At 45.9% G+C, this 288,358-nt stretch overlaps 1 protein-coding gene and 1 pseudogene across 2 annotated transcripts; one reads left to right on the top strand and one right to left on the bottom strand.

The window, feature by feature from the left end:
• Positions 1-44,799: 44,799 nt before the first annotated feature.
• Positions 44,800-169,300, top strand: SMARCA2 (SWI/SNF related BAF chromatin remodeling complex subunit ATPase 2). 2 transcript variants are annotated; one of them, XM_028713238.2, is made up of 34 exons: positions 44,800-44,946; positions 56,074-56,332; positions 62,252-62,381; positions 69,386-69,709; positions 71,044-71,145; positions 73,498-73,747; positions 78,758-78,884; positions 81,714-81,887; positions 86,234-86,407; positions 88,506-88,676; positions 90,879-90,932; positions 94,988-95,118; positions 95,370-95,427; positions 97,895-97,995; positions 98,616-98,766; positions 99,136-99,299; positions 101,906-101,972; positions 104,954-105,064; positions 107,741-107,983; positions 108,742-108,855; positions 110,544-110,651; positions 113,017-113,103; positions 114,360-114,406; positions 114,703-114,869; positions 118,919-119,082; positions 120,127-120,354; positions 124,487-124,564; positions 129,732-129,950; positions 142,360-142,577; positions 161,890-161,995; positions 163,650-163,751; positions 165,325-165,454; positions 166,340-166,482; positions 168,397-169,300. In XM_028713238.2, exons 2-34 carry the CDS (start codon positions 56,108-56,110, stop codon positions 168,430-168,432), a joined length of 4,704 nt encoding a protein of 1,567 aa, XP_028569071.2. In that variant the 5' UTR covers positions 44,800-44,946; positions 56,074-56,107; the 3' UTR covers positions 168,433-169,300. The 2 variants fall into 2 exon arrangements, with proteins under 2 accessions (XP_028569071.2, XP_028569079.1); XM_028713246.2 differs by lacking the exons at positions 44,800-44,946; positions 56,074-56,332; positions 62,252-62,381; ... (23 more) ...; positions 124,487-124,564; positions 129,732-129,950 and adding an exon at positions 140,462-140,572.
• A 68,853-nt stretch (positions 169,301-238,153) lies between these two features.
• LOC114588063 (nurim pseudogene) lies at positions 238,154-238,925 on the bottom strand (annotated as a pseudogene).
• Positions 238,926-288,358: the final 49,433 nt, after the last annotated feature.

Genomic DNA, 288,358 nt, shown 5'->3' on the forward strand with positions numbered 1-288,358 from the left:
CCTTCAGATGTCTTCTAAAAGTTGCGTAGTTACTTATCTCCTTGGTTCAGGGGTTGTACAAATCCATCCCCGCCAATATTTCTCCAATGAAAATAGGCAGGGCTTTTTCCCCCAGCCAAACCCCCTGGAACTTAGTTTTGGCCCCTCTCAGGTGGGAGCCGTTACCATTCGAAGAGAACAAGGGGTGAGTTTTGGCACCTCTTTTTCTAGAGAAATAGCACTGACTCCAAGCACGTACAGTGGTACCCCGGGTTACAGACGCTTCAGGTTACAGACTCCGCTAACCCAGAAATAGTGCTTCAGGTTAAGAACTTTGCTTCAGGATGAGAACAGAAATCGTGCTCCGGCAGCGCGGCAGCAGCAGGAGGCCCCATTAGCTAAAGTGGTGCTTCAGGTTAAGAACGGACCTCCGGAACAAATTAAGTACTTAACCCGAGGTACCACTGTATTGCCTGCTTACAAACTTCTCAACACACACACACGATTTTGTTTTCCTTCCTAACACTCCTTGTGAAATAACAGCAATGATAATGAAGCTAATACAAATATGCCTGACAACTGACATTTGTGATGTATGTCCAAGTATGGAGCTACCGTAGCAGAGAGTTGTAAATTTCAGCTGTGTATCCTTAGCCCAGCATTTCGTTCCTTACAGAACTGTATGTTTTAATTCAGCTTTGGCAAAGAAAGGAGAAGCAGTGCATCTGTCAGGGAGAGTACATATTCTGCGACTGTTCTCACAGATTGCTCATTATTTGTGGTGAAACATAGTCCCCAGTTCCTAATTGAAGTATTAATAAAGTGCAGGGCATCCTGTTTTCTGTGTAATTATCCGAAGGCAGGATGGGCTTTTGCTCTCCCCACCGGCTCCCCTCGCTTGATGGAGTGGCAGAATAGCAGGAATAGCCAGATCGGTATTTGCATAGCATGTCTCTCACTGACCTGGAGAAAATGTCAGAAGCTTGATGCATTTTGATGCAGCAACATCTCCCAACCGCCAGGCCTTTTATGACTCATTTTATCTCTAAGGTGAGAGAGAGAGGAGGGGGAGAGAGAGGAGGATGCTCATAACTAATCTCAGGTGTCCTTAATTATTAAATATGCTTATTCAGAAATATTCTATCAGAACTGTGATTGAAAAAAAGGAGGGGTGGAAGACAGGAAGGATGGGACTGGGTGGAAACGCTTTTCCGATGGACACATTGCACCAAATGAATGCAGGGTGAGGTGTGTTCGCAGAGATTCCTGCTGAAATTACGTGGTTGTGTGTGTGTCAGTCATGCTGGCTCCGGGTTTCTCTGACAGCAGCTTTCTGTCTCTCCCCAGCTGTCACACAGGCAAAAGGAGTCGGTTGTTTTCATCTTTTCTTCCCTGCAGATTCCAGGGGCGCCTTTCTGCTTTTAAGCTTTGCGGGGGCAGCAGACTGGCCCTTCAGGTGCAAGTCCCTGGCTCCCCAAAGCTGCTCCCCAAAAATGTTATTCAAATGCTTATGAATCCCGTCTTTCTTCCCTGTCAAAATGGGAACAGATGGAAAGGGGGTGGGGGAAGCTCACATAACCAAAATGCGATGCTGCAAATGAAGGTTGCGGGGATCTTTACGGTGTTAGAAATAACAGATGGAGTGGTCCTAGGACCGTTTCAGCATGTGCACAGCTCACAGCTCAGCCTAGGGTTCCTGCAGCATAACCCAGCCAACTCTGGGCAGCTTAGTGATGAGTTAGTGAATTTGGAAGCAATCACATGACTGATTCAACACAATGCCGAATTTTGTACGGATACACTCAGCTGCATTTAAAAAAAAAACACAACAACAACAACAGCTTGGTCATGTGGCTCAGCTGTGACTCGCTTCAGAGCCCTAAGTGGGACAAACTGACCAGTCTACACCCAAAATAAAAAAACAGGTGCAAATCTGACAACAGAAATGGAAACATCCCAAAACTAGGAAGAGAACATTTCAGCATTCCAGGTCACTCCGTAACTGTCCGGAAGAAGGCTCAAATAAAGGAGCTTCTGATGGAGATTCCAGGGCTAAACTGCTGAAATGCATTTTATCACCTATGGCTTGAATCAAGATTACTGTGGTGTGTTTTTTTAAATCACGCTGCATGTGTTAATTAGCTTCCCAATGCCAGTATTTTTATGTTATCTCCAGCACAGCCTTGTTAATTGGCACCATGACTATTTTGTTTTTTGGGTGTAATTATCACTATCTGTTATTTTTGCATTTTGTTTCCTCTTGACCTCACTTCTTTGAGTTCCCTACCCCCACAAATGTGTGTGTAGATTTGACTGCCTACTCTGGATGACAGCTGATACAGCCACTTCCGCCTTTCGAAGGAGGTGGAATTGAGAGCTTCATGGCCGCACCACACGTGCGGCGGCTGGAGCCCAGCCCTGTGTGATTGGGGGGATTCCCGGCCACATCATCCCCTGGCCAGCCAATAGGCTGGCTCTGGGGTGTGGCCTGCCCTATTTAAGGCAGGACGCAGCTGGGGATCTCCCTCTTTCCCCACCAACCAGCTGTTCCTGCTTTTCCTACCCTCCCTGAGGTTGGTCAGTTTGGCACTGTGGTCTAAACCACTGAGCCTCTTGGGCTTGCCGATCGTAAGGTCGGCTGTTCATATCCCCATGATGGAGTGAGTTCCCAGTGTTCTGTCTCAGCTTTTGCCAACCTAGGAGTTCAAAAGCATACCAGTGCAAGTAGATAAATAGGTACCGCTGTGATGGGAAGGTAAACGGTGTTTACGTGTTGAGACCCCGAAACCACCCCCTCGTTGATGAATAAGACAAGGACACAGATATTAGGATACTGTTATTGGGCAAATTTAGGCCACAACTTTATTGGTTACAGAATGTGAACGGTATTGACTTAGTCTTTGGAGCTGACCCAACTATATCTGACTCCTGCCCGTCATGCAGGGAGTCCAGTAAGGATCAAGCACTGGTAGGGGAAGCCCTGTCAATGCAAACTAACTCGAGCTCTCTCTGGGTTCCCGATGGGGTCGTGGCATGGCTCTAGCCCAGCCCCAGACTTCAGACAAGATCCGCACCCCCTGATACCTTTAACGGAATACCCTTAAGCTTGGAGGGGCAGGTGATGGCCACATCTCCCCTTCCCCATCATAAGATCAACCAATGCCTAACCGCCACACAGATTTCCTTGTGCTCTGGTTTCCATCATGGTGTCCCATTGCGCCAGAAGCGGTTTAGTCTTGCTAGCCACATGACCTGGAAAAGGTGTCTGCGGACAAACACCGGTTCCCTTAGCCTGAAAGCGAGATGAGCACCACAACCCCATAGTCACCTTTGACTGGACGTAACCATTGAGGGGTCCTTTACCTTTTTACCTTTATTCCCCTAGGTCAAGGGGAAACTTTGCAGCTGACAGAGCCTTTTAGGGTTTGGTTTTGTTTGATTCACATACAGTGGAACCTCGGTTGTCAAACGCAATCTGTTCCGGAAGACCGTTCGACTTCCAAAACGTTTGACAGCTGAGGCACAATGGGCGGTAGGCAAACTCAATTGAGAAAATTGAGAAACACACCTCAGAAGCCCTTCAACTTCTGAGGTGCGTTCGAAAACGGAAGCAGTTACTTCCGGGTTTTCGGTGTTCGAAAACCTAAACGTTTTGCTTCTGAGACGCTCAAAAACTGAAGTTCCGCTGTATTTGGGGGAGCAAAAAGAAGACTTGCACCTCTATCACAGAAATTGCATTTGAACGGGCAGAAGGTCCTGTGAGACTCACGACTAAAATGAGCTGGGAAACCTGCCTGTAGTTTACTATGCCCAATTTCAAAAGAATATGCTGAAAGACACTTGCTTCACACAAACACACCCCTTTTCCAAAACCCACAAATAACACTAATTGACATAAAATTATTCTGGCTTGTCTGTAATCTGATCTCAGTGCCGGAAGCAGATGGCAAAAGCAGCTTATGGAGGCAGAAGCAGGAAGTGTAAATAGGTGGCCACAGTATGGGGAAACGGAGGAATTTTGGCCAAGACAAGTGCCAAGCCAACTGAGACACACGCGTTTTATTGGGGAAGTGGAAGAGAACGACAAAAGATGATGGACGAAGACACTAACAGGAATCAATGGACATAAAATGCTCAGGTTTGCTTCCCTGGGGAAGAAATAACATTTAACACCAGAGCAGTAAACAGACCCAAGGGGGAAAGAAGATCAATATGTTAAACTGTGTCAGGCGCCTCAGAGTCTGTCCTAGAAAACAGGCAGCGCTGGATATTTCAAACCGCAAAAATATAAATGCACAGTCAGAAACTAAAATGATAGCCCTTCTACTGGGGTTAAAGATTAAATTAAAGCCAAATTAAAGCTCAATAGCCAAACTTTGCACTCTTTGTTTTGTCCCTGCCCCCCCCCCCCATTATTCCATTCCTGCCTTTCTTTAGCATGCTCAGAGCAGCGCACAGAAGAGGCGGCTGCGCATCTCCTTCTGATGCTTCTTTCTGACAATTTGAAGCCATATACCTGCATGATGGCAACGCCTGGCACTTTAAGGCAGGAGGCACTGCAAAAGGCATAATCCTCCCCCCCTTAATGTCCTTTTTGAATCATTCCGTATTTCCTTCCTTCCTTCCACCTGTCTGCCATTGAAGAGTTAAGCAATAGTACAGAAATCACAAAAGACTCTCTGCTTCTTTTCTCTTGCTTTTCTCTCTCTCTCTGTGTCTCTCTTTAAAAAATAGCATACATCAAAGTAAAGAACTGACATGTGGTGCCCTGCAGCACTCTCCTGCATGCTTTTAGGTTTTGGAAATTTCATTTTCTACCTTATGATGATTACATGAGAGCGAGTGAAATGCTGGCTTTGAGGTTCATTTCAGACAGGGACGTAATAAATGTTGTGGCTTTCAACTGCAGCGGAACTGGTTCTTCGTAGCCGAGGAAGAAGGGAGGTGGGGAAATCGACGGGTGGGGATGTGACTTATTTTGTATTCTGGCAATTCGTGTGCAAGGAAAGGAGCGCTTGGTACCTCCACAGATCAGCTCCAGACGTGGCTTGGAGTGTGGTCCCTCCCTCTGAAGTGAAAATGAGTTTTTTGGCCTCCGTCTCTCCTGACTGTCAGTCCACAAAAAAACAAAACCCATCATAAATATTTCACTTCAGGTTGACACAGTTTACAGCTTCTCCTGCACAAAGGCCCAGGAGCAAGCCGGCTTGGAGAGTGAATTATCTCTTGCCCCCGAACAAGAAGTCGGCTCCTCCAGGGGGGCCAGGCAAGATGGAGATCATTTTAATCATGCCACACTGTGCAGAATTACATGTTTGTTTTCCTGTCTTGGAGGCCCTGCGCGATTCCCTCAGGACCGCAGAGGAGCTGAAGAGAGCACTTGGCTTTTCCACAACCGTCGCGAGGCAACTTCTCGGACTCCTGATGCTTCATTCACAGAAGGAAAAAAAACATGGGGGAGATTCAGTGAGTAAGCGCGTCCCCTGGTACAGCACCAAGGGAAACCTGGTGGAAATCATTTCTGACTTGCATAACAATAGGATACCATGAAGTTTTGCTTGTTTGGGTGAGCAAAGCACATTTCTGCAGAACTAAATTTATTTCACTGAGTGAATTCCATCTCTGTCCAGTATATTTAACACGATGCATATTGCTGCCCGCCACCCCAATCTCCCAGCTGAATCCAGGGTTCGTGTTTCCTATTGGAAATAAGGCACAACGGAGACTGTGGTGTCTTTAGGATATATAGTTAATAGGCACATATATACAACCTGAGCCTGCAATGAAGGGACTCCCAGCATTAACACCCTAAGGAAGTCTTGATTCCCCCCTTAGCTACAGCCTTAGATTCCAGCAGAAATCAGCCATGGCTTTCTCTCTGCCTTTCCAGACTGCAGCGTTTTCCTCTAGGTCACATCACAGCAAACTCTGCCCTCTGACTCAGGCTTTGTCCCCACCCATTTTTCATCTGGCACACAGCCCTCTTTCCTTCGTTCTCTTAACAGCCCATCGCACAGGCGGTTACCTCACCAGGAAGATAGCCTGGCTTGAATAACTTTTAACACTTGCTAGGTTTAAAGTTGCTGGGCGCCTACAAACTCACAACAGTATCTTCTGCCCTTCTGCCTTCAGGAGTCTCCACCCCCATTGGTCAGCCTGGACTCTAAGGTCCAGCTCCGAGGGCCTTCTAGCGGTTCCCTCACTGTGAGAAGCGAAGTTACAGGGAACCAGACAGAGGGCCTTCTTGGTGGTGGTGCCCACCCTGTGGAACGCCCTCCCATCAGAAGTCAAGGAGATAAAGAACTACATAACTTTTAGAAGACATCTGAAGGCAGCCCTGCATAGGGAAGTTTTTTTATTTCTGATGTTTTATCGTGTTTTCAGTAATTTGTTGGGAGCTGCCCAGAGTAGCTGGGGAAACCCAGCCAGATGGGCAGGGTATAAATAAAAGATGATGATGATGATATGATGATGATGATGATGATAAAACGCTTTTGCTGTTCATGTGACACTTTTACCCCACTAGACAGCATAGCTGTATATGTGCAGCACAGACTTAAAATAGCTTAAATGTTATACCAGGGGTCAGCAAGGTTTACTGGCCATGGGCCTGATCACTCCCACGGAGATCATCCGTGGGTTGGACTGGTGCAGCGCGATGCCAGAAATTGCATCTGCACATGTCCGCAGTGCCGGAAATTGCTTCTGCGCATGCCCAGACACCAAAAATCATACCTGCACAGAAGTGATTTTCGGTGTCTGGACATGTGCAGATGCGATTTCTGGTATCTGTGCATGCACAGACGCCATTTCTGGCGCCGCTCGGCAAGTCCCTGTGCCTGATCCTGAAGCTGAGGCTCCAAGACTTTGGCCACCTCATGAGAAGAGAAGACTCCCTGGAAAAGACCCTGATGTTGGGAAAGATGGAGGGCACAAGGAGAAGGGGAGGATGAGATGGTTGGACAGTGTTCTCGAAGCTACAAACATGAGTCTAACCAAACTGCGGGAGGCAGTGGAAGACAGGAGTGCCTGGCGTGCTCTGGTCCATGGGGTCACAAAGAGGCGGACACAACTAAACGACTAAACAACGAAGTCAAGCCACGAAACAAAGTCAGCTACAGGGAGAGGCTTTGCCTCCCAGCAAATGATCCTGCATCTGGCTCCTGCATTTGATATGCACTGAACAAACACATCAGAAACTGAGCTCAGCAGCCTCCCAGGGAAGACTCTACGTTCCTTCACTTTATTTATTACAAAGCTCCGCAAAGACACACATTCTTTTTTTAACCTAACATTTCAGCTGGAACTGACTTTAAATGTCAATGATTTACTCTGAGCTTCCTTCCTTTGTGTTATATACACTAAGAGTCCAGTACCATGCATGCTTCTTCAAATCCTGCATGCCCAAGCCAGGTCTACTCTGACTAAAACTTAGTTGAAGACCACCCTGAAACCTTGCGTGGCCATGTATTGCCACCCCTCTAGTTTGTTTGTGCTCACCCCCCAGCGCTGATTATTTCTTTGAGATGAGACATTTCTCCATTTAGGGGCTGAGCAGTGAATGCAAAAGAAGATTCACTTGCACAAATTAGTTTATTTATTGCTTGTGCTGCGCCAGCATATTTAACACATGAAATGCAATCTTGTTATATTTTCCTCCTGGAAGGGACTATAGCGCAAAAAGTTTTCTTTAGATGAATACATTTCAGTCATCTTAGCCAGGTTCAGTCAGTTGCTTCAGATTAAGTCATCTCCATGGCATAATTGCAGGCTGTGAAACAAAACGAAACAACTGTCTATGGTGGACTATTAACATTTCTATGTATGGAAGTGAGAGCTGGGCCATAAAGAAGGCTGATTGCCGAAGAATTCATGCTTTTGAATTACGGTGCTGGAGGAGACTCTTGAGAGTCCCATGGACTGCAAGAAGATCAAACCGATCCATTCTGAAGGAAATCAGCCCTGAGTACTGACTGGAAGGACAGATCCTGAAGCTGAGACTCCAAAACTTTGGCCACCTCATGAGAAGAGAAGACTCCCTGGAAAAGACCCTGATGTTGGGAAAGATGGAGGGCACAAGGAGAAAGGGACGATAGAGGACGAGATGGTTGGACAGTGTTCTCGAAGCTACCAGCATGAGTTTGACCAAACTGAGGGAGGCAGTGGAAGACAGGAGTGCCTGGTCCATGGGGTCACGAAGAATCGGACACAACTAAACGACTAAACAACAACAACAACATTAACATTTGTCAGCTTCCTTAGTTCTGAGCCTGCCAAAGTCAGAGCCCTGTTCAGGGGCACCAAATGGTTCAGCTCCACGATATGGGATCGTAGGGCTGGAAGGAACCAGAAGACAAAGCCTCCAACATTCCCCAGATGAAAACAGGGACATTTCTCACTCCCCCCAAATTGACACCCCTCAACCCCCTTTTCCGCCCCCGACCTGAGCATTTCCACCTCCCCTTTGCCAACCAGACACAGCAGACACCACCAAACTCCTGAATCCTGTTTTTATTTTAAAACACACACCACCAAATAATTTTTAGAAAGGGGTTCTCCCTTTCTTCCTGCGCAGGGCAGCCCTTGGGTTCAGCATCCGCATATTGCTATGGTAATGCTGACACACATATGGAGCTTTCATTAAACTATGGCTTCATTTAGCATGCCAGACTAGAATGCTGGTGAACAGCCCTCTTTGAAGTTTTATGAAATGGTGCCAAAATGCAGTTCTGCACCCTTCTGGAAACCTCAAACTTTCCCAAGGAATCCATGCTTCCACGGAATTGCATGACTAATTCTGCGTCACCAGTGTGGATCAGCAAAGGGCCAAAGCTCAGAGGCAGATCGACTGCTTTGAATGCAGAAGGTCACAGATTCAGTCCCTGTGGGTGGCGCTGTGGGTTAAACCACAGAGCCTAGGACTTGCCGATCAGAAGGTTGGAGGTTCAAATCCCTGTGAGCTCCCGTTGCTCGGTCCCTGCTTCTGCCCACCTAGCAGTTCGAAAGCACGTCAAAGTGCAAGTAGATAAATAGGTACCACTCCAGCGGGAAGATAAACGGCGTTTCCGTGCGCTGCTCTGGTTCGCCAGAAGCAGCTTAGTCATGCTGGCCACATGACCCGGAAGCTGTACGCCGGCTCCCTCGGCCAATAAAGCGAGATGAGCACTGCAACCCCAGAGTTGGTCACGACTGGACCTAATGGTCAGGGGTCCCTTTACCTTTACCTTAAAGCCTCTGAGAGTGGCTTCCGGTCAGTGCAGGCAACACTGACTTCAATATGGGCAACCCAGCCAGATGGGCAGTGTATAAATAATTGGTTCCTATTGGAAGACCAGACAAATGCTAGAACATTAGCATTGGCCAAGTTTTTATTGGTGGTTGCAAGAACCAGTAATCCCTATATTCTGAACGAAATGTTTGTTTAACCTGGAGGTAGGCTGTATGAATTGTGTATTGCTTTGTAACAATATGTTGGGTCTCTGGGCCGTAATAAAGGTTGGTGATGGTGAATATACAGGGCAAGAGGGCAACTTGTGGGTTTCCCAAGGCCTCTAGTTGGCCACTGTTGCAAACAGGATGCCCAAATCTCCATTTGCCTCCCTTTCCATAAATCCCTTTCCTTCTCCCCCTCCCTTTCTTTCTCACACCACCCACCCACTTAATTTGTTTGCTTTTTAAAGAACATTGGCAACCTCCATCAAGAAGCTCTGCAGAAACCACAGCATTGCTCAAGCATGTTATTGTGCATGACACATGCCTCCTAATGACTAACGATGACTAATAATTTCATTTTATCTTGGGGGCGTCATAAAGGGTGTCAACTCACTGACTGACGAAAGGGAGAGCAAAGCACACCTGTCTTAGCTCAAACATCTTCGGAAGCCAGTTTGAACTCCTGTAGAGAAAACAGCAATGACAAACCTAGACAGCATCTTAAAAAGTAGAGACATCACCTTGCCAACAAAGGTCCGTATAGTAAAAGCTATGGTTTTCCCAGTAGTGATGTATGGAAGTGAGAGCTGGACCATAAAGAAGGCTGGTCGATGAAGAATTGATGCTTTTGAATTCTGGTGCTGGAGGAGACTCTTGAGAGTCCCATGGGCTGCAAGAAGATCAAACCGATCCATTCTGAAGGAAATCAGCCCTAAGTGCTGACTGGAAGGACAGATCCTGAAGCTGAGACCCCAAAACTTTGGCCACCTCATGAGAAGAGAAGACTCCCTGGAAAAGACCCTGATGTTGGGAAAGATTGAGTGCACAAGGAGAAGGGGACGACAGAGGACGAGATGGTTGGACAGTGTTCTCGAAGCTACCAGCATGAGTTTGACCAAACTGAGGGAGGCAGTGGAAGACAGGAGTGCCTGGTCCATGGGGTCACGAAGAATCGGACACAACTAAATGACTAAACAACAACAACAACATTAACATTTGTCAGCTTCCTTAGTTCTGAGCCTGCCAAAGTCAGAGCCCTGTTCAGGGGCACCAAATGGTTCAGCTCCACGATATGGGATCGTAGGGCTGGAAGGAACCAGAAGACAAAGCCTCCAACAGAGAAGACTCCCTGGAAAAGACCCTGATGTTGGGAAAGATGGAGGACACAAGCAGAAGGGGACAATAGAGGACGAGATGGTTGGACAGTGTTCTCGAAGCGACCAGCATGAGTTTGACCAAACTGCGGGAGGCAGTGAAAGACAGGAGTGCCTGGCGTGCTCTGGTCCATGGGGTGACGAAGAGTCGGACATGACTAAACGACTAAACAACAACAGAGAAAACAGGGTAAAAAATGGGGGCTGTTGCATTCGCTTCCAGTGAATACCAAATCGCAAGATAGATTGGGCTGCTGCAGAGAGATTCGGGATTTCTCCAAAGTGAAACAGTTTCCCTCCAAATTGATCTAAGATCAGTTTCCCAAAGCTTCCGTATCAACTTGGAGGAACGAAGTAACCAAGATTCCAGAAGACTTATTTATTTTTTCTCCTTGTAACTTAAACAGTTTTCTTCTTTATCCTGAATAACTTTAGGGTAAATAGTAAATTCCTTGTATCCTCCCTGTGATGTCTTCTGATCACCCATTTCCTAGACCCGCAATCACCTTCATTATTCCTTTCTCAAGATTTTCCATTTTGTTGCCGTTCTTCTGGCACCCTTCAACTGTACAAAACAGCCTAGTTAGTGAGATTATACAGGTTCACATCTCCTTCTCTGAGGGCTGTTGCCAAGGTTCGTAATTACCTGGTTTGGAATATGAATTTGTTTAGCTTGTAATGCTCTGATGTATTACAAATTGAGCGTAATTTCCCCCATAAGTTATTCTCCAGCTCAGAATGTAAAATGAGATTCTTGCAGGTGCCATCGTCGGCTTCCAGCAAGCCGCATACCTAAAGCCTGCTGCTTTGCAGAAGCATGCAGGGAAAAATATTTAACGCTGGCCCCTGACTCTCGACGCACCTCTTGCGAATTGCTGTGAAACAACAGCCCTACTGAGGCCTTTTTACATTTATATTGGTAGAGGGGTTTTGAGGTTCCCAAGTTGAGTGGTACGGCATGCATGTAGGGCCCATGAAACCAAACAACAATTCCCAGGGGGTGGAGGGATGATTCTGCACATGTGTACAGCACCACCAATGCGCATGTGCCAATACTAAGAGCCAGGAGAGGATTCTAAAACACACACAAACACACAGCCAAACCGATGAGCATTTCCCAAATATACTCTAAGAAAGCACTGTCTCGAATCAAGTCGAGGGGAGCTTGGCTATCACTCTTTTCCGCCACATGCTGTCAAATCACCGCCTGTGCTTCTCCATTTATAGGGAGATCTGTGAGCTCCACAGACATGTCTGAGTTTCCGTTTGGACCGTGACAATATACAATGGGAAGCAGAACGGTTGCAGCTCTTGCAGGAGATGAGCGTCAAGGCCATTTTCCCCTGTTACGCAGTCGTCTCTTTTCCTGGCAAATCACCCTCTTTAAGGTGAACGACCACCTAGGCGATTAAGGGGCAAGCATTTCCATATAGATGAATTATATTTAAACCACGTTCTTAGAAGAATGAGGATGCATGGATTGGAAGGATCATGCGCAGTGAAGGAGAGAGGCGAGTTGCATTTCAGCTGCTACTCCAAACATGTTCTACCAGTCACTGCTTTGTGTATGTGTGGCTGTATATATCATCTGTCACACACAACCACACACACAACACTGTCTTACTTTCCAGATTTTACCCTGGCGGAAAAGAGCCCTTGGAATAATTGCTGTTGTGCCGAAAGAGAAATGCTCATTTTCTGCAATTATTCCTCACCTGTGCTGTTTCATTCCATCCCCGCTGAAATGTCTGTCCCCTGGCTGGTTGCCTATAAGGACTTGTACGTATTTTCGGGGGGGGGGGTTGCAGCTATTGTATAGCCCTGGTTCATCCTCTCCTCTCTATACCACACCACAACGGTGGCATTCTAATATAGCTTTCATTATTTCGGCGCACATCTCCCCACCACCACCCCTGCATGCAATAAATAAATAAATAAATAAATAAATAAATGGCATAAATCATGGAAGCAGTTGGGGAGGTCTATAAAAACATAAGACGATGAATATTTCATCTCCCTCTATTTTATTTCCCTGCCTGCTCTGAATCTCCCCCAAAAGTTGTTAGTTCATTTATGAGATGCCTAGTTTCTTACATGGATTTTTTTGGCCGACTTTCCCAGCTTGTTTCCAGGGTCTGTCATTATATATGATTGGTTATTTTCAGCTGACTTTCTCCGATACGAGTTCGTCTCCTACCTCAGCATCTCAGCGGCTGATTCTTCCGCGTCAGGAAAATCGCTTGTTCCTCCTGCCTCGGTTCTGTTTCCGGTTGGCCGAAGGAGAAAGTTACATGCTTGCAGCACAAATCTTTGACACTATAAACCAGCAAGCGCAACTATTTCGACTCCTGACCTGGCAGCGAGCGATGCAGGTGAATCAGCTAAGAGTTTGATGCACAAATTACAAATTCTTGTTTAGGGGTTTGGGTTGTTTTATTTTAATGTAACACAATTTAGACAAGTTAGTACAGGGCTAGTCACTGTTATGTCCTGCAGATTTGTTTGACTCCTGACTCCCATCTGTCCCAACCAGCATGCTCAATGGTCAGGGATGTTGTGAGTCGGAGCCCAACAACACTTTACATTTGAAAAGCAGAATGATATTTACTTGGAAATAAAAAAATAGAAATAACAACAACAACAACAACAACAACAACAACAACAACAACATATTATTATTTATACCCCGCCCATCTGGGCACTCCCAACAGAATATCAAAAACACAATAAAACATTAAAAACTCCCCTAAAACTAATACAATAATTATATCAATGGGAAAGCAAATCAGCCTGTTATCTCAAACAGATATGTAGTGCTATCCTATACAAATCTTCTTAGAAGCAACCCCAAAAGAGCTCAATAGAACTTACTCTGGAGTAAGTATGGGATTGTAGCCTTTAGCTATTAATTTAACTAATATTGCTTAGACCTGTTAGCTAGGCTTCATGTTGAGCTATTTTCATACAATTTGCCATGCTGTTGGTTATAACTTGCTGTATGGGGAACCACTCAGGGAAAATATACATTACATACTTCCATAATTTCCAGGAATGATATTCAGGGCACATATGTATTCACTGTGGATATGGTGGAGTTAATCCAGTACTTTCTGCTTGAACTGTTATAATTCCCAAAGCAGGGTATTATCAAGAAGGTATGTCCTGATATAAAATCCAGTTTGGCAGAGTTCATTTATATTGGAATATTGTGTGTGTGTGTGTGTGTGTGTGTGTGTGTGTGTGGAATTGCAATTGTCCCTCCTGTCAAAATTTATGCCTTATGGGCTGTTTTGGGTTTTGAAACTTTGGGAGTGTCAAATATACAGAAAGCACCAGACTGTGTTACCAAAAACCTTGTGAAATTTGTAACGAAGAAAGAGAATGATGAATCATAGAATTGGGAGGGACCACAAGGGTCATCTAGTCCAGCCCCCTGAGATGCCGGAATCTTTTTGCCCAATGTGGAACTTGAACCCACATCCCTGAGATTAAGAGTCTCAGGCTCTACTGACTGAGCTAGCGAATCAATCCAAGCTTACCTTTTTTGAAAAGGAAGAAAAAAGCCTAGACAGCTTATTGCGTACAAATGTTTAACAAATGCTCCATCAACCTTGCCACAGCAGTCATGGTGATGATGATTGCGTGGCAAGTCCCCTCCCCCTTTGTGAAATAAAGACACAGGATACTTTATTTAAGGTTAATGGGCTTAAAAGGCCACGACTTTATTGATTACAGGAATTGAGAGGTATTGGCTTAGGCATTGGTTCCTATCGACTACCGGGCTTCAGCCCAATTGCATGAAGACCGGGAAGGGTTAACCAGCAGACGGGGGAGTCCTGCTGAAGTACGTCAACTAGGATCCCCCGGGTGTCACCGCTTGGGGGTGTGCCTTAAGCCCACACCTCCATAGGCTTCGGACAGGGCAACGCCCCCCGGAGTCCTTTACCGGACTACCCTTTGCTTGGGGGAAGGTGATGGCGCTTCCTTCCCCTCCTTCATTTGCATAGCAATACCCCTGCCAATGCCTAACCGCCAATACCGGGAAAGTTGTGACGTTTGCTACGAGGTAGGCGAAAAAACCAAATGGCTGGTGCCAATTTGCCATGTGGAAAAATTCCTACCAGGCCCCTTAACGGCGACCAACCGGAGTCCATAGCAAGGTCAGAGAGCTAAACCTAAAGGGCGGGTGGGGTGGGAAACCGCAGCCACTGGAACGGGGAAGAGAGGAAAGTCCTCGGGCGCGGCAGCCTTAAATGTTCCAGGCCATGCCTCCCCAGCCAGCCGATTGGCTGGCCGGGTCGATGACGCGCCCGAGGATTCCCTTACTCTCGCGGGGGCTGTGAGCCAGCCCCCCCCCCCCCGTGTGTGGGGAGGGTGTGGGCCCGCAACCCCACCTCCTCTCCAGCTCGGAAGTGGCTTTACTATTATTATTGAGTTTTATAAACAAGAATAATGTTATACAAATAAGTATACCAAGTTTTCTCATGTCATTTGTATATCACAAAAATAGCATAATAAATGTGGGAAAATATCTCAATGTACCATATTTTTCGCTCCATAAGACGCACTTTTTCCTTCCTAAAAAGTAAGGGGAAATGTGTGTGCGTCTTATGGAGCGAATGCAGGCGGGAGGCTCTGCTCAGCGCTCCCTTTAAAGAATTTCTTTTTCTTGATTTTCCCCTCTAAAAACTAGGTGCGTCTTATGGTCAGGTGCATCTTATGGAGCAAAAAAATATGGTATGTTTCATTATTAGTGGTCAATGCATAAGTTCCTGGTTCATCAATTGGTTTAAACAATTAGGATGAACTGAAACAAGCCCTGCCTTGAAACCAATAATAATAATAATAATAAACAACCTTTATTGTCACTACACCAGCTGTGTGCAGTGAAATTAAACGAGCCCCGCCCCCCCTACACTCAGTCTTGTTCGCTGTGTGCTTGTCGGAAGTCAATTGCACCACTAATTTTTTCCATTCAGCAGCCCAACAGCCTACGGATAAAAACTTTTTCTTTAACCTGTTGGTGCTGCTGACTATACTTCTGTATCTCCTGCCCGAAGGTAGGAGATTAAAGAAGTGCTGGCCAGGGTGTGAGTCATCCCTAAGAATTTTCCTCGCTCTCCTGAGGCAGCGTCTCCTGCGATGTCATCTAGCGAACTCCGGGGACAGCCCATGATGTCATGTGCTGTATTCGCCACCCTCTGTAGGGACTTCCTGTCTGCGGCTGTCAAACCACGTACAGTCATACACGGGTTACAGACGCTTCAGGTTTAGTTTTTTCAGGTTACGGATGCGCCGAAACCCGGAAGTACCAGAATGGGTTACTTCCGGGTTTTGGCGGTTGCGCATGCGCAGAAGCGATAATCACAACCTGTGCATGCGCAGACATGGCACTGTGGGTTGCGAACACTGTGGGTTGTGAACATGCCTCCTGCACGGATCACGTTCGCAACACGAGCACCACTGTACCACTATTGCCATTTCTCCTCCTTCAGGTCGTATTAGTGATAGTTCAACGCCTAGTCGGAATTACCAGCCACTCACCCTAACTCAGTTGGGTACAGGTTTTGGAGATGATCTTTGCCCTTGTAGCCTCTGTGAGTGAGATGTGATTGAATTAGGGCAGCTCCCCAACCGATGTTTTTCTGGGCTCTTAGGAAATTGAGTTTCTTCCACACAAGCAATTACCTTCAAAATTGCCAGCCTCTTTTCATTAAAGGTAAAGGGACCCCTGACCATTAGGTCCAGTCGCAGATGACTCTGGGGTTGCAGCGCTCATCTCGCTTTATTGGCCGAGGGAGCCAACGTACAGCTTCCGGGTAATGTGGCCAGCATGACTAAGCCGCTTCTGGCGAACCAAAGCAGCGCACGGAAACACAGTTTACCTTCCCGCTGGAGCGGTACCTATTTATCTACTTGCACTTTGACGTGTTTTCAAACTGCTAGGTTGGCAGGAGAAGGGAGTAAGCAATGGGAGCTCACTCCATGGCGGGGATTCAAACCACCGACCTTCTGATCAGCAAGTCCTAGGCTCTGTGGTTTAACCCACAGCGCCACCCGCATCCCCCTCTTTTCATTACGGGAATTCAAATGACATTGTTACCAAACCATCATATCCCCGGGCTTCCTACATGGCCTTCTCATCTTTGGTGGTGATTTTCTAATTTCAAGCACAAGCACAGTGCCAGCCTGTATAACTTGTGCTGCAATTTCCTGGTTGTGCTGCCATTGCCTTTCCTGATGCAACACCCGGGTGGGCATTGCTGTTGGACTCCAGTTCCCATCATCCTGAAGCAGGGCTGGATTTAGGTTTGATGAGGCCCTCAGCTCCTGAAGGTAATGGGGCCCTTTCTATGTCCAGCTGTCCTTTGTCAACAACAAATTGTCGCTGTTTTTTGTGTTGAATTTATGCTATATGGTAATTTATGGACCTCATAGGTATCCTAAGCCACTTGCACATGTTGCGATGCAACCAGTCCATGCAGAATGTAGGCACCCTGTACACTGGTACCTCGGGTTAAGTACTTAATTCGTTCCGGAGGTCCGTTCTTAACCTGAAACTGTTCTTAACCTGAAGCACCACTTTAGCTAAAGGGGCCTCCTGCTGCTGCTGCGCCGCTGGAGCACGATTTCTGTTCTCATCCTGAAGCAAAGTTCTTAACCTGAAGCACTATTTCAGGGTTAGCAGAGTCTGTAACCTGAAGCGTATGTAACCTGAGGTACCACTGTATATAGAAAGGAGCAAACCAGGGGTATTTGAGGGAGCAGGCTAGCAGGCGGGGCCCATGACTTACATCATAGGAGCCTACACAACACAAACACTGTTGCTGGATGTAGGTTTTATTTTATTTGTTTTTTTTATCTTATATATTGAAAATGTACATCCAGGTTTCTTTTCCTTTAATTTTTTGGGGGCCCTCAAGATTAGTACTTTCTACGCAATAGTAAACAAACAGTGCATTACCCCTTTTTCTGAGAGTGCTGAAATGCATATTTACTGTACGAATTTCCCAATAACCCCTTAATTCAGGTGGCAATTTGATGAAAGTGCATCAAACCATCCAGCATATAGCTACAGGGATTTCATAACTAGCTTCCACCCCCCAGGGAGGAAATAGTTCGATTTTAATGTTTTCTCTGAACTAGTGGACGTTCACTAGTAGTACACGAATGGCTAACAACTTTGTGACACGAATGTAAGCAGTTATTGGGAAACGTTTCTTATAGATTGCTTTATCAATGTAAGATTATACCGTACATAAAATAAATACCTTGGCTTCCCTCCAGAAATAGTAGAACGTGGCTGGATTTCAGAATATGCTCAATCGGCATTCATGCCCAACAATAAATTAGAGCTGAAATAAACCTGGGCTTTGTTTTTCTGAGTTTCCATTTTAAGCACATCTACGGCAGAAGTAAATCCCGTAGAATTCAGAAGGACTTATGTATTTCTAGGGAAAACATGCTTGGGGTTGCTCTTCTTAAAAGGTGGGAACTGGATTTACCAACAATTCATGAAAATAGTAAAATGCAGGGATTCCCCCCCCCCCCAGCCAGAACTCATTGGACCTGAGTTCCGATGGGCGCCATTGCCAGTCTAAGAAAACAAGGGAGGCGTTCATTGTGAGTTCCTGCTCCTCTTTTTCTTGTAAAATTGCACTGGTAAAATAGACTAATATGAAAATAGTGGCTAATAGAGCATTACTCAATCTTTCAAACACAAACAGGAAAGATTGTCCAGATTCCAGATTCAGCAACAAATTAGCTTTTTCAGACATTCCACAATATTTCCTTCTCTTCCCAAGCAAAATGTAAACAGAAACAAAATCAAAACAGAAAGGGGCACTTAGTCCTTATTTTATTTCTTCCACATATTTCAGGAGAGAATCTGCATGCCTGGACTTATAGAACTGCTCCACAGTTTGCTCTTATTGGTTTGCTATCTTAATTTTTATTTATTTTTTGTCAGAGATGAGCTGCACCAATTCTGTCTCTGCTACCTGATCTGAACGTTGCTTGCGGTTCAGAGCCCACCCCAAATGTCTTAATCACAAGTCATTAATAAACAAATTGCTGGACAAACGCAACTCTTTTTGATCTATTGGAGCTCTTTGGAAATCGGAATCATTTATTTTGCAAACAGAAGAGTTTCTATGAAACTTAGGCCACACCATGCATTTAAGAGACTGTTATTCCACTTTAACCGTCATGGTTTCCCCCAAAGAAACCTGGAAATTGCAGCTTGTCACAGGTGCTGAGAGTTGTTAGAGACCCCTATTCCTCTCACAGAGGGGCATTTTTGTAAAGTGCTTGGATGCTCCCCCTCCCCCACAATCAAACATTGTAAAAATGTTATGAAATAAATAAATAAAGCGCTCAAAGTGCTGTGAATTGTGGGGGGAACCATTTTCCCCTTGCAGGTCTACATTTCCCAGAGTTCCCTGGGAAGAGGTATTGATTAATCACTCCGAGAAGGGGAGCTCTGCGAGGGAAATAGGGGTCTCCCAAGCGCTCTCAGTACCACCCCTAATAAACCACAATTTCCAGGATTTGTGGAAGACCTGACTTCCTAAAGTGGTACAGTACTGCTTTGAACGTTTCATACAGATGTGATCTGTCGCAGCTCCGTCAATTAGAACCTCTCTTTTGGAACAATTTTATTTTCAGCCAGTTGATGGCAGTGTCTTCTAGCCCCAATTTAATAGGTTTCCTTGGGGGAAATGCCATATGAGACTAGGTCAGAACCTGTACGGTCTAGTTATATCAGAGTGTAGGTATTGTTGAATGCACTTCTTTGATTCCCTACTTCTGTCTTTGTAAAACGTTGATCAGTTAATGCAGGGCCGGATTTAGGTTTGATGAGGCCCTCAGCTCCTGAAGGTAATGGGGCCCTTTCTATGTCCAGCTGTCCTTTGTCAACAACAAATTGTCACTGTTTTTTGTCATGAATACATGCTATATGGTAATTTACGGACCTCGTAGGTATCTCAAGCCATTTGAACATAACAAAATAGGAGCCTACACAACACAAAACACTGTTGCTGTAAGTAGGTTTTATTTCATTTGGTTTTCTATCTTATATTTTGGAAATGTACATCCGGTTGTTTTTTCTCTTAATTTTTTGGGCGCTCCAAGAGAGTGGGTCTGGGTCTGGGTCCCTAAGCTATAGCTTGTTTAGCTTATACGTAAATCCGGCATTGAGTTAATGCTAGTCCCTCCGGCCTCACCAGAATGGCAGGATGACTGTCAATACAGAGCCAGAATGACTCCGTTTTTGCACCTTCACAGACACCACTTTTATTCGTTTTCCGAGACCAGGCGGAGAGGAAAAAGGGAAACTGGGACTTTCCAGGATCAAATCTGATAGCTGCTGTAGTTCTGGGACCGTCCCTGGAAAATCAGGACACCTGGAGGGCATGCAGGGGGAGTATCTAAAATGTGTCCTGACTTGGCTCTTTCTCTCGAAACCATGTGCATTCCCACAGTGGGATAGCCTTGGTTAACTATGTTAACCACGGGTGCCTAGCGCTGACAGACTAATGACAATATATGGCAAAAAGGCATCACCGATTGCCCTTAGAGGATGCAGCCATTTTTTCCTCCAAAATGGAACTGTTTTAGAAACCGTTTGTGCCTCATTAGGCCGCCTCCGTCTCTGCAAACGAGAAATTTGCTTTAATGGCATTGTTTTGAATTGCTGAGGGAAGAATCTATCAACCGCAAGGTGCCCTACTGCTGAACTCAGCCAAAAGGCTGTTAATAACTCCAGCAGATGTTTCGGCTTTTTAGGCCAGGAGAGTTCCTCCCTTCCCTTTTCGGAGAATCGTTTGCCAGCGTGACACAAATCCAGGAACTCATGGCTGCGAAAGCAGAAAGAGGGATCAGCAGCCAATGGCTGGCAGCAGATGGCAGGACAACAACAGCTCCTAAAAAATATTGTTTTTGCTCACGGGATTCATATTTTAGGTGAGAAAACAATATAAAAAGGGGGGAGAGAGAAAGCGCCATTCTCTCAAGGTATGCTTTTCATACCTACAATGTGGTATCCTTGAACGTGAAGCATTCACGCAAAATGTCACTCCTTTAAAATCCTGCTTCTAGCCGTTTCCAAACCCTCCAACATTTTGTTACCTTCAGCAGCTCTCTCAAAACGCCTCGTCTTCTACAGATGCTTCTATCCACACAAGAATTTCCTTGGCGAATGGCACTGGATATGGCTGAGAGATGGAGAGCTGGCTGCATGTCAGCCCCATGGAAATCAATTCATTTCCGTGGGACATAAACGCACCTCGTTTTTCAGGATTATTATCCACCCCCTTTGAAACCTGAGTTACTTGCGAGACTGGATTGCCGGGTAAGACGAATTCTCATTATCAATGTAGTTTGGCAAAGTAAAAATTGCTTTTACCAGCTGAACAAGTAGGAGGCTGATAGCAAAAATTGCTGTCCTGAAGTACTATTTTCTTTCCATTGTTCCGCAATTGGTTATTCACTCGTCTGATGCGGAATGGGCTCTGCTAGATTCCCAGTATATTGCTGCTCTTCTCTTTTATCCCTCCATGGTTCTGAGTGGTCTGACCTCCCCAGCTCTGCAATATAAGGAGTTTTATAAATGTATGTTATAAATACTACGGTATGCTTGTTCTGTGCCTACAGTACCCCGGAAGCCTTGACTTTACAGCACCTGAATAGCTTTCTGCCGTCATCTTTATATTGCCATGAACTTGAAATCTTAAATTACATCAATGTATGGAGCTTTTCCTAAAGAGGAGTGCATAAAAATCTATAATAAAAGTGCCCCCACCCCCTTGAAGGAGAGAGATTAAAAGACCCTTGAATGAGCAAGAAATGCCCCGGGTGTCACATTTATTGTGCCCAGAACAGAAGCTCAGACAACAGCAAAGTTCTAATGAAGTTGAAACACTTTTTTTAATAAAAAAATAATAATATTTATTAAAAGTTTAAAGATTACAGAAAAAAGAAAAAAGAGAAAACAACAAAAAGATTCAACAAAACACACACTACAATACATAAAAAAGGAAAAAAAACCAATACAACAATACATAAAAAACAATACAACAATACAACAACAAAAAACACAGATCCCATATTCCATATCTTTATCTTTCATTTGCTTGTTTCATTGACATCCTCACACCTCCCTTTTTGTGTTCTAGTTTAATTAATTGTTTCCGCAAATTCTTTCCATCTTTCTCAATTTTTGTTGAGTAATTTATCTTAACAGTCTAACCTATTAATTAACTCAGCAAATCCTTTCCATCTTTCACTATATTCTGTTATTCAATTTGCCTTAATTTATTTTAACCTTATCTTACCATAAAATACCTTAAAGCTTAAAACTTAATACTTATTTATACATAACTCCTTATATCATTTCTACTAAAGCCAGATAGTTTCATTCCAACATTTTCCCTAATATTCATTAATTTTACACTAATTCCCAAAATAAAAATTTTTCTTTATAAACTTTCTTCCAATCTTCATCCAACGTCTCTTCTTCCTGGTCTCGGGTTATGTCAGTCCTTACTGTCCATTCCAGCTAGTCCATCAACCTGGTAATCTTATGTCCGAGGCTCTTAAGTCTTTTCCATGTCCCTTCTGCAGATCTTCTTCTTGTTGTTTATACCTGCACTTTTCCTTGTCTTTTGTTGATCTCTTTCTTAATTTCTTTCCTTTCTCATTGAGGAGTAGGTCTCGGGGAGATTCCAACCCAAAATTATCTCCATCTCCCCTCATCAGACCAGCCCATTCCCCACAGTCCCACTCCCCACAGTCAGCAGTATAATCCAGAAAATATTTAAAAGCATGTTTCAAAGTCCCTCCGAGATTAAGAGCCCCCACAGCTCCAGACTCCCCCTGGCCCACTCCAAATTCAATCTTCAAAAACAGCGGCTTATGCTCCTGCAGGGCCTCGGGTCTCTCCATTTGTATTACTTGAAGTGCAACAGCAACCTCCTCCATTATCTTCTGCACTTGCACTTGCCCTGTCAAAACAGGTTCCTGAGTTGGTCCCTGAATGGTTTCTGTATAAGTATTCACTGTTTGTCCGAAGTTACTGACTACAACAGTCATCAAATCCATCTTCTCAGTCATCAAATCCATCTTCTCATGCATCTGCTCCAGCAAAGCACTTGTCTTGCAAAAAGCAAGCACCAAAACTTCCTCCAAACACATTTTTATTCAAGGTCAAGAGACTGGTCCCACGATCTTAATCTCCCAGCTGTAAAATCCCCAAGTAGACTGCAGCAACAATTTAACAAGCTCCCTCTAGAGCAGTGTTTCCCAACCTTGTGCCTCCAGATGTTTTTGGCCTACAACTCCCATCATCCCTGACTAGCAAGACCAGTGGCAAGGGATGATGGGAATTGTAGGCCAAAAACAGCTGGAGGCACAAGGTTGGGAAACACTGCTCTAGAGGAGACAATTTCTATTTGTATCCATCTTTTTAAAGCAAGTCCAACAAAGGAAAGTTACTTTCATTTTTCAAATATTTTGTTTCTTTTGAATGCAAAAGGCAACATTGGAATCAGTTTGTTTCTCTTTTTTAGCTATCTGTCAAAAATGTTCCATTCACAGTCAATGAACATCCCCAAAAATTTCTGTCTCTGACACCCCGTTCCCAGGTTTGAGACGGTGGAAACTTATCTCTCTTTACTCTCTCTCCTGCAGGCTTGAACAGACAAAGTCCCCCCCCCCTTTTCTCCTGCTTCCAAGGGGGTTTTGGTGGTTATAAATGAAGGAAATTTAGACCTTTATAAATGACTTTCCAGACTTTAGCTTGCAAGGTTTTTGCTTCAGTCTATTTACAAAAGCGGAAGGTGGACTTCCTGTTTTGAACCTTCCCGCTTCGATGCCAAATTAAGATGTTTCTTAATCCAATTTTCCGTTTCTACTCACGGGTACTTGTTTAGAGTCCAATTGTCCACAGGAAAAAGTCAGCGCTCTCCGGCAATGGCTGTGCGGCTTCACTCCGCAAAAGTAGCAGTCAATTCAAAACACCGCGCCGCTCACCCCACGTCGCTTCGGACCCCCATAAAAGGGTTTCCCTGCGAGTAGGGGGGGCGCTCCTGGTGTCAGCCGAATCCCACGTTCCCAGGCTTCGTCCGCCTGGGATTTTTGAAGGGTCTCTGCCTTCGCCGCCACGGCAAGACCCGATTTTTGCGGAGCGGGTTCCTCCCGGTTAGAGGAACTCCGCCATTGCCGATGGCGCTAACCCGGAAGTCCTTGAAGTTGAAACACTTTGAGACTAGCAAGATGAGATCTCAGAAGTCTATAAACAACTTTCCTCTGCAGTTTCTCTTTCTGAGGCTCCTCTCTGTCTTTCTGTTCTTCTTTCAAACACATATGATTTCTACCCCCCCCCCACTCTTGCCAGAGATCTGTACAGATTACCGTATTTTTTGCTCTATAAGACTCACTTTTTCCCTCCTAAAAAGTAAGGGGAAATGTGTGTGCGTCTTATGGAGCGAATGCAGGCTGCGCAGCTATCCCAGAAGCCAGGACAGCAAGAGGGATTGCTGCTTTCACTGCTCAGCGATCCCTCTTGCTGTTCTGGCTTCTGAGATTCAGAATATTTTTTTCTTGTTTTCCTCCTCCAAAAACTAGGTGCGTCTTGTGGTCTGGTGTGTCTTATAGAGCGAAAAATATGGAACTTGCAGAGCCTTTTCAAAATCAGGCTGAACACCTCACGTTGTCCACCCCTAATCAATGATGCAAAACCAGATTTTCACCCTCCCCCCCCAAAAAAACCCCTACCTGATATGAGAGGAAAGCCAAGTAAGACAACTGAGGCCCCATCTCCTGTGTGATGGCCTGGGATTCGGACTCGGATGCTGAACCTGAGGGATCCCAGCCTGCACAGGATTCCCCGCCGCCAGAACCAGCTGAGCCGGGGCTGGGGCATGAGCCTGAAGGGTCCTCACCTGTGCTAGATCCTCAGGTGCAGGCACCAGCTGAGTCTGCTCTGGCTCCTGAGGGGATGGAGGACCCATTGCCTGCAGGTGCTCCACTCTCAGCCCTGTCAGGGGAAGCTGAGGTTGCCTCTGGGTCCCGTAACCCTCCAGCCTCTCCTGAGCTGCAGAGGCTCAGGGCAGAGAGGCGCAGGGAACTAAGATCCCGCTGGAGGAGTGCTCGCCTCCAGGCCAGGAGAGGCGAGTCACCAGAGGATTGGGGCCATCCTATGCCTTGGGGCAGATAAAAGCCAGCCAGCCCCAGTCCCAAGTTGCAGGAGCAACATTGTTGGTTGCTAGTTCCTGCCTCGACCCTGTCCTGCTTACCTGCCTGAGCTCCTGCCCTGCCCTGGCTCCCTGCTTGCATGCCTGTTACTGACTTCAGCCGACTCCCTGCCCTGCACCCAGCTTCAGCTACTATGGACTCCCTCCACGTTGCATCTTTGACCACGGACCGGACTTGGACCTCGCCTCTTGAGTAACCTACGGGACCAGCACGTCCTGCTTAATGGCCCAACTTGGAAGACCAAGTTGGTTTTACTTGTGACCTTGCTTGACTTGAGCCGTAATAACATACCCTCCAAGTGTCCCGATTTTCCGGGACTGGTCCCAAAATGCAAAAGCCATCGCAGCTTCTGATTTGATCCCAGAATGTCCCTATTCCCCCCACCCTGCCCCAGTGCTGAAGTGGGGCAGGAAGATGAGCCAACACTTGTCCTGAGAGATGGTGGGGGCAGCGGAGGTGACCGCGAGGGGCATCCTATGGCCTCTCCACTGCTGCTTCTGCCAGCCTCCTCCCTTGGGCAGCTCATGGGAGCTGCTGGAGAGCAGGCCAGGAGGAGAAGGGGCCACCACCGCCAAGGCAGTGGCTCTGAGGGGCAGGCAGAGAGCAGGGCTGCCCTGGGCAGTGAAAAGGGGGGAGCACAGCAGAGTGCAAGGAGTCTGGATTCTTTTTATTTAAAAAATGCTTTGTGCATCTGTGCCCACTCTTTCCCCTTTCTAAAACTTATTTATTGGTTTGTGCTTTCCTTTCTTGGGGAAATCTACCCAAGAATAAAATGAAATGAAATCGGGATGAAGGGGTTTTTTTTGGGACGCTGGAGCCGGTTTGTGCTGTGTCCCGTTAGAGAGATTGTAGGAGGTGCAGTGGCAAGGAGAGGGCATGATCCTGTTTCTCCTCAAGTGGCAAAATAGGACCCGCTGCCCTGGGCGGTCTGTATGTGGCCTGATTTAAGTTTCTCTTATCAACATTTTGCATGAAAATGGATCAGGAATCAAAGCACAGAGACAAAGAGGGGCAGCTTTCTCTTTCCAAGAAATACGGTATTGTCTCAGAAAGCTGGCAATCGTGGCACAAGAGGTAAGGAGCCAGAGTGTGACTTCTGTTTTCACACACACACACACACACAGCCCCCCACTGCCATGACTTAAGATTTTACATTCATTAGTTTTGATCACTTCAGAGAGATTGTACTTAAGAAGATAGCTTGAGCAAGATAATTAGAATAATGAAGTCTTGCTTGGTCTCCTATGGGTTGGTCCTTTCAAACCAAGTGCAAAATGAGATATTATAGGCAGAATGAAAAACCAGGATTTGTATTTTATCAGACAGATTCATCCAGAGGACGCTACGGAATGTAACATTCCCTTCCGTCTTTGTGCTGGCTGGTATATTTACTTTGAATGTCAAGCCCTTCTGAAAGGGGTAATTATCGATGGTTAGACCTGGAGAGCATGATGGGTCTTAATAGTGCCATCTAAATACTCTTGTCTCAGCTTTCATATTATAAACAGACTCAGACTACAATTATAAAGTGGGGAGCTGAACTGTTGCTACCGCACAAAATATGACCTTGGTTCTGATGAGCTATTTTTCTTCTTAGGAACGTATAAAAGGATTCATTCCTAGAGATGCATTCGTTTCCAAAGAAATAAACAACAACGGCCTACTTCCCTCCACACGGCATCCTGTGCTTAAATAGCACAGAATTGTTTGGGTCGTATAATCGCAAGCTAATTTCTACTTAACTCTCTAAAACAGTTGGCAAGGCAAACAAAGAAGGAGGGAGCAGGAGCTACAAATTATAAGCTGAGCGACCACGGTCAGTTTAGTTTTGAACATGCATCCATAAATCTCCAACATGGAGAGGGCCTGAAAACACATACAAAATTATATATTACATATGTCCGGAACTCTATATGACACTCCGTCAAGGATGAATTCCACAGACAAAGTATTTATGCCTGCTAACAAACCAGGATACAGACACAGATGTCCTTCTGAGACCTTCAGTAAAAACTGGCCAACTTCACATTATGTAAGACATCCAAACAACAGAGTTGGATAAAAGATCCTTCTTTGAACTGCAGGCAGAACCAAGTCTCTCGATTTTACCGATCACCAAGAACTAGGGTCTCCCTGCTGTCTACTTTGCTACCTATTTAGAAATAGGTAGCTTTCAGACGCACCTATTAGACCGACAAAACTTTGTTATGGGCAAGGCTGTTGATCTGCATTGTGGTAGAGGAGCTGCTCGTCTAGTTATGAGGCTGACGTGGTTTAATCTCCCTGAAAACAAATCAAGACGAATGCTCCATAAACATATATTCTGGAAGCATGTGGTGCAGCTGCAATGGAGTGCAGAAAGAGTTAGGTCTAATTCACCCCTTGGAAAGGGCCTTCAGGGTTTCCTCTGTCATTTTCCTTGTGGTGCTAGACTTCTTCCACAAGGGATGGGACGTGCCAGAAATACTATTGTTAAGGTTAAAGAAAGGGCCGTTACGATTTAATTTGAGAGTTGTGACGCACCAGTTGTATAGTTAAATTCTGATTAGCAGTTCTGAATTTTAACATTAAAATCTCTTATTAAGGAAATTTCTGGTGATCCCTGGCAGTGGCACAGAAATGCATCTTTTTCCTGTTACTTGAAGAGGTCGTGATTTCTATTGGTATTAGAATTATCTCAAGCATTCCCTTTTTCATTTGTTTATTGAAAGGCTTTCCATGACAGCTACTGCTCTGTTATGAAGTATACAATTATTCCCACACAATGCATCGTCACTATAGATGCTCTCAAATTTAATTTGATGTTATTGTCCTCTAGCTTAAATTAGTCAATATTAAAATAAAAAAATTAAAGAAATCTCATTCTCCTGTTGGCTGTTTCCTTAAAAATAACAATCTGAATATAATTAGAAAATGAAGCAGACACTCTGTTTGGCCTTCCATGCAATCACATTCCCAACAGTTTTTAGTTCCAAAATCCTCTGGTTATCAGAATGTGCTGTTGTGTTAAAAGGCCAAGGATAAAACATAAAATACTTACAGACGTAAAAGATAGAGGTGGGTTTGCCCTCCCAGACCTTAAATTGTATTATGAATCTGCTTGTTTGGTATGGATCGGGGACTGGATGAGATTGGATAAGCAAGAGGCATTAGAACTAGAAGGACATGACAACAGATTTGGCTGGCACACATATCTATGGTACGGGAAAGGGAAGGTTCATAGAAGTTTTTACAACCATATAATCAGGAAATGACTAATGAGAGTATGGGAGAGATACAAAGACTTATTGGAACAAAAGACTCCGTGGTGGCTTTCACCACATGAAGCATTACTGCTCAAACCACTTGGAAAAAAAGGAAAATGGCTCACATATGTTGATTTATTAAAGGTCCATGATGGGGGGGGGGGGAATTTACCCACATCTAAGTTAATGATGCCAGCCGTGTTAAGAAAGATCTCTGTCCTGGACACTCAGAGTCAAAGAGACGAACGTTATGTACCTTCAGAAGAAGATAAGAAGAGCTCTGCTAGGAGTTGTGGAGGGAGAGAGGGAGAGCAATAGAGAGAGTGCATACCCTCCAAGTGTCCCGATTTTCCAGGGACAGTCTCAGAATTATGCAAGCCATCTCAGAATCTGATTTGATCCCGGAATGTCCCTGCTTGTTGTCCCCCCCCCCCCCCGGTGCTGCCGAGCTCAGGGAGGAAGATGGGCCGGCTTTTGTCCTTCAACGTGCTGCCATCTGCCTTATTGCTTTTTTATATATATAATAATTTTTCTTGATTTTAACGTATACATTATAAAGTGTACCACGAAACTTATCACTTATACAATCTTTTTAGACTTCCATCAGCACCTCTGATAATCCACCGTTTTATCCACTTCTTATACATTTATTAACTTTATATTGCCTTTAAGTCTCTTAATAAATTATACTTCCCCTTATCTGTTTTTGCAATACTACCAACAATACTCCTCACAGAAGTTCTTGCAAACCTATAAACGTCATCTGATCTTCACAAATGCTTTTCAAATAGTCTGTAAATTTACTTCAGTCTTCCGTGAATTTCTGGTCCCACTGGTTTCGAATTCTTCCTGTTAGTTTATCCAGTTCTGCATAGTCCATTAACTTCATCCTGCATTCTTCAATTATCAGTAATTCTTCTTGCTTCCATTTTTGGGCCAATAATAATCTTGCTGCTGTTATTGCACATAAAAAGAGCTTACATTCTTTCCTATTTATATCACTCCCAACCATACCCAGTAAAAATGATTCTGGCTTCTTTATAAATGTATATTTCAACATTTTTTTTCAACTCATTATATATCATCTCCCAGAAGCATTTCACCTTTTTACATTCCCACCACATGTGATAAAATGTTCCCTCTTTTCTTTACATTTCCAACATTTATTACTGACTTTGCCTTATTGCAGGGCAGATTTGAGGGTAAACCATAGGCGGAACGAGTCTGCCCCTGCGGCTTGATGGAAGTAGAAATTGTCTCTCGTGTCTTGTTACGCTGCCGTTTCTACGGGGATAGATGCTCGGTATTTATCACTCCTGCTATACAAAAATCTCCAAATGGGTCCAAACTTCAATTTCTAAAACTCCTGGTAGAGGACAAGGATCTAGAGATCACGCTAAGGGTGGCCAAATTCTGTGCAACTGCCATAAAACTTAGGGAACAAGCTGTACTACTAAAATGATTAAGGTTTTAAATGACAATTTTAGGTTATATTTTAGTGATCAAGTCCCAGAATGGACCATAAGCTTTCCTCGGGCGATTTTGCTGACCAGGATAGCTGGCAGGCTCAGAACCATTTGAAAAACATCAGCATTAAAAAATATTATGAGACTTATTACAAGTTAAAAGAAAACAGTCGGGGGGGGGGTTATGGGGCGGTGCCCATTATATTGCAGCAAATAAATTGTTGTTGTTGTTTAGTCGTTTAGTAGTGTCCGACCCTTCGTGACCCCATGGACCAGAGCACGCCAGGCACTCCTGTCTTCCACTGCCACCCGCAGTTTGGTCAAACTCATGCTGGTAGCTTCGAGAACACTATCCAACCATCTCGTCCTCTGTCGTCCCCTTCTCCTTGTGCCCTCCATCTTTCCCAACATCAGGGTCTTTTCCAGGGAGTCGTCTCTTCTCATGAGGTGGCCAAACTACTGGAGCCTCAGCTTCAGGATCTGTCCTTCCAGTGAGCACTCAGGGCTAATTTCCTTAAGAATTGTGTGCTGGTCCCGGGGGGAAGGTTATATCGTAGTCAAAGTTCAGTCCTGAGTCACTAGCCTGGTAATAGTCCACAAGGTGCGAGGCGAGGTCCGAAATAGGGAGCCGGGTGGAGACAGGAACACTCGAAGATCAGAAGCAGGAAGCCGGGCGGGGAACAGGAACGCTGGAAGGTCAGAAGCAGGAAGCTGGGCGGGAAACAGGAACACTGGAGGAACAGGACTGGATGCTGGCCGAAACAGCTCTTCAATAACGACGTTGCTGCCACAACCTGGGACCGGGCTGACTGGCCTTTATCTTCTCTAAGGCCAGGGGCGGCCCCGGCCCCCAGGAGCCCCGCCTCTCCTGGCCTTAAGGCGAGCACTCCTCCTGGGAGAAACCAGTTCCCTTCGCCTCTCTGCCCTAAGCCTCTGCAGTTCAGGAGAGGCCGAAGGGTTACTGGGCCCCGGGGGAGACTCACCTGTAGACACTGAGTCCTCAAGCACCTCTGGGGCCAGAATGGTTTCACCTGGTGCCTGCTCCTGAGGATCTGGAACAGGTGCAGGCTCCTCAGAATCTAGGCCTTGCCCCAGTTCAGCCGGCCCTGGAGGCGGGGACTCCTGTGCCGGCTGGGATTCCTCCGGTTCACTCTCAGAATCAGAATCCCAGGCCATCACAAATGGATAGGTTTGATCTTCTTGCAGTCCATGGGACTCTCAAGAGTCTCCTCCAGCAGCATAATTCAAAAGCATCAATTCTTCGGCGATCAGCAAATAAATACCCTTCCCTATTTTTACCCCACTTCCATTACTCCATGCAGTGTCTGTACTGCTGCCACTGTTGGGACACAAAAAGTGGGACTCCATTTAACACATAAAAAATATGTTGACATTGATGTCTCACAGAAACGGGTGAATATTGTTTGCAAAATGACAAGAGATCATGGTAGGCATCATGGGCTAGATGTAAGCCAGGACTCCTCATCCCCAGATAAGGCGTTTGTCTTCCTTGTGAGAGATCAGCACTAGGACGCACAAAGAAGAACTGATTAGGGAATGACTTTGCAGAATGCTTTTCCATTAGGGCTCTTTACATCGTAAAAGGTGGGTCTCTGCTACAGCAATGTGCTTCCTCTGGGCTTTGCACTTTTTTTTAGAAAAAGAAGAAATGCTGTTTTTGCCCTAGAAAAGAATAATTTTCCTTCGGGGGAAAAATAAAATCTATTTTTACAACAGTTAGCTCGGAATGCATGTGTGTGTTTTAAAGAAGTCTTTTAAAGCATTAAAACAAAGACAAATATTTTATTTTTTCAAGTACTCCTTCGAGACCTTGATCTTCAGCAGAGACATAAAATGTGCATGAGCTATTACTGCTGCAAGTTAGAAGAATGAACTTTATATTTTCAGACAACAAATTAGCTGGGGAGCTAATTTGTATTTTCTAACCAGAACAAAGCCTACTGCCTTTCGACTAGAATAGGCTTAAAGGAAAAACTGCAGTAATTAGTCACTTCGTGCCCATACTACTGCACTTAAGTAAATATTCACTATTGTGGGGAGCCTGATACGAAGTCCTCCAAGGCCAGGGGGAAGCCTGGAAGTTCTCATCATAGGAGTTCGACACGTGTGTGTGTGTGTGTGTGTGTGTGTGTGTGTGTGTGTAAAATCTGCGCACATTTGTTCGAGGGGAAAAGTCAAGTAACAGCTTTAGGTCTCTGGCACCTTAGGCAAAACATTAAAACGCTAAAATGTCCTGGAAGCAGGCAAACGACCAACTAGGTGTGTCATTCTCATTCTCTGCAGTCTGCCTTACCCTCCCATCATTTCCCATGATACCTAACCTGCTGGATTTTTTGTTCAATTATTATTATTATTATTATTATTATTATTATTATTATTATTCAATTTATACACTGCCCTTTATCAAAAGATCCCAGGGCAGGGTCCAACATTAAAAACACATTACACACAGCAATAATAAAAACATAATAAAAAGCATCCTGGAAGAAAGCCTAATAATAATAATAATAATAATAAAAAAAGTCATCAGAATAACAGTCTGCATGGTTAAGCATGCCTGATACCCTCCTGATCAAAACATTTCGATGTGTTCAGGGAGCAGTTCTTAATCCCCCCTCCTGGACCACCTAAGGGGTCTCAGAAGACCACTTAATAGACATCTTCCTTCATTGCCACCACCGTTGTCAAAAACAGGGCCACGCTATGCAAATCACAGACCCCCGGGTCAGATTACAGAAGAGGAAGGACCCTTTTAGCTAGGAGATGTCCAGGAAGAATTAGCAGGAGTGCACCAGCATTGTGTTAGGAAAGTCATTGGCCCTTGGCTTTGTTGGCCTGTTTGGGGCAGTCCTGACCAGAGGGAGATCTATCAACCTCCACTGTTGGGGGGCAGGGTCAAAACCAGATTCTTAGTTGTTCCACCCCCTTTTTGCAAGGCAACTGAGTGGTGCTTGTGGGCTACAAATGGCCCGCATCTCATGGCTCGAGAACTTCTGTGTTAAGGCATTAGAAACCACATGGAGATGCAGTGGAGACATCCTGAAGGAGGAGCCTTTGGTACAAGCTTCAAGGCACGTGTATTACCGTATTTTTCGCCCTATAGGACGCACTTTTCCCCCTCCAAAAATGAAGGGGAAATGTGTGTGCGTCCTATGGGGCGAATGCCGGCTTTCGCACCAACTCCTCTTGCTCTCCAGGCTTCGCGCACCTCTCCGCAAGCAGCGGGAGCCCAGCGCTGGGCTCCCGCTGCTTGCGGAGAGTTGCCTGCATGCTGAAGCCTGCACACGCTGAGCTCAGTGCGTCCAGGCTTCGCGGACCTCTCAGCAAGCAGCGGGAGCCAGCACTGGGCTCCCACGGCTTGCAGAGAGCTGCCTGTTTGGGGGCTGGGGTTGGGGGAAGCTCAGGCTTCCCCCGCCCCAGCCCCGCACCTGGGGAAAAAAATAATTTCCCCCCCTTTATTTCCCCCCCAAAAAAACTAGGTGCGCCTTATGGGATGGTGCGTCCTATAGGGCGAAAAATACGGTAATTTAAAAAGGTACATTGGACCCTTGTGAAGCCCAGTTTAAATTAAGCTATGGCAGACATTGTTATATTTCACTATTAATTTCTTCCATCATGGAACCTAAGGTGGCAAGCACATGGCTGCCAAGACAGTCACCCATTGTGCTGGTCCCAGGGGGGAAGGTACTAATACCGTAGCCAAAGTTCAGTCCTAAGTCACTAGCCGGGTAGAAGTTCACAAGATGAGACGCGAGGTCCGAAACAGGGAGCTGGGCGGGGTCAGGAACACTTGAAGATCAGAGGCAGGAAGCTGGGCAGGAAACAGGAACACTGGAAGGTCCGAAACAGGGAGCCGGGCGGGAACAGGAACGCTGGAAGGTCAGAAGCAGGAAGCCGGGCGAGGAACAGGAACACTGGAAATGCAGATCTAGGTCCAGGTCAGAACAAGTACTCCACAATGACGTTGCTCCCGCAACCTGGGACCGGGCTGACTGACCTTTATCTTCTTCTAAGGCCAGGGGCGGCCCCGGCCCCCAGGAGCCCCGCCTCTCCTGGCCTTAAGGCGAGCACTCCTCCTGGGAGAAACCAGTTCCCTTCGCCTCTCTGCCCTAAGCCTCTGCAGTTCAGGAGAGGCCGAAGGGTTACTGGGCCCCGGGGGAGGCTCACCTGTAGACACTGAGTCCTCAAGCACCTCTGGGGCCAGAATGGTTTCACCTGGTGCCTGCTCCTGAGGATCTGGCACAGGTGCAGGCTCCTCAGAATCTAGGCCTTGCCCCAGTTCAGCCGGCCCTGGAGGCAGGGACTCCTGTGCCGGCTGGGATTCCTCCGGTTCACTCTCAGACTCGGAATCCCAGGCCATCACACCCATCCAGGCATTGACCAAACTCAGACTTGCTTAATATATGGCCTCATGTGCTCCCAGACAATATTCTTGAGATGATCTGCATATAGTTGGAAGGGATCCCCAGTGCTCAGCTAGTCCACCTCCCTGCAATGCAGGAACCTCAGCTAAAGCATCCATGACAGATGGCCATCCAACTTCTACTTGAAGACCTCCAAGGAAGGAGAGTCCACCACCTTCCATCCCAATGTCGAATAGCTCTTACTGTCAGAAAGTTCTTCCTGATGTTGACTCAGAACCTCCATTCTTGGAACTTGAAGCCACTGGCTTGAGTTCTACTCTCCAGAGCAGGAGAAGGCAAGCTTGTTCTTGCCTCCATGTGACAGTCCTTGAGCTATTTGAGGATGGTTCTCATACCTCCTTTCAGCCTCCTCTTTCCCAGGCTAAACATACCCAGCTCCTTCAACCACTCCTCATAAGGCTTGGCTTCTAGTCCCCCGATCATCTTGGTCATCCTCCTCTGCACATGTTCCAGCTTCTCAACATCCTCCTTAAATTGTGGCACTGAGAACCGGATGCCAGAAGAGCAGCCAGGCGGTGCTCTTACGGTGTGGGTATGTGCCTACGTATCAAAGATATCGGAGATATTATAAGCGCAGCATCTTTAGTCCTCCATTGGGAGACGATTACTTTTGCATTTTCCTCTGCAGAGTCATCAAGCCTGTAGTAGGAACATGATTAATTATGTCTCTTCTCTCATTCTTTGACGTTTCTGCTTGAAGTTGTTTTCACCTTCTCCTCTGACCTGCCTCTTTTCTTCTCTTCTCCCCTCCTCAGCACTCTTTGGGCCAGATTATGATCTCAGCATCATGCTGTCACTTAGATTAGAAACTGGCGAGGTGCCTCGACTTTTCTTTCCTCTGCTTGATGATCTGCCTCTCTTTTTTTTAAAAAACGGTCTTCATTGTCGGCTCCCCCAGTGGGAGGTAAACGTCTCAGGTATCCTTGACTACAGCTCAACCACACATTCCCCAATTGCTGGCCAGCTGGAGCCATTCCTAGGGCGACGCCACCTTAGAAATGGAAGGGGGTGGCCTCTCATTGCCATCAACAGAGGGACATGTTGGCACATCAGAGATAAACATGCTCTCTCTGGCCACTTTGGGGAGGGGGGCTTCTACCAGGCCTGAGGTTGCTGCAATTGGTTGAGGACACGAGTAGCATGGAGAACAGTCCAAGGATAGAATGAAAAATACAGTGAAAAACAGGGACCAGATTTATCTTCTCGGCAATGCCACTTCTGTGCCAAATGGGCCTGAGCCGATATTGCAGTCACAGCTAGCTTGGAGGTGGGCCCAGGAGAACTTCTCAATGCAAAAATGGGTACAGCGTGAGCAGTCTGCAGCAACAGCTCTGCTGTTAAAAAGGAAACGAGTCTAGCCATTGGCTTGCCTTCGAATTTTGCTCTTGCACTTTAGCGTAAAAACCAACTATTGCATGTAAGCAGTCCCATTTCAATATCAGCTCTGTGCACACGAATGCCACCAGTGTATGTCAAGTATGGAAACAACAGGTTAACATAGGCCTTTTCAGAAATCAGATGCTGCATATTTGGTGGGGATTGACAAAGAGCTGGTGTATTTGTTCAGGAAATGCATGTGGTGAAACATTGAGGGGCACTATTCCATTTCAGATGGACAATTATGGGCTTGAATTGATTCCCTCCTTAAAGCATGTTGCATGTGGAAAGCATAGAGAAGGCTGTTTGGGCTCATCTTTGGGCCAAAGATGAGTCTGAAAAGAGTGGAGAAACTGCAGAAAATTTGACAAAAATAGTATTCCCTTTTGTTGGAGAGGTGGGCATTTCTACAGCATGCCCTGAGTGTTTGGGACAGGGTGGGCTATAAAACTAAATGAGTGAGTAATGATTGGCTGTGGTCTCCCATGACATCTGGTATACACACCGCAATAAATCTATTTGTCATATCCTCACACGTGAAGATACATACCCGGACTTATTTTAATAACCTACACATAGATGTGCAAGGATGCTGCAATGTATGGAAGAAACCATGGTTCTGAACGAGATGATCCATGCAGGTACATGTCACATTCTCTTGGTGGATCGATGGAGAGGTGCAGAAGACAACCTGGGAGGCCATGATTGGGAATAGTAGTGGGGAAGGTGTTCTTAACACTCCCCCAACCATTGTCAATCAAAATTGTCTCCCGAGAGAGCAGAAAAGTGTGGGAAAGTTTATATAATTTAGCAGAGTTTAAATGATCCCCCGTTTGAGTTAATGCAGCGACAAGCTCGTTTGAGTCCTATCAATAATTATACCTTCCTGGTTGATAATCCCTTTCAGTCCCTCTTAAAGAAAACACACATGAATCTGAATCATATTAACATAAACTAATTTACTTTCAGATTCATTCAGGTTGACAGAGTTGTTCCTGAAGGCAGGCTTAGGTTACATAACAGATAAACTATATACTAGAGAGTAGTGAGTCATGCAAAGACTGTATCCGAGCAGTTGCCAGTTAACACTCCTTGCAGCAACCGACCAACGTGCCTGCCACATAGAGGCAGTTAGTCCTCTCTCGGAATGTTGGACTTGGCTGACAGTTTTATATCCCCCAAAAAGACTATCTATGTATGCGACCACGGCTGCATTGCTGTTATTGGCCCAGAGATGGAAAGAAGATAAAGTCCCTACCAGAAAAGAATGGCAGATTAAGTTGATGGATTATGCTGAAATGGCCAAAATGACAGGAAGAATCAGAAATCAGGAAGACCAAAATTTTAATAAGGAATGGGGGGAAATTTATAACTTACCTTAAAGACCATTGTAAACAGTTTAAATCGTTAGTAGCATTGGAATATCACTTGTAGTTTAATGGTGAATTTAGTGGATATTACAGAGAGATAAAAGATTTGGATTATTATAAAAGATGCAAGAGGAAATGATTAACAGTAGGACCCACAAAGGGGAGGAGGGAAGTCTTGAGAGATTTCTTGGAATCTTGTTTTAATGTTCTATGTTGGACTGTAAAATTTTAATCTGAAAAACCAAATAAATACATTTCTTTTAAAAAATGCCAAAAGAACACCACCACCAGAATTGTCTCCCACACGCTGCTCTTCCTTCAATGGGAAGGAAAATACATTATCTTTCACTGGAATACATTATCTTTCCACTGGAAGAAAAGCTGCTGCTGGAACAGGGTTTTGAATGAGAGAATCAGCCAAGGGGTTGAGGTTCAGCACCACTCCAAATACTGTACACACCAGTCTTCCCCTTCCAACCACAACCTTGTATTAAAACAAACAAAGGCTATAAACAATTGTGCTTAGCCTTTCTTTGGGCCCGCTGTGATGCTCAGAAACTGTACTAATGGGAATGGGAATAGTGTATTGTGGAGCCGCTTCGCTTGCAGGAAGAAGCTCAGGAGTGCAAATGCCTTTCCGAGGAGTCAGCCCTGAAGCACCATGCAACAAATACGCGGCGCTGTGGGTTTTGCCAGATCTGATCTTCCATTCCTTTACCCACCGGTGCAATTTACTTTGAAGTTGCAGAAGCCAGGCTTAAGCTCCAGTGTTATCAGGAGATGACATCCACATTGTTCTTCCACGTAAATTGCAAAAGGTCCCGAAAATGCCAGAGGATTGCCTCATGCCTTACAACCTTCCCGGCAGCCAGAAGTGTCTCTGATTCCAGAAAGATAAGGAGCTGCTTAGCTGACAACTCAAGCTCTCAGATGTTCCAAGTCCAGCCTTGTGACCACATTGCCTTTTTCCAGCATCTAACTGAGGCTTTCTGGAGGCAAAGATATGAGCTACATTGATGGATGTGCATGCATGCATTGAGATGGCCAGAGAACTTGCCTACTGAGTGGCATATAAATGCTGTTCATTTTTAAATAAATAGATGTTCTGTGCTCCAGGATCAATCTCAAATTATGCCCCACTGCTAACCCAACCAGTTAGCAGTCAGACTACCGTTATGGGGAGAGCATAGCTAGGGCCTATGAAGATCTCAGGAAGGGAGCATGAAATTTTTCAAAAGTTATATACACTATAAGTACAAAATTAACAATATTAAAACATAAAAGCACAAAACATAATGTTGGGGAGCCAGGAATGGGGTTTTTCTGTTGGCTAAAATGGGGCATGGGTCGAAAAAAAGTTGAGAAAGAGTTTTAGAGGATATGAATGTTATGGTTATGAGCCATGAGCTGAGTATTGTTTGAAAAAAGTACTTCTGATTCATCCCATCCCAAACTATTCTGAAGAACTTTGCTCAGTGTGAAAGTTTGAGACGGGGCGTGAAACTGGGAAATTAGTGAAACCAGAACCCACAGAAAGCATGGCAAGGAATGCCCAGTTCCTTGGACAAATATGCAATGGCATCAGAAGATCTGGGTAATCCATTTTTGGACACAGGATTAATTTGGGCCAGGGTGAAAAACAAGACTCGGACATAATTTATGAGTGATTTGGCAGCTTTTGCTGTTCTTAGCTAGGATACCTAAATTGAGCCTCCCTACATGGAGTCAGTAGGGACGCGGGTGGCGCTGTGGGTTAAACCACAGAGCCTAGGACTTGCCTATCAGAAGGTTGGCGCTTCGAATCCCCGCGACGGGGTTTGCTCCTGTTGCTCGGTCCCAGCTCTTGCCCACCTAGCAGTTCGAAAGCACGTCAAAGTGCAAGTAGATAAATAGGTACCGCTCTGGCGGGAAGGTAAATGGTGTTTCCATGTGCTGCTCTGGTTCGCCAGAAGCGGCTTTGTCATGCTGGCCACATGACCTGGAAGCTGTACGCCGGCTCCCTCGGCCTGTAGAGTGAGATGAGCGCTGCAACCCCAGAGTTGGTCATGACTGGACCTAATGGTCAGGGGTCCCTTTACCTTTACCTGGAGTCAGTATACCTGTGATTATCCCATGCTGAGTTCCAAGGAATGGAACTGTCCATCATCTTCATTTCCTGCTTCTGATTTCCCAGAGGAAGTGGTCACTTTTGGAAATGAAATGCTGGACTAGATTAGTCTGGCTCTGATCCAGTTCGTTGGGCAGTTCCTATATTTTCCTGTTCTGTTCTCTCTCTCCCAAGCCTGCCTCTTAGTTTAAGCGGAGCAAGTTGTAAAGCTCACACGATCACTGCAGCTGACTGTGTGATCTCAGATTTGTGCTCTTGGGTTCGAAACCCACCATCAACACTTGATCAACAACAAAACAAAAAAAACAAAAACAAAAAAACACCTCTTCAGTTTCCAACAGAACTAAGACAACCAGATCAATCTTATTTGATTATTCCTTCCCTGCCATATCGCATGCTTCCATACCAGCAAAACCATGTCCATCTGCCTCTCCCAACATGTGATGGCCTGGGACTTGGGCTCGGACTCTGAACTGGAACAGTCTTGGTCCACACTTGATCCTTTGCCTCAGGCATCATCTGAACCAAGTCTGGGGCCTGATTCTGAAGTGTCCCAGTCTGCACAGATTCCCCTGCAGCAAACACCAGCTGGGCCGAGTCAGGGGCCTGAGCCTGCCCTGGCTCCAGATGTGGGGATGACCTTGTTGCCTTCAGCTGGGCCATCACTTACAGCTGCTCCACTACCGGTTGGGTCAGGGGAGGCTGAGGTAGCCTCTGGGTCTAGTAACCCACCGACGTCTCCCAAGCTGCAGAGACTAAGGTCAGAGAAGGAGAGACCTGAGTACTCGCAGGAGGAGTGCTTGCCTTCAGGCGACACAGGGAGGTAAATCACCGGTCGTTACCCCAACAAAGATAAAAGGCTGCCGGGCCCCGCCTCAGGTTGCGGGAGCAACATTGCTGTGTGCTAGATCCTGCACCTGTCCTTGCCTGGTTTCCTGCCTTGGCCCCATTGGACTGACTCCTTGTAGAATCCTTGGATTCGGGACCAGACCTGGAACGCATTGCTCGGGTTAACCCAGCGCACAACATGGCATTTCTCATGCTGATTTTTTATGGCTGCAACTAGCTATAAAATAAGCATAGCTGCAATCAGGCTGGCATGGTTTTGCTCAGGAAAAAGCAGGATTCCGTACAGCTAAGAATACAACTGAGAATGTTCATTACATTGCAACGGTTCAGAAATCGCAAATTTGGTTTAGATTTGTTTGTTTGGCTTTCGCTGCTAAAAAACAGTCTTTTCTTATAAGTCAATTTTGAGCATATATTTGCACTGTAAGTTTGGGATAAAGATATTAGTTTAAAAACCACCCGTGTCCATGCAAAGTGGTTGCAATCACTAATTTCTGGACGGATTTCTGCTGTTAGTCAAACTCCCTTTTGTAGTCAAAGCACGACTTTTGATGCTGAATTAGTACAGGGAAGCACATCAGTGGCCCATAGCAATGGGCAACATGGGTCTCATTTTGTGGGGCTTACAGGACACCCCCGGGCACAGCGCACCCCTTCTGACTTCACTTGTCCTGCCGCACCAAAAAGAATATGGCAACAGTGGAGAAACAAAGCTAGCACTGTTCTTTTGCTACTGTGTTCTCCATCTTCACTGGGCACCAAGAACCAGGGCTTCTTTTTAGCCAGAACTCGCAGGAACTCAGTTCCAGCATCTCTCAGGTGGGCCCCATTGTGATCATGAGAGAACAAGAGTTCAGGGAGAGTCCTGATACCTTTTTCTAGAAAAAAATAGCACTGCCAAGAAGGAGTGGCCCCCTTCTTGGCATCTAATTTGGAAAACGGTCCTCAAGGCCATTTGAGTTGTGTGTCTCTGCATTAGTATATACACCAAGTATCAAATGTGATGACAGTAATAATAATACAACAAAACACCACCAACACAAACATACTAGTGGATAAACATGCGAGTGGATAAATGTACAACTCTATCTTAGCAAGTTACATGTGCAGTAAACGTTCATTTATCCAGTCTGCATAACGTTTACTGCACATGTAACTTAAGATAGAGTTGTACATTTATCCACTCCATGTTTACAGTATCTCCAGGCTTTGTCTTGAACATGGTACCTTAGTATGTTTGTTGCTTGAATGGTTACAAGTCTATCTTTATTCTATTATTCTAGTAAATTTGGTTTTATACTTATAAGCCAGTTTGTGTTGTTGTTGTTTGTCGTATTATTGTCTCTGCATTAGTACATCAGCAGGGCACTTTTGGTCCACCTTGACAAAATCTGGTTGTCCCCCCCACCCCAAGCTTCATTTAACAACTTGAAGAATTCCTTCTGTTAAGTGAGTAATCTTTACATATGCCATGATCAACCTGCACAGCAGTATTTTATCCCTTCAATTGTACTTTATGATTTCACATATTGAATTTATCTCTTCCGAGGGATTGTGCCTGGCCACTCTCATTTTACGGCCAGAATACTTATGGCTGACATCTATTCCTCTGCAATATTTTGTGCAAGAGGAAGGTCTCTGCGCAGACACTAAACCAATGGTCCCCAACCTTTGGTCCTCACCTCTGGAGAGAATGAAATAAGCCACTTATGAGTCAAACCGGGACTCCCTCCTGCCTTCTTGTGGCTTCAGCCGAATTTAGTGCAACCATTCAAGATCCAACAGGCCTCTAACCCTCAAACGACATCAGCTCACAGTACGATTTGTAGGCAACAAAAGTAATCAGTGCTTTGACTCTTAACGTTTTCATAGAATCATAGAGTTGGAAGAGACCACAAGGGCCATCGAGTCCAACCCCCTGCCAAGCAGGAAACACCATCAGAGCACTCCTGACATATGGTTGTCAAGCCTCTGCTTAAAGACCTCCAAAGACGGAGACTCCACCACACTCCTTGGCAGCAAATTCCACTGTCGAACAGCTCTTACTGTCAGGAAGTTCTTCCTAATGTTTAGGCGGAATCTTCTTTCTTGTAGTTTGGATCCATTGCTCCGTGTCCGCTTCTCTGGAGCAGCAGAAAACAACCTTTCTCCCTCCTCTATGTGACATCCTTTTATATATTTGAACATGGCTATCATATCACCCCTTAACCTCCTCTTCTCCAGGCTAAACATGCCCAGCTCCCTTAGCCGTTCCTCATAAGGCATCGTTTCCAGGCCGTTTTATTTTGCCCAAGAGATTAGTTTCATGTCTCCCCTTCCTGTATCCTTCTGACTGAAAGAAATGGTCATTCAGTTCGATTTCTGCTGAGTTCAAGGCCAGCCTAGGCAAGATGCTGTGGAGGGAAGCTCCCCTCTTAGGTCTGTTCTGTTTATTCCCCAGCAGAGATAAAGGGCAGAAGGACTGCGGATTCATCTTGAATATTGGGGAAAGGGTGCAACTGGACAAAGGTGTCCGAAACAAAAACTGGAGGGGAGAAAATCTCCTCTTTGTGCTCCCTTTCCAGCTGTGTTCTTTTGACTCCACAGAATCCTGACCATGTTGAATCAGAAGACCTATTAGATTAAATAGGCTTACTCCCAGGTAAGCGTTGTTAGGGTTGCACCATAAATTGTGCCTGGAGATCAGGGGGAAAACAAACTTCAGACAGACGTGTCCCACATTGCAGCCATAATCCCTGATCACGTTTCACCTCTGCCCTTGCTCGCTTCACTTTTAACTGCCCTAGTTGTGAGTGCAATCAGGTTACTACTACTAATAAAAATAAAACTTTATTATTTAAAAGTCTGGGGGGGTCAGCTTATTAAGTCTAGGGGAGAGACACACACTGCAAGTTCACTGGATCACAGTTCAGATCCTGTGCCTCTTAGGCGATTACCATCGCATGAAGCCAAACTCCAGTTTCTGTGTATGTGCGCTTGCTTATATTCTTGCATGTTTTACAGAAGACCCCTTCACAACAAGATTCGGATGACCAAGTGTCAGGAGGGAGAGGTGCAAAGCTGTCATGTGGCTTTTCCGCCTAGGGGACCCACATTTCCTAGGAGTGCTCTGCTGTCCCCTTGCCCATGGATGAGGCAGAGCTGTCCGTCTCCAGGGTCCATTTCTTATCTTGCATGAAAAGCTTTCTGCAATACCTGTATGTTGTCTCCAGAGATTGGCAGCAAAGAAGTACAGTATTTTCACCCTGTGGCAAAGGTCGGGAACGCTCAGACCGCCTTGCACCACTGGTGCCAAACACCCATTTAGAGCGTTGTCCCTTACAGTGGTACCTCGGGTTAAGTACTTAATTCGTTCCGGACGTCCGTACTTAACCTGAAACTGTTCTTAACCTGATGCACTACTTTAGCTAATGGGGCCTCCTGCTGCTGCCGCGCCGCCGGAGCACGATTTCTGTTCTCATCCTGAAGCAAAGTTCTTAACCTGAAGCACTATTTCTGGGTTAGCGGAGTATGTAACCTGAAGCGTATGTAACCTGAGGTACCACTGTATTTTATCAAACCAAGCTTTTGCTACAACAGGCTCTGTCTCAGGAAATGTTTAATCATGCAATCCCTCCCTCCCCTCCCGAATATTTTCTCGATGACAGACTTTCAAAAAAACGAAACAAACCCCCAACCAAAAATCTAAGGATGCTGTGTGCTCCCTTGTCTGGGTGAAATCACCCAGTGATAGGAGGATCACTCCGTTTAAAGTGGTCCTGGCATACAGATTCTAGCCAGAGAGGATTCTCTCTAAATCCTAGGCTTCTGGAAGTGATTGACAGGGATAGAATTTTATGAGTGGACGAAACCTATTAGCCAGGATGGGCTTGCTGATTTTAAAACGCTTCTGGAAAACACCTTATTGACACTGAACTCAGGGCAGCATTTACCGCTGAACACGATGCTAAGTTTTACAGACTTCTAATTAAAAATGGAGGTTCCCACTCTCATGTCCAAAAGGGGAGGTTTGCATCCATTAAAATAGCTCAGAGGGAAGGGAAAACTCAGCTCCCCAGCAGGAAAAAAAGCGATTCATGAGCACAGTCAGTTCCAAAGCATCTCGTGAGTTTTGGGAAGCAGAGCGAGGAGGAAAGAAACACGGCAAATGACACCACTTACTTTCGCTAGCCCTAAGCGCCAGATTTAGCCCCAGCCAGCACCGTAGCAGCCTTGTTAGCATACAGATGGCATTGCTCAGAGCTGCGAGATGCCGTCTCTCTGCTGCCTGTTTTCTCCCGGGGAATGCTTAGTAAACAGCCGTGCTGCCGGACTTCCTCGAGGGGCACTTCAAAGTGGAAAGGGCAGCTGGATGGGGCCCTCCTCCCTCTTGTCCCCGAGGGAAGCTCCCCTTCCACAGCTGATTGGGAAGCCCCCACTTGAAATTGCAGCAGGCAGAACCAGGACCTGCAAAGCTCAGGTGGCGAGAGCCAAGGTTGCAGGTTCGATCCCCGTCGGGGGCAGATTGCAAGGGGTTGGACTGGATTACCCCGGAGTCCCTCCCAGCTCTGAGCTTCACCCGACCTCATGCCAAGCATGCAAACAAGGGGCCTGAGAAAAGCAGCCTTCAGCCCCAAGCCCGCTTCCTCTCGCCTTTCCTTCCGGCAAGCCCCGTCCAGGTTCCAGCACCTTCTTCCCCCGACCCTCCCGCGGCCAAATGCAGCCAGGCTCCTCTCCATCTCTGCGCCAGGAGAAGACTCTGCAAACACAGCGGTGCAAAAATGCAGGGGGGGGAAAGGCGGACGCCCATCTCTCCCTGTGTGAAACGAGCCCGTGCAAACATCGCGCATCGTCCCAGCTGCTCCGCGCGCGCCTTGCACCGAGAGCAACGCCCGCCCGCCCCGCCGGCCTCCCCCTCGGAGCGGGTCCCCGGCTCCGCCCGCCCCTTCCCGAGCAGCCTCGGGAGCGACTCCGCCTGCTGCTGGAGGGGGCGGGCGGGCGCCGTGAGTGGCAGCGGGGGGCCTCCAATCGGGGACCCCTCTCCGCCCTCGGGGCGGGCACTCCGTCTCGGCGCCGTCCAGTCGGAGGCTCGCTTTGGGCGGCTCGGGAGGGGGGGGCGCGTGGGAGGAGCCGGGGGCGGCGCGGGCGCGGAGGAAGAGGCGGGGATGGCCGCGCGCCGTGAAGTCATCGGCATAATCCGGTGGCTCGCGCTGGATCTACTCCGGGTGACTCAGAGAAAGAGGGAGGCAGGCAGAGGGATCTGGCGCGGCGCTCTCCCCCCAGCAAGGTAAACGTCCCCCCGACGCCTCCCGGGAGCATCCTCCGCCCTGCGCTGCGCCCCCTCCGCGGCTCGCCGGATCCTCCACTTCGCTCGGGGCTCCCGCTTCCCCCAAATCGGAGAACCCCCCCCAGCAAGTCCCTTCCCCCTCCCCACGTAAACAAGTCTCCCCGAGGGCCCCCTCCGTAGAGTGCGGGCGACTTCTTCCCGGCGCCCTTGAAGAAGCCAAAGACCCCCAAGAAAGTTTTTTTGGGGGGTCGCGATCCCCCTTCCTTTTCCTATTCCCCCTCCCCGGAGGAAAGATCCTGCCGGATCGCGCCCTTGGCTCGCCGCTGACTTTGTGAGTCAGCTGCAGCTGGAGAAGGGAAGGTCGCGGGAGCGAGGAAAAGGCTGCGCGGCGGCCGAGAAGCCGGAGACAGGCAGCTGCTGCTGCTGCTCTTCGGGTTGCTTCGCGACCAAAATAGGCTGCGAGGGGCCGCCGGGTCGGGCTGCCCCGGCCCTCCAGCGCCTGATAGACAGAGCTGCGTTTGGGTGGCTATAAATAAGCAGCGGCGCGCCGAGAAAGAGGAGGATCCCCGCGCCGGATCTGCAGGAAGAATCTGCCCGGGAAAGCGAGGCAGGTGCCGGGGGCGGGGGCTGCAAGTTCGCGCGGCGTCTTGCCCCAAGGAAGGCAACGTCGGGGGGTGGGGTGGTTGCAGGGGTTCCCCGGTCCCTCCCCGGGGTGGAGCTGCCGCCGGGGGCAGGGCGATCCAAGATGGGGAGGGCGGCATTCGGCAGCCGAGCGCAGGAAGGCCAGGATAATCTCTCAGCCCGACGGTCACAGACATTACGCACACAAGGGGCAGCAGGGTCTCCATGGGCCGCTGTCCTCGCTGCCTCCTAGTTGGGCGTCTCAAAAGGAGATCTGGGAGGCTGCCCAGCGCCCCGTCGGGGCTCCTTTCCGCTGCTGCTAAGGTGTTGCCGTACGCGTCCCAAAATAGCTTGGCTCCCACCCCCCTCCCTCGGAGCAGGAAGGCGCTGTCTTCTCATCTTTACCCCCCCCCCCCCCGCAGTACATGCATTCATAATATTTCCGGCGAGGGGGCACAACTCGGCGATCCGTTCTTCCTTTGGAGAGCTTTGCGGGCTTTGCGCGCCCGGACGCAGCGGCGCGTTGGTGCGCCCTCCCCCGACGGGCGCCTGCCTGCTCCCTCGCCCCGTTGGTGGCCGTTTCTCGGCCGGGAAGGAAGGGGCGGAAAGTTTTTTGGGGTGGGCTCTCAAGTGCGGGGAGGCGCCGCCGTCTTTGGCGCTCTGGCGTCGGGGGCGGCGGGCGGAGCAGGCGGCCAGCTGGAGGCCGGGTCTCGGTGCGCCGAGCTGGCTGGCTGCGAGAGAGGAAGAGGCGAGGTCTCGGCGCGCAGGCTGGGCTGGCTTTGGCATCTCTCCTCCTCCTCTGCTCTCCTTCCTTCCTTCCCTCCGTCTGCTCCGAGAACCAGGAAGTCCCCGCGGCCGACGAGGACGCGCCCTCCCGTCTGGCCCGGTGAGCGGGGCGCCGAGCTAGGCCTGCCTGCGCCGGGGAAGCGCGCCCGGGGCTTGCCTTCGGGGCTCCCTTCGGAAAGGTAAAGCGCCCTGCAACAGCAGCAGTAGCCGGGATCGGCTTCCCCTCCCCCCCGACGGGGGCCGGGACCTTGAGTGCGCGCTCCGGGGCTGCTTGGCTTTTCCGGCGCGCGCGCCCGCACCCTGCAAACTGGAAGCGGAGGCCTCGGCAGCCTGCAAAAGTCCTGGAAGAGTCTCGGATCTGGAGCGAGAAGGCGCGCGCGCGGTGGGTGGGGAGGTCGTGGCACCGCGACGGGGCGCCCCACGCGCTGCAGGCAAGGATCCCAAGTTGGGCAACTTTGCCGGGGCTCCCGGGAGAGGCCCCGAGTCTCCCCTTCGTGGCCGGCGCCATGGCGCGCGCGCGCCGAGCCCGCGAGGACTCCTTTCTGGCGACGGGGCGGCCTTGCAGCTTCAAGGGACCACGCGGGTTGCGTTGCATCGCCTTGCGGAGTTGCAAAGTTTTGCAGAGCCCCGATTCGGGTTCATGTGCACCAAGAAATGGTGGAGCCGCCGCCGAACTTGGAGGGTTTTTTGTTTTGTTTTTTGCGCGCCCTGGCCGTGAACGTGGCCTGTGACCCGACGGCCTTGGGGCGCCCTTGCCTCCTCCTCCACCCTTGGCGGCTCCCTCGAGGTCCGGGCAATGAATGCAAAGGCCGCCTGGCCTTGCTGCCCTGCTATGCAGCGGCGTGTTAGGAGGTGGGGCAGCTTTTGCTGAGCGAGTTGGCCCATTGTTATGCAAATTGCAGGCACACTTTCTCTTTGTGGACCTAATTGCCCTGCTAGTTTCATTCTTGTCTCTCTCCTCCCTCCCTCCCTCCTCCTCTCCAGTCCCTTTGTTACTGCAGGGAAGGGGGGGGGGAGATATAGCTGCAGCAGGACAAAATTAGAGGCAGATTTTTTAAGTCCATCTGCAATTCATCAGATGCATAAAACAAAATTCCTTGTTGGTTGTGAGCATTTTGAAGCGCATTCAAAGTTAAGCGTATCGGGTAACAGATGTGGGTTTGACAGAGGTGAAGGCAATGCTTCATTAAGCAAGAATTTCTTTTGCGCCGTGTCTCTGCTTTAAGGACGGTGGGATTTCATGAAAAGTGTTCGCCACCAGAGCTTGTTCAAAGCAGCCTTGGATCTCTCCTTTTGTTCATTTCTGCCGTGTCACATCTGAGGAGGGCTTTGACCAACACCTGAGGCTGCAAACTGACAAGGGAAAAAAGTCCTCCAGCTAAAAATGTTATATTGTTAGTGCTGGAATTCTATTTAATACATGCTTTTCAAAAGTTTAGCTGGAATTAATATCCACCCTGTTGCATGTGCCGACTTCTGCTTTGCTTTGAAGTGAAGATCACAAACTGCAGAGGGAGGTTTCCTCTGCAAATTTTACTTCTCTTTTAAACTGTTAAACTCCTGGTTATTATTGTTGTAACCTCCGTGATCCGGGCATGAAGACTTCTCAGCTGGCAGCAAATGGGCAGACGGACACAAATCCTTTGAAGTATTTCCAGTGTGTTCCCGTGGCCTCTGCTGTTTGGGAAGACAATTGTGTTTGAAGCTGCCTCCTCCCCCAATTTGCTCAGAGTTAACTCAGAGATTCTCTCAAGTGATTATTACCTGAAAACTACCTTTCAGGACCAAGCCCAGGTGAGGGCCAGAAATCGGATGTTCCTGCAAGGAAAGAAGATGATGTAGCCCTCCTTTTAACCACAGTTCTCAAACGTAATGCGGGGATAAAGTTTGCCCCTGTTAGATTATGGTTCTTAGTGTGAGTTTTTGCATTTTGTAACTTTTCCCCGTGGGACAGCTGCGTGGAACCCCTTGCGGCATCACCAGCAGAAAGTCCCATGGCATCTTGGAGACTTGACATATTTTCCACGGGACGGACTTTTTGAGGGTCAGTCCACAGAAGCGAATGCTATAAGACATTTGTTAGTCTTTATGGTGCCAGAAGAACCCCCAAAACCTCTGGTATTTTGTCACATTGCTTTGGCTTTTTAAGACATAGCTGTCAACTTTTCCTTTTTCTTTCCTATTCGGAATAAGGGAATTTCCCTTTTAAAAGAAGGGAAACGTTGACAGCTATGTTGTTAAGAACTTTGCACAGAGTGATTGATGCTTTGGGCTCCTACTTTTTCATGCCTCCTTCCCAGCAGGCTACCATATTCTCTTAAAGTTCCCAGCTAATGCCTTCTCCGTTGGATGTTAGGAGACGGCGCTTGTCTTCTAAATTGGCTTGCCGGTCCCTCGTGGAGTGGAGCTGCCTGGGTCCTTTGCATGATGCAAAGCTCTTCTTCCGTGTTTCTGTTCCTTCTTGCCCACCTGTTGGCTCTTTGTTCTGCCTCTCAGGCGGTGTCTCCCTCCTGCTTTTTGCAAAATACTTCCTATGCCAGCTGTACTAGGAGACTGTGGAGGGCTGAGGCCCCCCTCCCTCTTCCCATCCCCAGGGAGGGTTCTGGCCCGTGCTTTCTGAAACCTGAGTCCCGGCTTGTTTATGAGTCTGTTCCGAGATTATTTGTCGTTCTTGGCGGTTTGTCGTTCTTCTGCTTCCTCTGGGGGCCCTGTCCTAGAGTTTGCAAAATACCAGTTTTGCTCCCAAACGGTAATTACCCCCCCCCTTCTGTAAATTACATCGCCACAACGGTTGGGGTTATGGGGGCTGTTATCTAGTCAATCTGCTTTCTAATAATGTGCAGACAATAATCCCTGACGAGCCTTGGAGGAAAATAGATAACGCCCAGCTTTTGTCTGCTTTGGACTTATCCATGTTTTGCAGGATAACTTGCGAAGAGGCTTGTTTGGCGCGAAGGAGTGACGAAATTCAAGGCTGTTCCAGTGTTTTTGCAGCTTTGAGCTGCTCTGTGAAGCTGAACCTTTGCCAGTTTGAATCAGCTTCTTAGAAGGGACTTCCCGGCGCTGTTGGAAGTTTGCCAGGCGTGTTTTGCAACTGACGGGGGTCCGCTTGCAACCCCTTGAAGATCTCTGGGGGGCAGGTTGGTGGGTTCGCCTGACTGGCCCTTTCCAGTGAAGCCTGGGCCTGCCGGAAGCGACGGGGCTTCTCGTCAGTGTCAAATCTAGATAGTCCAAAGATTGGTGACCTTCTGATCTGGCCATCCTTGATCTAGAACCAGAATAAGGGGGTGCTTTGTCCTTGCTCCCTATTTTGCCGCAGTGGGTGATGTTATGATTGCTTCGGGGAACGTGCCCCATGGGATTTTAAAGCTCCAGAAGAAAAATTGGGGTCCCCCCTGCTCTGTTTGTCAGTGTGCCATCCCTGGAACGTAACTCTCGTGTAAATTGCAAGTTAACCTGGACTAAGAAGGGACACCGGTGGCTGTGTGACCTCTTCTTCCTTTGCAAAAGTGCTGAATCCAATGTGTATTTTTGCCGCTTGTCATTGACTTCGACCTGCACTGGTCAAGGAACAGCTGCTGCTCCCATTCCTCTCAACCACAGGGGTCAGCAAACTTTTTCAGCAGGGAGCCGGTCGACTGTCCCTCAGACCTTGTGGGGGGCCGGACTATATTTTGGGGAAAAAATAATGAACGAATTCCTATGCCCCACAAATAACCCAGAGATGCATTTTAAATAAAAGGACACATTCTACTCATGTAAAAACATGCTGATTCTCGGACCGTCCATGGGCTGGATTGAGAAGGCGATTGGGCTGGATCCGGCCCCTGGGCCTTAGTTTGCCTACCCATGCTCTCAACTCTTGTGCGAGTAAAAAGAAGAAGTCCTTATTGTAAACATGCAGGGGTGGCAATCTGACGAATGAGTTATATTTCCCCCCCATTTGTATTTGCTGTTATTGCTTAGCAAATTTATTGGTTGGAACTCGATAGTCTCTGTGAATGATGGGAACAAACAGAAAATAAACAGGACTGTACAAGGAGGTTCTGATATTGCATTCATACCGTACTGTGGGCTTTTGCAGCCACTGAATATGCCTTCTGGTGTCTTTTCTAGCGGTTAACGTATTCTTTCTATAATACAGTGGTCCCTTGGTTCTCAAACGCCTTGGTATTCAGACAACTTGGAACCCAAACACTGCAAATTTGGAAGTAAGTGTTCCAGTTTGCGAACTTTTTTTGGAAGCCGAACGTGCTCTGTTTTGAGTGTTACGCTTCCGTTTTGAGTGATACACTTCTGTTTTGAGTGTTACGCTGAGGTCTGTCTGTTTCTGCTATTTATTTCGCGTTTTTGTTTTTGCGGCTCTTTTGATTTTGTGACTGTGTGGAACCGAGTTCAGCTACTGATTGATTGATTGATTGTGTGACTGCAATACATCGTTTGTTGCTTTTATTTTATGGATCAGTGGTCTCGTTAGATAGTAAAATTCATGTTAAATTACTGTTCTGGGGGTTGTTTTTAAAAGTCTGGAGTGGATTAATCCGTTTTGCATGACTTTCTATGGGAAAGCGCCCCTTGGTTTTGGAACGGACTTCCGGAATGGATTAAGTTTGAGAATCAAAGGACCACTGTAATGCATTCTTAATACAAAAACCCAGAGTGCCTTTTTTTGGCCAAATAATATTTATTTGTTTTCCAAATTTTGAACAGATCAACGCCAAATTACATCAAAATTAATGCAATTTTTTCCCAAAGAGTTGACTTCCCGCTCTTGGTCCTAGATGCATTCCTGCTTTCCCCCATTGCTGGTAACAATGTACTGTGTGTTCATCCCCATGATGTGGGGTTCCAGTCCCCACTCGGCCGTGAAGCTGCCGTCGGGGAGCCCCTCCCTCTCAGCCTTGCCTACCTCTCAAGGTTGTTGTGAGGATATAGTGGGGAGAACAACAATATACTCTACCTTGGAGGAAAGCTGAGATAGAAACGCCATAGGAAATAAACTTCGTGTGGAAATGGCCTTACTCCTAAATGGTGCCATTGTCAAAGCAACCATAAATTAAGTTTCTAATACATCAGAAAAGTTGCTTCTGGTGCATAACTCTGGCTAAATCTCAAAGAACATGCTGCACCCATTGCAGGGGTGTGAAGATAACTATTTATTTCTTCTTTCGCACTGGCTAGATAGCAGTTTCTGTTTAAATTTAGCCTTTCTGATAGCAGTTCTGCATTTTCTGGCAGTGCTAGGAGGCTCCCACTGCATTGGAATGGCAGTCCCTTGTCTCTTGCAAAACACCTTCCAAAGCCACCTTTCCTTGGAAAAAACCCACTAGATGCAGTTTTGTACGTTTAAAACACTTCCTTTTGTGATGGCGGTTTGTGGGGGGGGGGGACTGATAAGCCACTGGGGACTCTGCAGGTATGGTTTGTTTTGCAAAGTCTGGCTTTGGAAGTATTTGCATGTCTCGCCCTGCAAGCAGTGGGGATCCCCAGGTAGATGACTTTAATCCAGCCCTGTGACTCTTGGTCCAATTGCTGCCTGGCTTAATCAGAGGAAGGACGGGGCGATTAAAACACAAGAATGTAATGCTTGCACAAATATAAAAAACGTACTGGAGTAATGAAGTATTTCTGAGTATTTAGCGCTGGACTATAAAAGGATGGAATTGGAAGAAAGAGGTCTTAGGCTGTGTTTCTTTTTTAAAAAAATTGATTTTAAATAATATAAACAAATTAGAAGCAACAATTCCAAGTCCAAATATCGAGATTACTCTGAATCTCCAGACTCCCCCCCCCAACCCATCCATGGGTCCCATTGATAATATTTACAACTGCATATCAACCTTTATCCAAATTTTTATCCTTCTAAATTATCCATTCTTTCTGTTACTTTACAAGTGTGGTGGTTAAAATCCTGCCAATGTTTTAATTTGCTTGCAGCGGTCTTGTAAGTGAATCACAAACTTTCCCCATTCTTTTTTTAAAGTTCTGGTCTTCTTGATTCCTGAGCTTCCCAGATAATTTTGCCGTTTCGGCACAAGTACATCAACTTGGTTTGCCATTCTTTTCTAGCAAACCCAGCCAGATGGGCAGGGTATAAAATACTGAATTATTATTATTAGTCAGGGTTGTTTCTTCCTTCCATCTCTGGCGTCTTTGACTGTGTTTCTAAGGTGCCTGTGTTGTTGTTTTCTGGTAGGATGAAATGGATGATGTAGCAGCAGACAACTGGCGCCTGTTTGAACCCTTTTCATACTAGGTGTGCTTGTTCCAATTCAGGGATGCTTCACACCCCGTGGAACACCGTGCAATGGCCAGCGCCACTTGCCAAGCATTGTCCTTCTGTTTTCTGGTCATTTAGTCCAGCCCCTTGCGATGCAGGAATCTCAGTCATGACAGATGACCACCCAACCTCTGCTTAAATACATCTGAGGAAGGAAGGAGAGTCCAATCACCTCCTGAGGGAGACAGTTCTGCTGTCGGAAAGTTCTTCCTGACGTTGAGTCGGAATCTCCTCTCTCGGAACTTGAAGCCATTGGTGCACCCAAAGGACAAAAGCAAAACCTTGCACGCCCTTCAAACGCCGTAGGTTCTTGGTTCCGGTGTCAAACAAGGTGGCTTCTAGCAAGAACCCAGCGTTGCCCTCTCTTCTCCCCAGGGTGCTTTCTGCAGTTGCCGAATTTCTGTCTTGGAAGACCCATCCCTCTGTTTGGGGATCTGTGGGGTTTGGGGCCCCAAAGGGGTCTGGCCATAGCTGTCAACCGTCCCTTATTTGGCAGGAAACTCCCTTATCCCAGCGCCGTGTCCCGCTGCTGTCCCTTATTGGTGATGTCCCTTAAATTTCCTGGGTTTCAAAGGAAGCAGCTCCTCTCCCTCCCTCCCTGCCTGCCAGGGAGGAGGGAGGCTCCAAGTGTGTTGCTTGGCTGCGTTGCTCACCCAGTAAGGAGTCTTAAGAACAACTGGGGGGTGGAGCTTGCATGCCTTGTGCTGATCAAATCGACCGCGTTGCCTGGGGACTCGCCTTTGCTCAGCGCTTCCCAGCGGAGAGGTGACGGTGGTTTTCCTTGCTGCATCCCCTTTGCCGGGTTGCTGCGCTGTGGGAACCACCACTTGAGGCTTTGTTTGGCTGCTGGCTGGGCTTTCTGCCTTTGGCTCGGAGGGGCTCAGAAGCTGAACATACCTGCGCCCGGAAAATCCCTTATTTTGGCTGCTGGCCCCTTATTTTTGAGGCTGCTGGTCCCTTATTTTCAAATGTGTAAGTTGACAGCTATGGGTCTGGCAGGTAATGCACACTGAGGCAGCAGAAGCCAAGATAGGCAGAAGTTGGGAAGGGAGAGCTTGGTCTGGCAAGGTGCCCTCTGAGGGGAGGCTTTGCCAACACCTGGTGGAGCTAGGTTGGTTTTTGAGCTCACCTGAGTCGATGCTGAGCCAGGTGACCGGTGCGGTCGTTTCACAGCCGAGATGGTGGCATTGATCGGTCCAACTCCGGCAGCAAACTTTGTGGCGGATGCACAGTCCAGGTGGGAAGATGCAGGGATGGCAGTGGGAAGTCCTAGTAAGACTCTTCTTTCTCTTCCCCAACATCACCCTACAACTCTCTTAGGACGATGCCCCTGTCCAGTGCCCCTGTCTGCCCGCTGTAGGTGGCTCTCTTGGAGAGGAGTGGACTGTTAGGGTTCTCGGTTGAGTGGCACATGCCACTCAAGACGCAGCATGCTTGGAAGAATGCAGTGGTACCTCTAGTTATGGATTTAATTTGTTTCGGGGTGCCGTGTTCACCCCCAAAAATCAGTAACTAGAGGCGCCGTTTCTGTGCATGCACGCGGCACAATAGAGCGCTTCTGCATATGCGTTAGCTTCAGGTTACAGACTCCGCTAACCCAGAAATAGTACCTCGGATTAAGAACTTCGCTTCAGGATGAGAACAGAAATTGTGCTCTGGCCGCACAGTGGCAGCGGGAGGCCCCATTAGCTAAAGTGGTGCTTCAGGTTAAGAACTGTTTCAGGTTAAGAACGGACCTCCGGAACGAATTAAGTACTTAACTTGAGGTACCACTGTATACACTTCCAGGTTTGCCGCAGCCGTAACCCAAAGATTCTGCAACCTGGAGGTTACGCAAAACAAGGTACCACTGTACAGCTGTACTTAGCATGGCCGCATCCTGGTTGAGGGGAGAAAGATACCCACTTTCTAGGAAACTGCTCTGAGTCTTCTTCTTGTCATGCAACCTATAGGACTGCAGTGTTTGGCATGTCTGGTTGTGCAACGGGTGCCGGCTGAAATTGTGGTGTGTGAAGTGGTATAAAGCGCAGGCCTCCATAGGTCCTTATTTTGTCTGTTCTCTCTCTCCCCCCCCCCCCCATCCCTCCAAGGTCTTCACACGTGGGCCTGCGTGACTCGATATCTCTCTAGACTCAGGGTCCTGGATTCCGTAGCAGGAATTTTCCATTTATTCCTCTGTGGCTCCATTGCAGCCATCCAAATTTGCTCAGTCCTCTGTCATCGCTATTTGACATTTATTGCAGTGTTGGGGAGGGGCGATTTTTGAGATGTTCTTGTTTTTCTTATTATGTACTGTATTCTGTGCTTTTATATTGCAATTTTATGTTGCAAGAGGCCCTGAGACCTGTGGGGTGTAGGGCTAATATGCAAATCTAATCAATAATAATAATAATAATACATTTTAATATAATGGGTTGTATCTTAGAGTAGGCCCACTGAAATCCATGTGGGCAGAAAAGAAGAAGACATGCTTTGGTGCCTCTGTGAGCAAGTGTTGGCTTGATGTATTTAGGAGACGTCTCCTTCATTGGTAGCGATACAAACAGAGCAGATTCTTAATCCTCATCAAAATCAGTTTCTGTATTCCAAATGCAAGCAAAGCATTCTTGTAGCAGAGAACTCTTGTCTCGGAGATACTCCCATGGCCCTAATAAACTGTTGATGACCACAAGTCCGAGAACCTGTGTCTTTTGTTCCCATTGAAATGAATGGACATTGGCTGAGGCCCATTCACTTCCGCTAGTTTACTCTGAGTAGTGCTTGGTTGGATCAAGCTGAGCATCCTCAGAGTTTAGATTACCATATTTTTTGCTGTATAGGACTCACTTTTTCCCTCCTAAAAAGTAAGGGGGAAATGTGTGTGCGTCTTATGGAGCGAATGCAGGCTGCGCAGCTATCCCAGAAGCCAGAACAGCAAGAGGGATTGCTGCTTTCACTGCACAGCAATCCCTCTTGCTCTTCTGGCTTCTGAGATTCAGAATATTTTTTTTCTTGTTTTCCTCCTCCAAAAACTAGGTGCGTCTTGTGGTCTGGTGCGTCTTATAGAGCGAAAAATACAGTAGTTCTTCTGCACCGACAGAATGAGTTTTCAAAGGCAGGGTTAAGGATCTGTTCTGTCCTTCACAGATAGCGTCCGGTTCCTTTCTCTGGAATGCGCATTTGTCTTTTATCATTTATATCAATTTATATACGTTATAAAAAGAAAACGTGCGATTTTGATCGTAACAAGTCCGGTTTGTTTAAAAGTTTCTGACTGGAAACCCAGCCAGATGGGCGGGGAAGAAAAATTATTATTAAATTATTGTAATTATATTTTCACGGCCCTTTAGGAAGTGAGGCAATAACTGCAATTATTTCCATATGCCCTGTTCTAATTTATGCTTTGCATCGTTACTTGGCTGTGGACAACTGACCTTCACATTGTGTTTCTCTCCCTGCAGCCGGACTGTGGACTGAAAGCGAGGCAGAGAGCAGATGTCTACTCCGACAGATCCCGGCGCCATGCCTCATCCCGGACCTTCCCCGGGGCCAGGGCTCTCTCCCGGACCCATACTGGGTCCCAGCCCAGGACCAGGTCCCTCGCCCAGTTCGGTGCACAGCATGATGGGGCCGAGTCCTGGACCTCCAAGTGTTCCGCATCCCATGCCCGCTATGGGACCGAACGATTACCCGCCAGAAGGAATGCACCCCATGCACAAAGTAAGCATTTTCAGTTTTCCCCCATGTTGTGCACGTATTTTTTTTCTTCAAACTTCTTTATTAGTTTTCACAATATTATAAACAAACAAACAAAGCATAAGACACATAAGACAAACAAACATAAATCATAGCCTTATTGAAAATTACACTTATTAACTTTGTTAGGTGACTTCCTCGCTTCCCCTTGGTTGAATTTCATTGCATGTCCTTTTAACGGTTTTCCAAATCCCAATTCTTATAAAATTTAACTTAGACATTAACATCCTTAAATCTTCACCTTATGGAATTAAACATATTAATTCATCACTTAACATAAATAAAATTCTAAGCCAATTAAATATCTGCAAGCTGTTTTCAGTTAATTTGATTTAGCTAGATAAGCATTAAATTTAATCCACTCTTCCTGTACTCCTCCTCCTCCTCCTGGTCACGGACTCTTCTGGTTAGGTCGCCTAGCTCCGAAAAATCCATCATCTTCATCTGCCATTCTTCTATCATTGGTAATTCTTGGGTTTTCCAGTTTTTAGCTAATAAAATATGAGCAGCAGTTGTTGTGCACGTCTGACATCAGTAGGGTTGCTTGCACGGCAAACATTGGTGGCTGAAATCCTCTCTTTCGCACAGCTATTAAAAGTGCCAAAGCCCTAAGATACCAGGACCTGATGGTCTATCAGCGAAATATTATAAGACATTGTAAGACTGGCTCATCCAACCTCTGGTAGAAGTATCTAACTCAATTTTGCGAGGGGGCAAAGCCCCTGAAACCTGGAAGCAAGCTTATATTACTCTGATTCCTAAACAGGGACAATGTTAAAAACTACAGACCAATCTCCCTACTCAATGTGGATTACAAAATTTTTGCAAGTATACTGGCCAACAGGCTAAAGAAGGTTTTATCTGAGTAAGTTCATAAAGACCAGGCAGGATTTCTGCCTGGAAGACATAGGAAAGACAACATTAGAAATGTTGTGGATATTTTAGGAAAATTAGAAGCAAGAAAGAGTTGTAAAGCAATGTTAATGTTTATTGATGCAGAGAAAGCCTTTGACAATGTATCTTGGAGTTTTATGTTTTAGATAACTTTATTAAAAGTGCCAAAGCCCTGCGCTCCTTTTGTATTTAGCCGCAGACTGGACAAGGCTGAAAAGCAGTGGCTGTGCCATTGTGTTCCAGAATAATCACTTTAAGGTTTATATTATCTAAGTAAAAGGGCAAACGGTGATCCTGTGATATGGAAACGCATTTGACTCGTGCAACTGAGCAGTGCTTCTGTAGCACATGAACTGAATGCTCCAGTTATGGCAAACAGTTTTGACTTAGGTTTATGCAATCCTATATCCATTTACTTACCAGGGCGTTTAGTATCATTGAAGACAACGGGACTTACCGTATTTTTCGCCCTATAGGGCGCACCAGCCCATAGGGCACACTTTTTTTGGGGGGGGGAAATAAAGGGGAAAAAAATATCCCCCCCCCCCCGAGCCCCAAAGAACAAAGAAGCCATGACAGTGAGCGGGATAGATCCCGCTAGCTGTCTTGGCTTTGTTTTTAGCCTCAGGGCTGGGGGTCTGGGAGCAATGGCGAGGTTGCGCTCAACCTCGCCATCGCTCCTGGAGCTTGCTGCTATCCGAAGCCCCGGGAGCGCGGTGCTGTAGCCCGCTGCGCACCCCGGGCTTAGGGCAGCTATCCGCAAGCCTGCGGCGCCCGGAGGGAACTCCCGCCGGGCTCCGCAGGCTTGCGGATAGCTGCCCTAAGCCTGGGGTGCACAGTGCCGCTCTCCACGGACTTCGGGCTGCAAGCACCTATCCGCAAGCCTTCGGAGCCCGCGAGAGTTCCCGCTGGGCTCCGCAGGCTTGCGGATAGCTTCCTGAAGCTTGGAGAGCGAGAGGGGTCGGTGTGCACCGACCCCTCTCGCTCTCCAGGCTTCAGCGAAAGCCTGCATTCGCCCCATAGGACGCACACACATTTCCCCTTCATTTTTGGAGGGGGAAAAGTGCGTCCTATAGGGTGAAAAATACGGTACCTCTGAGTAGCCATGTCTAAGATGGCGCTGCCAGTTTCCTTTTGAAGAAGGATGGCAGTTTGGAAACTAAAGCAGTATATTTTGGATGCTGTCCTGAAGCTTGAACACCACCTACTGGGAATGGCGTTTTTATTGAAATCACTGGGTCTGGGTAGTAAATACAGGATACGGGCATTTGAAATCACGCTGTGTCCTTACTCAGGCTTGTAAATGCCTACTCGATCTTGGTGCGACTCTTGTAAGGCCACATCCGTACAATAAAAGAAGGAAGCTTACAAGTGGAATATTTTCAACGTTTCCCCAAATGGAAACGCATCACAAATGGCGGGTGCTGTTATGGGTGGGATAGCATAACTTTTGAGGTTCTTAATTTTTGTAGACTCAGCTGGCAATGTTGAGCTAGCACCTTACATCCCGATCCTGAGTGAGTTACATGGAAGCAAGTTCCCCTGAAATTGCTGGGGCTTACTTCTATGTATGGGATGCAGGTGGCGCTGTGGGTTAAATCACAGAGCCTAGGACTTGCCGATCAGAAGGTCGGCGGTTCGAATCCCCGCAACGGGATGAGCTCCCGTTGCTTGGTCCCTGCTCCTGCCAACCTAGCAGTTCAAAAGCACATCAAAATGCAAGTAGATAAATAGGTACTGCTCCGGCGGGAAGGTAAACGGTATTTCCATGCGCTGCTCTGGTTCACCAGAAGCGGCTTAGTCATGCTGGCCACATGACCCGGAAGCTGTACACCGGCTCCCTCGGCCAATAAAGCGAGATGAGTGCCACAACCCCAGAGTTGGCCACGACTGGACCTAATGGTCAGGGGTCCCTTTACCTTTACTTCTGTGTAAACGTGCCTGGGCAGAGCTCCTGGGCAGCTTTACTCTCCTGCAAACAAGAGTTTATTTGCCTTGGGGCTCATAAATGATGGGAGGTTAGTGGTTTTCTCTTTCTTTATGACCACAATCCAAAAGTAAAGGATTTATACTTTAGAAGTGGCTTGTTGCAAGTTTTGTTTCTGAGGTAACCTCCTTTTGGTATAGGGGTTGTTGTTTTTGGTCATGTCATTTGGTGTGCGTGTGATACAAACTGTGTTTAATGGGACTTGTATATTTTCAAGTTCCTACTCTGATTTGTATCCCTCCGTTTCTTGTGAATTTGGCACAGCCCCAGGAACAAAAAGTTCCCCAAGAATAATTGGGCTGCAGTATCGCCTCCTGAAGGGGAACGATCGCATTGCACCAAAGGCTACGTAGAGATCAGTTAACTTAGTGCTTCAGGTTGGGGTTTTGAGAACTTTAAAGCCCTACACGGCTCAGGACCTCAATACCTCAAGGATCGCCTCTCCCCATGTGAACTGACCCAGACCCTCCTTTTGTCTATGTCCCCCATTCCCAGAGAGGTTTGGAGGGTGGCAACAAGAGAGTGGGGCCTTTTTTGTGGTGGCTTCCCAGTTTTGAAACACTCTCCCCAGAGAGGCTTGCCTGGCGCCATCATTACATGCCTTTCATCCATTAAATAATCTGTGGCCTGTAAAAGTGTGGGGGAAACGACTATAATTATTAATGATTTGTTTGTCTGTCAGTGTGCTTTTGACTATGTTTTTATCAGTGATGTTCTGTAATGTGTTTTTTATGTAGTACACCGCCCTGGGAGCTTTTGATAAAGGGTGGTATATAAATTGATTGAAAAAATGCGACTACTAATATAATAATGATGACACCTGGTTGGTTGGCGACAAATCTGCCTTAAGGTGTGCCCTGGGAGCATCTTGCCCGGCCTTCCTCTTCCTCCCTCACCTGCTTCCTGCTTTCCCATTCTTAACGGATCTGCCAACTGCCATGGAACATTCTGGACCCATAAATGCCATAGGGAGGAAACTCCCTTCTTGGACCTCAGCCCACCTGCTCTGAAGCATCTTCTGCCCACGGCAAAAAGGCCATTTTTGGAGCGTCTCCAACCGCTTTTCCACGGTCCCATAACTTCGAAACGCCTCAGTCCGCCTTGGCAAACATCTCCATCGTAAGAAAGGCTGCTTGTGCCAAGGGCATCGTTTTCAGGATAGCTCTGGTCCTTTTTCAACACTAACAAACTGCCCTTCCCAAAACTGAGAATCTCTAGTGCTGTAGTTTTCATTATGTGTTATTAGGGATAGCAGCGGCTGTTGTTGATTTATTGGGAATCCTGTTCCTTTGAGAGAAAGGAAGAAATGGAGTTCCTCCCCTCGAGCAGATTAGTTCGAAAATGCCGTTGGGTATAAAGGAAAACTTCTGGCCGTGCAGAAACCTGTTGCGCTGTCTTGCAGCTCTTCCCACCTCCCCAAATCTGGAATCATTTATTCTTTCCTTTTGTAGCAGAGTTCTGATTTTCCTCCCAGTTTCTCTCGCTTTCTCTCCATCACTCTCAACACTTGGAGGCCTGGACATGGCCTTGGCTTGGGGGAGAGCAAGAGATGGGAGCGTGGCAGCTGTGTGTTTGTGTGTGTGTGTGTGTGTGTGCAAGGGGACGGAGAGTGTGCGTGTGCACACATGCGCGAGTCTGTGCGCTGCCCCTTTTTCTCCGGAAAGCAGCTGCTGACTGCTCCTTTCCCTTTAAATAACGGCTCCCCAGCGCTCTGCATTTGCAGCTGGCAAGGGAAGTAAATCTTCTATTTCCTCCTGCGCTGATGTTTTTGCTTTTTTTAAAATAAAAAAACCTCCAGGCTTGCAGTTTTCAGGTTTCCTTTGCATGGACTTTGCTCTGTTTTCCCTGTTCCCCTCCCTGCCTGTTCAATTCTGCCTTCCGTGTGGATCTCATCCTGACCCCACATGGCAATATCTCACTTCCCCTGGGTGAATCCAGTTGCCTTCCATGAGTTTCATTCTCATTGCTCAGATACCTCCTCTCTCTCTCTCTCTCTCTCTCTCTCTCTCTCTCTTTCTCCCTTGACTGAATCTGAGTCTCTTTCTTGCTTCACAAATTCAGTTTTTTTGCTGGTGTTGGGCACTGCAAGGGCTCCGTGAGGTTTTTCTGCTTCTCCTTCCTCCTGCCCCATAGGAAGGGCTGTGAATATTCACATTCAAATGGTCTTGGGGATGTTCTGTGGCGGCAGTTGCTGCTCAGAGCGCCCCAGACAACACATCTCCTCTTCTTCTGAGCTCCTTGCGTCTGTTTCCGGGTTATGGAGAGCAGAGGGCCTTCTTGGTGGTGGCACCCGCCCTGTGGAATGCCCTCCCACCAGATGTCAAGGAAATAAACAACTACCTGACTTTTAGAAGACATCTGAAGGCAGCCCTGTTTAGGGAAGCTTTTAATGTTTGATGTTTTATTGTGCTTTTAATTCTGTTGGGAGCCGCCCAGAGCGGCTGGGGAAACCACGACAGGGCTCTCAAGAACTCTTGGGGTTCAGCGAATGGCTTTTGAAGCTGCTCTAAGTTAGGTTCGGAACGAGAAAAGTCAAACACGCTTGAATCGTAAAGGGACAGTTTCAGAAAAGATGGGTGCCGTATCGCGTAAAACTCTCACCGTGTTCATTTGATGCCATCGGAGCTCCTTGAGTCTTCAGTTTTCTTGGTCTTTTTAGCATTGTGTTTTAGATGTTGACCTAGGGTTGCAATATTTCAAACATGGACAGAAAAGTCGTTGAGCTTTGGGGGCAAAATCGCTTTAAAAATGCCAAGTTTGAGCTGTTTTTATGGGGAAACTGCACTGCTGACGTGGGCTGCCATACGTCCGGATTTTCCCAATTTCCACCTGGACTCTGCTGCCCACCTCTGTTCCTGGTATGTCTGGGAAAATCCGGACATATGGCAACCCCAGCTGACCTGATTTTAATTCTATTTTGTGTGTGTACATGTCTGGAGACCCATTTTTCTGAAATGATGGAGCAGTCCAGAAACGTATGCATGTTTTTCCTCTGTTTACAGCCCATTGATGGTTTGCATGAGAAAGGAATGGTGGAAGACCTGCACAACAGCGCCATGAAGACCGCAAGCATGAGGCCCCCTCACCCCGGCATGGGGCCGCCCCAGAGCCCAAGGGATCAGCACAGCCAAGGTGGGTTTTCCAGGGGGCTGGTGATATATTTGAGGTCGCTCTTAAGATCTGTGAAGCTGCTCGCTAATTTGGACAGGGTGCCTTGCGCCCTTGGTTGTCAGATTCTTGCTGGTTATTTTGGTGGTGGTTGTCTTTCTGCCTTTATTTATAAAAGGCTTTTGAAGCTGTTATAAAGAGCTGAATAAACTTTCCCCTGGAGAGGCACTCCTTCCTAAAAGTTTAGGCTCAAAAAGAATTGCAAGGAAAGCAAGTTTAAGGGTACGTTCGTAACTCCAATTACGTAAACTTCAGGACACGTAAGTGGCAAACATGGAAGTGTATTTCTGGGTTTTTGCCGCATGCGCAGAAGCGCTCTACTGCATTGCGTGTGTGCGCAGAACAGGCACCTCCGATTGCGGAAATCTTGGGATCTGGCTGGAGCTCCGGAATGGATCCTGTCCGCAACCGGAGGTACCACTGTATTTTTTGCTTTCATTGGGTGCGTTTTCGTGTTTTGGAGAATCTGTATTTATTAGAAAATCAAGAAATTATTCACACAGTGGAACAAAAGCATGTGAGCACTGTTTGTGGAATGGAAACTTAATGCACTGTCCCATCCATCTGTTTTCCCAAGGATATCCCCATCTCTAAATATGAAATGGCCCTTGTCACCAACCCTGGCTCTGCCAGAAACTTCTCTCCAACTTTCTCACTAACCGGCCAAGTCTCTCCCTCCTTGCCTTTGGAGCCTGTCCCAGTTGCCACAAGAGGACCTGGTAGCACTTTTCCTTGTGATTTTTCTGGATTCGCGATGCCTCCTTTAGTTGCAGCCTCAGCTGTTCCAACCAAAACATAGTCAAATAATTCCCCCCCATGCCTGTCCTGCCATGGTGAGCCCTGACAGGGGCTCCTATACCTTCCGCCTTTGTTTTGTGTTTGGATAAGATCCCAGAAGGGCACATGTCCGGGCTAGAGAATGAAGGCAGAGCCCCATGTTTGCATGCACAGAAAGCAGACAGAAAGCATGGCTTGCCTGCAGAAGGTCCTGGGTTCAAATCCCAGCATATCTGGCTAGGGTTGGGAAAGACCCTGTCTCAAATCCTGGCCAGCTGCTGCCAGCCTATGCAGGCAGTACTCAGCTGTAGGTGGGCCTGTGATCTGGACTGGAAAGGGCAGTTTTCTATATAATGTCAGACTGATGATCTATCCGGACTAATGCTTTGACTGCCAGCATTTTTAGCCCTCCTGCAATGGCTTCCTAGGAAGGAACTCTCCGTTACGTCGATTAAATTCTTGCTTAGCTCATAGAATCGGAGGCTTGTAGAGCTAGTCCAGCCCCAACGCGATGCAGGGATTTTGAGTTGGATGAGTCTGTAGCATTGGAGTTTGTTTGCATTTATTCAGAGTTCATTGGAAAGGAACAATTATTATTATTATCATCATCATCATTATTATTTATTAGAATTTATATACTGCCCTGTACCCGGGGGTCTCAGAGCGGTTCACAGAATAAAATCAAGATATAAAACCACAAAATACCTAATAAAAATAACAACCCATTAGCCCCCTCCAAAAGAGCCACATTTTAAAAGGGCATTGGATGTCAGTCAGCCCAAGGCCTGGTTAAAAAGGAACATTTTTGGCTAGTGCCTAAAGGTGTATAATGAATGCACCAGGCGAACTTCCCTGGGGAGAGCATTCCACAGATGGGGAGCCACTGCAGAGAAGGCCCCGCTCTCAAGTTGCCACCCTCTGGACCTATTGAGGAGGGAACATACAGAGAAGGGCATCAGATGATGATCTCAGGGTCTGGGTAGGCTCATATGGAAAGAGGCAGTCTTGAGGTATTGCAGTCCCGAGCCATTTAAGGCTTCAGAGGTCAAAACCAGCACTTTGAACTGGGCCCGGAGCTTATTACACCAATTGTAGCTGGTGCAGTCGGACCACAATTGGTGTAATAAGCTCAGACCATCTTGCAATCTGGCCGCTGAATTCTGCACCAGCTGAAGTTTCCGAACCGTCTTCAGAGGCAGCCCTACGTATAACACATTGCAGCAATCTAACCTTGAGGTCACCAGAGCGAAGGCAACAGAACTATCTGGGTGGGTGCTTGCTTTGTGATGTTCTTGCTGAGGAAGCAGAGGTGTGGTGGGGAGGGAAGCCACAGAGAGCCTGCTGCAGTTTTAATTTGCGTCCCTTCAGAAAGCAGTATTTGGGGCAGGCAGATGTTTGCCGGACCAAATAAAAAGGTAAAGGGACCCCTGACTATTAGGTCCAGTCGTGACCGACTCTGGGGTTGCGCACTCGTCTCGCTCTATAGGCTGAGGGAGCCGGCGTTTGTCCGCAGACAGCTTCCGGGTCATGTGGCCAGCATGACTAAGCCACTTCTGGCGAACCAGAGCAGCACACGGAAACGCCGTTTACCTTCCCGCCGGAGCTGCACCTATTTATCTACTTGCACTTTGACGTGCTTTTGAACTGCTAGGTTGGCAGGGGCAGGGAGCTCACCCCGTCGCGGGGATTCGAACTGCCGACCTTCTGATTGGCAAGTCCTAGGCTCTGTGGTTTAACCCACAGTGCGACCCGTGTCCCGCCGGACCAAATACATGATGTGAAAATGGTGCAACCTGCCTAGGGTTTAGCATTGTGCACACCTTTGCGATTTGCATCTCCCTTTCCTTTGCCACCCCCGCCGCCTCCCTTCTTGGGGGCTTCTCCTTGCATTCCCTTGGCCGACACATCCAGCCGCTTCTTTTCCGCTGCTTACGGAGGGCAGGCCAGGCCTCGGAAAGGTCAAACGTTCTCGTCGCGGCATATGCTGCGCAGCTAAGCTCTGAGAACAGAAGGTAAGCATAAAATACGGTTAATCTCTGGCAGTTTCTGAAAACAAATGAGCAGCGGCAGCAGCACATCATTCGGGGGGTCCCTTCCCAGAGGAATTCACGGTTGAAACCGAGCGCTTGGGATGGTTTCGGTATTTAGATAAGGCTTGCAAACACTCTGCAGTTTAAACAGTTGCCTGGCATTCCAGAAGCTCAGCTGAACAGAAAGGGAGTTACTTATTTCAGAAGGCTATTATGCCACCAAACTCTGCAGGCTGCTTCCCCGTGTCCCCTTTTGAAAACACGAACGTTGCAATCAGAGGGATATTTATATATCCTCCTCCTATTGATGCTGGGCTGCCTGCTTTTCGTTCTGTTCCTATTAAAAAGGGAAATGCGGCGGGCTTTAGAAGGACTTGCATTCATTTGAGCGCCAGGCCCAGCACCCAGCCGCCTGAGCAAACAACGTGTATTCATGCCTCGAGACGGTTACAGCGTAAAACCTCGTTCTGGCCTGACATATCGTTGCATGCTTACGTTGCCAAAGGTTTCCCCCAGATTGTGTCCTGGGGGGCTCCTGTTACTTTACGTAGGGCCTGGAATAGTATTGTGAAAGTGGAGAACAGTGTGTAGCAATAGATACATAGATAGCAAGGCTAGCCCAGTAAATTTGGGGACATCTAAACATCCTCTTACGGGACGCGGGTGGCGCTGTGGGTTAAACCACAGAGCCCAGGACTTGCCGATCAGAAGGTTGGTGGTTCGAATCCCCGCAACGGGGTGAGCTCCCATTGTTCGGTCTCTGCTCCTGCCAACCTAGCAGTTCAAAAGCACGTCAAAGTGCAAGTAGATAAATAGGTACCACTCTGGCAGGAAGGTAAACAGCGTTTCCGTGCACTGCTCTGGTTTGCCAGAAGCGGCTTAGTCATGCTGGCCACATGACTTGAAAGCTCTACGCCAGCTCCCTCGGCCAATAAAGTGAGATGAGCGCCACAACCCCAGAGTCAGTGATGACTGGACCTAATGGTCAGGGGTCCCTTTACCTTACTCTTTACAGAAACAGAGGGACACGGGTGGCACTGTGGGCTAAACCACAGAGTCTAGGGCTTGCCGATCGGAAGGTCGGCAGTTCGAATCCCTGCAATGGGGTGAGCTCCCGTTGCTTGGTCCCTGCTCCTGCTAACCTAGCAGTTCGAAAGCACGTCAAAGTACAAGTAGACAAATAGGTACCACTCCGGCGGGAAGGTAAACGGCGTTTCCGTACACTGTTCTGGTTTGCCAGAAGCGGCTTAGTCTAAAAAGCAGTTGCCCATATTCACTCAGAGACACTGAAACATCTTTGTGAGATGGTGATTTTACAAACAGGTGGCAGGATCACACCCGAGTGTTGAGGGATGGAGAGAGCGGTTGTGACCTGGCAAGAATCTTCCCCCTCCTTCCTCCTCTGTCCAATTCAACATTTTATTTCCTGTTTAACAGAAAACTAAAAGAGTTCACATTGTGTATGTGTGTGCTTTGATGGCTTGCATATTTAAGAGTAAATTAAGTGGGAATGGGAATAGGGACGCGGGTGGTGCTGTGGGTTAAACCACAGAGCCTAGGACTTACTGATCAGAAGGTCAGTGGTTCGAATCCCTGCAATGGGGTGAGCTCCCGCTGCTCAGTCCCTGCTCCTGCCAACCTAGCAGTTCGAAAGCACGTCAAAGTGCAAGTACATAAATAGGTACCGCTCCGGCGGGAAGGTAAATGGCGTTTCCGTGCACTGCTCTGGTTTGCCAGAAGAGGCTTAGTCATGCTGGCCACATAACCTGGAAGCTGTACACCGGCTCCCTCGGCCAATAAAGCGAGATGAGCTCCGCAACCCCAGAGTTTGTCACGACTGGACCTAATGGTCAGGGGACCCTTTACCTTTACCTTTACCTTAAGTGGGAATGGTACACCTAGCCCCCCACTCAAGTGCTGTTACATGAAATGCTGCTTTAATCAATGTTGGGCTGTTTTAGTAACACTGAAGCGCTCTGCTAAGAAAGCATTTATTCCTGCGCAAGGTTGCGGGATGCCGCTCTCAAATGGCTAAAACTGCTGAAGGAGTGGATGGGGAGCCTATGGGTGACTAAGGGAGAGTAGCAACAGGAGGACTTGGGGATTTATTATGGCACGGAGGGGATAAAAACACTGAGCGATGGCTGGCTGTGACGCAGGGGGACCCGAAGGCCCGGCTGGAAAAGCAAGCCATCAGGAATATTTGCACTCTTGCAGTGAAGCTTGCATCCTCTTGCAAGGGGCTTGTTTTAAATGCGCAGCTTGTACAGTGGTTCCTTGGTTCTGAAACTTAATCCGTTCCAGAAGTCTGTTCCAAAACCAAAGTGTTCCAAAACCAAGGCGTGCTTTCCCATAGAAAGTAATGCAAAATGGATTAATCCGTTCCAGACTTCTAAAAACAACCCCTAAAACAGCAATTCAACATGAATTTTACTCTCTAACGAGACCACAGATCCATAAAAGGAAAGCAATAATCCAGGTACTGTCCTATAAAATAAATAAGACAGTATTGTAGATGATGAGAATTAAAATTAATTTATTTTCTTACTTGCTCTGATGATAGTCATTGTTTGGATGGGGGGCTTTTATCCATTTCCGCAGTCACACCATCAGTCAGCTGAACTGGGTTCCTCACAGTCACAAAAAGAAATGAACCAAAAAAGCCTTAAAAAAAAAGCAAAATAAATAGCAAAACCAAAAGCACCAAATACAGTGGTCCTCAAACTTAATCCATTCTGGAAGTCCCGTTTGACTTCTGAAATGTTTGAAAACCAAGGCGCAGCTTCTGATTGGTGCAGGTGCCCCAGAAACAACTGCTGACAGCCGCATTGGACGTTCAGCTTCCGAAAAATGTTTGAAAACCGAAACACTTACTTCTGGGTTTTTGACGTTTGGGACCAAGGCATTTGAGAACCAAGGTACCACTGTACTTTAAGAATATGGAAGCAAGCATCAGAGACTGAGAGACTCCTTGGGTTTAAAACCCAGGACCTTTAGGTTGATGAGACTAAAACGCTCTTCATATTACATCTTAATTGTTTTGTTTTACGTTGGTATATGTGACTTGAATCTGTTGGAAAGCAAGAACCTTCTTTGTACTGTGTGCGTGCCCTGTGAACCCATAGAGCCATGGGAAAGTGGAAACTCTGTCCTAATTGGTTTGCACACCATAATCATAAGTTTGCTCAACGACGCACGTGCAGCTGATTTAGGCGGTATACCATAAATGTCTTGCAGGCTCTTAAAATGGGAATACCCAACTGGTTTTTATTTTATATGCTGTTTGGGAAAGCTGACTTGGCAAAATACATTCATTGAAAGGTGGGCTATGAATCCTATAAATAGATGAAATATCTATGGAACTTAAAAAAAAATGCATAAGATTGTGTTTACAAAAAACCCAGAGGCCTGCCTTCTTGGGATACTGGGTTCCGATATCCCAAAAAGTGTAAGGGAATTATTCCTCTATGCGACAGTGGCTGCGAGAACTTTAATAGCATCAAATTGGAAAGGAGAAAAAGTACCATCAAAATTGGAGTGGCAACAAAAACTAATGGTGTACGCAGAATTGGCTAAGCTATCTAGAAGAATAAGAGATCACGCAGATCAAGTATTTTTCAATAAATGGGGTTTATTTAAAAGTTACATAAAAGATTGCAACAATATAAAATCTGTGGCAGCCTTTGAATAGCTTCTGTTATACACTGAACAGGTTTAAGAAAGTACAATATCTTGGCAAAGCAATTATTTTAAACAGACACAAACAGTGAGCTAGATAAATACACATTTAAAGCTAGATGGAGCTGGCGGGAAGTCAGTGGAACTAGAAGAAGACTGCGATAAAGTGTAATAGATATTGACAATTCTTTGGTGTTTATCTGTTATGGATAATTTTGATTTTGTGCTTTTTAAAAATTTAATAAAGTATTTTATTCTTTTTTAAAAAAACTATAAATAAATAAATCCAGCTCGTTTACCAAAATGCTAGGTGGAAATAATGTGGCTGTGAGTGGCAAGTTACTCTTTTGCTTATTGTCTTCCCCCCGCCCCCCCCCCCGGGTGATCCTTGTTTCCTAATTAAGCTGAGCCACTCGGCCGCAAGGAAAGCCTCTTACGTTTTTCAGGAAATGACGGCGCTAATTGCTCTTTCGGTTCTTCCAGGCTACATGTCTCCCCACCCGTCACCCTTGGGACCGGCCCCCGAGCACGTCTCCAGCCCCATGTCCGGAGGGGGTCCCACCCCGCCCCAGATGCCGCCAAGCCAGCCGGGACCCACGATGCCGGGAGACCCGCAAGCTATGAGCCAGCCCAGCCGGGGACCTTCGCCCTTCAGCCCGGTTCAGCTGCACCAACTCCGGGCGCAGATTCTGGCCTACAAGATGTTGGCCAGGGGGCAGCCGCTGCCCGAAAACCTCCAGCTTGCCGTCCAGGGGAAGAGGACTCTGCCTGGGATTCAGCAGCAACAGACTCTTTACAAGCCAACGGGTAAAACTGCCGGGCTCGATAGGCTTCCTCTGCAGTCACCTTTGTGCAAATTACCGTATTTTCCGCTCTATAAGACGCACTTTCCCCCTCCTAAAAAGTAAGGGGATGTGTGTGTTCGTCTTATGGAGCGAATGCAGGCTGCGCAGCTATCCCAGAAGCCAGAACAACAACAACAACAATATTAATAATAATAATAATAATAATAATAATAATAATAATAATAATAATATTATGTTTTATTTATACCCCGCCCTCCCCAGCCAAGGCCGGGCTCAGGGCGGCTAACAAGCAATAATAAAAACAAGTTGAATGAATACAACTTAAAAACAAGATTAAAATACAACATTAAAATATTGAAACATTAAAATATTAAAATGCAGCCTCATCACAGGAGGAAAGAGAAAAAAGAAAGAGGGGGAGGGAATCAAATTGGCTCCAAGCCAAAGGCCAGGCGGAACAACTCTGTCTTACAGGCCCTGCGGAAAGAAATCAGATTCTGCAGGCCTGGGATCCAGAATATTTTTTTCTTTGTTTTCCTCCTCCAAAAACTAGGAGCGCCTTATGGTCTGGTGCGTCTTACAGAGCGAAAGATACGGCAATTGAAACAAACAATGAATTTAGCACAGTAGTTTATTGCACAAAACTCACGTATACATGTACAAAACTCACATACACGTACGTTAGTAACAGATATGGCCTCCGCTATTTTTAAGCAGCGTTTGAACACGGTTTGGCGTGCAGTCTCCTAGTTTCAAACAGTCCCTGTTGATTTTCGGATCCCACACCACACTTGAATAGCGTCTGATTGAGCTTCTCCATAGTCGTACAGTCTACAGCACGGAGGCGACTTTTGCATATAGCCTACAAATTCTCCATGGGATTGACATCTGGGGAGTTCCCTGGCCAATCAAGTACCTGTATTAGCTGCTCTGTCCTGAATTTCTTCCCCGCTTTCGATGTGTGACAGGGGGATAAGTCCTGCTGCAATATCCCAGCACCCTCAGGATACCTCTTTTCCAACTCTGGAATAACTCCCTTTCGTAGAACCTGAACCTCTTGGCCATTATGTGGCTATTGCAGACCTGCATTTTACAGGGTGCAAGAGGCCTCAGTTTTCTCTTTCCTCCAGCTTAGCCTTCAGGCTGACCCCACAAAATCTAACTGCGTGAGCATTGCTTACATGCTCTCTACGATGGGGTTTGAACTCTCTGTGTGTGCCTGTCAGGGTTTGTGACGTACGGTAATTCACTGCAACTCCTGACGGAGGTGCAAAAGCTACTGGAACCTGCTTTGGTGTGGCCCGTTCTAATGGAAGGAAAACCGTCTTTTTGCAGTGTTTGCAGCACATGCCAATGCCCCCCTCCCAGCTGGACCAGGAGCTGCCTCAGGAATGCCAGCGCACACGGCTGCCATGGCCCCCAAAACCTGGCCAGAAGGTAAAAAAGAAAGAAGGATGTTGGCAGCTCTTTTATATCCAGACTGTTGACATAACTGAGAGAGTTGAGAAAAAGAATAATGTTGGGTTAGTCAGTCCTTTTCTTAAAAAAGACACACAACGCCTTTGCTATACAGTGGTCCCTTGGTTCTCAAACTTAATCTGTTTTGGAAGTCCGTTCCAAAACCAAAGCGTTCCAAAACCAAGGCACGCTTTCCCATAGAGAGTCATGCAGAATGGATTGATCCATTCCAGACTTCTAAAAACAACCCCTAAAACAGCAATTTAACATGAATTTTACTAACGAGACCATGGATCCATTAAATGAAAGCAATAATCAATGTACTGCAATCACACAATCAACCAATCAACCAGTAGCTGAACTGGGTTCCACACAACCACAAAAACAAACCAAAAAAAGAGCCTCAAAAACAAAAGCGCAAAATAAATAGCAGAAACAGACAGACCTCAGCGTAACACTCAAAATGGAAGTACGTCACTCAAAACGGAGCATGTTTGGCTTCCGAAAAAAGTTTGCAAACTGGAACACTTACTTCCTGGTTTGCAGTGTTTGGGTTCCAAGTTGTTTGAGTACCAAGGCGTTTGAGAACCAAGGTACCAGTGTATAGCAAATTAAATATTATTGGACTGTAATGATTCTTATTGACATTGGACTGTTGGGACAATTCCATTAAACGCAATGTTTTCCTTGGTGAACGATAGAAATGAGAATGAAATCGGGTAATGTGAGGTAACTGATAAATGTGAGAAATTGCGGCGAGTTTCGTTTTGACATTTCCTGGGAAAAGCAATCTTTTACTGATAAAAGGATGGGAACAGGGATGGAACTTCATGGAGAGCTGAAGCATTCAATTAGCTTCTCAGTCATATTAGTAAATAGCAGCATCTTCTGGTCTTTATCCTTGACCTTATATGTTGAGAATTACTGGTAAATGCCAACATTTTCATTTATCATAACAGACACACCTGTACTACCTCAAATGCAGCCAAGTTCACTGCTTTATTGCTGCATTCTGTTTTTTTGCTTGATGCATTCAGTTTTTTTGTTTAGACGTAGCTTTGGTTTCTCTCATCTCTGCATACAGGGCTGTGTGCATATTGCAGCACTGGTGTCCATGCTCCTAATAGGAATTAACTTGTAGGATATCACAGGACCACAAAAGCAAACCCGTCCCGGTGGACACATAACATGTACTTTTATAATTAATGAATGCAAAATAAAGCCCACAAACTATTTTAGAACTTTCAAACTCTAGAGATTAATCCTGATTTTTTAAAAAAGCCAAATAAGTCTTAGGGCTGGTTTAGAGATTATCACCAAACCAGGATCTGGTATGAGGCTTCCTTCTCCTCACATACTTTGATTTCCTGAGTTGGGTAGACCGTGGTGTGCTGTTGCATCTGAGTGAGAAATTTGGGCTTTGCGCTCGTTCTCCAAACCAAAACCGGAAGTAACGCTTTAAAGCAGGTTACCAGTTCTGGTCTGCAATCATAGTTAGCCAGTTTGGATGCAATGGGGCTTCCCAGGGGGAGAAGAGAGTGTGCCAGCCCAGGCCGGCGTTGGCCTGTTACATCCCTCAGGGTTATGGAAAGAGGGTTACGTATCATCTGCTCACATGACTGGGCAAAATTTGCTTTATAATGGAATATTTCATGTGTCAGGAATTGGATTGTGGTACATCTAGATTCAGCCAGTTGTTAATATCAGATGTTTCCTCCCTTTATGGTCCTGATTTATGGGCTACTACTAAAATGAGGATGTATTTTAATTAACCGTTTGTTTGTTTGTTTGTTGTTGTTTTTCTATTATGTTTTATTGTAATTTGGTGTTAGTCGCCCTGAGCCCGGCCCTGGCTGGGGAGGGCGGGATATAAATAAAATGTTATTATTATTATTATTATTGTTAATAGTAATAATGCTTCTGTAGGTATACATGGAAGCGAGTGTGGAGAAGTGTCATTGTTTGGCATACAGTCGTACCTTGAAAGTTGAATGGAATCCACTCCGGAAGTCCGTTCGACTTCCAAAACGTTCAGAAACCAAAGCACAGCTTCTGATTGGCTGCAGGAAACTCCTGCAGCCAATCGGAAGCCCCGTCGGACATTCGGCTTCCAAAAGAAAGTTCAAAAACCGGAACAATTCCTTCCGGGTTTCGATCGTTCGGGAGCCACGGCGTTCAAGATCCAAGGTACGCCTTCTCTTTAGCAGGTGCATCTGGCTGCTGAAGTGTCCTTGATCCTATTGTGTTGACCTTATCCAAAAGGATAGATAACTTTTTGTTTAGCTCCTTTTGGTCCAGGTTTATGAATGTCGGTGCCGGCTTATTTTCCAGGGCAAGGGCCAGAGATGAATGTTCCCAGCACCCCTCAGAAACTCCCTGTCCCGTCCCCCAGCGGAAGACCCTCTCCAGCACCCGCCCCTGCCCAGCCTGCAGCTGTCATGCCAGGCCCTTCGGTCCCTCCACCCGCGGCCGGCCAGCCTTCGCCCATCGTCCAGCTGCAGCAGAAACAGAACCGCATCAGCCCCATCCAAAAGCCCCAAGGGCTGGACCCTGTGGAAATCCTCCAAGAGCGGGAATATAGGTAAGAACCAGGCGGAGAGGCAGAAGGTGTTTCAGTACGATTTCTGATTTATTTTTTAAAAATAAATATTTAGCAATTGCTGTATGACAGGGTTGTGTTTGTCCATGGAGTTTTCTTGGCAGGGATACTGGAGTGGCTTGCTGGTTCCTGCTCTAGGTGGATCACATTTGGTCATAGTGATCATGGGGTCACTATGAACTCTCCATCTTGGGTGGCCCTGCACGGCATAGCTCATAGCTTCTCTGAGCTATTCAAGCCCCTTCGCCATGGCAAGGCAGTGATCCATGAAGGATCATAAAAAGCAGAGACATCACCTTGCCAACAAAGGTCCGTGTAGTTAAAGCTATGGTTTTCCCAGTAGTGATGTATGGAAGTGAGAGCTGGACCATAAAGAAGGCTGATCGCAGAAGAATTGATGCTTTTGAATTATGGTGCTGGAGGAGACTCTTGAGAGTCCCATGGACTGCAAGAAGATCAAACCTCTCCATTCTTAGGGAAATCAGCCCTGAGTGCTCACTGGAAGGACAGATCCTGAAGCTGAGGCTCCAATACTTCTTTTTTTTAAATAATTTTTATTAACTGACCAATCAAATCAAATCACATCACATAAGTTCCAAATTACAAAGCTGAATTTTATATTTTTTGTTGGGGGGGCCCATATTTCAAGTTCCGAAGGGGATTCCAATGAGGCTCCAATACTTTGGCCACCTCGTGAGAAGAGAAGACTCCCTGGAAAAGACCCTGATGTTGGGAAAGATGGAGGGCACAAGGAGAAGGGGACGGCAGAGGACGATATATTTGGACAGTGTTCTGGAAGCTACTAACACGAGTTTGACCAAACTGCGGGAGGCAGTGGAAGACAGGAGTGCCTGGTGTGCTCTGGTCCATGGGGTCACGAAGAGTCAGACACGACTAAACAACAACAAGAAGTATGACAGGGACGTCCAACTCCCAATAGACTGTGATATACTCACAGTAGAAAAAAACTGGCAGTGATCTACCCATTGTCGTTGGATGGACCAAAGTTTATCACTGAGGGACCAAAGATCTAGCAGGAACACCCCACGATCTACCAGTAGATCACGATCTACCTGTTGGACATGCCTGCTGTATGAAAACAACGTCACAATCATGGTGTATAACTTTGGGGGAAGGGTGGCGACTCGTCCCGGAAATTGTGTGGTGTCGCCCAAATAGGCACCAGCTGACTTGAGGGAGAGGATGACGAGGCTCGTGCGCTTACCGAGAGTTGTGTAGAAGGTGTTATTTCACCTCTGCAGAGCCATTTGCCAGAATTTCTCCTGCACCCAGTGGACAGAGGGAAAACTACGAAGGAACGTGTGTCTCCTTCTGGAACATTCTTTGGGCATAGAGGAAGGGCACCTCTGCTCCCTTGAGGCTGGTGAACTGCACCCCTAGCCCCAGGTTTGGTTCAAATACCTCATTTGTTTCTGTCAGATCCCTATAATACATCACCAAACCAAACCAAGCTCACCTTCCAGCTGTGTCTTGTGTTCTGCTGGCTCGGGGCAGCTCTCTTTTCCTCCAGTCCAAGACAGATAAAAAGTCAAAACTACACGTGAGGAGATAAAGGGAGGCCATCTGCCAATCCTCTGTACTGCCAACCCGACCAGAAGTAGCCTCAGAAACCGAGATGTAAAATCTAGGAGCCAAACAGCACCTTAAATCTAGGCTCTCGTTGCCTTGACAATATCTCTGGGTGCTTTTTCTTTGCAAGATCACAAAGCAAATGGTCAGTGGGGCGCCAGAAGAGGCGGGTCTTTGGGTGCCCCGCAGACCAGCTGACTGGCGCGACATCGCAGCCACACCAAACCTGGTCATACCCAGGATTATGCTGCTGCAACACAAGGTTCCTTGGCTCCCAGTATTATTTGGGATTTCATCAATCTCTGTTAAGAATTGGAGTTCTCACATCTCCACCTTCTCAGAGGCTACATCACGGCCTAGGACCCTTGTACCTACAGGACCGCCTCTCCCGGTATGCCCCACGGAGGACCTTAAGGTCCATAAACAGCAACACCCTAGTGGTCCCGGGCCCTAAGGAAGTCAGATTAGCTTCAACCAGAGCCAGGGCCTTTTCAACACTGGCTCCGGCCTGGTGGAACGCTCTGTCTCATGAGACCAGGGCCCTGCGGGATCTGATTTCTTTCCGCAGGGCCTGTAAGACAGAGTTGTTCCACCTGGCCTTTGGCTTGGAATCAGTTTGATCCCCTCCCCCTTTTTCTTTTTCCTTTCTCCTCCTATGAAGAGATTGCACCCTAATATTTTAATGTTGTATCTTAATCTTTTAAATTGTATATTAATCAACTTGTTTTTATTATTGGTTGTTAGCTGCCCTGAGCCTGGTCTTGGCTGGGGAGGGCGGGTATAAATAAAAGTTTATTATTATTAATATTATTATTACTACTACTTAAGAGAAACCTGCGTGCTCTGAGCGAAGGCAGAAGCTAGCTGACTGGAGAATGTTTTGTGCTAATGCTTTAAATTGTGAACCATCCTGAGATCTACGGATGAAGAAGAGGGTGCCATTGACGGTGCATTCTGCTTTCTGCCCTTAAAACTGTCTCTGAAAAGTTTCAGCCCATCCTGAAAAGAGTTTTGCTGATATTCGTCATAGTATGGCTATACTTGATGTCTCTCTTGAATTCATTCTGCATAACAAGAGATTGTTCCAAAACGTGATTATACCCTCCTTTGACCAACAAAGACTAGTGAATCTCTTATCTTTAGAAAAATCTCTACAAAACCTTTACATTTATGTCGAGAACAGCTCAGCTTATTTTGCTGTTTGAAACTGGGCCAGCGCAATAAATTCATGCCGTAATTCTTACAAAGCTCTCTTTAACACTTAGAAGAAAAATTAAGTGCTGCTTTAATCTTAATGAATAAGTCTTGTAAAACTAATAATGCGCAGTGCAATTTAATGTCACTCCACCATGTGCAAAGCTTCTTTCCTTCTCAGAGCTCATAAAAAAAATTACGCCCGCTATTGTCCTGAAATTACGAGCACAGTGGATTATGTCGGATGGATTCCTTTTATCATCTGACGGAAGTATCCCTGCCAGAAAGCTCTTTGCGACCCCAGAGTCCTCAGTCCTGCCGCATGGCCCCCGTTCCAAAAAAACCCTCACCGTCCTTCAGGGCGACGCTTGTGACTGCGCTCCCTCAGTTCCAGGGGTTGCTGCCCTTTTGCAAAAAGATCTCCAGCTCCGGCTCCAGTTCGAAATTCGCTTTCTGCATGGATGAAGACAAATAACTGCACTGTGGAGATTAATTAAACATATTTTGGGCAGGGTTAGATTAAATCCCCTGAGCATTTTGCAAATGGCAGCTTCAAGCAACTGCTTCCGTCTTTGGCCCTTCCTTATGATTGAACGACTTAAGAGCCTTCTCTGTTTCCCGCTGAATGCAAGGACAGACTTTTTAATCTGTTCCAAGGATTAGGCAGGGAGCATTATTTCGGCATTTGATGCATTGATTGTAGAATATGTGGCTGCACAAAGCCTTTAAAGGTATAGTATTAATTACAATTCCTTATGCAGGGCATTCCTAGTAGGAATTTATATTTTAAAAAACAGCCCAAAAATATTTTTTCCTTTTAATTTATGTGAAAGCCATTTGGCTGTTGCTCCTATCTATCTATCTATCTATCTATCTATCTATCTATCTATCTATCTATCTATCATCTATCTATCTATCTATAGTTCGGTTATGAGACTTTTAGTTCCGTTTTAAGCAAAGCCAAGAATAAGTTTGCGATAAATTAATGGCAGCCTCTACAATTTGGTGCTGCTGGTCTCTACCCTTAGATAGACGTGTGAGTTTCAGTTGATTTTCAGGTGTTGCTTTCTTCGTTTTACATGCCGGGTAAGGCAGCCGGTCTTTATTAAGATAAAGGGGACAAAGTCACGGTGACTATTCTTCCCTGGATCAGATTCCCCTCCTGCCCAAACGCTGCTGATCGGTTTGCCGGGGATCCCGTTTGTCCAGAATTTCTGGGGCCCGTCCTGCTTCCCTCCCCAGCTCTTCCTGGCTTCTGCTGGCGCTTGGCTCTGTTCCCTGGCCTGAAAGCAGAAGGAGGGTCCTCTGTAACGTTAGGACCCACTTGGCTCTTGGAAGCGCTGCCTCTTTCAGCCCCCCCCCCCCCCGGTCTGGTGCCAGACTGACACCGCTCTTAACGTTGCGCTTAGTTAACAACTTTTCATCCCAGGGCTGCCAACTCCTCTATTAACACAATTAGCATTAATTCTTCCCTCTTTGCGCTGCGATAAAGAGATTTAACGATTCGCAAGGAGCGGCACACAAGGGGGTGAATTTATTGGTATTTGAGTGGCATGCCGGTGAATCGCCATGATTGGCAGCTGACATTCTTCTGACAAAAAAATAAGAAGAAAAGGGTGTGTATTTGTGTGTCCACACCATGAGATGCTACCCACCCCCCTTCTTTCCAGGTGGACTTAAAAACCATTGCAAAACTTTTCAGTGGGTGAAATTGAGGCTGCTTTGAAATGGAGCTCAGGTTGGCTGGAATCGAAATCCTTTTCTCTCTTGTTTTGAGCCCTTCTTATGCCTCAAATGTCTTCCGCAACTCTTGGCCTTTTGGAAAATTTCAGAGGATTTTCTCTGTTCATTTCTTACCTTAAGCTTAACAGACACATAATGTGCAGTTCAAAGGCTTTTCAGATAAATGGGTAATTCTCCAGTGATTCGTAGTCTAATTATTTTAGATATAAATAACAGCGTTTGAAAGTGCTGCGTCTTTCAAGAGTGTACGTACTTGCATTTCATTAGCAGTAACAACAGTGTAGCCCCAATCCTACGTGTGTTTGCAGAGAGTAAAGTCCTGCGAGGTGCGGTTGGATTTATTCGCAAGTAACGGAGGATGGGATCGCAGCTCTAGCAAGGTCAAGAGAATGTCAAATGCACCTGCAATGGGCAAATTCATCTCTTTCTCTTCTAATCCCCTGTCCTGTGTCCTTCCCTGTTTAGACTTCAGGCACGGATCGCGCACAGAATTCAGGAATTGGAAAACTTGCCTGGCTCTTTGCCCCCAGACCTGCGAACTAAAGCCACGGTGGAGCTGAAGGCACTCAGGCTGCTGAATTTCCAGCGCCAGGTAACAAATTTCCCTGAAAGGAAGCTTTTTTGGTTGTACAGTCGTCCCTTCAATCCCAAATGCCTTGCAACTCGAATGTTTTGGCTCTGGAACGCCGCAGACCTGGAAGTGAGTGTTCCGCTTTGCGAACGTTCTTTGGAACCCAAATGTCTGACGTGTTCCTGTGGCCAATCGGAAGCCGCACCTCGGTTTCTTAACATTCTGGAAGTTGAACGGACTTCCGGAACGGATTCCATTCAACTTCCGTGGTACCACTGTACAGTGGTGCCTCGCAAGACGAAAAGAATCCGTTCTGCGATTCTCTTCGTCTAGCGGTTTTTTCATCTTGCGAAGCAAGCCCATTGACAGCTTAGCGGATTAGCGCTACAGCTGTCTAGCGGCTTTTCGCGATCAGCTGTTAAGCGGGTTATCAGCGGAACAGCTGATAGGCGGCTTAGCAGCTTAGGAAAAGGGGGGGGGGCGAAAAAAAACCCGCGGGGACGCGCAAGATTTTTTCGTCTTGCGAAGCAACCCCATAGAGAAATTCGTTTTGCGAAGCGCCTCCGCGACGGAAAACCCTTTCGTCTAGCGGGTTTTCCGTCTTGCGAGGCGTTCGTCTTGCAGGGTACCACTGTAGTTGATAAATACAGTGGTACCTTGGTTCTCAAACTTTTACTGTTCCATAAGTCTGTTCCAAAACCAAGGCGCGCTTTCCCATAGAAAGTAATGCAAAATGGATTAATCTGTTCCAGACTTTTAAAGGCAGCCCCTAAAACAGCAAATTAACATGAATTTTACTCTCTTAATGAGACCATTGATCCATAAAATGAAAGCGATAAACAATGTACTGCAGTCACACAATCAATCAGTAGCTGAACTGGGTTCCACACAGTCGCAAAAATGCAAAATAAAAAGCAAAAACAGACAGACCTCAGCGTAACACGCAAAACGGAGCACAATCGGCTTCTGAAAAAATGTTTGCAATCCGGAACACTGACTTCCGGTTGAGAAGGGGATTGAGAACTTTTAAGATTCCTTTAGGATGAATTGAGGAGAACTCTTTCAGGAAGGGGACAGTTGGCGGTGGGAGGTGCCTGCAAGAAAAGGAGGGTGGGAAGAATTTCTCAGGGGGGAAAGGGGGGCACCCTGGTGAGAGCAGAGGGGTCTGCCTTTTCTATGTGTGGATAAATGAGAAGATAGGTAAAGGGACCCCTGACCGTTAGGTCCAGTCATGGCCGACTCTGGGGTTGCGGCGATCAGCTCGCTTTATTGGCCGAAGGAGCCGGCGTACAGCTTCCGGGTCATGTGGCCAGCATGACTAAGCCGCTTCTGGTGAACCAGAGCAGCGCACGGAAACGCCATTTACCTTCCCGCCGGAGCAGTACCTATTTATCTGCTTGCACTTGACGTGCTTTTGAACTGCTAGGTTGGCAGGAGCAGGGACCGAGCAACGGGAGCTCACCCCGTCACGGGGATTCGAACCGCCGACCTTCCGATCGGCAAGTCCTAGGCTCTGTGGTTTAACCCACACCGCCACCCGCGTCCCTAATGAGAAGATATATACAGCACAAATGTCTTTATAGTTACTGTTTTTCTATTCTTTCCCCCTCTTTTTCCTTTCTATAGTGTTTTGCGTTTTCCTACCAATGAGTTTGAATGTTAGTGTTTAACATGTCAAAAAACTTTCAATGAGATAGTTATGTTAGAGAAGGTGATGGATAAATTAATTGTAATAATAGTCTGGAGCAGCACTGGGGGTGCGGAGGGGGTGTCAATGAGGAGATCATGCCAGTAGCCTCCCTGTGAGTACAAGGGAATTCAGTTTAATTTGCCCCGTGTGCATTGTTATCAGTAATAATTAACCACCATCAAGTTGTTATTGTGCTTTCTGTAGCACTCAAGATCCCTAATCTTAATTGCTATCTGACGCCCACCCAGCCCCAGCTAGGCAAGTCTTTGGATGAGTTACTTTTCCATCTTTATATCATCGAAGGAGCGATGGCTGAAAAGAGATTTGAACCTAGAAATTCAGCTTCCAAAATCAATCTTCTGCCTGCTGTGCTCTGCCGACATCCTGCTAGATTCTAGATGCTAACTCTTCTTTATAAGAATCATTTCAGTTGACTTTTCCTTCTTGCAGAACAGCATGACGACAACAGCATAGCAGTGCAATAACGAAAAAGTGAGAATAAAAGTCACATGTAAAGTCTTTGAAAGCAAAGTGTTTTCGGAGTGTGTTGCTATCTTGTATATAAATCCCAGAGCAGAGTGAATGATTCCTTTTTTCAATTAATTACTAGTCTGACAGTTTCTCAGATTCTAACTATATTGGTGAACTTGACCAAGAAAACAGGGATCTGGCATTTGAGGAATCCAGCCAAATTTAGACGTACTACTAAAAAAAGCTTATAGGCGAAAGGAAATATGCAGAAATGGCAAAACTTACCAGAAGAATAAGAAATCAAGACAACAAACTTTTTATAAAAGAATGGAAAGGGTTTATTGAATATTTACAGATAAAGTGTAAATAGATAAAAACATTGGCAGGATTATTGTAATAACCTGCGGTTTCATAAGAGTGTATATTTAAAGATGAATAAATGAGCAAATTAAGCTAATTTGGATATGCAGAGGATATTAAAAACAAATTCAAGGAACCGCAGAAAGAGGGAGAAGGAAGTTAAGTTTTGAAATGTCAGAATGGTGGTGAAATCAGTGAAATGTGTGAATCTGAAAAGTATAAAGAAAAATTTAAAATAAAAAAAGGGAAGGGAAGGAGACAGTTCTTTAAAAAACGAGTTTTGCTGGTGGAGATGATTTGCTGCTAAGGTCTGTCCTTCTGGCTCCCAGCTCAGGCAAGAGGTGGTGGCTTGCATGCGCCGCGACACGACGCTGGAGACGGCGCTGAACTCGAAGGCCTACAAGCGCAGCAAGCGCCAGACCTTGCGGGAAGCGCGGATGACGGAGAAGCTGGAGAAGCAGCAGAAGATCGAACAGGAGCGGAAACGGAGGCAGAAGCACCAGGTATCTGCATGCTCCGGGACGGTTCTGCTCATCTGTTGCAGGAATAGCCACTGGCGCCCCCTCCAAGTATCACTGGACTCCAACTCACATCAGCAGCGCAGCCAAGGGTTGGGGGTTTGGAGCTGTAATGCAGTCAGCTGTTTGTCTTGCTACGTACACCCTTGTGCAAATTAATTGAAACAAGCAATGTAGTTTAATAATAATAATAATAATAATAATAGTAATAATTTTTATTTATACCCCGCCCTCCCCAGCCAAGTCCGGGCTCAGGGCGGCTAACAAGCAATAATAAAAACAAATTGAATGAATACAACTTAAAAACAAGATTAAAATACATTAAAATATTGAAATATTAAAATGCAGCCTCATCACAGGAGGGGAAGGAAAAAGAAAGAGGGGGAGGGAATCAAATTGGCTCCAAGCCAAAGGCCAGGTGGAACAACTCTGTCTTACAGGCCCTGTGGAAAGAAATCAGATCCCGCAGGGCCCTGGTCTCATGAGGCAGAGCGTTCCACCAGGCCGGAGCCAGTGTTGAAAAGGCCCTGGCTCTGGTTGAGGCTAATCTAACTTCCTTAGGGCCCGGGACCACTAGGGTGTTGCTATATATAGACCTTAAGGTCCTCCGTGGGGCATACCGGGAGAGGCGGTCCCATAGGTACGAGGGTCCTAGGCCGTTTAAAGGGCTTTAAAGGTCAAAAGCAGCACCTTAAATCTGACCCTGTACTCCACCGGAAGCCAATGCAGCTGGAAAAGCACTGGGTGAATATGCTCCCATGGCAGAGACCCCGTGAGGAGCCTCGCTGCTGCATTCTGCACCCACTGGAGTTTCTGGGACAGCTTCAAGGGCAGCCCCACGTACAGCGAATTACAGTAGTCAAGCCTGGAGGTGACCGTCACATGGATCACCGTGGCCAGGTCAGGGCAGGAAAGGTAAGGGACCAACTGCTTTATTGTACAAAACTCACGTATACATGTACAAAAGTCATGTATATGTATGTTAGTAACAGATATGGCCTCCGCTATTTTTCAGCAGCGTTTGAACACGGTTGGGCATGGAGTCTATTAGTTTCGAACAGTCCCTGTTCGATCCCTGCACCACACTTGAATCAGCGCCTGAATGAGCTTCTCCATAGTCGTACAGTCTACAGCATGGAGGCGGCTTTTGCATACAGCCCACAAATTCTCCATGGGATTGACATCTGGGGAATTCCCTGGCCAATCAAGTACCTGTATTTGCTCTGTCCTGAATTTCTTCCCCGCTTTTGATGTGTGACAGAGGACTAGGTCCTGCTGCAATATCCCAGCACCATCAAGATACCTCTTTTCCGACTCTGGAATAACTCCCTTTCATAGAACCTAAATATATTGAGTACAGTGGTACCTCAGGTTAAGTACTTAATTCATTCCGGAGATCTGTTCTTAGCCTGAAACTGTTCTTAACCTGAAGCACCACTTTAGCTAATGGGGCCTCCCGCTGCCGTTGTGCCGCCGGAGCACGATTTCTGTTCCTATCCTGAAGCAAAGTTCTTATCCCGAGGTACTATTTCTGGGTTAGCGGAGTCTGTAACCTGAAGCGTATGTAACCTTGAAGCCTATGTAACCTGAGGTACCACTGTACAGGATTACGAGTAAGATAGAAAACATGCTTTGTTTCGGTTAATTTGCACAAGCGTGTACATTTAATCTGGGAATTGATATTGCTTCCAGGTTCCTTGCACAGCGGAAGGAGAGGCACTGGCAAGGAAGGAGCACAGCTCCACATACTGCTTGGAAGGCGGCTTGAATGTCTCTTTCCCGAAAGGCCTTCCCTCCTACTCCCTCGGAGCATGACCGTTGGCCTCTGGTCCTTGCTCTCTTTGGAAATTTTAGCTTTCTGCACTTCTTGTTTTTACTGGACCTCCCATTTTGGGGTGTCTTAATTGGGAGGCAGGCAGCTATCCCAGGGCTCCCGCCGTCACGATGATTCCTCTTGGATGCTCAGGCAGTGAGCAGCCGGCCAGAAGCACCTCGGCTTCCTTGCTCCTCACTCCATCTTGTGCTTGCTCAGTGGGATGGCATATTTACGCCCCTAAGCTTTTACTATCTGAAGGACTATTGTATTTTAATATTTTGTTGGAAGCTGCCTAGAGTGGCTGGGGAAACCCAGACAGATGGGCGGGGTATTAATAATAATAATAATAATAATAATAATAATAATAATAATAATAATAATAATAATAAAAATAATTAAAGCACAGTGGGTTGAATGGTTCCTTCACTCAGCCCTATATGCAGATGTCCAGCATTGACTTTTCTCCAAAACACATGGGGACAGAAGGAAGCTGACATCGACTTTCTGTTTACCTAGCTCATACCGGTCTGCCTAGGAATCGCTCTCAGGCTTTAAGCCTTTTGAATTAATTGCTACCTGGTCCTTTTTCAAAACGGGGGGTGCCAGGAATCGGACCTGGAACCCGTCGCATGCCAGATATGTAGCAAGCATGACCACGGATCTGTGATTTGTTCCAAAAGGGATCGGCCTATGGTTGATCTGCGGAGGACCTAGTGGTTTAGGAAGAGACCGCTGCCCGCTTGCTCTCATTAATAGGACTTGCAACATGCAGATTTCCTCTCCTGCTTTTTGAGATACTTTCCATTTTTATTGACGTTTGATGTCTTCCTGCAGAACCGCTAGGAACCCCCAGAGATTATGCCTCTGAGCCAAATAGCACGTGATGCTCAATATTGCATTAGAGAGCATGGCGGGTTGTTGGTTTTTTAATTAGACGTGGTGGGCTCCCCCCCCCCCCCCGGCCCCCAAGATGTTAATGCTCCCTCTGGCATTACAGAATGGCAGTGCAGAAGGGACTTTTATTTGCATCTTGGCTGGGGAGGGAAGATTAAACCTTTCTCCCTAGTCCACAGGACGAAAATCACAGCACGCACCACTCACGTTATTAAACAACATGCTTTCTAATGACATATTTAGGGCTGGCTCTAAATAGCCTCCCTTACTTTGTTTTTAGCTCCATTATTCAGCAGCAAAATACTGGATGCAAGAAAGCACTCAGTTAGTGGTTTAAATATGCACCACTTCAGGATGACGTGCCAGCCTGGCTGTTTCCAGAGAGGCAACAGCAGCAAAAACAACCCAGAGGCTGATGGCGCATTGGAGAACCATCACGTTTGTCCACTTGTGGGAGCCAGCGCAAGGGTTCCCAAGGCGGTGCTCTCCACCCTCTCCTGCCATGGGCCCTGTGGGGTCGGGAGAACCCCCCCCCCCCAGATCGCCCCAGAGAGAGAAAAGTGGGCATGCATGTCTAGAATGATACACACATGCAGGAAAAGCAATTGTAAACAAGGGTTCAGGTTGCCATGAAATACAAAAAGTTTGCGACAGTTCAGTTAAGTTCACTTACTGAACGTTTCTGAGCACAATTCAAAAGTGTTGGTGCTGACCTTTAAAGCCCAAAACGGCCTAAGCTCAGTAGACCTGAAAGAGCATCTCCACCCCCATTGTCCAACCCGGACACTGAGGTCCAGCTCCAAGGGCCTTCTGGCAGCTCCTTCCCTGCAAGAAGCGAGGTTACAGGGAACCAGGCAGAGGGCCTTCTCGGTGGTGGCACATGCCCTGTGGAACGCCCTCCCAACTACCAGACTTTTAGAAGACATCTGAAGGCAGCCCTGTTTCGAGAAGTTTTTAATGTGATGTTTTGTCGTGTTTTTAGTATAGTCATACCTCGCATTACAGACGCTTCAGGTTGCGTTTTTTCGGGTTGCGGACTGCCATAACCTGGAAGTACCGGAACAAGTTATTTTCGGGTTTTGGCGGTCGTTCAGAAGCGCTAGATTGCGCATGCACAGAAGTGCCGAATTGCAACCCGCGCGTGCTGCATGGATCACGTTCATAACCTGAGCGTCCACTGTATTCTGTTGGGAGCTGCCCAGAGTGCCTGGGAGAACCCATTCAGATGGGTGGGGTATAAGTAATAAATATTATTATTATTATTGGCAAAGGCATAATTTACTTTGTTTATTGACAGTTGGACAGGAAAGCATTGCCCATATTCAAGCCCAAACTAATAGAAATGGTCAAAACTGGTAGGGGCCTGGCTGCTGGGTCGATCAGGATTGGAGGGCCCAAGCGTATCCCTCCTGGCTTAGTTTAAGGGCGACTCTGCAGTTACCTTCCCATCTCAAGGATGAAGGAGGGGCCACAACCTCATCTTCCCAGCTGTGATTCATAGCACTCTATCAGACGGAGGAAATACATTTAGATCCTTGATGCAGGGTGCGCTTGGAATCTGCGACAGTTGCTTGTGGGTCAGCTCCCCCGGTTGATTTCCCCCCTTTTTTCTTTTTTGCAGGAGTATCTCAACAGCATCTTGCAGCACGCTAAGGACTTCAAAGAGTACCACCGGTCCGTGGCTGGGAAAATCCAGAAGCTTTCCAAAGCTGTGGCCACGTGGCACGCGAACACGGAGCGTGAGCAGAAGAAGGAAACAGAGAGGATTGAGAAAGAGCGAATGCGGCGGCTGATGGTGAGGCCGGTGTTAGCTCAAGGAGGCCGTTGCTGTAGGGCTTCCCAAACGTGGGTCTCTTCCTGTTCTTGGACTACAGTTCCCATCATCCCTGACCACTGGTCCTGCTAGCTTAAGGATGATGGGAGTTGTAGGCCAAAAACATCTGGAGACCCAAGTTTGGGAAACCCAGCGGTAGAGGGAAGGGTCTTATCCACCTGGGAAGGGAGGCCATCCTAAACCTCTACTGCCATGTGGGACATCTTCGGGAGAAGAGAAGGCTCAGGAGTAAACCCTACTACCCAAATCCATAGTGGAGTCCCCAAGATGTTTGTCCGCCTCCTTCCGGCAACTCCTTCAGCCAAGCTGGTACCCAACATCTTGTTCTGCTTTCCTTTGGACCCCATCAGCTGAGAGGGGGCAGCCCAGGACCCCCAGACATGCTGCCCAGGCTTGTACCCCAGTGCTGCTAATGCAGTGATTTGACTTCACCCCCCAGAGGCGTACTCCATTGTCTCTCAAGAGCCGTAAGCCAACCCAAGGTGAAAATAAGGGAGCTATTTCTATTTGTAAACCTTTTGTTGTCCTTTATGTGCAACTTAATGGGGTAGTTATGATATTTATGGACTCCCTTTAATATAATGAACCAAACCACTTTCACCTTACCTTGTGGTTTCCAATATTTTAATTGTCCTGCCCCCATTTATAGTTTGACCCCATTATTTATACCTTCTGAACAACACCAGATGTTCTTTTATATGGTGGTGAATTTTCAAGGAACTATACTTTCTCTGTAGAAGCTTCTACCTCAGCACAGTAATTTCTTCCAAACACTTGTTAGCATTCACGGCATCAAGACCATGTCATTTATTCTAACCCTTCGGTTATATTTAAACCACAGTGACACATTACCTTTCAATTATTTCCTGTGGCAGCCCCACCTTGAGAATGATTTCCATGTCAAAGACAAGAAGCAAGATTTCATCAAAAGTTAAGCATCCTCTGAATCATACTGATTTCAGAGGGAGGCGTTTAAGAATGTATTTTTCTGCTAAAACCAATGGGACATAAGAGTGTTTAAATTTGCTGGGACTTAAACCACATTTTCCAACGTCGTTCCCTGTAAGCCACAAAGTCAGGAAAGGGGAAGATGTTGAGCTATTACATTCAGCAAATGAATGAATGAATGAATGAATTTATTAATACGGTCACAGACTAGCGTCAACACACACAATATCACAGATCATAAAAAATATCAGAAATACAAGGGACAAATGTAGCTCCTGTTTGTTCTCTTGGGTGTTGACCTCAGTTCATCTTGGATTTTAATGCATCACTTTAATGCAGGCTTCCTCAGCCTCGGCCCTCCAGATGTTTTTGGCCTACAACTCCCATGATCCCTAGCTAGCAGGACCAGCGATCAGGAATGATGGGAATTGTAGTCTCAAAACATCTGGAGGGCTGAGGTTGTGGAAGCCTGCTTTAATGTTTCTCCAAAGTTTTCCCTGATATTGGATTACTGTTTAAGAAAATAATAGGGTATAGGTCCCCCTACTATTGCAGCTGGTGCTTTCAGTATCTAGAAATCAGGACTTCAACTCACAGTGGAAAACATCTGGGTGCAAAAGGTGTCTAGATTTTTCTGCAGAATCTCAAAATAATAATAAATTTTTTAAAAAAAAATCTCCAAAAAATCAACATTCTCGATATGGGCTGCCATATACCCAGGATCCCCCGGACATTTTAGCCAATTTTTGGAAATTCCGCCTGGACACCATTTTCGACGGAGGCATCCCGGACGTATGGCAGCCCTACCATTGGACTCTATTTTTTAAAACGGTGAACAAAATAGAGACGCTTTTTTTGGGGTGCTTTAACATATTTGAGGTTTTGACTCAACATCGTTTGGGAAGCGGTACATAGCTAGGATCACTGATACGGCGCAGTTGGCAAATAGCTGTCTCCCCAGCCCTGAAATGACCCCTGGAGCTTTGGAAGTGACGGAATTTGACCCCTGCACCCAGATCCCGCACAGAAAGCGTCCCCACTTTCTTTGGGTCTGCCGTGAGCGGCTGCTTGGCGACAGAGTCCCTTAATTTGCCTTTCCTTGCGCTGCCAGGCTGAAGATGAGGAAGGCTACCGCAAGCTGATTGACCAGAAGAAGGACCGGCGCCTGGCTTACCTGCTGCAGCAAACGGACGAATATGTGGCCAACCTGACGAATCTGGTTTGGGAGCACAAGCAAGCGCAGGCGGCCAAGGAGAAGAAGAAGAGGAGGAGGAGAAAGAAGGCAAGTACCACTTTCAGCTGCCACTAAGAGTTTTCTTTTCTTTTCTTTTTGTAATTGTTTTGATTTGATTTTGCAAATATGAATTCATAACATTCGAAATGCATATCCATATATAGAGATTTCTCTGAATCTTGAGACTTCCCTTCCATGGGACGTATTGTCAACATCTACAGCTCCATATTATTCCATATTTTATATCAATCCATATTGTCCAGAGAATAACAACAACAACAAAAATAATTTATTTATACCCCGCCCATCTGGCTGGATTTCCCCAGCCACTCTGGGCAGCTTCCAACTGAATATTAAAAACACAATACAGTGGTACCTCGGGTGGTAACTCACTGCGAGAAGCCAAGTTACAGGGAACCAGGCAGAGGGCCTTCTCGGTCCTGGCACCTGCCCTGTGGAACACCCTCCCACCAGATGTCAAAGAGATAAACAACTACAGTGGTACCTCGGGTTACATACGCTTCAGGTTATATACGCTTCAGGTTACAGACTCTGCTAACACAGAAATAGTACCTCAGGTTAAGAACTTTGCTTCAGGATGAGAACAGAAATCGTGCTCCGGCGGCGCAGCAGCAGCAGGAGGCCCCATTAGCTAAAGTGGTGCTTCAGGTTAAGAACAGTTTCCGGTTAAGAGCGGACCTCCGGAACGAATTAAGTACTTAACCCGAGGTACCAGACTTTTAGAAGACAAATGAAGACAGCCCTGTTTAGGGAAGCATTTAATGTTTGATGCATTACTGTATTTTAATATTTTGTTGATAGCTGCCCAGAGTGGCTGGGGAAGCCCAGCCAGATGGCCGGGGTATAAATAATAATAAATAATAAATAATAATAACAATAATAATAATTTATTTTCTAAGGTGGGGTGAGCACTTTGAGTTGGGGTCAGAAGGTTGTAGGAGGAGGGATCCGCAGACTTCTCAGAATAGTGCCAAACTGAGGTCTTGAGTTGGAGAAAAATGAATCATGATTTCTCGGTTCCATTCAGAGACCATATTCTTAGTCTTAAGAGTGATACTTCACACTGTTTTTGAACGATCCTTCTTAACAGCATTCAACCTTGAGCCAGGCGAATGCAATATGTTGAATTTTTGTGTGTGTTTCTGATCTTGGAGAAAAGACATTTAAATGGAAATGAAATATCTGGTGCCCTTCTGTTTATAGTCTCCCTCTTCGTTGGGAGTCTGGCCATGGCTCATTTCACAAGTGTCCTAGTTTTGAGCATGCCGTTTGAAAGAGCATCCTCACGTCTGGCCATTTTTGGGTCCTTTTATTTGGGAGAAGGTGGCCCTTTTTGCTCGAGGGGGGGGGGGAGAGACTCAGGCCCCTTGCCTTACATAGAAAGGCAAAATACCTTTTTTTATGTGAAGTTCTGTCTTAACTTGCAGTTCTCACTGTACAGTGGTACCTTGGGTTAAGTACTTAATTCGTTCCGGAGGTCTGTTCTTAACCTGAAACTGTTCTTAACCTGAAGCACCACTTTAGCTGATGGGGCCTCCTGCTGCTGCCATGCCGCCGGAGCACAATTTCTGTTCTTATCCTGAAGCAAAGTTCTTAACCCGAAGTACTATTTCTGGGCTAGCAGAGTCTGTAACCTGAAGCGTATTTAACCTGAAGCGTATGTAACCCGAGGTACCACTGTATGTGTGTGTCAGCGAGAGAGAGGGGGAAAATGTTCACCGTTTCCCCATGGGACGCACTTTTTGTTGTTGTCTGATTCTGATCTACTGTCTTTACAAACAATAAATTCAGACTGCTTTTCGGTAATGGATTATATAATTACTTGTCGCTAAGCAGAGCGAGAGGAAGGGAAAGGGGGAAAGGAGGGGAAATGAGAGCTGCTTCCCTTTGCATCTTATTTTATACCTGGCAGTTACGAAGAGCCCATCTCTTTAAAAATGGCTTTGTTTCCATTCCTAACGTGAGTCAGAGAGACCATCCCCTTCTGCTTTAGGGAAAGGGCCATGTACAGACAGAACGCAGTTTGAAGGCTACAGATTGTTGCAATAATTCAATTGGAAGTTCGGGATTTATGAGGCATCCGTTTTCCCTGAAGCTTTCCGCACTCCCTGTGGAATAGTGAAATGCATGCGATATTATTTTAGCCCATTTTCACAGAGTGTGGCCTGCAACCGTATCCCGGTTTTCTTAGCTGAGACGTAACTTCTTGCCGGTGTTCTTTGGTTTCAGAAAGCAGAAGACAGTACAGAAGGCATGGGATCTGGACTTGGTCCTGATGGAGAGGTAAGGAGTCCAGAAGGCGTTTCAATATATTGCCCTCTGTCCGTGATAAGTAAAATGCCACAGTTGCTTGCCCAGTGTGCCAAGGGACTTCAGAGAGCAGGGCCAAGGTGTGGCTCTTTCACTTAGTATGCTTTGCCCATGAAAAACACGTCAGTCTGACCTATAACAACATTGCAAATAAACAAGGATTTAAGGCTTTTAAACAAGAGCAGCAAGGTGACTTTTGCAGGTTATTTATTATTACTTTTATGACTAGAATTATTAATTAATTAAAATTTGTATACCGCCCTATACCTGCAGGTCTTAGGGCAGTTCACAGGATAAAGCCACAATGTAAAACACAAAATGCATAATAAAAACAAAAGCATGAGCCCCTCAAACTCCCCCCCCCCCAATTTAAAGGGGCATTGGATGTCAGTCAGCCCAAGGCCTGGTTAAAGAGGAACATTTTCGCCTGGCGTCTGAAGGTGTACAATGAAGGTACCAGCCGGACCTCCCTGGGGAGAGGAATTTCACAAGTGGGGGGCCACTACAGAAAAGGCCCTGTTCTTGTGTTGCCACTTTCCGGACCTCTTGTGGCTTGGATTCCAAGTTGCCCTTTGATCGAAAGGAAACTCCTGCTGACAGAAATGGGTGGGTGGGTGTGATTCCTATGCTGTTCCAAAAGATCTCCCCAAACCTTTATTTGGGGGGGTTGCTGTGGGGGGCACAAACCACTGCCAATCATCTGCAAGGATGCTCTGCGATCAGAGTTCTGTTCTCAGGATCTATTTATGTTTTTAAATCAGCCTTGTCCATAAGCCCACAAAAGTTACTCACACAGACATTATCATTTTTAATAAAAAAAACCCTCGCTTTTGAGGGTTTACCCCCTGGCTTTTGATGTTAAGCGAGGAGGAATTTCAGAGTATGGCTTTCCTCGCTTGCCAGCCGGCTCACTCGCCAGCGTGCCAGGCTATTCATTTGCCTGTGTGCCATTTAAATTGTATCCCTCCAGCCCCACTGGTCCCATGGAAAATGGCTTGAACATAAAGAATTAGAACATAAATGATGTAGAGACTGGTGATAAATTAAAACTATCTCCTTCTGCATGAAATATCTCCATAATTTGCCACAGCAATACGTTGATTGTAAATGACTGGTTTCTATGTCAGACTACCATCTCACACAGAACTAGTAAGAAATAAAATATTTCACATTGCTTTTTTGGAATTAAGTAATTTGAAGGCGCCCATTATATAGCTGGGAAACATGTTTCGTATTAACTTCCATGTGGTTGGCATTGCTTAAACAATGCACTCTAGAGTCAGTTGTACGATATTTTTGTTTCGTTACGGGAATTTATTTTAGCTTATACCCCCTTAAGTACCCTAGCTAATCAAGCAAACAGGCATCAGTGGTTTTAAAGTTTGCTGTGTTTTCTGGCATGCAGAAAGATGTGTAGCAAATTGGTTTAATGGAAGACACTGCCCAACACTTCTAATTGAAGTTTTTAATGAGTGCCCTTGCCGTTAATGAGCTATCTCACTAATGAGCATGCTGCAGTGCCCTATAAATGACTTCCGGAAGCTTCCTTCTGCGTGTCTGTTAGTATCTTTTACTGGAGACGTGACAGATATTATTATTTTTTGTTAGTGTAAAAGAAATAGGGGAGGCATGAGGCATTAGATTTCTAATCTAAAACCTCGTATCCTAGTCATTAAGAAAGAATAATACTGATGGTGCAATCATATAATATCTGCTCGGAGGAAGTCCCACTGATCTGTAAGATTGCAGCCTTAAAATCCATCATATTTATAATAATTTTCTTTATAAATAGTAAGAAGGGAGCAGAAATTAAAATGATTCGTTTGGAGAAGCTGATGAATTCTTGTGGCTTCACACCATATTTCCTCTAATGTCCTTAATGGTGCTTATATTCATAATCTGCATGTGAATAGTTTGGTTCGATGCTAACTGTCAGGCATTCTTGAAGTCAAGTAATAATTTGCACTGAGGGTAAACTTTGTAGGTGGGTTTTTTTTTGGTAAAAGAAATATCTGTGTTCTTGTTTGCACATCACATTAAACCATACCTAGTTTCAAACAAACCGTGGTTTATTGGGAAAGAGTAGCGTGTTGTGGGAACACAGCTCAGACCCAGTTTTCGTGGCGGTCCTCTCCTCCCAGCCGCTGTGCTGCAGACGTAACAAGCCGGAGATTTGTAGTTTGTTTCCTCCCAATAAGCCATGAGTTGCAACCAAGGTTTATTCCGATCACATTTGAGCTACATGCTCCTGGACACTCTTCATACTAAACTATACACGGTTTAAAAAACTGATTTAATGAACTTAAATGATTTAATGATTTAAAGAACTGATTTAATGAACGTGAACTTGGCCGGTGCGTGGCTTAGCATTGCAGAACGATGCGCTCTGTGCTGCCTATTTGTTCTCTTTTTTTAAAAAAAAATAATTTTTATTCATTTTCCAAACAAGTTTTATACAGTCAACAAATTATTTTACACTCATGCTTCAATTTTTGACTTCCCTCAGTTTCTCTGTCAATCTTTCGAAAAATTTCTATTTATTGACGCATTTCTAAACATGATATTGCCTTTTCCTCTTACTCTCTTTTTTGCAGTATTTCTTACTATTTCACAGAGTCTCTTCAAGCGTTGTCTGTGCATCACATATATTTTTCAGATATTCTGTAAATTTCCCCCAGTCCTCGATAAACTTTTGGTCTTTCTGGTATCGAATCTTCCCAGTCAATTTGTCCAATTCTGCATATTCGGTCAATTTCCTTCTCCATTCTTCCTATTTGTTCTCAGCTTCAGTCTTGTCGTGACCCAAATTGTGGGAGTAGGGTGGAAGAGCCAGGCTTTGGGTAGGGAGAACTGCACCCAAAGTCTCTTCCAACTACAGTCATACCTTGGAAGTCGAACGGAATCCATTCTGGAAGTCCAAAACATTCAGAAACGAAACTCCTGCAGCCAATCAGAAGCCGCGGAAGCCCTGTCGGACATTTGGCTTCCAAAAATAGTTTGCAAACCGGAACACTAACTTCCAGGTGTGGCATTCAGGAGCCAAAACGTCCGAGAACTAAGCTGTTTGAAAACCAAGGTACGACTGTATATGACTCTGATGGGACCAGGGCTGGATTTAGGTTTGATGAGGCCCTCAGCTCCTGAAGGTACTGAGGCCCTTTCTATGTCCAGCTGTCCTTTGTCAACAACAAATGGTCACTGATTTTTGTGTTGAATATATGCTATAATGGTAATTTATGGACCTCATAGGTATCTCAAGCCATTTGCCCATGTTGCCCTGCAACTAGTCCATGCAGAATGCAGGCACCCTATATATAGAAAGGAACAAACCAGTGAGCAGGCTAGCAGGCAGGGCCCATGACTTACATCAGAGGAACCTACACAACACAAAACACAGTTGCTGTATGTAGGTTTCATTTTATTTGTTTTTTATCTTATATTTTGGAAATGTACATCCAGTCTTTTATTCCTTTATTTTTTTTGGGGGGGGGGCCCCAAGAGAGTGGGGCCCTAAGCTAAAGCTTGTTTAGCTTATACGTAAATCCGACTCTGGGATTGCGGCGCTCATCTCGCTTTATTGGCCGAGGGAGCTGGCGTACAGCTTTCGGGTCATGTGGCCAGCATGACTAAGCTGCTTCTGGCAAACCAGAGCAGCGCACAGAAAACGCCGTTTACCTTCCCGCCGGAGCGGTATCTATTTATCTACTTGCACTTTGACGTGCTTTTGAACTGCTAGGTTGGCAGGAGCTGGGACCGAGCAACGGGAGCTCACCCCGTCGCGGGGATTCAAACCGGCGACCTTCTGATCAGCAAGTCCTAGGCTCTGTGGTTTAACCGACAGCGCCACCCGGTCAGGGGTCCCTTTACCTTTTTTAATCCGGCACAGGATTGGAGCACCTAGTTGGCTTGGATTTCTGTGCCACGTAGCTTGCAACTTTGGACTTGCCGTGACTAAGTTTGCCGTTCCTCTCGCAAAGAGAGAAGCTTCCTCCCACGCCTTAAACTTGACGTTTGTCCTTCAATTCCAGCCCATTGATGAGAGCAGTCAGATGAGTGATCTCCCAGTCAAGGTAACTCACACTGAAACAGGCAAAGTTCTCCTTGGACCCGAGGCTCCTAAAGCAAGTCAGTTGGATGCTTGGTTAGAAATGAACCCTGGGTAAGTAATTCTGCGTACCCCACAAACCCACCTTGCCTTGCCTTTAATTTTACCGCATTGCACTGCACTGCATAACCTTGATTGATTTCGTGCTGCCTTTCCGGGCAAAAACGTGCCCCGAAGAGGCTTGCATCAAAATCATAGTATATCCTCTGCCTTTGAAATATTTTCAGATCTGTATTCTGTTTGTTTCCAAAGCTTTCTGATACACACATTTATTATTTACTCCTCTGCCTGTTTCTTCCCCGCAGATATGAAGTTGCACCCAGGTCAGACAGCGAAGAAAGTGGTTCTGAGTTTGAGGAAGATGTAAGTGACTGCTTCCTCTTGATACATGCATTTATCCAAAATATTATTTAATGCAGGGGTGCCCAAACTTTTTTCAAATAGGGCTAGATTTGATGAAGTGGACATGCGTGAGGGCTGACCAAAGCTTTATTTAGGATTGAAGTTATTGAGCCTTTTTTACAATTTTACACCAAAGTTGTTCTGCTTTTTCTAGGATTTTACCCCAGGACATATACTGCCACGGGGGCCAGATTAAATCAACCGGCCCCCGAAACAGATTTTGGACATGCCTGATTTAATGTAATTTCCATTCTAGGGACCAGAGAGTCAGATAAAGCATATAGGAAGCTCACTCTGACCATTAAAATAATTATTGCTAACACTGCCAGATAAATAAGGAGAAAGTAGCCTCCTTAGAATCGATTTCAGTGCTTTTTAGACCCTCCTCTCGCGGCTTGCACTGTTAACTGGTAATGAGCTATTTGTGTGGCTTTTCTTGTCTAAACAAGAAGCTTCGATATGATGGGAGGGAAATTGCAATGCTATAATGCAATTAATTAACAGAGAAGATAGATTAGATGGTATACGTCTTTAGGCCATGAAGGAATGCAGATTTCGTTTTGATTTCCAGTGACCGTGAATCGCTATAAACAGTGGGCTTTGTTTTTCGTGAGATTGCTCTCCAAGAAAGCAGATACAGGTTGTTAGTCTTGGCATAGTTATAGTATCCTGTCTGCTTGCATCAACGTTACCTGCATACAAGACAACTTCTATTTCTCAGGAAAGTGTTATCTTTTTAATCAGTCCCTCATTAAAATACAGTAATGCACCAGAGAGTGGGGAGAGAGAAATCTGAAATGCAGCTGTTGGTATATTTTGCCACTTTAGCAATCAAGCGGGGATTCAGTAATATGCAAAATGGTGTTTAAAAGCATTGCAAGTAGAGACTTGGAAAATGTGCGCAGTTGAAGAACAGCAGGAAAAACTGAATATGCTTTGATTTCTCTCTAGCCTTTAGAATGCGGCACTTTTGGGTAAGGAAAAGGAAAAGGGAGTCTCTTAAATAAATAGGGCCTGTTCTGCCAAGGTTGCCTCTTCCTTCTTTGGCTTAGCATCCAGAGCTCACCTAAGGGGCCCCCACTTGGTTCCTGCTGATTCCAGGAGCAGAGGTCCAGCCACCCAGCTTTGGAAATACAATGGTACCTTGGTTGTCAAACTTGGTCCGTTCCAGAAGTCCATTCCAAAACCCAAGGCGCGCTTTCCCATAGAAAGTAATGCAAAGTGGATTAATCCGTTCAAGACTTTTAAAAACAACCCATAAAACAGCAATTAAACATGATTTTTTTCTATCTAACGAGACCATTGATCCATAAAACGAAAGCAATAGTCAAGGCACTGTACTATGAAATAAATAAGACAGTATTGTAGATGATAAAAATGAAAATTACTATTTTATTCTTGCCTGCACTGATGATAGTCATTGTTTGGATGGAGGGCTTTTATCCATTTCCTCAGTCACACAGTCGGTCAATCAGTAGCTGAACTGGGTTCCTCACAGTCACAAAAACCAATGAACCGAAAAAGCCTCAAAAACAAAAATGCAAAATAAATAGCAAAAACTAAAGCGCCAAACTCAATCCGTCCCAGAAGTCCGTTTGACTTCCGAAATGTTCAAAAACTGAGGCGCAGCTTCTGATTGGTTCAGGCGCCCCGGAAACAATCGCCGACAGGTGCATTGGACATTTGGCTTCCGAAAAACGTTTGAAAACCGGGACACTTACTTCTGGGTTTTTGGCGTTTGGGAATCAAGGTACCGCTGTATTTGCATCAGGATGCTCTGAGGCAGCCTTTTGCCTTGGCCACATAACTGCTTATGGTCAAAACTGAGCCATGATAACCGCCGTGCAGCTTAATTGCTTACCGATGAAATACTTGCACACCCAGGGAAGGCACAGTAAAAAGGCAGAAATCAGATGAACAGTCCTTAGTATCTGAACACACTGAGAGGTGCCCTTTTTTTTAAAAACAGTGGAAAACATTGCCTTGTGGAACAAAGTATTCTGAATAACTTCTGATTTTAAAAATATTAAGCAGCGGTTCATATAAGGAGGCCCAGTGACATTTAAAGCTTCATTTCTTCTTCTTAAATGATGGCCATCCTGCTATCACAGAACTCTAAATTTCATGTGACGCACTATGAGGTGGAACTCTGAAACGGAGTTCAGCTATTGTAAAGGCAGGAAGAGTGAGGAGGGGGAAAGCAATGAAGATTGTAAATCTGGAAATACTTTACAAAATTGTAAAGCAAAATATCTATCAAAACCACGCTAAAAACGTATTCCTGTGACGGTGAGTAAACGTTAGCTGGGCTTTCTGTTGGGAAGGAGCCTTTGGTTTTGTAAAACAAAAGCCCAGCTAAAGATGGGGGAACTTTGCACTTAGAAGGTTCTGAGTGGCGGCAGAGCTTTTGCGCTCTTGTTTTCTGCAGGAAGATGATGAGGATTCAAGTAGGCAAGAAACAGACGAAAAGAGACACCTGGATCCAAACAGCGAAGAAGTTCCAGAAAGAGACGCTAAGAAGATAATTGAGTGAGTCATTTGGGAAGCAGACCCTTTTGGGCACGGCTAGTTCTTCTTTCTTTTAAAATAATTCTTATTGAATTTTTATTGAATTTTACATTTTTATATTCCACATAATCATCACTATCGCAAAAAACATGTATAAATCCCAACTCCCTCTCCTGATTTCCCTCAACTTCCCCTTCTGGTTCTTTAAATATTTCTTTCTCCTGCCTGTTTTATTCTACCTTACCTTTGCAATCTTTTACCTAAATGTCATTGTGTTAATTTTCCAGTTAGCTTTGCTGAAGTGGCGAAGCTAACTGGAAAATGAAGAGGCAAGGACAATAGCGACTTTAAAAAGGATGGGGAACCGTTTATGTTGTATTTACAGAAGTATTGTAAAGAAGTGGACTCACTAGCAGGGTTTGAGTAAACACTTCCAGTTAAGAAAACAAATATAAAAGTTAAGATGCAACTGGGAAAATAATAAAATGCAAGATATGATTTGGGGGAAATGGTACAAAAATGATAAGAGTGCAATAACATTTGGGCACGGCTAGTTCTGTGCCCTTGTGCAAGAGCTAAAAAATCATGAAGGAATTGTGCAGCGTAAATAAAGTGCTTCCCTTTCGCTCCTCACTTTGCAGGACGGCCAAACAAGATGTGGACGATGAGTATAGCATGCACGAATACAGCGCAGGAGAGTCTCAGTCGTACTACACTGTGGCGCACGCGATAGCCGAGAGGGTGGAGAAGCAGTCTTCCCTCCTGATTAATGGCACATTGAAACATTACCAGGTATGCACCCCAGGGGGAGATGATGATGATAATAATGATAAATTATTATTTATACCCCTCCCATCTGGCTGGGTTTCCCCAGCCACTCTAGGCGGCTCCCAACAGAATATTAAAAACACGATAAAGCATTATAAACTTCCCTAAACAGGGCTGCCTTCAGATGTCTTCTAAAAGTCAGATAGTTGTTTATTTCCTTGACATCTGATGGAAGGGCGTTCCACAGGGCGTCCTTGACATCTGATGGAGCTGCAGGGCATCATGCACAGGTTGCAATATCTGCGGCTTACTTTTCATGAAAGCCGAGGCGCAAGATCAAAACTTTGCTGTGCGCAGACTCCGGTTAATTGAGGCGATTCTCCTGCGTTTCAGATCCAGGGCCTGGAATGGATGGTTTCTCTGTACAATAACAATCTGAATGGGATTTTGGCTGACGAAATGGGCCTCGGGAAGACCATACAGACCATTGCCCTCATCACTTACCTGATGGACCACAAACGGCTCAATGGCCCCTATCTCATCATCGTTCCCCTCTCGTAAGTAGATGAACTCCTCCTAATGATATTTTTCTACGCCGTGCAGATTGGCTCATTAACAACGTGGACTATATATATATATATATATATATATATATATATAAGCACGCGCTTAACAGTTAGACGAAGCATGCAGGAGGCTGTGCTGAGGGGGGTCTCTGGGCTCCCTCTCTGATTGTCTTCCCTTCTTCTCACATGTCATTGGGGACCAGATGGCTGATAAAAAGCATTTAGCATTATTGTGCTTTTTAGTCATTACAGCTTCTCCCTCCTGTGAGTCACAAGGGGGGAGCGAGAGAAATGCACGTGTTTCCTATTTTATGCGACATCCTTTTCCCTTCGTTTTTAAAGAATTTTGGCACAGCTGCTAGATCTTTAAAGGGGGTGCTCTCAACTGGCACCCCTTTGCGGCATTACAGCACTCTTGGTTCATAATAGTCTTTCTTTTCCCCCTTTTGGTGTCGGTACCTCCTAGCTGTGAATATTTTCACTCGGTGACTCACCAGCCACCTTTGCAGCCGCCCCAGGCTCTGTGTAACAATAGATTTGAAACAAACACAAAATTAACATCCTAGGGCCCAGATTCCCAGGAGGGAATTTTTTTCTTGGAAGCATTGAACTTTCAGGGGGTGAAACACTCATATTGGTCTTACAGTGGTACCTCTGGTTACGTACTTAATTCGTTCCAGAGGTCCGTTCTTAACCTGAAACTGTTCTTAACCTGAAGCACCACTTTAGCTAATGGGGCCTCCTGCTGCTGCCATGCCATTGTCATGCGATTTCTGTTTGTATCCTGAAGCAAAGTTCTTAACCCGAGGTATTATTTCTGGGTTAGCAGAGTCTGTAACCTGAAGCGTATGTAACCTGAAGCATATGCAACCCGAGGTACCACTGTATTAAGGTAGTGGTTTTAGTGAAAGCCAGTCGGCTGCATTATAAAGCGATCACGCCACCAAGTCAGACCTGCCTTTGCACAGGTGTATCTGGGCTTGCAGAGCACCTGATCACCTTTCTCCAAGGATGTCTGGGGGCTCTTCCTTCGCACCCTCCCAAATCAAAAGTGTAATCGAAATAAACGACACCACTGTCTTTGGCCCGGTTCCCTCGCCGCTTTAAACCGCAGTTACGCAGAGCGGCGGTTGACAGGTGAGCTTGCGGCGTCTGCTCCTCTCATCCCGCCACGCTGCCAGGTGGACTTCAGGTGACGTCGGACGCCAAGCTCTCTCCACAAAGGGGTGCCTGAACTTTTTTCAAAGAGGGCCAGATTTGATGAAGTGAACATGCATGAGGGCCGACCAGCATTATTGACCTTTTTTAAGGATTGAAGTGGGACATGGGTGGTGCTGTGGGTTAAACCACAGAGCCTAGGACTTGCCAATCAGAAGGTCGGCAGTTCGAATCCCCATGACGGGGTGAGCTCCCGTTGCTCGGTCCCTTATTCTGCCAACCAAGCAGTTTGAAAGCACATCAAAATGCAAGTAGATAAATAGGTACCGCTCCGGCGGGAAGGTAAGCAGCGTTTCCATGCGCTGCTCTGGTTCGCCACAAGCGGCTTAGTCAAGCTGGCCACATGACCTGGAAGCTGTACACCGGCTCCCTCAGCGAGTAAAGCGAGATGAGCGCTGCAACCCCAGAGTCGGCCCGACTGGACCTAATGGTCAGGGGTCCCTTTAAGGATTGAAGTAGTTGAGCTTTGTTTATGATTTTACCCAAAAGTTGTTGAGCTTTTGAAGTTGTCGAGCTTGTTTTAGGATTGACGTTGTTGGGCTTTTTTTGAGATTTTACCCCAGGAAATAAACGGCTGCAGGGGCTGGATTAAAGCGACGGGCCGTATTAGGCCCCCGAAACAGACTTTGGACATGCCTGCTCCAATCATACGATGATGAGCTGTAATGCTGGCCTCTTCTTGGCATAAACCCCTTTGCGCTTGTTTGGGGAGAGCAAACAATGAGGCTCAGTTTGGGCAGGACGCTAAGCCAAGCTTCTCTCCCAGCAGCTCACCAATCGCCTTCTCAATCCAGCCTGCGGACGGTCTGGGAATCAACGTGTTTTTACATGAGTAGAATGTGCCCTTTTATTTAAAATGCATCTCTGGGTTATTTGCGGGGCATAGGAAATCGTTCATTTTTATTTTGTTTTGTTTTTTCAAAATATAGTGTCCCCCCCCCCCCCACGGTCTGAGGGACAGTGGACCGGCCCCCAGCTGAAAAAGTTTGCTGACCCCTGCATTATACCATTGGTCCACAGTTTTTTTAATTGGAATGATTTCCATGTCCTGGCAATAGTTGTCTTGTTGTCTTTGCAGCGGTTAATAGGTGTGTTAGGAGTTATCTGTTTCCAATCTTCAGCTTATTATGACTATGTTTTCAGGAGCCGTCCTACTCTCGAGTAGGTAAGCAGAGCCCGTCCCGGGGACTGCCTGCTCCTGGGAGCCTTTTCTGAGATGACGAGAGAAGCTTCTGCTCTCCTTTGGTCTCGTACCTTGAAAATCAAAAACCAGGCTGTAGACTTTGTTATATCTTTTATTGTTAAGACTGCAGAGCTCTTAAGACAAATTATAGAACCATCGGTTTTGAGATGCTTTGTGTTCTTAATCTTTTACACAGGACTTTATCCAACTGGACTTACGAGTTTGACAAATGGGCTCCTTCTGTCGTGAAAATCTCCTACAAGGTTTGGATGTCCTTTATATGCATATATAAAGTGGGCAGTATAAACACATAAACCCTGTTTCCTCCCATCTATTTAGTTGTGTGGTTTTTCCATGCACTGAAAACAGCTCACTGTATTTTACGGTGCGTTAGACGCCCCCTATTTTGGGGGACTAAATTTAAAGAAAATGAGGGGAAATGGCCCAAAGTTGTTGAGCTTTCTATAGGGGGAGTTGCATGTGCGCCATCACCGAAGCAGGGCCATTGTTGGGGGTTGGCAAAGTGGGCAGCCGCTCCCCCCAAGCCACTGCGGGCGGGAAACGCTCCATAGAGCACGGACAGGCATACAACTTCCACCTATGCCGCTGCGGGAAACACACCCTAGAGTGCACATCTCCCGCAGCAGCATGGGGTGAGTTGCGCGCCCCCCCCCCAGCCAGCTGGCTGGCGGTGCACAGCTCCCCCCCCCCCCCCAGCCACTATCCGTGTATAGGACGACCCCAGTTTTTTCCACATGATTTTTGAGCCAAAAAACCCCTCGTCTAATACACGGGAAAATACAGTGCAGTGGTGCCTCGCAAGACGAAATTAATTCGTTCCGCGAGTTTTTTTGTCTAGCGAATTTTTCGTCTTGCGAAGCACGGTTTCCCATAGGAATGCATTGAAAATCAATTAATGCGTTCCTATGGTCAAAAAAAGTCCAAACAAAGCCAAATTTGGTACAACAAGAGTTTATTAAGTGCTCTTTAAAGTCACACATACTGTAAAGAGCATTTCAAAATTCAAACCCAGAATTTTTTAAAAAAAAACAGCAGAGTGGCCCAATGGTCACAGAAAATCATAAAAATGCAGAAAAAAACCGCACAAGCTTCCAGATTCTTGCAAACTCCTCCCCAACTGTTCCCCCAGCCACCCACCACACAGAAATTCAAACCCAGAATTTTTTTCATCTTGCGAAGCAAGCCCATAGGGAAATTCGTCTTGCGAAGCAGCTCGAAAAACAGAAAACCCTTTTGTCTAGCGAGTTTTTTGTCTTGCGAGGCATTTGTCTTGTGGGGCACCACTGTAATCTGTACACTTGATCCAGGCTTGTTGCCATCAGCTGCCGGCCCCCTTGGGCACGCGATGGCACGGGACGTGCAGAGGGAGCCGGTTGGCTTCCTGGGATCCCAGCAGGCGTTTCTCATTGGCTGCTGAAGTGCCGCGGTGATCCCAGCAGGCAGCAGCGGGGGAGGGGCTCAGCCTCGACCCAGACCAAACAGGAGACTTCACCTCTCTGGGTCATGCATGCCCGGCAGAGGCCTACCCCTCCCCAGTTCGGAGCCCATTGTGCTTCTGCAAAGTCCCTCCCTTGTTCTAATATACTCCTGCTATGGATACATTCAGTTCAGTGCCGGATTTATGTATAAGCTCAACAAGCTGTAGCTTGGGGCCCCACTCTCTTGGGGGCCCCCCAAAATGTAGAGGGGAAAAACCCTGGATACTTCTTCTTAATTGTATTTCAAGTCAACAATCACTTTGATAAAATAAAAATTTGTTATGTGCAAATGGCTTGAGATACCTATGAGGTCCATAAGTGACCCTATAGCATATATTCAACACACAAATAACAGGGAGAATTTGTTGTTGACAAAGGACAGCTGGACATAGAAAGGGCCCCATTACCCTCAGTAGCTTAGGGCCTCATCAAACCTAAATCCGGCCCTGGTTCAGTTGCTGGTTAAAAGGCTCCCGAAATTATTTTGGGCTCTGCCTAGTGGGCCTTCTTGTGTTGAGGTTTTGCCTTCCTCGTGGCTTCAAGACTTGGCTCAGTTCCTGTTGTCGTCACAACTTTGAGCAAAGTTCAGCATCAATAGCCGTCTGTAGAGTTTTGGGTGGGGCTGCCCCAAAGACCGTGGCCCCAGCTTGGGGGGATGTGCTGAGTCTGACCATCATCCCCCCTGGGGCCGGGCCTTCTCAGAGGGGGGCTCCCCTGGGGTGGACCCCTGACGCTTTGTGACGCCCTTGCGGTTCACCCGGCTGCAGGATGGTGGCGGGAGAATAAGCCTGCCTTGCCCCGTGTCGCGCAATCTCTGCTCATGGCCGTGACCAAGAGATGATGAAGATGTTCCCAATCTATCTCTGGTATGCCATTGGCTCCTGGAAACTCCCCTTGTGCAAATTCAGTGCAATTTATAACAAGTCACAGTTACTTTCAGACATTGAAATGTAGCAGGAAATCGTTAATGATTGCAAGTGTTCTAGCTGGAGCAAGACAGATGATAAATTCTGTACGGTTCTGTATGGATAAATTCTGTACGTCCTGAAATATTGGTTGTAAATCATAGAATTGTAGAGTTGAGGGACCCTGAGGAGCATCTACCCCAGCCCCCAATGCAGGAACACGTAGCTGCCCCATACAGAAATCGAACCTGCAGCCTTGACCTTGCCAGCACCACACTCTAACCAACTGAGCTATCCAGGAGTATAATACAGTAGAACCTCAGCTTAATGTTACCCCCGGGTAACATAAACTTTGGGTTGCAAAAGCGGCAAACTCAGAAGTATTTCCCCAGGTTTCGCTGCATGCGCAGAAGCGCTCTTATCGCGCCATGCACAGAACAGGCACCTCTGGTTGCGGAAACCTTGGGATCAGAACCCGTCCGCAACCAGAGGTACCACTGTATGTGAGCTTTCATGTCATGGCTTTTATCGGAGATTTCAGGTGGTTTACCAATACTGAATTAGTTCACCGTTGGACTAATTCAGCCCCTGATATTCTTAGGAAGGCACTTGTAAACAACATGGATTTGAGACTGCCTTCAGCCTAACTTGCAACAGCAATAAGACCTGTTATCTGAGTGGAGTTTTCTGTCCGGGAGCCATTGTCAGTGGCAAAGTAATTACAATTTCCTTTTTCTCCAGTTTCTTCTGGAGAATTTGCTTGTTGCAACAGGACCCTTGCAATTTGTTTTGCATTTCTGTACCCTCGTTTCAGGGGAAGCTTTTCTTTTCTCTTTCCAGGGCACACCTGCGATGCGCCGATCCCTCGTCCCTCAACTCCGTAGCGGGAAATTTAATGTTCTTTTGACGACTTACGAGTACATAATAAAGGACAAGCACATTCTTGCTAAGGTAAGGCTGCGTTTCTGGCTCCTCTTGGGGACGTGGTCTCTTGCCCTCGCCCCAAACAGCCAGGATTGCACCCGGCAAAGAGACTCCTGGCCCTGCACCCGCCATCGCTCTTGTCTTTAAAAGGCAGTTCTGCGTTTCTCTGCCTGAATGGAGGCGTTGGGCTTTTCTTCCAGCCCATTCACCGTCTCCTCTCCTGCTGCGCCACTTTCAGGGCTGCGGACGAGAGAATGGCTTCGCTGCCTGTGGATCTCGTCAATGCCTCCCTGCCATCGCTCCGCGCAGGAGCATCGCCATCCTCCCAGTGACATTTATTGTGGGGTCCTGCTATTCCATTTTGATCCACGGCTCTTCTCTCGCTCTTTGTTTTCCGAGCAGAGACAAACACGGCCAGCAAAAGGACTCCGGCTGTGTAGCCGCTTTCTGGATGTGGGGAGATAATAAGGGGCCGGAATGAAACCTGCTATCTTCATTTTCATTTGTGCATTTACACCCGATAGCTCAAAATCACTGCTTTTGATCTGAGTGTCTCCTGAATAGTTAATAGACTCTGAAAAGTGGGAGCTAATCTTTGGGAACCATGGCTTCTGCGGAAGTGGAGGCATTTAAGTAACAGAGTTCCAATTGTCATACATCAGAGCCTGTGAATTTCTTAATGAGCTTTCATGTGCTTGCCATAGTCACCTTTTCAACGGTAGTTTTCTGGACATCTCCCCCCTGGCCTAATATTCAGTTGAGAACACGCATTCCTGGGCACAAGCACCTTCTGATTGGCTTTTTGAGGATAGCTTATTTAATCTTTGCAAAGATTTCCATCCTTTTCATTTTTTTAAAAGCACATACCTTAAACTTCTTTTCTGTGGTTTGAATCCAGCTTTCACCCAATTCCTCCCTCGCCTTTCAAATCCCCCCATGGCTCTTTGAATCATCTCCTGATGGGGACATATTTCTGGTTGCAAAGCGGCCCTCATAAAACCAGAATTTGGAGCGCTTGGTTTCATTATTGCCTCGGAGAAACTGCCGACGGGCTCTGCACTAAGTTCACCACCCCAAATTCACAGCTGGTGGGTTAGAATTTCTTTTTGGGCCACGGAACCAGCATTCGTTTGTAGTTGCCTTTGGGGTGACAAGCCCATTCTGTTTATCAGCTTGGCTGTCAGGCTCATATGGCGGCAAGTGACTTGGCGCAGCTGCAGTTGGGCAGATCAGTGTCTCATCTGACTTGGAAACCCTCTCTGACTATAGCGAGAGGTTTTCCTAGAATGGTAGAGTTGGAAGGGTGATCCCAAGGATCATCTAGTCCAACCCTCTGCAATGCAGGAATCTCAGCTCAATAGAAAACAGCGCTCCCATCCTTAGACTACAACCCTGCAGCCTCTTGCTTAAGAGCAATCCCCGTTAAATTCTCTGGGGCTTTCTTCCGAATGGACGAGTGTAGGAGAACAACTGTTCTTAGTTAAGATGAGAAAGTTTTGTCTCCCAAGTTATATTACAAAGAATTGGACAGGATAAATATTTACCCCCCTACAAAATGTGAGAGGTATCAGGACATAATAGAAGGGGGGAAAAACATTTTCTCAGTTCAAAGAAGAAAAGGCAGATATGGTGTGCTTGCAGGAGGCACGCTAAAGAGGGCAGAATAATTTACTTAAAACTTGAATACAGTCACACCTTGGATCTCGGGACACCTTGGCTCCTGAACAAATAGGCTCCTGAACGATCGAAACCCGGAAGTGACTGTTCTGGTTTCCGAAGGTTTTTTTGGGAAGCCGAACGTCCGACGGGGCTTCTGATTGGCTGTAGGACCTTCCTGCAGCCAATCGGAAGCCACGCTTTGGTTTCTGAACATTTTGGAAGTCGAACGGACTTCCTGAATGGATTCTGTTCGACTTCCAATCTACAACTGTACAGTGGTACCTCGGGTTATAGACGCTTCAGGTTACAGACTCCGCTAACCCAGAAATAGTACCTCTGGTTAAGAACTTTGCTTCAGGATGAGAACAGAAATTCTGCTCCGGTGGTGCGGCGGCAGCAGGAAGCCCCATTAGCTAAAGTGGTGCTTCAGGTTAAGAACAGTTTCAGGTTAAGAACAGACCCCCAGATCGAATTAAGTACTTAACCCGAGGTACCATTGTACGTTGAATAGAGCAGGGGGGACAGGGCTGTCTTAAGCATATGCGGTGACGGGGTGCAAAGATCCACCCGGCGCCGCCCCCCCCCCCAGGTTGCCTAGTCCCAGGCGTGCAGGAGGGCAGAGCCAGCCAGCCACCTCAGCGTCTCACTGGCTCAGTCTGCCCCGAACTCGCGGCACAGAGCTGCCCGCTGCGGCACTCCGACCAATGGGCGGGCTCTTCCCCGGACTCAACTCTCGGGCCCCGGACGCTGGGCCTGGCGCCCCTGAGAGCCCAGCGCCCAGGTGCCCCGCGCCCCTAGTGCCTATGGGTAAGACAGCCCTGAGGGGGGAACAAGTTTGGCTCACAGGCCCCACAAAGTCCCTCCACTGCCAGGCCGTTTTGAGGGAGCCACGCCAACCCTGCACCTAACATGGTTGTATTTTGGGTGTACTGGTACTGTTGAATCTTTTTGTTTTTTATTTTTAAGCTGAAGGCCCGCAACTGTTTTAGGATTTGCACGCGTAGAACTAGGGGAAGAAAGTTTTGTCCTCTTGTCTTTTCGTAGATTCGGTGGAAGTATATGATTGTCGACGAAGGCCATCGCATGAAGAACCACCACTGCAAGCTCACTCAGGTGCTGAACACGCACTACGTCGCCCCCAGAAGAATCCTCCTGACGGGGACGCCCTTGCAGAACAAACTGCCGGAGCTTTGGGCTCTTCTGAATTTCCTCCTCCCCACCATTTTCAAGAGCTGCAGCACCTTTGAGCAGTGGTTCAACGCCCCTTTTGCCATGACCGGAGAAAGGGTATGATGATGATTATGATTATAATTATAATTACAATAATAATTTATTTTTTATTCCCCGCCCACCTGGCTGGGTTTCCCCAGCCACCCTGGGTGGCTCCCAACAGAGTATTAAAAACACGATAAAAGATCAAACATTAAAAACCTCCCTAAACGGGGCTGCTTATGGGATGTTGCTCGCTTGTTTGTATCACGCTGTGGGACACGGGTGGCGCTGTGGGTTAAATCACAGAGCCTAGGACTTGCTGATCAGAAGGTCGGCGGTTCGAATCCCTGCGACGGGGTGAGCTCCTGTTGCTCGGTCCCTGCTCCTGCCAACCTAGCAGTTTGAAAGCATGTCAAAGTGCAAGCAGATAAATAGGTACTGCTCCGGTGGGAAGGTAAACGGCGTTTCCGTGCGCTGCTCTGGTTCGCCAGAAGCGACTTAGTCATGCTGGCCACATGACCTGTACGCCGGCTCCCTCGGCTAATAAAGCGAGATGAGCTCCGCAACTCCAGAGTCGTTCATGACTGGACCTAATGGTCAGGGGTACCTTTACCTTATACTTTTCAAGCATACTTTCCATGTTAGCATAATGATTCTAGCCTCTTTAAATTACGTTTGGTTTTTTTAAAAAAAACACCTCTAAATAAATTCTTCAGATTCTCAGTTTGCTAAACCATAAAGATACATGCTACAGATCGAACAGTGCAATTTTGGTTCTTTTTAAAAAAAAAAAAACCATACATGTTATTTTTTCATTGTGCACTTTCCTGCAGGTGGATTTAAACGAGGAAGAGACTATTCTGATCATCCGGCGCCTCCACAAAGTTCTCCGCCCTTTCTTGTTACGGAGGCTGAAGAAAGAGGTCGAATCTCAGCTGCCAGAAAAGGTTTGTGGAAGAAGGAAGACCTTCTGAAGTTTTCTAATGTTCTGTATTAAATCCAAAATTCACAATGCCACAAAATGAGCAGCAAAAACATACTGTATTTTTCGCTCTATAGGACGCACCGGACCATAGGACGCACTTTGTTTTAGAGGCGGAGAACAAGGGGGAAAAAATTCTCACCCTCTCTGCTCAGCGCCCCTTCAGCAAAGCGGCAGGAGAAACGGAGCCCCTTCCATTTCTTCTCCTGCTTGGCTGAAGGGGCGCTGCACAGCTCTCCCTCTCTGCTGAAGCCAGGAGAGTCTTGCTCTCCTGGCTTCAGCGAAAGGAACCTGAAGCCTGCGGAGCGCAGCGGGAACTCGCGCTGCGCTCCTAAGGCTTCAGGCGGCTATCCCTGAAGCCTGGAGAGCGAAAGCAACATGAAGCCTCCAGAGCGTGGAGGGAGCACTCCCTCTGTGCTTCGGATGCTTCGCGTTGTTATTGCTGAAGCCAGGGAGCCTGCATTCGCTCCATAGGATGCACACACATTTCCCCTTAACCTTTGGAGGGGAAAATGCATCTTATAGAGCGAAAAATACGGTATCTCTGAAGGCAAAGACTAATTGAGCTTGGTTGGCTCTGAATCTTGCCTTGTTTCCCCCTTCTGTGTTGTGAGCACAGAGAATATCAGGGGCAGAAAAATCAGACTTTGGAATCAACAAGATATGAGCCCGTCTGCATCGCCCAGTGTCCAGTAGTCATGGAATCTGTATCTACAGAATCACCTTTTCCTAAAATCACAATAATTTCTATTGGTCTCCATTGCTGTCTTTTGCTGTGTGCTCCCTTTGCACCTCTGCCTAGTCTGTAACTCTCTTCATTAAGAATAAGCCTCCTTTTTACAGATTGCACCCAAGGTAATATGAGATAAAAACAATCTTCTGATCTCCCTAGGGCATCATATAATGCTTTCACAACTCAGATATTCCCCAGTGTCAAGACTTGTGAGATAGAGAGTGAAGAGGCTTCAGGCTTGTGGAATCTGCTGTCACCCTGACTTTAAACAACTGGAAATAGGTTCAAAAGGAATGCATCTGGAACTTTAGAATTCTTAAGTCAGGAGCCCACAGTCCCACAGAAAAACCCATTCCTAGTTGCCTCCTCTCTGCAGACTTCCTTTATTTCAGTGGTATAATTTAAGGGGGAAGTCATTTGGTTGCTGGCGTTGTTATGGGATTAGGAGTCCTTGCTGATCTGCAAATCACCCAGAAAATCTATATTTTGCCCACCCCTGCCTTAAAGCAGATCTGGGCAGAAGAAGGCAGAAATGGATCTGCCGTTCAGTCGCTTGGCGATTTGCAGTATATCTGCAAGGATTTCTGATGATGTAGTTGTTTAACGATAGCAGCAACAAAACGGCTCCACCCTCAGCTAAATTATGCTGCTAAAGTGAAAAAATCTCCAAGTAACCAGATTTGTCTGGTCAGTTCTGGTTCTCCTCTGTGCTGGGCTTTGGCAGATGAATCTTGGGATTCTACTAGATCAAGTAGATCCCGTAAGCTTGAAGTCTTTCCAGCTCCGCTTTAGAAAATGTCTTGTGGCTTACGGTGCCATTGTAGTCAGACATTTAGAGATAGTGTGAGATTCTCGCCAGGGCAAAAGGCGTTTCCATTACTCTGAATTTTTGAGAGTGACACGTTACTTGCTCCTCTCAGGTGGAATATGTGATCAAGTGTGACATGTCAGCTCTCCAGAAGATCTTGTACCGCCACATGCAAGCCAAAGGGATCCTCCTCACAGACGGCTCGGAGAAGGACAAGAAGGTGAGCAGATTACAAGAGAGATCCGCTCTCTTTCCCAGAGCAACCCTATCCTGATCAGCTGTGTGACCTGAAGAAGTCAACGGGAAGCCTTTGGGGGGGGGTCCTCCTCACCCCTGGCCATTCAGGGCTTGGGAGAGGGGGTGGGAGGGTGATTTGTACGTTTCCGAGTACGTTCCAAGTACTCCCAGTACGTTTCCGAGCACAATTCAAAGTGTTGGTGTTGACCTTTAAAGCCCTAAACGGCCTCGGCCCAGTAGACCTGAAGGAGCGTCTCCACCCCCATCGTTCTGCCTGGACGCTGAGGTCCAGCGCTGAGAGCTTTCTGGCGGTTCCCTCATTGCGAGAAGCAAAGCTACAGGGAACCAGGCAGAGGGTCTTCTCGGTAGTGGCGCCTGCCCTGTGGAACACCCTCCCATCAGATGTCAAGGAGATAAACAACTACCTGACATTCAGAAGACATCTTCAGGGAAGTTTTTAATGTGTGACATCTTAGTGTATTTTTGGTCTTTGTGGAAGCCGCCCAGAGTGCCTGGGGAAACCCAGCCAGATGGATGGGGTAAAAATAATAAATTATTATTATTATTATAGGCACTTCTCTGCTGGCAAACAGGATCATGGCCAGCGGTGGGGGGGCGGTGGCAGAGGAGGGGCTTTACTGCAGCAGAGGCCATAGCATCACCCAACTGGAAGGAAAGGTCCCTGCTGTTAGTGGCCAGTCATAATGATGGGCGATATCTGGTTTTCAAAATTGTGATCTTTCACCAGCTAAACATTGCGATATACTGATATATCACCATGTCTGAAATAAGGATGGAGCTATGTAGAGGCATTGGCTGGCTTCACGGTTTTTCCTGGATCGTGATTTTTGCCGGCGCCAGGTTCAGGGGAGAACTGAGCCGGCAGAGTTAACCGGGGCTGGAGGAATGGAGAGAAGCTTTGGCCGGCTTCACGGTTTTCCTGCATCGTGATCTTTGCATAGCGCACACACACACGCATCACAATTCGTGATATATTGCCAGGTCAAGAATTACAAATCCGACACAGTGGAACCTCGGTTGTCAGACGTAATCCGTTCCAGAAGACCGTTCGACTTCCAAAACGTTCAACAACCGAGGCGCAGTTGCCGCTCGGCAAATTCCTTTTTGAAAAATGAAGAAACACACCGCGGAAGCCGTTTGACTTCCGAGACACGTTCAAAAACGGAAGCATTTGGTTGTCGGTGTTCGGGTTCCAAATTGTTTGGATTTTGAAGCGTTCGACAGCCGAGGTTCCACTGTATCACAATATGGACTCCAGACTGGTTCTGGGTGATATATCAAGATATTGCCCAGCCCTAGCCAGTAGAAAGCCCAGAAATGCAGGATATGGCAGGATGGGATGCTGGGAAATTTGGATCCAGTAGATCTGATGCGTGGAGCCCTTAGCCAGCCAGCCTGGGGCTAATGTAGCTTTCTTTTTTAAAAATGCTTTCCTATCCTGGCTGGGGCAAGCCAGCAGGACTCACTATGTCCCACGTAAGACCAGTCTGGATAGCTGGCCTTGGTGAAGATTTGACATTTTCATCCCCAAAAAGTTTTTGATTTGAGTTTCTACTGAAATGAGGCTGCATTTTAATATTGTATGTTAATCTTGTTTTAAGTTGCATTTTGATCAATTGTATTTACCTGGTGTTAGCTGCCCTGAGCCCGGTCTTGGCTGGGGAGGGCGGGGTATAAATAAAAATTATTATTATTATTATTATTATTATTATTATTTATTATTTTCCTGTGCCTCAGTGCTTCCTAGCCAGGAGCAGGTTCTCACGAATAGCTGGAACATTGGAGTGCTTTGAAATCCCTCCAGCTCATGTTAACTAACATGAAATAGTAGTCTGGGATATTTAGCGGTAAAGTATATTAAAGTAAAGGTAAAGGTACCCCTGCCCGTACGGGCCAGTCTTGACAGACTCTAGGGTTGTGCGCCCATCTCACTCAAGAGGCCGGGAGCCAGCGCTGTCCACAGAAACTTCCGGGTCACGTGGCCAGCGTGACAAGCTGCATCTGGCGAGCCAGAGGCGCACACAGAAACACCGTTTACCTTCCCACTAGAAAGCGGTCCCTATTTATCTACTTGCTTTCGAACTGCTAGGTTGGCAGGCGCTGGGACCGAGCAACGGGAGCGCACCCCGCCACAGGGATTCGAACCGCCAACCTTTCGATCGGCAAGCCCTAGGCGCTGAGGCTTTTACCCACAGCGCCACCCGCATCCGAAAGTATATTACTAGAGGCCTAAAGTGCGTCTCCTATGTTGTATGGTCTGCCAAGTTTTGTGGGATCTTCTCCGATTTCCACTGGACTTTGTGACGTCTCATCTGTTCCTTCCTCAGGGAAAAGGAGGCGCCAAGACTCTAATGAACACCATCATGCAATTAAGAAAGATCTGCAATCACCCCTATATGTTTCAGCACATTGAGGTGAGTCAACGTTGCTCCTTTGTTACCTCAGGGGTTAATGGGATAGAGGAGACTTGGACTTTGTTCTTTCTGGTCTTAAATTATTCTGTGTAGGGCAGAGCCAAAGGGGGAAGCCCCCAGGGTGTGCAAAAACAGCCTCTTTGGGGGGGGGGGGGGAAGAAATCTGTTTTTGAAAAATCAAAATGCCAGCAATAAAAGGAGGTGAAGGTGTTTGTCCCTCATATGAGGAGGAATTTTTCAGGCACAGACACTGATCTTACGTTGCCTCACACAGTAGTATTTCTCCCATTGGAATGTAATTCCCCCCCCCCCCCTACAACAGGGGTTGGCAAGGTTTACCTCACCTGGGCCGGTTTACTCTGGTGGAGATCCCTCCCTCTGTGCGCCCCCCCCCCCCCGCGATTTCTAGCACCCACATCTGCACAGACACGATTTCTGGCCCCTGCGCCTGTCATTTTTGGCGTCTGCGCAGACGCGATTTCCGGCACCACGGAAGCGAGTTCCCACGCCGCACTGCACCGGTTTAGCACAGCATGCGGAGACTTGCTGAGCGGGCGGCTCGGTCCGTGGACGGCTTGTGGGCCGGTTAAACTACCCCCGTGGGCTGCTTTTGGCCCATGGGCCTTAGGTTGCTGACCCCTGCTCTACAACCTTGCAGTGGAGGTCTACCCAGGACAGGTCTCACTGATGATCCAACATGCATTGGAACAATGAAACAATGCGCAAAGCTTGTTTTTGAGGATTGTCTAATGAATCTTTTGCCTGTAACTGCATTTGTGGATCTTTCCCATAACCTAGAGTCATGTGCCACCCTGAATGATACAAAATATATTTCATCTTCTAGCTTAATTGTTTTAAAAACATTCATTTTTATACACCATTTGCAAAGGAATATTCAGGCAAGATTTAATCTTATTAATGTGCTATTCTTTTATGTAAGGCATATACATATTGGTACATACTGAAATTTTTCATACTTTATTAAGATGACATGCTGTGTTACAATATAAGCTTTTTATTGGCTCTTTATTTACCAATCCATCCATTTCATTAAGTTGCAAGTAGCTTGCCAGTTAATTGACATCAGAGAAGTATGTTTATTACAATGTGGTCTATGCACTAATAAGAGAATTACCATTTTAAAAATCAGTTATTTTAACTAGCACCACCAACCTAGGTTTATGAGTTTAGAAAGAGTTATGTTGGGTGTGGTTTAATCTAGTCGTGTTAAGTAATTTGCTGTTCTCCATTTGCAGGAATCCTTTGCTGAACATTTGGGCTATTCAAATGGCGTCATCAATGGGTAACTATTATTTTTTACTTCCTAGAACTTGTCATCACAGAATCTTTTAGAGTTTAAGTGTTTAGATAGTTGCTTGGCTTTAGGTTGGAGCTTTTCCCTTTCTGGGGTTTGTGTAGGGTTTGGGGAAGTAATCCCTGGGCACCCTAATATCTCAGAAGAAACCACATATGGTTTGTTTTCTGCAGTCCATACCAAACATTCTGCTTAACAGCCTATAGGAGAGAAGTAGGATGTGCTAATTGCATGTGCAAATGTCGCCTTGTTAATATTTATTATCCAGCCTTTTCTCTTCACAGAGCTGAGCTTTATCGGGCTTCGGGGAAGTTTGAGCTGCTCGATCGAATTCTGCCAAAGCTGCGAGCCACCAACCACCGCGTCCTCCTCTTCTGTCAAATGACGTCCCTCATGACCATCATGGAAGACTATTTTGCTTTTCGGAATTTTGCTTACCTGCGACTTGACGGTAATGTTCCAAAGGGAAAGGAGCTCGGGAAATAAATGAGGGGCGTCTTGTGATCTTGGAGCCAGGGGCTCCCGCTCTCAAACCCCTGGTTCTCCCCCACCTCCAAGGCACTGAGAAGGTGTTCCCTTCCTTCACATCAGTACAGGTGCCAGCTGCCGGCCAGAAAGTTCCTTGTTTATATCTCACCTCAGCCACAGTGCGGTTAAGACAAGCCGCTCTTGTAACTCCCCTGCCTGGAGGATGTGGAGAACAGTAATTCCCTGACTTACTGGAAATGCAACTCTGAGTCAAGGCATTTTCAAGCCCTTCCAGTACTGACTCCCAGTCCTTTGCAGTCTTTGTCCAAGGTGGACAAAGCTCTCCTCTTGAACTTTTTAGCTCTCCTCTTGGACCTTTTCCTCTTTCGTACAGTGGTACCTCTAGTTACAGGGACGTGGGTGGCGCTGTGGGTTAAACCACAGAACTTAGGACTTGCTGATCAGAAGGTCGGTGGTTCGAATCCCTGCGATGGGGTGAGCTCCCGTTGCTCGGTCCCTGCTCCTGCCAACCTAGCAGTTCGAAAGCACGTCAAAGTGTAAGTAGATAAATAGGTACCGCTCCGGCGGGAAGGTAAATGGCGTTTCCGTGCGCTGCTCTGGTTCGCCAGAAGCGGTTTAGTCATGCTGGCCATATGACCCGGAAACTGTACGCCAGCTCCCTAGGCCAATAAAGCGAGATGAGCGCCGCAACCCCAGAGTCGGTCACGACTGGACCTAATGGTCAGGGGCCCCTTTACCTACCTCTAGTTATGAACTTAATTCATTCCGGAGGTCCGTTCTTAACCTGAAACTGTTCTTAACTAGAGGCGTTCTTTCGCTAATGGGGCCTCTTGCTGCTGCTGCACCGCTGGCACACGATTTCCGTTCTCATCCTGGGGCAAAGTTCTCAACTCGAGGTAACTCTTCCAGGTTAGCGGAGTTTGTGACCTGAGGCGTTTGTAACCTGAGGCGTTTGTAACTCGAGGTACCACTGTATTTGCTCTGAGTGTTTTTTCTTTATTATTATTTTACATTAAGATTGTACACAGTTTTCATCAAAATCGATTTATTTGTCTTGGCAGCTTCCCATCTTTACTTTTGAGAAGGTCTAATTTTGCAGCAGGTGCTGGTGCAGTTCTAGGTGACAGACCAGTCTGTAGTCCAAACCCAGTTTGAAGTCTATATCATTATATCAGTTTCATAATTTTTTGGCCTGGCAGTATATCACGAATCATGGTGTGTCTGTGTGATGCAAAAATCACGATGTGGGGAAAACTATGGAGCCAGCCAATGCCTCTACATAGCTCCATCCTTATTTCAGACGTTGTGGTGTGATATATCAGTACAGTGGTACCTTGGTTTACGAACTTAATCCGTTCTGGAAGTCTGTTCTTAAACCAAAGCGTTCTTAAACCAAGGCGTGCTTTCCCATAGCAGCGGGGGACTCAAACATACAAATGGAAGACACTCAACAGAAGTGAAACATGTTCTTCTTCCAAGGCAAAGTTCACAAACCAAATAAAAAAATTCCTTCCAGTAGCACTAAGTTTGTTACTGGTATGAGCTTTCATGTGCATGCACACTTCTTCAAATACTTCTTCAGATACACAGTGTGCATGCACACAAAAGCTCATACCAATAACAAACTTAGTTGGTCTCTAAGGTGCTACTGGAAGGAATTTTTTTATTTGGTTTCGACTACGGCAGACCAGCACAGCTACCTACCTGTAACTTCACAAACCAAAACACCTACTTCTGGGTTTGCAGCGTTCTTAATCCAAGTTGTGCATAAGCTAAGCTCTTCTTAAACCAAGGTACCACTGTGTATTGTGCTGTTTAGCTGGGGATGTATCGTGAAGTTGAAAACCAGCCCCATCCTATTCCAGACATTGTGCTGTATCGCCCAGCCCTCGAGTGGATGGCTTTGTTAGGCTGCTTTGATCCTTCCCACCGGATGGTTGGGCATCTGTGGAGAGTGGAACATTGGACGCGCCTGAAAGATGGCTTCCCATCCACCTATGTTCATTGTAGGGCTTTTGCAGGGGACCAAACAGCTGCATTTCCCATTATATTCACCTGTGTTTTTGTACCTCTTAATGCTAGCTCTGTATTTTTCACGTTCATTAATGCTCAGACTATGTTTTTGGTGCCCTTAGCTTTTTTCTTCTATGGATGCGTGTTTGTTAGAGTTGAGGTTGTTCTGTTCTCTTTTTTTCCTTTGGGATTGTTCTGTGCATTTTCCTTCCTTTTGGGCTGCCTCTGGCTTGCCCTGTTTCCTGGGTTGGTCTCATCTTGACATGGGCTGCCGTCAGGGCTGGGAGGGCTCAGGGATGCCTTGACTAGGAGTTGCATTTCTGGGCTAAGAACGTCAGGTGGCACGAGATGCCACCTGATGGATGGGCGCCCACTGAATCCACCTTTCAGGTGAATCCCAACGGATTCATTTCCTGCACGATCTCCAGATTATGTTATGGGACCAAGCTGAAAGTGTGCACTCAGTTCGCTGGAGAAACACTCTGGTCCATTGATGGAAATCAGTTTATCTGGGTATTCCTCTCATCTGGTCGAATTCAGATCATAGAAGGGACCCTCAAGGGACATCTAGTCCACCCCCCAGCAATGCAGGAATCTTCTGCCTAACGTGGGATTCGAACCCACAACCCAGAGATCCAGAGTCTCACGCTATACCAGCTGAGCTATCCCATTGATGTTTAAGAAGCCATACTTCTTAACACTAATTTCCCATGAGATTTTTTTTTTTAAAAAAACCTGAAGTTAACTCGGAAGTTAAAGTAATTTGCTTCCAAAATCTCTCTATTTTAGCATTATTTTTACCTAAAATAATGGGAGAAGTAGAGCTCGTAAATGAATTCTTCTGCAGAAATGTGATACGTTAATGTGATTTTAAAAATTAATCGCACTCCAAATCACATGCATGCTTGTTTTTCTCTTGGGATGAGTTACTTCACTAAAGAGACTTTATGTAGATATACAGTGGTACCTCGGGTTAAGTACTTAATTCATTCTGGAGGTCCATTCTTAACCTGAAACTGTTCTTAACCTGAAGCACCACTTTAGCTAATGGAGCCTCCTGCTGCCGCCGCGCCGCAGGAGCACGATTTCTGTTCTCACCCTGAAGCAAAGTTCTTAACCTGAGGTACTATTTCTGGGTTAGCGGAGTCTGTAACCTGAAGCGTATGTAACCTGAAGCGTATGTAACCCGAGGTACCACTGTATAAATATATATCAGTGAATTTCAGAGCATTCTCCCTTTACCTTTAGCAGCAATCGCCTCTGTCTGTGACTGAAATTGAAATGTTCAGTCTTTATATATTATTAGAAGAACATACTTAGCAAAACAAAATACTTCTAGATAAGCAGCAGTTTGAGCCTACTAATTAAAAGGTAATCCAAGGCTTCAGTAATATTAAATGCTTTGATCCCCAAATGTTTTTGCTTAGCAGCATTTTTTCAGTAACATCACTTCAAAGTAAATGGCCCAGGATCACAGTCAAAGCTGGGTGGGTTTTTTTAAATAAAAAAATTAGAATAGCAGATGATAGTTCATCAGTACTCTGCATTGACAAAATGCAGAATTCTGCAAAAGCACAAATTCTGCAACTAGAACAAAGTAAATAATTACACAAGCATTTATACATTATTTTTTTGCTATCCCACCATTTGGCTTTATGAATTGAAAGACCCACAGCGGATCAGATCTCATACAACATACACACCATTAAATGGTCCTGCAATTTTCCTCTTCTCAGAGCCTTATAGAAGTCCGTGTCTTTGCTCCTTCCGGTTCCCCTGGAATCAGCACCCTGATAACGCTGCAAATAACAATGTTTGTGCCAATGCTGATGGTGTTTATTATAGCCGTTCATACAGACAGCTGGAACCACAGTGGCTTGTGCTGATTTTGAACCCTATAAAAAAACCCTGGCAAGAGAATGGAGAATTACAGAGGGCATCATCACCTGGAGATGCTTTGCAATGACACATGCTTTTTTTGCCTGCTCCTCTTTTCAGGAACGACGAAATCGGAGGACCGGGCAGCCCTGCTGAAGAAGTTCAACGAGCCCAATTCCCAGTATTTCATCTTTCTGTTGAGCACGAGGGCTGGAGGGCTGGGCTTGAACCTCCAGGCAGCGGATACCGTCATTATTTTTGACAGCGACTGGAATCCCCACCAGGTTATTTACAGACCACAATTTCTTCTTCTTCTTCAAATAATTTTTTATTAGTTCTTACACATATAAGGGACACGGGTGACGCTGTGGGTTAAACCACAGAGCCTAGGACTTGTCGACCAGAAGGGTGGAGGTTCGAATCCCCGCAACGGGGTGAGCTCCCATTGCTCGGTCCCTGGGAGGTCTTGGGGGTGAAAAGTTCCTGGGAATCTTGGCCTGGGATCCCTCCAAGCTTCTCCTGCAATCTCTCCTGCCAGAGGAAGATTTTTTGGCTCTGCCTTTTTGGCTCCCCTTTGAAAATGTCGCTTCCAACCTCTAGATAAGGAGGGTTCGGTATTGGCGCTGACAGTTGCCCAGAGTTCAGTGCAGAAATGGATTGGCAGATGAGACAGGCGGGTTGCTGTTGCTTCCTGGGAGCAGGAAGGGCAGGGCAATGGGGACGTTGGTGGGGCGCAAATGCCCCCGGGAGCGTTGCCCTATTGGGAGGTCAATGAACCACCAGAACAGATGGGGGGCACAGGGAAGAGAGAAGAAGCCCCACTGCGCACTGCCAGGTCGACTTCCGTGGATACAACCCCTGGTCTAGAAGTAAGTCAGAATCAAAGGGCAAACTGATATTTCTTACAAGAGCGGGAGCTCAAATGATTAGGGAATCAGAATTGAATTGTTTGTTCACCCATCTTAAGGAGAGGGCAGGTGCTGGCACCACACAGCCAGTGAAATTAACTCTATCCCAAATGCACATTTCATTTAATGCCCTAACGCATTAATTTCATGAAATATATTTTATTTGGGAGCCGCCCAGAGTGGCTGGGGAAACCCAAATTATTATTGTATTTATTTCGTTAAATAAGCCATGCTTCTCTCATATAATCCTATGCACCGAAAGCTTAGAGTTTAAGCAGTTTCTGAATTTGGCACTGTGGCTTGTCATCTTTAGCCTTTGATCTTTATAGGTTTATATATATGTAAAACTGTGGCTTCGTTTTGCTTCAGCCAGCCCCCTCTCCCGGGACTAATCTGTTCCATGCAATGTGTTTTCCGCAGGACTTGCAGGCACAAGACAGAGCCCACCGCATTGGGCAGCAGAACGAAGTCCGCGTCCTGCGACTCTGCACCGTCAACAGCGTGGAAGAGAAGATCCTTGCCGCCGCCAAGTACAAGTTGAACGTGGATCAGAAGGTTATTCAAGCCGGCATGTTTGACCAGAAGTCCTCCAGCCACGAACGGAGGGCTTTTCTCCAGGCCATATTGGAGCACGAAGAAGAAAACGAGGTAGTCTGCAAGCTTGTTTTAAGCCTTGAAAATTTAAGATTGCATTCCCCTCTCCCCCCCTTCCAGGATCGAATGCTCATAGTGTTATTGGCTATGTCTACTCTAAAACCAGGACGCAGGTGGCGCTGTGGGTTAAACCACAGAGCCTAGGACTTGCCGATCAGAAGGTCGGCGGTTTGAATCCCCGGGACGGGGTGAGCTCCTGTTGCTCGGTCCCTGCTCCTGCCAACCTAGCAGTTGGAAAGCACATCAAAGTGCAAGTAGATAAATAGGTACCGCTCTGGCGGGAAGGTAAACGGCGTTTCTATGCGCTGCTCTGGTTCGCCAGAAGCAGCTTAGTCATGCTGGCCACATGACCCGGAAGCTGTATGCTGGCTCCCTCGGCCAATAAAGCGAGATGAGCGCCGCAACCCCAGAGTCTGCCACGACTGGACCTAATGGTCAGGGGTCCTTTACCTTTCCCTTACTCTAAAACCATGTGCCCAGGCAGCCTGTACTCTGTGGCCAGCATTAATTACCCAAGCCAAGTGAAATTGCATAGTTTGTCCTACTTTGCATATTTGGGCATGTTTGCTCTTTTGCATAATTGATGCTGGTTATAGGAAGGGAAAGGAGATACGCGTTGGAAACGACAGCAATCCCTCTGGCTTCTGAAATAGCAGCAGCAGGCATTGACCATGTGCTTTTGTGGCTACGTTTGCAGCTATAAATGCTATAAGATGTTGTTTTGGGAGAAGGGAGCTAGCAAAGATTCCTTGCATGGAGGCTGAATTCCGCACTGAATATGCATTTGTATATAGATAAAACAAATTAATTCTAGGGAGAAAAAACATTTTTTCCTCTTTCGGTAAGGTGCCTCAGGGCTGAAATAAGCATGTTGCTTCATAGTGGCTGATCAGATTATTTCTATATAAAATGAAATATTGTAATTTGGAATGTGTCTCCAAAATTGCTCAAATCCTCATATTTATAGTATCTTAAAATAGAAACCAAAAAAACCAGGCATATGTAGATGATTAAGAATCATGACTTTACAAATGATAAGAACCAGGAATTGCTGGAAAACCCGGCTACGTATTTTTATAAACCTTGTTTTGAATCCAGCGGCTGCTCATGGGAACATTTTATGGAACCACTTACGTTGTTGAATTCTTGACTCTGAGTAAAAGCCTTGCATACACATTGCAGAAATCCCTCTCTCTCCGTTTTTCCCTTTCCCAAAGCACACCTTTCTGATCACGAGTATATTCCTTCTCTGTATCTCTTTCGTTTTCGTCATCCTACTGGCCCAATCCCCATGTGGTGCTTTTATAAAGTCCAGAAAGGGAGAGGCAATAATGGGAATTTTTTGATAAGCTGCTGCAATGGGCACACACATCATCCCTCAGGGAGACCTATTATGCCAGCCTTCGCCAACGGGGCGCCCTCCAGATGGGGTGAACAGCTGTTCCGAATGGGGCTGGTGAGAAACAGATGGCAGGCATCACATTGGTGGATGCTAATTGTGTTATCGGGGGGGGGGGTGTTATCCTTTTAGCATCATCTCACTTTTTAAAAATATTACATTATTTAAATAATAAAATTTGGCTTCAGTTGAGATTCCTGCATTGCAGGGGTTGGTCTACATGGCCCTTAGGGGTCCCTTTGTGTTTCAATCAGCTGATGAGCAGAAATGGAAGCCCTTTCCCTTCTCCTGGGAGTGGCCTGGCGGGGGGGAGATGGGAGACTCCCCCAGCCTCCCCTGCCAGCGCTACCACCCACTCAGCTTAAAAGGCAGGAGGAGGCTGTTTTGAACGGCGTTCGGCTGCCTTAAAGCCCTTGGCTCCCTCCCTTCCCCTTGAAGATCTCGGCGAGACTGAGAACTTGGAAGCAAGGAGGGAGACTCACAACGGCTTTTGTGAGCCTTTCTCACTTTCCTTTTAAGTCCCTGAGGTTGGGAGCTTAAAAGGAATCCGGGGGGGGGGGGGGGCTTCCAGAAGCCTTTGCAAGTCTCCCCTCCCACGTCCATCAACATCAGAGCACAAGGGGGTTTGACGGGGGAGGCCCTGTCCGCCTCTCAAATTTGGCCCGCCAGGCAGATACTAATAAGCAGGGACGCACTGTGGTCTAAACCACTGAGCCTCTTGGGCTTGCCGATCGAAAGGTCGGCAGTTCGAATCCCTGCAACGGAGTGAGCTCCCGTTGCTCTGTCCCAGCTCCTGCCAACCTAGCAGATGGAAAGCACACCAGCGCAAGTAGATGAATCAGTACCACTGTGGCGGGAAGGTAAACAGCGTTTCCGTGCACTCTGGTTTCCATCACGGTGTCCCGTTGCGCCAGAAGCGGTTTAGTCCTGCTGGCCACATGACCCGGAAAGCTGTCTGGACAAAACCGGCCCCCTTGGCCTGAAAGCGAGATGAGCACCATAACCCCATAGTCACCTTTGACTGGACTTAACCATCCTTCCTTCCTTCCTTCCTTCCTTTCTTTCTTTCTTTCTTTCTTTCTTTCTTTCTTTCTTTCTTTCTTTCTTTCTACTAATAAGCACCTGGCTAATGGAGCCAGAAAGAATTCCCTTCCCTTAGCCTGCCTGGTTCTGCGGTTCTTTGGGTCCAAGCCAAAGGGGCTGCAATGAAGACTAATCCTGCCATATTTTTTGCATGGCTTTGCCGCTTCCCCAAGCCTTCTCCTGTCCTTGCTGTATTTTGCCGGATAGCCATTCCGTGGGCGACAGTGCAGTCTTCCTGCTGTCTACACAGAAGTCTGTGCACTTGCTCGGGAGTAGTGGCGTTGTGCGTGTCAGAGCAGAGCTGTGGCAATGACCTCCTGGCCAGGGCATAGCTGCTGCCCAGCTGGACTGGGGCAGGGTGGGTGCATAATTGAAGGCAGGCAGGTGCACCTGCAAGAAGGCCACTGGCTCACCTGAATGGCTGCCACCTCGCCCACCCCCCCCTTTCCACCCAGGTAAGCAGCAGTGAGGGGTGGGCATCGCTGTCCCCCAATACATGCCACTGCTGCTTGGGAATACAGTGGTGCCCCGCAAGACGAACGCCTCGCAAGACGGAAAACCCGCTAGACGAAAGGGTTTTCCGTTTTGGAGGCGCTTCGCAAAACGAATTTCCCTATGGGCTTCCTTTGCAAGACGAAAGCCCATAGGGAAATCTCCGGGACAGCGGGGAAGCGCAGCGCGTCTTCCCCACTGTCCTCGGACCTCCGAAGCCGGGCGGCGGGGCGGGAACACCTCCTCCCGCTGCCCGGCTTCGGAAGGATGCTCCGAAGCCGGGCGGCGGGGCAGGAACACCTTCTGAAGGCGGGCGGGGGGCAAAAGTCTTTGTTCCCCCCTGCCTGCCTTCCCGGGAGAGCGGAGAAACGCGCTGTCCCGGACGGCTTTTGAAGGCAGGCGGGGGAGCAAAGACTTTCGCCCCCCGCCCGCCTTCAGAAGAGGTCCAGGACCTCTTCTGAAGGCTGGCGGGGGGCAAAATTCTTTGTCCCCCCTGCCTGCCTTCCCAGGGGCTTTTAAATCGCCCCGGACAGCGGAGAAGTCCTCCGCTGTCCCGGGGCGATTTTAAAATGCCGCCCGCCAGCATTTTAAGATCGCCCCGGACAGCGGAGAAGTCCTCTGCTGTCCCGGGGGTTTTTAAAATGCTGGGGGTGGGAAGAAAAGCCCTTGTCCCCCCCCCCCCAGCCTTCAGAAGAGGTCGGGGGACAGACTGTCCCCGGACCTGGTCTGAAGGCGGTTTCCATAGGAACGCATTAATTGATTTTCAATGCATTCCTATGGGAAACCGTGCATCGCAAGACGAAAAACTCGCAAGACGAAGAGACTTGCGGAACGAATTAATTTCGTCTTGCGAGGCACCACTGTAACTCTAGTTGAACTTGAACTTCCTTCTGAACAAACATGCAGGTTTTCAATATACTTCCTACGAAGAAAGACCAGAAATTGTATTAAATTACCAAAAATAAGTAAATACATTGTAAAATTCAGAACAATTTTCTTTCTACAGGCTTCCATTATTTCTTGCATATGGTTTGCGGTTGTTCAGACTGGGCAAATCGACAGATGTTTTTTACACATGTCTCATTGATGTCTATGCAATTTGAGGTGGGTGCATGCCTGTAAATTCTGTGATTTTTGTCTCCTCACCTACAGGAAGAGGATGAAGTTCCCGATGATGAGACTCTGAATCAGATGATTGCGCGGCGCGAAGAGGAATTTGATCTTTTCATGGTAATGATACCATACAATCCTACTTTTAATCTTCCTTCCTTTGATTCCCTTTGCAGCTCACTTCCTAGCCTAGTGGTGGAGTTCTGCTTCAGTACTTTTTGAAATTCTGAAGATAGGGAATGTTGGCACTGTCTGGGCCAAAGACCTTTTGTCCTTTCTGGGGCATCCTCTTCCATAAATGCGCCCTCCTCGATAATGGCCTTTTCAGGGGCCAGTGAAGGTTTGCACAGTCCCCCTTAGTTCCCTTGAAATCATAATATAATAATAATTTATTATTTATACCCTGCACATCTTGCTGGGTTTCCCAGCCATTCTGGGCAGCTTTCAGCAAAATATTAAAAAACAACAATTCATCAAATATTAAATCCTCTCTTAACGGGGCTGCCTTCAGATGTCTTCTAAAAGTCAGATAGTTGTTTATTTCCTTGACATCTGATGGGAGGGCGTTCCACAGGGTGGGTGCCACTACCGAGAAGGCCCTCTGCCTGGTTCCCTGTAACCTCACTTCTCACAGTGAGGGAACCGCCAGAAGGCCCTCGGAGCTGGACCTCAGTGTCCGGGGAGAACGATAGGGGTGGGGACGCTCCTTCAGATATACTGGGCTGAGGCCGTTTAGGGCTTTCAAGGCCAGCACCAACACTTTGAATTGTGCTTGGAAACATACTGGGAGCCAATGTAGGTCTTTCAAGACCGGTGTTATATGGTCTTGGTGGCCGCTCCCAGTCCCCAGTCTAGCTGAGGTAGCTCCATGTTGAGCACATGGCAGTAGTCCAAGCGGGAGATAATGGTGCAGCCACAGTTGAAAATACATCACTTGAATTGGTAAAGTTGTAGATTCTGGTAGGTAGCCATGTTGGTCTGATGCGATAGATAGATAGATAGATAGATAGATAGATAGATAGATAGATAGATAGATAGTCAGTCCAGTAGCACCTTAGAGACCAACTAAGTTTGTGTTTGGTATAAGCTTTCGTGTGCATCTGAAGAAGTGTGCATGCACACAAAAGCTTATACCAAGAACGAACTTAGTTGGTCTCTAAGGAGCTACTGGACAATTTTTTTACTAAAGTTGTGTTCCTGCTCTGAGAATTCAGCCCCTGTGTTGCCCAGTATGGAGGGAAATGAATGGATCTGAATCTGCCGCGATCTCCATATTTTTTGCTGATGAACCAGATGAGTTGTTCTTTGTTCCTTCCTACAAAACCAGTATGAAACGTGCTCAGTGGACTGACGGAGTCTTGGAGGGGCTGCCTTTTTCCCGATGTGCCACAAGAGGCTGCTGTTGCGCCTGCTCGGCTGATAATCCAACTGGTCGCTCCTCTCTGCCTTTCCTGCCCCTGTCCCTTTCCGTTGCTTCTCTGCCACAGATCTGGGGAAATGAAAGCGAGCAGCTGCTGCTGCGTCCAGAAAAAGTGTTTCGCTCCAAGAATAGCTATCGGTGGCTGTTTGTTTGCCGCCCTTATCTGGCAGCACTCAAGGCAGCGTACAAATTAAGCTACACAACAAAAATCACTAAATCAGAACAAGGGACACAGCGCGTTTTTAAAAGCCACCTTTTTCAGACAGCAAAAATGAAGGAACGCTTTTGGGTTGTATCATTGTGCAGAACGTTAGGAGGGGCTAAGAGCGGTGGATTTATGACAATGGATAAGAAACGGGGAATTGGCCATATTCACGAACCAAGGAAGGGAAGGGGCTGGGAGGCCAGTCAAAAAGCAGGAGTGCAAATGATTACAGTGGTACCTCAGGTTAAGTACTTAATTCGTTCCAGAGGTCCGTTCTTAACCTGAAACTGTTCTTAACCTGAAGCACCACTTTAGCTAATGGGGCTTCCCGCTGCTGCCGCCGCGCCACCGGAGCACGATTTCTGTTCTCATCCTGAAGCAAAGTTCTTAACCTGAAGCACTATTTCTGGGTTAGCGGAGTCTGTAACCTGAAGCATATGTAACCTGAGGTACCACTGTATCACAGCATGGGCATCTTAAAAGCTATATTTGGCACTTTGGGTACCTGCAAGCTCCCTGTGCCCTTTAGTGTAGCATCTCAAATTGCCTAACCTCTGTAGGGGCATCACTACGCTGTTGGGGTTAAGGCAAATAAAATGGTCTTTCTCCCCAAAAATCATTGCAGGTACCACTTCTTTCCTGCCTCCCTTCTGTGAAATGAGCCTGCAAGCTCCTTTTAAAACAAAACAATCTAGTTCCCTCTGCCTTCCTTTTGAAGGGCCAACATTATGGTGATGTTAAGCAGAGTTGTTGTTGTCATTTAGTCTTGTCTGACTCTTCGTGGCCCCATGGACCAGAGCACACCAGGCACTCCTGTCTTCCACTGCCTCCCACAGTTTGATCAGACTCATATTGGTAGCTTCGAGAACACTGTCCAACCATCTCGTCCTCTGTCGTCCCCTTCTCCTTGTGCCCTCCATCTTTCCCAACGTAAGGGTCTTTTCCAGGGAGTCTTCTCTTCTCATGAGGTGGCCAAAGTATTGGAGCCTCAGCTTCAGGATCTCTCCTTCCAGTGAGCACTCGGGGCTGATTTCCTTAAGAATGGATAGGTTTGATCTTTTTGCAGTCCATGGGACTCTCAAGAGTCTCCTCCAGCACCAGAATTCAAAAGCATCAATTCTTCATCGATCAGCCTTCTTTATGGTCCAGCTCTCACTTCCAGACATCACTACTGGGAAAACCATAGCTTGAACTATACGGACCTTTGTCGGCAAGGCAATGTCTCTGCTTTTTAAGATGCTGTAAGCAGAGTTACAGGGCAGTAATACAGACCCGCTGACATAAAAACATAGGTAATTAGAAGTACCCATGTTTAAAATCATAGAGATACCCAGCACCCACAGATATTTTGCATGCCTCACCTTTCTCATGGGCTAAACTTATATTACAATAGCAGAGAACATGAGCTAAGAGCACCTTGCATAAATAATTTTTACGCTGACCAGGATGCTTTCCCTTCTTCATTTGGATAAGTTAATGAAAGCTTCCAGGCTCTTGTTGATCAATTTGTGGGAGTTTGGTGACTGTCGTTGCCCTCAAATGCCTCTTCAGGAATGCACATAATTAAAAATATTTCAAACTGCGTCTTCAACTAACGCCTTGCAAATGAATTAAGCCTCCTTTGGAAGAAGAATATTCTGCGCATTATTCATCTTACAGCGCAGCCATTATCAGTGGTGTGCATTGCAAAATGGCTTGAGCTCTGCGTCGGCCTTTCTCCGGTGGGCAAGGCCAGAATTATTTCAAAGCTGCAAGGCTAGATAGTGTCAAGACTCTATGTCATGTCCAGTCCTATAGACATACAAGAGCTCAGGATGTTTTTTCCCCAAGGCTGCCCGATAAATGAGGATCCCTTCTCAAGTTTCGTTTCATCTTGGTATGGAAGTGGTTGGCTTATTAAACTGGAATAATCCATTGGAAAACACATCCACAATCTAAGTTTGTCTCTTGAGTTTGAAAAGTAGATTCACACCTTGGCATTTCTTGCACACAGTCACAGTTCCGCTGTTTTCTATGGAGGTAGAAACCTTATCCAACCTTCCATATTTTTTGCAGTGTGGGGTCTTTCTGGTCAGACTGTTGGCTCCCCCTGTGCCTTTTCTAAGAGCCTCCATTTGATTCCTCCTCTGCAATTCTTTCTGGTTTTCCTCAGCCAGCAATCCATGCCTCTGGAACCCTCTTAATCCTCACTGGGCTCTTTCTGCCCCCTTCCCAATTGTTTCCCCCTTAATTTTTCTTACATACATTTTTCGTAGTCTGACGCAGCTTGAGGTTTCCCCGAACCTGTTGCCACCTGCTTTTTGGTTACATAAGGATCCGCACACAGAGAATAAATTCACTATTAGTATATAGAAGGAAACATTTCTTATTCTTAGACCCTGGTGTCAACCATGTTTGTCCTTGGATTTTTTTTTTTGCCTGCTCATATATTTGGAGCTGACCTTTCCCCATGCCTTGGGCAAATTACATTAGAAGTATTTTTGTCTCCTGCCATCACATTAGTTTGGGGAAAGGGGTGTTTAAAAATACTTCTTTGCCTGCACAAAAATTTCATTGTATGCTGTCTCCTCAAAGGAGGTGTCCTATTCAGAGTTCAAGCCAGCCGTTTCTTCCAAGGAGGGCATCCCATTCTTCCCCCAGCAGCCATGATCAAGTTGTTCTTTTCTGATTTTCCCTCTATTATCTGTGGCTTCTCAGAATTGTTAAATGTTTTTTGTACTTTTGCAAGTCTCAAGGTTCCCCACAAGCATGCAGATAACACCCTCTTGTTTGGGCTATGTCTCTGTTCGTGCTCACTATCTGAGTTGACACGCATACCAGCTACCATTGTCGTAAATTTAAGTGGTGCTGTTTGCAGATATTCCTGTACTTTTCTTACGTTCCTGTTGCGTGGGGACCGTTGGCAGGAAAGCAAGGATAGCAGGCATCCGGTGAAGTGAATTCTTCTCCACCGGAATAAAATTCGTTAGTCTTTGTTTCTGCTGCAAAAGATTAAATAGCTACCCCTCTGAAACAGAACGGACTTCTGAGGTTCTGTAAGTTGGAAGTGCTTGCTGGTTTATTTATCTATTTTAAGTACCGTTTATCATCACCTCTGGAATTTATTTACTTGTTGGAAAAGCCATCCAGATGTCTGAATATGTACCCAAGTGATGTTTACAGAAAGTTTATTCAAATGTGGTAAGGACTTTAAGGTCTTCGTACCGCTGTGTAATAGATGGCTGATATTTATCCTTCTAGGACTGGAGTGTAAGTCTCTTTAGTGACCATTAGGGCACGTCAAATTCATTCTCCATTACAGGTACTGAAAATGTTGGCATTTGGTAAGCATTAAAGCACAGGCAAAACAGCCCCAACAAAATATGTTCCCGTTTGCGGAACCCTTGAAAGTACCCCTTCCTCCTTTTTTCTTTTTCTTCGATTGAGCATCTCTTGGTAATTTTAAAAAAAGAACCCACCCAATTTTCAGAAATTATCTGTGACGGTAATTTGCATTTTGTTGAGATTTGTTTGAATAAATGTTAAGTCATTTGATAAAAAATAAATTGAAGGGAACTTTGTTGAGAGAAAAGAAATGGCCGGAAATTCAGCAAACCTCCAGCTAGTTCCAAGCTTCCAGCTTGCTAGAAATGTCTCAAGGGCGGCCTGTGTTGTTCCCGCAGCGAATGGACCTGGACCGGCGCAGAGAGGATGCTCGGAACCCGAAGCGGAAGCCGCGCTTGATGGAGGAAGACGACCTTCCGTCTTGGATAATCAAGGACGATGCTGAAGTGGAAAGGCTCACCTGTGAAGAGGAGGAGGAGAAGATATTTGGGAGGGGGTCCCGCCAGCGCAGGGATGTGGACTACAGCGATGCTCTGACGGAGAAACAGTGGCTGAGGGTATGTACCATCTCTTCCTTCCTTGATGAGATTTCTTTGTCTATTGATGGTGAGTTAGAGCGATTTGGGCAGCAAAATGGAACCACGCATGGCGGGGAGCAGGCTGTGAAGGAACAACTGTGAACTGTCCCAGTGTATGAACTGCAGGACCGTGGTTGCTGAGGCTGAGAGAGCATCGTCTTGCTTTTCCAGCTCTGGACCTGATGCCCATGGAGGGATACGGTTATCTTTCCCCTCCCACAGGGTACAGGGCAGTTTTTTGGGGGGGGAGAGGGAAATATCGGAGTCCGGGGATGGCGTGTGTCTCAGCGCACATCCACAAACCCAAATTTCACCCTAATTAATCTATCTGGGACTCTGCCCCATTAGCAACTAAAATGTCCTTGCAGGTGGGATGAATCAGGACTGGAGGATACAGCGGTACCTTGGTTCTCAAACTTAATCCGTTCCGCGTGTTCCAAAACCAAAGCGTTCCAAAACCAAGGTGCGCTTTCCAATAGAAAGTCATGCAAAACAGATTACAGTGGTACCTCAGGTTAAGAACTTAATTCGTTCCGGAGGTCTGTTCTTAACCTGAAACTGTTCTTAAGCTGAGGTACCACTTTAGCTAATGGGGCCTCCTGCCGCCACCGCCGCGCGATTTCTGTTCTCATCCTGAAGCAAAGTTCTTAACCTGAGGTACTATTTCGGAGTCAGCAGAGTCTATAACCTGAAGCGTCTGTAACCCGAGGTACCACTGTAATCCGTTCCAGACTTTAAAAAACCACCCCTAAAGCAGCAATTTTACATGAATTTTACTATCTAACGAGACCATTGATCCATAAAATGAAAGCAATAATCAATATACTATACCATAAAATAAAACAGTATTGTAGATGATAAAAATGAAAATTAAAAATTTTTCTTACCTGCACTGATGACAGTCATTGTTTGGATGGGGGGCTTTTATCCATTTCCGCAGTCACACAATCAATCAATCAATCAATAGCTGAAAATAGCTGAACTGGGATCCACACAGTCACAAAAACAAATTAACTGAAAAAGCCTCAAAACAAAAAAACGCAGAATAAATAGCAAAAACAAAAGCACCAAATATAAGCTCCACATATCCCCTTTGCAGTGTTTTAACTGCAATCGGAAACGGAAGGCTTGAATTACAATGGGGGGGGGGGCATAAATTAGCAGTGCAACAGGAAACACAGGGGGACTCAAAACAGAGCATGTTTCTGAAAAAAGTTGGAAAACCAGAACACCTACTTCCGGTTTTGCAGTGTTCGGGTTCCAAGTTGTTCATGAACTAAGCTGTTGGAAAACCGAGGTACCACTGTACTGTTTTAGTTTCCAAGTGGTCAGAGCTCTTAAAAGCTTTTCTAACATCCTGGATAGCCAGGATTAGGGCTGCTGCCTTGAAAGATGCATCTCCTGATTCTGCTTCCCATCATTGTTCAGGATACTGTAAGGGGCTTCATGAAGGCAGGGAAACTTACAGCTTTTGGGCCCCCTCCCTGTTTTCATGCCTTGGAGTCCCCTTAGTACACAGAATTCAAAACCCTTGTCTTGTCCATGGATGGTCCCATTTTGCTGCCCTGTTGATAGGCACGGCATCAATAAGTTTGCTATTAAAAGGAAATATTACGCTGACAGAGAATAAAACTGGGTCCAGCAAGATTTCCTACTCCAGTTAAAGGTCAACGTAATCTTTTCGGGTGGGTTGTATTGCTCAGACGCCGTCTGCACTGCAAATGTGTCTCTGCCTGGCTCTTTCTCCATGTCACTCATATAATTGTAAGCACTTCTTAATTGGATGCAGGCAGTTTCTTGCCATTTAGTAAATCGCTAATTACTATGTGTCACATGTCTGGTTGGGGAAATGATTAAAATCTTCCTTAGAAGTTTACAAAGGCATTCTTTCTTTCTGTCTTCGTGGCCTTATGCCTGTTAGACAAGGCTGAGATCCAAAAGCCTGCCTCAGAATGAGAAACAGAATAGGCCATTTAAGATTTAAATTCTTATCTGTCCAGATGTTTTGATTCTTCAGAGGATCCTCATTACAATATCCCCAAATGCTCTAGCCTGTCAGTTGCTTATGTTGATGAAACATCTGGCTCTCGCTTGCTTGGGACAGAGGGGCCACTCCAGAAAATTCAAATGCAGTTGCATCCCTGTCTGGAAAGGAAAATAGATTTCCATGCTGCAATTTCTGCATCGGGGGGATTAACAAGTAAATGGCAGCTATGAAAACCTTTTGTGCAGATGTGCAGAAGTGATGCTGCCGTGTGTTTCCATTGGCCACTGAGGCAGAGGTGATCTACACGGCCCCTTTCCAGAAATAGGGGTTAGGCTTCAAAGACTTGTAAGTGGGAGAAGAAATTATTATTATTATTATTATTATTATTATTATTATTATTATTATTACATATATTTTATTTTATTATACATATTATTACATATATACATACATAGCCCGCCCATCTGGCTGGGTTTCCCCAGCCACTCTGGGCAGCTTCCAACAAGAGATTAAAAATACATTAAAACATCAGTCATTAAAAACTTCCCTAAACAGGGCTGCCTTCAGATGTCTTCTAAGAGTCAGATAGTTGTTTATTTCTTTGACATCTGCTGGGAGGGAATTCCACAGGGCGGGCGCCACCACCGAGAAGGCCCTCTTCCTGGTTCCCTGCAACCTCACTTCTTGCAGGGAGGGGAAATAGAGAGAAAAATAGTTGCTGGCACTGGTCAGTTAATGTTTGTTTAAGATCTCAAACTTGGTCTCCTACCCAGCTAGCAACTGTACCCTCCGTACGGCACCAGCTGCAGCCGCCCCACGGGACGCCATCGCAAACTGCCCTGCTGCCAGATCAGACCATGGGTCTATCTACTCCAATATGGTCACTTCCGATTGACAGCTGTACTCCAGGTGTTCAGGCATGAGTTTTCCCAGTCCTTCCTGGAGATCCTCTGGATTGAAATGTGCATCCTTTGCGTGCAAAGCATCAATTGCACCACTGAGCTATGGCACATTCCCTTGCTAGCCTCTACCCCTGCTTTGTGCCTTTAAGTGAGGACACTGAGTTCCCAGCAGTGGTCCCTTTTTTGCTGTTACTTCCTAGTGCTCAACATCACCGGCGCACAATATGCGCCTCCTTACCAGGGGCTGCCCAGAAAACACCCACCACAAAATCCTTCCTAGTCCATTTCCCCTTCTGTAATTGGTCAGGAGTGACTGTTCTTAGGAAACATCAGCAGAATGCAGCAGGAGACAGAATCAGAATTCAAAATGACCTTACACATTGGAGACCAGGGCCCAAGCTAACGAAACTAATTTCAATAGGGACAAACGTCAGGTTCTGCGCTTAGGCAGGAAGAACCAGGTGTACGAATATAGGATGGGGGACAGCTGGCTTTCCAGTAGTACATTTGAAAAGGATCTAGGGGTCTTGGTGGACCACACGCTGAAGATGATGCAGCTATTCTAGGCTGCATCAGCAGAAGTCTAGGGTCCAGACCAAGGGAAGTCATAGTCCCGCTCTATTCTGCCTTGGTCAGACCACACCTGGAGCACTATGTCCAGTTCTGGGTGCCACAATTTAAGAAGCATATTGACAAGCTGGAATGTGTGCAGAGATCAAGAAGATCAAGAGTCTGGAATCCAAGCCTTATAAGGAATGGTTGAAGGAGCTGGGCATGTTTATTCTGGAAAAGATATGAGGAGAAATGAGAGTCATCTCAAGGGCTGTCACATGGAAGATGGAGCAATCTTGTTTTCTCCTGCTCTGGAGGGTAGGACTTGAACCCATGACTTCACATTACAAGAAAGTAGATTCCGACTCAACATTCGGAATAACTTTCTGACAGTCACAGCTGTTTGACAGTGAAATGGTCTCCCATGGGAGGTTGTGGGCTTTCCTTTCATGGAGGTTTTGAAGCAGAGGTTGGATGGCCCTTGGTCAGGGATGCTTGAGCTCAGATTCCTGCATTGCAGGGGGTTGGACTAGATGACCGTTGGGTCCCTTCCAGCTCTCAGGTTCTCGGATTCTCTTGTCAGCTTGAAGGCATTGAGCAGAGATGGGAACAGGCGGCATTGTCCCACCGTTAAGCAATTTGTGAATATTGTACATGCAACAGGGTGGGGGTTGAGTGGCGCATACGATCCGTCTATTGTGTTGCGTGCGCATCGTTTGAATTGCAATCCACGAATGTGGAAAATGACATTGCACACAGACTAAAACAAATCCACAAATTTACGCGCCTTCCTATCTATTTTTTCCTTTATGCGCCGTACTCCTTTGTGTGGCTGCCGTTCTTTTGAGATCAATAAGGTAGTTTCTGGTTTCTTTTAGAGCGATGCCTTTGCCTAGGAAAAAGTGAGATTTCCAAGTATTTTATGCTCTTTGTAGAGCAAGGCTGGAGAATCTTCTTTCTCTGGTGAGTCACATTCCCTCAGAGATAGCAGTTGACCGAAAGTGTGCAGAGCTGGAGCCAAATATGGGGGGGGCACCCCTTCTCTCCCCCCCCCCCTTTGCCACTCCTTGTTTTCTCTCCCTCTTGTCTTGCCACTTTTCCCCTCCCGACCCCCCCCTTTATAACTTTCTGTCCACCCACATGGACTTAGGTGAAGGGCTGCACAAAATTATACCAAGGGACAGATCTCTTTTTGGAACAAAGGCAGCTATAAATCTGTTTGGTGATGGTGATGTTGATGATGATGAAGATGATGATGCTCATGCTCTCCACTGCTGTAATTGCAGGTCTAATTGAACCTGTGTCCCTTTCCCCTTCGCCACCCTTTTCTTTCAAAACAACATTACCAAGCAAGGAAAAAGCACTTACTCCTTATGTCTCAAAACATCATAATCTTACAAGGCCAGTTTTATTTTACTTGGCCACTAAGCTGTCAGTCAGTTGAAAATTCAATAATGATTTACTTTTACTGCTTGGAAGGTGGGTTACGGCCGCAAGTTGCTATTTTCTCAATGGTGGAGTCTGTTCGCTTCTGTTCATAGGAGGGTAAGAAAGAAGGCAAAGGCAATTCTTCATTTGTGCCATTTTGAACACCCAAGCTGCTGTTTTAGAACAATTTCAGCTGGAATAAATTTTATTTGGAGTACCTTTTAAAAGGAAGAATGCTTCTGGTATTAACTAGTATGGTTCAGTAATGTTTAAAATTAAGACCAACAGTATGGCCTTATAAAAATTAGGAGCAAAAAATGATTGCAAGAATCCAGCAATCTGCCAGCATCTGTTAGGTTTGTTTTAGCCCTGGGTCAGCATAGCGTATAGTCACATTAAAGGTAAAGGGACCCCTGACCATTAGGTCCAGTCGTGACCGACTCTGGGGTTGCAGCGCTCATCTCGCTTTACTGGCCAAGGGAGCCGGTGTACAGCTTCCGGGTCATGTGGCCAGCATGACTAAGCCGCTTCTGGCGAACCAGAGCAGCACACGGAAACGCCGTTTACCTTCCCGCTGGAGCGGTACCTATTTATCTACTTGCACTTTGACATGCTTTCGAACTGCTAGGTGGGCAAGAGCTGGGACCAAGCAATGCGAGCTCACCCCGTCACGGGGATTCGAACCGCCGACCTTCCGATCGGCAAGCCCAAGAGGCTCAGTGGTTTAGACCAAAGCGCCACTCGTATCCTTTATGGTCACATTAGCTCTCCACTAAAATAGGGTTTGGTGGGACACACCCCAGACCACTGTGAGCCTCAGGCTTGCCCTTTGTCCTCTTTTCTTCCCATGGTGCCATTGGGTTGTGAGGGAACCAGGGTTAATTTTGGTTAATTTCAAGAACCAACTTTCATTACCCATGGTTAGAAATATTTATACACCACCCATCTGGTTTCCCCAGCCATTCTGTGCGGCTTCCAACAGAATACAGTAGTACCTCTGGTTACGTAAAGTTCGGGATGCGAAAGCGGCAAACCCACAAGTATTTTACCGGGGTTTGCCATGCGCACATGCACAGAAGTGGTCCTCCGGTTGTGAAAACCTCGGGATCCGGCCGGACCTCCAGAACGGATCCCATCCGCAAATGGAGGTACCACTGTATTAAAAACATGATAAAAACATGGCCAGCATGACTAAGCCGCTTCTGGCGAACCAGAGCAGTGCAAGGAAATGCCATTTACCTTCCCACTGGAGCGGTACCTATTTATCTACTTGCACTTTGTGCTTTCGAACTGCTAGGTTGGCAGGAGCAGGGACCGAGCAACGGGAGCTCAACCTGTCATGGGGATTTGAACCACCGACGTTCTGATCGGCAAGTCCTAAGTTCTGTGGTTTAACCCACAGCGCCACCCGCGTCCCTTAACCATGGTTATCCCTTTGCAAAAAGGGCAGGGGGCAATTTGTGCTTGGCAGATTGGGGGGGGGGGGACAAGGGATGCGATCCCGTAGGGAATCCGGAGTGTTATGGCCCTTTGAAAACTCCAGTGGTTTCCATAACTATGTTTAAAGAAAGGGCAGGGGGCAATTTGTGCTTGGCAGATTGGGGGGGGGGGGGGACAAGGGATGCGATCCCGTAGGGAATCCGGAGTGTTATGGCCCTTTGAAAACTCCAGTGGTTTCCATAACTATGTTTAAAGAACTATAATCTGTTATCTTTCCCAACTTTTTGACTTGCAAGCAGAATATGGCTGCTTTTACTTTTTCAGAAAACTCCATTCTAAGAAGCTTATTTATCTAGTAGAAACATGCATATCCTATTTGGGCTTCTGCTATAGATTAAATACAAGTAGATGAATAATTGCCACACCAGTCCTTTAAAAGTGCCCAAGAGAGAATGCTAACTGGCGTGAGTTTTATTTTGAGAGCGTAATTTTAGGTATGCGCTGAGGTGGCTTTCCATGCATTGCACTTCATACTCTCTTTGTGCCTTTTAGGAACCTCTGTGGGCAAACCCCAAACTCCCCACATCCCCGGGCAATGGCTCCTTGCTCCTGTCCAGTGATGAATCTCTAGGCCAGGGCCAACCCAATGCATTTTGCCACTTGGTGCAAACCACAAAATAGTGCCAACCCTAACCTTAACCCTGCTAGGGAATAAGCAGGGAGTGAATATCTGCATCAGAACCAGGGGGGAGGGGAGAAGGTCAGCAGCCCCTCCCGTTCACCAAGGGTTGCCGCTGAGGACGTGGCACATCAGCCGCCAAGGAAAGTGCGGCATATTTGGCTGCAGCGGCAGCAGTAACAAGCAATGCATTCCTTGGAGGCCAGATCTGCTGCACCTGTGGATCCTGCCACCTGAAGCAGTTGCCTCCCCTTGCCTCAGGTGTGTATTGCTAACCCTGGCTCAGTTGCCAGACAACCTCGGCTTAAGCTCACGGACGGAAGCCATTGCGATTTCTGCGACCGGTTGCAGTAAGCCTGGTACAGCTGCACAACTGTGTTAGATGTTGATGAAATAACATCCCAGAAAGGCTGAAAGGTTTATTTTCTTTTATTTGTTGAATTTATATATAGCCCTATACCTGGAGGTCTCAGGGCGGTTCACAATTCCTTGCTGTCTGGCTTTTTCTATAATGTGGGAATGAGACATGAAATCGCCCCGGCTTTCCATTGGTTGATTCTTTGCTGTTGGGATCTTGCCTTCGTTTCCTCCCGTCCATACAGATAACATGAAGGAGAACACCCTGGACTTTTTCACGGTGCAGAGGTTGTCCTGGTCAGGACCACTGTTTTCGACGTGCCCTGGGAGAGATGTTCCCCTGAGGTGGGCAGCCTTTGGAAAATACCACAAGGAGTAGTTCTTCCTAGAGCAGTGGTGGCGAACCTATGTCACACATGCCAATTTGAACTGTATTTGTCTCCTCCCCCCCCCCCCCCCCCGGTGCTGATTTTCTTGAGTCAAAATGAGAGTACCCTAAAAAAAAAAAATTAGAATAAAAGCACTGGTTTATACCATAAAATTATATATCAGTGGAAAAACAATTTAGTGAAGAATATAATGCAATAACTTTTATGAAGGATTATTTATTACAACAGCAGTCATAAAGAAGAAATGTGAAACAGACAGAAAAAATGAGATATACAGGTTAAATTGCCGTGTTGGCACTTTGCGATAAATACCGTATTTTTCGCTCCATAAGGCACACCTACTTTTTTTGGGGGGGGGGGGATTCAAGAAAAAAAAATATGCATCTCTTGTGGGCTTTTGTGGGAAGTGAGAGAGCCTCGCTCTGTCCCTTCCCCCACGTCCTGCAAAAGCCAGGGATAGCCGCGCGAAGCCTCCCCAGGGCAGCGGGATGAAGGCTCCCCGCTGCCCTGCGGAGGCTTCGCGGGCTACCCCAGAGCTGCTCAGGAGCTTGTGGGGCTGGCGGTGGGGGGAAGCCCGGCTTTCCCCCACCGCCAGCTCCAAAGAGCAGGTCGGGGAGCAGCGGAAAGGCTGTGCGCAGCCTTCCCGCTGCTCCCAGAGCTCGTGGGGCTGGCGGTGGGGGATGCCCGGCTTTCCCCCAGCCCCAAAGAGCTTGTCAGGGCTGGCGGGGGAAGCCCGGGTTCCCTCTCTCCAGCCCCAGGGACCACACATTCGCTCCATAAGACGCACAGACATTTTCCCTTAGATTTTAAGAGGGCAAAAGTTCGTCTTATGGAGCGAAACATATGGTAAGTGGGTTTTGGCTTGCAGTTTGGGCACTCGGTCGCTAAAAGGTTTGCCATCACTGTCCTAGAGCTTGAAACGTCCTTGGTCATCTTCCAAACACACTTACCTTTCCCCCCATCCTTTAAATTCCACGACCTCCTTGGGTTAATTCTGGGCAAAATGTTCAGTTGGTAAGGAAATGCGGCTTAAGACGAGTGTCTCCGGAAGCAGAGATGGGAACAAGCCTTTTGCTTCTCCCGTGGAAGCTCAAGTAGACCATTTCGCCCCAAACTAGAAAATTATGCTTTTTCAGGATATTAAAACAACCTCAGAACTGTGTTTTAATACTGTGGCTTGTTCCAAAGTTGGATGTGGCTTAATGGTTAATACTGTGGCTTGTTCCAAAGTTGGTTTCCCCAGTTTCCCAGTTCAGACAACACAGAAAACAATGGCAAATTGGAGAGTTCCCAGTTTGCTTGCATTTGTGGACAAAGGACCTGTTCATATCTTGTCCCCAAACTTCATCCCAAACCCCTTTTGCAACCAAATTGTGCTGCTGGTATAAAATCTCCTCTTTTTTCCTTTTTTTATTGTGGAGTAATAGGTGCTAAGTTGATTAATATAGGGTCGTATGAGCATTAAACTCGGCAATTTCAGTGTTTTCGGGTGTGGAAGTTATTGGTGGTTTTGAGTGCTCAGACTGTGTTTTGTGTGGGTGTTTGTAAATAAAGATGCGTTTAAATTTGTTTGTGGACCAAAGCCAAGGTTTGTAGGGACTCAGAACTAATCATGTTTTTGTATCCATTGTCTTTTGTAACCAAAGACCCCCCCAAGATATTTCAGTTCCAGAGGCCAAAAATCAAAATGACCCTGAGGAATAAAATTAGACAAAGTTCTCAGGAGCCCTACTTGTTGAATAATCATTCTCTAAGCAACATAATATATGAAATTATCATGTGACTAAGAATGGTAATGCTCTGTTGTATTTTGGCTTTTTTAAAAAGTGAACTTGACTTCTGTAACAAATATGCCATTAATAAATTCAAGTTAGGCTTGACCTGCTATAACTGGATTGTGTAGCTGGTACTGAAAATCTTTGATCTGATTAAAATAGTGTTAATTTCCATGGATTGTCAATAGAATGCAGAATACCAGCTTCTGATAAGAGGTTAAATTTAAATTATTGGGAAGTCGTCACAAAAGAATGGTCAGTATCCATATGCTACCCACAAATTTATAGAACTCATAAATTCTAATATGCATATATCTGCTGGGTGAAAATGATATAATCTGCTGCAGTATCATTTTTATTCAGATCTCTTTTGAAATCAGCAAATCCAAGCAGCCTTTTAGGTGTGGCACCTGAGAGCATGAGAGGGTGGCAGTGGGATTTGGGTATGTTGTATTTTGCGGGATGCACATGCTAAAAACAGAAATATTCCGTTCCTTACGCTTTTGTCTCAAAGGCATGTTAAATCAGGAAGATTTTCAAAGTGCTGCTGTTTTTAGCAATCCCTGCACCTCCAAATTTAAGAGAACAATGAAGCATCTTTGTGTGTGTGGTGCAGCTTTAAAACGCACGCCTCTCTGTTTTGCTTTTTTTTTTTAAAAAAAAAGTGTGTGTTTATATCCCTTGGATTTTTAAAAATATTAATGTACTGTAATTAAAAAGCTTCCGGGAAACTGCCCTCCCCCCCCCCTTTCCAAAGAAAATAATAATAATAATTCCTGATTTGAGTTCCTGGAATAATAAGGGGGAAATATGATAAGTACTTGTCAATATTAAATCAGGCTGGAGGAAGGAGGCTGCAGGCCTTGTGGAAGGTAGAATGAAACAGCAGAATTGAGCCCCTACAACCCTCTCAGGATTGCATTTTCCGTAAAATAAAATTACTTGTGTATGAAAACATAGCCTTTCCCGGGCTCTCTTTCCCCCCCTGATCAGCTGATGAAGAGACTAGCAGCTCGCTGCTTTGCTGGCTTGTTAATTTTATCCCCACTAACTGTGATTTCCGATAGCCGGCCTGCTGCTGATATTGGTAAGGTAAATATCCTTTTTCCTTGCTGTCGTGGAGATTCAGTCGAGCGGCATCCCGGGCATGCCTAGGTGTGCGCCGCATCCCAGGCCGGTGTGTGTTGCTGCCGCGTTTTTCCGTGCACAAACGAGGGATTAAGGGGAGCAATGGCATTAACTGTTGACAGCCTTGCATGCTGCATTTACGATGAGCCTTTTTCTCGCCTCCGAGATTTGCAGAGCAGTTTTCTTTGCTTAAATCTCCGCTAGCTGCTGGTATGTGTGCAACCGGGGTGTCCTGCTTGAGCCAAATGAATATTCATGAATTTGTGTGCAGATAATTCTTTTTTTCTCCTTCTTCTTCTTTTTCTGCTCCTTCCTTCCTTCTTCCTTCCTCCTCCTCCTCCTCCTAACTCATCCTGTCTCCAGCTCCTTCTCCGAACGCAGTGGAAGCAGGATGGAAATTGTCTTTTGATGATTCAGGCCTGGCATCCAGGCACTCCCTCTGGATTGTGTGTGCATTCATGTTCGTCTGTGGATTTCCACATTGCAGGATGAATAGGAAGCAGTCTCTGACATGCCCGCCTGCTTTGTGTGGTGCACCAGGTTTTGCGCACAAAACGTTTTGGTGAGAGAGACGTTGCGCCCAAGTGAAAGAAATTGTGCCTGGGCTGCAATCACTCTTTGTGTATTGATTGTTGCACTCACATGTTCATAAATATTAGCCATGTTTGGTGCTGTGGAAAAATGAAGGTAATTGCCTGATGATTAGAGCTCTTTCAGCTCTGAGAGAAAGGATTGATTATCATGTGCATGTATTGCAGGGAGCACAGGAAAGCAACAGGGACAATGTCAACATTGGTGTTTTGAGAAAGCCTTCAGCACAAAAAACGGAGGTGATTTATTTTTAAAAATCAGGATTTTCTTTCTTTCTTTCTTTCTTCCCTCTAATATCTTTGTCATTTTCATGTCCTGGAAGACTAAACCGTCCCACATCTCTGGGCTTTTCCTTCTGTTTTCTTAAACCAAAGAAAGTTCAGCTTCTGTGATTGTCACACATGGATTTCTTAGACAGTGTGGACAGATTTCCTTTAAAACAGGTTTGTTTTTGTAGCAATTTCCACCCTCTCACTGCATAGTGCTGCTGCCTGAGGTTCACAGCACACATTTGCAGGTAAAAAGTGAATGTTGTTTGGTTTGTCTTTGCGTGGTGTCATTTTCCTCACTCCCACAGTGCCAGTATTCTTTGCTGCACAACAATGTGTTGTCCAACACTTCTGCATTGTCAGTGGTCAAGACCTTAGCTGAATATTGCATTCGTGGCGTTTTAGGTGTGTAATTTGAACTGATTTGAAAAATCTGTTTGAAAATTTCTAATTGAAAGAATCTGGTTTGTTACTTCTTTGTTCAGAAAGGGAAATTCATATAATGTATGCGGGTGAATGTTTTTCGAAGAGAATTCCCCGCCCTTTTTAATGGTTTCTTTGTCTATAAATATGTATTGAAAATGATGTATGAATGTACATTTTAAAATATATTGATCATTGAGTGTGCATGTAGACAGTTGGAGCTTCAGTGGCCTTTGTTGGGGTGTGGCCTTAACGCTCTACAGTTGAATGGATTACTCCGACAAAATTGTTACTGTGGTTTTACGTTTAGCGCCGCTGATTTCCCCTAATATTTATATTTGGACTTCTGTTTCTGGATTGATTCGTTTTATCCTTCAAAATTGTCTGCACCTTGCAGAGGTTATAATATATAGCATCCATCGGCGTCTTCGATTTTGCAAATAATTTTTTCTACTTTTCCTAATTAAGGCAATCGAAGACGGCAACTTGGAGGAAATGGAAGAAGAAGTTCGGCTTAAGAAACGGAAAAGAAGGAGAAATGTAGACAAAGATTCGGGCAAAGAGGATGGAGAGAAGGCGAAAAAGAGGAGAGGAAGGCCACCGGCGGAGAAATTGTCACCTAACCCTCCTAAGCTGACGAAGCAGATGAACGCCATCATTGATACTGTTATCAATTACAAAGACAGGTGAGCTCATATTTACCTACGCCAGTTCCTTGTTTTCTTTGTAAAGACTTACTTGCTCGGAAATAGGTGTATTTCATACACACACATGTATTATTCTTATGCGTCAGTATTAAATGCATCATTTATTTAACTATTTCATGCCACTTTTCAGGGCAGAAAAGCTCTGCCATGGCAGCGAACCAACAAAACCGCCATGTTTTAAAAGTGGGCTATAAATGTAAAATAGTAACATAAAAAAACACAGTTCCTCCACACATCTATTCAGCGCTTTCACAGCATCTCAGGGACTAGGAGAGGAAATGAACAGCCTGTCATCTGATTCCACCTTGCCCAAACTTCCAAATTCCTTCTCAACAGTTTCATGTAGTTATTAAAAAGCACTGGGGACAAAATGGAGCAGAACCAGTGTTCAAAACTCCCCTTGTTCCAGGCACATTTTGCGGCGGGGAATTTCATTCAAAGTGAACAGTTTCTGAGCTCTGGGCGCAATCCTGCACCTAAGATTTCAGATTAAAACTGCAGAGTGGAAGGAAAGGAGGAGCTTTTTCTGCCTCCCCACTTCCAGCTACTCTGAAGACTGTAGAAGAGACCCTCTTCAGAATATTAGGGGGGTGGGCAGGGGAAGGACCAGACCGTGTGAAAAACGAACATGATATTTTAGCTGCAGTCCATTCATTTTCAGCACTGTATTCTTGTTATTAAAAAGTGTGTGTAGACATTTCATTGTTGCGCCCATAACCTGGTTTAAGGTGCCCTTGATCTCCTAGCTTTTCTATCTCAGTTTCTAGCCCTGAGCAGAACAGGGGTGTCGCAGCATCTCCTTCTGGCTCCATCCCTCCCAAGAGGATGGCAGAATTAATAGTATATTTTTCAGTAGAAACTAGGGGCAATGTGGAATTACTCTCCTTGCACAGAGCGAATATTTATTTTTTATTTTATTTTATTTTATTTTATTTTATTTTATTTTATTTATTTTATTTTATTTTATTTTATTTTATTTTATTTTATTTTATTTTATTTTATTTTATTTTATTTTATTTTATTTTATTTTATTTTATTTTATTTTATTTTATTTTATTTTATTTTTTTATATAATGCCCTATACCTGGAGGTCTCGGGGCGGTTCACAGAACAAAATCAAAATATAAAGCCACAAAATATATAATCAAAATAAAAACAGCAACCCAATACCCGCCCTCTCCCAAAACCCCACATTTTAAAAGGGCATAGGATGTCAATCAAATCAACCAAAGGCCTGGTTAAAAAGGAACGAACTTCCCTGGGGAGAGCATTCCACAGATAGGGAGCCACCACAGATAAGGCCCTGTTCTGGTGTTGCCACCCTCCGGACCTCTCGAGGAGGAGGCACACAAAGGAGGGCCTCAGAAGGTGATCACAGGTAGGTTCAGATGGAAAGAGATGGTCCTTAAGGTATTGCGGTCCTGAGCTGTGATGGGAAAATGTATTAGGTAGTGAGGATAGGAGTTGGGTTTGACAGTTAGGGGTGCCATTCACAACATCTACAGGGTCTTCAATATCTTGGGGAAAGCTCCCATTCATTTGACAAACCATGTCATCTACTCCAGCAAGATATTTTAGTAGTGCAGTCTTGAGCGTTTCAGAAAGATTTTTAAAAAGAGATATTGGCAGCGCTGAAGCTGGTATCTCCAGTTTCTGTTATTCTGACATTACAATCCAATGCACGTTTAGACAGAGTGGTTTATATCCAGGGAAGCGGATCTGATAAGTGCCACTTACAGGACAAAGGTTCCTCATAGCTTTGTTTGCAAAAGTATCGGTTTCTGGCTAAAATACATTCCTGGAGCATAACTATTCTTTAGTTCTCTGGGGTGGAGAGCACTGTGACATTCAGCATCCATTGCATCTAGTAAAAAGAAAGTGTTTTGAATATCCTTAAAAGTGTTTGAGGTATTTAGTATTTATATTAAAAAAGTAACACACAGTTTAACATTTCTAAAGATTGCCGGTACTAAAACTAGGACCTTTTAAAAGCAGAAACACAGCTTTCTCTTGTGTAGGACAATTATTATTATTATTATTATTATTATTATTATTTATACCCCGCCCTCCCCAGCCAAGGCCGGGCTCAGAGCGGCTAACAAGCAATAATAAAAGCAAGTTGAATGAATACAACTTAAAAACAAGATTAAAAGACAACAATTAAAATACTGAAACATTAAAATGCAGCCTCATCACAGGAGGAGAAAGGAAAAAGAAAGAGAGGGAGGGAATCAAATTGGGCTCCAAGCCAAAGGCCAGGCGGAACAACTCTGTCTTACAGGCCATGCGGAAAGAAATCAGATCCTGCAGGGCCCTGGTCTCATGAGGCAGAGCGTTCCACCAGGCCGGAGCCAGTGTTGAAAAGGCCCTGGTTCTGGTTGAAGCCAATCTAACTTCCTTAGGGCCCGGGACCACTAGGGTGTTGCAATTTATGGACCTTGAGGCTCTCCGTGGGGCATACTGGGAGAGGCGGTCCCGTAGGTACGAGGGTCCTAGGCCGTGAAGGGCTTTAAAAGTCAAAACCAGCACCTTAAATCTGACCCTGTACTCCACCGGGAGCCAATGCAGCTTGAAAAGCACTGGGTGAATATGCTCCCATGGCAGAGACCCTGTGAGGAGCCTTGCTGCAGCATTCTGCACCCGCTGGAGTTTCTGGGACAGCTTCAAGGGCAGCCCCGTGTAGAGCGAATTACAGTAGTCAAGCCTGGAGGTGATCGTCGCATGGATCACTGTGGGCAGGTCGGGGTGTGTTCCAGATTTGGTGTCCACATCTTGGCTACATGGAGACGCCATGCTAAACTTCCCACGGGCTCAGCCATGGTGGCTGTGAGGCAGAGATGGGATGTTTTCAATCCTGGTTTCAATGAATCGCAGCAGAGCTGGCCCAATACACTTTGTGGCTTGAGTCAAAACAAAAAATGGTGCTACTCCAGCATCTCTCAATTGCTTGAGGGGACTGGGAACAGCCATGGGAAGCCCTGGCACACTGAAGGGGGCAGTGGCAGCCCCATTCTTCCCAGGTAGTGGGGGGCAAGCATTCTAAGCTCCTGGGGGGGGCTAGATCTGCCCCCCTCCCAGCCGTCGCCCAGCTGCCTCCCCAAGCAAGATGGGCAGACCTGGAACACTGTATCAGGTGCTGTCCAAACATTAAACAGTGGTTTATCTTTACTACAGCTTGTTGAAATGTTTAAGGTAGGCATGTCCAAAGTCCGTTTCGGGGGCCTAATCCAGCCCGCCGGTCGGTTTAATCCAGTCCCTGTGGCAGTTTATCTCCTGGGGTAAAATCCTAAGAAAACCTCAACAGCTTCAATCCTAAAAAAAACAAAACACAACGACTTCAGTCCTTAAAAAAAGGTTAACAGCTTTGGTTGTCCGTTTGGTCGGCCCCCGCGGCCCTTCATTTCCTCAAATCTGGCCCTCTTTGAAAAAGGTTTGGACACCACTGGTTTAAGGAAAATTGTACTGAAGAACAGCTCAGCTTTTTAGATTCAGATGGCATGTCAAGTTAATCAAAAATGGAAGCAAAGGCTTCTCAGCTCTTTCTCATGGCCACAGCGCAGAGAAGAAGAAGAGTTTGGATTTGATATCCCGCTTTATCACTACCCGAAGGAGTCTCAAAGCGACTAACAATCCCTTTTCCCCTTCCAACCCCACCACAAACACTCTGTGAGGTGAGTGGGGCCGAGAGACTTCAGAGAACTGTGACTAGCACAAGGTCACCCAGCAGCTGCATGTGGAGGAGCAGGGAATCGAACCCAGTTCACCAGATTACAAGTCCACTGCTCTTCACCACTACATCACACTGACTCCCTGGGATGAGACGAGGCTCATTTTCATCACTTTGGTTTATCGCAGGGTTTCCCAAACTTGGGTCTTCCCCTGTTTTAGGACTACAACTCCCATCATCCCTGACCGCTGGTCCTGCTAGCTAGGGATGATGGGAGTTGTAGTTCAAAAACTGCTGGAGACCCAAGTTTGGGAAACCCTGGTTTACTGAGCCACATACTGGTTCAGTGACATCTTGGAAGAACAGTCTGTTGCTTAAATATTTTCTTAAGCCTGCCTAGATAACACATTTTTTAATATGGATGATATGGACAATTTTGCAACCATAGCATGAAAACGTTAGTAAACTCTGCATATAGATGACCCTGTGTTTCCTGGAATTTGTGGGGTTTTGTGTTGAATATACTATGCATTGGTTTTTTACCATTGCATTCTTTCAGGTATTCCCCCTAAAGAAATGAGAATATTCCAAATTTTACTTGTACTTTTACATGTAAGGTGGGAAACATAAAATTTGTATTCAAAATCCTTTTTGCCCGACATAAGCAGACCATCAGAAATATTTTGGATTTTGCATATAGCCTACATTGGTGTGTGATCCAAGTTTATCTTAAACCGACTTGCAGAATATCCTGCCTAACTTCTGTGTTCCTTGCTGTGATTTATTTGTTAATGAATTTGTTTATCCCCCGTAGAAGTTTATTCCTCTAGAAAGGGTTCAGTGATATGTATCTGCATTGCACAACTTGTCAAACTCAAGTAAGAGCGGCTAGATTGTGAATATGAGCCCCTTAATGAGAGAGATGAGTGATTTGAGAAATAGCACACAAATAGTGTCCCCTTGTGGCTTTGTGCATATTGAAATTCTGATCCTGTTATCTGGTCCCCAGACAGAGCATCAAAACAGATAACTTCTTAAGGGGAGCTCATTGGAAGATGTAATTCATAACTCGGCAACGCTTGAAGTGATTTTGAAGGTTCAAAACAAAAACCTGTTGGGTAAAGCTTTTGTGAAAATCGGCTGTTGTGCGGAAAAACACGTTGCATCTTTCCCCCCCAGTGTTGGCGTCATGTCGGTTGGCGACATCTTTAAGCTATATGCTGTCCACAACAGGGGTTGTCAACCTGGTCCCTACCGCCCACTAGTGGGCGTTTTCGGATTGCAGGTGGGTGGTAGGGGGTGTTGGGAAAACTGCCTGGGATGCCTGCAAGCCCCCAGAACTCCGAGCATCCTTCCAGCTCTGGAAAAGACATCTCCCTTCCAGTGCGCTTCTAATGACATACATCATAATGATGTATGGACACTAAGCTTCTGGCATAAGACAGCAAGAAGTGTGAGACATCTTAGACCTAATCTACTATTTATTTACAGACATAGGGACGCGGGTGGCACTGTGGGTTAAACCACAGAGCCTAGGGCTTTCCGATCAGAAGGTCGGAGGTTCGAATCCCCGCAACGGGGTGAGCTCCCGTTGCTCGGTCCCTGCTCCTGCCAACCTAGCAGTTCAAAAGCACGTCAAAGTAGATAAATAGGTACCACTCCGGCAGGAAGGTAAGCGGCAGGAAGGTTTCCATGCGCTGCTCTGGTTCGCCAGAAGCGGCTTAGTCATGCTGGCCATATGACCTGGAAGCTGTACGCCGGCGAGATGAGCGCCGCAACCCCAGAGTCGGTCACGACTGGACCTAATGGTCAGGGGTCCCTTTACTTTTATTTACAGACAACAGCATAATGGCGTCCGTTCTCTCCAGCTCCGAGAGAACAACAGGCACAAGTAAAAGCGAAAGTACATAGTAAAGTCCCTACAGCGGAAGAGATAAGAGTGTTTACGTTTCCCACACTCTTCTCAGACAGGCATGTGATTTACACCAATCACAAATGCAGCATCGGAGGAGTGAAATTGCTAACAGGGGGTCTACGACACAAGCTGAATCCTCCTTCCATCGAGCACTGGTGGGCAGTAAGAAAATTTGACCATCAAGAAAGATGCATTAGTGGGCAGTAGGTATAAAAAGGTTGACTACCCCTCGTCTACAAGTTTGAGAAGGGACACCCTGCAAGACATTGTCTCCGCTTAAAGTCGGGGTCATATTCATCTCTGCAGGAGTTTCTCTCCTTCCAATGTCAGGAAATGTGAGATGTCCCTGGGGTATTCTCTGGTCTTGCTTCCTTGTGATTGCCCCGTTTGGAGAGTTGTATCATGGCTCAGCAGGGTGGATTTGATTTAAATCAAATCAATTTAAATCACGATTTAAATCACTAGTCAGTAAGACTTCATTTAAATAACTTTTTAGAGAGAAAGACTCATTCTTGCTTAATATTTACAGTATCTTAATATTTAATATCTTAATATTTACAACCAGATGAAGGTTTCATTTTGGAATAATAAGTTTTTACAGTTATATCAAAAATTACTGATTTGGTTATACTATTAGAAATACATGGAGCGATAATTATGAAATTGTTGTGAGGTTTCGTAAGTTAACTGTGTTTATATTTGGACACCTTTTCTGCTGTGCTTTATTGGAAGGAGGAAAATAATCATTTCCTTAATGACAATTTAAACAATTTACTTAACTAAAACAATAACGTTATAGCATATGTATCCATGTTTGTTAACTGATGTGGCTAAACGATTTTTGAAATAAAAAACTTAGACTGAGTTTTAGCACACATGTAAAACTTTAAAAGGGGACGCGGGTGGCGCTGTGGGTAAAAGCCTCAGCGCCTAGGGCTTGCCGATCAAAAGGTCGGCGGTTCGAATCCCCGCGGCAGGGTGCGCTCCCGTTGTTCGGTCCCAGCGCCTGCCAACCTAGCAGTTCAAAAGCACCCCCGGGTGCAAGTAGATAAATAGGGACCGCTTACTAGCGGGAAGGTAAACGGCGTTTCCGTGTGCGGCTCTGGCTCGCCAGATGCAGCTTGTCACGCTGGCCACGTGACCCGGAAGTGTCTCCGGACAGCGCTGGCCCCCGGCCTCTTGAGTGAGATGGGCGCACAACCCTAGAGTCTGTCAAGACTGGCCCGTAGGGGCAGGGGTACCTTTACCTTTACCTAAAACTTTAAAAAATCCTTATTTCCTGATGAATAGCCTTTGGACTCTAATGTAACTTAAATAGAAAACTATCTTTAGAAAGATTAATCCCCCAAAAGCAGTTTATTTTAAAAATCCAATTTAAATAAAAGTAATCTGATTTAAATTTTAAAAATCCATTAAAAAATAATAATCATTGATTTTTACCCACCCTGTGGGTTAGGAAGCCAAGATTCTGACTTTGTCCATTTACGTGGCCCCTTCTCACAACCAGGGAGCCCCTAAGACACTGTGGCTCCCCAGTTTGGATGACACAGGAACCTGCCGTCATTTAGAGCTTTTCCTAAATGACACATTCATTTTCCTAAATAATCGCAGAGGTTTGGTGGGAAGGCCAACAGCTCCGTTCATATCTGGACTGACTAAATGGAGATGGGCTTGTTCACCATGACCAGCTTAGATTGCACAACGGACACGTGAGTTTGCTATCTGTTCGCAAAACTCAAGTGAGCTCAGAAGTAGCCTTATCACATTGATTCAGCGTTTGTAAAATTAAAAACACGGGCGTTTCATTCTCTTTTTATAGCAGCGAGTTAGCAATGGGAGTGTTTTCCTGAATGTCCTCCTCCCCGTTTGGCCCTGGAGAGTCGTGGACCCCACCCCCCAGCCACATGTGCAGAGTGCTTTTGCCTGGCGGAAATGTTTCCTTGATCTTTTCTGCTGCCCACTGGGAAGGTGGAGAGGTCTGGGGGTGGAGAAATCTAGGGTTTCTGCATGGCTGGAACACAACCTGCCATACAAGGGAAAGTGTCCCCACCACCACCACTTTTGCCCTTTGGACATCTGCCCCCCCACCGCTGTCACGAAGCCTCAGGAAGGTTGCCCAAGGAGGAATAAAGCCATGGAGCTGAAAGAGTCCAACCCATCCTGAGAGCTGAAGAGTTTTTTGCTTAGCTAGAAGTGGATTTTAAAAAATAGGTGAGAGATTACTGACATGAGTCCAAAATGTGGCTTTGTAATTCTGCAGAAGCCTATTGTGCCCATTACAGTGGTACCTCGGGTTACATACGCTTCAGGTTACATACGCTTCAGGTTACAGACTCTCCTAACCCAGAAGCTTCAGGTTAAGAACTGCTTCAGGATGAGAACAGAAATCGTGCTCCGGTGGCATGGTGGCAGCAGGAGGCCCCATTATAGCTAAAGTGGTGCTTCAGGTTAAGAACAGTTTCAGGTTAAGTACGGACCTCCGGAACGAATTAAGTACTTAACCCAAGGTACCACTGTATAATGAAAACAAAATTAATGATGACCCAGAACAGGGACAAAACATGAAATGCCATCATCCTGAATCTGCCCTTTGAGGTGTGCTTCTGGGTGTTGTATGAAACAGTCAGTGGTGAACTAATGCCAGGGTACTGGAAGAAGAAAAGATCACCAGTGTTGATTCTTCAGCCTCAGCTTTGTTGGACTGGTCATGTTGTGCCGATGCCTGATTATCGTCCTCCAAACTCTACTCCAGAATTAAAAATGGAAAGTATAATTCTGGTGGTCAACAAAAGAGTTTTAAAAACGCTCCCAAGGCAAATCTTTAAAATGTAGTATAAACACCAACAACTGGGAAACACTTGCCTGCAAGTGCTCCAATTGGAGAACAGCCTTTACCAAAGGTGTCATGGGTTTTGAAGACACTTGAACTCAGGACGCAAGGGAGAAATGTGCTAAGAGGAAGGCACGCTTGGCAAATCCACACTGTGATCAACTCCCGCCTGGAAACCTGTGCTCCACTGTGGAAGGACATGTGGATCCAGAATTGGCCTCCACAGTCACTTACGGACTCATTGTTAAAACCGTGTTTATGGAAGACAATCTTAATCGGCTACGAGGGATGCCAAAGAAGTCAGTAAGATACTTCGCTTTGCAAAACCTTTTTACACCAGCAAGAAGAGAGCAGGACCCCTCGATGGGTTCTCCATTTTCTCAACCTGATTGGTTCTAAATAAGGAGTACAGCGCACTAGCACCCTCATTCTTCCGGTTGTGCACCCAATGGCTACACAAAGGGGCCCTGCGCATCTTGAGCATCTCTACCTTTGAGGGGATCCAGATCGGCCCGGGGTCTCCTGTCACTTGGGGGCCTTCAGTGCCAACGGCATAGTGTGAGGCCAGGGGTGCAGGGCTGGCCTCCCCAGCCAGCAATCCCGTAATGTGGGGGGCGGGCGGGAATGTTTGTGTGCGCATATCTCACGCCACATTTATTGGAGCTCAGTCTCTCCCTCCAGTCTTTGGAAGACTGAAAGAAGCAAAAATGGGTGCAGATTGATTCACTTGTTGCTTTCACAGTCAAAGGGGGGGTGGGGGTGGCGCACACTATTTTTTGTTCATTGAACATGAGCTAATCCTTTTAGGAGACCCCCGAAGCAATGTTTTCAACTTCCACGTCTCACTTCCGTTTCCCTACAAAGGCAAATGCTCTCACTAAGAAAACCATCTTACTTAACTGAGGCCGGGATGGATTTTATTTCCTTCGTTCCTCAGGCCACTTTTGGTCACTTCCAACTAATTCTCTTCACTGGAGCTGGAGCCTGGATCATTTAAGTGGTGCGATGAATCAACAGGAGTGGCAAGGAGAGCTTTAAAGAGTTGGTTGGCCGTCGTTAGCCTTGTTACCCGCATGGCAACAAGTCCGTTATCCTCTGGGACGCAGCGCTTCCTGGTACCAGGCCGCGTCCGCGACTCTTTGGACTCATTCAGGGGGGGGAGTCCCTGCTTGCCCAGGCAGAATTGCTGGGATTCCCAGTTGGTCATCCATGTTTCCTTTAATGCAAAGTCCTTTAAAACTGACCAGACGAGGGATGTTTTCAGGCTCGGATCTGGGCGTCCCTGTGAGATTTTCCTCCGTTTCCCAGCCAGGGCAGGAGCCTTTGGGGGCGCTGCTTCTTAAGCGGGGGGGGGGGGCGGGGGCATCCAGTTTCCTCAGAGCAGACTGGCGACATTGTCAGTCTTCCCTGAGCATCTCCCGCCAGCTCCTGCCCAAGCAGTGAAAAATTGCTTTCTTTTACAGCACAGAGCCATTCCCCCCCCCCTCCCCAAGCACCCAGCTTGTTTTACCTCCCTACGTGGAATAAACTGCTGTTTCAGCCTTGGCCAGCTGAGATTAGGTCTGCCACAGTATGGCTCCTTGATGGCAGAAGTTTGAGAATTTGCAGGTTCCGCTGGAACTTGAGCAACAGCCTCGCTAGGGAAGCGGCTGTTGCTTGAAACCCCCAACCCCACCCCTTAACTTCTCTGTCTGGGCCTCCAACTATCTTCTCTATTTTTAGGGGAGGGGGCTAGTAACCAGCATCAACGGCTGCCCGTGTCTTCCATAGCTCTTCCAAGGAAAATCTGCCCCAGGTGGGACACGAGGGGAGAAAAAGGAAGCTTCTTAGTCTCAGTCTTGGAGCTGTAACAGAGTGGGTGGGGTGAAGAAAAGCTATTTATTAGGGTCCAATTTCTTGGGACAGTGGTTTAAAAAAAAGCCCAGGAAAGGAAAGAACCCCTTTCTTGGTTGAGTCCCCCTTTCAGCATGGTCTACCTCAGCTTCCCCTTGGAAACTTCCTCTTTGGGGTCCCGTAGGCGGAGCTGGCGACACTCCTGACCTGATTCCCAAGGCTGCCTGGTGTGGCACCTGATTCCATTAAGACATTTCAGACCTGATCCAAGCAGCCCTTTCCAGATCGTAGAATTGTAGAGTTGAAAGGGACCCCCGAAGGTCATCCATTCCAACCCTCTGCAATGCAGGAGTCTCAGCTCAAGCGCCCATGACAGATGGCCACCCAACCTCTGCTTAAAACCCTCCAAGGAAGGAGAGTCCACCACCTCCCGAGGGAGACCGTTCCTCCCTCGAACAGCTCTTCCTATCAGAAAGTTCCTCCTGATGTTGAATGTCCTTCCTTGTGACTTGAAGCCACGGGTTCGAGTCTCCAGAGCAGGAGAAAACAAGCTTGGCACGCACTGCATTTCTTCAGTGTCAAGAAGTCCCTTCCAGAGATCCTTAAACAAGTCAAGGAAAAATGAACTGATGGTTAATGCATCTTGCCCTATTTACTCCAGAAACAGTGGAAGGATTCCAGGTTCTCAAGCCCTTTGCAAACAGGTGCTTGGCACAAACACTCCCAGTTCTCAGCTTGTGTCTTGGTTTTCCAAGCTTCTGCATCAACTTCGCTTGAACCCACTGTTGGGATATTCCGTTCCACCTTAAGGAACAGGCGTGGTTGTTGTGTGTCACATGCCTGTTTACACTCCAGCACAGCTTGCTGGGAACTTCCGTTTGTGTATTGCTTTTGCTGTCTTGCTTTGGACACGAAAGGGATCAGACATGTTTCCTTTTGTCCTGCTGTATGCTGAATAAAAGGGACATGGGTGGCGCTGTGGGGTAAACCACAGAGCCTAGGGCTTGCCGATCAGAAGGTCGGCAGTTCGAATCCCAGCGACGGGGTGCGTTCCCGTTGCTCGGTCCCTGCTCCTGCCAACTTAGCAGTTCGAAAGCACATCAAAGTGCAAGTAGATAAATAGGTACCGCTCCGGCGGGAAGGTAAACGGTGTTTCTGTGCACTGCTCTGGTTTGCGAGAAGTGGCTTAGTCATGCTGGCCACATGACCCAGAAGCTGTATGCTGGCTTCCTCAGCCAATAAAGCAAGATGAGCGCCACAAGCCCAGAGTCGGTCACGACTGGACCTAATGGTCAGGGGTCCCTTTACCTTTATGCTGAATAAACTGCTTGTAAATATGCTCACACAACTTCTCCTGCCACTTCTGTTGTGTAGCGTTTACTCTGCTGAGTAGCGTGCCCCAGCTTCTCAAGCTCGGATTGCTGAGGCTGCACCAAGGACTGGAGATCGCCTGGCACACTGGCCAGTGGGCAGGAGCCAGCTGGGGCCCTGCCAGTTGCCCCCGTTTCCTTGGTTGCTTGCCAACACCTGTGTGTGCCTGCCATGGCATCCCAGGCTTGGTTCGTGTTGTGGGATGAAGCCTCTGTTCATGGGGGTCACTGCCCAGTCCAGGGCAAGCACTACTGTTAATCACCGGAGAAGATTGGTCATAAATCGGCCAGCTGTCTTTTGGGGAATCCTGCGCATCATTGCTGATCTCGCCGCTGACGGTATTTTTTCTGCAAACTCACACAAGGCTCTCAATCCGGCGTTACGCTGCAAATGCATATACAGGGCATCCTCGTGAGTAATGATTTGCAAGAGTGAACTGACTTGAAGGATTCTCAGAATAGCTCATTCAGGATTCTCAGAAATCCCCCTTGTGGAGGTGCTATCATGCTAAAAATATACAACAGCATTTGAGGAGTCCTCTGTTCATGCCCTCTGCCATTTTTGGTTGCACCCTCTTGCAAATCATCTTCTAAAGGCTAACGGCCTGCTGAGCTGTGTGGGGGTCCGGAGAAATTAGTTGTGAGTGAAATGACCCATTCTGTTGTGCTGACCGATCAATAGTAAGTAGCAAAGTCTCTGCTGATTTATGCCAGTTTCCATGAGAACAGAATTTTGCTCGCCGTGTCTCTTTAACTCTTGCATACCTGCTGCAAATCAGGGCGATGCTACAAATGGCAGCCTTGCACAGAAACGTCCGGTGATACTGAGCCTTGTGCGAGCCCGGCGGAATTACTTGCTGAAATGTGAACAGCGGCTGATGACATGATCTACGATTGCTGAATTAAAAATATTACACAGTGATGAGTTAAGCTCTGATTTTCATAGGCTAGAGGAGAGACCCAAGGGCTCTGAGTGAAATTTAACAATCCTAAACATTGTATGGAGTCAGGCTGGGCGATAATCTGGTTTTCAGCATCGCAATCTATCACCAGCTAAACATCACAATATACCGATACATCACAGTGTCTGAAATAAGGATGGTACTACCTGAGAGCCATTGGGTGAATTCCCGGTTTTTTTGCATGACACACACACGCAGAATTCACAATACCATCCTGTACTATGTATAAGACAAGTTACTAAAAAATTATGTTAAAAATTGGGGTTCGTCTTATACACGGTGACGTGGGATTGGTTGCTGCCGGGATCCGGAGATTGTCAGCGGCTATTTTTTGTGTTATTGGTGGCTGCGTCAAGGGCTGTTATCGATTGGCTGTTGGTGCGGCAATAGGGCGGGCGATTGGCAATCCCCCCCCAAAAAAAAAGCTTAACAACTCCGGGCAATCTTCCCCCCATTTTCTTAATTCTGAGTCCCCCATGGGGGGGGGGTCTTATACATGGGGGCGTCTTATACACAGAAAAATACGATATATTTCCAGACCCAAAATGATGAGACCAATATCACAATATGGACTTTGGACCAGTTTGGGATGATATTTCAAGATACCGCCCAGCCCTAGTAGGGAGCGAGAGTCACAGAATTTGCCAGGACTTGCATGCGGTTAATAATGCTACGGATCGTGTTTCCTGTCAGCTGCATCCCTTGCTGTTGTCCCTGGATCCCCATCCTCTCATCACTTGCAGGGAGGCACCTGCAATAGACGGTGTCGCCAGGAGAGAAGTGCCATTTCTGAGCAGTTCCCTTTGCTTTTCCTACACTGCTTTGCCAACAGCAGCGGTTACAGAGTTCCTTGTATTTACCAAAATCCAAATAAGGGGGGGAAATACCCCTAGCTACAATTTTAAATTTTAATTAGCTTCTTGGTGACATTGCTTGCCCTTGACGAGAAGCACTGGAAGCTGCAAGTTCATGTTACAGATGAGTTGCCTTGCGATGAGGTTTGCAAAGGATGCTGGGAATTTTGTTTGGTTCGACTTAGTTTAAATGCTGAGTAAGTGCTAGTCTCATTAATTGTTTTGGAGGGTGGGGGCTCGCTTTGGCAAAACACTTCCAAGATCCAAGGAGGGAGGTTGTCTAATAGATAAACAGAGATGGATTCCTTTAGGAAGAGAGCATTGATCAGGGGGGAAATAACAATACTTGTGTTTTCATTTCTGTGCTTTGCCTGAGCTCTTTAATTAGGACTGTAGAACTGAAAGTCTTCTGGCTTGTACCAAATTAAATATACCTGCCAACCGTAAGCAAACGAGGGATCTGGATAACTTTACATGCCTGATATGGAAGTTACTGCAGAAATGTAACATTATGGTCTGGGGCTCCAAAGCAGTGGTGTCAATGTAGTGAATTAAGAAAATATTTCTGCGTGAATTGCCAGATGAACATGTTTTTATGATACAGTGGTACCTCGTGTTAAGTACTTAATTCGTTCCGGAGGTCCGTTCTTAACCTGAAACTGTTCTTAACCTGAAGCACCACTTCAGCTAATGGGGCCTCCTGCTGCCGCCGCACCGCCGGAGCACGATTTCTGTTCTCATCCTGAAGCAAAGTTCTTAACCTGAAGCACTATTTCTGGGTTAACGGAGTCTGTAACCTGAAGCGTATGTAACCTGAGGTACCGCTGTAGATGATACAGACAGCATTTTAGAAACGCAAGACGCTATTCTAGTTTAGTAGGTTATGTCTTTGACGTAAAAATTGGTGGAGGTGATCAGCATCCTAGTCTTTCACAAGACATCTCTGCAACCACACTGTGTCAACAGGTATTGAAAACTGCGCCCGTCTCTTTCCTACCCTTTGGTCACGTGGATCGCAGGAGCCACTATTTCCATAATCCCAGCTGTCCTTTTTCCATATGGCGGATGCACTGCAGTTTCCTCTGTGTACCTTCCAGTTTACGCTGGAGAAAATAAAAATGTGCAAATGAATGCCAAGGTGAAGTGGCCCTTTCCCAAGTCCTGTGTGTGTCAGTTCCTGACAAATGTGGAACCAGGGACAAGAGAGAAAGTCGTTTTCTCTTGATGGCATCCACTTCCACCTAGGAAGGAAAATAACTCCCATGCCTCTACCTTGCTGTGTGAATATTTTCTGTGACTGAATTGTTGCAGAACAAAGAGTTCTGTGAAACGATGAAAGCAGGGTTGTGATTTGGATACCAAAAGAATAATTTATGTGTTGTCCGTTGAGTGGGGATTTCAGATGACTGCAAGAACTCGAGGCATTTGCTGGTCATGCTATTATACGTGGATGTTTTGTGTAACTTGCGTTTCAGTAATTGTTCAGGTGCAGTAGTTATGTCCTACAGAAAATGTCATGGCCACTAGGCCCATCACCTCCTGGCAAATAGAAGGGGAAGAAATGGAGGCAGTGAGAGATTTTACTTTCTTGGGCTCCATGATCACTGCAGATGGTGACAGCAGCCAAGAAATTAAAAGACGCCTGTTTCTTGGGAGAAAATCAATGACAAACCTAAACAGCATCTGAAGAAGTAGAGACATCACCTTGCCAACAAAGGTCCGTATAGTTAAAGCTATGGTTTTCCCAGTAGTGATGTATGGAAGTGAGAGCTGGACCATAAAGAAGGCTGATCGCTGAAGAATTGGTGCTTTTGAATTCTGGTGCTGGAGGAGACTATTGAGATTCCCATGGACTGCAAGAAGATCAAACCTCTCCATTCTTAAGGAAATCAGCCCCGAGTGCTCACTGGAAGGACAGATCCTGAAGCTGAGACTCCAGTACTTTGGCCACCTCATGAGAAGAGAAGACTCCCTGGAAAAGACCCTGATGTTGGGAAAGATGGAGGGCACAAGGAGAAGGGGACGACAGAGGACGAGATGGTTGGATAGTGTTCTTGAACATGAGTTTGACCAAACTGCAGGAGGCAGTGGAAGACAGGAGTGCCTGGCGTGTTCTGCTCCATGGGGTCACGAAGAGTCGGATACGACTAAATGACTAAACAACAACAATGATAATCAAATATGAAAAGAAACTTTTCCAACTAAAACTGAAACAAATTCCACACTGCTTTGAACAGAAACACCAGCTCAGTATTTTAATTCTTTTGACCATTTCTAGTCTGAAACAAACCACTTCTTGAGTTTACGTTCCCTTTGGGATTGATGCTCTCAAATAGCTGCCCCTCTTTGCATGACGGGTAGGAAGGCGGGTCAGGCTCCAGATGCCAAGCGTTCCTTTCCACCCAGGCACGTCTGCCGGAATTAACAGCACTTTCACACTCGGCTGCATTTGCTGCTTTGTTAAGCGTGCATGAAGAACGAGGACCCGATCCAGCAAGGGGGCGCTTTAGAAGTCACCCGTTGGAGAAAAGAGCGAGTTTCTGCCTAATCTGGCTTTCCCCTTCAGACGGAGCTCCAGACTTCGTCCTTGAGAACAATAACAGGGCGCTTGGCACAATTTCCAGAGGAGGGGGAGGAAAAACGCTGACCTGTTGCAGCAAAGAGCCCAGGGGCGTCTTGAAACACGGCCATATTTATTAGGGTACCGGGCAATCTGTCCCGGCTTGCATTGCCTAGCAACCCGCCCATGAGCCCTCAACAACCCAGCGCACCCCTAAACCTCATGAAATCTATGCTGACCCATTAGACCAGGAGTGGAAAAGCCTTTTGGCTCCTGCCTCATGGGCCAACCTTGGCAGGTGAGCAGGACCAGGGCCAGATTTAGGTTTGATGAGGCCCTCAGCTCCTGAAGGTAACGGGGCGGTTTGTCAGCAACAAATTGTCACTGTTTTTTGTGTTGAATATATTGTGTAGCAACATGATAATTTATGGACCTCATAGGTATCTCAAGCCATTTGCACACGTTGCCATGCAACCAGTCAGTGCAGAATGTCGGCACCCTATATATAGAAAGAGGCAAACCAGTGATATTTTAGGGAGCAGGCGGGGCCCATGACTTACATCCTAGGAGCCTACAAAACACTGGTGCTGTATGTGGGTTTTATTTTATTTGTGTTTTATATTTTGGAAATGTACATCCAGGGTTTTTTTTCCTTTGATTTTTTTGGGGGCCCCCAAGAGAGTGGGGTCCTAAGCTAGAGCTTGTTTAGCGTATACTTAAATCCGGCACTGAGCAGGATGGGGCCCCCTGTCAAATCAGTAGCTGGGTTGCCTCAGCCACCTGTCCAAATCCCAGCATCAGGGGTGGAAAGGGGGCACGCGGGAAGGGTATCAACACATAGCCCATGCTGGTCCTTTCCGCCTTCTGCAATGCCCCACCCGCTTTCCCTTTCACCCCCCCTCTTGCCCAAGCCCCAAGGCCGCCTACTCCTCACCGAGTCTCCCACCTTACGAGGAGGAGACAACCCAGCCCCAGAGGTGCTGCAGAGAAACACGCCCCACAGGCCAGGGCCCCTTCTGTCCTCCTCTGCTGGCACCTCCATCCTCCTCCTCCTCCTCTCGCTCACGGAGCTCTGAGGGTCCGCAGACGACAGTTTGGGAAGCCCTGATCTCGATAATCCTACTCAGATCTCAGAGGCACTGAATCCCTCCAGACAAAACGTACACTGTATGTGTGCATGTGTGAAATTTGGGGGTTTCAGTGGATAGTGGCGTTGAATTGCTCCAATGATATTGCCCAGAGGGCTCACCTTGTGAAATGAATCTGCAGCTTGTTGCAGGAATTTATGTATAGGTTGGGGGGGAGGGTGTTGCCCCTCCAGCAGATATCATGCCCATGCAGCCCACTACCAAAATCAGCACAATCACTTTCGTGATTTGTCCCCACAAAACACTTCGTCACAGTTTCTTCCTATCTATTCAAAGGGCCTATGCTGCACGATACCAAATGTAAGAATTGACTGATAAATGTATCTATGTACTGGCTCACTGGGAGAACTTCAGAAATTCATAGAGACATGTGAGCTCAGCTACTCAGCAGCCCCTGTGCCCTGGCATCCTGATACCTGAGTGCCAGACAGGTAGCCATTCCAGAAATAACAAACCCAGATGAAGGCAAAAGGGTGTGATTAACTTGGCTGGGAAACAGGGAAATGTCTCTTTTGTTACACTTGATGGGTGTTTGGTGGAGGGCAAGGAGAACCATGGGGCAGGGTCCAGGATGCTCAGATTACTGCCACCAGACCTCCCCTTTCATGATGTAACCATGCTGTATTAGTGATGTAGTTTTGGGGGGGTGTAACATGGGGATAAGCAACTAATAAAAGTTAGGGTTCTCTTTTGTTTGGGACTTCCATCTTGTTCCACCTTGAGGCAGGTGGGAGTCATGTCACAACAGTCTTCAATAAAGACCAAGCCTACTGGCTGCTGTTTTGCTCTGGTATTCCTGGCTGGTGTCCTTGTTTTTTGTCCAAGGGAGCCCTCAGATTTCTCCGTTAACAAGCTTACCATATTTTTCTGTGTATAGGACGAGGTTTTTTAAAAAAAAAAAATGTAAAAAATTGGGGGTCGTCTTATACACGGGTCATACTTGGAGGGGGAGACAGGCGATTGTTGGCAGCCGTGAGTCAGAGATATACAGTGATGGGTGCATGCCACAAGGACTGGTTGGGATTGGCTGTTGTTGCGGAGGCAATTTGTGGCTTCTGGATGTGATTGGGCAGATGATTGGTGGCTTCTGCGAGGCGTGTGCTCGTCAGCTGCGGGTGGTCCCGCCCCCCCCCCCCAATAAAGCTTAACAACTCTGGGCAATCTCCCCCCACTTTCTTAATTTTGAGTCTCCCCAAATAGGGGTCGTGTTATACACCGGGGGGGGGGGTTATACACAGAAAAATACGGTACCTTAAAATTCGCCGCCTGTTAATGCCACTATATGCAGCGACAAACGGTGCTTTTCCCCGCCAGTCTGGAAGGATGTTGCATAGCACACAAAACAGATTTAAAACAACACCATTATCTGTGTTTATTTGCTGAGATGCCTTGTTTGGGGGAGGGGGGCAGACAATGTGACCCAGTAGAGTCAGAGTACAGCGATGCCACTCATCTTTCTGAAGATTTTCTTAATTTATGCAGGTCCTACTGCTCTTCAGCGTATAGCCTGGCAGTTGCTAGGCAACCGGAAAAGAAATAGTGTGCATGCTTTCTATGATTGTTAGATCTCTTATTTCTTTATTTATGTTCAAAAGGTGCATATGGAACTGGAAATTGAGATTGAAAACCAGGATAGCATATTCACAAGTAATCGTTTGCTTTATTTTAGCATAACCTCAGTTGCAACCGGTGGAAGCTTTCTGTTAGCAAATAAATGCTTTTTGGCTTTGTGTTCTTGGTTGTTGTTTTAAGCCATATTCACTGACAAATGCACAAAGGGGACTAAGAAATCAAATCCTTCTGTGAAAAAGTAGCCAGGTATTTGGGTTTAAAAGAAAAGAAAAAGAAGGTAAAATTCAGTCCTGTGCTGCTGTTCTAGGAATGTGTGCAACGTAGTCTGTTCTGCAATTTGCGTATATTTCCAGAATATCCCTCGCTGGTACATCTTTTATATTATTCTATATGACTGCCCTTGTACTTTGATTCCTCACAGCACAGGATTTTATTAATGCTCCATTTCTTGAGCTGGAACAAATTCTTAGGTGAAAAGCAAAACCATCTTCCTTTTTTCCTTCTCAAACATGCTGGTCACTGCCATTTCTTGTCACAGCTAAGTAATAACGTTTTCTATTATTTTTGTCCTTTTTAACAGCTCAGGACGACAGTTAAGTGAAGTCTTTATTCAGCTGCCTTCCAGGAAAGAATACCCAGAATACTATGAATTAATTAGAAAGCCAGTGGATTTCAAAAAAATTAAGGTGAGCCTGATTTCTGCTAAACGCGAATGCAGCTTCCTTCCTTTTTTACACATATTTTTAATTAATTTTTTCCAAATGTTTTCACGGTAACCTTCAAATCAGAGACATTGTTTCATGAGTTGACTCCCTCACCTCCACAGTGTTTTTGACTCAAACCCTTTCTACCGCATTATACCTATCACACAAAAATTCTCTATTCCAGTTATTTTGTCATTTTTCCTTCCGCTGCTTTTACCTCAAATCCTTCCCGCCATTTCATTTGACCTTGAATGCAGCTTTCCAGCATCGGGCCAAGTTATCATGACTTGGCTTTTGCACTTGTGCACAAATAGCAGAAATTAAATACTCCTTGTTGTTATTCTTCCATGTCTGTGATGTACCTGTGGAATTGCTTTCTGTTCTCACAGTGGCCAGCCAGATTATTATTAGTAGTAGTAGTAGAAGTAGTAGTAGTACCCCACCCATCTGGCTGGGTTTCCCCAGCCACTCTGGGTGGCTTCCAGCACGTATAAAAACATAGTAAAACATTAAACATTGAAAGCTTCCCGATACAGGGCTGCCTTCCAATGTCTTCCAGAAGTTGTGTACAGTGGTGCCCCGCAAGACGAAAAACCCGCTAGACGAAAGGGTTTTCCGTTTTTGAGTTGCTTCGCAAGACGAATTTCCCTATGGGCTAGCTTCGCAAGACGAAAACGTCTTGCGAGTCTTGCGATTTTTTTCCGCTCCCCCCCCCTTTTTCTAAGCCGCTAATAGCCTTTTAGCCGCTAAGCCTTTAATAGCCGCTAAACTGCTAATAGCGCTATGCTGCTAATAGGGTTGCTTCGCAACACAAAAAAACCGCTAGACGAAGAGACTCGCGGAACGGATTATTTTCGTCTTGCGAGGCACCACTGTAGTTCTTCATCCCCTTGGCATCTGAACAGAGGGGGGCCTGTGGGAAAGCTGAGTGCCAGCCCCCTCTCCAGCGCCTGGTGTGCATTGCAGTCCCTGCGCATGGAGGCAGAGCATAACCTCCGCCATGTCTAGCTGCCATTGATAAACCAGCAGGACTATCCCATCCCCAAGTAACCGGCGTGAAGCCAGGTTAGGCTGGTTAAAGGATGCCAGATCAAACTCTCTTCTGGAGCAGGGCTGCTAAACCCAGCAGAGGAGAAGCGGCCTCAGTCCAGTATACTTGAAGGAGCGTCTCCACCTACATCGTTCTGCCCGGACACTGAGGTCCAGCGCCAAGGGCCTTCTCGGTAGTGGTGCCCGCCCTGTGGAACACCCTCCCACCAGATGTCAAAGAGAAAAATAACTGCCAAACTTTTAGAAGACATCTAAAGGCAGCCCTGTTTAGGGAAGCTTTTAATGTTTAATAGGTTATTGTATTTTAGCGTTTTGTTGGAAGCCGCCCAGAGTGGCGGGGGGGACCCAGCCAGGTGGGTGGGATATAAATATTATTATTATTATTATTATTATTATTATTATTATTATATTTTATCTGAAAACGCTTGCTTTGTTTGTGCTATCCGATTAATCTACGCCAGAAGGATAACAACACTGAGAACGTTGCGTACATGAATCTGTTGTGTTCATGAGTGCAGCAGGCTTGTTTAACCAGCTATCCTGTTCTTTCTCTCCCCCTTTCAATCTCTTTCGATTGGGTTTTTAGGAAAGAATTCGTAACCATAAATATCGGAGTGTTAGCGACCTGGAGAAGGACGTCATGTTGTTGTGTCACAACGCTCAGACCTTCAACTTGGAAGGATCACAGGTCGGGTTCAAATTATTTGCTTAGCAGAACTGTGGTGTTGGTGTACACATTTGCATTTGTGAACATGTTATGTAAGTCAGTAAGAAGCCTGGGGGCTGTCTAAACTTGGGGTGGCGTTAACATTTCCCCAGTTGTATAAAACAACCTTCAGTTCCGTATTTTCTGTTTCAGCTTGCTTTTAGTCTTCAGAGTTTGTTCTATAGCAGGAAGTTCTTCTCCTGCAACTACAGTATACTTGAAACATCTCGGTTGGAGAAATAAGTCTACATTTACCACCCTTGGTATCAACTAGTTGGTAGTTTTCCGTGGTGGTGGTGTTATTTTTAAAAATCTTCTGAAGAACTCAACATTTTCCTTGGAAGTTGGGTAATAAAATTGGCACTTGCTGAAGTAAATATAGACTGTATCTCCATTTTGCTTATGAGTGGATTGGTGGCTTGTCAATCTTTATCTTGCAACTCATCATCCCTGATGGATCATTGGAGGAATCTATTTGTTGGCTAAGAGGTGCAGTCTTCACCAGTCTTGACCATGGCTAATACCAGGCATAGGCAAACTCTGCCTTCCATATGTTTTGGGACTACAACTCCCATCATCCCTAGCTACCAAGACCAGTGGTCAGGGGTAATGGGAGTTGTAGTCCCAAAACATCTGGAGGGCCGAGTTTGCCTATGCCTGGCTAATACAAACTAAGGGTCCCTATGAAAAACTCCATCATGCAGGAACCTAGTTGGCGTTAACCGTAGCTAAGATCATTGAAGCCATGACCATTAACCGCAGTTTAAGCTGTTGGGGAAAGGTCAGATTCAATTTGCAAGAGGAGATGAGATGGGAAGGGAAGGATGGGTGATCTTGTTCAGCCTGTTCATAATCTGTGAACCATGGATAAAGATTGCAAGAACCTTCACTGTAACAGGTCCTATATCTATCCCAGAATTCTATTATTAGCTAACACGAACTCTTTTGTTCTTTCTGCTGATAATTAGCATCGGAAGAGTGCTTTTGTTTTAACCTGGATATATTGTTAGACTATAATCTAAATCTTAATTAGAGCCTTCCATTGAAGACTCTTGAGATCATTAGTAATAAAACATTAAATAATTCAAACATAAGCAACTAAGTTTGTTCTGGGTATAAGATTTCGTGTGCATGCACACTTCTTCAGATTAAGATTCTAGTCTAACATCATGAAAGCTTATACCAGAACAAACTTAGTTGGTCACTAAGGTCTATTGGACAATTTTTTATATATATTCCGTCTGCAGCAGACCAACACAGCTACCTACCTGCATTCAAACATAAGTGTAGGTGGTGCTTAGAAATGTGAAAATATAATATGGAGCTTCATTTTGTTTCAGGCTGCCACCAAAAGGCTTTTTTTTAACCCTCATTTAGTGCATGAAAAATTAACATTGGCATTTCCTGTAAAATTAATGCAACAAGGCTTGTGACTTGTAATGGGGGAGAGAAGCCTTGCTCTCTCTGGGTTTGCATAGGAAATAGCGCTCCACGCTGTGAATCTTTGATGAAGCACAGCTTGCCGGCCTGACGCAGCCCTGCTTTCCTGCCACAGATCTATGAGGACTCCATTGTTCTGCAGTCGGTGTTCAAAAGTGCGCGGCAGAAGATTGCCAAAGAAGAGGAGAGCGAGGACGAAAGCAACGAGGAAGAAGAAGACGAGGAAGACGAGTCGGAATCTGAATGTGAGCCCCTCACTTCATTGCTTCCCCCCCCCTTAAAAAATGTTTAGGGGTACTCTCGTTTTGACTCGAGAAAACCACCATATTATAGTTCAAATCAGAGGAAATGAATACAGTAAATGGACAAAAGTACAAACAGCATGCGTGGCCCATATTGAAATAGTGCCCCTCCATGAGACCAAGCTTTCATCAGTAAAACACCACACATCCACATTCCACACTGCTTCACACATTAAACGCTCACTTCTGTCTGAGACTTGGGGAAACACCGGGAAAGGAAAGGAAGCCGCCGTCGGGGGTAGCAATGGAACCGACGGTTCACCCTGCTAGAGAAGAAACTAACAATTTTTTTAAAAACAGTTTCTTCTTCCGGTAGATTTACAAACTGTTTAGGGGTATGTGTACCCCTGCGTCCCGTCCCCCCAGAAAAAAAGCACTGTTCTAAAATAGGAAATTTCCTTATATGAAATTTACATTCAGATTATTTCTTTGAAACTCTTACGTTGTAGAATCAGGAATGCTGATAAGGTCCTTTTCAGGAGTGTGTGTGTGTGTGTGTGTGTGAGAGAGAGAGAGAGAGAGAATGAGTGATTTGTGTGAGTTTGTTTGTTTGTTTGTTTTATATATGGTTTAAATTTATAGCCCACTGTTCCTTCCAGAGGAATCCAGGGGAGTCAGTGGCTGAGAAACATTAAACACTGGGCTTGACCCACATTTAGTCACACTTGAGACTAGATTCATTCACATCCCATAGTGTGTAGAACTGCAATGACGGACGTAAGTCCCGTCTATGTCTCCGGCTCTGCTGTAAGCAGGACTAAATCTGCGTCCGGTCTGTTAATTTTGGCCGCTAAGTTCCTTCCGTGGGCTTTTTGGGGTTTTTTGCAGCCAAATCTGTGAAAGTAAAAATCAAACTAAACAAAAAGGAGGATAAAAACAGGGAGAAAGGAAAAGGCAAGAAGCGGCAAAGTCGAGTCAAAGCCAAACCGGTTGTGAGCGACGATGACAGCGATGAGGATCAAGATGAAAATGTGAGTGTTGCTTGCAAGAGCAGTAAATGCATTCCCCCCCCCCCCCATCCCTGTGCCTGTATCTGCAGTCATCACGACTGCGATTCACCTTTGGAGGTTGAACAGTCCAGCAGAGCGTTTTCTAGCAGGGGGCGCTGCAGGTATTTGGGGCTCCCCTGTCCCCGAGCAGGAGCCCTGATGGGAGCTGTCATCCAAAACCAGTCGGGGGGAGGGGGCAAGGGGGCCAATTTTGGGGGGCTCAGGATGCATGGAAGGTTTGAGAGCATTGCATAGTATCCCACCACCTCTCCATTAAGATGCTCAACACTTGGACTCAATGCCCAGGATCGAAGGAGCTGGGAAGCTTCTTCTGAGCTCAAGGGAAGAGATTTGCATCAAGAAATAGGTGGCAAATTTCAGGGAAAGGGGGCCTTGAGCAGGTAGTTCATTGGAGCTCAGCCGGCCAAGTTAAAATTAAGTACTAGAATGGCAAACCAAGTTGATGGACTCTACCGAAATGGCCAAATTAACTGGGAAGCTCAGAAATCAAGAAGATGAGAACTTGAAAAAAGAATGGGGAAAGTTTACAATTTATTTACAAGACCATTGTAAGGAGGCTAAAACATTAGCAGGATTTCAACCACACTTGTAGAATAATGGGAAGGATAAATCTTGGATACTATTGATATGCAGTTGTGCATATTATCACTAGGACCCGTGGAAGGGATGGGGAAAGTCAGGAGATTCAGAGTAATCTTGATATTTCAGTCTTGAATTGTTTTTTGCTGTATGTTTATATTTTTAAAAATCAAATAAAAGTATTTTTTTAAAAAAATTAAGTACTAAGGCTTAACTCAGGCATAGGCAAACTTGGCCTTCCAGATGTTTTGAGACGACAAGTCCCATGATCCCGGACCAGTGGTCCTGTTAGCTAGGGATGATGGGAGTTGTAGTCCCAAAACATCTGGAGGGCCGAGTTTGCCTGTGCCTGGCTTAACTCTTGTATGGATAGCTGGAAAGACCCCTCTGTTGTGTGAAATATCCTGTGGTTTCTTGAAGAGCAGGGTCCCTTAATGGCAAATGGGGTTTTGCCAGGGGAGTTCTGCTGGCCGTTTGCAATATGCGTGGGCTTCAGAAGGAAAAGAAAGAAATTCTGCAGGTGCACAAAGGTTGCTCTTTGTTAATTTTGTTTTAAGGTAGCCTATAAAGGCCGGCTGTAGGGACACTGGTGGCGCTGTGGGTTAAACCACAGAGCCTAGGACTTGCCGATCAGAAGGTTGGCGGTTCAAATCCCCGTGACGGGGTGAGCTCCTATTGCTCGGTCCCTGCTCCTACCAACCTAGCAGTTAGAAAGCACGTCAAAGTGCAAGTAGATAAATAGGTACCGCTCCAGCAGGAAGGTAAGTGGCGTTTCCGTGTGCTGCTCTGGTTCGCCAGAAGCGGCTTAGTCATGCTGGCCACATGACCCGGAAGCTGTACGCCGGCTCCCTCGGCCAATAAAGCGAGATGAGCGCCGCAACCCCAGAGCTGGCCACGACGGGACCTAATGGTCAGGGGTCCCTTTACCTTTACCTATAAAGGCCAGCTAAGGCTGCGTAAGCCCCGCTAAACTCCTTGGGATTTGGTTCTGGGTGAGCATACTGCACATGCCGTCAGTCTTTTGGTATATTTATTTGGAAGTAAATCGTCGCGAAAGCCGTGAGACTTGCGAGATACACACGGCACAGCTGTGCCTGATAGCTCATAAACCTATTATAGAACATCTTGCGACAAATCCAGAGGCATGACTAAATTAACTGGATTGCCTTGCTATCTCTTGGTTGCACCTTGTTTCTTTATTATGGCCCAAACAGGGGTGTCAAAGTAACATTGTCTTTTTTGCAAGGCTTTCAGCAAACAAAACCTCTAACCTTCCCCCCTGCCTCTTCCATCCAGGACCAGTCGGAAGCCAGCGGAAGTGACGACGAGTGATTCACACGGTCCGATGTTCATAAAGGAGAACCGTTCTTCTCTTCCCTCATTCTGCACCCAGCGAATTCACTCTGCCAGATCGGCATCGGGGCGTTTCTGTATTTACATCATCTATAACTAGCTTTAGGATATTGCCAGACAAACGTTATGGTATCATGGTGTAAAAAACATAAAAATGGAAAAACATGTAACATACTGTGACCAAACGGGCCTCAAAGATTTAAAAAAAAAAAAAGCTTTTGATGGGGAAAAAAACATGGGTTGATAGTATATTTCTATGGGTTGGTTGGGTTTAACTTACTAATGGTTTGACATTCCTGGTTTCCATATTTGATTAGATGCTATCATCTGGCATCAGAAAGATTTGAAAACAATGTCTTTTGTAGCATTGCTAACCAGGAGAAGCCATTAAAAGCAACTGGTGATTTTATTTTTCATCAGGCAGTTTTCAAGGTTTTATTAGTTCTGTATTTGTTTCTTCACTGTGGTGCATATATACAATTTTCTTAAATGTACAGTAGCTAGCCTCTACCCAGTCCTGCCGCATTCATTGCTTCATTTGATTCTTGAAAAAGAAATGCTTTTCGAACTGTATACATGAAATTTATGTCTACTGTAAACTTTACTTTTCCTTTTATTTCTTCTCTTCTTTTTTTTTTCTTGATTACAAAAAAGTTGGATTTAAAATGCTATTGAATATTGCAATCTATATAGTATAATGAATGGCTTCTTTCATCAGATTACCTTTTGTGTTACCAATGTGGTTTGCCACCTTTCCCCCAAGTGTACTTAATCTTTGCTTTCTTTGCACAATGTCTTTGGTTGCAAGTCATAAGCCTGAGGCAAATAAAATTCCAGTAATTTTGAAGGGTCTGTGCCATCCGTGTTTTCCAAGCAGAATGACATTGCACCGTTGAGCTTCTTTCTCACTTCCTTTCAGTGTTCAAAATTCACCAGGTGCCAGGCGTGTTTTGCACCCGGCTCTCAGCCACTTGCGACCAAGTGAAGATGCCCGGGAGCCAGGATGACACCTGAAATCTCTCTTTTTTTTCCCCAAATTTTTTTATTGGTTTTCACAATATTATAAACAAACAAACACACACACAAGACAAGCAAACAAAACAAACATAAATCATAGCCTTATTAAAAATTACACTTATTAACTTTGTTAAGTGACTTCCTCACTTCCCCTTGGTTGAATTTCATTGCATGTCCTTTAAACGGTTTTCCAAATCCCAATTTTTATGAAATATAACTTAAAACATTAACATCCTTAAATCTTCACCTTATAGAATTAAACATATTAATTCATCACTTAACATAAATAAAATCCTAAGCCCATTAAGTATCTGCAAGCTATTTCCAGTTAGTTTAACGTAACAAATTTAACTAAATAATCATTAAATTCCACTCTTCCTGATACTCCTCCTCCTTCTGGTTGCGGACTCTTCCGGTTAGGTCGGCTAGCTCCGAAAAATCCATCATCTTCATCTGCCATTTTTCTATTGTTGGTAATTCTTGGGTTTTCCACTTTTTAGCTAACAAAATATGTGCAGCAATTGTGGCATACAAAAATAATTTAACATCTTTCTTGGGCAATTCCAAACCTGCTGTTTCAAGAAGAAAGGCCTCTGGTTATTTATAAATGTATATTTCAACATTTTTTTCAATTCATTATAAATCTTTTCCCAGAAGTCTTTCACCTTGGGACAGGTCCACCACATATGATAAAAGGTTCCTTCCTTTTCTGAAATCTCTGCCACCTGGAGGTCCATGCCTGGGGATCCTTGAATCTGGGCTGTTTCCACACACCAAGACCACATCCTGTAGAACTCTGTCCGTTCATATTTTAGCTACACAGTCCAAATGAATTTCAGGAGCCAGAATGCCTTTTCTGTGCAGCCTGAGCAGGAGCAGCAAACGACGTTATAGTGAATTGTTGTCTCTTGTCTTCACTTCCCCCACCCCAATGCCCTGCTCATAGTTGTGAATAATATTCCTACGTTATGAATGGTCCATGTCATCACTAAGAAAAAGAGGCAGGGACAGGCCAATAGATTACTTGGACAGTTCCTGGATCAAGACTTCTCTTTTTTAAAGGTCTCAAAGCTCTTAACCCAGCTCAAGGTTGTCCTCTGAACTAGCCAGATGTTTAATTGAGACTCAGTCACATTTGGGTTCAAGAGGGGCCGAAAAGAGAATCGTATATGGTTTTCTTTTCTTCTTCTTCTTTGGCGATCCCTCGTAGCCGAGTAAGATTGTCTTCCATCAATACAGTTTTAACAGTGAGTCCGTACTTGACTGTAGAGGCCAATTCTGGATCCACATGTCCTTCCACATTGGTTTCTGGGCAGGAGTTGATCACGGTGTGGATTTGACAAGCATGCCTTCCTCTTCGCCTGTTTCTCCCTTGCATCCTGAGTTCAAGTGTCTTCAAAGCCCATTACACCTTTGGGAAAGGCTGTTCTCCAACTGAAGCGCTCGCAGGCCAGTGTTTCCCAATTGTCTGTGTTCATACTACTTTTTTTTAGATTTGCCTTGAGACAGTCTTTAAACCTCTTTCGTTGACCACCAGCATTACACTTTCCATTTTTAAGTTTGGAATAGAGTAGTTGCTTTGGAAGACGAGCAACTTTTAGGGCCCTCTTGACCTCAAATGGTAACTAGATATTTGGACGACCATAATGAGCCATTTGGCGCCTAGCTTGTCTATCCAAGTTTCTCATTGTGTTTCCTTTTGTTCTCACTAGGGGGTCTTCCTGGAGTAAAAAGCTCCTACCACCCTGTTCTGGTGTGACTAAGGAGGCCTTAAGGGAGGGGTGGGAAGGTGGGTCAGGTGAGCAACTTGCCCCAAGAAAGGCTCCTCTTCAGCCTCTTCCTGCCATCTGCCTCTCCACAGTGAGGACTTCAGTCTTAGGCGGCCATCCCCCTGGCCAGTGTGGTGTAGTGGTTAAGAGCGGTAGTCTTGCAATCTGGGGAACTGGGTTCGCTTCCCCGCTCCTCCACATGAAGCTGCTGGGTGACCTTGGACTAGTCACACTTCTCTGAAGTCTTTCAGTCCCATTCACCTCATAGAGTGTTTGTTGTGGGGGAGGAAGGGAAAGAGAATGTTAGCCGCTTTGAGACTCCTTCGGGTAGTGATAAAGCAGGATATCAAATCCAAACTCTTCTTCTGGTACGTGGATAGGCGCTTCTGCACCCTCAGGTCTCCTGCCCGCTGCGCTCCCTGCCTACTTGGAGAAGTGAGGTAGGCTGAGAGGCACTTGGCTCCTTGGGCCCAGGGAAGGCTGGGCGGATCCTGGTGCCGTGGCATTTGGGCCAGAGTGTTCTGCCCACCAGCCTCAGATTTATTGTCACCCTGGTCACAATCATCAGGCTCCAGTAGTCAAAAGGGTACCAAAGAGGTTGATTCTGCCGCCTCCGACTGCGCCTTGATCACGGCTGGGTGCTACAGTCAGGATAGGTACCAAGATTACGTCATTCTATGATGCTTTGGCATTCTGTGTGATCTCCAGAGCCTTATCTATATCCCTCCCTTCTTGCGAAGGAACGTGAGGCAGCAAACAACTGTAATTTAAAAACACAATTAAAAATAAAGGCTGGTCCCAATCTCCAAGGGTGATGGCCCAGTAGCCATTGCAGATCTTGGAGCACATAGGTAAAGGTAAAAGGTAAAGGACCCCTGGATGGTTAAGCCCAGTCAAAGGCGACAGCGCTCATCTCACTTTCAGGTCGAGGGAGCTGCCGTTTATCCACAGACAGCTTTCCGGGTCATGTGGCCAGCAGGACTATACCAATTCTGGTGCACAGAGGACCGTGATGAGTGCCAGAGTGCATGGAAACACCGTTTACCTTCCCACCACAGTGGTACCTATTTATCTACTTGCACTGGTGTGCTTTCAAACTGCTAGGTTGGTAAGAGCTGGGACAGCAACGGCAGCTCACTCCATTGCACAGATTCGAACCGTCCACCTTCTGATCAAGCCCAAGAGGCTCTGTGATTTATTATTATTTTTTAAAGCGTTTATTAATTTTCCAATTAAAACATCTAATTAACATATCAAATCAAATCCAATGAAAATAAAAAAACTAAAATAAAAAAAGTCCAATTGTCTTCCAAATTGTAATAAATTTTGTTTTGGCTTCCCACGGTCTGAATTCCGAAGCTGCGGAGGCTCTGTGGTTTCGACCCCAGCGCCACCCATGTATGTAATATGTTGACAGACTCCCACTTCTTATGAGGAACGGCTAAGGGAGCTGGGCATGTTTATCCTGGAGAAGAGGAGGTTAAGGGGTGATATGATAGCCATGTTCAAATATACAAAAGGATGTCATATAGAGGAGGGAGAAAGGTTGTTTTCTGCTGCTCCAGAGAAGCGGACACGGAGCAATGGATCCAAACTACAAGAAAGAAGATTCCACCTAAACATTAGGAAGAACTTCCTGACAGTAAGAGCTGTTCAACAGTGGAATTTGCTGCCAAGGAGTGTGGTGGAGTCTCCTTCTTTGGAGGTCTTTAAGCAGAGGCTTGACAACCATATGTCAGGAGTGCTCTGATGGTGTTTCCTGCTTGGCAGGGGGTTGGACTCGATGGCCCTTGTGGTCTATTCCAACTCTATGATTCTATGATTCTGTTGGTCCTCCTGCTGCATTAGCTGCCATTTCTTTCCTCGGTGCAAGGGATGCCGCTCATGCAATGCCTTGAAGGAATCCAGTCTTGGAAGTTCCCAGTGCCTGAAGCACCATGGACCAGCCGTCCCAGTCAAGGATTGCTTGCAACTGTCTTAGCAGCCTGTCATGGACGATCCTGGTTCCCTGGGCCTCCAGTGTCCATGTTGAACGTTACTGCTAATAAAGCACTTTCAGTCTTTGCTCCAGCAGAATTGGTTGCCCATCGTCCTTGACCGTTGGCCACACTGGCAGAGGCTGAGGGAATAATAATAATAATTTATTATTTATACCCCGCCCATCTGGCTGAGTTTCCCCAGCCACTCTGGGCGGCTTCCAATCAAGTGTTAAAAACAATAGAGCATTAAATATTAAAAACTTCCTAAACAGGGCTGCCTTCAGATGTCTTTTAAAGATAGGATAGCTGCTTATTTCCTTCACATCTGAAGGGAGGGCGTTCCACAGGGAGGGCGTCACTACCGAGAAGGCCCTCTGCCTGGTTCCCTGTAACCTCACTTCTCGCAATGAGGGAACCGCCAGAGGGAAGCTGTCATCAACATCTGAAGAACACAAGGTTGGGGAAAGCTGAGCCAGGATCTTGCCGATGCCATCCCAAGCCTTGCACACACCTTTCTCTAATGACTTCCATGCTCAGATGCGCACATGAGGCAGGAATGTGTGCCAGTGAGATAGTGTATTTTGTTGTTGTTTAGTCGTTTAGTCGTGTCTGACTCTTCGTGACCCCATGGACCAGAGCACGCCAGGCACTCCTGTCTTCCACTGCCTCCTGCAGTTTAGTCAAACTCATGTTTGTATCTTTGAGAACACTGTCCAACCATCTCATCCTCTGTCGTCCCCTTCTCTGTGTGCCCTCCATCTTTCCCAATATCAGGGTCTTTTCCAGGGAGTCTTCTCTTCTCATGAGGTGGCCAAAGTCTTGGAGCCTCAGCTTCAGGATCTGTCCTTCCAGTGAACACTCAGGGCTGATTTCCTTAAGAATGGATAGGTTTGATCTTCTTGCAATCCATGGACTCTCAAGAGTCTCCTCCAGACCAGAATTCAAAAGCATCCATTCTTCGGCGATCAGCCTTCTTTATGGTCCAGCTCTCACTTCCATACATCACGACTGGGAAAACCATAGCTTTAACTATACGGACCTTTGTTGGCAAGGCGATGTCTCTGCTTTTTAAGATGATGTCTACACAAGAACAAAATGTGCATGGGTCCAATTAGCATATTTTTCTATAAAAAAAGAGGATGCATAGGGATTAAGTATTACATTTGCAAATATTCATTTCCAGCAGAAATGGGGGTGGCGTGAAGATGAGGCGCATAACCCAAAATAAGCTCTAACTGAACATAATGTAACAACTTCCCTTTGGCTTCCGCGTCAACTTCACAGAAACTTTGCTATGGCCATGCAGCTGTTTTATTTGGTTGTTTCCTTAACATTTCATACATGTGGTTCCTCGGCAGTCACCCATTCTGGCCCCGATCCACCCCAGACCTGATTGGCTTCCACAAAGTGGGAGCCTCATCGGCCTTCAAGAGCGCACACCCCTTTCTTGTGCAGGATCTCCACAGGGCACACGCAAAGCATTAAGATTCTTTCGAAGGCTACTACGAAATATTGTTTGAAAATTCTGCTTTGGGAAATCACAGGGGAGGATTTGCATAGACGCCTCGTCGGTGTGAAGCGGCACGTAAAACTTGAAACCAAGCGACTTGGCCTTGACGATAAGGGAGATAAGCAAAGACTGTCGGGAGTTTTGCTTGATGTTTCCGTTCTTGAGAAAGACACAGGGCTGCACTTGGATCACATGAACAACCCTTTTAAAAAAATAATACGTAACCACATTAGCCTTCCTACCACCCACGCAGATGCTCTTCAAACTGATGCAAATCCATTTGCTTCCACTAAAATGCGACAAGCAGCTGAAACAGAGGTCTCTGTGTCATGAACTGTGTTGCACCAATGTATGGCACCGCAGCTATTTATATATGTGTGCGTGTGGTTTAATTGAAATCTGCTTGAATGCTAAACCTCCTGTTAGTCTCTCCTTTCTTCCCTTTTTATTATTATCCTTTATTAAATTTATATTCCGCCCTTCCTCAAAAGAACCCAGCGCGGTTCGCAGAACAAAAGACAAGATAATACACATTTTTTTTAAGGTAATGTGAGAGGTGAAAAGGGAAAGGAAATAGACTTCTAATGGCTGGCCTCCTAAAATGGAAATCACTTCTGGGAATTGTGAACTGATAATCCTCTTGCCATCTCCACCTGGCCACCATTCATGGTTCCTGGCCCACCGAAAGCCTTAGCATTTTCTCTCTTTTACCCGCAGCCATAATAATAATAATAATAATAATAATAATAATAATAATAATAATAAATTTTATTTATACCCCTCCCTCTCCGGCCAGAGCCGGGCTCAGGGCGGCTAACACCAAGAAAATTTCAGTAAAAACATAAGAAAGAAAGAGAGAGAGAGAGAGAGAGAGAGAGAGAGAGAGAGAGAGAGAGAGAGAAAGAAAGAAAGAAAGAAAGAAAGAAAGAAAGAAAGAAAGAAAGAAAGAAAGAAAGAAAAGAAAAGAAAATTTAAAATACAGGTTAAAATGCAATTTAAAATGCAGCCTCATTTTAAAAGTCAAAACCATAAAGGGAGGATGCTTTGAAATAAAATATTATGAAAATGATATACAGGTGGTACATGACCCCAGTCAAGCTAGCAAAAATATATCATTTGCATGATAATAAATGTTGGAAGTGTAAGGAGACTGAAGGAACATTCTTTCACCTATGGTGGACCTGCCCGAGAGTGAAGGCCTTCTGGGAAATGATCTATAAAGAGTTAAAAAAGGTATTTAAGTATACCTTTCCTAAGAAACCAGAGGCCTTTCTTCTGGGTATTGTCGACCAGAAGGTGCTAAAGAAGGATAGAACCTTTTTTATGTATGCAACAACAGCAGCAAGAATACTCATCGCAAAGTATTGGAAGGCACAAGATCTGCCCACACTGGAAGAATGGCAAATGCAACTGACAGACTACATGGAGCTGGCCGAGATGACTGGCAGAATTCGAGACCTGGGAAAAGAGGAGGTGGAAGAGGACTGGAAGAAGTTTAAAGATTACCTACAAAGACTTTATAAATTGTTTGAATGTTAAGAAAGTGCTTGAAAGGAAGGAACTTGGCATCAGTAGCCTAGATGAGAAATGTATGAGAATAAGTTGAACTATAGGAATGAGATTTGAAGTAAGGTTATGCCTAAACTAAGTAGCTTAATATTTGAGGGAAACATTTAAAATTATAGGTATAACACATTAGAACTAGAACATAAGATTTGAAATAAGGTAATAAATTGCGGAATATAACTTTTGTCCGGAGAACGCAGGAAAGGGAGATGTGAGGAAGTCCAGAGGGTTATGAAAAAATGTATGAAAGGCTGTGATTTTCCATTATTTTTTCTGTATACTTTCTTTGTCTGTTATATGTTTGGTGACTTTCTTTTCTTAAAAAATGCAATAAAAATATTTTTTAAAAAAACCATAAAGGGAGGGAAACATAGACGTCAAGTCCCGCAGGGCCCTAGTCTCTTGTGACAGAGCGTTCCACCAAGTCAGGGCCAGTACTGAAAAGGCCCTGGCCCTAGTTGAGACCAATCTAACCACCTTGCAACCTGGGACCTCCAAAGTGTTGTCATTTGTGGACCTTAAGGTCCGCCGTGGGGCATACCATCCATGGTTCCTTGGTGCGTGTTTCCTGCTGTGGGATAATCCCAAGTCCTGCATTGCCAAGGATGATAGAGGGAGAGATGGCACTTGGCTCCCTACTCCGTCTTGGTTTCTGGTTTTGAAGCGCATCCTCCTTGCCCTGGAACATGCCCTCCATGCTCCTTCTCAGAGGGAGGCTCATTATACAGCCAAAATCTCCATTTTGTCTGTCGTTCTGGCTGGCTTTGCTTTTCCCTGCGTTCTACCTTGAATTCCAAGAAACCAATTCCCTATCCTCTTACTGTCTGGTCAACCCAAAGTGTCATTCCCGCAACATGTAAATAATAATAATAATAATAATAATAATAATAATAATAATAATAATAATAATTTATTATTTGTACGCCCCCTATCTGACTGAGTTCCCCCAGCCACTCTGGGTGGCTTCCCACAAATATCATTAAGCACAGTAAAACATCAAACGTTAAAAATTTGCCGATATAGGGTTGCCTTCAGATACCTTCTAAAAGGTTTATTTCCTTGACATCTGATGGTAGGGCGTTCCACAGGGAGGGCGCCACCACCGAGGAGGCCTTGCCTGGTTCCCTGTAACCTCAATTCTCTTGATGAGGAAGCCGTATGTGAAATAGCTGATCATTAGCACATCCTTCTAATAGTGCACTCCAGTGGTGAGTGCCAACAGGATTTGAGGAACCAGAATGGGGCAACTTGAGAAAAAGAGGAGGTTGCTGCTGACATGACTTGGTTAACCTGAGGTTGACCTCTCTTTATTAGTCTTAATATTCATAATAATAGCAGTAATATTAATGTTGTTGTTGTTAAACATGAGAAGGCAAAAAACAGTCCCATGAGGCTGAGGACTACAGATGCTCAGTAAATCAGTCATGAAACAAAACCAGGCTGAACAAGAGCACTACTGTGAAGTAGTGAGAAAATGCTGCAACATTTTGTTGAGGATCCCATTCATTTCACCACAACCTACCTCGCAGGCTTGTGAGAATAAATGGAGAGAGTTTATAGCAAAAAAAAGTCCCCTTTTTACATTTTCTCATTCATTTTGAGGTGTGGGGCGGATTTTTGTTGTGCAAATGTCCCAAATCGACTTGAATTGTGCCACTGGATTTTGCCATCGGTCTGAAAGCGCACTCTGTGCTTCCCAGACATAAACTGCTCTTTGTGTGTGGTTCTTGAACACCCCCTTTTGGCTTGGTCAACGTCCGAAGCTAGTTGTCGCTCGGACATTTGTGCCGTTCGCCTGGAACCTTGTCCACAAAATAAGGTCCTTTGCTAATAAGCTATGGATTTGCCAATTTACATTTTAAACATACATCAAAAGGAATCCTGGAGAGCTTTTTATTTTTAAATTTACTTTAAGCAACAAAGGAGCAGAGAAGACAAGGGAGATCAATACAGTGGTACCTTGGTTCCCAAACGCCTTGGTTCCCAAATGCCGAAAGCCTGGAAGTAAGAGTTCCATTTTCCGGAAGCCGGATGTCCGATGCGACTGTCGGCAATTGTTTCCGGGGCGCCTGCACCAATCAGAAGCTACAGCTTGGTTTTAGAACATTTCAGAAGTCAAACAGACTTCTGGAACGGATTAAGTTTGGCGCTTTTGTTTTTGCTATTTATTTTGCGTTTTTGTTTTTGAGGCTTTTTCAGTTCACTTGTTTTTGTGACTGTGTGGAACCCAGTTCAGCTACTGATTGCTTGTGTGACTGTGGAAATGGATAAAAGCCCCCCATCCAAACAATGATTATCATCAGTGCAGGGAAGATTTCTTTTAAAAAATTATCATCTACAATACTGTGTTATTTATTTTATAGTGCAGTACATTGTTTATTGCTTTCATTTTATGGATCAATGGTCTCATTAGATAGTAGAATTCATGTAAAACTGCTGTTTAAGGGGTTGTTTTTGAAAGTCTGGAACTGATTAATCCGTTTTGCATTCCTTTCTATGGGAAAGTGCGCCTTGGTTTTGGAACGCATTGGTTTTGGAACGGACTTCCGGAACAGATTAAGAACCAAGGTACCCAATACTAACCTGTTCCTAAGTTCACCCTAAGCCATGGAAGCGCAAGGGAGTTTCCTGTGACCTTCCAATATTGTGCAGGAAAGATCTGCACAAAGAAAACAGAAAAGGCCGCTGCAAACCAGCTCCTTGCTCACTTAATCTGCATTGCAATGCACCAGTTTTGTCTGAGAGATGGCTGATAAGCCTTGTATTAAAGAGAATCGACTAACTTTCCTTGACAGCTTTTGTCATCATCTTTCCATTAGGTGGAGTCAGAACCCTTTCTGGTCTCTCCTGTGTTAGGATCCTGGGAGTTGCTACTTGAAAAAGATCTGTTTCCTTCCCTTTAGCTTGCAGTCATATGCACACAAACCTGGACTTAAGTCCGATTCAACAAAACGAGACCCACCTTGTGCATAGACTGGCGCTGTTAAACAATTTCCTCCCTTTTCTCTCTGTTCAGTATCATTTTCTTTATCTTTTTCGTCATCTAAATGAATGAGCCAAGTTACAATTCTTATGGCCGTAAAGATAGAAAATAATCTCAAACACAGAATCTGGGATGGGAGAGAATGAGCTTTTTCACTGGTCAATAGAAAACAAGGCGCAGAGTGTCGTGCTCCTCCCAATTATTCGCAGAAGCCAATTACATTGTAAACGTAAGAAATGTGTGCAAACTGGCTTAATTTTCATAATCTAAACAGACTGCAAAATCCCGCTTTCCCTGCTGCAGAACTTTGTGCAGGCGTTTGAAATCTTCATTTAAAAAACGAAAAGTGCCAAGTGTGTACAATGTGGGCCACCCCCTGCAGGTGTCAGGCGTGCATTTCACAGTCGGCCTTATTAGTCATTCTGTCCTGATAGCACACCGTACACAATCTGGCGCCATTAAAATCCGTGGGAGCCATCGCACGGCTGGGAGGTATCCGACAAAAGTACTTCTGACTGCATAATGGAATCTCCCCCTTCCTTCTCCCTGGGCTCCCCACTTCCTCACCCCATCTGCTCCAGAGAGTTGTGGGACCCCCCAGAACAAATGGAGAGCCTGTGAGGGGAGAGGAGAGGGAGATGGTCCGTTGCTTAGCCAGAAGTCCTTACGCGGATGGAGGAATTTCATTGTATATCTATCTCCCTATGCCAGGGGTCAGCAAACTTTTTCAGCAGGGGGCCGGTCCACTGTCCCTCAAATCTTGTGGGGGGCTGGACTATATTGGGGCGGGGATGAGCGAATTCCTATGCCCCACAAATAACCCAGAGAGGCATTTTAAATAAAAGTACACATTCTACTCATGTAAAAACACGCTGATTCCCGGACCGTCCGCGGGCCAGATTTAGAAAGCGATTGGGCCACATCCAGCCCCCGGGCCTTAGGTTGCCTACCCCTGCCCTATGCCAGCGGTTCTCAACCTGTGGGTCCCCAGGTGTTGTTGGACTACAACTCCCATCATCCCTGAGCTCTGGCCTTGCTAGCTAGGGGTGATGGGAGTTGTAGTCCAACAACATCTGGGGACCCACAGGTTGAGAACCACTGCCCTATGCCTTTCCCTCGATACTGTGAAGCGGGGTCACCACCATGTTGGAAGACAGGTGAACTAATGCCAGTGTACTGGAAGAAGAAAAGATCACCAGTGTTGAAGCAATGATCTTCAACATCAACTATGCTGGACTGTTATGCGGGTGCCGGATGATCGTCTTCCAAAACAACTACTCTATTCCAAACTTAAAAATGGAAAGTGTAATGCTGGTGGTCCACAAAAGAGGTTTAAAGACTGTCTTAAGGCATATTTTTAAAAATGTAGTATAAACACCAAAAATTAGGAAACACTGGCCTGCGAGCGCTCCAGTTGGAGTACAGCCTTTACCAAAGGTGTCGTGGGCTTTGAAGACACTCAAACTCAGGACGCAAGGGAGAAACGTGCTAAGAGGAAGGTACACTTGGCAAATCCACACCATGTTCAATTCCCGTCCGGAAACCAATGTCCCCACTGTGGAAGGACATGTTGATCCAGAATTGGCCTCCACAGTCACTTACGGACTCATTGTTGAAACCGTGTTTATGGAAGACAATCTTGCTGGGCTATGAGTAATCACCAAAGAAGAAGGGACCACCATGCAAGGGAAGGGATGGCTTAACTCTCTGCCGCCCCCTGCCACAATCCTGACACATGGTCATGAGACACGAGTGGAAAGCTCTCTTTATCACCATGTCAGAACTGGCTGAACGTAGTCTCCATAATGTTACAGATCTGGGATAACAGAGTTTGGGGGTGTGAGGGCACCCAGAACTGCTAGAGTCGGTGAAGGTTAGAAATTAATAAATGGTCAGATTTAGGTGATATTTTGGAGGTGTTGTTGTTGTTTGTTGTTTAGTCATTTAGTCATGTCCGACTCTTTGTGACCCCATGGACCAGAGAACGCTAGGCACTTCTATCTTCCACTGCCTCCCGCAGTTTGGTCAAACTCATGCTGGTAGCTTTGCTAACACTGTCCAACCATCTGGTCCTCTGTCATCCCCTTCTCCTGGTGCCCTCAAACTTTCCCAACATCAGGGTCTTTTCCAGGGAGTCTTCTCTTATCAAGAGGTGGCCAAAGTACTGGAGCCTCAGCTTCACGATCTGTCCTTCCAGTGAGCACTCAGGGCTGATTTCCTTAAGAATGGATAGGTTTGATCTTCTTCCAGTCCATGGGACTCTCAAGAGTCTCCTCCAGCACCATAATTCAAAAGCATCAATTCTTCTGAAGGGAATATGCCAGACCAGTGAAAAGTACAGTTGAAGCTTCTTTTCCAGGTGGGGATACAAATGGTTAAGAATGACAAAGAAGGTGCTGGAAGCAAGTCCTAAACCCATCAATGGGAACCATTTGACCCCCAAGTATAGGGCGGTATATAAATTCAATAAATAATAATAATAATAACCAGGCAGAGGGTTGCCAAGGTGACAGCGGGGGCATGATGTCACACAGGAAAAATGTGTCCTTTTGAAATTTGGAGGTTGGAGAGGAAGGTGGGGGAATGGATGAGATGCTGTGAAGGCCAGAACTATTTTGTCAAGGGGGGGGGGGGAGGCACAGAGATGGCCAGGAAGCTGGGGGGGGGGGCTCCTCCTGAGATATAGGCACTGTGAAATCTCTCTCCACTGAAGGCTTCTGGTGTAATGATGTGTAATTGAACCCCATTTGAAAGACTCCCTAAGGAAAACAGACCCTGGTTGCGTGTCAAGACCCCTTGGGGGTTTCCTGCCCCGCTTGGCAGAGATTGGGTTGGGTGGCAATAGGAACACAGATCTGGAGAAGAAGGAGGTTTTTGTTAAACTGGAAATCAGCAGGCCGTGAATGAACGGACACGAAATAATTGAAGAGAAAGAAGAAGTGAGAATAGCAATTCATTTTCATGATGGATAATTCCTCTTAGGAATCTTTGTTGACGTATTTCTCAGTATCCCAAAGGGGTGTAGCGTTATTTCAAAGAGATAAAGGGTTCAAGAGTTCTCTCTTGATAATTCTGTTTGGGTCTCTAATTCTATTTTATTTATTTCACAATGTTCATATACCATTTGATGTTAATAAAACCACAAAGCGATCTCAATAAAACCTGACTAAATGACATCTTCCGCTGCATTCCCTGACAGCTTCTTTCTCTCAAGTAAGGTATATTATCCCAGCAGAATAAAAAAAAGAAAAATCTGTTTCCCCTCAGTGGGATGTGATGCAGCGTACAATATATTTGCATCCCAGGGAACTCTGATACATAAAATATATGCAGGTGTCAAATGCTTCATTCAGTTGGTTCTGGGTTTAATTGAGAACCCCATTTCTGTTTTTATGTACTATATCAATTTTCATTTATTCAAAATTTCTACAGGCTAAAGCACCTGTTCTAGTTTCATTCACTGCCCATTCCTATGCAAACTTTGTCCCTTGGCCATAGCGGGACACCCTCTCTTGTAAGTAGGTTTAGGATTGCAACTTTTCTTATTAATAACTCCTGTTGACGTTCATTGATGATCATATCCTAAAGGCCGAAACAGAAAAAATTCACGATGCAGGAACCAGTATGTTTTCTTCTGTGGGGCTAATAACAGCTTTCGATTGGGGAAAAGGTTAATGTCCCCTCTCAGTATCACCTCACTGATCTAGCCTGGAAGGAGGACTGCAGCTATTTTGAACCTAAAATACTATTTCCAACCACCTCAAACTCCGCCAAGTGGTGCATGAGATTCCTGGGGTGTTGATTTGTGTTTCCTTTGGAAAATTCAGGCACAGTGGTTTATTTGTGCATACAGTGACACCTTGGTTTACGAACTTAATCCGTTCCAGAAGTGCATTCTTAAACCAAAGCGTTCTTAAACCAAGGCATGCTTTCCCATAGCAGCGGGGGCCTCAATTTACAAATGGAACACACTCAACAGGAAGTGGAACATGTTCTGCTTCCAAGGCAAAGTTCACAAACTGAAACACCTACTTCTGGGTTGGTAGTGTTCTTAATCCAAGTTGTTCATAAACTAAGCTGTTCTTAAACCAAGGTACCACTGTATTTACAGCCTGACACTGACAGTGGAGGGCATGAAGAACATTACACCTCGAAAACATCTCTTGTTGCTTCTCCCATAATTTCTTGGGTCCGGAGCAGAAGCCAGCCTTGCTTCCTGGTCTCTCGGTGCAGACGATCCCAGCCAGGGGGCATGGTTGCTTCCCGCTTCACCTGTGGGAAGAGCCTGAGATTCTGACTCTCTGAGTTGTGAGTTCAAGTCCCACATTGGGCAAAAGATTCCTGCATTGCAGGGAGTTTGACTAAATGACCCTCAAGGTTCCTTCCAATTCTACGATTCTTTGATTCTGTGACCCCTTGCCAAACGCAACCCAAGCCTCATGTGAAAATGACACCCCCCATGGAGACATTACACCCCCTGTGACCCTCCCCCTTTCAACTCTGATATTGTCCTCTGCTCACTAACCCATAGCTGGGTTGCGGGGCTCCATCCCCTTCTTGACTGAGACTGAATTGTTTTTGTTCTCTGATGTCACCTCTCTCAACTCCTGAGGAAGCTGGCTGGACTTATTTTTCATGCCTTGCTAAATCCGTCGGCCAAACCTCACACTTTCAGAAATTATGGGGAGAACTTGGCGCCCGAGAATATTGAGGCCTCCTTGTCCTCTGCGAACCCACAGCAACACCAGTGCCAGAAGATGTGCATTCAGATAGAATTGCAGCTCTGAATCTGTCCATCTCTCATCTTAATCTGGGATTGTGAACCACCTGGACCTTCATTACTTCCCTCTCACCCCTGCAGCATCCTCCTGCTAGCCCACATTTTCTCCTCCCTAAATTTGGAGATGCCCTAGGCCAGTGGTTATCAACCTGTGGGTCCCCAGATGTTGTTGGACTACAACTCCCATCATCCCTGAGCTCTGGCCTTGCTAGCTAGGGGTGATGGGAGTTGTAGTTCAACAACATCTGGGCACCCACCCACAGGTTGAGAAAGGCTGCCCTAGGCTCTCAAAATCCCAATCGGAGAGCTCCATTGACTGCACAGGGAATCTCTGGCTGTATGGAAGGCCTCTCGCAAGGCTTGTCTGCTTGGCACCAGTGCTGTCTTACCCATAGGCGCTAGGGGTGCAGGGCACCTGGGCGCCAGGCTCTCAGGGGCGCCAAGCCGAGAGTCTGGGGCCTGAGAGTTGAGTCCGGGGAAGAGCCCGCCCATCGGTCGGAGCGCTGCGGTGGGCTCTTCTGCTGCAAGCAGCTTTGCGCCATGAATTTGGGGGCAACCGAGCCAGTGAGACGCTGAGGTGGCTAGCCAGCTCCACCCTCCTGTGCACCTGGGAGTGGGCAACCTGGGGGGGGGCTCCAGGTGGATCTTTGCACCCCGGCGCCACATTTGCTTAAGACTGCCCTGCTTGGCATATTAGTGACCACACACAGTGCGGTCCGGATGCCTTGGCTATTAATCATGCCGGTCTCCCCCCCCCCTTTTAATTTTGCCCCAAATGTTTTCTGCACTCTTGCAAGGCTCTAATATGGATGGTAAAAAGGGATGCGGATGGCGCTGTGGGTTAAACCACAGAGCCTAGGACTTGCCGATCAGAAGGTCGGCAGTTCGAATCCCCGCGACGGGGTTAGCTCCCGTTGCTCGGTCCCTGCTCCTGCCAACCTAGCAGTTCGAAAGCACATCAAAGTGCAAGTAGATAAATAGGTACCACTCCGGCGGGAAGGTAAACGGTGTTTCCGTGCGCTGCTCTGGTTCGCCAGAAGCGGCTTAGTCATGCTGGCCACATGACCCGGAAGCTATACGCCAGCTCCCTCGGCCAATAAAGCGAGATGAGTGCCACAACCCCAGAGTCATCCATTAAAAAACTTGAAAGATAGCTGCGCCATAAGGTAAAGGTAAAAGGCCCCCTGACCGTTAGGTTCAGTCGTGGATGACTCTGGGGTTACCTTTTAATATGGATAGTAGAGTTTTTGCTACATATGGGTCCGCCATCTGATAGCGTGACTGGTATATCGGATGCAGTGCCATCATTCTGTTCCATTCTGACCCTTTGCCCTTCTCTTGGTTCCCTTCTCATGTCTGTTCCTTCTTGATGTTTCGGCTTCTTTCCCGGCCTCCCCTCCCCTCCTTAGGCAACGCGGTCCTTTTCTCTGTCCTCCTGACTCAACAGAAAATGTTCGTGGGCAACGAGGCCGCAGTTCAAGAGGGCAGGTGAGCCCACAGACTTCGGGAAATCCTTTGCTGCTCTGGAGCTCAGCTGAGCCTGACCCCGAGGTCAACAGCAGACCTACAAGAAATGAAATGAAGAGACCGATAATGAAATGAAGGAAAAATCTGGAGGCTATGGAAAATGACTGGGGCGGGCAGGCAAGGAGGGAGACTGGAGAGCAGAACCACATCAGAAGTGCTAGGAGCAAAAAGGGAGAGCAGCAAAACAACCCCTTCACAAGTGCTTTTGGGAAGGATTATTATTATTATTTAAAATGTCCTTGCAATTAGACTTTGCAGACCCTCCAAGTGTCCCTATTTCCCAGGGACAGTCCCAGATTTATAGAAGTTGTCCTGGTTTCTGATTTGATGCTGGAATGTCTCGCTTCTCCTTAGGACGTCCTTATTAACATCAGAGAAATGTTGGAGGGTATGGCGTTATGTGACCCCCAAGCCAAGGAGATAAGTAACTATACAACCTTTAGAAGACATATTGAAGACAGCCCTGTACAGAGAAGTTTTTTATTTTTAATTTTTAATGGTTTAATAGGTTTTTATATATGTTGGAAGTCACCCAGAGTACTTGGGCAACCCAGTTAGATGGGCGGGATATTATTATTATTATTATTATTATTATTATTATTATTATTATTATTAACTATTACACCCCTATTTTCCTTGGAGAAATGTTGGAGGGTATGGACTTTGTATTCCCAGCAAGAAATGCATGCTTCTGAGATCTGAGATCTAACCACATATAAAGGGACCCCTGTCCATTAGGTCCATTCGTGACCGACTGGGGTTGCGGCACTGATCTCGCTTTATTGGCTGAGGAAGCTGGCGTACAGCTTCCAGGTCATGTGGCCAGCATGACTAAGCCGCTTCTGGCGAGCCAGAGCAGCGCACGGAAATGCCATTTACCTTCCCACTGGGGCGGTACCTATTTATCTATTTGCACTTTGATGTGCCTTTGAACTGCTAGGTTGGCAGTTGCTGGGCCTGAGGAACAGGAGATCACCCTGTCATGGGGATTCAAACCGCTGACCTTCTGATCAGCAAGCCCTAGGCTCTGTGGTTTAACCCACAGCGCCACCCGCGTCCCTTTAACCACATATACATGCCATTTAAACTCTCGGGGGATTTCTCCCGTGTCTCTTTAGAACAGGGATAAGGAACCTTTTGCAATTCAGATGTTGCTGGGCTGCAGCTTTCATCCACTGACTGGGGCTGATGTGAACTGGAGTCCAGCAACGTTCAGAGAACCACAGGTTCCCTATCCCTGCTTTCAAATTCAAACCTCTTCCTAAGTCTCTCTTTAAATGCCTAGACTATTTGAGCGCTGGCACTGAAATACCCACCATACCTGCTGGCAGAGAACCAGTGGCGTTTGCAACACACCTTTGAATCTACTTGCATTTTATGTCTCTGTTTATGTCTCTTTGGAATGCATATTTGTGAGAGAGATACTGCCGAGCTGTTAGCTGAAGCCTGTACCAAAAGAGGCAACTAGAAGGACAGGGATGTTGGCCTCTCGTGTGGGGAGGGAAGCCAGAGACCGCCTTAGGACGGCTTCTTCTATTGCTCAAAGTGAACCAATTGCCCTTTGTTGTATCCATGAATCAGAACAGGGATTATCACCTTCCAGAAATCATTTTTAAATAGAACATAGCAAAGCCATTCTCTGAAAACTCTGTGGCTGCAGAGCATTGCTGCTGGCCTGAAAACAAACAGCTTGCTTTCTCCACCACAGGCAGCATGGGACTGTTATTTTGCAATAACTGCCTATGGTATTAACAGTATCTTCTAATTACATCAATTAACCATAAGAGCAGCACAGTGAAGTGAAACAGCAATTTAGCTTGTTTTGTTTCACAGCAATGAAGTATTGAAATTCAGCTGCTTTTTCCATTTGGAGAATGTAAGACCTTTGCTACTTCGTTTTGTTTTTTAAATACCAGTTTTTACCAATGACTGATTTAAGCTTATTAATTGCTTTTTCACTATTAAATGAATAACAAACCTTCTCTGTCCCTGCCAGGGCACTCTCCCATTGCTTTGCCCTGTATTATTCGGATCCCTCTGTTATCCCTCTACTGTGACCTGGAGCAGGGCTGTTGAGGTAGTGGCCCCCACATTTCAAAATGCCCTCCCTGGAAGCCTGCCAAGTTTCTCCCCTACAGAATCTTAGACAGTTAGAAACTAGTTCTTCTTCCACAATGAACATATTTATTCCACCAGTTAAAGCCAAGGCTTGTTTTACCATTATTATTATTTTCATGCTTATTGATTTCTATTTGGCAGCAAGTGATTGGTTTTAATAATTTTAAAGTCAGGGTTAGAGAATGGTTCGACCTGCTGATATTATTATCCTGTTACATTGCATTATGCTATAACTGGCCTGGCAGTAAGATGGGCCACGACTCTGGATTTGAGATCTTGAAGTTAATTATTTTGCTCACTTGGTTTAAAGTACCATAGCAGACACTGCTGTGACTGAGCTGAAGATGCACACAATGAATGGACAAATACAATGTTGCAAAGTACCGTATTTTTTGCACCATAACACTCACTTTTTTCCTCCTAGAAAGTAAGGGGGAATGTCTGTGAGTGTTATGGAGGGAATGCCTAAGGGTGGCATGCCTACGGATTTTCCTCCTCTAAAAACTACGTGCGTGTTATGGTCGGGTGCGTGTTATAGAGCGAAAAATACGGTATGTAGGGAACAATCCATCTCTCAGTTCCACCATACAACTAGCAATGCTTTTGGATTCCTGTAGCTGCTTCTCTGCTTTGTGTTTCCTGCGCGACTTAATTTCCTCCCAAGGGAATAGAAAGCTTTGAGGCTCCTTCGCTGGCTATGCAGTTTGACACCTTAAAAGGGACAGCAGAGTGCATTATACGCAGACATTTTACGTTGCCGTGAGCACAGTTTTTGTTTCAGCTAATTATTTGTTTGCTACAAGGGGCAATTGTAACAAAAAGGAAATTGTCTGCAGTCCTCTGGACGCTCCTCTGAGAGCTCCTCTTGGTGACTGGTCCTCTGTAGTCTCCAAAGCAGCATGACCATTGTCAGAAGAGAAATTGATGTAATTCTGAACAAAGAATTATAGCAATATATTTGGTCCCTGTCACATTTTATGGATTTCTCTGCCTTGCACCCTTCACCCGTCCCCCAATGGAGACTTTGCATGCTGCCTCGAGGCATTTGAAAGAAAGGAACGTACTTTCAATGGGCAAGCTTCCTTAATATTTTATCATGTTTGTTTGCAAAATAAATGAGGAAGATCTGTTCTGTGTAAGGTGGGAAAAGCCCTGGTCCTACCATGAAATATTTGTTTTGTTTGGATTTATGCTACTGGGATTTTATTTATTATTTATTATTTTATTTTATTTTGCTTCCCCACCCCCTGCATCGCCCCTTCCACCATTGTAATGTGACCATCAGAAGGGTTAGACACGGTTGAAACATGTTCCTTGTCCAAGAGCAATACAATCTGTATAATTTGCATATCATTCTAATGAAAATCCAAGCTACCTTTTAAACACCATTTTATGTTATTTTGTGTTTACAAATCCTGTCCATGTTTCTATAAATCCCATTGACTTCAGTGGGTTATTTGCTCTCCTTTTCTCTTTCCTCTCCTTCCCGCTTTTTGGATTCTATTTGTTCTAGATACTATTTTATTGTATTGTGAAAACTTTAATAAAAAACTTTGGGAGGGGGAGAAGAAAGTGGAGGAAATATAATATTCACTACAGTAAAGATACCCGAGGTAAAACTGATTTTAAAAAAAATGCAATATTAGCACAGCCATATGAAATATTCAAGCACTAATTTTGAAGACATGCATTCTCATTTAATTAGTTCCAAATCCAACTATATCAAGAAGAGAGAGCTTATCAGGACATTTACAAATATTTCCCAATGTCTGTCCCATATGCCAAGCATCAGTGCACTATCACCCTGTTTAGGGAAGTTTTTAATGTTTGATGTTTTATCATGTTTTTAATACAGTGGTACCTTGGTTTACAAACTTAATCCGTTATAAAAGTCCGTTCTTAAACAAAGTCTTAAACCAAGGCGCAGTTTCCCATAGAAAGTAATGCAAAATGGATTAATCCCTTCCAGATTAAAAACAGATTTTAAAAACAATCCCTAAATCAGCAATTTAACATGAATTTTGCTATCTAACAAGACCATTGATCCATAAAATGAAAGCAATAATCAATGTACAATTTTCTTTCTTTCATTTTCTTTCACACGCTGCAAGAAGCTGCCTCTGCTCTTTGAGTGTTTAATACGCTCAATTCGCACATGAACTCTCTTGGCCAGAATCTTGCCCTTACAGTAACTTTCTTGTTCACAATAATTCCCACAGCATGCTGGGTAATGCTGCTGAATGTTTCTCAACCTTGGGTCCCCAGATGTTTTTGGACTACAACTCCCATCATCCCTGACTAGCTAGCTAGGGATCATGGGAGTTGTAGGCCAAAAACATCTGGGGACCCAAGGTTGAGAAAGGCAGCTGTATACCCTTCCCTTATTGCCATGGTAACATTTGTGGCGCATGTTGTTGTTGTTGTCGTTTAGTCGTGTCCGACTCTTCATGACCCCCTGGACCAGAGCACGCCAGGCACTCCTGTCTTCCACTGCCTCCCGCAGTTTGGTCAAACTCATGCTGTCACCTTCGAGAACACTGTCCAACCATCTCGTTCTCTGTCGTCCCCTTCTCCTTGTGCCCTCCATCTTTCCCAACATCAGGGTCTTTTCCAGGGAGTCTTCTCTTCTCATGAGGTGGCCAAAGTCTCAGCTTCAGGATCTGTCCTTCCAGTGAGCACTCAGGGCTGATTTCCTTCAGAATGGATAGGTTTGATCTTCTTGCAGTCCATGGGACTCTCAAGAGTCTCCTCCAGCACCAGAATTCAAAAGCATGAATTCTTTGGCGATCAGCCTTCTTTATGGTCCAGCTCTCACTTCCATACATCACCACTGGGAAAACCATAGCTCTAACTATGCGGACCTTTGTTGGCAAGGTGATGTCTCTGCTTTTTAAGATGCTGTCTAGGTTTGTCATTGCTTTCCTCCCAAGAAGCAGGCGTCTTTTAATTTCGTGGCTGCTGTCACCATCTGCAGTGATCATGGAGCCCAAGAAAGTAAAATCTCTCACTGCCTCCATTTCTTCCCCTTCTATTTGTGGGGCAGGCCTTTCTGAATTGTGCCCATGCCCTTTATGTCAACAATATCACCCTTCTGATAGATGCACATGAAGGTAGCGAGAGGGACCACACCATGTTTGTGAAAGGGTCTTGGGAACATGTAACTTGTCCCCCTCCCTTTCCTCTTGGTGTTGGTCATCTTGATGGATTACTTACTGTAAGATGGTGTCCAAGGCCGGAGGGAGGGAGTGAATCATAGCATTGTTGACCATCTAGTCTAAGCCCCTGCAATGCAGGAATAGGCAGCTGTCCCAAATGGGGATTCGAACCTGAAACCTTGGCATTCATAGCACCCCACTCTCCCCAACTGAGCCACCTGAAGCCCCTCTTTTTGTCCCACTCCTGGGCACCTGTCTCCTTAGCCGCGTGGGACGCTCTTCTTTCCTCCCACCTGAGAGCAACACATGTGGATTAATCTTATTAAATACAGAGCTTGACCCACCCTGAGCTCTCAGGCTGGGCAATAATACAGGCAATTCAAGGTTAGAAATATGACTGTACACAATTTAAAAAGACCGCTTATCTGAAGGAAACAGAACACAAACATGACATTTTAATCCGGTCAAGGCTGTTCCCTTGCTGTCCGTCCCTCACTTTCTGGCCCCCAACAGCCGCTTCTAAGGCCAGGGAAAGGTTGCTTCCAGGTTGTAACGGAATCCTAATTAAAATGATAAACAGTCTTTAGCTGAGGAAGAATTCACCTGTGTGAACCGTCTCCCGTCGAAAAGGAAAACCCAAAGAGGCTGAATTTGGAGTCTACTGCTTTGAGAACAAAATGGATGGGAGAAGGATTAGAATAATTATAACATGCAGCAGCAATTGATAACTTGAGGAAAGCACGGGGGGAAGGGAAGTTGACCATCGAGGGATTAGTTTGTGAACTGTTAGATTAATTGTATTGTATTCTCTTTGGGAAATGTATAAATATTTTTTTGAAGGAATTTGGGGTCTACTGTTCCTCTTCTTCTGTGCCATTGTTATTCAGAAGACAGACCAACACGGGAGGCACAGAGCCACTCTACTGCAGAGCAGGGAGAAAATGTCTCAGATGTCTAATAGCTAACCCTGAAACCAGAAATTATTTTGCAGGCGCCGGTGCTGTTGCCATGGTTTCCAGGAGGCAGGAACTCCAAGGTCATTCCCTGGAAATCCTTGACGCCTGATGCCAGCCCAGAGATTTCCTCAGCCTTCTCCACATCCTCTTCCAATATCCAGCAATGGAGGCCATCACACAGCTCAGCTGCTGCTGTTGCCACCTGAGAGGAACACCTTGCATTCCTTACGCAGTCAAACAAATCGCAATATTAGGCAGAAACGGGCTGTCTCTGGAGTTTTTCCCAGCAGCCTGCCATGTCTGGCCACGTCTGCAGATGCTTTGGGAAAGCCAGAATCACGTCGGGTTTTCCTGGTGCCCCCTTCTGGGTAATTGTTATTAAATATACCAAGAAAAGAACACACCAAGAACTCTGGCCAATATAAATTTCAATAGTGGGAGTGGTCCCTACTCGCAAATCAATAGTCAATTGTAACAAAGACAGGGGCCTGTTTTGATGTATTCACCTTCATCAGCTAATTTTAAGGGGTCGTGTAAGTTTGAAGAATTTGTATAAATATATCCTGCTATTTTCTACATTTCTCAGAGATAACAACTACATGTGGGTAGATCGATGTGTATCTGGAGCAGAGAGAAAAAACACACAGAAAAGCTCAAGATACACGTTGATCTACCCAGCAGATCACAATACATAAAATACCACAAATCATACAAAACGATGTAAAGATCCACTTCATAAGATCCCCTTAATGTCCAAAGTGAGTGGTGATCTTCTTTGTGGTGGCCCCTCAACTTCCGTCTTCCCAGGGAGGCTCAACTTAGTGCCAAGCCTGATTCCCCCCCCCCCCCAGCACTGTTAAGACACTTTTAATGGCCCAGATCTTCCCGTGTGCTTTATCTGTATCTTCTTAGAATCATGGAATTGTAGAGTCAGAAGGGTCCCTGAGGATCATCTAGTCCAACCCCCTCCAATGCAGAAATATGAAGCTGTCACATATGGGAACCGAACCTGCAACCTTGGCGTTATCAGCACCATGCTCTAACCAACTGAGCTTTGAGATGAAGTATTTCTTCCATCACTCTCTCTACTTTTAATAGATTGATTATCATGTAAACATGCTATGAAAAATGCCCTGGGAGGGCTTGGCTTGAAAAGAGCTATAGAAATTATGTAAATACATGCATTGGCACACATAGCCCAGTGAGTTCAGGACTCACTGAAGGGAAAGCAACGAGGAATCAACCAACCATTCCATTTATTGATCCAGTCAACAGACCTCACCATAGCGCATTCATAACATTAAAAAGTAAGCTGCAAAATTATTGAATATCCCTGCAAAATGGGAAAACATGTTTAGATTCATTAGGTAAGATTTTTACTTGTATCTTCATTGATCTGAGCAAGTGTTTAGCTGCACAATTATTCTTTCTTATCTGAAAGGAGACAAAGAGCTTAATGTTCCAGGATACAACTGGTTACTGGATCAATCAAAAGCTTTCTGGAGATCTCAACAAAAGTTCCAAAAGTTAGAGAAGAGGGGATCTAGTTGAAATGTGCAAAGAGGAAGGGAATGCATTGTGAAACACTTAAGCTCTGCAGGTATTTGGTCTGAGAAGTAGGGGAAATGCTTGCTGACAAAGGTGTGCAGGTTTTATTGACTACTGGACATGAATTTTGAAAATCTGTATTTTTGATCTACTGAACAGTAAAAGATCCAGCCTTGCCAGGACTGTATGAACAAGGTTGCAAAGGAACACACTTGTATTATTATTTAGCGTCTTCATCCATAATCTGACATGGTGATCTAGAGATGATAGATAACCCAGGAGAGAGAACAGGGAACAAACTGAAGCCAAATCTCCAATTCTGAAAACCAGAGGCCTTGAGCTAGTGTTAGAACATCAGCTTTGCATGCCCAGATTCTCCCCCCTTTTTTAATTACTTTTTTATTCAAAATTAAAACAAAACATATTATCCAGAAACATATCATCCTTTCCCCCCTTTTTTCATCCCTCCCCCTCCCTCCCCCCACAGAACCCACCCACCCCCGACTTCCCTCAGTTCCAGTCTTTGATTTCTTGAAAAATGCTGTTTTCTGCATGTTACACAGTTGTATAGATCCTCAAACTATTTAAGTAATAATTATCAATAAAAGGTTCGTGAATGTTTATTCAACACCAGCCAAGGAGTCCAGTTCGCTTTGTTGCGCCTTCAAATACTTTGTAAAGGGTTCCCGTTCATCTTAAAGTCACAGTTATCCTTGTCCCGTCGCTTGTATGTCAGTTTTGCCAGTTCTGCTTAGTCCATCAATTTTTCTTGCCATGATTCTTTAGTTGGGGCTTCTTCAGTCTTCCATCCTTGTGCTATTAAAACTCTCGTGGCTGTTCTCGCATGCATGCCCAGATCCAATCCCAGGCATCTCCAGGTAGAGCAGGCACCCAGGAAAGCCAATGCCAGTCAGTGCAAACCCTCCTGAGTTCGATGAACCAATGGTCTGACTTGGCATAAGACAGTTTCCTGCTGTTTTTGTGTTCCAAGCCCCTGGCTCTATAAAACCCAGCCTTGCCACTAACCTCATGGCTGTAGCTGCTGCACAACTGGGGCCACTGGCAAAGGAAGGGATGTGTGGTCGGTGAGGTTCGCCCCGGGTGTCATCCCTGAGGGGGGGTGACATCGCCACACCAACCCCCTGGGATGCTCATCGTGGGCAGTGCCCCTTGGGAAGCTCGTCCTGCCCCCTGGGATGCTTGCCCTGCCCCTGCAGGCAGCTAGCACTGCCCCCGGGTGTACAGCATGTGCCAGACCAGCTAGCTCCGTGTGCTGGTCCTGGGGGGTTACCGTGTGGTGTGGTCTGAGTCCAGTCCGAGGTCGGGGGTGTGGTATGGGAGCTGTCCATCAAGGCTGAAGCGGGGTCCAAGGCAAGGAGTCGGGTGAGGTCAGGAACTCTGGCAGAAGAGCGGGACAGGGTGCCGGCAGGAACAGGCTACCAACAATGTTGCTCCCGCAACCTGGGACTGGGCTGGCTGGCTTTTATCTGCTCTGAGGCATAGGGTGGCCCCGGTCCACAGGTGACTAGCCTCTCCTGGCCTGGAGGCAAGGACTCCTCCTCGGGAACTTAGTTCCCTCCGCCTCTCTGCCCTGAGCCTCTGCAGCTCAGGAGAGGTTGGAGGGTTACCGGACCCAGAGGCAACCTCAGCTTCCCCTGATGGGGCTGAGAGTGGAGCACCTGCAGGCAATGGGTCCTCGATCACCTCCGGAGCCAGAGCAGATTCAGCTGGTGTCTGCTCCTGAGGATCCGGCACAGGTGAGGACCCTTCAGGTTCAAGCCCCAGCCCCGGCTCAGCCGGTCCTGGAGCCGGGGACTCCTGTGCAGGATGGGATTTCTTAGGTTCAGCCTCTGAATCCGATTCCCAGGCCATCACACCCCGCCTCTGACTTGGGCCACCAAGGATTATCCTTAAGAAACTTGATTGAAAGTTTTCAACACTTGAATTGAAACTCAACATCCAAATTTGAACACAATATAAAAGCCAAACAGGTGGCTTAGCAGCAACAACTTGCACTCCTGAGGGGCAGCAGTCCCCTTCCATGTAGCTGAGTAGCAATTCGGCTATCATGTGAATTTTCTATTACAAAATTTATTAGGAAATTCCCAAGGCAGGAAAATTTCATAGGAACCTGCTAAGCGTTTCTGGGAATTTTAACTCTTTGAGGGGTAAACTGCACTGCCCCTAATCTTTGAGTGTGTTTGAATGTGCTTGAATGTGCTTTTAAGGTACAGCATGCATGCAGTCTCAGATAATAAGTCCCATTAAGTTAAATTATATAGGAGTACAGGATTGCACAATCTTTTGTGCTATTATTTCGTTTATTTGCATTTCTAACATGAGCTATCCATTAGACACGGGGGAAAACCACTGTTTCATAATATGCTAAGAATACAGATCTGGGCATTTGGTTCAAATATACTGCAAACTTGGAAAAGATCACTACTTATTGACTTTTATTTGTAGGAAAATAAACCCACCTTTCGGGAACAGATCAGAAAGAGCAATTCCTTAGTTAAGTCAATAGGTGATTTGTTATGTTGGTGCTCTCCAGTGATGTCTGTCTGGGGACTGAGGATGCATGCAGTATATGGTCTTCCTTACAGAGACTGTTTATCCTGCCGTGAGGTCGGCGATAGCCGGGATGGGCAGAAAAGTGGCCTCAGACATCTCTGTCCACAATGTGTTCCTATCAGTCACTGATGGCATAAAATCAATGGCCACAAAGGTCTCGTTAATTTCAGTCTCTGTCAATATGAGAGATGTATGAAGGATTGAATGTGACCCGGGCAGCACTTGCAGTAAAGCAACAGTCGTAACCCTCTGCATTTGGCCACCGGTTGAAATCCAGAGCATGTTTAGAGACATGCTTTTGAAGGCTGACTGCACTTTAAGTTCATAACTCAGCAGCTATAGGGCATCTTGGATGGAGACGGAGAAGGGCTCTTAACCGTTGGCCTGTGAATTGCTGCTGAGCAAATACAGTGGGCATTGCTGCTGAGCAAATACAGGGACGCGGGTGGCGCTGTGGGTAAAACCTCAGTGCCTAGGACTTGCTGATCGTATGGTCGGCGGTTCAAATCCCCACGGTGGGGTGAGCTCCCGTCGTTCGGTCCCAGCTCCTGCCTACCTAGCAGTTTGAAAGCACTCTTAAGTGCAAGTAGATAAATAGGTACCGCTTTATAGCGGGAAGGTAAACGGCGTTTCCTTGTGCTGCGCTGGTGCTGGCTCGCCAGCTGCAGCTTCGTCACGCTGGCCACGTGACCCGGAAGTGTCTTCGGACGGCGCCGGCTCACGGCCTCTAGAGCGAGATGAGCACGCAACCCTAGAGTCGGACACGACTGGCCCGTACGGGCAGGGGTACCTTTACCTTTACTTTACTAAATACAGTGGTACTTCGGGTTACATACGCTTCAGGTTACATACGCTTCAGGTTACAGACTCCGCTAATCCAGAAATAGTGCTTCAGGTTGAGAACAGAAATTGTGCTCCAGCGGCGCGGTGGCAGCAGGAGGCCCCATTAGCTAAAGTGGTGCTTCAGGTTAAGAACAGTTTCAGGTTAAGAACGGACCTCTGGAACAAATTCAGTACTTAACCCGAGGTACCACTGTATCCTGAATTTTCATAAAAGGGAAACACGAACGTTTGACCACCAAATTCAGCACCGATTAAACAGGTCCTGGGACAGGGTGTGTGGCTAATCACTTGCTCATGTGCTTGAGCAAAGAGGGGGGAAACTGGTCCCTGTGCATATAGACTAAATATAGCTGAGCCTTCCCCCAGGGGGCTGTAAATGGCAGCACTTCAGTTGGACAAAGCACCGAAGGTGTATTGCAACTCTGCCTGGAAGTGACATGTGCCAGGAAGAGCTCTTAGAGAAGTCGCTGGCATTCATAGACCTAAGTGGAAGAAAAATCTGGCCTGTTCCTTTCCCTGGGTCTGTTCGACGAAGTGACTTCCTTGTGACAGCGCATGAATGCTTCTTTAATGAACTAGAACTCCCTCTCTCTTCATCTGACTGGAGACGAGTGCCCCAGAACATGCGGGGGGGGGGGGGGAATCTAGCCTAGTTTTATTATTTAAAGTTTTTAAATCCTGGGATTTGCCCATTCCTGAAGTTCATTTAAAAAAACAAAACACCAACTACCCCACTTTAATAAATCTTTTGAGCTTGAAACTCAGCACATACCAGATATTCTCGGGAAAAGGATAACTGGTCAGGAAGTCTTTGCAGAGCTTGGGGGACCTGAATCATCACCATCGTCATAATTTTATTACTTAAAGGCCATCCATCTGACTTGAGAGGCCCCAGTCACCTCAACTCTCTCTGCCGGTGTGAGAGGCAGACAATCATGGCAGCTACATTCAGCGGTCTATCGCTTGTATTATTATTATTATTATTATTATTATTATTATTATTATTATATTTATTTAATATTTTCTTGATTTACAAAAGTGTGTGCAATGTCTCTCTCTCGTATTTTTTTCCCCAAGTAACATTTTTACAAATCAGTTTCATTTGTTGAGACATTAGGAAGAAAAGGGGGAGAGGGGTGGAGGGGGGGAAGATGGGTGGGGTTGAGGTCAGGTGGCGATGTTTCTATTTTACTTACTATATGTTCGGTTTGGTGTCAGCATTGCTTGTGCAGGTTCTTTGCTGTTCGCTTGTGTTCCTTTGGTGGTGAGAGAGGTTGGGGTTGGCCTAGGGCGTGGTTGTTTGTTTGTGATTGGCTGTGGTGATCTTTGTTTTCGTGTGTGAGTGGGTGTTTTGGATCAGGTTAGCCATATTGATTTGTATGCTGTTGGTGGATTATTGTCATTGTCTTGTTGGGCTGTGTACGTGATAAAGGGGAGCCATACGTGATAAAGGGGAGCCATACGTAAAGGCGTCTTCTTCTGTTTGTCCCCGTGTCAGTTTCAGTTTGTTGGTTAATTTTTCTAGTAAGGCTGTTTCCCATACTATTTGGTACCATTGGTCCATACTTACTCCTGACAGGTCTCTCCAGTGTCTGGCTATGATGCTTCTGACTACTGAAAGTAGATGGGTTATGAGTTATTTGTGGTGTAAGTGAGCGTTATTGTCTTGGGAGATGTTTAGTAAGGCCAGTTCTGGGGTGGATCTATTGCTTGTGAAACGACAGCTGCTCCCAAGTCGTTTGTTGAATGGTCACTTTAAAATGTGAAGGTTCATTATTGTTTCACAAGTTGTGTATGTCTTTAAGGGCCAGGGCAAATAACGAGACCCAGTCTTACAGCTGTGAAACACAGCAGGTGCTGCTGAGTTGTGTTAATCAAGCTGTGTCAGCAATTGGGTATAGTATATAAGGAGCAGCACCTAGCTCTCCCATTTCCCTGGGGGATGGGTTGGTGGTTGGGTCATGTTTGTTGTTGTTATCTTTAGTGTAAAAGGAGTTTTTGTTTTGTTATTAAAACCTTGTTAAAGTTATTTTTGAGTTCCTTGTTCTCCATGGTCTCCCCAGCAAGCTCTCTGCAGCGCTACTAAACTGCAAATAGCCAACACCTCTGCCTCCAGCTCCCGGCTGCAGCTTGTTTCTACCCTAACACAGGCTTCCTCAACCTTGGCCCTCTAGATGTTTTGAGACTACAATTCCCATCATCCCTGACCACTGGTCCAGTTAGCTAGGGATCATGGGAGTTGTAGGCCATAAACATCTGGAGGGCTGAGGTTGAGGAAGCCTGCCCTAGCACACTGGGCGCTACAAGAAGAGGGACTCAGGAGGCGGCCAGATGGGCAGGGTATAATTAATAAAATTCTTAGTCTTATTCTTATTATTCTTTCTGATTAGTTCTCAGCAATGCAATCCTCTACAGGTCTTCTCAGAAGCTGGTTCCATCGGCTTCCACTGAGCTTACCCCCAGCTAAGCAAGTCTAAAATCATTTATTTTAGGGATTTTTGCCCTAGTAACATTCCTAGGGCAGCATACAAAATTCAAAATTCTTTTTATTTTTAATGCTAACTTGAAAGGCGGAAATGAATAAATGAAACCTCCACAGAAGTAGGACTTGGGCACGGGGCAGAAATAACTTATACAAGGTACAGAAAACACAGCACTCCATCTTTTCGAGTCACTTAGAAAGCACCTGTAAGATAAATCTTCTTTCTTTGGCGATCACTTGTAGCCGAGTAAAATTGTCTTCCATAAACATGGTTTTAACAATGAGTCTGAGGCTACCTTTCCTGAATCCCAAAATGGTTTTCGGCCTTCTAGGGGGACAGTGGGCATGATTTTCACCGCTCGACAGCTTCAAGAAAAATGCAGAGAGCAAAACCAACCCCTGTCTATGGTGTTTATTGATCTGACTAAGGCTTCCGACACTGTAAATCGTAATGCAAGATAAATACACACACACCATTCAGGGGGGAGCAGAAATAAAATCAAATTCACTGCAGATTCGGTCTGAATTCATCGACATACTACCAGCCAGTAGCAAAACATATAAAGTCATGGTCAAGTCTCATCAAGCTGTTCCCTCGATCCCATAATTGTCTTAAGCAAGTCTGAAGGCTTGCAGCCATTTAAGTGTTGAGTTGTATGTGTGAAGATGCACATAGAGCTGGATTAAAACCTGTGGAAGCCCCTTGGGAGTCAATTTTTTTTATGGGGGTGGGGCTGATGCACGCATTCCAGTGGGATAGCATTGAACTCAGAAAGCTTGATTATAATTTTATTTCAATATCAAATCAATATTATTTTGATCCATTGTTTAGGGTTGCCACACGTCCGGGAAAACCCAGTCATGTCCTCTTTTGGGGGGTCAACATGCCGATCTGGGCTGATTTTTATATTTTTAAAGAAATGTCTGGGTTTCTTGGGCAGCTTGGGCTGCTCTGCACACCATGGCTGCTGCCAGTCTGAGATGGGGAAAGAGGTGCATGGGTGGGCTGAATCCAGAGCAACCTCAGGCTGTTGGGGTATCTTTTTTGGGGGGGCAGATTGCAGTAAAGAGCACACTCAGACACAAGCCCCTGAGGTCCCTCAGAAACATGTGGCCCCAAATACCTCCAAAAGATTTAGTTCCTCAAACCAACTTGTGCTCTACAGCAGCTTTGAGTTGGATAATAATAATAATAATAATAATAATAATAATAATAATAATAATTAATTTTTATTTCTATCCCGCCCTCCCCAGCTGAAGCTGGGCTCAGGGCGGCTAACAACAATAAAATAATACAACATTCTAAAATCATTTCATTATAAAATTAATTCAAACCAAATTGATGGCAACCATTGGGCTAGAGTTCTGTGAAGATTGCCAAAGGAGGGAGTCAGGCTGTGCCCTGGCCAAAGGCCTGGTGGAACAGCTCTGTCTTGCAGGCCCTGTGGAAAGATGTCAAATCCCGCAGGACCCTAGTCTCTTGTGGCAGAGCGTTTCACCAGATTGGAGCCACAGCCGAAAAAGCCCTGGCTCTGGTTGAGGCCAGCCTAATCTCTCTGTGGCCTGGGACCTCGAAGATGTTTTTGTTTGAAGATCGTAAGTTCCTCTGTGGGACATACCAGGAGAGGCAGTCCCATAGGTATGAGGGTCCTAGGCCGTATAGGGCTTTAAAGGTTAAAACCAGCACCTTAAACCTGATCCTGTACTCCACCAGGAGCCAGTGCAGCTGGTATAGCACCGGGTGAATGTGATCTCACAGCCAGGACCCCGTAAGGAGGTCCCCGTAAGGATAGAATGAAAGGCACCATAAAGACGTTTTCAACAAACAAACAAAATAGAACAGAATAAGCCAATACTTCACAAAGCAAAACAGGGACTAGGAGATTGATCGCCCCAATAAAATGGGGCAGAGACGTTTGGAAAGGCAAGAGTAGAAAAAACATCACTCAGGCCGTCTCCAGCTTAAACCTTAGTGTCTACGTCACGTAATACAGTGGTGCCTTGCAAGACGAAATTAATCCGTTCCGTGAGTCTCTTGTCTTGCGGTTTTTTCGTCTTGCGAAGCACGGCTATTAGCGGCTTAGCGGCTATTAGCGGCTTAGAGGCTTAGCGGCTATTAATGGCTTAGCGGCTTAGCGACTATTAACGGCTTAGCGGCTTAGCGGCTTTAAGAAAAAGGAAACAAACTCGCAAGAACTCGCAAGACGTTTCGTCTTGCGAAGCAAGCCCATAGGGAAATTTGTCTTGCGGAACGACTCAAAAAACGGAAAACCCTTTCGTCTAGCGAGTTTTTCGTCTTGCGAGGCATTCGTCTTGCGGGGCACCACTGTATCTACTTTCGAAGATCCAAAGTTCAGATTACGAGTGACATTCTCATTTGCTGCCATGAAGCCCCAGCTTCAAACCCTGGTGGGACAGTCCCTAGTCCTCTCTCCTGCTCTGGTGAAACCCCATTCAGTGTGTCAAAAAATTATGCAGCGCAAAAGGGGGGCGGGGAGGACAGACTCTGAGCTGTTCAACTAGGCCAGCTGGTGCCTACACTGTAGATTTCATCATCTGGCACTGACTGCACATGTGCACATGAGGAACAGGTCAGAGGTTCTAGAAAATGCATCTTTCCTGTGCTTAGGTTGGGACAAGACTCTGTTACACAAAGGTAAGTCCATGATATGCGCTCAGATTGGTGCAGGCATCCCCAACCTGCAGCCCTCCAGATGTTTTGACCTACAACTCCCATGATCCCTAGCTAACAAGTCCCCGAAGGTTGGGGATGCCTGGATTAGTGGCCCTGGATAGGCAGGTGTGTTGTAAAATTCTTAATATGGTGTGAGTTTCTGGGTTTTTATATCACGAACCGTCCTGTGATCCTCAGGTGAAGGAGGGGTATAGAAATTTAATAAATAAGATGATTATTATTAATAAAGCCCTGGAACTGGAATCACATCCTGCTGGTTGCTAACTATAAAGTTACAAAAGGTTTCTGTTTAAAATCAAGCAAATACCAATCTTTTCCTGGGCATGGAACGATGAGATCGACTAGTGCTTTCATAGTAGTATTTGGCTGCAGGAATCTTTTCCAGGTTATATTCTTGGAGCTTTGGGAAATTACTTAGTAAGCACATTTTCATGTGTATGAAAACATTGTTGGGGTGATTGGCTAATCTCCAATTTCTCCCCCTTCCCAGCTCATACTGTGCAAAGCAGCTTTAGTAACTAATGAGACATCTAGGGACTCCCGCTGCATTTATTTCACTCCAGTGTTTAGACATGATATTTACATACCTGCAGCAGGGACAAGATTGGAACATGTTTTCAATCAGCATCAGAATTCATTTTAAGCTTAGCCTTGCCAGGTATACCACATCTATGGAATGGCATTATGCTTTTTTCCTAATATGTTCCTTCCACTCTGTTGGTCTGGCTATTATTGGCCACTCAGTGCAGACATGTTAAAAACAAACCTGTCCAGGACTTTAGGAAAGTGGCTTATAAAAAGAGAAGCAATTGCAAGGTGTCAACCTTGAATGTACCGTGGTACCTCGGGTTAAGTACTTAATTCGTTCCGGAGGTCCGTTCTTAAACTGAAGCACCACTTTAGCTAATGGGGCCTCCAGCTGCCGCTGCACCGCCGGAGCCCGATTTCTGTTCTCATCCTGAAGCAAAGTTCTTAACCCGAGGTACTATTTCTGGGTTAGCGGAGTCTGTAACCTGAAGTGTACGTAACCCGAGGTACCACTGTATTGGCTTCTTTCCATTCAAGTCTCTCTCATCCTGACCTAGATTGTGTCCATTATCTGGATGCAAAGTCCCAACAAACTGAGTGAGGCTTGCTTCAAAGGAATGTGCCCAGGACACTGATTGTCCTAATAGGAAACAGGAGCCGTCTTAAATCAGATAACCAGGTTTAAAAATATTTGGAAATTAAATAGGAAAAGTAATTATATGCAAGGAAAAAGAAAGGATTTAAAAAGAAACAAACCGGGGGCGGGGTTTAGGGGGAAGTCAAAAAAATGAATATGGTGTTATTATGAATGGAAAATTGTTGTAAAATTTTAAAATACAATGTGTAAATCAGATCTGCAACCTTGGCTGCAGTCTTCAAGATAACCTTGCAGAGGTGTGTGGCTGTCATTCTCTCAGAAGACTGTTACCAGAAGCCTGATGAAATTTGCTTTTTCTTGGGGCTGTAAGAAAACAAAGAACCCCTAACGCTGCGCTTTATTACCTTCCCTGTATCATAATCGCTGTGGTGCTCTGATCATACTGGGCTTCCGTATCGTACCCGGATGATTATTTTTAACTGCCATTCAAAAGACATTAACCATTCAGAGAGGATTTCTAGCGCTGTGCCGTTTTGCGTGGAATTATAGGAGCACCGTGAGCTGAAAGCAAAAGGCAGGCAGCAAACCCCGAGAGACGCCAGCAGAGGGCTGCATGCCGAAATCCTTGTCCTTCTGTATAAAGAGGAGCAACTCAGTCACTTCTGCTGGAAGAAAACAACAGCGACATGCAGCAGGGTCATGCGCCAGTTCAAAGGGTTCTTGCTTCCTGTAAGACATTTGTCCTCGCAATGTGCATCATAATTTCCAGGCCCGAAAGGTTAGAATTTGCAGGCTGGTGGCACAGAGTTCACGCAGTCGTAAAACGCCCGGCTCCTTTATTCTCCCATCCATTTGTGTGGAAGAGATGTTGAGATAAATAGAGGGAACTTATGCATATTGGGAGGTGTTACTTGATTAATTAAACATTAGAATCTGCAGGCGATAAAAGATGTGCCATTATTCGGAGCTGCCTTCCTGACCTGGTGCTGGCAGATATTTCTCCAAAATATCTGGAGAGCAGCAGATTGGGGAAGACTGCATTGGAGCATAACTTAATTGCATTATTAGGTATTTGTTCAGTGGGAAGTGGTGTTTCCTGTTGTTTCTGCCAGTCTATGCATCCCACTGTAGTCTGTCCTTGGCATGTTTTGAAATGTACAGTGGTGCCTCGCAAGACGAAATTAATTCGTTCTGCGAGTTTTGTCGTCTTGCGATTTTTTTCGTCTTGCGAAGCACGGTGTCGGAAAAGTTTTGGAAAAGCTTCAAAAATCACCAAAGTCTTCAAAAACCTCAAAAAAGGCTACCACACCGCGTGCTATGAGTTGCTCCTCGAAGTCAAGTCGCAACTGTATTAACGGTGTTAAGAAAAAGGAAACAAACTTGCAAGACATTTCCGTCTTGCGAAGCAAGCCCATAGGGAAAATCGTCTTGCGAAGCAGCTCAAAAAACAAAAAACCCTTTCGTCTTGCGAGTTTTCCGTCTTGCGAGGCATTCGTCTTGTGAGGTACCACTGTACCATAAAAATACCAGAGCCCATCTGCTATAAATGCTTAAGGATGAAGAGTTCTGAGACTGTGCCCCCCTGTTTGCATGGATCCTTAAGAACAAGGATGTAAACATTAACATTTCTTTATTTCGCCTTTTATCTCCTCCTCTTGCCAAAGAAGTCCAGGTTCTTAGAATCCAAAATGATGAAAACTGGGACAGAGAGCCCTCCTCTTTCGGAATGGTCATCTGGTCTAGGCCAAGTTTAAAGATAAATAAAAGTGGGGGGTTAGGAGCCTTGAAGCTGCCCAGAAACACTTTGCCCCTTGGCAGCTGAGAGCTCACCGGGTCAGGGTCTTCCCCATTAAGGTGAAATATATTATGTTCCTTTTAAAATTACTTCTCAATTTGCACCTACACATAACAAAATCTCACACCTGACATTTTTATGCAAATCTGCATCCTCTTTCTTGGTATAAAGGTAAAGGTAAAGGGACCCCTGACCATTAGGTTTAGTCATGGCCGACTCTGGGGTTGCGGCACTCATCTCGCTTTATTGGCTGAGGGAGCCAGGGTACAGCTTCCGGGTCATGTGGCCAGCATGACTAAGCTGCTTCTGGTGAACCAGAGCAGCACACAGAAATGCCGTTTACCTTCCCGCCAGAGCGGTACCTATTTATCTACTTGCACTTTGACGTGCTTTTGAACTGCTGGGTTGGCAGGAGCAGGGACCGAGCAACGGGAGCTCACCCCGTTGCGGGGATTCGAACCGCCGACCTTCTGATTGGCAAGTCCTAGGCTCTGTGGTTTAACCCACAGCACCACCTGCGTCCCTTTCTTGGTGCCCCCCCCCCCATATTAACAACTGTTCCAATGTGTGGGTGGCTGTGGTGCATTTTCCGTGAGCTTCCTTGCCTCACGACGGTTCCTTCTCTTTATTTATAGCACCTGAAGCCCAGAGGAAGGTCCCTGTGAAAACATCTCCTCATACACTCCAGTGCTTATTAATTACTTTAATGATTTTTGGATTAAGATGTTTCGAGCCAAAAAAAAAAAAAAATGTCAGGGAAAACTGGCGAGTGTACACAAGTGAATTGGTGCATGAATAAAAACTGCTTAAATTCCCTCAAAACCCTTTTGCAGGGCGGTGGGGGTGGGGAGAATAATAATAATAATTGAAAATAAAAATCTGTTGTGCAATAAATCCGTTCCCCATGTGTAGGCTAATGGCAGCAAAAGAAAACAGCTGTGTGCTTATCAGTTCCCCTCTAAATATCCGATCCATTTAATTTAGTGCTTTCCAGTGGCCTAATCTTTTGGGGGAGGCAGCATTTGGTTCTGCTTTATTACTAGTCATGAAATATTAGTGTGTCGCTGTGAGAGGAAAGGAAGGGCGGCGAATGGGAGACGGGAGACAGGGTTGCCATGAGACTCGAATGAGAGACTGGCCCTTGGGAGGGGGCTCTGCAAATGGACCTGTCTCTCCCTGGGGGCAAGGAGCTTCTCAAAAGGGGGTTGCTGGGAGACTAATCTTGCTTTGGGGGGGGTGCATGCTTGGAGGGAGAGGGGCTAGAATCTTTCAGGCCATTTAGTGTAAATCCTTAAAACTACTGAATGAATATTTCTTAGGATTCAGGTGACCTTGCAATGTCTCCATGAGGAAGACCAGTCTGGCCTCATAGTCTCTGTGCCACAGACAAGAAGACATTGCATCATGAATCAATTCAATCGTGTTCCTCTTAATAAGTTTGCAGCAGCTCCCTGATGATGTGGGCCGGGGCGGCAGTGAACGTCGGTAATATGGTGCCCTGAGCGAGGAGAAAATGTGGTGTGCCCCCTAAATATTTCTCATCTTCACAATAATTCCTTGGGAAGAAGAAGAACTAGCCCCGCTGTACATCGGGGAGGGCTGTGTGGAGAGAGTCTCTTCTTTTTATCTCAGTGAAGACCTTAACTGGAAAATAAATACAACCCAGGTGGTTAAGAAAGCGCAACAGAGACTCCATCTCCTCAGAGTATTGCGGAAGAACGATGTCTATCAACATTTGATGATCTCCTTCTACCGGTCCACAACAGAAAGTGTCCTTTCATACTGCATCACGGTGTGGTACGCTGGTTTGACATCAACTTATAGGAAGTGCCTACAGAGGGTGGTGAATACAGCACAAGATATTATGGGCTGTCCTAGGAAGAATGTTGCCTCAGGAGAGTGAGGAAAAGTCTCAGGGATGATTTACACCCTGGCCGGCACTTTTTTGATCTCCTGCCCTTGGGCAGAAGATATAGAAGCATGATTAGTCGCACCAATAGGGTAAAGAACAGCTTCTATCCATGGACTGTTAGGCTGCTGAATGAAAAAATAACAACAGGGCAACTGACTTTCGGGTTTGGTGGGTGTGCGTCAGTAAACAAGGGGAATTAAGACTAAGAGAGCTGAGTGGGGGGCGCTCGTGTAATCTCACTGTATACAAGTTGTACAAGTGACAATAATGTATTTCAATTTTTTGTTCAGTTATGTGTTTGTGATACCTTGGCTTGGCTCAGTGTGAGAGGCAACGGCCCACACTGCCCTAAATTCGGCACTGATGTAGAGTCTGGCCCTGGGGGCCTGGAAGGCAGTTGTCCTTGCCTTGGGCTGGGACTAAACGAAGTGGCTTGGGGGTACCTGACTTCTCAAATGCATTTTATCCTAGTACAGTGGTACCTCAGGTTAAGTACTTAATTCGTTCCGGAGGTCCGTACTTAACCTGAAACTGTTCTTAACCTGAAGCACCACTTTAGCTAATGGGGCCTCCTGCTGCTGCTGCACCGCCGGAGCACAATTTCTGTTCTCATCCTGAAGCAAAGTACTTAACCCAAGGTAATATTTCTGGGTTAGCGGAGTCTGTAACCTGAAGCGTATGTTACCTGAAGCGTATGTAACCTGAGGTACCACTGTACAGGATAAAATGTTTTGTCAAGTAAAATGTTTTGTCAAGTAAAAGACTCACTTCCCTGGGAAGCAAACCCTCCCTGATGTTTTAAAGGACAGAAATGCATTGAAGGAGTCTTCACTGAAGGTGCCAATTTAGTTTCCGCTTGAATCAGAGGGTTTGCTGTCCCTCTGTGAGTGTTATTTTATCATTGCGAAACTCGAGAGGTTGTGTTGTCACCAGTAACATCTGTTGCTGTGCTAAGCCATTGTTTTGTTTTGTTTTAAAATACGTATTTCGAAATGCATATTTTAAAACTAATCTTCTCTCAAAGCAAAGATTTAAAAATGTGTTTTGATTCGTTTTTGAGCCAAGGACTCAGCAGAGCATTTGAGAAGCGCAAAGGCTCACCTCTGGGGGGCTAAGCTCTGACCTTCACACATTAGTCAGGGAGGTGCGGATCAGATCAGTTGGAATGGGATTGTGCAGAGAGCAAATCCCTCAAGCGTTCCTAATCTTATCTGGACACAGAGTGGGGCCAGAGGTACAATCAGAGGCACAAGAGGTACTTGTAAATTCAACTGCCTAGAGACGGATGTGGTGAAAATCTCTTGAAGCCCCTCTGAAGAGGCATCTCATGAATTCTCCATGTGGCAAGCTGTTCCCCATGTGCTTGTGCGATGAAACAGCTTCCCTGCTGCTGCCAGGGGAGATGAAGGCGTTCAACGATGCCCCAAGAGGGACGACCTCTTCCTCTTTTTTGGCAAGCTGTGCCACATGGACCTGGCTTCTCACCAGAGGAGCTTCCATGGCAAGACCTAAGCAAGGTGTGATGGCCTGGGATTTGGGCTCGGACTCGGAGCCAGAGGAGTCTCAGTCCACACCGGATCCTTTGCCTCTGGTGGCATCTGAACCAAGATTCTGATTCTGGCACCTGATTCTGAAGAGCCCCAGTCTGCACAGGTTCCCCTGCAACAAACACCAGCTGGGCCGAGTCAGGGGCCTGAGCCTGCCCTGGCTCCAGATGCGGGGATGACCTCGTTGCCTTCAGCTGGGCCATCACTTACAGCTGCTCTACTACCAGTTGGGTTAGGAGAGGCTGAGGCGGCCCCTGGGTCTAGTAACCCACCGACATCTCCCCAGCTGCAGAGACTCAGGTCTGAGAGAAGGAGAGACCTGAGTACTCGCAGGAGGAGCATTCGCCTTCGGGCAAAACAGGGAGGTGAGTCGCCAATTTGGTGTTTCGCAACTTTCTGACTAGTCCAGGACCTTAGCCAGACCTAGCAGAGTACACGCAGAATCCACGGAAGCAATTGGTGACTTGGCTGCAGACAGGATAGACGAAGCAGGAACCAGGAACTTGTAGTTAGGTGTTTATTATATACAGTGGACTACTTGGCCCATCATTATCACTCCCTTAAGAGAGCTTGACCAATCATGGAGCTGTCTCCATGCCTCTGTTATCACCAGGCAGACTTACTCCTTCAGATTGCCTTCTGGCTGTCTGCCAAACCTCTGTGTGAGTAGCTGCACATACACAGATACCCAACAGATCAGGACCGGCCGTTACCCCGACAAAGATAAAAGGCTGTCTGACCCTTCCCCAGGTTGTGGGAGCAACATTGCTGTTTGCCAGAACCTGACTGAGATCCTGTGCCTGACCTTGCCTGGTTTCTGGCCTCGTGTTCTGCCTTGACCCTGTCGGACTGACTCCTCGCAGAACCCTTGGATTTGGGACTGGACCTGGACTGCGTCGCTCGGGTTACCCCCGGGCCCAGCACACAAGGAGTGGAGAACCATTTTCAGCCTGAGGACCACATCTCCTCATGGGGAACCTTCCCTTCATTGGGTGGGGTGGTGAGGTGGTTACGTGCTTCCGGTGGACAGGGCCAGAGGTAGAAGTGGGTGGCACAATGGATGCGACTCTTATCTTCACAAAATGGGCTACACACCAGCCATGCAAAAGTCAGAGTGTTCTGCCCACATGGACTAGAAGGACACATCACAGCTAAGCAAAAGCACTCAAGGAGAACACAGAACATGGCTGGGGATGGGTAGAGGGCCTAGTGAGAGCTGTTGGGCCACATCTAGCTCCTGGGTGAGGCCCCTCCGCCCTGCTCCAAGCTGTCTTCAAGAGTGCCTGACATTATTTTGATGCTAAATCATCACAAATCATTTTGCCAGACACCAGAAGGTTTCTTGCTAGAGTCCTGAAATTAATTGCATTTGGGAGCTTTGCGACTTTGTATTTAGCATGTCAAACCAGAAGAAACATTTGTCAATAGGAGTACGGAGCACACAAAGGTTGCCCCCATACCCCATAGCATATCTTCGAGAAATCGCCATGCTTCAAGAAAATTGTTAATTTCAGGGCTCTTAACCCAAGCTGGAGAGAGGGTTGCTAGTTAAATCCAGACCAAAAATTCTATCAGAAAAGACAGCCATGCTATTTTATATCTTTGAGCTAAGAGATAGGGCAGTAGCACTAATTTTTTTAAATTTCTCCTCAATATACATTTCCTTTTTCCTTTTAAAAAAACCTCTGGGGTTCAGGCCCGCTTGAGGGAGCGAGATAGTCAGGCCTCACATCTAAAGGGAGCAGGAAAGTTATGACAAGGGCCTATATAGAATTGCTACATGTGTCCATTAGCTAACTAGTGCCAAGATGTTTGCCCCAATACATTTTTTTTTGAGAAGGGTCACTGTCGCTACCAGCACTTTTTGCATTTCATTCCTCTCTGACTCACTGCTTACAATCCTCTTCCCCAATGTGTATTTATACCAACTCAGGATAACACTTCGTGCATCTGATAAACTGGACATTAATCCACAACCAAATTTCTTTTCTTGCTTCATAGTTGCAAATTTCCTTTTGGAAGTATCTGTAGGAGGAAGAGAAGGCAAAGGGAACACACAAACCATAACCTTGTTTTGGCAGGGATACTACTCACTTCAGGGAACAGTGGTGCGTTTATTAAATATACAGTTATCATCTGACTTGAGATAGTACACCAGTGATTAAGAGTTGAAAACAGTATAATAAAGTCCATTTAATTATTTCCTTGACAGTTGCCGTTTGCCTTCTTCCAGCTTCACCCCCAAAATACCGTATTTTTCCCTCTATAAGACGTACCAGGCCATAAGACGCACCTAGTTTTTGGAGGAGGAAAACAAGAAAAAAAAATATTCTGAATCTCAGAAGCCAGAACAGCAAGAGGGATCGCTGCTTCTGGGATAGCTGTGCAGCCTGCATTCGCTCCATAACACACACACACATTTCCCCTTACTTTTTAGGAGGGAAAAAGTGAGTCTTATAGAGCAAAAAATACAGTATATCTTTGGAATACTGAGCCAGAAGCCCACCTGCTGTAACTTGTAGGAGCAGCTGCCGGACCACAGATAGGGCGAGATTTTGTTTGTGTGTTTCCATCATTCTTTGTAGCCTCCATTCTCTGAATGGGAGGCATATTATGTGACACACACTCAGCCTAAGACCCAGCAGTAGCAAACAGTGACATGATATGACAAGCCTTTCCCCCATGCATGTAAATAAGCCGTCAGTATTTTCTGAAGTTGTCAGGATTGCGCATTTCAGTACATTGTAGGTATGGCACTGTGGCTCATAAAATGCCCATAGCTGCAAGAGCTGAGCAAATCTGTCATTGCTGTACTGGCAACTGAGGAAAAGGGAGTCTTACAAAGACATCTCCAATCAGCCTGTGGAGGGTTTGTTTGTTTTTTTGCTCTGGAAGTTAAAAAACAGTGTTTCCCATTCAGAAGACAGACTAATCTACAGATTGACAAAACGTGGGAATGGAGTCACCAACTTCCTTTTATCCGGGAGGACTCTGCACCTTTGCAACTGCATGATAAACAGAAGCTTAGCCAGTAAAGTTCCTCCCAGATTAGAGATGCTAGCCACTAAAAGCACAAGAGCCCTGCTAGCAGAGAAATTGGCAACCTTGTACAAGATAAAGGCCTGTACCTTGATACCACTGCTTTGGCCAAACTCAGAGAAATGCTGTTCTATGCCTTTTGCCCATGCCTTGTAGTTATAATTCTGTGCCGCCTCTTATTATGCAGAAGCCAAGTTCACATTCTCTCTCCTCCTCCAGCTTCTCGGAGGCGAATAATTGTTAGATTTGGGACAATTGCCTCGTTTTGTTGCAAACCCAGCTACCCTCTGCACCACAGCCCACACATTTCCAGGGGCCCCCCCCAGCTCTTTAGAGATGCTTTTGGGGCCTCCAAAGGGCTGCAGAGGGAAGAGAGGATGGGCAAGATTTTTGTGCCAGTGGCCTTCTGCTCACACCTTTGGGATTCAGCCAGTGGAGCCACCGCTGTCACATCTAGTTTCGCCATTCAAAGACATCCAAGGCAGCCCTGTGCCTGCACATCTCAGTGGTCAAGTTGACTTTCAGTTCAGCTAGTCCACACCCTGTTCCTAATCTTCTCCTTGAGAATAACAGAATCATAGAATTGTGGTGTTGAAAGGGACCCTGAGGCTCACCTAGTGTCAGGGACTGGACTGAGGGGGACGAGGCTGAGGAGGAATGTGGAGACCACTGCTCCCCTGAACTTCCCAGAGAAGAAGAAGGCAGTATTGAATTACAGAAGGGGTTTGAGGAAGGTCACAGCTCAGAGACAGGTGAACAGAAGAGTTGGGAGGTGTTGGGAGAAAAGGGGGAGACAGAGACAGAGCAGCCAGCTGACACGTTATCACTAGAGAGCATTTTGGACCCCCCCCCCTTCATCCAGAACTCAGCGTATGTTGAAAGTTGAAGAGTGAAGGACTTCAAGACAATTAGCCCCTGTCTACCACCATAAGGGGAAGTACAGTGGTACATACGCTTCAGGTTACATACGCTTCAGTTTACAGACTCCACTAACCCAGAAATAGTGCTTCAGGTTAAGAACTTTGCTTCAGGATGAGAACAGAAATCGTGCTCCGGCGGCGCGACGGCAGCAGGAGGCCCCATTAGCTAAAGTGGTCCTTCAGGTTAAGAACAGTTTCAGGTTAAGAACGGACCTCCGGAACGAATTAAGTACTTAACCCGAGGTACCACTGTACTCTTGCTAGGAAGGGAGGCAGGAAGAGCTAATTTTTTGGAAGGTTGCATTCCTTCGTCATTCTCTGTGAATTATTGAATGAATAGCTTGGTAAGAACTCTTATCGTTTCTCTTATTCTGGGCTGGCCCATGGGAGGGAGTTGATTTCCTGACACCTAGTTCCACTCCCTGCACTGCAGGAATCTTGACTAAAGCATCCATAACAGATGGCCAGCCAGCCTCTGCTTAGAAACCTCCAAGGAAGGAGAGTCCACCACCTGTTTTAGCTCAACCCACAATGGGAGCACACACACACACACCGCCCATGTGGATGTTCATTATTTCAGAAGCATGGACAAAGGACAAGACAACTCGCTTGCCTTCTATTACAGCTTCACTGTAAACCCAGCCACATTCCAGATCTTAGGACTTTTTTAAATCTCTGCAAATGTAGTCCAAAAAGATGCACAATTGCATTGATGTTTCACCGAAAGCATTGAGGCACACAGCTCTTCATGTACTGTATGAGCCTGCTGACTACTCAGGGGGTCATTTTCCGCTGTGCAGAGGTGAGGAAACAAGACAAAGCAACAGAGCTTGTTATTGAAAGTTTGATTTTGTAGGTGGGGTCATTTTTCCTCCTTCCAGCTGGACCTGGGACTTGATCTGGCTGCCGGCATGGATGCCCTAGGAAAGGATGAATTGGCTATGCTGCTGTGAAGGGCAGGAAGGCGGACAAAGACTGTTGCTGCCATTTTCAGCAACAAACACCTCTTCAGTTCTTCAGAAACGGTTCAGTTCAAAACGCAGCAACGGTATAATTTTGTGCTAAGCATTAGACACAGCTCTTAAGTTCTACAAATAGCAAGCTAAGCCCTGGAGCCTTCATACTGGCATTCCTCTGCCACAAAAGGGACTATTGTCAGAACAGACTTGCATTTGGTTTAACAGGTAGGAATTATTGTGAAGTCATTCAGGATATGAGCCCATGGGCTGTAATGGACAGAGTATTATACTTGGACCAGGGAGATCTGGCTTCAAATCCCTGCTGGCCATGAAAGTCACTTTGAGTCCATTATTATTTTAGTCCATCGCTGGATCATTGAGAAGATAAAATGGGGGGAGGTCCCACATGTCATGCAGCACTCTGAATTCCCCAGAAAGCATGATGCACTAAGCAAATTGGAACTTGTTGTTGTCGTTTAGTCGTTTAGTCGTGTCCAACTCTTCGTGACCCCATGGGCCAGAGCACGCCAGGCACTCCTGTCTTCCACTGCCTCCTGCAGTTTGGTCAAACTCATGCTGGTAGCTTTGAGAACACTGTCCAACCATCTCGTCCTCTGTCGTCCCCTTCTCCTTCTGCCCTCCATCTTTCCCAACATCAGGGTCTTTTCCAGGGAGACTTCTCTTCTCATGAGGTGGTCAAAGTATTGGAGTCTCAGCCTCAGGATCTGTCCTTCCAGTGAGGACTCAGGGCTGATTTCCTTCAGAATGGATAGGTTTGATCTTCTTGCAGTCCATAGGACTCTCAAGAGTCTCCTCCAGCACTGTAATTCAAAAGCATCAATTCTTTGGCGATCAGCCTTCTTTATGGTCCAGCTCTCACTTCCATACATCACTACTGGGAAAACCATAGCTTGAACTATACAGACCTTTGTTGGCAAGGTGATGCCTCTGCTTTTTTAGAGGCTGTCTAGGTTTTTCATTGCTTTTCTCCCATTGGAGACTCCCAAACTGGAACTAAGGTTGCCATATGTCTGGAACTTCCCAAATATAGCTAGGATTCGGCCGTTGCAAATAGAGTCCGGGCGGAATTCCTGGGAAAATCCAGACATATGGCAACCCATGTTGGAAGTGTAGACTTTGGCAAATTCCCTTAGAAAAAGCTAAAGATCTTTTAAATATATATTTTAAAGAGATTTTGCCAAGAAAAAGCTCAACAAAAGTCTGGATTTTCACTTTTTGAAATATGGCAACCCTGGTTGGAACCATCTTAACATATTGAAGTGTACATTTCTGACGAGGCATCTTTGGAATCCTGTGCGATGGGCAATTGACACTCTTCCCACACCAGCACAGGGTGGGGGAAGAGTGCCAATAAACTGCTTATGAACATAAGTCTATCGCTCCAACTTCTTTGAAGTTACAACATTGCCTAATTTTATAAGGTTCCCCCCATGCAGTGCCTGAGGACTAGAAACTCCCTAGGATATTACCAAATGCAGTCTTAATAGCATTTCCATATTTTCTCAATATGATCATAGTTAATACGGTTCCAACTTGGGGAATTTATTAACAGGGGGAAGGTAGATGTTATTCTCGTCATATCAGCACCATACATTGAAGGACCATTTATAACAGCACCCCACCCCGAGGAATTCTGGGAACTGTAGTTTACCCCTCACAGAGCTACAGATCCTTTGGGTGAAGTCATGTACCTCACAGGTATGGTGTGAATGTGGGAAACCTCCCTAGAAGAGAAAAGAAATAACTATTTCAAGAGGAAATGTTTGGAAGGGTTGGGAAATGGTGCTTCCTTAGAAGGTGATGTCTATGTGCAATGATGAATAACACTAATCCTACAGTTTAAAGATTGATGACTGAAAACAAGTTTTGGACCAGTTGCTCAGCTTCGAATGCTTAAAAGAGACTAAGGACAAGTTGAAATTATTTATTACACTGACTTTGCATTAGAAAGGGAAGCTCTACGTGGCCATCAAAATTGGCAGGGGGAAAATGAGGCTCGGAAATATCTGGCCTGCTGAGAGTAGTACATTGTCTCCTTATCAATGACAAATTATCCATACTAATCCCAAGGAAAGGGGCTCAGATGACTAGGCAGTTGCTATTCCAGCTGATGAAATAAACAGCAGATGGGATGAGTGGAGCAGCCTCAGAGGTGGCGGGTATTTCTGCCTTACGGACCTTCCTTGGGGAAGCTGTGAAATAATTATTGGATCCCAGTCAAACGAGGAGGAGTCCTCAAAACAGCAATGTGCTTTCATGCAATTGCAGGGGCTAGCAAGCTAGGGGCCTAGTGAGGCACATGTTTTGGTAACGTGCAATTTATATAATTATTATAAATATCACCGGTACCAAGCTCCAGGCAGCTGCAGTTAGCAGCTGCATCTGTTCACACACACACACACACACACACACACACAGAGAGAGGGGGGGGGAGGGAGGGAGAGGGAGAGTGTGCTGGTCCTGTGGGTTAACCGTGAGGCGAGGTCCGAGTCCAGTCCGAGGTCAAGGGTGCAATATGGAGGCTGTCCGTCAAAGCTGAAGCTGGGTCCAAGGCAGGGAGTCGGGTGAGGTTAGGAGCTCCGGCAGGACAGGGTGCAGGCAGGAACTGGCTACCAACAATGTTGCTCCCGCAACTTGGCACTGAGGCTGGCTGGCTTTTATGTGCCCCAAGGCATAGGGAGGCCCCTGTCCACAGGTGATTCGCCTCTCCTGGCCTGGAGGCGAGCACTCCTCCTGCAAGAACTTAGTTGCCTCCACCTCTCTGCCCTGAGCCTCTGCAGCTCAGGAGAGGCTGGAGGGTTACCGGACCCAAAGGCAACCTCATCTTCCCCTGACGGGGCTGAGAGTGGAGCACCTGCAGGCAATGGGTCCTCCATCACCTCAGGAACCAGAGCAGACTCAGCTGATGCCTGCACCTGAGGATCCAGCACAGGTGAGGACCCTTCAGGCTCATGCCCCAGCCCCAGCTCAGCTGGTTCTGGAGGCGAGGAATCCTGTGCAGGCTGGGATTCCTCAGGTTCAGCCTCCAAGTCCGAATCCCAGGCCATAACAGAGAGGGAGAGATGGGGAGGAAGTTACAAGAGCCAAGGGGGTGCCCATTTCAACCCTGCCATGAGTTTGATTGGATTCATGGGGGGTAATGGGAACATACTTTTTGGCCAAGCATCTCCCCCTCCAACTAGCTCCCCACCAATGGCTCTGCATTTGGTTTTAGTGAGTGAGAAAGTCACTCTATGCTCATGTGTTGGAGAATATATTTTCATAAAATTGCATTTTGATGACTCCATTTTCTTATGCGTCTATGGCCTAGCTAAACTGAAAAGGCCTGTACCTGCCTGTATATAGAGAATGTCTGCTCTAGAACACTGAAAAGAATAAACTGTTAAAATCTACGGTGGTCATTGTATGCCTGAAAAGAGAATCAGCTAGGCATTGCAACTGTGATTAATAGTGAATTGTTTTGTAGCCAGATGAAAGAGGACATTGGAAGACGTTTAATGAGCAGGAAAATTAGTCCAAGTCTTAATAAAGAAAAATACTGGAAAATGGTTATATGTAATCACGTGATATTATGATGAGGTCTGCTCTGAAGAGCCAAATGATTTTGATTGGTTCAGGATGACATTGGGTTGCAACTATTAAGATTGCTGTGATGCTTTGATTGGTGAACAGAAATGACGTGCGTAATTTGGAAGTGTATAAATAGCATTGCTTTAGACATGGTTATTTGCAGCCTCCTTACTTTTGAGGCAGTCCCTATGCACATTTGTATTTCAATAAAGGCCTACCTTTTCACCTGGAAACTGCATCCTTTTTGGGGGGCTTTCTGGGAGGGATCACTCTAGTCTAGGGACCTCTTTTTAAATTCCTCCAACACGTAATGTCGGGACGCGGGTGGCGCTGTGGGTTAAACCGCAGAGCCTAGGACTTGCTGATCAGAAGGTCGGCGGTTCAAATCCCCGCGATGGGGTGAGCTCGGTCCCAGCTCCTGCCCACTTAGCAGTTCAAAAGCACGTCAAAGTGCAAGTAGATAAATAAGTACCGCTCTGGCGGGAAGGTAAACGGCATTTCCATGTGCTGCTCTGGTTCGCCAGAAGCGGCTTAGTCATGCTGGCCACATGACCCGGAAGCTGTATGCTGGCTCCCTCGGCCAATAAAGCGAGATGAGCGCTGCAACCCCAGAGTCGGCCACGTCTGGACCTAATGGTCAGGGGTCCCTTTACCTTTAACACGTAATGTCATGTTCTAGTTTGATGATGGATCCCACAGAGAAAGCAGAGCAGCTGGTAAAATGTTTCAGGACCATGGAGAGCTCTGAGTGAGCCACTTGCTGCAACAAAGGTTGGGAGCAGACAGAGGTCTTTCAAGCCTCTGTCTCCTGACCCCATGCTCTTTGTTGCATTAGGGTTGCTCTCTTGGGTTCTGCTGATCTTTTCAATCAATCAATCAATCAATCAATCAATCAATCAATCAATGGTACACACCCTTTATACAAGGTGCATGATAAGGCGAGTTTCTTGGGCTCAGGGATTATACTGAAGCTGAAATGGGGCATACTTTTGTGGCTTGTGCCTGGACGCCAGGAGGAGGGAGGGGAAATTGCCTCTCTTACTCCTAAAGTGGCCCTACAGGTGGGATTCTATCCTGAAAAATGCTGACGTGTGACAGTGCTATAGGTTGTATAGGTAGCTATAAGTTGTATAGGTTGTTTTACCCACTGAAATGAATGCCCATGGCTAACCTAGATCCATTAATTTCAGTGGGTCTACTCTGAGTAAAAGCTAGTTGAATATAACTCTAAAGCCATAACATTCTCATACTGCAGGCTTGCAGCTGCTGTAGGATTCCCTCTTTCTGGTTGGTGCGCCTTGGACTCCACCACCCCCACCCCCACTTCCATGAGGCTCCTGTGCCTAGGAATCTGTCAACTCCTTAAACCTCAGATACACAAAGCCTTTTAGACAGCAATTATAGCACTGCCGATATACTAGCAGTGCATTAATTCCTGTCAGGAGTGTTTGAGTTCAAGCACCAGAGCAATAATAAGATTATCTGTGAAGAATTGGGCTGTGACCAGGCAGCACGTTCCCACACTATCAGTTCTTGTGCTCATCCAGAAACAAACAAAGCAGTTACCTTAGAGACAAAAACCTTAGCAAAACAAACGTCTGCTGGCTTACTCCTGCAACAACTCCTGACAGCCTCCTTAAGTTCAAGGAGGTAATTGGAGAAGCATTGATTTAAGAAACTACCTGAGAGGCTAATGCAGGTCACAGGGCAAAGCCTGAACCTTAGAAGATGTTGCAGAAAACCAGGACAACTAGAATTATGGTGTGTTATTACATGGCCTGTAGCTGCAAATGGTGCTCAGCGATTCTTTTTCCATGGGTTGTATTTAGCAATGTATACATGCAGGGACATTGCTAGTTACTCTAACAGCCCAGGGCACAGGCCCATGGCACAAATTTGCACAATTATTTCCCTAGGTTAATTTCTATGCAAGGAGATACAAATTGTGGCCAACTTTCAGAGGGGGAAAGCAAACCTGTTTTTGGCCTCAGGGCTTATTCTGAGCTACGAGGGACTAAGGACCCAGGGCACTAGACATGGATCAGGCCCTCTGCCCCGTTTGCTGCAACCCACCGGCAAGAACTGCAGCAGTTGTGCATGCAAATAAACTGAAATAAATGCTGCTCAACATCTAACGTGATTTCCCTCTCCCTCTTTCTCACCCACATGCCTTCTTCTGCACCTTCTTTTGAATGTGTCTCTGGGCAAATTGAGACAGTGTTTGCATCTCGTCAGCACCATGTCTTGAAGCGTGCCCAGCCACACTGTAAGCAGAGGTTTCTTATTTTAAAATATAGTTGAATCATTGAAAAAGATTCACAAGAGACCCAGCACAAAAGACCAGGGCCTCTTGTTGCCTCTGTGTGTGATTGAAGGAAGGTCTTGCAAAAGGAAGATGTCCTCTGCAATTATCTTCCTGCCAAGTCCCAGGCAGTTTCCTTAAATCCAGGTGTTATTTTGGGATGATGGCAGGCTGTGACAATATGTAGTCAGAAGGCTCATTTGTAATGATTCTCCCAGCTACTTCTGTCATCAGGACACCCAGATCCTAAGTTTGAATCTCTCCCTCTCTCTTGGGTCAGAAGTCACTCTTCTCAAATTAACTGTGGCAGGATAGGAAAAGATCTTCTTCGGTATTTTATATCAGCTTGTCAGTTTCTTTCAAATCAGGGCTCCTGTCCCTTGGCTGAAAATGGACAAAAGAAGAAGAATTCAGCCAATGCCTGTAGACTCATGATGGAGAAGAAATTCCTTTGCAGGGAACAACACAGGACACAGATCATTAAGGAAGCCTATGCAATGTAGATTCCTAGGAAGATATCTCCCCCCCCCTCCTTTTTGTTCCAGATAACTTTAACCAAGGCTGGTTGGTTTCCTTCTTCATCTAAGAAAACCACATTCTCAAATGTGCTTCTAAAAAGTCCCACCACACAATATTCATGCCGTTTTGTTTCCAACTGCAAATACGGTATTTTTAAAATGGCTCAAATAGCCAAAAGTAAGATCATGTACAAAACACATTTTACTGGCATAAAGTAAAATATTGCACTTATAGCTGAAAGCTTGTAAGGTGAAAATCATGCAAAACATAGTTAGGAAAATATTGTAGGAAAGGAATGGTGATATTCCATCTCTGAGGTCCAGCTCTGAGGGTCTTCTTGTGGTTTCCTCCCTGCGAGAAGCAAGCTTACAGGGAACCAGGCAGAGGGCCTTCTTGGTAGTGGTGCCCAACCTGTGGAATGCCCTCCCATCAGATGTCAAGGAAATAAAAAACTATCTGATTTTTAGAAGACATCCGAAGGTAGCCCTGTTTATGGAAGTTTTTTATGTCTGATGTTTTATTCTGTTTTTAATCTTTTGGGAGCTGCCCAGAGTGGCTGGGGAAACCCAGCCGCGCTCTCTCTCTCTCTCTCTCTCTCTCTCTCTCTCTCTCTCTCTCTCTCTCCCTCTCCCTCTCCCTCTCCCTCTCCCTCCCTCCCTCCCCCACTCACATACCCAGCCCCACACACCCCTGCTTTTTGAAAATAGAGATTTCCTCCTAGATCCTCCTTAGTATATTATACCAAAATTACTCACACTGCACAATACTGGTGCAAATTCTATATGTGTAAGTGACGAGGCAACAGTGAAGGGGACATGGTGAAAACACACTGGCAGAGCCAATCGGGCATTTCTCCAGGCGCACTTGCACTGTGCTGACCTCATCACGGAGTTTGTTGTGTGGACACTGCAAAAATCTTGCATGCTTGAGAAGCACCCAGACCACTATGAAAACTGGATCTTTTTTTTAAAGTAACCCTTCTAAAGTGTCTATATTTTTAGAAAATAATAATAATGCCCCATCATTTGCATACTTCATGTGACAGTCTTTACGAAGGTGTGCAGCATTAATACTGAGCAAGCTTTGGTGAGGAAGCAAAAGCAAGGGAAATTTACATGTGAGCTCTGCATAAAGTATTCACGAGGATGTGAACTTACATGGCCCTAGAAATTTGATGATAATTTTAAAGCGCTTTTATACTTTATTTTTTAATGATTCAGAGGGTTGCTGCCTTCTTAACTGCTCCTGTGAAAGCAGCCTCATCTCACTGATCTCCATGCCAGAAAAGGTTTCACCTGCTAAATGTCCAAGGGCACTTCCAGACTGTTGCTATTTGCCTGTGGAATTCAGTCACATGCTGGCAAATTCAAGTCGATAATTGGTTTGGAGCGCTTGTACAACCAACTTGCTTTCCCTTCCTTCTTGGGCTACAGACATTTTCCTCAGCACAGGTGCCAATTCCCCTGGGCGCCTGAGCACCCACAAAATTCCCTATGAAGGGGCCAGGCACCCACAAATTTCAGTACCAGGGCCATGCACTCTGCATGGCACCCACGGCCCCAGGCACCCACTGTCTTGTGGCCAAGTTGGCACTCCTGTTCCTCAGAATGGATCTTAGACAGCTCAGGAGCTATGCTCCTATCCAGCTGAACCCCAAGAACCTCAACTCTCTCCTCTCCTCTTTCTAAATGCTTTCCCCCCTCCCAAAGTACTGACTGCCCCCTTATCTGGCTGCGTTTGAGAGACACTTCGTTTCCCATAATGTGCATCAAAAGGTAGTTAAGACACAATGACCACAGTCCTCAAGTAGATTGTAACAAGAGCAGCATAGCTGGGTGGAAGTAGGATATGAGTAAGTTGGCAAGTTGAATTTTAATAATAATAATAATAATAAAATAATATAAAATATAAAATATAAAATATAAAATATAAAATATAAAATATAAAATATAAAATATAAAATATAAAATATAAAATATAAAATATAAAATATAAAATATAAAATATAAAATATAAAATAATAATAATAAATTTTATTTACACCCTGCCCTCCCCAGCCAGAGCTGGGCTCAGGGTGGCTAACACCAATAAAATCACAGTAAAAACATAATAGGGGGAAAAGAAAAAGAAAATTAAAATACAGGTTAAAATGCAATTTAAAATGCAGCCTCATTTTAAAAGCTGCCGAAAAATCAAGACCATAAGGGGAGGGAAACATAAGGGTCAGACTGAGTCCAAACCAAAGGCCTGGTGGAACAGCTCTGTCTTGCAGGCCCTGCGGAAAGATGTCAAGTCCTGCAGGGCCCTAGTCTCTTGGGACAGAGCGTTCCACCACGTTGGTGGTTATCTGTTAAAAGTTGAAGAAGAAAGAAACAGTGACAAAGGTTGCCGTCCCCATTCTGGGTTGTTTGTGTAATATTTCTTAAATGGCAAGCGATAGATCCTTTTCATTGGAGGCATTTGATGCCAGAGAAGGATTCTGGAAGCACATTGACCTCTTTTGGTAGAGTGGAGCCTTTTAGAGCATCCAGAGCGCTTGTCGCTGAGATCAGATTATCCTTTTGTTGAACTGGTATGCCGTTTCACCGTGGAAAAATCACTGCCATGCTCAGGGCTGAATAAATCTCACATTCGTTCTCCACATATAGAAGAGAGCTACTATGAGCCAAACAATAAATGATGAACATACCTGAGCTTTGGCGTAAAACAAGTAATTTTCGCCAGAGGCTTCTAATAGTTCTTTTGCCCCTTAGATTTCTTTCCAGCCACTTTAGCCCCTGAGCACAAAAAGTCCCAATTGGAAAGGACTTCTCAATTAATGCACATCTCCTTAGGATTATCTGGAGAGTGCTTGGCACAAGTAATAAATGACTAATAAATTATTACTAATAAATATTACTGTGAGCGTCGTTTTAGCATTGCTGGGATCTCCTGATCCCTCAAAGCACTCTCTAGTACAGCCAACTAGTCAGCATGTAATCGTTATGCATTAATTTAAGACGGATTCGTTCAAGCTTGGCAGAGAAACAAATTATGTATGGAGGGGGCTTTTAATAATAGGGTTGTCAACCAACCAGGAAAAAATAATTGCCTGGCTTGGTTTACTTTCTTTGCTTTCATGCCAATGAGTACAAAATCAAGGGGTCTGACCATCTGCAGCAGGTGAGTGCAACTCCTCTTTAGCCCCAGTGAAATATTGGGGGGGACTTGGGTCCCACAAAGTTGATGAGGATCGCCATTCAAATGGTTTAATATTCTTACGTTGCCCTCCGTTAGTTAGCAGTCATCTAACTAACTGCTAACTAACTAACTAACTGGGGACGTGGGTGGCGCTGTGGGTTAAACCACAGAGCCTAGGACTTGCCGATCAGAAGGTCGGCAGTTCAAATCTCAGTGACGGGGTGAGCTCCCGTTGCTCGGTCCCTGCTCCTGCCAACCTAGCAGTTCAAAAGCACGACAAGTGCAAGTAGATAAATAGGTACCGCTCTGGCAGGAAGGTAAATGGCATTTCCGTGCGCTGCTCTGGTTCGCCAGAAGCGGCTTCGTCATGCTGGCCACATGACCCGGAAGCTGTACGCCGGCTCCCTTGGCCAGTAAAGCGAGATGAGCGCCGCAACCCCAGAGTTGGCCACGACTGAACCTAATCGTCAGGGGTCCCTTTACCTTTACCTTTACACATCCATTCTTCTTTCAATCAATAAACATTGTTTTACTAAATACACCATTTCATCCACATTGTGTCTGCCATTCTCTGAAAGCAAGACAGCAATACAGTAGGAATCTTTTCCTTATTTTGTATGTCATATTTCCATATTTCCTTTTTATTTTCCATTATTGTTTTCTACTAAAAAATATATATATGGGGATTTGGGGTTTTCTCAGTCAGGAAAATGATACCTTTATACAGGAAATCAAGCTAGCCCTTTCTCTTTCTCCCCAGCTTGCAAAACACAGTGGCACCACATGAAACGCACAACCCTGTCATGTTGATGCTGCCACATCAAAATGAAGCCCGTGTTCATTGTGTTATTGCATCCACTTGCCCTGTGATGGGAAAACTCTGCCTGGAAGTGTTAAGAATATAAAAAGGTAAAGGTACCCCTGCCCGTACGGGCCAGTCTTGACAGACTCTAGGGTTGTGCGCCCATCTCACTCGAGGCCGGGGGCCAGCGCTGTCCGGAGACACTTCCGGGTCACGTGGCCAGCGTGACATCGCTGCTCTGGCGAGCCAGAGCAGCGCACGGAAACGCCATTTACCTTCCCGCTAGTAAGCGGTCCCTATTTATCTACTTGCACCCGAGGGTGCTTTCGAACTGCTAGGTTGGCAGGCGCTGGGACCGAACAACGGGAGCGCACCCCGCCGCGGGGATTCGAACCGCCGACCTTTCGATCGGCAAGCCCTAGGCGCTGAGGCTTCTACCCACAGCGCCACCCGCATCCCGTTAAGAATATAGTGCTCCCTTTTTAAGAATGCATTGAGCTTTTTGCTATAAACCTGCTGTTTCAGCAATCGGCCCTGCCAACGAGCTCCTCCACCATAATACTGGTAGAAGGCACTTGGAAAGACTGCAAATCACATTCTGCGTAGGGTTTTTTTTAATAAAGAAAATTGCACAGTTGTAGAAATGCTTCCTCGACACTTGCACAGCGCAGAACGGCACCGAATCTGATGCATTGTTAGTGAGTTCAATTATCTCTGCCTCTGCCGAGCGCAGCCTTTCCCATCACCTTAGGGAATAGGATGAGAATGTGAAAGCGCATCTCTTGTCATGAGAGATGTGTGCATATGTTTTGCAATCTGTCTTGGAAGGCGGAACATGATGAGGCAGCACAAACTGCTGCCCCAAACTTCCCGGAAGCCACTTGGGAGCGTTTCTTGTGACTCACATGACTTTGGAAGCAGGTTCAAAATCATTACATTGGAATTTGAAATAAGGTGGAAACAAAGTCAACCTAAGGTTGCAAGAGACGGTTTAAAAATAGACAGCTTTCTTCGTATCATCTACAGATTACCATTTGTGCGATATTTCTCAAATCTGGTCTTTTCTCTCCATCAATACGCCATCAATTCTCTCCCTTATTTAACGCCTGAACAGTTTCAATGTTCTCTTCACTGACTTACGTTTTTCTCATCTCCAACCTCTCATTTTTGTTTTCGTTTTGTCACTCAGGCTGGTTTCCCTACCTCCTCACCTTGAAACGCTTCCAACATCTCTCATCTCTTTCTGCATCCAATTGATCAGTTCTAAGTCACTTTGGGTCACCTGGGGCATGATCAAGCAACTAACAAATCTACTAAATAAAAATAATATTGGCTCCTTCTTCACTATAAACATCTCATCCTTTCTTTAGAAGCCTCTATCCCTCTCTCTTTTTGCCTTCTTACATTCCTCCTTCTTACATACTCTCAAATATGAGCAAGAAATCATCCTTGACTTTCTGCACCCACTTGGGTAGATTACGCACTTCTGTGGCCGTGCAGAAGGAATCAGTCTATTCCTCCACTGATCACCCAATTTCATTTTCGTCTTTGACTCAGGCTCCGTCCAGGCACTCACCAGGCCTGAGAGCATCTTTGTGTGATGGGAGAGCAGGCATGGCCCTGTTCCCTCCACCATTTGAAGAATGTCACAGCTTATGAGTGACATGGCGTGGCGTTTGTCCTCCTAGGTATGTGACATCATACTGGGTTCATAAGGAAAGGGTTGTTGTTGTTGTTTAGTCGTTTAGTCGTGTCCGACTCTTCGTGACCCCATGGACCAGAGCACACCAGGCACTCCTGTCTTCCACTGCCTCCTGCAGTTTGGTCAGACTCATGCTGGTAGCTTCGAGAACACTATCCAACCATCTTGTCCTCTGTCTTCCCCTTCTCCTTGTCCCCTCAATCTTTCCCAACATCAGGGTCTTTTCCAGGGAGTCTTCTCTTCTCATGAGGTGGCCAAAGTATTGGAGCCTCAGCTTCAGGATCAGGAAAGGGTTAATTAATTGTAAAATGACTAGCCAATGGGAACCCAAGGGGCAGAGTTAACTGTGTATAAGGTTTAAGCACAGAGGGGTTTTTTGGAGAGAGTTAGAGTGGTTGAGAAGAGAGTCTGGAGTTAGAAGAGACAGAGAAGATAAGTCTGTGGGTTGGGCTAGTCTGATGTGAGAGAGGGAGAGAATTTGTTAAGAGGAGTCAGTCAAACAGGTGAGATAATCAGTCAGAAGGTATTAGGAAGGTATAGGCCAGTAAAGAAACTAAAGTTAAGATACTAACAGGAATATTATCTGAGAAACCATAAACTTGTTAATGTTTGTAAAATAAACTGGTTTTTTTGGTTCACTTTTAACAACTGTCTGGTCTCGGTGTTTTACCAGAGAGTAACAGGTTGGTGGCAGCAGGTAAGCGAGCACAGTGGTGGCACAGGGATCAATAGACCGTTAAACGTCCAGGGACCCTGTGTGATCGCCACACACAGCTATTCAGTCAGGCAGTTAGCCAAGTTGTGTGTTTCTTCCCCTTTAAAAGGGAGGGAGCAGGAAGATGGCACAACACAGGACTTTGCATCGACCGGCCTCTGGGCGGAGCATGTTGCATGTCACAGCAGACCACACTGTGTGCCTGATGGGATGTGAACCCAGTCCTTTATCGTGAGATCGTTGCTGCCTAGGAAAGAAACAGAACCAGGCTGTAATTAATGTTCTTAAAGCTGAGTTGTCTAAAGAAAAGCCTTATCTGAATTTTGCATACAGGAGGACTGAAGAGTTCATGGCAGTGGGTTTCTCCATATGATTTCCTGAATTCTGTTCCCCCCGCTTCCCAAACGAACATAGAAATAGTCAGTGCGCCACATCGTTCTTTGTAATATTAGGAAAGCGCCCACTTCACCGCCTCTGAAAGATCAACAAATTATTTACAAAATGTTTGTTTAGCTACCATTTGCTTTTGATTTTGCAGCTGCTTGAAAGGATTGCTTTCAAATCAGCAGCAACATCAGAAAACGGGAAGCAGAACATTAAAAAGAGGGGGGATATCTATTGAAACCTAATATCCTGACAGTCGCCTTTTATGTCTGTGCTTTCCTTTTTGTCAATTATTCATAGATGATGTGAGGGGGCAATTTATAAACAATGAAATATATATGAATCGCTGTAAAGGTAGATCTCCAAGAAAGACAAAGAACTCAGCGTTTCATCAGGTCTTCTTTGAAATACAGCATTAGTTCAAGGCAGAGAACTGATCAAGTCCACAGCTTGATCTGCAAACCAGAGAGATGGCTTGACTATGGGCCAGGCAAAAGCTACAGTCAGGCAAAGAATCATAGACACCAAGAGACAACAGGACTGCTCAAGGTGCTCCGACTATAAAATTGGAGAAATCGAGAGATACCGTATTTTCCACTCTATAAGACGCACCAGACCACAAGACGCACCTAGTTTTTGGAGGAGGAAAACAAGAAAAAAAATATTCTGAATCTCAGAAGCCAGAACAGCAAGAGGGATCGCTGCGCAGTGAAATCAGCAATCCCTCTTGCTGTTCTGGCTTCTGGGATAGCTGCGCAGCCTGCATTCGCTCCATAAGACACACACACATTTCCCCTTGCTTTTTAGGAGGGAAAAGTGAATCTTATAGAGCAAAAAATACGGTATATAGCCGCACCGGCAGCATATCTCTTCTTTCTCTTATCTAAAAATGCAAGAAGGGCCTTTACACTCACAAGAAGCTCGGCTCTACCCTCGCCGGTCCTGGAAGGAGCCTTTAAAAAAGTCCCATACGCTCAGAGACTTTGCGCCTGTTCATTGGGAGAGGTAGGAAGCCCAGAACACTTGTTCTTTAGATGTCCCTTTTATGAAGAGGCACGTAGTAAGACCATTGATCCCCTACTGGTGAGGCTCTCCGACCTCCTGCAAAAGCAAAAATTCAACCTTTTCCTGTTAGGTAAAGGTCAGAAGACAACCTGGATGGTCACCAGATTCTGTGTACAGATCTGTAGGCGCAGACCATCTCCCAACTCAAACCAGTTCATTATGAAAATCCCCAAACTCAGTTCCGTGGGTGACTCTGGGTCAACTCCCTGCGATAGTTTATTGTTGTACATTGTTTTTAAATTTATTGTTGTACATTATTTTAATTGTCTGTTTTTCTTCTGTGACTGTACCCCCAAGTGTGTTTTATAAGCTGGTCTCCGACCATAATAAATTATCTATCTTGAACTGAGATGGCTTGACTTGGATTTGAGAGCTACTCTCCGGTAAGTGTGACTAGAATTGCAGCCTAAGACTGTGTACAAATGATATTTTATGCTAGAATCAATGGACACTCAGTACTTGTTTTTTTCTGCACACCATCTAGATCTGTTGCATTTCCTTTTGCCCTGGAAGAGCTCTTCTTTGTTTCCAATTAATTTTTATTAATTTTCCAAATTTTAAACAAATTCGCAACAAATCAATTCAAATTTAACACCAATTTAACAATTAATTTTTTGCTCTCCCCCCCCCCCAAGAGCTCATCTGGTTTCATTATGAAAATGAAAGCACATTTGCAGTTTGATTCTGAGTTACCCCAGAACATGTCCATTTGAAAACAGATGAAAACAGGTGCAGATGATCCTGGAAATGGTGTGTGTTTGTGTGTGTTATCCACACTTGCCCACCAATATTGTGGGTCAGATTCATTTGAAACTACAAACCCGCTTCCGGATGGGGTGCCCAGTCAGGCAGATGAAGACCCCCCAGGAAAAAGAAGGAAGAAAAGGTCCCACGAGAGCCAATTTCCTGGCAGACACATCTAGAGTAGCATCTAATTGAGAGCAGCCAGAGCATCCCAGGTTCCCTTCCTTCCCAACACCCACCAGGCACCGAAACACAACAAGTCTCCCCTGAGCAGTGATAGGAGATCTGCGACACCTCGAGCAGAAAGGCTGACAGCCCAGCTAGATCAAGGCCCAGGAATCAGGCAACTGAATTAATTGAGACAAAGTGGGGCAGCTTCCCTCCCCTCTCTGAACAAAGGAGACGCAATATTTGAGATCTCCAAAAGAAACGTTTGCAGGACTGACAAGGCCATGGGTAGGCAAATGTAAGGCCCAGGGGCCGGATCTGGCCCAATTGCCTTCTAAATCTGTGAACGGGTATCACGTGTTTATACATGAGTAGAATGTGTGCTTTTCTTTAAAATGCATCTCTGAAGGGACGCGGGTGGCGCTGTGGGTAAAAGCCTCAGCGCCTAGGGCTTGCCGATCGAAAGGTCGGCGGTTCGAATCCCCGCGGCGGGGTGCACTCCTGTTGTTCGGTCCCAGCGCCTGCCAACCTAGCAGTTCGAAAGCACCCCCGGGTGCAAGTAGATAAATAGGGACCGCTTACTAGCGGGAAGGTAAACAGCATTTCTGTGTGCGGCTCTGGCTCGCCAGAGCAGCGATGTCACGCTGGCCACGTGACCCGGAAGTGTCTCCGGACAGCGCTGGCCCCCGGCCTCTTGAGTGAGATGGGCGCACAACCCTAGAGTCTGTCAAGACTGGCCTGTATGGGCAGGGGTACCTTTACCTTTACCTTTAGAATGTGTGCTTTTCTTTAAAATGCATCTCTGGGTTATTTGTGGGGCATAGGAATTCGTTCATTTTTCCCGCTTCAAAATATAGTCCAGCCCCCACAAGGTCTGAAGGACAGTGGACCGGCCCACGGCTGAAAAAGGTTGCTGACTCCTGGACAAGGGGAGGCCTGGGAGCAAAGTCACCCCCTTTTCTTGCAAAAGTAGGTTTCCCTTCTGTGATTCTCAGCCTTCTCCACATTCATGCCTGCCTCTCCTTCCTGCCGGATGCCCACTCTCTGAAAGCCACGGGTGGCTTTGAGCCTTCAACCCAACCCGTAGTCATCTGGAGCTGTCTGAGCCCAACACAAATGAGGCCCCGATCCCTCCAAATAGGCCCAGTTTCTCTGGGGGTTCAGGCTTTGGTTGCATTCATCTCACAGCTCTACCATTGATGTGACTGGGCTCTAAATCTGTGCAGTGCAGAAAATAAGCAGTGCTTGGTATTTATGTAGTGACCAGTTGGAAAGCTGTGCCTGGCTTTTATATTGTTTGCAATTATTTTAAGAACTAGAATACAAACTGCTGCCCCCCCAGTTAGGAAGCCACATCCAGGGAAATCATAGGCAGACATCCCCAGAGTCATTCTTGGCTCTTCTTTGCACTGGGCGAACATACTCTCTTGTGGTGGGAAGATGCATATTGAGGAGGGAAAGAACAGGCTCTAGGCAACAAGAGATGTAGATTTTGAGTACCACTCCAGGCGTGGAAGGACAACCACAGTTTCATGTCTGGCAGAGACAAGGATTCTGCTTTGAAGAAATCCCTTACATCTGTCAATCTCAAAGCGTGATAGACTCCAGAGCTACGTATACATTAGTCTTTCTGAAGGGGCAAATTAGTGCCAGCCTCAGTCAGAAAAGGTGGGTTCACCTTCAGTTTCACTCTGTATGTATTGCCATCAATCAGGGGTGGGGAATTGTGATGTGCTGTTGGGTTGCATCTCCAATCTTCCCTGACCAGTGATGATGCTGGCTGGGGCTGATGGGAGTTGGAGTCCAACAATTTATGGAGAGCTACAGGTTCCTCCTGCCCCATCCATGTCTCCCAGATCCACCATCTGAGGCATCCACCTCCTCTGCCTAATGGTAGGGCCCTCTACAAACCCCATGTCCCATGAATCAATTACTCAGATTGTGGGGCGCTGCAAAATGTGGGGGTTTTCACTGCAAAAACATTGCAAAACTCTGGCATGGGTTTGGAGGAGATTCCAAATTATCGGGTTCTTAGTTAATTTGCCTCCTGGCCTGGCCTACATCCCAACCAAAACACAGTTCAGAGCTATGGCTTCTCCCAAAGCTTTCTTCCCTGATGAAGATACCAATACAAATGAATAGTGTGCTGAATTTGAATGAACATTGTCTCTCCGCCCTTTTCTCCAAGAAACCCCTGGGCATTACAGTGGTACCTCGGGTTACATACGCTTCGGGTTACATACGCTTCAGGTTACAGACTCTGCTAACCCAGAAATAGTACCTCGGATTAAGAACTTCGCTTCAGGATGAGAACAGAAATTGTGCTCTGGCCGCACAGTGGCAGCGGGAGGCCCCATTAGCTAAAGTCGTGCTTCAGGTTAGGAACAGTTTCAGGTTAAGAACAGAACACCGGAACGAATTAAGTACTTAACCCGAGGTACCACTGTACATGCCAACTTCCCATGGGATAATAAGTGATTAAGAGCGCCGCTTCTCAGAAAATAGCAAGGTGCTATCTAGCAGTGTCAAGCACTGTGCTGAGGTCCCTCGTCAGCCCCAGTGAGCGACTCAAGTTCTTTTGTTTTTAATTATGCTGACAAAAAGGGACAAGCTCTTTTGGGCAACAGCAAGCAGTGGCACTGAGAGTGGGAAGCTCTCTGTTGATCCTGCCAGCTGGACAGAGGAAGACTGGCATAAGTCGGCCATCATAAGCCTCTCACACTTCCCATCCGACACAAAGCAAACAGTGCGGAAGAGAAAAGAGAGGCCTTTGTGCCTGATGAAAATATTTGTGTAACGATGGGCCCCTGCCATGTTGTTGTCAGCCATACCGAAACGCTTGTTCCCTGCTGAATGCTTAAAATGGTCGCTTTGTCGGCTGCTGTAATGGATGACAGGGAAGCACAGAGAATTATGTTGTACCCTGCTAGTACTGAATTTTTGGAATGTGTCTCTCTTTCTTCTTGTACATTAAGAGAGCTTGAATTCACCATCTCATTTGACAACCCACACAATGCCTGAAAAAATACATGGTCTCAGGATTCTGCCATACTGGGAGAATTAAATTTCCCTGGCCTTTTGTCTCTCTCCCATGTAAGAAATGCGGGAAAAGCTTGAGGAACGTTTTATAATTTAATATATATATAAGATAGCACAGAATACTTGCCATTTCCCTTGGCAATTGTCTGTGGTGTTATTCGGGACCCAACAAAGCATGATTGCAGCAGATCCATATGTTTAAATCCTGAGCTGCCCCAAGCCCCTATATAGGTCCTGCGCCCCCTTGGTCTCTGGCTGCCCTCCGTGACAAGGGGATGCCGGAGTAGATGGACTTGTGGCCTGAGACAAGGAGTGAGAGTCTGTTTTAATGACCAGGGGGCAGGGGGCTAAAGCATTGCTTGCCAGCAGCAGCAGATCTCCCCACAGTCTGAAGCCAAGGGACTTATCTCTCCTGCAGATACAAGAATGGGTGCGGAATAGAGAAATTGCGGAGAGAAGGATGCTGGGGACATAAGGACATAAGGAGAGCTCTCCTGGGTCAGGGCAATGAGCTATCTAGTCCGGGATCCTGTTCTCACAATGGCCAACCAGATGCCTATGGGAAGCTCTGTAGCAGAGCATGAGTACAGCAGCATTCATAGAATCATAGAGTTGGAAGAGACCACAAGGGCCATCGAGTCCAACCCCCTGCCAAGCACTTACGATTCCTAGGAACTGGTATTCAGAGGAATACTGCCTCCAACAGTGGAATGAGAACACAGGTGTTACACACACACACACACACACACACACACACACACACACACCAGCTGGTTGGAGAAGGTGGATAAGGACTGATAAGGACTGGCTGCCATCTCGTGAAGGTGTCACAAGGGTTCTGAGATGCTGCCAGAGCCCTTACACCACTTTCCCAAAACCCAGTAAGTGAGGAAACCTGCTGGGGGGAGAGCAGTGGTGTTTGGGTGGGTTTCTCCACTCTCCATTTATTTATTTATCCCCCCTCCCTTCCTGGCAAAGCTGTAATCGTGTAAAAGCAGGGCAAGTTGTGGGTTCACTGCACTCTGTCTCCAGGACCTGTCCAGGGTCCTGAAGGATCTCTCTCTGCACACTCTTGCCTTTGGGATCTTGTCCTTTGTTCCACTCCCTGACGGTCATTCTCTCTGCTCTGGCTATCTGTTCTGGACCCCCCTGGGCTCCTTCATGTTCCTCTAGATCATGGGTAGGCAACCTAAGGCCTGGGGGGCGGATGTGGCCCCTATCGCCTTCTAAATCCGGCCCGCAGCGGTCCGGGAATCAGTGTATTTTTACAAGAGTATAATGTGTCCTTTTATTTAAAATGCATCTCTGGGTTATTTGTGGGGCATAGGAAATCATTTTTATTTTATTTTTTCAAAATATAGTCCAGCTGTCCACAAGTTATGAGGGACAGTGGACCGGCCCCCTGCTGAAAAAGTTTGCTGACCCCTGCAAGTCTAGATCTCACCAGGGACTCATCCCTCACACAAAGCTACCAGGCATCAGCAACAGCTAGTGGTGTGTGACCAAGGAAGCAACTCTTTGCGTAATCCTTTTCCTCTGTTCTAGGACGCGTGTGGCGCTGTGGGTTAAACCACAGAGCCTAGGACTTGCTGATCAGAAGGTCGGCGGTTCGAATCCCTGCAACTGGGTGAGCTCCCGTTGCTCGGTCCCTGCTCCTGCCAACCTAGCAGTTCGAAAGCACATCAAAGTGCAAGTAGATAATTAGGTACCGCTCCAGCGGGAAGGTAAATGGTGTTTCCATGCGCTGCTCTGGTTCACCAGAAGCGGCTTAGTCATGCTGGCCACATGACCTGGAAGCTGTAAGCCGGCTCCCTTGGCCAATAAAGTGAGATGAGCACCGCAATCCCAGAGTCGGTCACGACTGGACCTAATGGTCAGGGGTCCCTTTACCTTTACCTTTATTCCTCTGCTCTGGTTCTGGGTACTGTGGATTTTCAGTGTGTAATAGTTGTATATAAGTATAGTGTCTGAAATACCGTATTGGCCCCAAAATAAACCTCACCTGAATATAAGCCGCAGCTTTAAAATTGGAGGGCAGGGGGGAGGAAAAAAGACTGATCATGGACTTAGGGGACTCAGTCCCTTGAGGAGTTGGGCAGCAAAAGCCAACCCCCCCTATAGAAAATTGCATGTGCCACAACAATTGAAATATGCCCAGGAAGATGCAGGCAGACATTACACAAAGCCCCTTCAAAGGGGAGGTATAACAGCAAGTTCATGGCAGTGAGCAGCAGGGAAATGAGAGGTCTGCGCAGTTGCTGAGAAACACCTGAAAAGGTAAGCAAACAAAAGTGAGGAGAGGAAGACAAGAAGAGATGCTGCGAGATTTGGAGATAAAAGGAAAAGGAATGGAAATGTGCCCCACAAATTTCCACCAAGCCCTTGCTCTCCCACCGATTTTCTACTCAAACAACTGCTTATGCAAAAATATCAATTATGGAATTCAGAAAATGGCAAATGGCTAGTTTAAAACAAGTGAAGACATTTCATTTTGGACATCTGTGCATTAAACCGCAGCGCCGCTTCTTCTACTTCAATTTGAGGCTTTGTTCATGCTTGGAAAATACCAGTGGAAAAAGAAACGCATTCGGCTTGAAATGAAGAGCAGCGACATGGCTTTGCATTCTGAATTAGGTTTGGGGACTTCAAAGGGTTCCAGAAAAGATACTCAGTGGCAGCTAATCGAAAATGACTGATAAATTTGCAACCTAATTGGAACACGTCAAAAGTTCGGCAGCGACTGTGTCTTTCCCCACATGCTCTACAGTTCTGCCCTTGCTTAGTAGAAGCAGCAGGGTCAACAATGGGAAAATGGTGCGAAGGAAAGCAATTTGTAATGATGAAACTTGTTTCCTGGGCCACAGGAATTAATCAGCTTCCATTCCATGATTCATTCCCATTCTGACCTAACTTTCACCTTTACAATGAAAAACATTCAAACTTGAACCTGACAGGGGCTTTCTCAAAACTGGGAGTGTGCTAGTCAGGTAAGCCCTGGAACTACCTGCCTCATGATATTAGGCAGACACTATCATTCAGTTTTTTTAGATGCCTACTGAAAAAGCTTTTTCCCCCCCCAAGTGGGTCAGTTCAGACACCTGACTGGTTCCATGTTTTATTACGTTTCACTGTTTTTAAACACTTTAAATAATAAATATGTTTTTTTCTTTTATTTTTTAATTGTGTCTTTATTTACAGGGGAGGATAAAAAAAAGATGACTAAACAGATAATGGGGAGATTGCAACTAGTCAAGTGCAGGGTTGTGAACTGGTAGATGCCTTGGGGTTGCCCCATTTGTGCTAACTCCATTAGGCTGCAGGCTGCAATTTGGCCTAGCAGCATGTGCCCAGGGAATAGGGCTCTCGGACCACACCATACATTGAAAGCACTACGACGACACTTTAATATGTCATGGTTTCCTGCAAAGGATTCTGGGAGCTGTAGTTTGTTAAGGGTGCTGAGAGTTGTTAGAAGACCCATAACCCTCTCCCAGAACTACAATTCCCAGAGAAAAGGGATTGATCATTAAATCACCCTTGGAATTGTAGCCTTGGGGAGGGAACAGGGGTTTGCTAGTGATATTTGACAGTGAAAAAACATGCTGCTCTTCTTGGCCCTGTTTGGATGATCCTGACTTGGCTTTCTAAGCTGAGATGTGTCCGTATGTGTCGCTCCTTTGCTCCCTGTGTGGTTTGTGCTATTAAGTCTCTAGTTAGCCATAGTTTTCCATTTCCAGAATAAGGAGGGATCTTAAACCACAGTTTATATAATAATTTTATAATAATTTATTATTTGTACCCCGCCCATCTGGCTGGGTTTCCCCAGCCACTCTGGGCGGCTTCCACAGAGACCAAGAATACACTAAAATGTCTCAGATTAAAAACTTCCCTGAACAGAACTGCCTTAAGATGTCTTCTGAATGTCAGGTAGTTGTTTATCGCTTTGACATCTGATGGGAAGGCCCTCTGCCTGGTTCCCTGTAGCTTTGCTTCTCGCAATGAGAGAATCGCCAGAAGGCCCTCCGCGCTGGACCTCAGCGTCCGGGCAGAACGATGGGGGTGGAGACGCTCCTTCAGGAGTTTGAAGTTGCTTCAATATCATGGCTTCCTCCAAACCTGCTAACTATCATTTCTTGGTTTAATGAAATGGGAAACTATGGCTAATGAGAAGCCTTCTGGTTTACTTGCGATTCGCATGAAGGAATGAGCAAAGGAAGACTCAGGTATAATTTGGCTTACAATAATCCAAACAGGCGCACTATGCCTGACAAACCTTTCTCAGCCAAATGAATTGAAGCAGATAATTCTGTGCATCCAAAAGAAGTGGGTTAAAAAATCAGCGTGAAAAGGCAGAGAAAACATCCAGAAAGGAAAGGCCATTATTAGCAGTCGATGTACTATAGAAGATTGTGTTGCTCTTATATTCTGGCCCTTGTGCCTTTAGGACGTTTTCCTCAACATCATTTTAGCACTAACAAGTCATCTATCATCCCTATTCATCAGAGGAGGCCAGAAATAAAACGAGGTCACCCGGTTTCTAAAAGGCGGTTATCCCCCAAAGTACTTGAGGCTGCCAAGAGCGCGGCTGGCAGACCTTCTTACTAGAAATACTTCTATCACCATTCCGTCGTGCAGCCTGGAGGCCTCTGCTAAAGCCCCTCTCCCCATCCACAGTTGCAATTTTATAAAAAGCAAATTGCTCCTGCTATACTTTACATTGCTATCGGTTGATTGGTAATGTTCAGACTTAGATACAGGGGCAAAAGTGGCGGAGGAAAAGCATGTAAGGAAATAAGTGACGTTGCCTCAAGCCAGAAATAAGAAGAGCATTTAAAGAGCTGCTTCAACTGAGCAGGCCGTTTTGCATTTAGATGTCTAAATCAGTGTTTCCCAACCTTTTTTGGGCAAAGGCACACTTGTTTCATGAAAAAAATCTCGAGGCACACCACCATTACAGCCCCGTGACGTCAGCGCGCAGCGTCACGCCGGGAGGGACGCACGAAAGTGTAAGATTCAATTTTTTTCCCTCCCCCTTGCCTTCCTTCTGTGCCAACCGCCAAAAAGCCAAGAATCGCGGGACTGCCGGCGGAGGGGGCGAGCCCCGTTCCTCCCCATCCGCCCCATTCCGTGCAAGGAGCGCGAACAGGTGTGAGAAGGGGGTCAAACCTGCGGGTCGGCGCCGGGGAACCTCCAAGCTTTGGGGGTGGGGGGGAGGAGGCAGCAAAGCGAGGCAGGAAGGAGAGCGCGGCTTGGCGAAGTACTCGGCGGCGAAGGCCAGCAGGTCCGGCGGCCGGTGCCGCAGCACCTCCACCGTGTAGCCCTGCAGCAGCTCAGTCAGACCCGGCGGGATCTCGATGCTCATCTTGTAGCCGAGGCACGCGGGAGACTCAATGGACGGGCCCGGGAGAGAGAGAGAGAGAGAGACACGACGGAGAGAGAGCGGGAGTCCCTGCTCGCCGTCGCCACCGCTACAACTACTGTGGCGGTTGGTCGTGGTCGTCGCCGCCGCCCACCTCTATCTATCTCTCCCCCTCAGCTTTCTACGCGGGCCTCGAGCCGGAGGTGGGGGGTGGCCGCCGCCGCTTTCTCCGCCTCCACGTCCTGCCTCCTCCTCCTCGAGCCCTCCGTCAGCCCTGAGGGAACCGCCGCGCTCGCGCCGCCGCTCTCTGACACGCGAGAAAGAGAAAGGAACGGAGCGGCGGGGTAGTCGGGGGAAGGAGGGGCCGGAATGGAAGCGCGAGGCGAGCTGCGCATGCCCAGCAGGAAGCGGCGGAGAGCGCCACAGAGAGAGAGAGAGAAGCAAGGGAGGGCGGGGAGTGGGCGGGAACACGCTTCATGCGTCACAATAACGGACAAGAGGCGCTCGAGGGATAGATTAGGACCTAATTTGACTTTTACAAAAAAAAAAAAATCTTTCGAATTTTCCCCACGGCACACCAGGCAACATCTCGCGGCACACTAGTGTGCCGCGGAACAGTGGTTGGGAAACACTGGTCTAAATAAATAAGTAATTTTGAAAGTAGCAAAAGGTACCAATACTCTTTTATGGCCTCTTTTATGGCACTGTGTCAAATCTTTCTAGTATTCTGACCGAGTAGCCCCAAGAGCTGCTAGACAACTTAAACAAGAAAATGGTTATTGTTGCTGCTGACAATAAAGTAATTGTATTTGGCAGGGTAAACTACAGATATCGTCTGGCTTCCAAGGAAGCTCTGACCTTTGGGGCATCAACTGCGTCCCATAACACACAACCACTTTTGCACGAACAAGAATATAAGCTGCCTCATCCGCCACCATCTTCAGCACATGTTGTATTGGCAGATCTCCTGCTGTCAAGCACACATTCTGTCCTCTCCAAAGCCAGCTCCAATAATTAAAGGTTTCTCCTTCTGAAGGCAGGGGATTAAAAGAAAGGAAAAGCAAAACTTCGGTCTGTCAAGGACAGTATTTTTGAAGGTGAAAGGCAAAACATTCCATTCGGTGCCTTCCGTTACGGATAAATGTTTGTTTTTCAGGTAGATTCAAGAGGATATGTGCTAAAGAATGTGGAAGCAACAAAGCTTCTTGTCTGATGCCTGAATTAGCTTCAACATGTCCTTTCTGAAATGAGGATATACAGTTCAGAGTTTTGAAGAATCTCCATTAGAAAGACAACGATGATGATAATGTGAATTTTATTTATTACATTGCATCATTCAGTGCTTAGCATGGGAGAGTGCAAGGTACAAGGCTCTCAGGCCCCAATATACTAGGACACCAGCACCCACATATAAAATTGGGGCCACACCGGTTCAGTTCTTAAGGACGGAGGGGCCATTCTGAGCCAGCAGATCCCTATAGGCTGCCTCCTCACGGGAGAAGATCTGGAACTTCTTGTCCAGCTGAGCTCTCAGGTAGAGGTAGTCCTGCTGGTCAAGGTTGTGGGCTCAGGTGATGTAGGCTGTGAAGAGCAATGTGAGGAGAAGGCGGTCGAGAGAAAGGCAGGGAACGGCCCACAGGATGAGGAGAAACTCCAGGTACACGGGATGACAAAGGTGGGAGAAGAGGCGGATGGCACTTGTGGACTTCACGGCCAAAGGGTCCCCTATGCCCAGGCAGTGGTAGTAAACCTGTTTGACCCCCATCAGCTCTGCATAGTCAAAGATGAGGAGGATGATAAAGATGACCAGCCAAGCAATGAAGTGGAGGATGAAGCAGATGGGAGGAACCCAGGTGACCCATGGCTCCGTGCTTGTATTCCAGAGCACAGAAGCATCCTCCACAGGCTGCCAGTACCTCATCAGCAGCTGGAGAGTCAGCGCTGTGCAGAAGACATAGAAAGATCTCTGTAGAACTCCAAAGCAACTTCTGGTCCAGTGTTTGACTTGCTGAGTGGCCATGAGGTTGTTCTGCAGGATGAAGAGGACAATTAAGCCCACGTCCGCCATTAGTGGCCGCAGAATCTTGGGATCCCTCAGGGCAGCTTCCCATTGAAGATTAGGAGCAGCATCTTGCCTGCTCAGGAGTGCTTTATTTATTACATTACTTAGTAACTTTATTCAAAAAAAGGTCTCAAAGCAACTTAACAAGAAATAATATGGAATCGAAGACTCATAGAATTGTAGACTTGGAAGGGATCCCCAAGGATTTTCTAGTCCAACCCTCTGCAATGCAGGAAACTCAACAAAAGCACCCATGACAGAGGGCCATCCAATCTCTGCTTTAAAATCTCCAAGGAAGGAGAGTCCACCACCTCTTGTAGGATATTGTTCCACTGTCTAACAGCTCTTACTGTCAGAAAGTTATTCTGCATGTTTAGTTGGAATCTCCTTTCTTGTAACTTGAAGCCATTGGTTCATGTCCTGCCCTCCAGAGCAGGAGAAAACAAGTTTCCATGTGACAACTCTTGAGATATTTGAAGATGGCTATCATATATCCTCTCACAGTTTCCTCTTTTCCAGGCTAAACAGACCCATCTCCTTCAACCGTTCCTCATCAGGCTTGGTTTCCAGACCCTTGATCTTCTTGGTCGCCCTCCTCTGCACACCTTCCAGATTGTTCTTCTTAAGTTGTGGTGCCCAGAACTGGACACAGTATTCCAGGTGTGGCCTGACAAGGGCAGAACAGATTGGGACTATGACTTCCCTTGATCGGGACACTATAGTTCTCTTGATGCAGCCTAGAAAAGCAGTAGGAGTTTGTGGCATTTGCCTCCTAGGTGGGTCATAAGGAAAGGGTTAAATGAGTGTGATGTGATTGGCCAGTGGGAACCCAAGGGGTGGAGTTAGAGTTGGAGTTGTTTGGAAGTCAGTTGAGAGTGGAGAGTTGGAGAAGGAAGAGGGAGGATAAGTCTGTGTGTTGGTTGAGTTGTGTTGTGAGAGAGTGAGAGGAACTGTTAGGAGGAGTCAGATAGATAGTTGGGATAATCAGTTTGAAGTTGTTAGGAACGTATAGGTCAGGAAAGAAACTAAGATTAAGAAACTGAAAAGAAAAATTAACTGAAACCATAAACTTGTTCACGCTTATAAAATAAACTTGATTATTTGTTAATGTTAACAACTGTCTGGACTTCTTGTGTACCCGAGAGAAACGGGTTGGTGGCAGCGAAGAGGCAATCACAGTGGTGGCACAGGGATCAATAGACTGTCAAACGTCCGGGGACCCTGTGTGATCGCCACAGACTTAAAATCAGGAACTTTAAAACAACGTACAATACAAAATACCTGAAATTCTCATCCAATAACGTAATGATAAAGTCAAGTCCAACCACCTGGGGCAGCAAACAGGGATGCAACACCTGTGCTCAGGGCCCAGGCTGATTCATATGGGGAGAGGCAGCCTTTGAGAAAGTGCAGTCCTGAGCCACGTAAGGCTTCACAGCGCAGAAGCAACACTTTGAATGATCATCATATCAAATATTTAAGTAATGCATTTGACCCAGTGAACTTCATAGCCAAGTGGGGATTTGAACCGTGGTCTTCAAGGTCCCAGCCCAGCACTCTCACCACTACTCTAAACGGATTCTCATATAGGTGTCCTTTTTTATAATAGCAGTTGTAATAGCTACAATAATTGTCAATATTAATGACTCAATCCCTATAAGAAGGCAGAAAAAAGTCCAATTAGGTAGGCCTCAAAGCTGGGCAAAGCAGAAAGTTGAGGCCAAGAATTCTCTTTCACTGTGTGTTCCTGACTTTGTGTCTTCCACTTAGCTGGAAAAAAAAAATACTTCACTGTCATCTTTACCTCTTTTTTTAATGATATGGAAACAACATTGTTTCTGAGATTGAGCCCTTACATATGAGCTCCCATTGCTTGGTCCCTGCTCCTGCCAACCTAGCAGTTCGAAAGCGCGTCAAAGTGCAAGCAGATAAATAGGTACCGCTCCAGCAGGAAGGTAAACGGCGTTTCCGTGCGCTGCTCTGGTTCGCCAGAAGCGGCTTAGTCATGCTGGCCACATGACCCAGAAGCTGTACGCCGGCTCCCTCGGCCAATAAAGCAAGATGAGCGCCGCAACCCGAGTCGTCCACAACTGGACCTAATGGTCAGGGGTCCCTTTACCTATACACACACACACACACACACACACACACACACACACACACACACATAGTTGGGCTTGTGAAGGGTATTGGATTCAGACAGCAGGAAGATGAACTCACACAACAAATAAGCAACACAAAGCGAAGGTAAGCCTCCATCCATTTGCCCTGCTAGCACAGGCCCACTCTAAAGGACCCCCTAGTTCATTCTTTGACCTTGGTCATCAAGACGGTATTCTCTCAAAGGAGCTTTCGTACACCAGCAAATGGGCTGAAGCTACCAGAGGTCAGTGAGCAGACATCTGGCCTTAAGAACTCAGAGCTGTTGGTTTTGACCTCTGGAGAGGAAGGCTCCATGAATCATCCAATTTACTCCAGTCAGTCAGGGCTATTAAGTGGGAAATGTTGAATGAAGCTTCTGCGGCCCGCTTGCTAAAGACTTGAGATGACACTGGGCATGAACCTATTGTGTCTATGGATTTTGATGTGTGTGACACTCTCCACCACATATAAAATTTGTAATTAATTAATTTTGTATGCTGCCCTATACCCATGGACCTCAGGGCAGTTCACAACATAAATTTAAAAAATACAGACTTGAAGAACCCTTTTTCTAGAAACAATGATTGTGGATAAAAAAATTAACATTTGGCACCCGGGTAATCCAGACTCAATGCTCGGAACAGCTGACTGTTGCAACGTACAATATAATAATGCAAATTGAACAGATTTGCATAACTTCTACTATGTTGAATTAATTAGTCTGCATTTCTAAAAGCTATTATTTAGCCAGATTTTGATCATTGTAGGGAGAGGCTAGGGACTAAAAGAGTGCGCTGAGGTTCTGCCCTGACCATGGGAAATCTTGCTCAGAGCTCATCCACAATTCCGCTCGTCACACAGATCCAAGTGGTTTTCTGTTTGCCCCATCTCTTTCCCCAGGAAAACCCGCTCTTTAGTGCTATATCGGCACAAACATCAACCAGTGGAAAACCTGACTGACTTGTGCTTCGATTTAGTGGAAAAGTTGGGGTTTTCCCAGGGAAAAGTTACCTTTCTAGCTTCCATAAATTCACCAGATAAGTTATGTGATAGGATTTTTGAGCTCTGTTTACAATAGTTACAAAACATAAGGCAGCGATCATAAGAGCTAGAAGCTTGCTAGGAAAGAATAAAGCAGGCGTTTCCGAGATATCAATTTTGCACCTAAAATGCTTCTTTCTTGTTTCATGGCGCCATGGAATTGTGACATACATACATATATTTCTTCTTCTTCTTTGGTGATCACTCGTAGCCAAGTAAGGTTGTCTTCCATAAACACGGTTTTAACAATGAGTTCATAAGTAACTGTGGAGGCCAATTCGGGATCCACATGTCCTTCCACCCATTTCTGGGTGGGAGTTGATCACGGTGTGGATTTGCCAAGTGTGCCTTCCTCTTAGCACGTTTCTCCCTTGCGTCCTATTTGAGTGTCTTCAAAGCCCATGACACCTTTGGTAAAGGCTGTTCTCCAACTGGAGCCCTTGCAGGCCAGTGTTTCCCAGTTGTCAGTGTTTACCTCACCGGCAGCATATCTAAAGATGACAGGCTCCCTTTACACCTCATGCTTCCCATTACCACTTCAGGTAATATGATTGACAGTGCAATCCTATCCATCCCTACTCCGATCATATCCTTCTGATCACTGAGGCTTCCTGCCTGGCGAATGGATCTGGATTTGCAACCTGAAGTCACAAATTCTCTTTATGAGGATAAATGGGATCTGTGAACATGGACCCCAGATGTACACTAGCAGCTCAGCGCTATGGATTCCAGGCAATGTCCTGTTGGTCTTTCTTTCAGTATTTATCACTTCCTCCTCCTGGCAGAATTGTGTTCAATGAACCAGGTTTTTCAACTCTTTGGAAAACTTTCTCTAAACATTAGCCATACTTGGCTCCATGCGCAATATGATAAAACTGACTAGAGGTCCCCCACCACCACCACCAGCCCAGTTAAACAGCCATACAGATTGCCTCTTTTCCTGTTCTGTGAATCCTGAGCTGTCTTCTGCATTTCTTGGGAGAAAGAGACTGTTCAGTAAATTCCCCTTCTCCAGTCTCACAGTTGCTATGTGATCTCTGTCTGCTTCCAATCCACTTGACAAACAGTCTCCTTGAGAGTTTGGACTGCATTTGCATGAGCAAACAGACTTAACAAAAGTACTAATGAGCTGTGAATGTATTGTGTCAGGGACTTCTCATGATTTGCCAATGCCCCTTCCTCTGAAAGGAACTTCTCGCTGTGTGCCTACAAGCACGCACACACGCAGGGCAAATTGTTTGCATACAATTTTCCAGAGTAAATAAAGGCCACAGAGAACTCCCCCTGGCCAGTCCCCTTTTATATCATTGGAGAGATTCCATGTAAGCCTTCTTGGGGATGAATGGTGGATTCTGGAAACGCTGCTGTGCTTCCTGGATATCACCCTACATGGGCGGATGTCAGCAGGGACAAAATGCCCAAAATGCAGTTGTGTGTTTTCCGATTGTTTTGTATAATCCATCTGTTGATGAAACCGGCCTGTCATTTATCAAGGCCTTTTTGTGTGTGCCTGTTTCCAAACAGCTTTATGCATGGCTGTGATTTCCTTGTTTATTATTTCCTCCAGTTGATGGAGTGGGATCAAATATCAACGGCCAAACTGTAATGTTTCTCCCCAGCGCTGCATATGCCCATGTTTGCAAGGCTGCTTCACAGAATTGCTGGCCAACTCGTTTTGTTTGTTAATTAGTGGCAACCCCAGCATTCTGGCTAAATTTCCTCCAAGGGTGAATGGCAGGCAGCTGAGTGAAAAATCTCCCTTCTGCTTGGTTTGGATGAAATTTGGAACAGATGTAGTTCATTTTTTATGAAAGGATGTTTCAGGCTGTGAGATCCAACAGCAGTCCCAGTTCTGCATCAAAAAAACACTCCTAGATCCTGCAGTCAGGAAATGTTACACAAGCTAGGTCCCACTCCCAAAATTGGCTCTGGGCATGACCTGGTGTTGCTGCTCATGTGCAATCAGTTTCCATAGTGCCAAACAGCTGTTTGGAGAACAGAGGAAAAGAGTCATTCTGGATTTGGAACGGATATGTACACCAATGAAATCCCCATTGCGGTCCCGCTCGCAGTGACTCCTCCCCAGGGAGCAAGGCCTAATCTAAGAAGATGAACAACCTGGAGAAGACAGGTGTGGGGATTTAAAGTGAGTACCTCAGGTTAGGGGTCACGAAGAGTCGGACACGACTAAACGACTAAACAACAACAACCTCAGGTTAAGAACTTAATTCGTTCTGGAGGTCAGTTTTTAACCTTAAACTGTTCTTAACCTGAAGCACCATTTTAGCTAATGGGGCCTCCTGCTGCTGCTGTGCTGCTGCTGCACAATTTCTGTTCTCATCCTGAAGAAAAGTTCTTAACCCGAGGTACTATTTCTGGGTTAGCAGAGTCTGTAACCTGAAGTGTATGTAACCTGAAGCGTATGTAACCAGAGGTACCACTGTACTCAGACTGTCTTGCTCTGGCAGCTGAATTCTATATACGTAAGTAGCTATATAAATACCGTATTTTTTGCTCTATAAGACTCACTTTTTCCCTCCTAAAAAGTAAGGGGAAATGTGTGTGCGTCTTATGGAGCGAATGCAGGCTGCACAGCTATCCCAGAAGCCAGAACAGCAAGACGGATTGCTGCTTTCACTGCACGGCGATCCCTCTTGCTTCAGAAGCCCTCTGGCTTCTGAGATTCAGAATATTTTTTTTCTTGTTTTCCTCCTCCAAAAACTAGGTGTGTCTTGTGGTCTGGTGCATCTTATAGAGCAAAAAATACTGTACATTTTCTCGCCTCTGCTGTTTCCAGTTGTGAACAAAATGTCATCTACTGTACTGTTCACACTGGGAACAGTGTCCTCTGCGCACCCCCCCTCTGTTAAGATCTGACTAAGCTCCTTTCTGCAGTTGTTGAGGGCGAGCGAACAGATGGATAGTGTAGAACGGCACACGCTGAACACAAGCAGCTATTTTTTGCCTCCCTTGTTTGTTGCCTTTTCAGCCTGCCTGTATCCAAGGGGAACCAGCTACATTCCAGTCTAGAACAATGATGCAAAAATGATGGTGAGACGAGGGGGACTTCTCTACATGGGAAGAAAGGATCGTTTTGATGAACTAATCCCAGCAATTTTCTTCCCACGCTTCTGAGATATGGCAGCATAACACACGGCTCACATCGTCTTCAACACGCCTGCAGAGAGGCTGATTAGTCTTACAGATGATAGTCTGTCCTTAAAAAATAAATAAATAGCATTTTAAATGGCAGGCATCCATCTCTCTCTCTCAGTATTATTGTGGGCTTGTGTGAGACGGCGGGTCTCTTGCTTCTGCTAAACAAATTGAATCGAAACAAAAACTCCATCCAGATTAGTGAGCAGCATTTTACCCCTAGACAACTTCCTGCCTCAGGGCCAAACATCTTTAGAGAAGATCCATGATCAGAGCTCCTATCACTTTCATTGTTTGTCAAAAGCAGTCACAGGGAGGGTTTTGTTTTGTTTTTTAAATGCCTCTCCAGTTCAGCATCCTTTTCTCCCACTGGTCAGTCCAGATGCCGATGGGAAGCCCCCTTGGAGGCAGAAACAGAACACCCCTCTTCCACTCAAGAGGGCCTGCAGAAGTTCTTCAGAGGGGTACTGCCACGGATACTTTTTTTCCTTCAATTTTTTTTATTAATTTTCACAAAATTATAAACAAATAAAGCACACAAACAAACAAACAAAAATCACAACCTTATTAAAAATTACACTTATTAACATTGTTAAGTGACTTCCTCGCTTCCTCTTGGTTGAATTTCCATGCATATCCTTTTAACGGCTTTCCAAGTCCTTATTCTTCTAACCTAACTTAGTTCATTAACATCCTTATATCTTGTCAAATCAAAATTGTACATGTTAAACACCACTTAACTTATATAAATTCCTAAGCCAATCTGTCACCTGCAAGCTATTTCCAATTAGTTTAACTTAACAAATTTAGCTAAATAATTGTTAAATTTTGTCCATTCTTCCTGATACTCCTCCTTCTTCTGGTCGCAAACTCTTCCGGTAAGGTCGGCTAGCTCCAAAAACTCCATCATCTTCATCTGCCATTCCTCCACCATTGGTAATTCTTGGGTTTCCCACTTTTTAGCTAGTAAAATACGAGCAGCAGTTGTGACATACAAAAATAATTTAACATCTTTCTTGCCACGGATACTGGAGCATCAAAGCAGTAGTCCATAATGAGTAGTAGGCACTGGTAAAGGTAATATAAAGGACTCCTGGATGGTTAAATCCAGCCAAAGGTGACTATGGGGTTGTGGCGCTCATCTCGCTTTCAGGTCAAGGGAGCCAGCGTTTTTCCGCAGACAGCTTTCCAGGTCGTGTGGCCAGTAGGACTAAACCGCTTCTGGCACAACAGGACACTGTGATGGAAACCAGAGCACACAAAAATGCCGTTTACCCTCTTGTCGCAGCAGTACCTATTTATCTACTTGCATTGGTGTGCTTTCAAACTGCTAGGTTGGCAGGAGCTGGGATAGAGCAACGGGAGCTCACCCCATCACGGGAATTTGAACCGCCGATCTTTCGATCAGCAAGCCCAAGAGGCTCTGTGGTTTAGACCACAGTGCTCCCCGCTCCCCTCGGGCACTGGTACCCTCCATGGGCAAGATAAATATGGGCAACAGTATAAATGTGGACATAGACACTTTAGCTTCAGTTCAGGTGGTAGCAAGAAATTTCACTATCTTGGGGCAATGCAGCATAGATAAGGTCCCATAATACCTTATTGAGCTGAATATAAGGCTTATATTCACGACCTTATGCCACCGGCAAAGGGGCGCAGCTCCGCGCCCCCCCCCCCCCAGGGTATTGCCTGGGTATTGTCTTTTTTTTTCTTTTCCGTCCTTCAATTTTAAAGGTGCAGCTTATTTGTGGGTGCGGCTTATATTCGGGCCAATACGGTAATAGTTGCACCATGCATGCCAATGACTTGCACCCAAGCGATCTTCTTGCTACACAAGAGGAGCACTGATCCCAGATACGATGCTGCGAGTTTTATCGCTTGAGAAATGAAACAGGGCCTTGAACTGATAGAAACTGTCACCTTGTTTTGAATCTGTGTGTGAAGGCAGAGCCAATCTATAAAAGTTAACAACTATGCATATTTGATGCCTTTTTCGTGATGCACTGGGTTGCATCCAGCACTGCAGTTTTGTGGGTGTAGCAGATGTCCGTGTGTACCACAGAACTTCTTTTACCTCTCCTGCCCCCTTTAGCCTCACCATACATCCTCACCGGAGTGAAGCCCAGCCAGATGGGTGGGGTATAAATAATAAATAATAATTATTACCATTGGCTCCAGAGGGTTGGAGGATAGTTCAGAGCAGGGGTGCCAACTGGAATAAAATATTGGGGAAGTCAAGGAAACCCCTCCCTGCATAATCAATCACATGATGTGGTGCACAGACACCATTTGAATGGCAATGCCCATTAACTGGGGGGGGGGGGCTCAAATATTTTATTGGGGGGCAAATACCCCTCAACCCCCAGGAGTTGGCTCCTATGGTTGAGAGCAGATTTGGGGTTGTGCAGAGAGAGGAGAGAAGTCCTGTGTTGTGAGTGGAACTCAGTTCACAAAGTGTTGGAGGCAAGCCACTACAGTGGTACCTCGGGTTACATATGCTTCAGGTTACAGACTGCGCTAACCCAGAAATATTACCTCGAGTTGAAAAGTTTGTTTCAGGATGAGAACAGAAATCGTGCTCCGGCAGCGCGGCCACAGCAGGAGGCCCCATTAGCTAAAGTGTTGCTTCAGGTTAAGAACAGTTTCAGGTTAAGAACGGACCTCCAGAACGAATTAAGTACTTCACCTGAGGTACCACTGTATTTCCTTCTACTTCATGACAGAAAAGTAGATCATTCAGCTTGTTCTTAAAATACCATCTTGGTCAAAAGTGGGTTACCTTAATTGCCAAAATGCAACATTCCCCAAAATTGGTCTTCATAAACCCCAAGTCCAACAATCTTATACATTTCTTTTAACTTCAGAAGTATTTACCGACCGCTGTGAAGTTCCAACATCTGCTGAAGTTCTCCATCGACTGTTCTCTGCTCTCCCCAGAATTCAGCCTCGGAACCTATTTTGTTGTTGAGATCCACCTGCCAAATGGCCTAGTTCTCCTTTAATGTGCATCTAAATTTGTTTATCCTTCTCCTCAGCATCTCATTTCAGTTTGCCACGTCAGGTATGAAAGAATATTCTCTCGAGATCAGCCGCCATCGCAGCTAATTAACCACCCCATCCTCTGCCGGCTGTTTCTGAGATGGATTTTCAACAACCATCGCAAATCTAACTTCCAATCTGATGCTCTTACGTTGGAAGCGACAAAGCTTTCCCGCATCCTCTCTCATTAATTAATTCAAATTGGCTTGGAAATTAGCACTTCGGAAAGGTTTACAAGCTGGCTGAAGGGCCGTAAAACTTACTAGTGATAAACGAGAGTTTTCTGTGAGGACCCATCCAGTCCAATTTAACAGAAATTATGTTAGGCCCTGTTGCCTTGATTAACACGTGCATAATAAGACGAAATGGGGAGGGCAGTGCGGTGGGGGAGAGATACGCCGTCTAATTGGGCAAAGGTCAGTAAACACATGGAAACAAAACAGTGGCACCAAGCAAAAAGTGGGTTACCTTAATTGCCAAAATGCAACATTCCCCAAAATTGGTCTTCATAAACCCCAAGTCCAACAATCTTATACATTTCTTTTAACTTCAGAAGTATTTACCGACCGCTGTGAAGTTCCAACATCTGCTGAAGTTCTCCATCGACTGTTCTCTGCTCTCCCCAGAATTCAGCCGCGGAACCTATTTTGTTGTTGAGATCCACCTGCCAAACGGCCTAGTTCTCCTTTAATGTGCATCTAAATTTGTTTATCCTTCTCCTCAGCATCTCATTTCAGTTTTGGCAACTCACACTATGCCACTGTAGGTGGGCAATGATACTGCCTGCACAGCGTAACAAGTCAGAAAATCTTCCTGTCTGGACATTCCCTCTTTTGCTCCTTCATCCAGAGTGAGTTCAACAGGGTGTCTTCATTTACCCTCAGTGATCATAGAATCATAGGCCTGTAGATTTGGAAGGGACCCCAGGGGTCATCTAGTCCATCCTCCTGCAATGCTGGAATCACAGTTAAAGAATCCCTAGCAGATGGACATCGAGCCTCTATTCAAAAACCTCCAATAAAAGAGAGCCCAATATTTTCCAAGGTTGTTGTTGTTGTTTAGTTGTTTAGTCGTGTCCGACTCTTTGTGACCCCATGGACCAGAGCACGCCAGGCACTCCTGTCTTCCACTGCCTCCCATAGTTTGGTCAAACTCATGCTGTTAGCTTTGAGAACATTGTCCAACCATCTTGTCCTCTGCCATCCCCTTCTCCTTGTGCCCTCCATCTTTCCCAACATCAGGGTCTTTCCAGGGAGTCTTCTCTTCTCATGAGGTGGCCAAAGTATTGGAGCCTCAGCTTCAGGACCTGTCCTTCCAGTGAGCACTCAGGGCTGATTTCCTTCAGAATGGAGAGGTTTGATCTTCTTGCAGTCCATGAGACTCTCAAGAGTCTCCTCCAGCACCAGAATTCAAAAGCATCAATTCTTCAGCGATCAGCCTTCTTTATGGCCCAGCTCTCACTTCCATACATCACTACTGGGAAAACCATAGCTTGAACTATACAGACCTTGGTTGGCAAGGTGATGTCTCTGCTTTTTAAGATGCTGTCTAGGTTTTGCCATGGCGAAGGGGCTTGAATAACTCAGAGAAGCTGTAAGCTATGCCATGCAGGGCCATCCAAGATGGACAGGTCATAGTGGAGAGTTTTGACCAAATGTGATCCACCTGGAGCAGGAACCAGCAAGCTATGCCAAGCAGGGCCATCCAAGATGGACAGGTCATAGTGGAGAGTTTTGACCAAATGTGATCCACCTGGAGCAGGAACCAGCAAGCCACTCCAGTATCCCTGCCAAGAAAACTCCATGGACAAAGACAACAGGCATATTTTCCAATGTGGTCCATTCAAACATCTCTGACTATCAAACAGTTCTTCCTAACATTCAGTCAGATTCTCCTTTCTTGCCATTTGAAGCCATTGGTTCACATCCGACTCTTTGGAGCAGCAGAAATGTCGCTATATAGCCAAATCTGATTGAATGTTTGGGTAAGTGGGGTATGCATGCAAGGAACCAGAGTTCTGCTTGTGCAATATGATTTCCCCCCTTCTCTCCGCCCAGGGCACCCCTTAAACCTGTTCTGGGGTTCTCCCAACCCTCCAGAGCAGGGTCTTTGGTGGTGGTGAGGAACAGAGGTTGGGAAAGTCTCAATGCAAAATCTCATTCAGCATGCATGACAACATAGTTGACTCCTGCCCAACCTGTATCTTCCTGAGCAACTTAGAGTATGGATGGTTTGTGAATAGGCTGGAGAAATAAACAGGGTCCCATTGTGAGCAAAGGCAGTTTTGAAATGTCTTCCTTCAGGAAGGTTTCATCCTGCTAACTGTAGCCTCCACCCTAAGATCTTTTACAACATGAGCCAGCAGAATTAAAATACCCCTGAAAATCTGCTTTAGTTCAGTTTTTAAAAGGCATGCATCTGTGAACTTGCCTGGTTGCACAAGTACCATATTTTTTGCTCTATAAGACTCACTTTTTCCCTCCTAAAAAGTAAGGGGAAATGTGTGTGTGTGTGTTATGGAGCGAATGCAGGCTGCGCAGCTATTCCAGAAGCCAGAACAGCAAGAGGGATTGCTGCTTTCACTGCACAGTGATCCCTCTTGCTGTTCTGGCTTCTGTGATTCAGAATATATTTTTTTCTTGTTTTCCTCCTCCAAAAACTAGGTGCGTCTTGTGGTCTGGTGCATCTTATAGAGCGAAAAATACGGTATTTTCCTGAAAAGCAGAATGAAAACTCCAGATGTGGCTATACATCTGAATATATTATTTAAATATTTCTGCATTTAAATATTAATGAATATTAATAGCACCACCACATTATAATGTGGTGATATATTACTAATATACATACAGATGCATTAATTATTACAAATGTAGCAATTAAGCATTAACACGATAAGCACAAACATCGCCTCTCTCTCAATCCTCCTGAAACCTCAATTCCACCTGGGATAGCGCAACGTGGAATGTGGGGAGGCGGGAGTGGGGAGACCCAGCTGGTCAAAAATTGGTCATGGAAACAAGTGGGTTAGCTCAATTAAAGCCCAATATTCGTCAGCCTCATTTGTGGCAGCTATTTTTGTTCAGCCCCGCTGGGAGACGTGAACATCACAGCACCGGAGAGTAGAAAATGTATTCAGCTGCCTGTTCTTGGCCAGCTATGCTAATGCAATCTGCAGCAATAGCTCAGTAACAACGAGCACTAATTAAAGATATTTAAATAAGTAAACAGCCTTTTTATCAAATGAAGCAATGTTAGAGGAGATCCTGAAAAGATTAGAGTGCCTGGGGGATTAATGAAGGGCTGTGCAATCCATTGTCACTGCCTCTGCAGTCAAAACCTCCCAGCTAGCGAGAGAATTTTGGGGGTTCCCCAATTGGGAGGGAATCCCTAGTGGTTAGAGTCATAGGGTTGAAGGGTTATTTGGGGCCATTTGGTTCAACCCCCTGCTTGAAAATGCAGGAAAACCAGAGCTGGAACATCTCCAACAGATGGCTGTCCAGCCATTTATTATATTCTTATTTTTGCTCACGGCTTCTGGAATGCAAAATTGAACATTGAATGGGACCACCAAAAATGCATAAATTAAGCACTTCTTAATACATGTTAGGGAACCTGTATTTTAATCTAGCTTCTGATCCCTTTAATAAGGAATGGTGCCAACTCCATTCCCTCCAGACTTAGCTGGTTTAATTAGGAGTCTCTGTTGTGAAAAACCTGCCTCAAAAAAGGACAATTAATTGTGCAGGCCAGTGTTTCGTGCACCATGTTATCAGCTGCAGCACCAAGAGCCGAGCGAGGGCCATATCCTTTTAAGAATAACTGTTTCAGCAGTGAGTAGAGCCTACCTCCATAATTGTTTCAGAAATACAGGATATGCAGGACTGAATTATTTTGGAAGCCCTTTTAACGAGTTGCTTTGCAGATCATGCCTCAGTAGGATGCTTCCTCCTTTATTGCCCCTGTTGCTCAGATTGTGCAGAAACATGTTGAGGGCATCAGGATGGGAAAGGCTAGGGCAGATGAAACAGAGCTCACTCTGGTCCAGCAATTGCCTTCAGTCGAAGCCCTGCATGGAAGCCACTGTGCAAACCTGTACAGGATACCATTTAATTTGGTGAAAGGGGTGGAACCGGAAATCCACCTTCCACCTTTCATGGTCATATCGCTTGCAGGTAAGTCAACAGAAAGGCAAGGAGGATCACTCAATCCAGCTGCAATGGTTTGGATCTATCACAAGGCACATGCTACCCAACCCACTGTAGCCTTATTGGAATTCACCGATTGGGTCTGCATGGGAGGAAGGAAGTCAAATGACACCAAGGTTGGTTCAAAAAAAGAGTTTATTCTGCTCTCCGGATAGCAGAAGGCACTTGCATGGTCAGTCCACAGCAAGTCCAAAGAAATGAGAAATTTCATGCAGTATATATATCCTCCAGGCACCCTCTCCCTCTTTCCCTAGGAATCCAACTACGTCAGCCTATGTACGCAGGTTGACATCACATATGTTCCTGCTCTGGTATTCTTAACCATAAAAGGGTATTCCTTCCTGTACTTCTGATCATAAAAGGATCTTCCTGTTCCTACTCTTATCTTGGAGCAAGAGGTCACCATCTCTGAGAACACACTCTGGCGCTGTTCCCAAACTGGTTCTGTGCGTCTTTGTGGTCAGGACGTAAGATAAGGCACAGACGTGTCTTCTCTGTTCTACTGGTACAGTCAAGGCTATCCTTGCCATCACAAACTGATAAAGGAGAAGGCTCTGAGCACTTGTTTATAAAGCTGGGTTTTGGCTCAAAAACTCAAGTTTATGCATTTTAGAAATGCTAAGTAGAAAAGGGGGTTTTTAAACTGACTGCACAGAAACCCATTCCCTCACCACACTCTGCTCCGTACCCTGCAGAGTGTTGGTGAAGAGATGTATGCCCACCTACTTTATATCTCTCGCCACTGCCACAGATATTACCGGTTTTGGACTTGCATACTGCTTCTAGACATGCAAATGCGTTTGTAAGGCAAGCTACCTCCAATGTTTAGCTCTCAAGGATAAATGACTTGGGTGTTGCAATCCAGCTCCCCCCAGTAAGTTGCAAAGTAAGAAATGAACACAGTGGAGGAAGAATAGACAAGATTTAACAATTATTTAGCTAAATTTGTTAAGTTAAACTAATTGGAAATAGCTTGCAGGTGACAGATTGGCTTAGGAATTTATATAAGTTAAGTGATGTTTAACATGTACAATTTTGATTTGAAAAGATATAAGGATGTTAATGAAATAAGTTAGGTTTATAAGAATAAGGACTTGGAAAGCCGTTAAAAGGATATGCATGGAAATTCAACCAAGGGGAAGCGAGGAAGTCACTTAACAATGTTAATAAGTGTAATTTTAATAAGGTTGTGATTTATGTTTGTGTGCTTTATTTGTTTATAATTTTGTGAAAATTAATTGAAAAAATTGAAAAAAGAAGAAACAAATGCAGTGGTACCTCGGGTTAAGAACTTAATTCGTTCTGGAGGTCCGTTCTTAACCTGAAACTGTTCTTAACCTGAGGTACCACTTTAGCTAATGGGGCCTCCCGCTGCCGCCACTTGATTTCTATTCTCATCCTGAGGGAAAGTTCTTCACCCAAGGTACTATTTCTGGGTTAGCGGAGTCTGTAACCTGAAGCGTCCATAACCTGAAGCGTCTGTAACCTGAGGTACCACTGTATTTAGCACACATTCCTGCCCTACCTATGTTATGCAAATGGGAGCAATTTTTGAGACCTAGCAACATTTTTTTTATGGGCAGGGCATTCACCTAAGCATATAGGAGATGTTTTTGCTGACTTCCAGCAATGCATTGCATGAAGCAGCTGCATCTCAGAAGAGCCAGCAGATCTCAAAATGCACAAAATTACAGAGTCTTGTGTGCAGGAACTGCTAGGATCAATAAGCTGTGCTGAAATCAGCAAATGCATTTCATGTATTCAGCTGATTGGTTACAGCCGAAGGCATGAGTGAATCCCACTTCCCCATTAAGTAAGAAAGATAGACAGAGCTTCACTAAGGCACATTGATTGCATGTTTTAAGGCTTTGTTAAATGTTTCAGAAAGTAGTTTATGCATTTCATTAACAGGCATCCGTGTCCTCTGTGGCATGTTTGCTGAATGAATCTTTTGTGACATGGAAGCTTTTCTTAAGCAATCCAATTTTATTAGGGGAACAATTCATTCATTTTGCTGTCTTTATAGATTTTTTGTGCAACGTGTTTGTTTTCTGAAGGTGAAAATCAATTCCCTTTTGCCCAGAATCCAGACAAGGTCTATGACAATGAATTGGTTATCACCTGAAAACATTTCTTGGGGGAGATTGGCCACATCCCCCTAGCACTGGTTTTGCTACAGGAATACAAATAGGCTATAATGGAACAGCATCTCTCTCCCTTCCAAGAGATACACAACCAATCCAGAAAAGATTAAATGCAAACCAAGCAGAAAATAGCAGAAGGCACAGCATATTATAAATAATAATCGCATAGCGTCAATAATCTAAACTGTATACTAGACTCCATAACATAGCATCATACCCGTCAGTCCACTTTCCTGACCCCAAGCAGAACTGTAACCAGACATGCCCTTTTCTGTTAATATTATGAGCACAAATGGATTGATGGCATGGTATGATTGCACTTTTAGCATCTTGCCTTGCCCGTCCCTTGGTGGGTTTGACTGAAAGGTTTCCTCCAGTAAATGGAAGCGTGGTTTTCCACGAGAGGGAATTCCTTCCCTTCATGGAGAGAGAGTCCTGTTCACAGAAGGACTTCCTGCTATTCATGGATCCTTTGGATCCAACCCAATATCAAAGGCCACTCTGCCCAGAGACAGTCAAGTAACCTCAGGAGTCAAAAAGGCTGTTTTCTAATAGGACAACATAGAGTTCAGGAAGCAAGTTATACGACATATTGGCATGGAGAGGAACAAACAGGGTATGCTGGTCCAGGGGGGAGGTTACCGTGGGGCGAGGTCCAGGACCTGAGTTGAGGGTCGGCAGACAGTCCTCCACGGGCGAAGCAGGGTCCACAGGGAGGAGCCAGGCAAGGACAGGAACTCTGGGGGAACCGGACTGGGTGCTGGCCGAAACAGCTCTTCAACGACGTTGCTCCCGCAACCTGGGACCGGGCTGCCTGGCCTTTATCTTCTTTGAGGCCAGGGGCGGTCCCGGCCCCCAGGAGACCCGCCTCTCCTGGCCTTAAGGCGAGCACTCCTCCTGGGAGAAACCAGTTCCCTCTGCCTCTCTGCCCTGAGCCTCTGCAGTTCAGGAGAGGCTGAAGGGTTACTGGACCCAGGGGGAGACTCACCTGTAGGCACTGAGTCCTCAACCACCTCCGGAGCCAGAGTGGATTCACCTGGTGCCTGCTCCTGAGGATCTGGCACAGGTGCAGGCGCTTCAGAATCAAGGCCCTGCCCCAGTTCAGCCAGCCCCGGAGGCGGGGACTCCTGTGCAGGCTGGGATTCCTCCAGTTCAGCCTCTGAATCGGATTCCCAGGCCATCACACAGGGCCTGTGGCATTTTTTTGAATTTTATCAGAGATCTGTCAATGAGAAGGTTCATAGGTAAAAAGTTAAAGGTCAAGGACCCCTGGACAGTTAAGTCCAATCTAAGGCGACTATGGGGTTGCGGCGCTCATCTCGCTTTCAGGATGAGTGAGCCGGCATTTGTCCACAGACAGCTTTCCAGGTCATGTGGCCAGCAGGACTAAACCGCTTCTGGCACCATGGGACACTGTGATGGAAACCAGAGCGCACGGAAACACCGTTTACCTTCCCACCACAGTGATACCCATTTATATACTTGCACTGGTGTGCTTTCGAACTGCTAGGTTGGCAGGAGCTCGGACAGAGCAATGGGAGCTCACTCCATCATGGGGATTCGAACCGCCGACCTTCTGATCGGCAAGCCCAAGAGGCTCAGTGGTTTAGACCCCAGCACCACCCTGAAATACAGTACATTCAGGTCTGGGCACAAAACTCTGCCCACACCTGAATGTATTACATGTATTATTCCCTTTGACACCTGCTAGCACTTTTTATGTTTTTATATCTCTCTTTTTAAAAACTGAGTGAGTGGGGTGTGAAACCTTGTGAGCCAACGTACAAGACTGGTAAATGAAAAACTGAATTTTCTTCAAAGACAAAAATAGCACTAAATTGTCTTGATCTCATGGGAAATCAAAGGAACTTAGACAGCTGTATTATCATTGCCTCGCTTATGAAAAAGAAACAGAAGCGGTAGTTTCTCTATAAAATATATATAAAGATAGATGAGCCTTGACCCTGTTCACATGTACAGCTGTTTTTAACACACTTGCATGCAGTTACATCAGATTTATCATCAGGCAAAACCCACAATTCTTCTGGAGCCTTATAATTGCTTGAAGTGCATTTTACTCAGAATTATACCCAGCTCCAAAGTGCTGCTGAGGGCCATTTGACTTTCAATATCCCTTAAGGTAGCCTGGGGCCTTCCTTAGACCATTCTCTTCCAGATACTAGGAGGGCAATAACTTCCATTTGTCCCCAGGCTGCATCCTATATCAAATTGCTTTCTTATAAAAAGAAAGCGGTCAACATGTACGGAGTTGATTATGTTCATTTATAGATTATAGGAGCCTTCATATGAGCATCTTATGAAGGAGAACTAGGCATTAAACAGAGATGTTTCAGATTCACCAAATCAATCTATTAAAGTGTTGCTTGTTGTAGTAGAACAACAACTGGTCAATGTCAAATCCTAATCTTAGAGACACTTTTTCAGCAGTTTGAAATATTGTACTGGATCTTCTCATTTTGATGTGGCAGATCCTCTGCATTACTTCACCAGGACTTTTCTTCTTTTTTCTTTCACTTCTGCACTTTGCCAGACAAAGAAGAAGAAGTTGGGGGTCAAACTGCATGCTACTGAACAAACTCCCCATGACTCAGTCTCAGGAAGTCTGGCCTTCAGATTGTGGAACTTGCCTACGAAAGCTGGGAAGATATGAGTCAGCAGGGCAGATATCAAAGGATGGGAGAAATATAACCCTGAGGAAACTGTGTGAAGCCCTGAATGAGAAGTTCTCCTGGGATGAGACAACCTCACCTAAGCACCTCTGAAAATTACACCAGTACTGATCAGCCAAGACCAGACCTTGCAGTGTCTCTATTTTCCAAGGATAGTCCAAGATTTACAGAAGCTGTCTCAGTTTCTGATTTGTTCCTGTCCCACTTTTCCTTAGGCCATCCCTATTTTCATCGGAGAAATCTTGGAGGGTATGGAGTTATGTGATGACCAAGCCAAGGAGATAAGTATCTATACAACCTTTAGAAGACATCTGAAAGCAGTCCTATACAGGGAATGTTTTTTTTAAATGCTTTTATGTATGTTGGAAGCTGCCCAAAGTGCCTGGGGCAACCCAGTCACTTGGGTGGGATATAAATAAAATAATAATAATAGTTCTTATTCTTGTTGTTGTTGAATAGGAACTCTCTGTTTTCACTGGAGAAATGTTGGAGGGTATGCAAGACTACTGTTGAAGGGACTCACAGTAAGAATGAGTGTGAGCATTTTAGAAATTTTGGGGAACACCAAAAACAACAGGGAAAACATGGCAGGAAACTCATTATAGATGGTAAGAGTTTTAATTGCAGAGTATGTGACCCACAGAGTACTTCCAATTTCCCTTAGCATCTCAGGTGTGATTGTTCTAGAAAAGCATAACTGAAGAGAGAGAGAGACTAATTGGAACAATTAATTGAAACAATAATTAATTTCAGTGATGACAACCTTGACTGTGTTGCTGTCTCTCGATATTAAGAGTGGAGACGGCATTGTCACTCACAGATTTAGACACGGAGAGATTTAGACATGCAAGAAATAAATGGGAACAACCCAACAATCGTCTGTTCTGTCTCAGGAGATCCACCATCAGGTGTATCTCAAAGGGCGAGTTGCAACGTGTGATTTTACTGTTGCTGTGAGGGATACTTGATACACTGAAAAACTGTGCTGAGGAATCTTGATCTGTGCCAGCATCACAGAGCCCATGGCGCACAACAGTCCTGCAAAGCAGTGACCTGCCACTCAGGGATCTCACCTGTAATGGGGTTTTCCCCAACGCACCTGGCTGGTGGGAAGCTCACAGGTTTTAGGAATATTAACTTGGGGATTTGTCCATGGAGTTTTCTTGGCAAGGATAAAGCATCAATTGTTCAGCAATCAGCCTTCTTTATGGTCCAGCTCTCTCTTCCATACATCACTACTGGGAAAACCATAGCTTTAACTATACAGACCATCACCTTGCCAACAAAGGTCTGTATAGTTAAAGCTATGGTTTTCCCAGTAGTGATGTATGGAAGTGTGATGGCCTGGGATTCCGATTCTGAGAGTGAACTGGAGGAATCCCAGCCGGCACAGGAGTCCCCGCCTCCAGGGCCGGCTGAACTGGGGCAGGGCCTTGATTCTGAGGAGCCTGCACCTATGCCGGATCCTCAGGAGCAGGCACCAGGTGAATCCATTCTGGCCCCAGAGGTGGTTGAAGACTCAGTGCCTGCAGGTGAGTCTCCCCCTGGGCCCAGTAACCCTTCAGCCTCTCCTGAACTGCAGATGCTTAGGGCAGAGAGGCGAAGGGAACTGGTTTCTCCCAGGAGGAGTGCTCGCCTTAAGGCCAGGAGAGGCGGGGCTCCTGGGGGCCGGGACCGCCCCTGGCCTCAGAGAAGATAAAGGCCAGTCAGCCCGGTCCCAGGTTGCGGGAGCAACGTCGTCATTGAAGAGCTGTTTCAGCCAGCATCCAGTCCTGTTCCTCCAGTGTTCCTGTCCCCGACCGGCTCCCTGCTTCGGACCTCGCGTCGCACCTTGTGGACTATTTCCAGGCTAGTGACTCAGGACTGAACTTTGACTACGGTAACAGTAACCTTCCCCCCGGGACCAGCACAGGAAGTGAGAGCTGGACCATAAAGAAGGCTGATCGCCGAAGAATTGATGCTTTTGAATTATGGTGCTGGAGGAGACTCTTGAGAGTCCCATGGACGGCAAGAAGATCAAACCTCTCCATTCTTAAGGAAATCAGCCCTGAGTGCTCACTGGAAGGACAGATCCTGAAGCTGAGACTCCAATACTTTGGCCACCTCATGAGAAGAGAAGACTCCCTGGAAAAGACCCTGATGTTGGGAAAGATGGAGGGCACAAGGAGAAGGGGACGACAGAGGATGAGATGGTTGGATAGTGTTCTCGAAGCTACCAGCATGAATTTGACCAAACTGCGGGAGGCAGTGGAAGACAGGAGTGCCTGGCGTGCTCTGGTCCATGGGGTCACGAAGAGTCGGACACGACTAAACGACTAAACAACAACAACAACAACTCGGGGATTGGGAAACTGCCAACTCTCCACACGAGGGCTGGGCAAGAACTGGTTTTCAGCATTGTGATATATTGTGAGCTAAATATCGCGATATACTGATATATCACGATGTCTGAAATTAGGATGGAGCTATGTAGATACCAACCGATGATTTTGGAAGGCTTGTTTAGCAGGTGCCAAAAAACCAGGAGAGAAGGCACCTGTTGGATATACAATGGGAGAGATGTCCAGAGAGTAGCTGTCCCTACATTAGAGACAGACGACATGATGATACCCTTGAAAAAAGGGTTGGCTTATGAGACTCCTGCTCCTCTCTCTGTCTCCCAAGGCACCAATCATATGTCTCTCTCTGAGCCATGGGTTGTGCTCCCCAAAGCTGCCCCCCCTTACACTGATGGCACTGATGACGCTTACAGCTTCCAGTCTCCCTTAGAAAGCAAACAAAGTGCTGGAAAAGCAGCTAATTGGGAAATTCATGCAACAAAAGCCAAGAAAACCAGATGTTGTTTATGCCCTTCCAAAACTGGTGTGCATACATTTAGTTCAGTATTTCTGCTGTGTTTCCTGGCCTGAATGTGCTTTTTCTTTTTTTAAAAAACAACAGGCAAAATGTGCCTGAGCCACAGGTGGTCCATTCAAAACCGCTTTTGATTAGGATTTCTTGCATATCAGCAATTAAAATCTTTTGCAGAATCAACGTGTCCTTAACCTTCTCTTTGAAGCGTCGGGCGAGCTTTTTAGCTTCGCTATGTTTGCTCAAGTCTTGTCCCCTCATTTCCACATTGATTTGCTTTATTCTGCGCTTGGTTTTTAACATATGAAATTGATTTTAGTAATTTGAACTGTTTCGCATTGTAACTAAAACCATTTAATTGTGCTTTGTTTGGTTTGTGAGGCCTTTGTGAGCTGCTTTGAGTTTATTTTATAGAGAAAGTTGAGATCTATGCCAGGCATAGGCAAACTCAGCCCTCCAGACGTTTTGGGACTACAACTCCCATGATCCCTCTCTAACAGGACCAGTGGTCAGGGATGATGGGAATTGTAGTCCCAAAAGATCTGGAGGGCCGAGTTTGCCTGTGCCTGATCTATGCTTTTAAATAAATAGCCTATGAAACAAAAAATGATTTAAAAGCAAAATAAAACACTGAAGTCAAATATTTCCTGATTTAGGAGGGGAAGAGGCGTGAAACAAAGGGGTTCATTAAGATCATGCTTGCACAGGAATATGCTGGTTTTATTTCAGTTTTTAAAAGACATCGTCCTGTATTTACAGTTATATTAGTTATCTAAGTCATCTTAAGTACCACTTTCCGTATTAGTGGGATGCTGGGCATTTGTGAATGGAACATGGTACATTCATGGAGCATTGTTTATTCGGTGCATCAGTGGAGATATTTGTCTGAGAATTGAACAGGGCTCACATCCTTTCGGGACAGCCCTGAGAGTGAGAGCACGAGACTCTCAATTTCAGGATCGTGTGTTTGAGCCCCACATTGGTCAAAAGACTCCTGCAGGACAGAGGACACTTTTCTCCACCCAAAAAGAGGACAATCACATTTTTCTAGGGATGGGTGGCAACCCTAGTTGGGAAGGTGTCACTGGTGGTAGCCTGCAGAAAAGCCCTGAAGGAGGGCGTGTTAGGGCAGGATGGGAACACGGACTGCTTTGGAAACACTGGATCCAATGCCCTGCGAATCCCCCAAGGAGACTCTGGATCCTTGGGCCCCTCTGATGTGCCAATCTGGAGGGAGTGGCATTAGGTCTTGAAAGACCTACATTGGCTCCCAGTACGTTTCCGGGCACAATTCAAAGTGTTGGTGCTGACCTCTAAAGCCCTAAACATCCTCGGCCCAGTATACCTGAAAGAGTGTCTCCAACCCCATCGTTCTGCCCAGACACTGAGGTCCAGCTCTGAGGGCCTTCTCACAGTTCCCTCATTGCAAGAAGCGAAGTTACAGGTAACCAGGCAGAGGGCCTTCTTGGTGGTGGCACCCACCCTGAGGAACGTCCTCCCACCAGATGTCAAGGAGATAAAAAACTATCTGACTTTTAGAAGACATCTAAAGGCAGCCCTGTTTAGGGAAGCTTTTAATATTTGATGAATTATTGTATTTTAATACAGTGGTACCTCAGGTTACATACGCTTCAGGTTACAGACTCCGCTAACCCAGAAGTAGTGCTTCAGGTTAAGAACTTTGCTTCAGGATGAGAACAGAAATCGTGCTCCGGCGGCGCAGTGGCAGCAGGAGGCCCCATTGGCTAAAGTGGTGCTTCAGGTTAAGAACAGTTTCAGGTTAAGAACGGACCTCCGGAACAAATTAAGTACTTAACCTGAGGTACCACTGTATTTTGCTGGAAGCTGTCCAGAGTGGCTGGGGAAACCCAGCCAGATCAGCAGGGTATGTATGTATGTATGTATGTATGTATAATTATTATTAGATCTGCTGCTCCATTGCTTCCCCAGTGGGGTTTCGATTTTAACCGATTTAATTCAGATCCATGCAGATGCCTTGGTTCCAGTCTCAAGAGCCCCACTACACACAAACACACACCCTTGTGGTGTCATTATTATTTAGAAGCAGCAGCAGCAGCAGCAGCAGCAGAGACCATTTAATGGAGCCCCGTCTTTTAACAGAAAGTTTGGAATTCCACTGCATGTTTGCCATACGCATTTCTAGTTCAGAGCATCTTTGATTTCCTTTCAGAAAAGCCTTATGCACCTGGCCAGGCATGATAATTGCTGACGTTCCCACTTTAAAGTAATTCCCCGTTACAGATGCCAGAATACAGTAATGCGACACAATGAGTGAGGAATCCTGACTCCATCGCTGAAGAATTTCCTTGTCACTCTTTGACTTGATTCATTGGCCTCAAACAATGGAAACTGCTTGGGAAGATTAGTCGGCGTGTCTTTTTCATTGTACATTGTTCCGTCTGCCAAGACTAGGGTGCCTTGAGAAAGTTTTGACAAACTCAACACAGAGAGAGAGAGAGAGGGAGAGAACGGTGTGTTTGCTACTGACCTGACAGTGCTGAAATAAAACTGCATAATTTTAAAGACCCATATCGGTCAGATTATCTGGATTGTTCTGAGCTTCTCTTCATGTGGGGTGGAAAATGAGGGGGAAGCTGCTGGAGAAGGAGGAACCACCCAAAATTAGGGGTTGTGTGCAACTTCAGCGGGAGGAGGAGATGGAAAACATGTATTTCCTTAAGCATAGGATGAAGCCTATATATATGTAAAATGATCCCTGATCCCAATTCACCAACATTGTAGTAAGTCCATTAAAATATTTATTGCAGGTGATGTTGTTGCCTCTGCTGGTTGTTCCCTCAACGCCACTGATTCTGCCTGTGCCTCCATGTGTAGACAAACATCAGCACCCATGAAATATGTGCTGTGGTGCATGATGCTTTGCTGTATAAACCAGGAATATAAGAAACTAGGAAGATCAAATTTTCAATAAAGAACGGGAGAAATTTATAGTGTATCTGGGAAACCACTGTAAACAATTGAACTCTTTATCAGGACTGTAATAACACTTGTAGTGTAACAAGGATTATGGAGACTTTAGAAAAGGAAAAACTGGAGAGACTTAAAATATGCAGCGGAAAAGGACTAGCAACAGAACCCATGGAGGCGTGGAGGGATGTTCAAAGATTCTGGAGAATCTTTGTGTATTTGTTTTTATTTTTGATTTTGAATGAAAATAATAATTTGTAAAATCAAATCAAATATATATCTTTAAAAAAGAATAGCAAAAGAATATCTCAGAGCTACCATTGCCAAGAACAAGCTACATCTCCCACAGTTCTTTGGGGGAAGCCATGCCTGTGGCATCAAAGTGTACTGGAAGAAGCAAAGATCACCCATGTTGAAGCAACAAATCTTCAGCATCAACTTCGTTGGACTGGTCATGTTGTGCAGATGCCTGATTATCGCTTTCCAAAGCAACTACTCTATTCCGAACTTAGAAATGGAAAGTGTAATGCTGGTGGTCAACAAAAGAGGTTTAAAAACACTCTCAAGGCAAATCTAAAAAAATGTAGTATAAACACTGACAACTGGGAAACATTGGCCTGCGAGCACTCCAGTTGGAGAACAGCCTTTACCAAAGGTGTCATGGCTTTGAAGACACTCAAACTCAGGACGCAAGGGAGAAACGTGCTAAGAGGAAGGCACGCTTGGCAAACCCTCACCATGATCAACTCCTGCCCGGAAACCAATGTCCCCACTGTGGAAGGACGTGTGGATCCAGAATTGACCTCCACAGTCACTTACGGACTCATTGTTAAAACCGTGTTTATGGAAAACAATCTTACTCAGCTATGAGTGATCGCCAAAGAAGGAGTATCTAGGATGGCATCAGATGTCCCTCAGTCAGCAGCCTCCTTTTTAGAGATTAAGCATGGGCTTGCTGACAGTACAAGACACATTAAGGCAGAGAGAAACTCAAATGTAAGCATAGACAAAGACATCCCCACCATCCCCATATTTCAAACATTATTTCACTGAGCACAGTATCTGGGACATTTCTTCTAACCCTAGCGGGCATAATTCTATTCTCTGTAAGTTAATGCACAGACCTTGTGACCTATTTTGTTCCCACTGAAGGCAATGAAAAGTCTTAAGAGCTCCCCTCCCCCCATATTTCTCATTAATGGATGTGCTATTTATAGAAGACTCTATCACTAAAGATGAGTTTAAAAGCTGGTTTTCACTGAACAGTCACCCTGAAATAAAGACTGCGTGTGGATCTGGCACTCACCAAATTTGCACCCTTCCTGGAGTAACGATAAACTTGTAAACAGACATTTTGAAAACTCTGTGGGTTTTACCATTTTGAAGTACCGTATTTGCTTCTTTTTGGGGGGATTGATATTTTATTGCAAGATGTTTCTTTATAAAGAAATAAAGAAAAGGAAGAAAGAAAAAAGTGAAGAAAGGAAAAGAGAAAGAAAGGGAGAAAAGGTGCAAAAATACAATGTAATACATTGTTGTTCAGTTGTTTAGTCGTGTCCGACTCTTCGTGACCCCATGGACCAGAGCACGCCAGGCACTCCTGTCTTCCACTGCCTCCCGCAGCTTGGTCAGACTCATGTTGGTAGCTTCTAGAACACTATCCAACCATCTCGTCCTCTGTCGTCCCCTTCTCCTTGTGCCCTCAATCTTTCCCAACATCAGGGTCTTCCTTCTCATGAGGTGGAACCTCAGCTTCACAATCCGTCCTTCCAGTGAGCACTCAGGGCTGATTTCCTTCAGAATGGATAGGTTTTATCTTCTTGCAGTCCATGGGACTCTCAAGAGTCTCTTCCAGCACCAGAATTCAAAAGCATCAATTCTTCGGTGATCAGCCTTCTTTATGGTCCAGCTCTCACTTCCATACATCACTACTAGGAAAACCATAGCTTGAACTATACGGACCTTTGTTGGCAAGGTGATGTCTCTGCTTTTTAAGATGCTGTCTAGGTTTGTCATTGCTTTTCTCCCAAGAAGCAGGCGTCTTTTAATTTTGTGACTGCTGTCACTATCTGCAGTGATCATGGAGAATGTAAAATCTCTCACTACCTCCATTTCTTCCCCTTCTATTTGCCAGGAGGTGATGGGGCCAGTGGCCATGATCTTTGTTTTTTTGATGTTGAGTTTCAGAGCATATTTTGCACTCTCCTATTTCACCCTCATTAAGTAAAGTTAATTTCATGGCTATAGATTATTATACAGATAAAAGGGATAATATCTGGTTAATAATAACCCACTGCATTCCAAATATCAATATATTTATCCAAACAAAATCTACATCCATGATCTCCGGCGGGCTAGGGACAAAGGTGAGAGCTGTTTCCTAGTTCTGCTGGATCTCTCAGCGGCGTTTGATACCATCGACCATAACATCCTTCTGGACCGTCTTGAGGGGCTGGGAGCTGGGGGCACTGTCATACAGTGGTTCCGCTCCTTCCTCCTGGGCCGTGTTCAGAAAGTGGTGGTGGGGGGATGAGTGTTCAGACCCCTGGGCTCTCACTTGTGGGGTGCCTCAGGGTTCTGTCCTCTCCCCCAAGCTTTTGAACATTTACATGCAGCCGCTGGGAGAGATCATCAGGAGGTTTGGGCTGGGTGTTCATCATTATGCGGATGATACCCAGCTCTACCTCTCTTTGAAATCAGAACCAGTGAAGGCGGTGAAGGTCCTGTGTGAGTGTCTGGAGGCGGTTGGAGGATGGATGGGGGCTAACAGATTGAGGTTGAATCCTGACAAGACAGAAGTACTGTTTTGGGGGGACAGAAGGCGGGCAGGTGTGGAGGATTCCCTGGTCCTGAATGGGGTAACTGTGCCCCTGAAGGACCAGGTGCGCAGCCTGGGAGTCATTTTGGACTCACAGCTGTCCATGGAGGCACAGGTCAAATCTGTGTCCAGGGCAGCTGTTTACCAGCTCCATCTGGTACATAGGCTGAGACCCTATCTGCCTGCGGACTGTCTCACCAGAGTGGTGCATGCTCTGGTTATCTCCCGCTTGGACTACTGCAATGCACTCTACGTGGGGCTACCTTTGAAGGTGACTCGGAAACTACAACTAATCCAGAATGCGGCAGCTAGACTGGTGACTGGGGGCGGCCGCCGAGACCATATAACACCGGTCTTGAAAGACCTGCATTGGCTCCCAGTACGTTTCCGAGCACAGTTCAAAGTGTTGGTGCTGACCTTTAAAGCCCTAAACGGCCTCGGTCCTGTATACCTGAAGGAGCATCTCCACCCCCATTGTTCAGCCCAAACACTGAGATCCAGCGCCGAGGGCCTTCTGGCGGTTCCCTCATTGGGAGAAGCAAAGCTACAGGGAACCAGGCAGAGGGCCTTCTCAGTAGTGGCGCCCGCCCTGTGGAACGCCCTTCCAGCAGATGTCAAAGCGATAAACAACTACCTGACATTCAGAAGACATCTTAAGGCAGCCCTGTTCAGGGAAGTTTTTAACGTGTGATATTTTACTGTATTTTTGGTTTCTATGGAAGCCGCCCAGAGTGGCTGGGGAGGCCCAGCCAGATGGGCGGGGTATAAATAATAAATTATTATTATTACTACTACTACTACTACTACTACTACTACTACTACTACTACATCTGTTGGTCATTCATCCATACGTTGCAAGCGTTATTATGTTGTCAATCTCTTGATTAAATGGAACTGGATCTTTTTTTCTCTTCCAGTTCATCAGGATCAGTTTCTTAGCAATCATTAGGGTGCATATTGTCAACTTCCATATAATAAGTATATACTTCAGAAGAATATTCTCCTCTGTAAGTTTTAACTTTTTCCATACATTCATATTTACACAGATCTCCCAATACGCAATACACTGTAAAAAGGTGTGTTTCAAAGAGGCATTGTCCTGATTACATCTCCAGCAAAGAGCTGCTTTAGCTAGTCCGTTTTTATAGAAATCTAAAGGAGTCCAATAAATTCTGAATATTATTTTCTGCTGTATGTCTTAATTTAAGATCCATTGATACCTTTGGTATCAATGCATTTTCCCGCTGTGGGTAATATTTAAAGTTCCAGTGCTTGGCTCCAATCGTTTCTTAAAGTCTGCATACCAAGCTTGTTTATTGATAATAAATATGTACAAAAAGCAATCACTGGCTTTTTAGTTCCAAAACAAACTATTCAATTGCTGCAATATCTCAGGAGTCTCAGAAGCAGAAAAGGCTGCTGGCCCAAATAAACTCGTTACACGATGCTGTAGCTGGAGAAAGATGACACTTTTCTCTGAGAACATTGAAACATCTGCTTCTTAGAAAGTCTGTGGCGTGATTCCCTCTAATGGCCAGACTTCAAGAGTTTTCACACATGACACTTAAAAGAGCTTTTGAATCACTTTCCCTGCTATTTGGGCACATGTGAGTGTTGTCAACGCAGGAAAGAAAGCGAAACCCAGCCAATTTAAAACCAAAAGTTTATTCTAGCCACTGTAGGCATTATTACATTCATATTACAAAGAAAATGGGGTGGGGTGGGGATTTAGGCCTCATATGTGAAAAAGCACCTTATAATCATGCTTTCTCTTCCACAGAAATTGGTACAGACCAAAAAGTTCATTCCTGATTTTCTACTCACAGGAAATCTCTGGGAACTATTTCTCAGTATCATTGGAAACACATTCATGTGCCATTGTTGTTGTTATTTAGTCGTTTAGTTGTGTCCGACTCTTCGTGACCCCATGGACGAGAGCATGCCAGTCACTCCTGTCTTCCACTGCCTCCCCAGTTTGGTCAAACTCATGCTGGTAGCTTCGAGAACAGTATCCAACCATCTCGTCCTCTGTCGTCCCCTTCTCCTTGTGTCCCCCATCTTTCCCAACATCAGGGTCTTTTCCAGGGAGTCTTCTCTTCTCATGAGGTGGCCAGAGTATTGGAGTCTCAGCTTCACGATCTGTCCTTCCAGTGAGCACTCAGGGCTGATTTCCTTCAGAATGGATTGGTTTGATCTTCTTGCAGTCCATGGGACTCTCAAGAGTCTCCTCCAGCACCAGAATTCAAAAGCATCAATTCTTCGGTGATCAGCCTTCTTTATGGTCCAGCTCTCACTTCCATACATCACTACTGGGAAAACCATAGCTTTAACTATATGGACCTTTGTTGGCAAGGTGATGTTTCTGCTTTTTAAGATGCTGTCTAGGTTTGTCATTGCTTTTCTCCCAAGAAGCAGGCATCTTTTAATTTCGTGGCTGCTGTCACCATCTGCAGTGATCATGGAGCCCAAGAAGGTAAAATCTCCCACTGCCTCCATTTCTTCCCCTTCTATTTGCCAGGAGGTGATGGGCCCAGTGGCCATGATCTTCATTTTTTTTTTTTTTTATGTTGAGCTTCAAACCATATTTTGCGCTCTCCTCTTTCACCCTCATTAAAAAGTTCTTTAATTCCTCCTCACTTTCTGCCATCAAGGTTGTGTCATCTGCATATCTGAGGTTGTTGATATTTCTTCTGGCAATTTTAATTCTGGCTAGGGATTCATCCAGCCCAGCCTTTCACATGATGAATTCTGCGTATATGTTAAATAAGCAGGGAGACAATATTCAGCCTTGTCGTACTCCTTTCCCAATTTTGAACCAATCAGTTGTTCCATATCCAGTTCTAACTGTAGCTTCTTGTCCCACATAGTGCCATCTGAGCTACAAATTATTATTTCTGCCTACTTTTTCCAAACATGATTTTTAAACTGAAAATAGCATCTTGGTCAGCCTTCCTCAAATTGCTGCTCTCTCTTTCTTTAAAACAACCCCCATCACTCCATGCTGTTGGCTGTTTACCATGCTGGTTGAGGTTGGTGGTAGCTGGAATGCCAAATAGCTAGACTTTGCCAGATCAGAAAAGGATCACGAGATCAACTCACACAGCGATGGAGCTCAGGTGACATGTTGGACTGTCCTGCGCTATAGTAACTTCCTTGTTCTCCACCGGCTTCTTCAGTCATTCAGATGAAGATGCTTGACAAGGCCACCAACCTGAAAGAGAAATTGGTTTGACCAGTTCAGCAGTTCCTTCTACAGCAAACTTCCACCTTGTTCCATGCTAAGTCCCAGGTTGGTTGGGATCCAAAGGCATCATCTAAACCACCCCACCCCAATCCTTCTTTTTTTTAAATAACTTTTTAATTCAAAATCAAAACAAAACATATTATCCAGAAACATATCATCCTTATTCCCCCCATTTTTCCTCCCTCCCCTCCCCCCCCACAGAACCCACCCACCCCACTCCCCGACTTCCCTCAGTTCCAGTCTTTGATTTCTCTAAAAATGCTGTTTTCTGCATGTTACACAGTTGTATAGATCCTCAAACTATTTAGCTGATTATTATCAATAAAAGGTTCATGAATGTTTATTCAAAACCAGCCAAGGAGTCCAGTTCACTTTTTTGCGTCTTCAAATATTTTGTAAAGGGTTCCCATTCATCTTTAAAGTCACAGTTATCCTTGTCCCGTAGCTTGTATGTCAGTTTTGCCAGTTCTGCATAGTCCATCAATTTTTCTTGCCATGATTCTTTAGTTGGGGTTTCTTCAGTCTTCCATCCTTGTACTATTAAAACTCTCATGGCCATTGTCGCATACATCAAGATGTTTTTCAGCTTTTTTGGCAGATCTTTCCCTACAATCCCTAATAAAAATGCTTCAGGTTTTTTAACACATGTTAAATGGAACATTTTCTTCAATTTGTTGTATATCATTTCCCATTTTTTTAAAATTACCTTACAATCCCACCACATATGATAAACCCCAATCCTTTAACACTATTACATTACTCAGGCTTCCTCAACCTCGGCCCTCCAGATGTTTTGAGACTACAATTCCCATCATCCCTGACCACTGGTCCTGCTAGCTAGGGATCATGGGAGTTGTAGGCCAAAACATCTGGAGGGCCACGGTTGAGGAAGCCTGACATTCCCTGATGGCATTCCTCAGCTCGCATTTGCAGCCAAGGTCTGAGAGTCACAGAGGTCTGCTAATATTGAAACTGCCGCCTGCCGCCTGTTTTTATTACAAAGCTGCAGGGGATGGCTAACACCCTGGCACAAATCCTGCCCCCCCAGCACCACTGAAGGAGGGGCCCCAGCTCTGCTCTGGCTCATTTCACCGGGTTCCTCTTGGCAACCACAGCTCAATCTCCCGGCTGCTAATGCTGGGAATCCATTCGAAGGTAGAGTCCATGACTGCTGGTGATAAAGGGCAAGATGTGTAGAAATCGTAATGCAAGAACGTTTGACACTAGCCTAGCCAAGTCTATGAGCAGAATGTTAATGAAGGAACGCATTAGTTCTGCAGAGCAGCAGCACTGTACCTGCATTGGCAACCCACTTGCGACAAGGGCACAAAGCAGGGGACCTGCACTCTTTCGATGGACGGTGGATAGCAGCTGGCATTTCACTTTTGTACCTTTCTGGTTGTTGTTGTTTAGTCATTTAGTCGTGTCTGACTCTTTGTGACCCCATGGACCAGAGCACGCCAGGCACTCCTGTCTTCCACTGCCTCCCGCAGTTTGGTCAAACTCATGCTGGTAGCTTCGAGAACACTATCCAACCATCTCGTCCTCTGTCGTCCCCTTCTCCTTGTGCCCTCCATCTTTCCCAACATCAGGGTCTTTTCCAGGGAGTCTTCTCTTCTCATGAGGTGGCCAAAGTATTGGAGCCTCAGCTTCAGGACCTGTCCTTCCAGTGAGCACTCAGGACTGATTTCCTTCAGAATGGATAGGTTTGATCTTCTTGCAGTCCATGGGACTCTCAAGAGTCTCCTCCAGCACCAGAATTCAAAAGCAACCTTTCTGGTTACATATTTGTTTATCAGACGGTTTGGTCCTTCCTGCACTATGTGGTTCTTGCCTTAAACTCAACTCACGTCTTTGAAGTACGTTAGGCTGAAAGCTGGTAATGTGCCCCAAGTCTCTCAGGTTGTTGTTTTTAAATAAATAAATAAATCTTTATTGGCTTAAAATACTAACACACAAGCATACAACAAAGGTAAGTATTACCAAGTTAAATACAAAAAGAAGAAAAAGAAAAAATTGAAGCAGAAACAAGAAAATAATGAAAAAAAGGGGGGGGGACCAAAGATTTATACGACATTATATCTATCAATTTTTAAAAAAAAAATTGCAAAAAAATTCCAATCTTTCTCGTTATACTTTTTCTGTTGTCATGGTATTATCACACAGTTTTGTTTTATATCCTTTTTCTTACATTCCACTATAATGTTTATTTCAGTTATCTATTATTCACAAGTATCATTCCAATTCTGCTAAGGTGGTATCATTTTTGCAATATCTCTTTTGCAAGTCTCTCAGGTTGTACTCCTATAGACCTTTGTCTGGAATCAAGTCTCATTGAAAATGGGACTAATTTCTGAGTGGGCATACCTAAGATCCTAAGGTAAAAGGTATATTAAATAAATAATATTAAATAAATAAAGGTATATTATATAAAGCCAGTGTGGTGTAGTGGTTAAGAGCGGTGGACTCATAATCTGGTGAACCGGGTTCGATTCCCCGCTCCTCCACATGCAGCTGCTGGGTGACCTTGGGCCAGTCACACTTCTTTGAAGTCTCTCAGCCTCACTCACCTCACAGAGTGTTTATTGTGGGGGAGGAAGGGAAAGGAGAATGTTAGCCGCTTTGAGACTCCTTCGGGTAGTGATAAAGCGGGATATCAAATCCAAACTCTTCTTATATTGCCTATAATATTGTCTTGTCCCACCTCCCCACACTGGTTCTTGCAACTAGCATCCTGCAAAGAACACCTGGGTCTGCTCTGCCTCCAGTTTCCTTGCCCCTGCCTGCTCTACCCTTGATCTTCCCACATTGAGGTGGAAAGTCTGAAGGGAGTTTAGATGTGCGTTTGGCCCAAGACCAACAGTTAGGGGTCCAGCAGGAAACACATGGACATTGGGAGTGGGGCTGGCACTCCACCAAATGTGGGAAGTTTCAGGACAGGCAAAAGGAAGTACTTTTCCACGCAACTCATAGAGTCTGATCCCAACCAACTTGGAGCGCTTCAAAAGAGGGTTAGATAAATTCATGGAAGATAAGGCTATCAACCGTTACCAGGCACAATGTCTATGTTCCCCCTCTGAATCAAAGAATTGCAGAGCTGTAGAGATGGAAGAGACCACGAGGGTCATCTAGTCGAAGCCCCTGCCCAACATGGGGGCTTGAATCCATGACCCTGCAAAGGAGAGTCCCCTGCTCTACCAACTGCATAATAATAATAATAATAATAATAATAATAATAATAATAATACAGCGGTACAGTACCTTGGGTTACAGGGACGCGGGTGGCGCTGTGAGTTAAACTACAGAGCCTAGGACTTGCCGATCAGAAGGTCGCCGGTTCGAATCCCCGCGATGGGGTGAGCTCCCGTTGCTCGGTCCCTGCTCCTGCCAACCTAGCAGTTTGAAAGCACATCAAAGTGCAAGTAGATAAATAGGTGCCGCTCTGGCGGGAAGGTAAATGGCGTTTCCGTGCGCTGCTCTGGTTCTCCAGAAGCGACTTAGTCATGCTGGCCACATGACCCGGAAGCTGTACGCCGGCTCCCTCGGCCAGTAAAGCAAGATGAGCGCCGCAACCCCAGAGTCGGCCACAATTGGACCTAATGGTCAGGGGTCCCTTTACCTTTACCTTTACCTCGGGTTACATACGCTTCAGGTTACATACACTTCAGGTTACAGACTCCGCTAACCCCTTATATAGGAATTGTGAGGAGAGTGCCGGTGTGTTCAGGTCCTGCTTCCAGCCTTCCTCTCAACACTTCAGGACTTAAGTAGGCTTTCCTGTGAACACATTCAAGGTGGAAACCAAGGGCCATTGCGCTTGCAGCCCCTGAACCAGAAGCAGTAATCTGACACGGGAGCACCTGGAGGAACCGAGAGTAGGGTGATATATCACAGGCCACAGGAAAGATACAAGGGCTCCATCTGGACTGCCAAAAGAAGTCTCACAGGCATCCCATGGAACATCTGGACAGAGAGAGCTTAATGCCTCTGATCCGTACCATTACTGGTTTTAAAAATCTATCTCTGCAACAAACTGTAACAAGACAAACTACCGGTCCATTGGTGGACTTTGTTGTGTGAAACAGATCATTTCAAATGCATTAGGAACTGAGCTCCACCAAGCACATATTGACACCGAACTTACTTATTTTTACATGTCTGCACCAATGGTATGACTTTAAAGAGCTGGGGAAACTCAAATGTATTTAAGGATGGAAACAGAAACAATGAAATTAGGAGCTCTTCAATTGATTTAACTAAGCATTTCCAGCTAATGAGTGGATGTGTTTTCCCTGCAGTGTGCAAGATACTTCAGTTACCTCAGATTCAGCAGAGGAAGAGAAGGCGAAATGATCAATACCTTTCAAATCAATGTTTGCCAACAGTGGAAGTTACATTAAAGCTAACAACATTACCTGTTGACATTCAGCTGAAAATCTATTGCAAGGGTAACTGACCTGGGCGCTCTCTGACAGTTCTTGGACTAGAACATGGGTAGGCAAACTAAGGCCTGTGGGCCGGATCCGGTCCAATCACCTTCTAAATCCAGCCTGTGGACAGTCTGGGAATCAGCGTGTTTTTATATAAGTAGAATGTGTGCTTTTATTTAAAATGCATCTCTGGGTTATTTGTGGGGCATAGGAGTTCGTTCATTTCCCCCCCAAAATATAGTCCGGCCCCCCACAAGGTCTGAGGGACCTGAGCGGCATGACTAAGCCGCTTCTGGTGAAACCAGAGCAGCGCACAGAAACCCCGTTTACCTTCCCGCCGGAGCAGTACCTATTTATCTACTTGCACTCTGGTGTGCTTTTGAACTGCTAGGTTGGCAGGAGCAGGGACCGAGCAACGGGAGCTCACCCCGTTGCGGGGATTCGAACCGCAACCTTCCGATCAACAAGTCCAAGAGGCTCAGTGGTCCCGCCACCCGCGTCCCTTATATGTGTAAGAACTAATAAATAATAGATATGTGTAAGAACTAATAAAAAATTAATAAATTAAATTAATAAAAAATCGAAGAATTCATTCCTCCCCCCCCTTCAAAATATAGTCCGTCCCTCCACAAGGTCTTAGGGACAGTGGACCGGCCCCCTGCTGAAAAAGTTTGCTGACCCCTGGACTAGAACCTCCCATCGCAGCTGTAGTCAGCATGTCCAATGGTCAGGGATGCTGCTGAGGTCCTAACAACATTTGGTAGGCACAACGCTGGCTAACCTCTGGTAAAATGACTTCAAAGAGAGGAATTATCCAGTGGGGAAGAGCGCTTGGTTTCCATTTTGAATGTGTTCACTGCAAAGTCCAGCTAGTTGCTGACAAAAATAAAGGAACCAACCTAAGCAAGTGAAGTCACATTAGGTGCATGCACACTGCACATTTAAATCACAGTTATAATGACAGAATCATGGAGTTAGAGGGGACCCCCGGAAATCATCTGCTCCAACCCCCTGCAATGCAGGAATGCGCAGCTGTTCCATACAGGGAGCGAACCTGTAACCTGGGTGTTATCCGTATAAGGCTCTAACCAATGGAGCTATCCAAAGCACATTTTGTTGGTGCTTAAACGCCAACAAGGGACGCGGGTGGTGCTATGGGTTAAACCACAGAGCCTAGGACTTGCTGATCAGAAGGTCAGCGGTTCGAATCTCCCCGATGGGGTGAGCTCCCGTTGCTCGGTCCCTGCTCCTGCCAGCCTAGCAGTTCGAAAGCACATCTAAGTGCAAGTAGGTAAATAGGTACCACTCCAGCGGGAAGGTAAACGGCGTTTCCGTGTGCTGCTCCGATTTGCCAGAAGCAGCTTAGTCATGCTGGCCACATGACCCGGAAGCTGTACGCTGGCTATCGCAGCCAATAAAGTGAGAGGGAGCGCTACAGCCCCAGAGTCGGTCACGATTGGACCTAACGGTCAGGGGTCCCTTTACCTTTCCCTTTAAACGCCAACAAACATTGGAGTTAAGACTGAATTCCTGCTGGAGGAGCTTCCTTTGCCCTGGATGTCATCAGACTGATAGTCTTGAATCTAACAAAATCAGAAAGCTCTGTTTATTGTAGGAAATATTGGCGTAGTTAAGATCCCAATTCTAACTAACTAAGCAGGAGATGCAATGAGCCATGCTTCCATCTTACATCTTGGATGGAGATACCTGCAAAACAGGGGTCTCCTCTCACAAAGAAGTAGGGAGCGGGAAATGATGTCCGCAGCCGCAGGAGTGTCAGTCTAGTAGTCTGAAGGAGGTTAGGGCAGCTTAAAGGACAGTCTAGGCCAGGGGTTGGCAAGGCTTACTGGGCATGGGCTGGATCATTCCTGCGGAGATCCTCCATAGGCCGGGCCGGCGCAGTGCGACGCCAGAAATCTTGTCTGTTTATGTCCGTGGTGCTGGAAATCACTTCTGCACAGGCCCAGATGCCAAAAATCATGCCTGCACAAAAGCAGATATCTGGGCATGTGCAGAAGCAATTTCTGGAGCCATGGAAGAGAGTCCCCACACTGCGCTGTGCTGGTTTAGCACAGCTCTCAGGGATTTGCCAAGAGGGAAGCTTGGTTCAGGGGCAGCTTGGGGGCCGGTGAAATGCCCTCCGGCCCATGGACTTTAGGTTGCCTTCTCGGCAGAGGGCCTTCTCGGTGGTGGTGCCCGCCCTGTGGAATGCCCTCCCACCAGATGTCAAGGAATTAAACAACTATCTGACTTTTAGAAGACATCTGAAGGCAGCCCTGTTTAGGGAAGTTTTTAATGTTTGATGTTTTATTGTGTTTTTAATATCCTGTTGGAAGCCGCCCAGAGTGGCTGGGGAGGCCCGGCCAGATGGGCAGGGTATAAGTAATTATTATTATTATTATTATTATTATTATTATTATTATTATTATTAATGAGCTCCAGCTCCTCTTTTCCCATGCAGACACATCAGTCTTCAGTGCAAGTGGAGATGCTTCCTGACACATCCCACAAATTCCCCCCCTAAAGAAAGTTTACCCCCGGAATGACTACAATTCCCAGCACCCATAAAAAGTTGCAGTTCCCAGGACCTTTGCAGCCAGCCACAACATGAAATAGACGCAGCAGCAGTTTCAGAGCTATTTTCAGGCACTGAAAGAAGTTCTGCAATCAACAGATCTAACTCAGATACGGAATAAAACAGGTTACAATGTTTCTAGGGGCTGGCACAAAAAATGAGGTAGAGTCATTGGAAATGAAACTCTTTAATTGTATCAGCATAATGAAGCTATTCACTGATAAGAAAAACCTATACTTATGCAACTTAGATCCAAATTAATTTTTGTTCTTCCTGTTTAAAATTACAGGTTATACATTGCCGTTTGCTGCCACTACTGACACTAATTCGGTTCTGTTTCTGTGCTAGATTGACAGTGAATTCCTCTCGCCAACTTACACCCACTTGATATGGGGGGTGGGGGAAGGGAGAGAGATGGTTCCCAAATTCCTGCAGAATAACATCCTTGTACCATTTCCCCTCAGAGGTTGTATCTAGAAATGCCCCAAACTGGACTTTTGGGGGGAAATCTAAAATGGCAGCCACCCTACCAGCACAGCAAAGTGTTGAATAGTTCCAATAAATTTTGCCAGCCCCATGGCTGCCACTAAAAAAAGCATACCCACAAAACATGAAAGGAAGAAAGTGGTTTTATCTTTTCATTGGCACCTCTCCAAAAACTGGGTTGAACATTTGGCCTTTCAGATGTTTGGTAGAGGGTGGGGGAAGAGGGGTAACAGTATTTACCAGGGAAGGTAAAGGTAAAGGTAAAGGTACCCCTGACCATTAGGTCCAGTTGTGACCGACTCTGGGGTTCTGGCGCTCATCTCGCTTTATTGGCCGAGGGAGCCGAGGGACCCGGACAGCTTCCGGGTCATGTGGCCAGCATGACTAAGCCACTTCTGGAGAAACCAGAGAGCGCATGGAAACACTGTTTACCTTCCCGCTGGAGTGGTACCTATTTACCTACTTGCACTTTGACGTGCTTTTGAACTGCTAGGTGGGCAGGAACAGGGACCGAGCAACAGGAGCTCACCCTTTTGCGGGGATTCGAACCGCCAACCTTCTGATCGGCAAGCCCAAGAGGCTCTGTGGTTTAACCCACATCACCACCCGCGTCCCATTTACCAGGGAAATGAAGAATTTTCCTGCTAAATATAGAGGGAGCCCATTTGATAAGAGCACTTTCTAATAGGTGCTTGACACAGTAACTTATCTCCCCAGATCCCAGCAAAACACACAAGCTCTGTGCTTATTTACATTGTTGTTGTTGGTTAGTCATTTAGTTGTGTCCGACTCTTCGTGACCCCATGGAGCAGAGCACGCCAGGCACTCCTGTCTTCCACTGCCTCCCGCAGTTTGGTCAAACTCATGCTGGTAGTTTCGAGAACACTGTCCAACCACCTTGTCCTCTGCCGTCCCCTTCTCCTTGTGCCCTCCATCTTTCCCAACATCAGGGTCTTTTCCAGGGAGTCTTCTCTTCTCATGAGGTGGCCAGAGTAGTAGAGCCTCAGCTTCAGGATCTGTCTTTCCAGTGAGCACTCAGGGCTGATTTCCTTAACAATGAATAGGTTTGATCTTCTTGCAGTCCATGGGACTCTCAAGAGTCTCCTCCAGCACCAGAATTCAAAAGCATCAATTCTTCGGCGATCAGCCTTCTTTATGGTCCAGCTCTCACTTCCATACATCACTACTGGAAAAACCATAACTTTAACAATACGGACCTTTGTTAGCAAGGTGATGTCTCTGCTTTTTAAGATGCTGTCTAGGTTTGTCATTGCTTTTCTCCCAAGAAGCATTATTTACATATGCACAGTCCAAACACTTGACTGGCTCCAGGCTGCCAACATGCCATGATTCCTCTTTTCTCTTGCACTTCTGCATCACACCATCAGCGGTCTAGGAAGGTGGTGTGTGGATTCAGCGTGTCTCTGAGTCCTGCCTCTACCACATCTTCTTCTCCTCCCCACTCCAACAGAAAGCCAGCCTCTTCCAGTCGAACCCCCGTGGGAACCATCTCTTGCGCTGTCCTCTGTCCTCATTGTCCCTGGCAGTTTTGTGAAGAGCTCCAAAGGCGGCTGTGAGCCAAGAATGGGATTGAAGAGCAGAAGCTCAGAGCTCATTCTGCCCACGGCGAGACTCTTAAGTGGATTAGCAGCAAAATGTCCTTGGATGGTTAAATGTCGCTGTGTACATGAAAATGGAAAGATGCTTTCCCCATGGTTTCCGTACACGTTGATGAACAATATTATCCCTTTTCAGACCCTTGGCCTCATCACAAGAAATCAGGTGTGTGTAGGGGGCTAGGTACAAGCTAGGCTGCCCACCCCCAAAAAATCACCTGCATATCAGGCATACCCCTCCTCCAGCTGACCTTTGCATGTTTAGGCATCTCTAGGTAGAGTTGCTCCTTCATGGATCACTGCTTTGCCGTGGCGAAGGGGCTTGAATAACTCGGAGAAGCTATGAGCTATGCCATGCAGGGCCACCCAAGATGGACAGTTCATAGTGGAGAGTTTTGACCAAACGTGATCCACCTGGAGCAGGAACCGGCAAGCCACTCCAGTATCCCTGCCAAGAAAACTCCATGGACAAAGACAACAGCATATAAAAGTTATGATGCTGGAAGATGAGCCCCTCAGTTCCAAGATGCTACTGAGGAAGAGCAGAGGACAAGTACAAGTAGATTCAGAGCTGATGAAGCGGCTGGGCCAAAGCCAAAAGGTCGCTCAATTGCGGATATGCCTGGAAGCAAAAGGAAAGTCTAATGCTGTAAAGAAAAATATTGCATAGGAACCTGGAATGTAAGATGAGCGTGACCAAAATGTGGGAGGTAGTGGAAGACAGGAGTGCCTGGCATGCTCTGGTCCATGGGGTCACGAAGAGTCAGACATGACTAAACGACAATACATCTTTATATTGGCCAGCCCTACAGATTCCACCAGCCTGTGGGTTTCATAAAGGTAAAGGGACCCCTGACCATTAGGTCCAGTCATGACCGACTCTGGGGTTCCGACGCTCATCTCGCTTTATTGGCCAAGGGAACCGGCGTACAGCTTCTGGGTCATGTGGCCAGCATGACTAAGCCGCTTCTGGCGAACCAGAGCAGCGCACGGAAATGCCGTTTACCTTCCCGCCGGAGCGGTACCTATTTATCTACTTGCACTTTGACATGCTTTCGAACTGCTAGGTTGGCAGGAGCAGGGACTGAGCAACGGGAGCTCACCCCGTTGCGGGGATTCAAACCACCAACCTACTGAACAGCAAGTCCTAGGCTCTGTGGTTTAACCCACAGCGCCACCCGTGTCCCTTGTGGGTTTCAAACAGGCTCCTAAATTGATCCATATTTTCTCCTTGGGACCTTGTTCCCAGCACCACCTCCTCCGCAGTGCTATTGCCCTCACACAACACACACACAAGACACCGCGTTAATTCTTCATTGTTGCATATAGTGTGTTTGCGTCAAAATCCTCTTAAATCTCTCCAGCAACCTTGTTAAATTAGGAATTTGTTTCTGCACGAGGCTAAATGCTGCCTGTAAGCAGGCCTAGGCTCTGAAAGTCATGTATGTCACATAAGGATGTAGTGTCCTAGGTCTCACTATTAGTAGATAAAGCTCTTAACAGCTGGCAAGCTGTTTACTTAAACTGGATCGTCTTACCCCATCGATGGCCACTCAGCTACTTCAATCTGCAGAAATAAGGTTCGTACAGGATCCATCTATTGCCATAACAGCATCTACACTTTGGGACTCCCTGCCACTTGATATTAGGCAGATGGCTCACTATGCATAAAGTTGACACGTCTTTTAATATGAAGGTTTTTTACAGCACACATTTTAAACTGCTGGTCCTATTTGTATTTTGATATTTTTAGGTCAACTTGTTCTTCACTTCTGACCTGCATCAGTAATTTTAATGTGCATTTGATGTAAAGTGCTTACAAGTTTTCACAGTCATATAAAATGAATGTAGCTTTTCAGACAGCCTTATTGCAGCGACTTTCAAGGGTTGTTTGTTGCAACTTTACCCCTGTTTGTGCAACTGCCTGTGTTTTACCCCCCCCCCCTCACTTCTCCACTTTCAGTTACTGCACAGACTGTCTCCTTTTTCCCCACTTCCTGAATGGCCCCCATCCCTTGATGCTGGGAATTCAATACTGGTAAAACTGTAGTTTGATTCTTAACATTGGCTATCAATAACATTTTGACGCTACTGAATATGTTTGCCACCCCCAAATACTTGCCAACAAAAAAGGAGGAGAGACTCCAAAATATGTTGGGAGTCCTAGAAGATTCACAAGCAGTAACAGCTGCTATTATTAAGTCAGCTCTCATTAGGAATCCACTAATTAACCTTCTGAAAATAGAAACATTTCAGCGCAGTGGGGGGAATATGAGTCCCCAGTCATTCTAACAACAGAGAATTCCACTCCTGGGAACAAGACTGACTTCATTTTTAAAAAACTCAAGCCATCCTTGACTGAGAAAACCAATCACTCAGGACTTTGAATTATTATTTTTTTGAAAAAGGGATAAATGTTCAATGCATAACCTTTAAGCTTTGTGTACAGATATTTACATTAGTATAACTTTAAAAAGTCACTTGTAATAAGATGAAGAAGGTTTAAAATTGGATTAAGATTATAAGGTTTTATGGACGTGCATGAACAAGTACTAAACAATGGAACCAAAAGGGGGAGTGGAGGGAAGTCAAGCAAAATTATGCTTCAAAAATTTGTTTATGATGTTTGCATTTTCTTTTTCTTTATGTATCATTGTGATTGTTTTTATTTATTTATTTATTTATTTATTTATTTATTTATTTATTTATTTATTGTTGTTTTTGGAAAATTAATAAAATGTTATGAGAGAGAGAGAGAGAACCAATCACTCAGGTCTGTAGGATTGAGCAGAAGCCCAAACACAGTAGAGCAGGTCACACCATTGCTGTGACAAACAGATGCAATGGCAGAGCCATTCCACCTGGGAAGATCACCTGCCCAAATTGCTAAAGTTATGGGTAGGATATAGATGGCCGAGGGGACGGCAACCCTTAGGTCCAACTCACAAATTGTCCAATCTGTGGCTATACCCCCATAACCAGTGAAACTCAACACCAGCCTCCACAGGTAGCACAAATCCTTTCCCTCCCATGGCAGCAAAATTTTTAGAGGAGGGAAAGAATTTGTGCTCCCTGAATCAGGTAACTAAGCATCAAATCACAGCACATTGCCGTTGAGATATACAGACACAGGGAGACCAAAATTGCCAAAAACTTCAAATTAAAAAAAGTGAGTGAATGTGGTGATTTTTATTATTGTGGCAATTTTTATTATTGTATCATTTGTTACCTTAGAAAAAAGAATCAGAATGAGCTTGAATGTGGGAACACATAGCATGACTTGCTACAAACACTACAAAGCAACTTCAAGGAGGAACACCCATCTTGAAGGGATTGTGCATGATTATTAATCAGATTGTCCTTCTACCTGTGTAAGAAACCAGGATGGAAAAGCTATTTGTCACATGGCTCCTGGTGGGGGAGAAGGAAGAAGGGGAGGCAGGTAATTCACCCCCCCCCCTCCTATCTAGGAGCAAGGAACTGAAAGGGAGCTGAAAACACAGAGCAAAGGCAGAGAGAGCTAGAGGGATAAGTGAAAGTGGGCCGACTGAAAAATCAGTTAAAGGTAAAGTTAAAGGTAAAGGGACGCCATTAGGTCCAGTTGCAGACGATTCTGGGGTTGCGGCACTCATCTCACTTTACTGGCCGAGGGAGCCGGCGTACAGCTTCCGGGACATGTGGCCAGCATGACTAAGCCGCTTCTGGCAAACCAGAGCAGCACACAGAAACACTGTTTACCTTCCAGCCGGAGCGGTACCTATTTATCTACTTGCACTTTCAAACTGCTAGGTTGGCAGGAGCAGGGACCGAGCAACGGGAGCTCACCCTGTCACGGGGATTCGAACCGCCGACCTTCTGATCAGCAACTCCTAGGCTCTGTGGTTTAACCCACAGCACCACCCACATCCCCAAAAATCAGTTGCTACAGCTTTAAAATCAGTTGCTACAGCTTTTGTAAGCCCAGGGGAGGGTGGGAACAGCCCAGGACAGGACAGTTTGCTCTGTCTCCTGCAAAGTTGGCAATTCAAATAAGCATCCACTTAAACACATGAAAGAGCTTTGCAGTTTGTTTGTTTACTTATGCAAACAGCTCCATGATGGAGTCTCTTTGGCATTTCAAAAGGCTGCAGGGGAGTAGCAAAGGGGAATGCCAAAAGCTCAAGAGTGGAGGTTTTCAGTCACAAACCTTGCAACAGGAAATCTGCACTTGGTCTCAAGGGGGCGCTCCTGAGTGGGAAAAGGTGCCTGGCGCCTGGCTAGTTCAAACACTGCCTTCTCCCACACACCTGTTGGTACCCAAACACAACATCTTTCTCTGTTTTGTGCTGAACAAATAGTGAGAATTATTCATCCAGAAATTCTTTTTTTTTTTTTTTTTTTGAGGATTCACAGGCCAATCTCAATAATCCATCCCAGAATTTCTCCAAGTACTGATAATTGGATGAAAACTCTTTTTGAACCCAAATCGCCAACAACTCAAGTAGTGGCTTTGGGGCACTGCCTGCAGTCCAGAAGGTGATCCTGAATTGACGCCTTGGTTTTCCTTATATTGGCCAGCCCTACAGATTCCACCAGCCTGTGGGATTCATAAAGGTAAAGGGACCCCTGACCATTAGGTCCAGTCATGACCGACTCTGGGGTTCCGGCGCTCATCTCGCTTTATTGGCCAAGGGAGCCAATAAAGCCAATATTGGCCAAGGGAGCCAATAAATTGAACCAGAGCAGCACACGGAAACGCCGTTTACCTTCCCGCCGGAGTGGTACCTATTTATCTACTTGCACTTTGACGTGCTTTCGAACTGCTAGGTTGGCAGGAGCTGGGACCGAGCAACGGGAGCTCACCCCATTGCGGGGATTCGAACTGCCGATCTTGTGATTGGCAAGCCCTAGGCTCAGTGGTTTAACCCACAGTGGCACCTGCGTCCCTGGGCTTCATACGGGCTCCTAAATTGATCCGTATTTTCTCCTTGGGACCTTAAGGCTTCAAATTGTACACCAAATCTTCTATCACAGAGAATAGCATATCCACAAGAGGCCTTGCATTTTTTTGTCTCTTTAGGGCAAGGAAACTGGCAGTCATAATTAAAATTCTGTTAAGCATCTTTCCGTAGATGGATGTTCATGACAGATCCAGAAAGTTATTGATGATGCAATATTAGTCAGCTTCCAAAACATTGCCTCTGACCAGCTGATTCATCTTAGTGCTTGGCAATTTCCACATCTTCCACTGCCTGCAATATCATTTCCACTGTAAACACCCAAAAGGAAACATCAATCATTCACAATGCAAAAATATGTTCTGAAAGAAGAATTTCTGTTTCTATAGACTACAGTGGTACCTCGGGTTACATACAATACGCTTCAGGTTACATACACTTCAGGTTACAGACTCCGCTAACCCAGAAATAGCTAAAGTGGTGCTTCAGGTTAAGTACAGTTTCAGGTTAAGTACGGACCTCCGGAACGAATTAAGTACTTAACCTGAGGTACCACTGTACACAGATATTTAGCCACAAGCAAACCATACAGTGGTTTTCTCCCTTTCTGAGAAGTCCTGACTGCATATCCACAAAGTGATTACAGAGAAAATCATTGGCCTAGTAGACCACGCTCCTAGCATTATTCCATAAATTCCAGCCTCTGTCTTCTCTCCAGAGAAGGAAGCTGATTCTTTCCTAACCTGGAACAAGGAGACTCTTTTCTGGCTAGAGCCCAGAAGAGTCTCTAGATGACACGGAAGAATAAGTATTTCTCTCTCTCTCATCACGTACAAGTGCATAGGAGAAGTGCCACAGAGAGGAAGGCCGACAGAAAAACACCTCTTTTGCTGGCAAGAGAGACTTAAGTAATGCTGGCGAGATTTCTGTGCACTCCCTGCCACACACACAATACATTCTTCTGGTGTTTATGAAGGAACCTCCCAGAGTATTTCTGAATGACCTGAAAGCAGCCAAAAAGGAAAGTGTGTAGACAGACCGGGAACAATCCTACTCCCGCAACTCCATCTTTAATATGCAATGATGGTGGTCAGCAGGATCTCCAAGGTTAGCTGGACCATACGGAGGCTCCATGTGCATCTTCCCAGGTGGGGCTCAGCCCCCATCTTCTGCTTCCCAGCACATCATCCACACTCACTGACCCACCAGGCAGTTTGTAGCATTACCTCCTGTGAGCTTACAGCTTTATTCCCTCTTCTAACTTGTCCATTTATCTCCCCGTTGCCTTCCTTGAATTTTTTTTTTAAAAAACTTGCTTCATGCTACGTGCAATTTAATTAGCAGCATCCTCTGTATGGGATGGATGGGACGTGGGTGGCGCTGTGGGTTAAACCACAGAGCCTAGGACTTGCCGATCAGAAGGTCGGCAGTTCGAATCCCCGTGACGGGGTGAGCTCCTGTTGCTCGGTCCCTGCTCCTGCCAACCTAGCAGTTCGAAGGCACGTCAAAGTGCAAGTAGATAAATAGGTACCGCTCTGGCGGGAAGGTAAACGGCGTTTCCGTGCGCTGCTCTGGTTCGCCAGAAGCTGCTTAGTCCTGCTGGCCACATGACCCGGAAGCTGTACGCCGGCTCCCTAGGCCAATAAAGCGAGATGAGCGCCAAAACCCCAGAGTCGGCCACGACTGGACCTAATGGTCAGGGGTCCCTTTACCCTTACCTTTACCTTTACCTGTATGGGATCCTTGCTCCGCTTCACCCACCATGGAGCCCACTCTTAGTGAGGAAGACCTAAAAGTGCAGCCGCTGCAACTTCCAAGAAGGTGAAGAAGGGACCTCAGCATCATTGCCCTCTGCAGCATCTCCCTTGTGCTTCTGTAAGTCTCCTCTGGAGGAGAGATGTGGGAGCCAGCTGCAAGTAATCTAGCCTGGAGAGAAGGCCCCTCCTGCTCTGAGCTGTGTCTCAGCCCCACTCCTACGGGGCCTGCAAGTGTCAGAAGGTCTGAACCAGCAGCCAGCTGTCCTTGTCTTCTTTCTTGTGGCTTTGCACTTATGTATTTAAGTCTAGATTATTTTCCCCAAAAATTTTTTTATTGGTTTTCACAATATTATAAACAAACAAACAAACAAACAAACAAACAAACAAACGCACAAGACAAACAAACATAACAAACATAAATCATAGCCTTATTGAAAATTACAGTTATTAACTTTGTTAAGTGACTTCCTCGCTTCCCTTGCATATCCTTTTAACGGTTTTCCAAATCCCAATTTTTATGAAATTTAACTTAAACATTAACATCCTTAAATCTTCACCTTATATAATTAAACATATTAATTCATCACTTAACATAAATAAAATCCTAAGTCCATCAAGTATCTGCAAGCTATTTCCGGTTAATTTAACTTAACAAATTTAACTAAATAATCATTAAATTTATTCCATTCTTCCTGATATTCCTCCTCCTTCTGGTTGCGGACTCTTCCGGTTAGGTCGGCTAGCTCCGAAAAATCCATCATCTTCATCTGCCATTCTTCTACTGTTGGTAATTCTTGGGTTTTCCATTTTTTGGCTAACAAAATACGAGCAGCAGTTGTGGGATACAAAAATAATTTAACATCTTTCTTGGGCAATTCCAAACCTGTTATTCCAAGAAGAAAGGCCTCTGGTTTCTTTATAAATGTATATTTCAACATTTTTTTTTCCAATTCATTATAAATCTTTGCAATACAGTATTGATTTATTTGATGATGCTTCATAAACGGTTGGTTTTTGTCTTATTTGAATTTGTTGATTGATGGTATATTTTGTAAACTGCTTTCTATTCCGAACTCCCCACTGCAATGTTTTGTCATTTGAAAAGTGGGCATGACTTTAGTTACAACTTATTGTGGAAAGGTGAAAAAACTGGAAACTAATTTTTATTTTTTTAATAATAATAAAAATAAAATTTATTTATATCCCGCCCTCCCCAGCCAAAGCCGGGCTCACCCAGTTTTATTTTTGGGGGGTGATAGGACACATCACTGAAGGAGGAGCTATGGAATCCTTTCTCATTCAAAATGTTCACACCCCCAGTAGTTTTGCAAGCACTTCTCCGTAAATGTGTATTTGCAAACTTTCACTTAGCAACATTTCACCCTATTGCTAGAGGTGAGAGGGAAAACATCACTAGCTGCATTCCTTATCCCCTTTCAGTTCACCTTACATCAAAACAGGTTTGGGTATAAATGATAGAAATACGCAAGCTTACTGCAGTATTGGATAGAAAAACCAAGTACTTACTCAACCTGAATCTGTTTGCAATGAATAACTCCAACTAAAGACAATGACTCTTAAGAATTTTCCATTTGTTTCAGGATTGCTGATTTACCAGTTCTAAAAAAAAATATACCATGAACATAGCAAATTGTGGGGTTTCTCAGCCTGCTTTATTCTACTTCCTTCCTGTTGCCTGGCTGGTAACCTTTGCCAGGCCTATGAAGAATAGCAGTTACCTCTATTTTGAAAATTGGAATGGAAAAAAAAATCTATGGTAAATTTTAAATCGGGTACAGTGGTATCTCGGGTTAAGTACTTATTTCGTTCCGGAGGTCCGTACTTAACCTGAAACTGTTCTTCCCCAAATTGGCTCTGGGCATGACCTGGTGTTGCTGCTCATGTGCAATCAGTTTCCATAGTGCCAAACAGCTATTTGGAGAACAGAGGAAAAGAGTCACTCTGGATTTGGAACGGCTATGTACACCAATGAAATCCCCATTGCGGTCCCGCTCGCAGTGACTCCTCCCCAGGGAGCAAGGCCTAATCTAAGAAGATGAACAACCTGGACAAGACAGGTGTGGGGATTTAAAGTGAGTACCTCAGGTTAGGGGTCACGAAGAGTCGGACACGACTAAACGACTAAACAACTAAACAACAACAACCTCAGGTGAAGTACTTAATTCATTCTGGAGGTCAGTTCTTAACCTGGAACTGTTCTTAACCTGAAGCACCACTTTAGCTAATGGGGCCTCCTGCTGCTGCCGCGCAGCCAGAGCACAATTTCTGTTCTCATCCTGAAGCAAAGTTCTTAACCCGAGGTACTATTTCTGGGTTAGCGGAGTCTGTAACCTGAAGCGTCTGTAACCCGAGGTACCACTGTATTGGAGAATAGTGTAAAAGTTTTACATACTCTGACTTCTCCTTAGTTTTTCTAAGACTACTGGCAAAGGGGGAAACTATAAATTTTATAAGTAAAACAAATGGTGCTGTTTCTACCATAATCCTAATATATTGGCCAAAATGCAAAGAGTTACAGTACTTTCTGTGTGCTTATGAGCTTCCGCCTCCCCGCACTATGGAACTTTTTCATTATTTGAACAACAGACCCCTAAAGTTCCCTTAATTTCAGACATGGTTTGATCTGAGGACTCAGGACGCAGGAATGTTGCTGAAGTTAAGCAGGTCTGGGCCTGGTCAGCATTTGGATGGGAGACCACATTGGAAGCCCACTTTGTGGCTCACAAGCCCTCCAACTCCAAGACTGTGCTGTACTAATAGCTGTGGAGTTATGTGGAAGTAAAAGGTGCTTCACGCATCATGTTGGGAGCAGATGCCCTGCTATTGCAGTGATGCTTCTGGTAATAAAGAGGTAACCTGCCAAGAGAGCTAGGCATCCCTTAACAGGCATACTGGGGAACAGCAGCCAATCAGCTTCCTCGATTCTTTAAGGAAGTACATTGTCTGCCTTCCATTTAGCCAATATGCATTTATTGCATGAAAAAGACACTCCAATGCCAGCGTAGCTCTAAGCAAACACTGCTGTGTAAAATGCCCATCAGTCTCGTGCCGCGGAAGTTAGTGGGGCTTCTTTCCACATTACATGTTTCATGATAAGCTGTTTATTGCAACATCTGTGCATCAAAATAAGTGCAACCCTTTATTAAGGTCACTATCAGATCCTCGGGGGACGCGGGTGGCACTGTGGGTTAAACCACAGAGCCTAGGACTTGCTGATCAGAAGGTCGTGGTTCGAATCCCCGCAAAGGGGTGAGCTCCTGTTGCTCGGTCCCTGCTCCTGCCAACCTAGCAGTTTGAAAGCACATCAAAGTGCAAGTAGATAAATAGGTACCGCTCCGGCGGGAAGGTAAATGGTTTTCCGTGCGCTGCT

The sequence above is a fragment of the Podarcis muralis genome, chromosome 17 (genome assembly GCF_964188315.1).
Source record: "Podarcis muralis chromosome 17, rPodMur119.hap1.1, whole genome shotgun sequence".
NCBI lineage: Eukaryota > Metazoa > Chordata > Lepidosauria > Squamata > Lacertidae > Podarcis > Podarcis muralis.

Coding starts and splice junctions, on each gene's coding strand:
- SMARCA2 (XM_028713238.2), top strand. CDS start 56,108: ATGTCTACTCCGACAGATCCCGGCGCCATGCCTCATCCCGGACCTTCC. Junction 73,748..78,757: donor CTCCAAGAGCGGGAATATAG/GTAAGAACCAGG, acceptor TTCCCTGTTTAG/ACTTCAGGCACGGATCGCGC. Junction 114,870..118,918: donor TGCTTACCTGCGACTTGACG/GTAATGTTCCAA, acceptor TCCTCTTTTCAG/GAACGACGAAATCGGAGGAC.